The sequence below is a fragment of the Entelurus aequoreus genome, linkage group LG03 (genome assembly GCF_033978785.1).
Source record: "Entelurus aequoreus isolate RoL-2023_Sb linkage group LG03, RoL_Eaeq_v1.1, whole genome shotgun sequence".
Lineage (NCBI taxonomy): Eukaryota > Metazoa > Chordata > Actinopteri > Syngnathiformes > Syngnathidae > Entelurus > Entelurus aequoreus.
In genome coordinates, this window is record NC_084733.1 from 59,375,690 (window position 1) to 59,642,270 (window position 266,581).

General features: G+C 41.9%; 4 protein-coding genes and 1 long non-coding RNA gene across 15 annotated transcripts; 2 read left to right on the forward strand and 3 right to left on the reverse strand.

Annotated features, from left to right (window-relative positions):
• The first annotated feature begins 67,438 nt into the window (after positions 1 to 67,438).
• On the forward strand, positions 67,439 to 137,643 carry zgc:136872 (uncharacterized protein LOC678524 homolog). Of its 4 annotated transcripts, none has more exons than XM_062042312.1 (23): positions 67,439 to 67,578; positions 89,974 to 90,228; positions 93,484 to 93,553; positions 93,699 to 93,817; positions 95,127 to 95,260; positions 95,368 to 95,542; positions 97,007 to 97,081; positions 97,258 to 97,343; positions 100,674 to 100,748; positions 100,937 to 101,097; positions 112,592 to 112,758; positions 115,475 to 115,486; positions 115,583 to 115,791; positions 118,633 to 118,678; positions 118,772 to 118,825; positions 119,152 to 119,209; positions 119,275 to 119,336; positions 122,041 to 122,112; positions 123,072 to 123,150; positions 126,407 to 126,523; positions 128,522 to 128,574; positions 128,905 to 128,969; positions 137,506 to 137,643. In XM_062042312.1, the coding sequence occupies exons 2-22, from the start codon at positions 89,992 to 89,994 to the stop codon at positions 128,929 to 128,931; spliced, it is 2,088 nt and encodes a 695-aa protein (XP_061898296.1). In that variant the 5' UTR covers positions 67,439 to 67,578; positions 89,974 to 89,991; the 3' UTR covers positions 128,932 to 128,969; positions 137,506 to 137,643. The 4 variants fall into 4 exon arrangements, 3 of the variants coding, with proteins under 3 accessions (XP_061898296.1, XP_061898295.1, XP_061898294.1); XM_062042311.1 differs by lacking the exon at positions 137,506 to 137,643 and adding an exon at positions 130,565 to 131,008; XM_062042310.1 differs by lacking the exon at positions 137,506 to 137,643 and having other exon boundaries at positions 128,905 to 129,260.
• Positions 129,837 to 242,037, reverse strand: tpo (thyroid peroxidase). Its single transcript, XM_062040859.1, has 12 exons — positions 242,003 to 242,037; positions 241,717 to 241,877; positions 234,261 to 234,390; positions 219,881 to 220,010; positions 200,934 to 201,134; positions 191,589 to 192,080; positions 185,473 to 185,731; positions 170,235 to 170,405; positions 152,632 to 152,869; positions 152,351 to 152,559; positions 151,000 to 151,173; positions 129,837 to 130,198 (listed from the first exon to the last, which is right to left on the reverse strand). Exons 1-12 carry the CDS (start codon positions 242,035 to 242,037, stop codon positions 130,185 to 130,187), a joined length of 2,214 nt encoding a protein of 737 aa, XP_061896843.1. The 3' UTR covers positions 129,837 to 130,184.
• Positions 205,893 to 209,175, reverse strand: LOC133646682 (uncharacterized). Its single transcript, XR_009825334.1, has 3 exons — positions 208,429 to 209,175; positions 208,284 to 208,349; positions 205,893 to 207,783 (listed from the first exon to the last, which is right to left on the reverse strand). It is a non-coding gene; the product is annotated as an uncharacterized LOC133646682 (long non-coding RNA).
• LOC133646681 (uncharacterized) lies at positions 213,698 to 216,649 on the forward strand. The gene is made up of 5 exons (XM_062042323.1): positions 213,698 to 215,188; positions 215,299 to 215,376; positions 215,466 to 215,540; positions 215,640 to 215,780; positions 215,984 to 216,649. Exons 1-5 carry the CDS (start codon positions 215,077 to 215,079, stop codon positions 216,259 to 216,261), a joined length of 684 nt encoding a protein of 227 aa, XP_061898307.1. The 5' UTR covers positions 213,698 to 215,076; the 3' UTR covers positions 216,262 to 216,649.
• LOC133646680 (uncharacterized) lies at positions 224,949 to 230,161 on the reverse strand. 8 transcript variants are annotated; one of them, XM_062042319.1, is made up of 14 exons: positions 229,878 to 230,161; positions 229,646 to 229,723; positions 229,478 to 229,504; positions 229,146 to 229,223; positions 227,836 to 227,889; positions 227,674 to 227,746; positions 227,233 to 227,423; positions 226,913 to 227,030; positions 226,668 to 226,759; positions 226,475 to 226,552; positions 226,311 to 226,385; positions 226,071 to 226,211; positions 225,797 to 225,867; positions 224,949 to 225,121 (listed from the first exon to the last, which is right to left on the reverse strand). In XM_062042319.1, exons 5-14 carry the CDS (start codon positions 227,879 to 227,881, stop codon positions 225,113 to 225,115), a joined length of 894 nt encoding a protein of 297 aa, XP_061898303.1. In that variant the 5' UTR covers positions 227,882 to 227,889; positions 229,146 to 229,223; positions 229,478 to 229,504; positions 229,646 to 229,723; positions 229,878 to 230,161; the 3' UTR covers positions 224,949 to 225,112. The 8 variants fall into 8 exon arrangements, with proteins under 8 accessions (XP_061898303.1, XP_061898300.1, XP_061898301.1 ...); XM_062042316.1 differs by having other exon boundaries at positions 227,836 to 227,953; positions 229,878 to 230,160; XM_062042317.1 differs by lacking the exon at positions 229,878 to 230,161 and having other exon boundaries at positions 229,478 to 229,680.
• Positions 242,038 to 266,581: the final 24,544 nt, after the last annotated feature.

The window sequence follows — 266,581 nt, forward strand, 5'->3', positions numbered from 1 at the left end:
GTACCGGCTTAGCGTTTTTAAAATTGATTTCTGCCCACACAGATTCCAGTGCGAGTTATGTATTTAATATCCTGGTGAATATACATACAAACGCCCCCACCATGTTTATTCCTGTCCTTTCTGATAACCGAAAAGTTTTCTATTTCTCTCTCTGGGTCAGAAACACTTTGATCAAATTTGGTTTCAAAGAAACACAGGATTTTTACCTTCGTGTTGAGGAACATTTCTCTGATTTGGTCGAGTTTGGTTCCAGAGAGGCTGTTCACATTAAGGTGGATGATGTGTAGTCCACTGGAACCAAAAAGAGCATCAGAGTCGTGTAGTGGTACTGTCCAGAAAAAATGTTGGTTGTTATTGAAGTTGAAGTTGGAGAGCAGTTCAGTTCGTTGTTTGGCTGGAGCTGCTTAGGGGAGCAAGAGGAGCAGGAGGGAGAGAAGGGAGAGAGAGGCATATTGATCTTCATCCCGGTGAAGGGAGAGGTGGCAGAGTTGGAAAGGGGGGGGGCAGGTAAGGGGGGCGGGGGTGGGGGTCGTGTCCTCGACCGTCAGGGACCGGGGAGAGGCCGCGTGGACCCCCGCCACATCGTCTTCACTGCAGACCGGGTTGTCAATGTCGACAGTCACCTCGTTGACCGCCGCCGCGCTGTTCGCCACCGTGCTGTTCGCCACCGTGCTGTTCGCCACCGTGCTGTTCGCCGCCGTGCTGTTCGCCACCGGGTCGCTGCCTTCACCGATGTCTGGGTCGTCCTCCACCGGCGCCGCGCCGCCAACCGTGTCGATGAACGGGGCGAAGTCCTCCGTCGAGCCGCCGATCACTGGAGCACACTGCTGTATGCCGTTTGCGTTGTAGCGTTGTGGCGTAGTAGTGGTCAGCTTCACTCTAGCGTGCAATGACTGTGTTACCTCTGTCTGCTTGAATGCATCGCCGTTTCACAGTGCCGTTAGGGGTGCATGTCTGATGATAGGGCTGTTTAACACCTTTCTTATGTCACGACTCTGGAGACCGATGAGCGTTGTCAGCAGGTTTATTGACCTTCAAAAGGGTGAAACCAAAAAGACAAACAATACAGTCAATATATACATATGCTATGCAAATGTATTCATATATATACTGTAATGCTACCTTACAAGGCATGAGAAGGTAAACAAAGTGAATTTGTACTACGACGCCATCTTAGATGACATCGCAAATTACTGCTAATGAGTATGGCAAAGATCATACATCAAAAATCATAAATTCAGCTCGAAATATTTTAGACAAAAACCAAGTTTCAAAGTTCAACTTATGATACATACCGGCGATGCAACCTTAAACAAAAGATATATGCAGTATTTCTTCTAAAATAACCACCACGTGCTGGCACCATAGATTTCTCTGCTTGGCTTATGCAACTTCCGGTCGATAAAGTTTGATTTGAAAATACACACTTCTCAAAGATGTAGTAACTGCCATGACCACATGATGGCGACAAATACACATGTAATAATGTTAATTAAATGACAATCAATAAGCACAACACACTTCAACAACAAGAGTTTACAACTTTTAGTTGTAAAAGAAACAACTGTGCTGTATCAAATATACGCTTCACAGCATAATACTGTCATCTGTTTAGCGGCATTACACTGTTATTTTAGTGTATCTACTGTAATATCCATGGACACTTAATTACAGTAAAATAATTGTAAGCACTATAGACTGAGCTTTACAGTATAATGCCACTAGAAGTTAATGAGTTGAACTTTTAATTTTTCAAAATCAAAACCCCTGCAATCTGCTGGCATAAAAATGACTGGAGAAATGGCCTTGCAAGTTTATGCTTTTATTAACCAATTATTTTAAAGCACATCAAAAACATTCAATTCAGTGCAATTTTCTTATTTTCAGTGAAGCATTTTAACATTTAGAACAATGTTAAGCAACTATAGCATCAGAACAGTCCATAGAACTAGATAATCAAAATGAAAATGTCCATTTAGATATCCCCCCACCAGGACACACCCACACCCCCAAACACAGTGCCTCTGTTGCACTAGCCGAGAGAGCACATACATTTTAAATTAACATTTTAACATTTTAAACAATGTTAAGCAACTCCTGCAATCTGAACAAACGATGGCATCAGAGAGCGCGGTCTGTACATCCAAATAACAATCAAAACGATCAAAATGAAGATGTCCATTTGGACACACACACACCTCCAAACATAGTGCCTTTGTTTCACCATCAGAGAGGGCACACACATTTTCAACGAACATTTTAACATTTAGAACAAAACATAAGTTAGGATCATGTACAATAGAAACATTTGTAAAACAAAACTGAACTGCAGAATTGACCAAACTCACTGACAGGACATACCCAGTGTTCAGTTGTCGACTTCATTTCAAACTGGAGACAAATAACTGAACACGAGTCCAGTGTTTAGTTGTCAGCTACATAAAGCCCCACTCAAAGTCTGTGAGAAGTTTTATAAGGGTGGCTACGTGAGGATTTACAGTTGCTGCCTTTTTCTGGACCAGCTTCCCGGTCTTCTTGCACACCACCTTTCCCTGGCTAGCCTTTGTTCCCCTCTCAGGGTTAATGCCAATGAATCGCCTAAAAAACAGAGAAAGCATATAAGATATTCTGTTGTAATTGAAGATTACTTGCAGTCGATACAGAACTCCCCTCACATTGTTAATTTATGAATATGCACTGCACAAATATTCATATCAATTTTAGGATATATGTGAGCCTATACCATAACCACAGCTGTGGATGAGTGAATGCTCTAAAACCCATTAAGACAAATTCAGAGAGGAAGGCAATGCTAAAGCCTCCCCAATCCCTCTCTCTATTTATGTATTTCTCTCCATCTATCCTCTGCCATCTTTTGATAGCACATTTATAAATCCTTCATTGGCAGACAAAACAGCAATGTAATGACATTGTGTATCTGGCATACAACATGCAACATGGATACTTCTTCGACACCTCTGCCTAGGAGGTTATATTTTGTTGATTTTAGTGCATTTTCAAAATTTGGAAACAGCTCAAACGGATTTTGATCATATATTCCCACAAGGTGGGTATCCAGATAAAGAACAGATTGTTAGATTTTGGTGGAGACCCGGATCGCTGTCTGGATCCTGTATTTTCTTTTTAAGGATTCTGCCAGAGACCCCACTGTTATAAGCTGTGATGAGGCTAAGAGCCAGAATTAGTCCCCAGCGCACTAGAAAATAATTTCCTACCTAAGGTCATATCTGGACACACCAAAATATCGCTGCCAGTGACCCTATTGTGTTGGTCTGCACTCTCCACTTGCTTTTCTAGTTTGTTATGTAGTGTTTTGGAAACTTACCTACTGTAATACAACGTAATCTGTTGTAATGCATGCCAAAAAACAACAACAAAAGGCACGGTATCAAAAGAGGGAGGTTAGAGACAGATTAATTCTCTTCACCTGGCTTTATGTCCATGTCAAAGCACAACCCGCCTCATTTTGCTAACCATGTTGGGCGACTGGATTGTTCAGACTGGTTGGAACAAGTTGCACAAAGATGAGGTAGCTGTGGTTTGAGATGCTGATATGTTTGACAGACTTAGGTCTGGTGGCCAGAAATAATTACTCTAGATCAAAAAACATTTAATGTGGTAATAATTCATTTACTCTGAATCCAGCATCACACTTTGGATGAACATGCCATCTTCAACTTGCTATCAAAAGAAACATTTGTAATAGGAAGGTCCACAAAGGAACAGAAGAGTCATTGATTTAAGGCACACAATTGGGGAAATGACAAGTCAAATTCCTGAACAGAGGTGAGAATAGAGGCAAAATATCCTAACAGTATTTAACAGTATCAAGAGGATTTACCTTTGAACAAATTCCAATGTCCGAGCACCTTCCTCTTGGTATTCCGAGTTGAACACATCGTAGGTGGCAAGAAGGGCAGACAGCCCTGAGATGAAGTAGGTTGGACGCCTTCGCAGATGAAATCACCTTCCATGCTGATCATCCAACGTTTTATTGTGACTTTGTCACCAGCAACTGGTACAGTAAAGAAATGCAGTTTATGTTCCTAAACAGTATCCAATATGGGTAGCATTTTAAAGGTATTTGGAATGGCCACCTCACACCCAAGAATATATCGCTCTCTCTTTACTCTGTATACATCTAGTCTCCTAAGGTGTACTGCTGCAAATCATTACTTTCCAATGTTCGTAATGACAAAAACAACAATGATACAAATACATCTGCAGGAGAGCATAGTATACATACGTTTAGGACAAACAGACTTATGTTCTGCGCTCCATGAGACACTTATCCAGCAGTATCAGTCATGGACTGGTCGGGAGGGTCATCGCTGCAGTGGCAGACATCTGTAGAAAAAATCAGGCGACAGGCTGGGGTGGCAATTCTTGTTGCCCCCCCGGCTCAAAGCCTGCACGTTGGACTTCAACACAGTAGACGAGATGGTAGCTTCCCTCCGCCTTCTGGTTGGGGGTCGGGTCCTGACTGTTGTTTGTGTTTACGCACCAAACAGCAGCTCAGAGTACCCACTTCTTTGGATTCCCTTGAGGGAGTACTGGAGAGTGTTCCCTCGGGTGATTCCCTTGTTCTGCTGGGGGACTGCAACGCTCATGTTGGCAATGACAGTAAAACCTGGAGAGGCGTTATTGGTAAAAATGGCCACCCGGATTTGAACCCAAGTGGTGCTTTGTTATTGGACTTTTGTACTCGTCACGGATTGTCCATAACAAACACAATGTTCAAACATAAGGGTGTCCATGGCACAAAGACACCCGCAGTTCCATGATTGACTTTGTAGTTGTGTCATCGGATTTGCGGCCTCATGTTTTGGACACTCGGGTGACGAGAGGGGCAGAGCTTTCTACCGATCACCACCTGGTGGTGAGCTGGCTCCGATGGTGGGGGAGGATGCCGGACAGACCTGGCAGGCCCAAATGCATTGTGAGGCTCTGCTGGAAACGCCTAGCAGAGTCTCCTGTCAGAGAGAGTTTCAATTCCCACTGGAAGACGTCGTGCATTGTTCCAGTTCCCAAAAAGAACTGCCCCAGTGAGCTGAACGACTACAGACCAGTGGCGCTCACCTCTCATATAATGAAGACAACGGAGCGGCTCTTTCTCAGCCTCCTCAGACCACAGGTGCAACATGCCCAGGACAGCCTGCAGTTTGCGTACCAGGCAGGCGTTGGTGTGGAGGATGCTATCCTTTACCTGCTGCACCGAGCCCACTCACACCTGGATAAGGGAAATGGCGCTGTGAGGATCCTGTTCCTGGACTTCTCGAGTGCCTTTAATACTATCCAGCCCCGCCTACTCCAGGACAAGCTGGACAGAATGCGAGTGGATCCCTGCCTGGTTGCCTGGATTTCAGACTACCTCACCGATAGGCCACAGTACGTCAGACTGAAGGACATCACATCTGACACTGTGATCAGCAGCACCGGAGCACCGCAGGGAACGGTGCTGGCCCCTCTTCTCTTCACCCTGTACACCGCTGACTTCTGTTACAACTCAGAGCTGTGTCACATCCAGAAGTACGCGGATGACACAGCCATCGTCGGGTGCATCAGGGACGGCAGAGAGGAGGAGTTTCGGAGGCTGGTGAGGGACTTTGTTGTCTGGTGCCACAGGAACCTCTTGCAGCTCAACCCTTCAAAGACCAAGGAGCTGGTCATTGACTTTGGGAGGTCGAGTCCAAGGTCACAACCTATTGTGATCGAGGGAGTCGAGGTACAGACCGTGGACTCATTCAAGTACCTCGGGGTGTGGGTGGACAACAAGCTGGACTGGACTGTTAACACAGACCACTTGTACAGGAAAGGACAGAGCAGGCTGTACTTCCTGAGGAGGCTGCACTCCTTCAACGTCTGTAAAAAACTATTGTGGATGTACTACCAGTCTGTGGTTGCCAGTGTTCTGTACTACATCGTAGTGTGCTGGGGGGGGGGGGGGGGGGGGGGGGGCAGCATATCAAGAAGGACAGCTCCAGACTGGAGAAACTGATCAGGTGGGCCGGTTCTACGATCGGACTAAAACTGGACTCACTGGTGACGGTGGCAGAGAAGAGGACTGTGGAAAAACTAGTGAGCATCCTGGATGATGCCAGTCACCCTCTGCATACCGTTGTCAGTAGCCAGAGGAGCCTGTTCAGTGCTAGACTGCTTCATCCCAAGTGCAGGACTAATAGACTAAAAAACTCCTTTGTCCCACACGCCATTAGACTGTACAACTCCTCTCTGGGGGGGGAGGGGGGTACTAGGATGACAGGGATGCAAAACAATAACAGTGTAATACGTGTTCATAACATGGTCACTAATGCCTAGTTTCTCTTGTTATATTCTTATTTTACTGTTATATTTGTATTCTCATTGATACTTTTTGTTTTTATTCTACTGTAATATTTTTCTATTTTGTTTCCATTTATACCCCCATTATTTACTTTTTTAAATTCGATCTCAATTCTGTACACTGCTGCTGGAATTTTAATTTTCCTGAGGGAACTCTCCTGAAGGAATCAATAAAGTACTATCTATCTATCTATCTATATTTATATTTCATAGTTATATTTAGTATGACAGTTATACTGTCATATTGAGTAAAAAAACCTAACTTGTGTCTTTACAAATCTTACAAAATATTGTTTTCCAGTAAAACTCACAAAGATACATTTCTCCAGGCAATATTAGCCATTTTACATGTGTTGTTTAGAAGTTATGTTTGAATACATTTGTATTGCTTTTTTCGCATTATATCAGGGATCTAATAATATTACTGTCATATTGAGTAAAAAACTACTTTTTGTTTTTGCAAACCTTAAAAAATATTTTTTTTTCCAGTAAAACTAACAAAGATACATTTATCCAGGCAATATTAGTCATTTTGCATGTGTGGTTTAGGAGTTATGTTTAAATAACTGTCATATTGAGTGTGACAGTACATGTGAAAATCCGGGGGAGAAGGTGTAAATCTCGCGCCAGGCCGTACCCATATCCGCAGCAGGTCTCCTAGGTGAACAGCCTCTGGCATGTTAGAACTACTCATAGTGAGCAAAACCACATTTTTGTATTTGCAAACCTTACAAAAACAACGGATTCTAGTAAAACTCACATGGATTCAATATTACAGGCATTTTTAGACATTTTGCATGTTTGGTTTAGGAATTATGATGGAATACATTTTTATTGCTTTTTTCGCATTATCTCAGGATTCTAAGAACATAATTGTCATATTGAGTAAAAAACTACTTTTTGTGTTTGCAAGCCTTAAAAAAGCATATGTTTAGAGTAAAACTCCCAATGATGCATTTTTTCAGGCATTATTAGCCATTTTGCATGGGTGGTTTACTAGTTATGTTTAATAACTGTCATATTGAGTGTGACAGTATACGTGTGTAAAAGCTAATTTTTGTATTTGCAAACCTTATAAAAACACTTGATTCTAGTAAAACTCACATGGATTCAATATTACAGGCATTTTTAGACATTTTGCATTGTTGGTTTAGGAATTATGATGGAATACATTTTTATTGCTTTTTTCGCATTATCTCAGGATTCTAAGAACATTATTGTCATATTGAGTAAAAAACTACTTTTTGTGTTTGCAAGCCTTAAAAAAGCATATGTTTAGAGTAAAGCTCTCGAGGATACATTTATCAGGCATTTTTAGACAGATTGCATGTTTGGTTTTGGAGTTATGTTCAAATAACTTTCATATTTATTATGACAGTTATACTCTCATATTGAATAAAAAAAACTAACTTGTGTCTTTGCAAACCTTACAAGACATCATTTTTCTAGTAAAACTAACAAAGATGCATATCTCCAGGCTTTACTAGCCATTTTGCATGTGTTGATTGGAAGTTATGTTTGAATAAATTTTTATTGCTTTTTTCGCATTATATCAGGGATCTAATAACATAACTGTCATATTGAGTAAAAAACAACTTTTTGTTTTTGCAAACCTTAAAAAATATTTTTTTTCCAGTAAAACTAACAAAGATACATTTATCCAGGCAATATAAGCCACTTTGCATGTGTGGTTTAGGAGTTATGTTTAAATAACTGTCATATTGAGTGTGACAGTATACTGTCACAGTGAGTAAAACCTAATTTTTGTATTTGCAAACCTTACAAAAACACTTGATTCTAGTAAAACTCACATGGATTCAATATTACAGGCATTTTTAGACATTTTGCATGGTTGGTTTAGGAATTAGATGGAATACATTTTTATTGCTTTTTTCGCATTATCTCAGGATACTAAGAACATTATTGTCATATTGAGTAAAAAACTACATTTTTGTGTTTGCAAGCCTTAAAAAAGCATATGTTTCGAGCAAAACTCACAAGAATGCATTATTTGAGGCATTATTGGCCATTTTTCTTGTGTAGTTTAGAAGTTATGTTTAAATAACTGACATATTGAACGTGGCAGTTATACTGTCATATTGAGTAAAAAAAATAACTTGTGTGTTTGCAAACCTTACAAAGGAAAATGTTTCTAGTAAAACTCACAAAGATACATTTCTTAATTCATTATTAGACATTTATCATGTGTGGTTTCATATTGAGTGTGTAAAACCTAATTTTTGTATTTGCAAACCTTACAAAAACAACTGATTCTAGTGAAACTCACATAGATTCAATATTACAGGCATTTTTAGACATGTTGCATGTTTGGTTTAGGAGTTGTGTTTGAATCATTTTTTATTGCTTTTTTTGCATTATCTCACACTGTAAGAAATGTCACCATTTAATTACAGTAACCTACTGGCAGCTAATGGTTCCAGTATGAAACTGTTTTTAAAAACTGCTATGCAAATGTATTCAAACTGCATAGCAGTTATTAAAAACAGTTTTATACTGGAACCATTAGCTGCCAGTAGGTTACTGTAATTAAATGGTGAAATTCTGTTAGGGAGTTTTTGACATGGCGACTTGAATGGTAATGGAGCTGTCCAGCTCTTGTCTGTGTCCTTTTGATACTGGAACCTTTAGCTGCCAGTAGGTTACTGTAATTAAATGGTGAAATTCTATTGTTAGAGAGTTTTTGACATGGCGACTTGAATGGTAATGGAGCTGTCCAGCTCTTGTCTGTGTCCTTTTGTAGTCCTTCTTCCATTATTTTCAAGAAGGTTTTGTCCTGAATGGAGGGTGCGATGTAATTGTCATGTCTGGTTTGTTTGAACACATTACATCCTAAATGATCAGGTTCACAAGCGCTATCCACAAGATGAGTGCTGAAGCTGAATGGAACTTTTATCTCACAATGTCTCTCTATTACATTAAATACATTGGGGCATGGCTCAAACATTGTAGGACGCCCCTTCTCAGTTGTATTTGTGGACAGCGTCTTCACAGCGAGAGTTTTGTGGACATCACCTAAACACACGTTTCCTACTATGACCCACCCGAGGTCCAATTTTTGTGCATAGGGTGCGTTGTTAGGGCCAGTTATCTGTTTACGGACTTTGTGAACTCTAATAACATCCCGTCCGAGAAGCATGAGTATAGGGGCATTAGAGTCCAGGTCAGGGATAAGGTGAGCTACTGACTTTAGGTGACTGTGTTGCATAGCTGCACTGGGTGTGGGAATCTCATCTTTATCGTTTGGGATATTTATACATTCAATGAGGCTAGGCAATGGGATGTGGACTGAACCATCCAAGGCTGCCACTACATATCCTCTAGCTCTCCTTCCCATTGCTTCTTTAGTACCAGCACATGTCCTTAGTGAGTAAGGGGAACTAGGGCCACGGTCATTGAACAATTAAAAAAACTCAGGACATACTAACGACCTGTTACTTTGTTCATCGTGGATGGCATAGAGCCTTACTGCTTGTTCAGGATGGCTTGCTGGGTACACTTTAACAAGACTAATTTTAGAGCAGGATCTGCCTGCTTCGTTCACGCCACAAACCTGTGTGCACTTGGACGTGATCTCTTCCGACTTAGCGGAGTCACTCTCCCCGCCATACTCTGCTGCAGGTTCAGTTTCTTTAAACCAGGGTGCTGGTCCTGGGTGAAGAGCAGTGCAGTGTTTTTCATCAAGACACTCAGAGCACTGTATCTTGACCATACAGTTTTTTGCAATGTGTGTAGATGAAGAACAGCAATTGAAGCAAATGTGGTTCTCTTTTAAGAATGCTTTTCGATCATCGAGTGTTTTCATTCAAAATGATCTGCACTTCGAGAGGGGATGAGGTTTCATGTGAATTGGGCAAATCGTGTCGCTGTCAACAGCTTTGTTTGCCGTTCTTTGTGTATCTAAATTGTGACGGGAGACAACATCAGTTTTGTGCACTGAAATTTATTTTTGTTTATATGCTCTTCAAGGCAGTTTGTCGAGTTTGGGTACGTCAGGGAACGATGTAAAGTTAAAGCTTGGGTCATTTCTTGAGTTAGCTTCTTGTGTTACAAAGTCTACAAAAACATTGAATGGTGGAAGGGGACACGTTGTGTGCATTTGTATTTAGCTCCTACTGTGATCCACCTTTCTTGCAAATTGAAGGGACGTTTCTGCACAATTGGATTTAATCCTCTTGCGGTATCCAAAAACGCAAGACCAGGAAGGTCTCCTTCAGCTTTAGCACTCTGCATTTCCATGAGCAGGTCACTAAACTTCCTTAGTTTTGTGTAGTCTTTGGATGTGATTGGATGTCACCCTCCTTGATGCTGATGTTGGTGAGTCTGGTGTTAAGTTTTTGGCTGCAACCGGGAAGCTGGTTGTTGAGAATTTTCCAGAACTCACGTGGCTTATTTGTGTTTTCCTCTATTTTGTTGTTAATGTAATTCTTTTTAAGGATTTTGTCAGATTGGTTGACTTTTTTCTTAATTTATTGCATTGCTTTTTGAGAGTTGAAAGGAGTGATTTGAGGTTGTTATTATTGGGTTGTTTGTCTACTTCTGTTTTACACTTTTGGTATTCTGGGTATTTTCTGTCTCTGTCTTTTATGGCAGCTAATAGGTCCGGATTCATCCATGGTTCAGAGCGGGCTTTGATCCTGACTGTTTTCACGGGAGCCATGTCATTTAGTATCTTTAGGAATGCTGTTTTGAAGCGATCCCAAGCAACATCGACCAGGTTGCTCGCGATCACAGGGGACCGTCCCACTCATCTAATTTTAAATTAAAATTATCACTGGAGTATTTTTTAAGGGATCTGGATTGGGCTGTTATGTGGCCATTGGCTTTGGGTTTAGCTATTTTGCGGGTGCAGAAGGTTAGATAGTGGTCGCTAAGACCACAGATCATGACCCCACTATTTTTTATTTTAGGCCGGTCTAAAGTGAGAATGAGATCTATGGTTGATTGGGTGGAATCACACACCCTTGTAGGTAGTGCTATTAACTGGGAAAGACCGTGTAGATTACAAAACTTGCTGTAGGATCTGAAGACAGGCACATCTCTGCGTTGAATATCTGTGTTCAGATCCCCAGTTATAATTTTCTCCACGTTGTCTGCCCCAGCCAAGCACTCCTCCAGAGCCCCATAGAAATCACTCTGATTAGGGGGTCTGTAAACAGTCCCTATTAGTACCGGCTTAGCGTTTTTAAATTTGATTTCTGCCCACACAGATTCCAGTGCGAGTTATGTATTTAATATCCTGGTGAATATACATACAAACGCCCCCACCATGTTTATTCCTGTCCTTTCTGATAACCGAAAAGTTTTCTATTTCTCTCTCTGAGTCAGAAACACTTTGATCAAATTTGGTTTCAGAGAAACACAGGATTTTTACCTTCGTGTTGAGGAACATTTCTCTGATTTGGTCGAATTTGGTTCCAGAGAGGCTGTTCACATTAAGGTGGATGATGTGTAGTCCACTGGAACCAAAAAGAGCATCAGAGTCCGCTGTGTAGTGGTACTGTCCAGAAAAAATGTTGGTTGTTATTGAAGTTGAAGTTGGAGAGCAGTTCAGTTCGTTGTTTGGCTGGAGCTGCTTAGGGGAGCAAGAGGAGCAGGAGGGAGAGAAGGGAGAGAGAGGCATATTGATCTTCATCCCGGTGAAGGGGGAGGGGCGGAGTTGGAGAGGGGGGGCCAGGTTGGGGGGCGGGGGTGGGGGTCGCGTCCTCGACCGTCAGGGACCGGGGAGAGGCCGCGTGGACCCCCGCCACACCGTCTTCACTGCAGACCGGGGTGTTGATGTCGACAGTCACCTCGTTGACCGCCGCCGCGCTGTTCGCCACCGTGCTGTTCGCCGCCGTGCTGTTCGCCACCGGGTCGCTGCCTTCACCGATGTCTGGGTCGTCCTCCACCGCCGCCGCCGAGCCGCCGAGCCGCCGAGCCGCCGACCCGCCGACCCGCCGACCCGCCGACCGTGTCGATGAACGGGGCAAAGTCCTCCGTCGAGCCGCCGATCACTGGAGCACAGGTGAGCTTGAGTTGAGATGAGCCGATAGGAGGTCCCTCCCATCATGGAGGTTGGTATGCTGACACCTGAGCTGACCAACTTGCACTGTAATTGTTATGGATGTGAGGAGAGGAGGAAATGACTGAGGGGTTTTGGAAGTTTTTAACATCATTAGGAGGGCCAAAGGGAATTTGTTGAGAGTCACTTTGTTTTGTTGGCTGAAGTAATTGATTGCTAGTGAGCTTTGACTTGCTCTGAGGAGCATTTTCACATTGTGATGGCTGTGTAACAACATATTTTCCGTCTTTTAGAAATTCAGCTTGGCTGAGGACATATTGCTTTGTACGTTCAGATGTGACAAAAGAACGAGGATTGATGCATGCTTCTACCTGTGTGACTACAGCTGCTTCTAATGCCTCTGCTTCAGCAATAGCAGATGCAGCATCTTTTTCATGTTGAAGAAATTCAATAGATGCTTCTATTTTAGCTTTTTCTACTTTTAAGTCCATTTCTTTTGCTGCAAAACTGAGGCGGGCTTTGGCTGCCTCAGCTTTTGCTCTTGCCCAAGCTGCTCCAGAACCTGTGGAGGAGTCCGTCGAAGCCTCGGACCGGGTCTTTAAGGATGACGCCTTGCTGCACATGATGGGGTGGTCTAGATGATGACTGCTGAATCACTGCTGTATGCCGTTTGCGTTGTAGCGTTGTGGCGTAGTAGTGGTCAGCTTCACTCTAGCGTGCAATGACTGCGTTACCTCTGTCTGCTTGAATGCATCGCCGTTTCACAGTGCCGTTAGGGGTGCATGTCTGATGCAAGGGCTGTTTAACACCTTTCTTACGTCACAACTCTGGAGACCGATGAGCGTTGTCAGCAGGTTTATTGACATTCAAAAGGGTGAAACCAAAAAGACAAACAATACAGTCAATATATCAATTTTTTTTATATGCTATGCAAACTTGTGATTTAGGGCTATATAAATAAACATTGATTGATTGATTGATTGAAATGTATTCATATATATGCTGTAATTCTACCTTACAAGGCATGAGAAGGTAAACAAAGTGAATTTGTACTACGACACCATCTTAGATGACATCGCAAATTACTGCTAATGATCATACATCAAAAATCATAAATTCAGCTCAAAATATTTTAGACAAAAAACAAGTTTCAAAGTTCAACTTATGATACATACCGGCGATGCAACAACAAACAAAACAAAAGATATATGCAGTATTTCTTCGAAAATAACCACCACGTGCTGGCACCGTAGATTTCTCTGCTTGGCTTATGCAACTTCCGGTCAATAAAGTTTGATTCAAAATACACACTTCTCAAAGTTGTAGTAACTGCCATGACCACATGATGGCGACAAATACACATGTAATAATGTTAATTAAATGACAAGCAATAAGCACAACACACTTCAACAACAAGAGTTTACAACTTTTAGTTGTAAAAGAACAACTGTGCTGTATCAAATATACGCTTCACAGCATAATACTGTCATCTTTTTAGCGGCATTACACTGTTATTTTAGTGTATCTACTGTAATATCCATGGACACTTAATTACAGTTAAATAATTGTAAGCACTATAGACTGAGCTTTACAGTATAATGCCACTAGAAGTTAACGAGTTGAACTTTTAATTTTTCAAAATCAAAACCCCTGCAATCTGCTGGCATAAAAATGGCCTTGCAAGTTTATGCTTTTATTGACCAATTATTTTAAAGCACATCAAATACATTCAATTTAGTGCATTCTTCTTATTTTCAGTGAAGCATTTTAACATTTAGAATAATGTTAAACAACCATAGCATCAGAACAGTCCATAGAACTAGATAATCAAAATGAAAATGTCCATTTAGATATCCCCGCACCAGGACACACCCACACCCCCAAACATTGTGCCTCTGTTGCACCATCCGAGAGAGCACACACGTTTTAAATTAACAATTTAACATTTAAAACAATGTTAAGCAACTCCTGCAATCTGAACAAACAATGGCATCAGAGAGCACGGTCTGTACATCCAAATAACAATCAAAACGATCAAAATGAAGATGTCCATTTGGATATGATGTTAACATCCCCCCCCACACACACCTCCATACATAGTGCCTTTGTTTCACCATCAGAGAGGGCACACACATTTTCAACGAACATTTTAACATTTAGAACAAAACATAAGTTAAGATCATGTGCAATAGAAACATTTGTAAAACAAAACTGAACTGCAGAATTGACTAAACTAACTGACAGGACATACCCAGTGTTCAGTTGTCGACTTCATTTCAAACTGGAGACAAATAACTGAACACAAGTCCAGTGTTTAGTTGTCAGTTACATAAACCCCCACTCAAAGTCTGTGAGAATTTTTATAAGGGTGGCTATGTGAGGATTTACAGCTGCTGCCTTTTTCTGGACCAGCTTCCCGGTCTTCTTGCACACCACCTTTCCCTGGCTAGCCTTTGTTCCCCTCTCCGGGTTAATGCCAATGAATCGCCTAAAAAACAGAGAAAGCATATAAGATATTCTGTTGTAATGGAAGATTACTTGCAGTCGATACAGAACTCCCCTCACATTGTTAATTTATGAATATGCACTGCACAAATATTCATATCAATTTTAGGATATATGTGAGCCTATACCATAACCACAGCTGTGGATGAGTGAATGCTCTAAAACCCATTAAGACAAATTCAGAGAGGAAGGCAATGCTAAAGCCTCCCCAATCCCTCTCTCTATTTATGTATTTCTCTCCGTCTATCATCTGCCATCTTTTGATAGCACATTTATAAATCCTTCATTGGCACACAAAACAGCAATGTAATGACATTGTGTATCTGGCATACAACATGCAACATGGATACTTCTTAGACACATTTACATATTTACCTCTGCCTAGGAGGTTATGTTTTTGTTGATTTTAGTGCATTTGCAAAATTTGGAAACAGCTCAAACGGATTTTGATCATATATTCCCACAAGGTGGGTATCCAGATAAAGAACAGATTGTTAGATTTTGGTGGAGACGGATCACTGTCTGGATCCTGTATTTTCTTTTTAAGGATTCTGCCAGAGACCCCACTATTATAAGCTGTGATGAGGCTAAGAGCCAGAATTAGTCCCCAGCGCACTAGAAAATAATTTCCTACCTAAGGTCATATCTGGACACACCAAAATACCGCTGCCAGTGACCCTATAGTGGTGGTCTGCACACTCCACATGCTTTTCTAGTTTGTTATGTAGTGTTTTGGAAACTTACCTACTGTAATACAACTTAATCTGTTGTAATGCATGCCAAAAAACAACAACAAAAGGCACGGTATCAAAAGAGGGAGGGCAGAGACAGATTCATTCTCTTCACCTGGCTTTATGTCCATGTCAAAGCACAACCCGCCTCATTTTGCTAACCATGTTGGGCGACTGGATTGTTCAGACTGGTTGGAACAAGTTGCACAAAGATGAGGTAGCTGTGGTTTGAGATGCTGATATGTTTGACAGACTTAGGTCTGGTGGCCAGAAATAATTACTCTAGATCGAAAAACATTTAATGTGGTAATAATTCATTTACTCTGAATCCAGCATCACACTTTGGATGAACATGCCATCTTCAACTTGCTATCAAAAGAAACATTTGTAATAAGAAGGTCCACAAAGGAACAGAAGAGTCAATGATTTAAGGCACACAATTGGGGAAATGACAAGTCAAATTCCTGAACAGAGGTGAGAAAAGAGGCAAAATATCCTAACAGTATTTAACAGTATCAAGAGGATTTACCTTTGAACAAATTCCAATGTCCGAGCACCTTCCTCTTGGTATTCCGAGTTGAACACATAGTAGGTGGCAAGAAGGGCAGAAAGCCCTGAGATGAAGTAGGTTGGACGCCTTCGCAGATGACATCACCTTCCATGCTGATCATCCAACGTTTTATTGTGACTTTGTCACCAGCAACTGGTACAGTAAAGAAATGCAGTTTATGTTCCTAAACAGTATCCAATATGGGTAGCATTTTAAAGGTATTTGGAATGGCCACCTCACACCCAAGAATATATCGCTCTCTCTTTACTCTGTTTACATCTAGTCTCCTAAGGTTTACTGCTGCAAATCATTACTTTCCAATGTTCGGAATGACAAAAACAACAATGATACAAATACATCCGCAGGAGAGCATAGTATACATACGTTTAGGACAAACAGACTTATGTTCTGCGCTCCATGAGACACTTTCCCAGCAGTATCAGTCGTGGACTGGTCTGCAGTAGCAGACATCTGTAGAAAAAATCAGGCGACAGGCTGGGGTGGCAATTCTTGTTGCCCCCCGGCTCAAAGCCTGCACGTTGGACTTTAACATAGTAAACGAGATGGTAGCTTCCCTCCGCCTTCGGGTTGGGGGTCGGGTCCTGACTGTTGTTTGTGTTTACGCACCAAACAGCAGCTCAGAGTACCCACTTCTTTGGATTCCCTTGAGGGAGTACTGGAGAGTGTTCCCTCGGGTGATTCCCTTGTTCTGCTGGGGGACTTCAACGCTCATGTTGGCAATGACAGTAAAACCTGGAGAGGCGTTATTGGGAAAAATGGCCACCCAAGTGGTGCTTTGTTATTGGACTTTTGTACTCGTCACGGATTGTCCATAACAAACACAATGTTCAAACATAAGGGTGTCCATATGTGCACTTGGCACCAGGACACCCTTGGCCGCAGTTCCATGATTGACTTTGTAGTTGTGTCATCGGATTTGCGGCCTCATGTTTTGGACACTCGGGTGACGAGAGGGGCAGAGCTTTCTACCGATCACCACCTGGTGGTGAGCTGGCTCCGATGGTGGGGGAGGATACCGGACAGACCTGGCAGGCCCAAATGCATTGTGAGGGTCTGCTGGGAACGCCTAGCAGAGTCTCCTGTCAGAGAGAGTTTCAATTCCCACCTCCGGAAGAACTTTGAACATGTCACGAGGGAGGTGCTGGACCATTTTCCGTGCCTCTCTTGTCGAGGTGGCTGACTGGAGCTGTGGCCTCAAGGTGTTTGGTGCATGTCGTGGCGGTAATCCTAGAACCTGCTGGTGGACACCAGCAGTAAGGGAAGCCGTCAAACTGAAGAAAGAGCCTATCTGGGCTCTACTGCGGCTGTTGTGGATCGGTGGAGGAAATACTTCGAAGACCTCCTCAATCCCACCAACATGTCTTCCTATGATTAAGCAGTGACTGGGGAATCTGTGGTGGGTTCTCCTATTTCTGGGGCTGAAGTTGCTGAGGTAGTTAAAAAGCTCCTCGGTGGCAAGGGGGTGGATGAGATCCTTAAGGCTCTGGATGCTGTAGGGCTGTCTTGGTTGACAAGACTCTGCAACATTGCGTGGACATTGGGGGCGGTACCTATGGATTGGCAGACCTGGGTGGTGGTTCCTCTCTTTAAGAAGGGGAACCGGAGGGTGTGTTCCAACTATCCTGGATCCCGGTTAGGTCTATTCATGTGTACTGGAGAGGAGGCTATGCCGGATAGTCGAACAGTGTGGTTTTCGTCCTGGTCGTGGAACTCTAGACCAGCTCTATATTCTCGGCAGGGTCCTTGAGTGTGCATGGGAGTTTGCCTAACCAGTCTACATGTGCTTTGTGGACTTGGAGAAGGCATTTGACCGTATCCCGGGAAGTCCTGTGGGGAGTGCTCAGAGAGTATGGGGTATTGGATTGTCTGATTGTGGCGGGTCGCTCCCTGTATGATCAGTGTCAGAGCTGGTCCGCATTGCCGGCAGTAAGTCGGACCCCTTTCCAGTGAGTGTTGGACTCCGCCAACGCTGCCCTTTGTCACCGATTCTGTTCATAACTTTTATGGACAGAATTTCTAGGCGCAGTCATGGTGTTGAGGGTATCCGGTTTAGTGGCTGCAGGATTAGGTCTCTGCTTTTTGCAGATAATGTGGTCCTGATGGCTTCAACTGGCCAGGATCTTCAGCTCTCATTGGATCGGTTCGCAGCCGAGTGTAAAGCGACTGAGATGAGAATCAGCACCTCCAAGTCAGAGTCCATATTTCTCGCCCGGGAAAGCGTGGAGTGCCATCTACAGGTTGGGGAGGAGATCTTGCCCAAAGTGGAGGAGTTCAAGTACCTAGGAGTCTTGTTCACGAGTGAGGGAAGAGTGGATCGTGAGATCCACAGGCGGATCGGTGCGGCTTTGGGTTATGACCAAAAAGACATGATCACGGATACAAGCGGCTGAAATTAGTTTCCTCCGCCGGGTGTCGGGTCTCTCCCTTAGAGATAGGACTAGAAGTTCTGTCATCCAGGAGGAACTCAGAGTAAAGCCGCTGCTCTTCCACATTGAGAGGAGCCAGATGAGGTGTTTCGGACATCTGCTCAGGATGTCACCCGAACGCCTCCCTACCGAGGTGTTTAGGGCAAGTCCGACCGGCAGGAGGCCAGGGGGAAGACCCATGGAAAAAATGGCCACCTGGATCCGAACCCAAGTGGTGCTCTGTTATTGGACTTTTGTGCTCGTCACAGATTTTCCATAACAAACACAATGTTCAAACATAAGGGTGTCCATATGTGCACTTGGCACCAGGACACCCTCGGCCGCAGTTCCATGATTGACTTTGTAGTTGTGTCATCGGATTTGCGGCCTCATTTGGAAACTCGGGTGAAGAGAGGGGCAGAGCTTTCTACCGATCACCTGGCTGGCTCCGATGGTGAGGGGGGATGCCGGACAGACCTGGCAGGCCCAAACGCATTGTGAGGGTCTGCTGGGAACGCCTAGCAGAGTCTCCTGTCAGAGAGAGTTTCAATTCCCAACTCCGGAAGAACTTTGAACATGTTACGGAGGTGCTGGACATTTAGTCTGAGTGGACCATGTTCCGTGCCTCTCTTGTCAAGCCGGCTGATTGGAGCTGTGGCCACAGGGTGTTTGGTGCCTGTCGTGGCGGTAATCCAAAACCCGCTGGTGGACACCAGCAGTGAGGGATGCCGTCAAGCTGAAGAAAGAGCCTATCAGGTCCTTTTGGCTCATGGGACTCCAGAGGCAGCGGACAGGTACTGACAGGCCAAACGACCTCTACTGCGGCTGTTGTGGATCGGTGGAGGGAATACTTCAAAGACCTCTTCAATCCCACCAACATGTCTTCCTATGAGGAAGCAGTGCCTGGGGAATCTGTGGTGGGCTCTCCTATTTCTGGGGCTGAGGTTGCCAAGGTAGTTAAAAAGCTCCTCGGTGGCAAGGCCCCGGGGGTGGATGAGATCCGTCCGGAGTTCCTTAAGGCTCTGGATGCTGTGAGGCTGTCTTGGTTGACAAGACTCTGCAACACCGCCATCAGTGTGTGAATGGGTGAATGTGGAAATAGTGTCAAAGCGCTTTGAGTACCTTGAAGGTAGAAAAGCGCTATACAAGTATAACCCATTTATCATTTTATCATTTAACATCGCGTGGCCATCTGGGCCGCTACCTCTGGATTGGCAGACCGGGTTGGTGGTTTCCCTCTTTAAGAAGGGGAACCGGAGGGTGTGTTCCAACTAACGTGGATAACACTCCTCAGCCTATTCATGTGTACTGGAGAGGAGGCCACGCCGGATAGTCGAACCTCGGATCCAGGACGAACAGTGTGGTTTTCGTCCTGGTCGTGGAATGGTAGACCAGCTTTATACTCTCGGCAGGGTCCTTGAGTGTGCATGGGAGTTTGCCCAACCAGTCTACATGTGCTTTGAGGACTTGGAGAAGTGGGGAGTGCTCAGAGAGCATGGGGTATCGGACTGTCTGATTGTGGCGGGTCGCTCCCTGTATGATCAGTGTCAGAGCTTGGTCTGCATTGTTGGTCAGTAAGTCGGACCCCTTTCCAGAGAGGGTTGGACTCAGCCAAGGCTGCCTTTGTCACAGATTTTGTTCATAACTTTTATGGACATAATTTCTAGGCGCAGTCATGCCGTTGAGTGGATCCGGTTTGGTGGCTGCAGGATTAGGTCTCTGCTTTTTGCAGATGATGTGGTCCTGATGACTTCAACTGGCCAGGATCTTCAGCCGAGTGTGAAACGACTGGGATGAGAATCAGCACCTCCAAGTCCGAGTCCATGGTTTTCGCCCGGGAAAGGGTGGAGTGCCATCTCCAGGTTGGGGAGGAGAACTTATCCCAAGTGGAGGAGTTCAAGTACCTAGGAGTCTTATTCACATGTGAGGGAAGAGTGGATCGTGAGATCCACAGGCGGATCGGTGCGGCGTCTTCAGTAATGAGGACGCTATATCGATCCGTTGTGGTGAAGAAGGAGCTGAGCCAGAAGGAAAAGCTCTCAATTTACCAGTCGATCTACGTTCCCATCCTCACCTATGGTCATGAGCTTTGGGTTATGAACGAAAGGACACGATCACGTGTACAAGCGGCCGAAATGAGTTTCCTCCGTCGGGTGGCGGGTCTCTCCCTTAGAGATAGGATGAGAAGCTCTGTCATCCGGGAGGAACTCAGAGTAAAGCCGCTGCTCTTCCACATTGAGAGGAGCCAGATGAGGTGGTTCGGACATCTGCTCAGGATGTCACCCAAACGCCTCCCTAGGGAGGTGTTTAGGGCACGTCCGACCGGCAGGAGGCCACGGGGAAGACCCAGGACACATTGGGAAGACTATGTCTCCTTGCTGGCCTGGGAACGCCTCGGGATCCCCCGAGAAGAGCTGGACAAAGAGGCTGGGGAGAGGGAAGTCTGGGATTCTCTGCTTAGGCTGCTGCCCCCGCAATCTGACCTCGGATAAGCGGAATAAAATGGATGGATTTAGTATGACATTAGTATTGAGTAAAAAAACTAACCTTACAAAATAAATGTTTTCTAGTAAAACTCACAAAGATACATATCTCCAGGCATTATTAGCCATTTTGCATGTGTGGTTTATGAGTTTTGTTTAAATAACTTTCAGATTGAGTGTAACAGTATACTGTCATAGTGAAAAAAAACATATTTTGTATTTGCAAACCTTACAAAAACAACTGATTCTAGTTAAACTCACATGGATACAATATTACAGGCATTTTGAGACACAATGCATGTTTGGTTTTGGAATTATGTTTATATAACTTTCATATTTAGTATGACAGTTATACGGTCATATTGAGTAAAAAAAACTAACTTGTGTCTTTACAAACCTTACAAAAAAAAATGTATCCAGTAAAACTCACAAAGATACACTTCTTCACGCATTATTACACATTTTTCATGTGTGGTTTAGGAGTTATGTTTCAATAACTGTCATATTGAGTGTGGCAGTTATACTGTCACATTGAGTAAAAAAACTAACTTGTGCCTTTGCAAACCTTACAAAAGAAATTGTTTCTAGTAAAACTCACAAAGATACATTTCTTCACGCATTATTAGCCATTTTTCATGTGTGGTTTAGGAGTCATTTTTAAATAACTGTCATATTGAGTGTGGCAGTTATACTGTCATTATGTGTAAAACCTATTTTTTGTATTTGCAAACCTTTCAAAAACAACTGATTCTAGTCAAATTCACATAGATTCAATATCACAGGCATATTTAGACATTTTGCATGTTTGGTTTAGGAGTTGTGTTTGAATACATTTTTATTGCTTTTTCGCATTATCTCAGGATTCTAAGAACATTACTGTCATATTGAGTAAAAAACTACTTTTTGTTTTTGCAAACCTTACACAATATTTGTTTTCCAGTATAACTCACAAAGATACATTTCTCCAGGCATTATTAGCCATTTTGCATGTGTGGTTTAGGAGTTATGTTTAAATAACTGTCAGATTGAGTGTGACAGTATTTTGTCGTAGTGAGTAAAACCCATATTTTGTATTTGCAAACCTTACAAAAACAACTAATTCTAGTAAAACCCACATGGATACAATATTACAGGCATTTTTAGACATAATGCATGTTTGGTTTTGGAGTAATGTTTATATAACTTTCATATTTAGTATGACAGTTATACTGTCATGAGTAAAAAAAACTAACTTGTGTCTTTACAAAACTTACAAAATATTTGTTTTCCAGTAAAACTCACAAAGATACATTTCTCCAGGCATTATTAGCCATTTTGCATGTGTGGTTTAGGAGATATGTTTAAATAACTGTCATATTGAATGTGGATGTGTGAATGTTATACTGTCATTATGAGTAAAACCTAATTTTTGTATTTGTAAACCTTACCAAAATACCTGATTCTGGTAAAACTCAAATGGAATCAATATTACAGGCATTTTTAAACAGATTGCTTGTTTGGTTATCGTTTTTTGTTGGATTTTCTTTTGCTGTTTTCGCATTATCTCAAAATTCTAAGAACATTACTGTCTTATTGAGTAAAAAACTACTTTTTGTTTTTGCAAACCTTACAAAAAAATTGTTTCCCAGTAATACTCACAAAGATACATTTCTCCAGGCAATATTAGACATTTTGCATGTGTGGTTTAGGAGTTATATTCAAATAACTGTCATATTTAATGTGTGACGTATACTGTCATAGTGAGTAAAACCTAATGTTTGTATTTGCAAACCTTGCAACAACAACTGATTCTAGTAAAGCTCACAAGAATTCAATATTACAGGCATTTTTAGACATGTTGCATGTTTGGTTTAGGAATCATGATGGAATACATTTGTATTGCTTTTTTCGCATTATCTCAAGATTCTAAGAACATTACTGTCATATTGAGTAACTACTTTTTGTTTTTGCAAACATTACAAAATATTTTTTTTTTCAGTAAAACTCACAAAGTTAAATTTCTCCAGGCACTATTAGCCATTTTGTATGTGTGGTTTCGGAGTCATGTTTAAATAACTGTCATATTGAGTGTGACAGCATACTGTCATAGTGAGTAAAACTAAATCTTTGTATTAGCAAACCTTACAAAAACAAAACTCACATGGATTCAATATTACATGCATTTTTAGACATTTTGCATGTTTGGTTTAGGAATTATGATGGAATACATTTGTATTGCTTTCTTCGCATTATTTCAGGATCTTTAGAACATTACTGTCATATTGAGTAAAAAACAAGTTTTTGTGTTTGCAAGCCTAAAAAAAGCATATGTTTCGTGCAAAACTCACAAGAATGCATTATTTTAGGCATTATTAGCCATGTTTCATGTGTATTTTAGGAATAAATGTTTAAATAATTGTCATATTGAGAGTGGCAGTTATACTGTCCTTATGTGTAAAACCAAATTTTTGTATTGGACAACCTTACAAAAACCACTGATTGTAGTAAAACTCACATAGATTCACTATTATAGGCATTTTTAGACATTTAACATGTTTGTTTAGGAGTTGTGTTTGAATACATTTGTATTGCTCTTTTCGCATTATCTCAGGATTCTAAGAACTTTACTGTCATATTGAGTAAAAAACTACTTTTTGTTTTTGCAAACCTTAGAAAATATTTGTTTTCCAGTAAAACTCAAAAAGATAAATTTCTCCAAGCAATATTAGACATTTTGCATGTGTGGTTTAGGAGTTATGTTTAAATAAATTGTATTGCTTTTTTCACATTATCTCAGGATTCTAAGAACATTATGACATATTGAGCAAAAAACTACTTTTTGTGTTTGCAAGATTTAAAAAAGCATATGTTTCGAGTAAAACTCCAAAGAATGCATTATTTCAGGCATTAGCCATTTTGCATGTGTGGTTTAGGAGTTAAGTTTAAATAACTGTCATATTGAGTGTGACGTATACTGCCATAGTGAGTAAAACCCAATTGTTGTGTTTGCAAACCTTACAAAAACAACTGATTCTAGTAAAACTCACATAGATACAATATTACAGGCATTTTTATACATAATGCATGTTTGGTTTTGGAGTTATGTTTACATAACTTTAATATTTAGTATGACAGTTATACTGCCATATTGAGTACAAAAACAAACTTGTGTCTTTGCACACCTTACAATTTTTTTTGTTCCAGTAAAACTGACAAAGATACATGTCTACAGGCATTATTAGCCATTTTGCATGTGTGGTTTAGGAGTTATGTTTAAATACCTGTCATGATTGTGGCAGTTATACTGTCATTATGTGTAAAACCTAATTTTTGTATTTGCAAACCTTACAACAACTGATTCCAGTAATTCTCACATTGATTCAATATTATACAGGCATGATTAGACATTTTGCATGTTTGGTTTAGGAATAATGTTGGAATACATTTTTATGGGTTTTTGCATTATCTCAGGATTTTAAGAACATTACTGTCATATTGAGTAAAAACTACTTTTTGTGTTTGCAAGCCTTAAAAAAGCATATGTTTCGATTAAAACTCACAACGATGCATTATTTCAGGCATTATTAGCCATTTTTCATGTGTGGTTTAGGAGTTATGTTTAAACAACTGTCATATTGAGTGTGACAGTATACTGTCATAGTGAGTAAAACCTAATTTTTGTATTTGCAAACCTTACAAAAACAACCGATACTACTAAAACTCACATATATACAATATTACATGTTTAGACATATTGCATGTTTGGTTTTGGAGATATGTTTATATAACCTCCTTTCTGAACCGCCACCTTATCGTGGTAGAATAGTTTGCGTGTCCCACTGATTCCAGGAGCTATGTTGTCCGGGGGCTTCTATGCCCCCTGGTAGGGTCTCCCAAGACAAACAGGTCCTAAGTGAGGGATCAGACAAAGAGCAGCTCAAAGACCTTCATGAAAAGTACAAATCAAGGACCTAGATTTTCCTCCCCCGGACGCGGGTCACCGTGGCTCCCCTCTGGAGCCAAGCCCAGAGGTGGGGCACAATGGCGAGGACTGTCCCCATGAGGCCCGGCTGGGCTAAGCTTGAAGAGGCAACGTGGGTCACCACTCATGGGCTTGGTCATAGAGGTCGGGTGCAGTCTGAGCTGGGCGGAAGCCGAAGGCAGGGCACTTGGCGGTCCGATGATCGGCTACATAAGCTAGCTCTTGGGACATGGAACGTTACCTCGCTGGGAGGGAAGGAGCCTGAGCTGGTGCGCAAGGTGGAGAAGTTCCAGCAAGGGCTCTGGAACCTGTTCTCTCGAGAGGGGCTGGACTCTCTTCCACTCTGGCGTTGCAAGCAATGAGAGGCTGGGGTGGCAATTCTTGTTGCCCCCCGACTCAAAGCCTGCACGTTGGACTTTAACCCAGTAGACGAGATGGTAGCTTCCCTCCGCCTTCGGGTTGGGGGACGGGTCCTGACTGTTGTTTGTGTTTACGCACCAAACAGCAGCTCAGAATACCCAATCTTTTTGGATTCCCTTGAAGGAGTACTGGAGAATGCTCCCTCGGGTGATTCCCTTGTTCGGCTGGGGGACTTCAATGCTCATGTTGGCAACGACAGTGAAACCTTGAGAGGCGTGATTGGGAAAAATGGACACCCGGATCTGAACTCAAGTGGTGCTTTGGCATTGGACTTTTGTGCTCGTCACGGATTGTCCATAACAACCACAATGTTCAAACATAAGGGTGTCCATATGTGCACTTGGCACCAGGACACCCTCGGCCGCAGTTCCATGATTGACTTTGTAAATGGGTCATCGGATTTGCGGCCTAATGTTTTGGACACTCGGGTGAAGAGAGGGGCACAGCTTTCTACCGATCACCACCTGGTTGTGAGCTGGCTCCGATGGTGGGGGAGGATGCCAGATAGACCTGGCAGACCCAAACGCATTGTGAGGGTCTGCTGGGAACGCCTAGCAGAGTCAACTGTCAGAGAGTTTCAATTCCCACCTCTGGAAGAATTTTGAACATGTCACGAGGGAGGTGCTGGACATTGAGCCTCAGTGGACCATGTTCCGTGCCTCTCTTGTCAAACCGGCGGATTGGAGCTGTTTGGTGTTTGGTGCCTGTCGTGGCGGTAATCCTAGAACCCGCTGGTTAACACCAGCAGTGAGGGATGCCGTCAAGCTGAAGAAAGAGCGTATTGGGTCCTTTTGGCTCATGAGACTCCAGAGGCAGCGGACAAGTACCGACAGGCCAAGCGAAGTGCCGCTTCAGCGGTCGCGGAGGCAAAAACTCGGACATGGGAGGAGTCTGGAGAAGCCATGGAAAACGACTTCCGGACGGCGTCGAAGCGATTCTGGACCACCATCCGCCGCCTCGGGGGGGGGGGGGGGGGGGGGGGTATGGTGAAGATGGTGAAGATGGTGTGCTGCTGACCTCTAATGCGGCTGTTGTGGATCGGTGGAGGGAATACTTCGAAGACCTCCTCAATCCCACCAACACGTCTTCCTATGAGGAAGCAGTGCCTGGGGAATCTGTGGTGGGTTTTTCTATTTCTGGGGCTGAGTTTGCCAAGGTAGTTAAAAAGCTCCTCGGTTCCAAGGCCCTGGGGGTGGATGTTCCTTAAAGCTCTGGATGCTCTGGGGCTGTCTTGGTTGACAAGACTCTGCAACATTGCGTGGTCATCGGGGGTGATACCTCTGGATTGGCAGACCGGGGTGGTGGTTCCTCTCTTTATGAAAGGGAACCGGAGGGTGTGTTCCAACTATCGTAGATCACACTCCTCAGCCTTCCCGGTAAGGTCTATTCATGTGTACTGGAGAGGAGGCTACACCGGATGGTCGAACCTCGGATCCAGCACGAACAGTGTGGTTTTTGTCCTGGTCGTGGAACGGTTGACCAGCTCTATACTCTGGCAGGGTCCTTGAGTGTGCATGGGAGTTTGCCCAACCAGTCTACATGTGCTTTGTGGACTTGGAGAAGGCATTTGACCGTGTCCTGTGGGGAGTGCTCAGAGAGTATGGGGTATCGGACTGTCTAATTGTGGCGGGTCGCTCCCTGTATGATCAGTGTCAGAGCTTGGTCCGCATTGCCGGCAGTAAGTCGGACCCCTTTCCAGTGAGGGTTGGACTCCGCCAAGGCTGCCCTTTGTCACCGATTCTGTTCATAACTTTTATGGACATAATTTCTAGGCACAGTCACGGCGTTGAGGGGATATGGTTTGGTGGCTGCAGGACTAGGTATCTGCTTTTTGCAGATGATGTGGTCCTGATGGCTTCAACTGGCCACAAACTTCAGCTCTCATTGGATCGGTTCGCAGCCGAGTGTGAAGCGACTGGGATGATAATCAGCACCTCCAAGTCAGAGTCCATTATTCTCGCCCGGGAAAGGGTGGAGTGCCATCTCCAGGTTGGGGAGGAGATCTTGCCCCAAGTGGAGGAGTTCAAGTACCTAGGAGTCTTGTTCACGAGTGAGGGAAGAGTGGATCATGAGATCCACAGGCGGATCGTTGCGGCGTCTTCAGTAATGAGGATGCTATATCGATCCGTTGTGGTGAAGAAGGAGCTGAGCCAGAAGGTAAAGCTCTCAATTTACCGGTCGATCTACCTTCCCATCCTCACCTAAGGTCATGAAATTTGAGCAAGCGGCCGAAATGAGTTTCCTCCGCCGGGTGGCGGGTCTCTCCCTTAGAGATAGGGTGAGAAGCTGTGTCATCTGGGAGGAACTCAGAGTAAAGCCGCTGCTCCTCCAAATTGAGAGGAGACAGATGAGGTGGTTCGGGCATCTGCTCAGGATGCAACCCGAACGCCTCCCTAGGGAGGTGTTTAGAGCAAGTCCGACCGGCAGGAGGCCACAGGGAAGACCCAGGACACATTGGGAAGACTATGTCTCCCGGCTGGCCAGGGAACGCCTCGGGATCCCCCTAGAAGAGCTGGGCGAAGTGGCTGGGGAGAGGGAATTCTGGGCATTCTCTGCTTAGGCTGCTGCCCCCGCAACCCGACCTCGGATAAGCGGAAGAAAATGGATGGATTTAGTATGACAGTTATACTGTCATATTGAGTAAAAAAACTCAACTGTGTCTTTGCAAACCTTACAAAATATATTTTTTGTAACTCACAAAGATACATATCTCCAGGCATTATTAGCCATTTTGGATGTGTGGTTTAGGAGTTATGTTTAAATAACTGTCAGATTGAGTGTGACAGTATACTGTCATTGTGAGAAAAAAACATATTTTACAAAAACCACTGGTTCTAGTTAAACTCACATGGATACAATATTACGGGAATTTTTAGACATAATGCATGTTTGGTTTTGGAGTTATGTTTATATAACTTTCATATTTAGTATGACAGTTATACTGTCATATTGAGTAAAAAAAACTAATTGTGTCTTTACAAACCTTAAAAAATATTTATTTCCAGTAAAACTCACAAAGATACATTTCTCCAGGCATTATTAGCCATTTTGCATGTGTTGTTTAGGAGTTATGTTTAAATAACTGTCATATTGAATGTGGCAGTTATATTGTCATTATGAGTAAAACCTACATTTTGTATTTGTAAACCTTACCAAAATACCTGATTCTGGTAAAACGCACATAGATTCAATATTACAGGCATTTTTAGACGCATTGCAAGTTTGGTTTTGGAGTTATGTTTATATAACTTTTAAATTTAGTATGACAGTTATACCGTCATATTGAGTAAAAAAAACCTTTGCAAACCTTACAAAAGATCATTATTCTAGTAAAACTAACAAAGATACATTTCTCCGGGCATTATTAACCTTTTCGCATGTGTTGTTTAGTAGTTATGTTTAAATAACTGTCATATTGAGTGTGACAGTATACTGTCATAGTGAGTAAAACCTAATTTTCGTATTTGCAAACCTTACAAAAACTACTGATTCTAATGAAACTCACACAGATACAATATTACAGGCATTTTTAGACATAATGCATCTTTAGTTTTGGAGTTAAGTTTATATAAATTTCATATATAGTATGACAACTATACAGTTATATTGAGTAAAAAAACTAACTTGTGTCTTTGCAAACCTTACAAAATCTTGTTTTCCAGTAAAACTCACAAAGATACATTTCTCCAGGCATTATTAGCCATTTTGCATGTGTGGTTTAGGAGTTATGTTTAAATAACTGTCAGATTGAGTGTGACAGTATACTGTCATAGTGAGAAAAACCCATATTTTACAAAAACTACTGATTCTAGTTAAACTCACATGGATACAATTTTACAGGTGTTTTTAAACATAATGCATGTTTGGTTTTGGAGTTATGTTTATATAACTTTCATGGTAGGTTGGAGTTCAAATCCCAGCCGAGTCATACCAAAGACTATAAAAATGGGACCCATAACCTCCCTGCTTGGCACTCAGCAACAAAGGTTTGGAGTTGGGGGTTAAATCACCAAAATGATTCCCGGGCGCGGCGCCGCTGCTGCCCACTGCTCCCCAAGGGGATGGGACAAATGCAGAGGACAAATTTCACCACATCTAGTGTGTGTGTGACAATCATTGGTACTTTAATCTTTAATTAATCTTAATATTTAGTATGACAGTTATACTGTCTTATTGAGTAAAAAAAAACTAACTTATGTCTTTGCAAACCTTACAAAATATTGTTTTCCAGTAAAACTCACAAAGATACATTTCTCCAGGCAATATTAGCCATTTTGCATGTGTGGTTTAGGAGTTATGTTTAAATAACTGTCATATTGAGTGTGGCAGTTTTACTGTCATATTGAGTAAAAAAAACTAACTTGTGTCTTTGCAAACCTTACAAAAGAAAATGGTTCCAGTAAAACTCACAAAGATACATTTCTTCATGCATTATTAGACATTTTTCATGTGTGGTTTAGGAGTTATGTTTAAATAACTGTCATACTGGGGAGGAGATCTTGCCCCAGGTGGAGGAGTTCATGTACGTGAGTCTTGTTCACGAGTAAAGGAAGAGTGGATCGTGAGATCCACAGGCGGATTGGTGCGGCGTCTTCAGTAATGAGGACGCTATATCGATCCGTTGTGGTGAAGAAGGAGCTGAGCCAGAAGGAAAAGCTCTCAATTTACCGGTCGATCTACGTTCCCATCCTCACCTATCGTCATGAGCTTTGGGTTATGACCGAAAGGACTAGATCACGGGTACAAGCGGCCGACATGAGTTTCCTCTGCCGGGCGGCGGGTCTCTCCCTTAGAGATAGGGTGAGAAGCTCTGCCATCCGGGAGGAACTCAGAGTAAAGCCGCTGCTCCTCCACATTGAGAGGAGACAGATGAGGTGGTTCGGGCATCTGCTCAGGATGCAACCCGAACGCCTCCCTAGGGAGGTGTTTAGGGCAAGTCCGACCGGCAGGAGGCCACGGGGAAGACCCAGGACACATTGAGAAGACTATGTCTCCGGCTGGCCTGGGAACGCCTCGGGATCTGGACGAAGTGGCTGGGGGAGAGGGAATTCTCGGCAATCTCTTCTTAGGCTGCTGCCCCCGCAACCCGACCTCGGATAAGCGGAAGAAAATGGATGGATGGATGGATTTAGTATGGGTTGGGTTGATGTCACTGGCCTTCATATCACGCTTACATACATCTTTAAAACGAAGGACAGGTCTTCACACAGCCCTTGTTCCAGAGGCCAGTTCTCCGTACAGAAGGTCTTTTGGAATGTGAGGTCATCCATTCGACTTACATAGCCAAGCCATCTCATACGTCGTTGTGTAAGAAGAGCGAAGATTGTCTTCATTCCTGTTTTCTCGAGGATATCCTTATTCGGGATGCGATCCTGCCATTCGATTCCCAGAATCCGCTTTAGGCACCGAAGATGGAAGGAGTTCAAACGGCGCTCTTGGCGTGCATACGAGGTCCATGACTCACTGCCATAAAGTAGAGTGCTGAGAACACAGGCTTGATAGATCTTAATTTTTGTGTTGATGGTTAGCAGTGTGTTCTCCCAAACACGCTTGGAGAGTCTAGCCATCGTTGTAGATGCTTTGCCGATGCGGATGTTGAGCTCGGCATCGAGAGAGAGATTGCTGGATATGGTTGAGCCAAGATAGGTGAAGTTCTCAACAACTTGCAGTATGTGGTTTCCAATGGAGATCCTTGGAATGTTGCGCATATCTTGTCCCATAATGTTGGTCTTCTTGAGGCTTATAGTTAAGCCAATGTCTTTGCATGCATCAGAAAAGCTGTTGATCAGCCTCTGTAGTGCTTCCTCTGATGGTGAGGCCAGAGCTGTATCATCTGCGAAGAGCATCTCACTGATGAGGACTTTACGCACTCTAGTCTTTGCCCGGAGACTTGCGAGGTTGAACAGTTTCCCGTCGCTCCTTGTGTGCAGGTAAACACCATCGTCAGATTATTTGAATGCTTCTGACAATAGCAACGAGAAGAAGATTCCGAACAGCGTAGGAGCAAGCACGCATCCTTGCTTCACTCCATTCTCAATTGGGAATGGGGCTGATGCGGAGCCGTCATACTGGATAGTTCCTTGCATATCTTCATGGAATGATGTTATCAGCTTCAGCAGCTTTGGTGGGCAGCCTATCTTGTGCAAAAGCTTGAAGAGAGCCTTCCTGCTAACTAAATCGAAGGCCTTTGTAAGGTCAATGAAGGCGATATAGAATGGTTGTCTCTGCTCACGGCATTTCTCTTGTAATTGTCTGATAGAAAATATCATGTCAATGGTCGATCTCTCCGACCTGAATCCACATTGCGATTCTGGATAAACACGGGCCGCAAGCAATTGCAGTCTGTTGAGTAACACTCTAGCAAAGGTCTTCCCGACAGTGCTTAGGAGGGATATTCCACTGTAATTGTTGCAGTCGCTGCGATCACCTTTATTTTAGTACAGTGTGATGATGTTTGAGTCACGCATATCCTGAGGAATTGTTCCTTCATCCCAGCATTGACATAGAAGCTCATGAAGATGGTCTAGAAGAACAGTGTCCTTACTGTTCTTGATGATCTCAGTGGGAATGCCATTGTTCCCTGGAGCTTTGCCACAGGTAAGGGAGTTGACTGCCTTCTTGAGCTCCGCTAAGGTTGGGAGCTTGTCGAGATCATCCATGACAGGTAGGTTCTCGATGTTCTCAATTGTAGTGTCATTGACTGCAATATCGACCCATCTTTCCATCTGGAGCCCACGGTCTGTGATGACTTCTCCAGTGGAGGATTTCAGTGGCACTACCTTCTTGGTAGTGGGTCCGAAAGCTTTCTTCATACCTGTATACATGCCACGAGAATTACCATTATCTGCAGCCAGTTGGAGACTCTCGCAGAGGCCGAGCCAGTAGCTGTTAGCACATTGCCTTGCAATGCGTTTGACGTTATTTCTTGTCTTCCTGAGAGCCTCAAGTGTCTTTGCAGATGGATCGTTCTTATAACTCATTAGGGCTGTTCTCTTGGCTTCAAAGATGGGCTCCATCCCTGCAAGCCCAGCGACAAACCAGTCTGGGTTCTTCTTTTCTCTCTTACCATAGATGGCCATGGCTGTGCTGTGAACAGCATCACGGATGTAGTTCCATCGTTCTTCAGCATTACGAGCAGGGCAGTCCTGGAGTGCATTTTCGATGGACTCGGCGAAGCATTCACGTAGGTCGGGGGCATGCATTTTGGCAGTATCTAGGCGTGGGCGACCTTTCTGCTTTGTACGGTGAATCCGTCTGGGCTGAAGACGCACCCTGCTGCCAATCAGTGAATGGTCCGTGTCACAGTCAGCGCTGTGATAGCTGCGGGTGATTTGAGCGCAGTTCATTGACGATTTTCTTGTGATGATTAGATCTAGTTTATGCCAGCTTTTTTATCTGGGATGTCCCCAGGAAACCCTGTGATGTGGCTTTGTCGAGAAGAATGTGTTGGTAATACAAAGGTGGTGGTAAGAACAAAGTTCTAGTAGCGTCTGTCCATTCTCGTTTAGTTTTCCTATGCCAAAGTGTCCAATGCATTTGGGCCAGGAGTCATGGTCTGATCCCACTCGAGCATTGAAGTCCCTAGTAAGAACAGGTGCTCAGTGGCAGGAATGTCAGTGATGATAGAGTCCAGATGATTGTAGAACTGATCCTTTGTCTCTGCAGAGTTGCAAAGAGTAGGAGCATAAATGCTTAGGATGTTTACTGGACCTGAAGCACTTGACTGGCGAAGAGAAAGTATGCGTTCTGTGCCTCCATTTGGTGGTTCAGTGGAGGAGAGTAAGGAGTTCCTGACTGCAAGTCCGACGCCATGCAGACGTTGTTCCTGTGGCTCTCTTCCCTGCCAAAATATGGTGTAGTCTTCTTCTCTGATATAGCCATCTGAGGGGAGTCTCGTCTCCTGCAGGGCAGCAATATCGATGTTGAGCCTCTTTAGCTCGCGGTTGATGATGGCCGTCTTCCGATTGTCGTCAACCGTGGATAGATCTTCCGAGAAGCCAGGACTCATGGTCCTGACGTTCCAGCTTGCTAAACGCAAGACTGGCAGTTTTTTCTGTTTTCGTTGTTTGCCTGGTGCAGTATTTACAGTCCGCTTGTCAAGTCAGTCCTTTAAGCTCCAAGCACCCGATGAAGCAGGCAGCCTGTGGTGGGTCAGTACCTTATTAACCAGGGGCTGCCCATCTTAAGGTGGGCGGTAACTGACCAGTAGGACACGATGGTCCCTCCCACCGACGGAGATAACCCGTAGCGCCGATATCCTACGCCAATCGAAAATGGCTTATAACTCGTAACTGCTATCTCCCGTGTTGTTTCTGCTACTTTTGACAGTGGCACTGAAGTAGCCTCTCCAGTTTTTTGGCGCAAGCTTGGGCTAGAGGTATGGAGATCCTGGGTAGCCCATTCACCAGAATCCCCCTCTGGGCCTTACTAATATAGTCCAAAAGAAAGCATACCAATACGTTTGGCATCAGTTTGGCTGCAGGAGCTGCCGGAAAAGTGTCGTATCGATCACCAGACCGCCTGCGGGGCTCCCCTCCGTTATCCGTAACCCTAGACAGGGACCCATACCGGGTACTGTCAGCCGTAGCCAGCTGACCCTGCCTAACTCATGTCAGGCAGGGTCGTCACGCCCTGAAGTAGTTGCCAAGTCCACTTGGCCACTACCCACTACCCAAAGGTAGTTGAGGTTTTACTCAATATAGCAGTATAACTGTCACAATCAAAATGACAGTTATTTAAACACAACTATTAAAATCAAACATGCAAAATAGCTCATATTGTCTGAAATAATGTATCTTTGTGAGTTTTACTTGAAACATATGCTTTTTTTAAGGCTTGCAATTACAAAAAATAGTTTTTAACTCAATATGACAGTAAAGTTTTTAGAATCCTGAGATAATGCAAAAAAAAGCAATAAAAATGTAATCAAACATAACTCCAAAACCAAACATGCAAAATATCTATTAATGCCTGGGATAATGCATCTTTGTGAGTTGTAATAGAAAAAATATCTTTTGTGAGGTTTGCAAAGACACAAATTAGTTTTTTCACTCAATATGACAGTATAACTGTCACGCTAAATATGAAAGTTATATAAACATAACTCCAAAACAAAACATGCAATATGTCTATAAATGCCTGTTATAATGTATCTATGTGAATTTTACTAGAATCAAGTGTTTTTGTAAGGTTTGCAAATACAAAAATTAGGTTTTACTCAATATAACAGTATAACTGTCACATTCTATAGGACAGTTATTTAAACATAACTATTAAAACCAAACATGTAGAATAGAATATAATGCCTGAAATAATGTATCTGTGTGAGTTTTACTTGAAACATATGCTTTTTTTAAGGCTTGCAAACGCAAAAAACGTGTTTTTTACTCAATTTGACAGTAATTTTCTTAGAATGCTGAGAAATTGAAAAAAAGCAATACAAATGTATTCAAACATAAATTCAAAACCAAACATGCAAAATGTCTAATAATGCTTGGAATAAAGTATCTTTCTGAGTTTTACTAGAAACATTAACTTTTGTGAGGTTCGCATGGCCACAAATGTGTTGTTTTTTACTCAATATGACAGTATAACTGTAATATTAATATGAAAGCTATATAAACATAACTCCAAAACCAAACATGCAATATGTCTTAAATTTTTTTTTACTAGAATCAAGTGTTTTTGTAAGGTTTTCAAATACAAAAATTAGGTTTTACTCAATATGACAGTATAACTGTCACCCTCAATATGACAGGTATTTAAACATAACTATTAAAACCAAACTTTCAAAATAGCTAATAATGCCTGAAATAATGTATCTTTGTGAGTTTTACTCGAAACATATGCTCTTTTTTAAGGCTTGTATACACAAACATTAGTTTTTTACTCAATATCAAGGTTATGTTCTTAGAATCCTGAGATAATGGAAAAAAAGCAATACAAACTTATTCAAACCAAACTCCAAAACCAAACATGCAAAATGTCTAATAATGCCTGGAAAAATTTATTTTTGTGAGTTTTACTAAAAAAAATATATTTTGTGAGGTTTGCAAAGACACAATTTTGATTTTTTTTACTCAATATTAAAGTTAAAGTACCAATGCTAGTGGTTAGAGTGTCCGCACTGAGATCGGTAGGTTGTGAGTTCAAACCCCAAATATGAAAGTTATATAAACATAACTCCAAAATTAAACATGCAATATATATAAAAATGCCTGTAATAATGCATCTATTTTAGTTTGACTAGAATCAGGTATTTTTGTAAGGTTTGCAAATACAAAAATTAGGTTTTATTCAAAATGACAGTTTTTTAAACATAACTATTAAAACCAAACATGCAACATGTATAAAAATGCCTGTAATAATGTATCTGTGAGTTTTACTAGAATCGGGTGTTTTTGTAAGGTTTGCAAAGAAAAACATGACAATACAGCACGTCACTGGTTATACTCAATATAACCAGTGACGTGCAGTCAGGGGAGGCAGGTGCCATAATGGAAAGAAAAAAAATGTAAAAATTAAAATTAAAAAATAAAAAAATTATATGTTTTCAATGATTATACTATAAAGTTCTTTTCCATTTCCCAGTTTTAGATTATTTTTATTCAAAATCGCTGAATTTTCACATTTGCCGTTCAAATACTGAGAAGAGTCTTGCGGTGAGTCACCAGCCAGTCGAGCCTCACCATGGATTGCGCAATGACTCGGCTAACTGCTGGCCTGCTGCGCAGTGAGACGTATTGCTATATGAATTATATTATACATTTCCATAGTTTAGTTAGCTGAGGTATATAATGTACAGTGTATTTTGTCAACAACTGTATGTGTGTAACGTATTTCTTGTGCTGAGCAATCATAAAACTGCTGCGAAGACGCACTGTGTGAGGCTCACAGTAATCCCGCCTCCTGGTCAACGTTCCCTGTAAGGTGCACGCCTGCGCAATTACGTCTTCTGCGCACAGCAAATATATGCCGCGCACCAAATGAAATCCCATCTGAATTCTAAACAAAATAAACACATTTATTCTGTGTAATTTTGCAATGCAACTCTGAGTGACAGTGACAACAAGCGGCCCTAACGGTGTTCGTCATCACCGTTCAATTGAACACCGTTCAATTATTGTAACATCCATCGAAATGCTTTGAGGACAAGAATTATATCGATCACTTTATTGAGAAAAACTGTTTATATTCGGCCATAACCACACCAAAAATATGAGTAAAAAACTTCTATTACGAAAAAATAGTAATTTTCTGCCATACAAACCAGGTTAAAACCAACTTGTCATCTGTCACCAACACGCATACCACTAAGCCACTGGTGCGTTTATGGCCACACAAAAAGTCGGACAACTCAAACACCACACAAAGTTACACAATGACTCCTCAGTCATACATGTGCTTATTCTACTGTCATTTATTATTAATGTTAATTTATTTATATTAATCATGGAAAGTTACAGGAATGCACACTTCATCCTATGCTTACATTTCATTGTGAAACATGAGGATGTTTAAGGGGAACTAAATACGTGTGCTTATTCTACTGTCATTTATTATTAATGTTAATTTATTTATATTAATCATGGAAAGTTACAGGAATGCACACTTCATCCTATGCTTACATTTCATTGTGAAACATGAGGATGTTTAAGGGGAACTAAATGTGATCTCTGAAAGGGGTACAAATGATTTCCAAAGTAGGACCCCCACCCAGACATATTGTACAATACTAATCCATAGTTTATTAAAAAGCAAGATTTCTTTTACTTTCATTACAAGTGGGCCAAATCACTAATATTACAAAATAATCTCATGAAAATGACTCCTCTCATTTGAGTGTTATTATAAAAGATTGGTTTGAGACAGGTGTGCTGCTGGTATTGCCACGTGTGATGTTGCTCACATGTGCTCCACTGAATGCTCAGGGAGTTTTTGTGTTTGCTCAGACAAATGAACAATTAGAGGGAACATTGCTCCTGGTGGTAGAGGGCGGTAGTGATCCCAGAGATCATTCTTGTGACTACTCGGCTGCAGAAGAAGTGACAACAAGCAGCAACAGTTAGCAGCGATCGTTTATTTGTTCCTCTTGCCTGAACTTTTAACATGGAGGATTACATATCTAAAATAAAACAGTTTTCTAAACTGGACAATCAATCAAAGCAGGAGGTAATACTTAAAGGAAGATCTCCATCGAGACAGACAGACTTTTAAAAATGAAGAAAGATAAGGAAGACTTCTATAAACAAGTTATCGATGCTTTTGTTCAAAAGGAGCTGCCCATGGACTTCATTTATAAGTAAAGGTAAGACCATAATAACGTTTTTTTTAATTAAATGTGCTTTTTTTGTGTGCTACAGTTTGTATGTGTTAAGTTAAAGTACCAATGATTAGGTGTGGTGAAATGTGTCCTCTGCATTTGACCCATCCCCTTGCTCACCCCCTGGGAGGTGAGGGGAGCAGTGGGCAGCAGCGGTGCCGCGCCCCGGGAATCATTTTTGGTGATTTAACCCCCAATTCCAACCCTTGATGCTGAGTGCCAAGCAGGGAAGAATGCTGGTATGAGCTTTTAAACATAACCCATTAACTGCAGCCAATCAAATGGTGAATAAGATACTCTTTAGGGTTCATATGTTTGTAAATCTGACTGCGATGAAGTCAGTGCCTCACGAGCCCTGAACTTCACCGAACGTCACTGAATATAACAGTATAACTGTCACAATCAATATGACAGTTATTTTAACATAACTACTAAAACCAAACATGCAAAATGTCTAATAATGCCTGGGATAATGTATCTTTTGGAGTTTTACTAGAAAAATTATCTTTTGTGAGGTTTGCAAAGACACAAATTAGTTTTTTTACTCAATATTACTGTCACACTTAATATGAAAGTTAAATAAACATAACTCCAAAACAAAACATGATATATTTATAAAAAATCCCGTTTTAATGTATTTATGTGAGTTTTACTAGAATCATGTGTTTTTGTAACGTTTGCAAATACAAAAAATAGGTTTTACTCAATATGACAATATAACTGTCACACTCAATAGGACAGTTATTTAAACATAACTATTAAAACGAAACATGCAAAATAGCTAAAAAAAAAAAAAACTGAATTAATGTATTTTTGTGAGTTTTACTTGAATCATATGCATTTTTTAAGGCTTGCAAACACAAAAATGTGTTTTTTACTCAATTGGACAGTATAAATGTCACACTCAATATGACAGTTTTTAAAACATAACTATTAAAACCAAACATGCAAAATAGTTAATAATGCCTGAAATAATGTATCTTTTGTGAGTTTTACTCGAAACATATGCTTTTTTAAGGCTTGCAAACACAAACATTATTTTTTTACTCAATATCACAGTAATGTTCTTAGATTCCTAATATGAAGCGAAAAAAGCAATACAAATGTATTTAAACATAACTCCAAAACCAAACATGCAAAAAGTATAATAATTCCTGAAAAAATGTATCTTTCTGAGATTTACTAGAAAACCATTCTTTTTTAAGGTTTGCAAAGACTCAATATGACAGTCTAACCGTCATACTAAATATGAAAGTTATTTAAACATAACTCCAAAACCAAACATGGAATACGTCTAAAAGTGCCTGTAATAATGTATATATGTGAGTTTTACTAGAATCGGGTGTTTTTGAAAGGTTTGCAAAGACAAAAATTTGGTTTTACTCAATATAACAGTATAGCTGTCACATTCAATATGACAGTTATTTATACATAACTATGAAAACCAGACATGCAGAATAGAATATAAGACCTGAAATAATGTATTTTTGTGAGTTTTACTCGAAACATATGCTTTTTTTAGGCTGCAAACACAAAAGTTAGTTTTTTACTCAATATGACAGTAAAGTTCTTAGAATGCTGTGATATTGCGAAAAAAGCAATAAGAATGTATTCAAACATAACTCCAAAACCAAAACATGCAAAATATCTAATAATGCTTGGAATAATGTATCTTTGTGAGTTTTACTAGAAAATGTTTATTTTTTGAGGTTTGCAAAGACACAAAGTTGTTTTACTCAATATGACAGTATAACCGTCATACTAAATATGAAAGTTATATAAACATAACTCCAAAACCAAACATAGAATATGTCTAAAAATGCCTTTAATAATGTATATATGTGAGCTTGGGCTAGAATCAGGTGTTTTGTTAAGGTTTGCAAATATAAAAATTAGGTTTTAGTCAATATGACAGTATAACTGTCACACTCAATAGGACCGTTATTTAAACAAAACTAATAAAATAAAACATGCAAAATAGCTAATAATGCCTCAAATATAGTATCTTTTTGAGTTTTACTCAAAACATATGCTTTTTTTTTAAGGCTTGCAAACACAAAAAATTGTTTTTTTACTCAATATGACAGTAAAGTTCTTAGAATCCTGAAATAATGCGAAAAAAGCAATACAAATGTATTCACACATAACTCCAAAACCAAACATGCAAAATGTCTAATAATAACTGGAATAATGTATCTTTGTGAGTTTTACTAGAAAAAAAATATTTTGTGAGGTTTGCAAAGACACAAATTAGGTTTTTTTTACTCAATATGACAGTATAACTCTTATACTAAATATGAAAGTTGTATAAACATAACTCCAAAATCAAACATGCAATATGTATAAAAATGCCTGTAATATTGTGTTTATGTGAGTTTTACTAGAATCAAGTGTTTTTGTAATGTTTGCAAATACAAAAATTAGGTTTTACTCAATATGACAGTACAACTGTCACACTCAAGAGGACAGTTATATAAACATAACTATTAAAATCAAACATGTAAAATAGCTAACAATGCCTGAAATAATGTATCTTTGTGAGATGTACTAGAATCAAGTGTTTTTGTAAGGTTTGCAAAGACAAACATTTGGTTCTACTCAGTATAACTGTCACAAACAATATGACAGTTATTTAAACATAACTATTAATACCAAACATGAAAAATAGATAATAATGCCTGAAATAATTTGTGAGTTTTACTCGAAACATATGCTTTTTTTAAGACTTGCAAACACAAAAATTATTTTTTTTCTCAATATGACAGTAATGTTCTTAGAATCCTGAGATAACGCGAAAAAATCAATACAAATTTTTTCAAACATAACTCCTAAATGAAACATGCAAAATGTCTAATAATGCCTAGAATAATTTATCTTTGTGAGTTTTACTATAAAAATGATCTTTCGTAAGGTTTGCAAAGACACAAAATCGTTTTTTTTTACTCAATATGACAGTATAACTGTCATACTAAATATAAAAGTTATATATACAACTACAAAACCAAATATGCAATATGTCTAAAAATGCCTGTAATAATGTATATATGTGGGTTTTACTAGAATCAGATGTTTTTGTAAGGTTTGCAAATACAAACATTTGTTTTACTCAATATGACAGTATAACTGTCACACTCAATATGACAGTTATTTAAACATAATTATTAAAACCAAACATGCAAAATAGCTAGTAATGCCTGAAATAATGTATATTTGTGAGTTTTACTCGAAACATATGCTTTAACGGCTTACAAACACAAAAATGTGTTTCTTTACTCAATATGACAATAATGTTCTTAGAATCCTGAGATAATGCGAAAAAAGCAATACCAATTTTCTTCAAATATAACTCCAAAACCAAACATGTAAAATGTCTAATAATGCCTGGAATAATGTATATAATAATTGGGGATGGCGTGGCGAAGTTGGTAGAGTGGCCGTGCCAGCAATCGGAGGGTTGCTGGTTACTGGGGTTCAATCCCCACCTTCTACCATCCTAGTCACGTCCATTGTGTCCTTGGGCAAGACACTTCACCCTTGCTCCTGATGGCTGCTGGTTAGCGCCTTGCATGGCAGCTCCCGCCATCAGTGTGTGAATGTGTGTGTGAATGGGTGAATGTGGAAATAGTGTCAAAGCGCTTTGAGTACCTTGAAGGTAGAAAAGCGCTATACAAGTATAACCCATTTATTTATTTATTTAATGTATATTTTTCTCGTTTTACTAGGAAATTATCTTTTGTGAGGTATGCAAAGACACAAATTAGGTTTTTTTACTCAATATGACAGCATAACTGTCATACTAAATATGAAAGTTATATAAACATAACTCCAAAACAAAACATGCAATATGTCTATAAATGCCTGTTATAATGTATTTATGTGAGTTTTACTAGAATCAGGTGTTTTTGTAAGGTTTGAAAATACAAAAAATAGGTTTTACTCAATATGACAGTAAGTTATACTGTCAATATGACAGTAAGTTATACTGTCATATTGAGTAAAACCTAGGACAGTTATTTAAACATAACTATTAAAATCACACATGCAAAATAGTTAAAAAACCTGAAATAATATATCTTTGTGAGTTTTCCTCGAAAGCTATGCTTTTTTTAAGGTTTGCAAACACAAAAATGTGTTTTTTACTCAATATGACAGTAATGTTCTTAGAATCTTGAGATATTGCGAAAAAAAGCAATAAAAATGTATTCAAGCATAACTCCAAAACCAATCATGCAAAATGTCTAATAATGTCTAAAATTATGTATCTTTGAGTTTTACTTTTTAAAAAAATATAATTTGTAAGGTTTGCAAAGACACAAATTATTTGTTTTACTCAATAAGTCAAACTGTCACACTTAATATGAAAGTTATATAAACATAACTCCAAAACAAAACATGCAATATGTCTAAAAATGCCTGTCTATGTGAGTTTTACTAGAATCAGGTGTTTTTGTAAGGTTTGCAAATACAAAATTTAGGTTTTACTCAATGTTACAGTATAACTGTCACACTCAATACGACAGTTATTTAAACATAACTATTAAAACGAAACATGCAAAATAGCTAATAATGCATGAAATAATGTGTCTTCGTGAGTTTTACTCAAAACATAAACTTTTTTTAAGGCTTGCAAACACAAAAATTATTATTTTTTTCAATATGACAGTAATGTTCTTGGAATCCTGAGATAATGCAAAAATAGCAATACAAATGTATTCAAACGTAACTCCTAAACCAAACATGCAAAATGTCTAATATGCCTATAGAATAATTTATCTTTGTGAGTTTTACTAGGAAAAATATATTTTGTAAGGTTTGCAAAGACACAAATTAGTTTTTTTTACTCAATATGACAGTATAACTAACTGTCATACTAAATATGAAAGTTATATGAACATAACTCCAAAACCAAACATGCAATATGTCTGAAAATGCCTGAAATAATGTATCTTTGTGAGTTTTACTCGAAACATATGCTTTTTTTAAGGCATGCAAATACAAAAATGTGGTTTAACTCAATGTGAAAACTCTCACACTCAATAGGACAGTTATTTAAACATAATTATTAAAACCAAACATGCAAAATAGCTAATAATGCCTGAAATAATGTATCTTTGTGAGTTTTACTCGAAACATATGCTTTTTTTTAAGACTTGCAGACACAAAAATAAATATTTTAAACAATATGACAGTCATCTTCTTAGAATCCTGATATAATGTGACAAAAACAATAACAATTTATTCAAACATAACTCCAAAACCAAACATGCAAAATATCTAATAATGCCTGGAATAATGTGTCTTTTTGAGTTTCTGTCACTCTGCGGTGAGGGAAGTCCTGTTTTGGGGTTGTCCGGCAAACTTCTTGTTTTATTGAAAGTCTAATCCTCCTCTTGTTTCAGGCCACTTGCCCTTTCTCCTGTGTCACTGGTCTGATGTATTTCCTGATTGCGCCCACCTGTGTCACCCTCCCTCATGTGTGTATATAGCCCTCGTCTTCCCCTGTCTTGTTGCCAGAGTATATCATCTCATCCTGTACCGCCAGCCGTCTTCCACAGCCTTATCCAAGTTGTTAAGCATTACCTCGCTTTATTCCTTAATTTCTTTGTACCCTCTGAAGAAGAGTGATTTTGATTTGCTAAAGTTTTTTTGGTCAGTTTGTTTTGCTAGTTTCATAGTGCTCCACCTTCTTTTTTCCCTCCTCTTGGAGCGCTTTAATTTGTAGTTTCCTTAGCCCTTTTTAGTGTAGTTTGTTTATAGCTTTCTGTCTCCTCTTTATGAGCGATTTTCTTTTGGTGTAGTTAATCGTAGATTGCTGGTTTTTTTAATTATTAGATCCGTGTAGATTTTGCTATCACCTTTTTTCCCCTTCCTCGGAGGGGAAAACAGTTTGTTTTTGGTCCTGTGCGATGTTTCCTTTTTACTCTAGTGTGTGTAGTATGGAGTTTATAGCCATTTGTTTATTTTCAGATGGCGATAGCAGCGAAAATGGGTCACCTCTCCTCCCAGCTGCAAGGACTACTCGGGCAGTTTGCTTGACCGGTTCCGGCGTCCCAGCCCCCCACGCCTACCGCCGCTCCCACTGTCTTCACCTCCTCCCGGAGCCGGATGCAAGCCGGCCCCTCCGGCGCCATACGCTGGAGCTCCCGGTTTGTCCATCCATCCATCTTCAACCGCTTATCCGGAATCGGGTCGCAGGGACAACAGCTCCAGCAGAGACCCCCAGACTTCCCTCTCCAGAGCAACATTAACGACTTCCTCCTGGGCAATCCCGAAGCGTTCCCAGGCCAGAGAGGAGATGCAATCCCCCCATCTGGTCCTTGGCCTACCGCGGGGTCTCCTCCCGGTTTGTGCAAAACGTTTGCCCCATGCCCCATGCATTTCCCACTGACCGCTCCGATAGCTTTCATGATTTCACATCTTATGGTTAGAGCCAAGGCGTGGGCTTCTGCCGAATGGGGGCGGAACTCGTCACTCTGCCACTCTTTCACAGACTTTCAAGCTGCTCTAACAAAAATGTTTGACCCAGTGTCCTCCAGCAGAGAAAAGGCACAAGAGCTAAGCAGTTAAAAGCAGGGCAGCGGCTCTGTGTGCGACTACACCGTCCGCTTCCGCACGCTGGCAGCAGAAAGTGGGTGGGACGACACGGCTCTCTATGATGTTTTTTTGAAGGGGCTCGGAGCTTCCAAACAGGACCTCCTCGTTCCCCTGGAACTCGTCATCAGGACAGACAACCGACTAGCCCAGCTCAAACGACAGCGAGGTGGAGGATCGGATGCTGCAGGAACAACCACCCGTCCTTTCGCACCTAGCTGGTCGATGACTCAGCGCTCACCCCTGGAGCTACTTCCTCACCTCCGCACTAATTGGGAGGAGGAGCCCATGCAGCTGGGGAGAGCCCGACTGACCCCAGAGGAACGACGCAAGCGGCTGATGGAGGGGAGATGTTTTTACTGTGGAGAGGGCAGCCATCTTGTCGTTTCCTGTCCGACCAAGGGATCCCAGGCGGTGAGTCACGTTCCGGCTGTTCCTCAGATGCCACGCACTCTTACCAAGATCACGATAACCGATCTAGAGTCGCTAATAGACTCTGGGCAGACGAGAGTCTGATGGACTGGGGTTTAGCCAGGAGACTAGGACTCCAGTCAGAACCGCGAGCTAAACCCATTAGGGCCCGGTCTCTGAATGGTAAGGAGCTTTTTACCATCACACATCAGTGAACCAGTCCAAATGAACATGGACGGCCATCAAGAACAGATTTGTCCATACCTGATTATTTCTCCCTCTCAATCTCTGATCTTGGGGCATCCATGGCTGTACCAGCATAACCCTCGTGTTGACTGGAAAACAGGGAAGATCAGTGAATGGGGAAGGGAATATACCCAGAACTGTATTTTTTCTACTGTCCAGAAAAAAAGTGTCAAGGAAATTAATCTTTTTTCTGCCAATTTTGCCACAGACTCAGAATTTCCAAACCGGTGGCTGACAGCCACCGGTTTGAGCTGGGAAACATGAAACACTGCATGTATTCTCATAGAAGAGGGCATCTTCAGTCGAACGGCTGTCGATAATCACGTCGAAAGGAAAAGGGTCAATAAAATGTGGAGAAAGTTTACGAGCCTCAGTCTTTAGTGGGATGGTCTGAGATGATAACCAGACCAACTGTCCTGATTGATAGGCTGGAGCAGGAACTCTGTTGCGTTCGGCCGTACGTAGGAGAGCAGCTCGCGTGTCCTTCCATATCTTTTGACACAGACGCAGATGATGTTGGACAGATGGTGCGGCCTGCTCAGGGAATAGTGGCGGTTGATAGCCAAGAGAGGCTTCAAAGGGGGTTAAACCAGTAGTAGAACTCAATTGTGAATTATGGGCATACTCGACCCAAGAAAGATGGGCTGAGTCGGATTGTCTGCTGCCACACATCTTAGTGCAGCTTTCAGCTACTGATTCATCCGCTCCGTCTGGCCATTAGTTTGGGGGTGAAAACCAGAGAAAAGACTGACTGTCGCTCCAATTGATTTACAGAACAGCCGCCATACCTGAGAGGTGAACTAAGGTCCACGGTCTGAAACAATGTCCATAGGCAGTACATGTAGACGAAAGACATGGTCAACAAGGAGATTTGCAGTTTCCAATGCTGTCGGCAGTTTGGGTAAAGCCACAAAATGACAGGCTTTGGAGAAACGGTTAATAATGGTAAGTAATACTGCATTACCTTGGGACAGTGGCAGTCCTGTGACAAAGTCCTTAGAAATATGAGACCATGGTCGAGAAGGTAGGGGAGCGGCTGGAGAAGTCCACACGAAGACGTGCTTCGGGTGCAGACAGAGCAGGTAAGGACATACTGACAGAGCAGGTAAGGACATACTATGCTGTGTCAGCATTCATTGAAGGCCTCCAAAATCGTCGTTTGAGCAGGTTGAGTGCGAGTTACTCCATAGTGGCAAGAAAATCGAGCAGTATGGACCCATTGCAACACTTGAGGACGGACAGAATTGGGTCCATTACCTGGATCAGGTTCTGTGCCTTGAGCCTCCTTAACCTTTGCTTCAATCTCCCAAGTAACGGCTGCAACAAAGCAGGTAGAAGGGAGAATGGTCACTGGGTCAGAGGGGGTGTCGGAACAGGAGAACTGGCGAGAGAGGGCATTTGGCTTGACATTCCTGGAACCTGGACGATAAGTTAGGATGAAATTGAATCTGCTGAAAAATAATGTCTTTTGGCAGTTTGAATGTAAGAGAGATTCTTATGATCAGTCCAGACAATAAATTGCTGTCCAGCTCTTTCGAGCCAGTGCCTCCATTCTTTTAGAGCCAATTTGATGGCCAAAAGCTCCCGATTCCATACGTCGTAATTCCTCTCAGTCTGCGATAAACGGCGAGAATAGAAAGCACTGGGGTAGAGCTTGTTATCAGAGCTTGACCGTTGAGATAACACCGTCCAAACTCCAGAGTCCGAGGCATCCACCTCCACAATGAACGGACGAGTTTGGTCAGGTTGCATTAAAACTGGTGCGGTACTGAACAAGTCCTTTAGCTTTCTGAATACCGACCCTGCTTCCTCAGTGCAAGAAAAGGGTGTAGATGAAGAGGTTAATATGCGAAGGGGCATTAGAACTGAAGTTGCGTATGACGGGCCTGTAAAAATTAGCGAAACTGTTACGGCTCAGACCCCTGCCGTCTGTGCGCACCTTGGCACACGTCCACGGTCGCGCAAATCCAGGGACGCGCCGCGCGCGTCTCCGCCCTGCAGCAGCCGCCAGCTGCAAACAATCACCGGCTATCTGCACACCTGAGACTGATGAAGGCGAGCCGGATAAAGGCAGGGTGGACCCAAGGATCGGCGCGGGAACATAGTTTTCTCATGGTGTTCCGTAAGCGTCAAGCTTTATGCTCTCGTCTTGTTTTCCTCCCCGTGGCTTACTTGTCCCTTGTTTTCTCCCGTGTCCCCGTAGAATTCTCTCCGTCGCCTTGGAAGTGAGCTGTGAGCCTCACTTCTCTGGACCCCTCTGGATTCTGACTGCCTCCCTCGATCCTCGACCCCCCACTTTGGACTACGACCTCTTGACGCCCCTCTCAGCCCCATGGACCCCCGCTTGTATCCCGGATTACCTGTCTACCCCCCTGGACTTCCTCGTATCTCGTTCAACACTTTGGTAACACACACTCCAGTTAAATAATACACACATAGTCACACACATACACTCTTGGATTTTGTCACACCCCATTCTAGTTTATTAGTATTGTTAATTATTATTATTTTGTAAATATATATATATATATATATATATATATATATATATATATATATATATATATATATATATATATATATATATATATATATATATATATATATATATATATATATATGTTAACTATATATATAATACATAATTGTACATACTGCCATCTAGTGTCTGTCGCCGTCACCTTCCCCTGCAAACTTTAACAGTATATTCCGGCCAAATTATATATAAGGACCTGACGGCACAGTTTTCCTTAGCCCCGCCCCCTGTGACTTTTTTTTTTTTTCTTCCTTTTTTTCTTTACCCCTCTCAGGATGTCTTTTTCTTTTACCCTGGACAAATTTTCTAGCCCTCCTCAACACTCCTTCAAGGGACTGTTTAACTCCAAAATGGGGTTGGTGGAATTTACCCGCCGCCTGGCCACCCACCTCCCACCCTTAGTGACTGTTACCCAGTCAGCTGGAAGCGTCTGGCATCCGCGTTCGGAGGGGGGGATAGTACTCGTGGTTGTGCTGATGTGGTGGCGCAGCTGCACCCAGCCAGGCTACCCCCTGCCAGACAAATACCGACTATCTTTCATTTTAGCACTGGTGGCTGTGCTGATGTGGTAGCACAGCTGCACCCAGACAGGCTACCCCCTGCCAGAGAAATACCACCGGTTTTCCGCTTTTCCCAGCCGCAGCCACCAGTCCCCGAGCTAGCCGCCGAGCTAGCACCTGTCCCCGAGCTAGCACCAGTCCCCGAGCTAGCCTCCAAGCTACCACCAGTCCCCGAGCTAGCCTCCGAGCTAGCACCACCTTCCAGGCTGACCCTGCGTCTCCGCCAGCTTCCAGGCTGGCCCCCTCGTCTCCGCCAGCTCCCAGGCTGGCCCCCTTGTCTCCACCAGCTCCTAGGCTGGCCCCCGCGTCTCCACCAACTCCCAGGCTGGTCTCCGCATCTCCACCAGCTCCCAGGCTGGCCCTGACCTCTGCCCCTCGGCCTGCCCCGCCGACCCCAGCACCTTGGCCGGCAGTGCTGACCTCTGCACCTCGGCCGGCAGCGCCGACCTCTGCCCCTTGGCCAAGAGCGCCGACCTCTGCCCCTCCGCCGGCAGCGCTGACCTCTGCCCCCCGGCCGGCAGCGCCGGCTTCAGAACCTCGGCCAGCTCCTCAGCTGCCCTCCTCGTCTCCGGCTCTGATGACGTCTGCCGCTTCCACGCCGCCGATGATGTCTGCCGCTTCCACGCCGTCGATGACATCTGCCGCTTCCACGCCGCCGATGACATCTGCCGCTTCCACGCCGCCGATGACATCTGCCGCTTCCACGCCTTCGACGTCATCCTCTTTGCCTCCGAAGTCACCTCCTCTTTTCCGGCGAGACGCACCATGGCGCCACTCGCGTCCGCCTTCCCGACAGCCAAGATGGTTGCTGTTCCTGGGTCGCCCGCCTCGCCGGCCTCAGCGGCGTTCTACTCGCCGCCGCCACCAGACTCGTCCCCGGTGAACCACCGGGGACACCTGGGCCGGCGACCCAGTTCGCCCCTCCGCCCTCCCTTGACTGTTGTTCCTGTTGTTTGGGGGGTTCTACTTCCAGGACATCTAGAATCTGTCCATGGGGGGGTTACTGTTACGGCTCAGACCCCTGCCGTCTGTGCGCACCTTGGGACACGCCCACGGCCGCGCAACTCCAGGGACGCGCCGCGCGCGTCTCCGCCCTGCAGCAGCCGCCAGCTGCAAACACTCACCGGCTATCTGCACACCTGAGACTGATGAAGGCGAGCCGGATAAAGGCAGGGTGGACCCAAGGATCGGCGCGGGAACTTAGTTTTCTCATGGTGTTCCGTAAGCGTCAAGCTTTATGCTCTCGTCTTGTTTTCCTCTCCGTGGCTTACTTGTCCCTTGTTTTCTCCCGTGTCCCCGCAGAATTCTCTCCATCGCCTTGGAAGTGAGCTGTGCGCCTCACTTCTCTGGACCCCTCTGGATTTTGAATGCCTCCCTCGATCCTCGACCCCCTCACTTTGGACTACGACCTCTTGACGCCTCTCTCAGCCCCACGGACCCCCGCTTGCATCCCGGATCACCTGTCTGCCCCCCTGGACTTCCTCGTATCTCGTTCAACACTTTGGTAACACACACTCCAGTTAAATACTATACACATACACGCTTGGATTTTGTCACACCCCATTCTGTCACACCCCATTCTAGTTTATTAGTATTGTTAATTATTATATATATATATATATATGTATATATATATATATATGTATATATATATATATATATATATATATATATATATATATATATATATATATATATATATATATATATATATATATATATATATATATATATATGTTAACTATATACTGTATATAATAAATAATTGTACATACTGCCATCTAGTGTCTGTCGCCGTCACCTCCCCTCCTACAACCATAACAGAAACCCAGGAATTGTTGGAGCTTTCGACGACTTGTTGGCTGTGGCCATTCTAAAACTGCCTTTTTTGTGGGGGGGGGGGGGGGGGGGGGTGTTCGGGTCTCACTTGTCCAGTTTCAATAATAAACCCCAAAAAAGACACAGAGTCATGACGCCCGTGAACGGACATTTAATTCCCAAAAAGGATAAAGACTATTTTTGGAACCTTTTATATTCACTTGGAAGTATAAACTTTTTTTGAGCCACCAAGTGAAGGATTTTCGTTGATTAAAAGAGGAAAATTTCAGCTAACAATTCAGCCGAAGGAGTGGAAATGACGACGATGAAGCAAGAGACTTCTCGTGTGCGCGCCGCCAGAATAGGCAAAATGTCACGCATAACAAGGCGAATGAACATTGTGCGCAATTTGATGGCAGATGCAGGGGCTTTAAAAGAAGTGAAAATAAATATGAGCAAGTTTAATGAGTTTCTAATGGAGTTTAAATCTCTGCACAGATCATATTCTGAAGGTTTGGAGCCAGACGAGCGAAGGGCTGATGACCAAACATGGTATCAGCCTAAAATTGCTCTTATAGATGCCTTTGAAGCTGAGGTGTCCCAATGGATATCAGATCTTGAAAACCCCTCAACCCACACCTGTGCTCCGCCACCCGAGGACATTGCTATATTAAAAGACAGTGATTTAATAACTGGTCATTTTAAGGACAATTTAAAAGAGGAGGGCAGCCTATATAGACATGAACTAACTGGTCACCCAGGCATAGTGTCAAGCAGGGAGGCATCAGTCAAGTCCTTCAGTTCAGGACAGTCATCCAATAATTCCTCTTCATCATTTTGGATTAGAGCGGAGGCGGAGAAGGCTGCTTTGACAGCCAGGCAGCAAGGTTGCAGGAAAAGCATAATATCTTGGAGCAGGAGTTAATGTGCAAGGAAAAAGAGTTAATGTGCAGGAAAAAAAGAGAGGCTTTGGAGTTAAAAACAGAAATAGAGGCGGCTAATGCTAAAATTAACTACATGAGGGAAGTAGAAGGTTTAGTGGTGCATGGTGCAGATCAGAAAGCAGCGGTTACAGGGGTAGCATTTGATCCATCAAGATGTGGTTCACCTGTGGGAGGCCCAATGGTTAGGCCCAAGGAAGGAGTTCAGATGCAGTTCCCCACTACTCTGTTCGATGCATCTATACCCCAAGTTCCACCTGCCAGCTTCCAAACTCAACAGGCCCCAATTCAGCATGCCAGCCTCCAACTCCAACCCCAACCTCAGCAGGCCCCAACTCAACTGCAGCAGGTCCCAGTTTTACCTCTGCAGGCCCCAGGTCAGCCTGCCGGTCTCTATCCCCAGCAGGCCCCCATTCACCAAGCTGTGCCTGTCAGTTTCCAGTTCCAACCTCAACAGGCCCCAATTCAGCCTGCCAAACTCCAACCCCAACCTCAGCAGCCCCAACTCAACTGCAGCAGGTCTCAGTTTTACCTCTGCAGGCCCCAGGTCAGCCTGCCGGTCTCTATCCCCAGCAGGCCCCCGTTCACCAAGCTGTGCCTGCCAGTTTCCAGTTCCAACCTCAACAAGCCATCCCCTGCTCAACACAAAACAATCAGCTGATTAAAATTCTGGAAGCCCAAAATGAACTGACTAAGATTCTTGTGAAACAGCTGCTTCTGTCCACTCTCCCACAAGGAAGTGTTCCCCTCTTTGATGGACAAATCTTGGAGTACAAGTCAGTCATCTATTCCTTTGAACACATGGTCGAAAGTAAAACGGACAATGACAGGGACAAGTTGCAGTTTCTCATCCAGTACACAAAGGGCCATGCTCAAAAGCTAGTCAAAAGTTGTGAATATATGTCACCAGACAGAGGCTACCAGAAAGCCAAAATGTTATTAAAAGACAACTTTGGTCATGACTTTAAAATTGCCTGTGCTTACCTAGATAAGGTCCAAACCTGGCCTCAAATTAGGGCAAATGATTCCAAATCCTTGCAGGAGTACGCCATGTTCCTCAGGAGCTGCTGTAATGCCATGGAGGAGACGGAGTACATGGACGAACTGGACACAGTGGCCAATATGAGAAACATTGCATTTAAGTTGCCCTTCAAGCTGAAGGAGAAATGGTGCAACAAAGCCTATGAGCAGCAGGAAGAGCACAACCGCAGGGTGAGGGTTTTAGACCTGGTTAGCTTAATAGAAAAGCAAGCTCGTGTGGCAGCTAGACCCCCTGTAAAGCCACAACACTCAAAGTTAGCTGGTAGTAGTTTTGCCACGAGTATTGCTATTAGTCCAATGGAATCCAAGTCAGAGTCTGACTCAGAGCCCATTTGTCCACTTTGTAAAAACAAACACCCACTAGAGTTGTGTAGACGGTTCATTAAGAAGAAGCATAGAGACAAGCTTAGTTTCCTAAAGAGCCAGGGCATGTGCTTTGCCTATCTTTATAGGGCACATGAGTTCTGTTTGTCCAAGTCGTCAGACATGTAGACTGTGTAAAAAATCTCACCCAAGTGTCTTACATTATGACAGGAAAGACAAGGTATCGAAAGAGGTAAAAAAGACCTCTAGAAATGTAAGCAGTGCAGGAGCAGAGCTATGTGGCCATATAGGGGCCGGGGACCAAGAGAGTGTTCTGTCCATTGTCCCAGTCAAAGTTAAGGCAGGGAAGGGCAGCCGGTCCTCTCAGTTTATGCTCTCCTTGACCCTTCTGTTCTGAACAGCTTATGTCCCAGTTGAACATAAAGGGAGTAAAGACCCACATCCTACTAAGGACCATGAATCAGGAAAAGTATGTCCCAACTCACATGGTAGCTGGGCTGGAAGTGTCTGCACTGTTGTCTTCACACAGAAAGAAATGCCAGTCACCACAAGCAGCATCCCCAAACAGGAAGACATAGCACCATGGCCATATTTAGGTAACGTTGTACTCCAGAGCATCAGTTCAAAGGTGGAGCTGTTGATATGCACAAATGCTCCAAAACTGTTAGAGCCATGGGAGGCTATATTTGGTGGGGATCCATATGCAGTGAGAACGCTATTGGGATGGTTGGTTAACGGGCCATTTAGAGGTCGGAATAGTGAGGCAGTGAGTGCTACTGTGAACAGAATTTCAGTTGCAAATCTGGAGGAGCTTCTGATTTCCCAATATAACCTGGAGTTCAGTGAGGTAGTGTCAGAAGAAAAGACTGATATATCAGTAGAAGACAAACAGTTTGTAGAGATAGCCAATGAGGCAGTCCTACAGGACGGACACTACAGCCTGAAATTACCCTTCAGAAAGCTCACGGTCAACCTGCCCAACAACCGCCCAAGTGCCTCCAAAGCCTGAAAAGAAAAATGGAAAGGAACCAGCAATTCAAACAGGAGTACGTTGCATCTCTCAATGACATTCTGGAAAGCAACTATACTGAGGAGGTGCCAGAGGAGGTGGCATCTTCGATCTGATTTTGGACAGTAGAGAGGCACTGATACGCTGAAATAAGGCGAGTTGGAAGAGCCGTTAGCCTCAAGCCAAAGGCGCCTTGCCGCAGTACAAAGCGGTTGCCTAGCAACCAAAAGCTACGGCGAGTTTACAGCTGTTTTAAAGTGATCCCGACGTCGCAGAGTGATATAAGTTGACAGGCTGACACCTCAAATTGATCTCTGAACGGCGCAAGATACGAAATTGTTGGAAAAAACAAGTTAAAGTGCCGCAAGTCGCCAAAGAAGCAACTGCCGTTAAGATACAAGAGGCTCTGACGTCAGCGACTGCCGCGATGCGAAAAGGTAAAGGAAAGATTGAAATCCCGAAACCTTCGGGGTCAGCTGACACAGAACACAACTGGGAACAAGATTTGAGGTTGGACATAGGACATGATGGGAATCAAGAAGCGATACTACAAAAACTTAACGAAATGAAAAAAGAAATGAAAGAAATGAAAGAAATGAAAGAAGAAATGAAAGAAATGAAAGAATATCTGAGAAAAGTAACAGCAGAACACAAACAAGATGTGAAAAGTCTGCAGCAAAATATAGAAAATCTGCAATCTCAGAACAACAGAAGAAATAATGAAGCCACTGAAATGAGCAAACAAATGAAGATCCTTCAAGAAGACAACAACATGTTGAGGAATATCATAGATGAAATGGAACAGGATAAACGAATGAATGATATCATTGTGACAGGGCACCGAATTAAACCAAGATCCTATGCGAAAGCTGTGAATAATGAAGGTGAACCTGATGAAATGGATATGGTCTCAGCAGAACAGCAAGTGGTCAACTTTCTGCAATCAAAGGAAATTGAAATTGACATTAATACCATCGAAACATGCATCCCACTGAACGGAAGAAACAACAACGCCACTCCAGTCGTGCTTGTGAAACTCGTAAACAGAAAATCTAAAATGGCACTGCTGAGACAGGGAAAGAAGCTGAAGGGAACAAATGTGTACATGAATGAGCATCTCACAAAACGTAATGCTGGAATCACCAAGAAAGCACGCGACTTGAGAAAGGAGGGAAAAATCCAGGGAACTTGGAGCGCCAACTGTAAAATCTACATCAAGCTGAATGGAGGTCCAGAAGCAAGAGTAATTGTTGTCCATGACATCAAGGACCTGGACAATTTTTAAAGTTGAAACAGCTTCCACAACAACGATGATAATGGACTCTGACAGAAAACAAACACCCAGCATCGACACTACTATGTTCCAAGGGACGACTAAACAAGAGGACCTACATTCAGGACTGCATCCACCTACACTTATAGAGATTATTGAAACAACATCAAAGATTGTTGAACAAGAAAATATGGAACTAAAAAATTTCTGCAACAAAGATCACAAAAACCAGGATTTGGAAAATGATATAGATCCAGATAGAAATTTTTTCTCCCACATCAGTAATAATTGTTTTTATTATACAGATGGTCAATATAATAGCAACATTGAATGTGATAACAAATTGTCAATTATTCATTTTAATAGCACCAGCTTGTATGCAAATTTCAACAACATTAAGAACTTTTTGGAACACATCAACGAACCCTTCAAAGTGATTGCTGTCACAGAAACATGGATTGATGATAAAAATGGAATACATTTTGATCTGGAAGGATATGAACTAAACTACATCAACAGAACCAACAAAAATGGAGGAGGAGTAGCTGTGTATGTGATGAAGAACCTGAACTACAAAGTGGTAAAAAAACATGTCATTTGCTATAGATAATATCTTAGAATGTATAACCATTGAAATATGTCAGAAAAAAAGCAAAAACATATTCATCAGTTGTATATATAGATCACCTAGGTCAAGTATAGAAACATTTGAAGAATGGATCAAGGCTACTTACATGGACAATGGTCAAAGAATAATGTTCTTATGTGGTGACTTTAATATTGACTTATTGAACCCCAACAAGCAAAAGTCTATTGATGACTTCATTGATACATTGTACAGAATCAGTCTATATCCTAAAATCACAAAGCCAAGCAGAATCACAGGACACTGTGCCACGCTTATTGATAATATTTTCACCAATGATTTTGATAATAACACTACAAGTGGTCTACTTATAACCGACGTTAGTGATCATCTGCCAGTTTTTACAATATATGATGGAAACTACAAGAAGAACATGGAAGACAAAAGGACATTTCGAAGACTATGCACAGAGAAGAGGATGACTGCCTTCAAAATTGAGCTCCAAAAGCAAGATTGGGACAATGTGTACAATGAAAAAGAGGTTGATGAAGCATATGAACATTTCTTAAACAAGTTCATAATACTTTATGACAAACATTGTCCATGGATACAACTCAGTAACAAGCAGAGAAAGAATAATCAACCATGGATGACAAAAGGATTAAAAAATGTTTGTAAGAAGAAGAATACACTATATAGAAAATGTATAGCACAAAGAACTATAGAGGCAGAAATTAAGTACAAAAAGTATAAAAACAAGTTAACAGACATACTACGATCATGTAGAAAATAATATTACAGTGAATTATTGGACAGGAACAAAAATAATATGAGAGCAACATGGGGCACCCTCAATAGCATTATTAAAAATTGAACTAAGAGGGACTACCCTCAATACTTCTTAGATGGAAATAAAAAAAAATGACAACATAAAGGAAATAGTTGAAAGCTTCAATAATTATTTTGTAAATATTGGACCAAAATTGGAAGAAAGGATTCCAGACCCAGTTCCAATTGAGGACTATAATGATACCATAGAGCGAAATCCCAACTCCATGTTCCTCAGTAATGTGACACAGGAGGAAATAGTTAAAATCGCGAAAAAATTTAAATCTAAGACTTCAACTGATTGTAACGGAATTGATATGGAAACGATAAAAAAGGTTATGAAGAGATCTCAGGACCATTAATGTATATTAGTTACCTATCATTTCAAACAGGTACATTTCCAAACAAAATGAAAATAGCTAAAGTTCCACCAATTTATAAGACTGGAGACAAACATCAATTTACAAATTATAGACCTGTTTCTTTACTTCCACAATTTTCTAAAATCATTGAAAAACTGTTCAATAACAGATTAGAGCGTTTCATAAATAAAAATAGAATACTCGAAGAGAACCAATATGGATACAGAGCTAATGTTTCAACTTCAATGGCTTTAATTGAAATTACAGAAGAAATTACCAATGCAATAGATAGTAAAAAAAAATGTGCAGCAGCAGTGTTCATGGATCTAACTAAAGCATTTGACACTATTAATCACAATATTTTAATCAAAAAACTAGAACGATATGGCATCAGAGGGTTAGTCTTAAACTGGATAAGAAGTTATCTAACGAAAGGGAAACAATACGTGAAGCTAGGCGAACACACGTCTACAACGCTAAATATATCCTGTGGTGTACCTCAGGGATCAATACTAGGACCTAAATTATTCAATCTCTATATAAATGACATTTGTAAAGTTACAAAAGATTTAAAGTTAGTACTATTTGCGGATGATACAACAGCGTTTTGTTCAGGAGAGAACACACAGAAGTTAATACAAATAATAACAGAAGAAATTAACAAATTAAAAAGATGGTTTGATAAAAACAGACTATCGTTGAATCTCAGTAAAACAAAAATAATGCTATTTGGTAACAGTAGAAGAGAAAGTCAAACACAAATACAAATAGATGGAAAAGAAATTGAAAGAGTAAATGAAGCCAAATTTCTAGGTATAATGATTGATGATAAATTGAACTGGAAATCTCACGTAAAAAATATACAACATAAAGTAGCAATAAACACGTCAATAATGAATAAAGCAAAACATGTTCTAGACAAAAAATCACTTCATATTCTCTACTGCTCACTAGTGTTACCATATCTGAGTTACTGTGTAGAAATATGGGGAAATAATTACAAAAGTACACTTCATTCATTAACGGTGTTACAAAAAAGATCAGTTAGAATAATACATAATGTTGGATATAGAGAACATACAAATCCTTTTTTTATTGAATCAAAAATACTGAAATTCCACGACATAGTGAATTTGCAAACAGCTAAAATTATACACAAAGCAAACTATAACCTGCTACCCAAGAATATACAACAATTCTTCTCAAAAAAAGAGGAGAAATATAATCTTAGAGAAACATGTAATTTAAAACATTTGTACGCACGTACAACACTTAAGACCTTCAGTATATCAGTATGTGGAATTCAATTATGGAATGGATTAAGCAAAGCAATCAAACAATGTACTAATATGATCCACTTCAAGAAACTCTTCAAACTTAAAGTGTTTACAAAGTACAAAGAAGAAGAACCATGATAAACATTCTGAATATATTTAATTAATCTATTCTTTCACTCTCAAAATAATCTTACTTATCTCCTCATATGAAATTTAACTTACTTCTCCAATTATTATTTATCTATTTATTTTTATTGTGATTACTAATGGAGTACATTGTGAATACATTGAGAACAGGAAGTGAACAAAAAAGTGTAGCAACTGTTATGTAAAAGAAAAGGGGTAGGATTAAATAAGCTCTGCTTCTTCCTACTCCTTTTCGAACATGTTGAAAAGAGAAACTGGAAATTGTGATGTATCATGTTGTATGCTTGCATGTTCGAAATAAACTCAAACTCAAACTCAAACTCAAACTCAAACTCAAACCTGCAGCCGGGAGATGTGGTCCTGGTGGTCGACCCCACAGCCCCACGGGGCTCGTGGCCATTGGGCAGAGTACTGGAGACTTGGCCAGATGGAGGAGGCCTGGTCCGGTCAGTCAAGTTCCAAACAAAGACTTCAGTCATTGAAAGGCCTTTCACCAAGCTGTGCCGCGTCCTGGAGGCTGAGGGCTGACTGGTCAGTCATGGAGACCAGACCACAAGACACGCACAATGGACGTAATGTATATACTTTATTTTCTCTCAAGGCTTTGCCTTTTGTTTGTTTATTATGGAATAGGCTCCTTTTTTTGCATTAAATTAATGAATGTGATTGAGTCTGTAAAGATCAACCAGGGGCCGGTGTGTAGGAGCCAAATAGAGAGCCATACTTGAATCTATGTTTATTTTATTATGTTTGAGTGATTGATGTGTGTATGTCAGTGTGCACCCTTTGCAGGTGGTGAAAAGTTCCCACGCAGGCCTATAAGGGTGCGCTGGGCGCGTGATTGGCAGTCGGGCACCAGCATACCGTCTTTGACCTCACCTGTCTGTAGACCTCACCTGTCTGTAGACCTCAGCTTTATATAGGATAACATGTATTTTGTTTCCCGGGTACTCTGTTCCTTAATTTTGGTAAATAAAACAATCTTCAATTGCGCTGCTGGATCAGTTTGAATTAGTGGATGGATAGCGGGAAAAGGAAGAATACGTGACAAGGAAGGCTGTGTATATGGTGTGAGTCAGACAAGATGCCCGCGCCACAAGTGGAACAAACATTTGAAACAAATGTCCATACGACATTGTGTTGGTCGATTCCCCAGTCCAAAAGTCCCCCATCCCCAACCCCATCCCCCAGTCAGACAAGATGCCCGCGCCACAGTGGAACAAACATTTGAAACAAAGGGGTTATAGGAACAATCACTTTCAGTGTTTTAGCCACTTCAGGGATTGGACTGTTTAGCTAACTCGAAGTCTAAAAAGTTATCCTCAGCACCAGAATCGATCAACGCAGACAGAGGTAGTGAAAATTGACCCAAACTAAGGGTAGCCGGAAGTAACAATCTGGGACTAGACACTATTTCAGAACGACTCACCAATACTCACAGGACTATTGGTGAGTCTGGTCTCTTTGGCCTGACTGGACAAGTGGAAATTAAATGACCCAATCCCCCACAATATAGGCGTTGCTGCCGTTCTTCAGGAGACAGGTGTGCTCTGCCTCAGTTTCCGCAGGATTGGTAGGACGGGGAATTTATGCGGCTTCAGTTGCTGGTCTGTGAACAGTTTGAGGGAATTTAGATCGACCAGTCTTCTCACGGTGGCGCTCACATAAACGGTTATGGAACAAACATTTGGAACAAACATTTGAAACAAAGGGGTTATAGGAACAATCACTTTCAGTGTTTTAGCCACTTCAGGGATTGGACTGTTTAGCTAACTCGAAGTCTAAAAAGTTATCCTCAGCACCAGAATCGATCAACGCAGACAGAGGTAGTGAAAATTGACCCAAACTAAGGGTAGCCGGAAGTAACAATCTGGGACTAGACACTATTTCAGAACGACTCACCAATACTCACAGGACTATTGGTGAGTCTGGTCTCTTTGGCCTGACTGGACAAGTGGAAATTAAATGACCCAATCCCCCACAATATAGGCGTTGCTGCCGTTCTTCAGGAGACAGGTGTGCTCTGCCTCAGTTTCCGCAGGATTGGTAGGACGGGGAATTTATGCGGCTTCAGTTGCTGGTCTGTGAACAGTTTGAGGGAATTTAGATCGACCAGTCTTCTCACGGTGGCGCTCACATAAACGGTTATCTAAACGAATCACCAATGAAATGAGAACTGAAACTTGCTTGTTCGTCTCTGCAAGCCAATTCATCCTTTAGCTGTTCGTTAAGACCATTAATAAAAATCTCCATGACTTGCCATTCCATCCTGAATCAGCTGTTAATGTTTGAAACTCCACAGAATAATCTGCAGCACTACCATTTCCCTGCTGTAGAGTTAGGAGATGCATTGCTGCACTGCCAGCATAATTTGGGTGGTCGAAAACTTGCCGGAAACGCTCAACAAATTAATTAAATCTCCTGAGTGCCCGTGGATTCTTTGAATCTTCTGCCTCTGCCAATGTTAACGCTCTGCCACGCCGTAACCCAACCATAAACAAAATATTTGACTTATCTGTAGAAAAGGTTGTTGGTCAGAGTTGAAAAACGTTGGAACACTGCAGAAGAAAGCCTCGACAGCTGCTCAGATACCCATGAAAAGGCACTGGGTTTGGCACGGGAACTTCATGAGTTGTGGCAGAGGCGTGAGGTGAGGCAAGGGGCAAAGGTGACTGGGCAGAGGCTGTGGATGAAAGTTGGTTAGTTAAAACAGACATTTGATTTATTAGCTGACTCATATGGGAAATTAGTTCCTGATTTCCTCAGACAAAATGGCGTAGTGTCTGTTCATGGAGGCCAAGTAGGATGCCTTGATGCGAAACAGCTTTTCTGATTGACGCAGGTGTGTTATCATCAAGGGGAGGATCCGCTGGATTCATAATGGCCAGTTCGTTCTGTTGTGATCTAAAAAAGGAATCCCAGTGCAGATCCGTAAAAGTCTCTCTTTAATAACAAAAAATCACTAGACAAAATAAATCAGTTGTAATGTGGTGGAAAATTTCTGTCCTAAGGTTACCTCTCACCTGTCAGGTCAGGTCACCCTGACAATGTACAAGTTCTCTTGGGTGATGTTTGGACATTGTACAGTTACATAAGTTGTTGTTATGCTGGAATCTGACCATCAGGGAGCGTATAAATAACAAGGGAGGACCAAGCCTGTCGTGCGCTCTTTCTTAATTCCTTCACGAGGGTGCACCATCTAAAATCTGTAATCATAGCAATTCAATCCAACCGTGTACCATCTGATTATGTTGGAATAAATGTCTTGTAACAAATTATCTTTTGTTCTCGTTTAAGATTCAAACATTTTCTACTACATAAAATTGGCGTCACGATCAGCTGGGGTTAGAACGCTGAAGTCAACATCCGGATTCTGGGTCTCTCAAGGCAGACATAGAGTTACACCACGCATCTAAAGGTAAGCAATGTTGCTTAATGTGTAAATGCTGTCTGTCTGGAGATGGTCGGGTCTGGTGAGACTAATTGCTAAAGATATTTTGATAAAAATGGGTTTAGTAAAAGTCCTCACAAACAAACAACCAAACAAACAAACAAACAAACCACCAATAGCATACGCTGACAACACGAATACCATGTTTTTCCACATGCACTCTCTTCACCTGTCTTTCTCTCTCTCTCTCTCTCTCTCTCTCTCTCTCTCTCTCTCTTACAACTTGATTAAAACACACATATATGAATTTATTTTTATTTTATTTTATTTTTTTATTTTTTATTTAATTTTTTTAATTTTTTTACTATATAACTATTATTTCAAAGCTACAATGTGTTCTTAACCTATGATGTATGTGTGTGTGTTTGTGTGTGTGGTTTGTGTGTGGCCTGACTCATAAAATCCCAGCCTGACTCTTCCACAGAACTGTTTGGATCAGCAGAGCATCAAGCTAGAAAGCAATTAAATGAATAATGAATCAAACTGTGCTTCAATGTAACACAACCCAAATGTAATTGATATTTAAATGTTTATTTATTTATTTATCTTTTATTTTACTGAAATTATCAACTCAAACTGCGAGGGGGGAGACAAAAACAGCCTCTACGCGGCCTCCCCTACGAGTAGCTTACAGGTTCAAAAACCTACAAAAGCAAAGCTAAATGTCTTTAGCCCGTCTGCAGATCACAAAAGTGTTATTTCAAATCAACGTCACAGAACAAATCAAATGGTGAAAAAGGTCTGATTGACCTGGATCGATGACACGTTGACCTGGCTCGCCTCAACAGTGCTGAAAGAAAAACAGATTCCCCTCTTATTTCAAAATGTCACCTAATGATTAACTTTGAATGGATACAGAGTTATGGACAAAAAAATTATTTTGGTTTGCTTTTTATAATACGTATATATTAATTTACCAACAATATTCCTGAATCACTCCACAGAAAACACTTTTCTTTATTTAGCAAGACACACACATAAAATATAGAACCCAACAGTCCGGACAATATAAATAATTATACACGCGTGTTTTTTGTGGATTCGGCCGTCTCATATCTCATATCTCATATCTCATATCTCATATCTCATATCTCATATCTCATATCTCGAACGCAGCCATTCTGCTCATAAAATGGTGATGATCTCGCCTAGCGGAGCAAACTCTACGTTACCACCCTGACCAACACGACACCCAGCCTAAAGCTCCGTAGAATCACTGGTCATCAGCCGACAAATCTACGGCCATCATGTATGGTCAGCTCCAAAACAGTTTTACCAAAACTTCAACTGTATGGAGCCCGGTCTCCATCTGTCTATCTACAGCTCTTTGATCAAATCTTCCTGACAGCGCAATCGATCTCCTTTACCGGAGTCACTGAAAGGTCACTAAAATGGAGCCTTTATTACTGTAGTTCCACTAAGACAGATGTGCCGCACATTCACAAACTCATCAACCATTTTTTATAGTCAAATGTACCACCAGCTAGTTAAAAATGCCCTTACTTTAGCTGTATCCAAATTGTGCTAACCTGGTGTAATTGCAGAAGAAGAAAAAAGAGGTTAAGAAATGTATTTGCCTCGAATAGTTTGTGCTACACACTCCTGAACCACCACAATTCTATTAACAGTTCCCCTTATTGTTAAAACAAAACTCACAAGTTTTCTTTATTCACAGATAATTAATGTTAGTGTTCAAACAAACACAGACAATATAATCACATATAAATAGCAATCCAAGCCAGCCATACACCCCATCCCAGGTTGTTTTTGGAGAACCTGAATAAACCCATTTTTGATCAGAAAATAGGTTCAGCATTTAGTCTTGCCAGTCCCAACCATCTCCAGACAGATAGCGTTTACACATTAAGCAAAATTGCTTACCTTTAGATGTGCACACAGTGCAACCTCTGTCTGCCTAGAGAGAGACCGGGAGCGGATGTCGACTTCAGCGTTCTAACCCATCCTGTTCGTGACGGCAATTTTATGTAGTAGAAAATGTCTGAATCTTAAACAGGAACAAAAGAGCATTTGTTACAAAAGATTTATTCCAACATAATCAGTTGGTACAAGGTTGGATTGAATTGCTATGATTACAGACAGTGTCTCCGGAGACGTTAGATGGTGCACCCTCGTGAAGGAATTAAGAAAGAGCGCACGACAGGCATGGTCCTCCCTTGTTATTTATACGCTCCCTGATGGTCAGATTCCAGCATAACAACAACGTATGTAACTGTACAATGTCCAAACATCACCCAAGAGAACTTGTACATTGTCAGGGCGACCTGACCTGACATGTTCAAGGTTCAAGGTTCAAGGGTTTTATTCGTCAATGCAGAGTACACCACAGTGAAATGCTTTTTTCCATGCTCTTTAGATATTGCGTACAGTGGGACCCAGACACTAGTTGCTGAATCTAATACACTAAATACAAAAAATACAACAATTTGAATAGCTCTGATGTACATTAATTACAAGACAATAAGTTGCACAATAAGTCCCAGTAGTTATGGTAGAAGTATCAGTACAAGTAAAAGTACAGTAGTCACATACAGTACCAGTGCAATATCAAATAGTATAACAGTATATGCAGTATACACAGTATATACAGTATAGGAAGTAATAAATATTAAGGTGTCTACAGTTCTTTTGACAGTTGAGTAGTGACAGTAGTATGAACAGAGGTAATCGAACAGTATGACGTCTTTATACTCTTGTTTTTACATTATTTACAGTCATTGAATGAAGAGTATTGTAGTCCGGTAATTACAGTGGTAAGTAAAGTGATTCTTGTGCGCGCGGTTTTGTGCAATTGTGATAAGTGTTTATCAGCGGTGCAGTTGAGCAGTCTGATGGCTTGGGGATAGAAGCTCCTCTTGAGTCTCTCTGTGTTGGCCATGAGACTCCGGTAGCGCTTGCCTGACTGCAGCAGTGAGAAGAGGAATTTACTTGGGTGGCTAGAGTGCAGTGCTATTCCCAAACCAGGAAGTGACGTTTCCAGTCATGACACTCTCTGTTGTGCATGAGTAGAAGTTTCTGAGGATCTTGTGGTTTAGTTTGAACTTCCTGAGTCTCCTGAGGAAGTGGAGACGCTGTCGTGCCTTTTTCACCACGTTGTCTATGTGTGTGGTCCAGGACAGGTCTTCTGATATTGTCACTCCGAGGTATTTTAAGTTGGTCACTCTCTCGACCGGCGTCCCGTCTATGCTGAGTGGACTGTAATTCCTTGCCCCCCGTCTCCTAAAATCCACTATGATCTCCTTGGTCTTGCTGACGTTCAGGGCGAGGTGGTTCTCCTGACACCATAGTGCCAGGTTCTTCACTTCACTCAGGTAGGCCGTCTCATCGTTACCGGAGATCAGGCCCACCACAGCTGTGTCGTCAGCAAATTTCACAATGGAGTTGGTGGTGTTTTTAGCCACAGTCATGTGTGTAGAGTAAATAGAGGAGGGGGCTCAGAACGCAGCCCTGGGGGGCACCGGTGTTGAGGATGATGGTTGATGAGGTGCAGTTCCCTGCTTGTGGTCTGCCTGTCAGGAAATCCAGGACCCAATGACAGAGGGTTGAGTTCAAGCCCAGGTCCTTGAGCTCGATGACGAGTATGGAAGAGACTATGGTGTTGAATGCTGAACTGTAGTCTATGAACAGCATTCTCACATTGTCATGTCATGTCCCTCCTAATGCATTCAGGTGAGAGGTAACCTTAGGACAGAAATTTGCCACCACTGTAACAAAAGTTCAGCTCCAGGAAAAACGGGTCAAAATATGTCCTCCATCTGAGGAAATACAAAAAACAGGATTACAAAAGGTCCAGGGGAAAAAACAAGAGCACGAATGCTCAGACTAAACTCTACCGCAGACAACGGACGAACTGGCACTGGCTGAGTGGAGATCCAGGGTTTAAATCTGGTGGTTGATTGGAGACAGGTGGGCTCAGACGGCTGGCAGCTCACCAAACTAATGACAGGATAGGAGACTTACCAAACAAGAAGGGAGGGGAGTAGGAAGACAAGAGGAAAAAGAGCAGGAGAACCGCCCTCATGACACCTACGACTGTGCCATTGATCTACTGCCCGGGGCCACTATTCCCAAGTGGCGTCTGTAGTCCGTCTCTGTTTCAGAAAGAGCTGCCATGAACGATTATATCTTGGCATCACTGGAAGCTGGCTTGATTCGTCCGTCATCTCCAGCAGGAGCGGGGTTCTTCTTTGTGAAGAAGAAAGAAGGGTCGTTAAGACCCTGCATCGATTACAGCCGACTGAATGATATTACCATCAAGAACCGTTACCCTCTTCCCCTCATGTCTTCTGTCTTCGACCATCTTTAACAGGCTAAAATATTCGCCAAGCTGGACCTACGCAACGCTTACCATCTGGTCCGAATAAGAGAGGGAGACGAGTGGAAGACCAAATTCAACACACCCAGCGGCCACTATGAATACAGGGTCATGCCCTTTTGACTCACCAATGCCCCGGTCGTGTTCCAAGCCATGATCAATGAAGTACTAAGAGACTTCCTGGACCATTTCGTTTACGTTTACCTTGACGATATATTGATTTATTCACCTGACAGTGACACTCACCAAGACCACCTGAATCAGGTTTTAAAGAGACTCTTAGACAATGACCTATATGTTAAAGCTGAAAAGAGTGTTTTTCATGCCAACACTGTCTCCTTCCTGGGCTTCATTGTAGCCCCTGGAAGAGTGCAGATGGATCCGGCTGAAGTTAGCGCTGTGGCCGATTGGCCTACACCTGACAGCCGCAAGAAGGTTCAGCAATTCTTGGGATTTGCTAACTTTTACAGGTGGTTTGTCAGAAGCTTCAGCGCAATAGCTGCTCCTCTCCACGCTCTTACCTCCACCCAGGTGCGGTTCCACTGCTCTCCAGAGGCAGAGAAGGCCTTCCAGCACCGCTTCACCTCAGCTCCCATCCTCACCATTCCGGCCCACTGCGCCAGATTGTCGTGGAGGTGGATGGTCGACAGATTCTCCAAAATGGTCAGATTCATCGCTATGCCTAAACTACCGTCCGCCAAGGAGACGGCAGAGATTATGATGACTAATGTGTTCCGAGTTCATGGATTCCCGAAGGACATTGTTTCAGACCGGGGGCCCCAGTTTGGGGGTCGTTCTGCCGACTCATTGGAGCCAAGGCCAGCCTAATATCAGGATATCATCCGAAAGCCAACGGCCAGACCGAATGACTAAACCAGCAGCTGGAAACCGACTTCTGGTGCGTGGTCTGCCAGAACCCCTTCACTTGGAGCAAGCACCTGGTCTGGGTAGAGTATGCGCACAATTTGCTGGCTACATCAGCCACCGGCCTCTCCCTTTCATTGTGCCTTAGGGTCAGCCCCCTCTCTTTCCGGAGATGGAGTTGGAAGTGTCTGTCCCCTCCGCCGAAATGTGTGCTTTTGTAAGGTTTGCGAACACAAAAAGTATATTTTTACTCAATGTGACAGTAATGTTAAAATCCTGAGAAAATATGTTTAAAGTAATAAAAAATTGTTTCAAGCATTACTCATAAACATTCAATATGTCTAATAATGCCTGCATTATTGTATCTTTGTGATTTTTACTAGAAACATATGCTTTTGTAAGGTTTACAAACATAACAATTTGTTTTTTACTCAATATGACAGTAATGTTCTTACAATCCTGAGAAAATGTGTTTGAAGCAATAAAAAATGTATTCAAGCATAACTCCATGCAAACATGCAATACGTCTAATAATGCCTGTATTAATGTATATTTGTGAGTTTTACTAGAAACGTGTGCTTTTGTAAGGTTTACAAACACAAAAAGTAGTTGTTTACTCAACAGTAATGTTAGAATCCTGAGAAAATGTTTGAAGCAATAAAAATCTGTTTCAAGCATAACTCCTAAACCAAACAGGCAATATGTCTAATAATGCCTGTATTATTGTATATTTTTGAGTTTTATTAGAAATATGTGCTTTTGTAAGGTTTGCAAACACAAAAATGTGTTTTTTACTCAATATGAAAGTAATGTCATATAAATGCAAATGCATCTAACCGAGAAACCACCTGTATTTTTGTCATGAAGTCATGTTTGAGCAATCAAGTGTTCTATAATTTTTATATTTATATATCCTGATCAAGCCACTCTAGTGAGAAACTTCAAAGAAGTCAGAGCAGTTAGACTACATGCCATTAAAAAAAACAGTTTTAGCCTGACAAACCTCAAACAAGTCAGAGCATGTTGTTTCAAGAGGCATAGACTGCATACTATTCATTGTGACTATGGTGTTTTTATGCACTGCTTTCACCTGAGGTACAGTTTGAAGTGCCATTATATAGGAACTTGAGCCTCTCCTTCTCACACATGCTGATCTACTTGGACTCAACACAACACACCCACACCTTCTCTTCCCTGGTGAGTTAGATTTTTATACAGTATATTGGAATAATTTGACTATTTTAGGCTTTGATTTAAAAAAATGCACAACACTCCAGTAGCGTGTCCAGACTTTTTTTCAGGGGTGGCACCCAGGAACTGCTGTAGCTGCTAGTTGTACGGTATACCAGTACTAAAGTACCACGTTACTAATGAATTAATTACGATAACCTAATGTTTCTGAAACATACCGGTAATATATAAAAACATTTTTTACGGACATTAGTATGTGCGGTCGTCACGCTGTGACATTGCTGGAGAAGAGGCACGCACACAAACATAGTACTTACAAACTTAGTATTTACAAGCAGACACGGTGTGGACGCATTTTGGCTCAAAAACAAACACCGAAGCGCCGGTCTACAAAAGGTGATTCAAAACATAGCTAGCTAGCGGCTAACATCCATCCGCAGTCTGCAGTGTTTTAACTACTTCTTAAATCACTAATCAAAACATGGTGACAAATAAAGTAAGTTTCTTACAAGCAGGACGAGGAATAGCTTAACGTGCTTCACTTAACCGTGCGCTCCTCAATGTAAACACATGCCATACATCCACTGTAATGATACCAAGTACAAAAGCGTATCTAGTCGATACTACAGTGATTACTTCAATAGTTTTTATTATCACAAAATGTTTTGTCATTTTTGATATCATTTATAAAGTCTGAAAATATGTCCCTGGACACAGGCGACCAATGTAGGATCCTGAAACTACTCGGTAGATCATGGGTGTCAAACTCTGGCCACCGCATTCACTGCTAATTATAATACTTGCTAACTCTCCCGAGAGTCTTCCAAACTTCAGCCAGCCAGACAGCCAGCCAACCAGTCAGCCAGTCAGCCAGTCAGCAAGACAGTGCGGCTTCTGCATGCACACACAAATGAATGCCATGCATACTTCATCAACAGCGATACAGGTTAAACTGAGGGTAGCCGAATAAAAAAACTTTAACACTGTTAGAAATATACGCCACACTGTGAATCCACACCAAACAAGAATGACAAACACATTTCGGGAGAACATCCGCCCCGTGACACAACAGAACAAATACCAAGAACCCTTTGCAGCACTAACTCTTCCGGGACGGTGTGTGTGTGTGTGTGTGTGTGTGTGTGTGTGTGTGTGTGTGTGTGTGTGTGTGTGTGTGTGTGTGTGTGTGTGTGTGTGTGTGTGTGTGTGTGTGCGTGGGGGGGGGCTATTTTCATTATTGTTATTTTATTTTCAAATTTATTATTAGCCTGTGGAAAAAGTTTATTTTGATATTTACCTCAGAAGGCTGCACATAGAAAAGAGGCAATCAATTTTTATTTACATTTTATTTGATATGCCATTGATATTTTTTCATTATTATTATTATTATTTGAAACTTGATTTTGCATGTCACTATAAGCCTTGCTTGTTCAATATTCAATGCAAAACTTGTTTGGGTCCCTATTAAAAGGTTAATTTGTTCAACCTTGGCCCGCGGCTTTATTCAGTTTTAAATTTTGGCCCACTCTGTATTTGAGTTTGACACCCCTGTGGTAGATCAATACCAAAATGTATAGTATCATCTAAAACTTATGTAATAATTAAAATCCAAACAACAAAGGAATGAGTGCCTATTACATGTTAACATAAGTAAACATAGAAAATGTTAAAGCAGAATGTAAGCAGATATTAAGAGTGAATAAACAAGTAGACTAATAATCAATTTTCTACCGCCTGTCCCTCATAATTTTGACACAATAAATTCTATTATTGTGTCAAAATTATGAGGGATAGGCACAATACGTTATTGCATACGTCAGCACCCAAAATAGTAGCCTTTGTTTGCTTACTTACTACTAAAAAAGTAGTTGTCTAGAATGTTTAAAATTAAAACATTTTATATATCTTTTTTTTTGCGGCCCCCTTTATTTATCAAAAAGTATCGAAATACATTGTGGTACCGGTACCACAATATTCTTATTGGGACAACCCGAATAGCTACTATAGTAGTTACCACCACCATGTATGGAGTGAATCTTCTTGTAAGACAATTGCTTACAATTAACAATATTGCAACGTATTGAGCTATTACAGTACGTCAGACAACTTGCAACAGTTGGCACAAAATACAAATCGTGTGTGTCAAATTCCCTCTTTAATAAAGTAAAATTGTAACATTCATAAACCTTTTTTTTTTTATTTAAACAGATTAGGTCCTCATTCAAATCCCCTCTTTTACATTGCTGGCAATAAAGTAATTTAAATATTACACAATGTGCTTTTGAAAGTATTTGGCAAAAACAAATACATTAACTGGACTTAGTAAAAATCGACTCAATACTTAGGATACCTAAATGGCTAAGCCTCGTGTCAACCATAGTTGTGCATAAATAAGTTTTTATGAGTGTTAGAGCTGAAAAGCTAAGTTCACATGCAACACTGCTTACAGGAAGGGCTACTGCTATTTTATCAAGTCTAAAAAGTTCATGGAACACTTCCTGATAAGGTTGTAAAAACAGACTCAGAGCAATTATGCTCTGACAGAAAATCATACACACATCAAATTCAAAAGCTAAATATCACAGTTTACATTAAAGTAACAGCTTAACCCTTGTGTGGTGTTCTTATTGTTGTTACTCAGCCAGTGTTTGTGGGTCTGATGGACCCGTTGCATTTTGTGGCTTTTAATGCCTCACAATCAAACACTTTTATGTTAAAATACTGAACAGATGTTTACCTTATCCCAAAAACATCTGTAATGAAGTGCTTCGAGAGGCTGGTAAAGGAATACATTGTCTCCAGACTTCTGCCAGTTTCTACATCCCACAGGGATTCTTCTTTTGTGTTTCTGCACCTGCGGTTCCCACACAAGGTTGCAACATCGTTTGTCAACACTGTCTGCTCTCATTTTCTCGCACATTTGACCCTCTGATGTTCTGTGTACTTACACTATGTCGTCCTCCTGTCTAGGGCTGCTGTGTGTGTGTGTGTGTGTGTGTGTGTGTGTGTGTGTGTGTGTGTGTGTGTGTGTGTGTGTGTGCGTGCGTGCGTGCGTGCGTGCGTGCGTGCGTGCGTGCGTGCGTGCGTGCGTGCGTGCGTGCGTGCGTGCGTGCGTGCGTGTGTGCGTGTGTGTGTGTGTGTGTGTGTGTGTGTGTGTGTGTGCTGGTGCTGGCTGGTCTCCATGGTCCTGTTGGCGTGTGGTCACGGTGTTTCGGTCGTTTTGATTTGATCGAGTGGTGCAGGTTTTCTGGGGTATTGCAGCTGTTGTTTCTGCTGCCGTTTGTTTGTGGTGTGGGCGCGCATGGCTGCCGGGTCTGATGCGGCGGGTTGGCCGATGTTGTGGCTTGTGGCAGCGCATTCACTAGTGGTTGTCGGGGCCGGCGAACTTGCCGGCTTCGTTCTCGTGCCTTTGCTTGTCGGGGGTTTTCCCTAGGGAGAAGAGGGGTGTGCAGCCGGACCTGTGGGCGAGGGAGGGGGGTGAAGTGATCGGCTGGTTCTCGGTGGACAGTCGGTTCCGGCCTGTGTATGGATTTGTTTGTCTTTATATGTGTGTGTGTGTGTGTGTGTGTGTGTGTGTGTGTGTGTGTGTGTGTGTGTGTGTGTGTGTGTGTGTGTGTGTGTGTGTGTGTGTGTGTGTGTGTGTGTGTGGGTGTGTGGGTGTGTTAAATTATTATTGTTATATTTGGGGGGCTCTCGGGGCCTGCTTGTCCCCTGGATCGAGTCTATCGTAGCAGCTCGGTGTGCTGCAAAGTATTCTGCACAATGTATTTTGGACAACCCATGTACTGTCGATTGGTGAACCTTCAAAGTCAATCAATCAAATATTATTTATACAGCCCTTAATAACAAGTGTCTCAAAGGGCTGCACAAGCCACAACGACATCAAGGCAATAAAACTCTAGGGGGTGGCCACCCCCTAGACACACCACTGTATCAGTCTAAGTGTTTTTGTAATTGTTGCATATATATTGTTGCACATTTTATTATAAAAAGTGCAAAGGAGTAAATTGTTAAACTGTGAGTACAGACCACTTTCAAAGTAATCAAAAACTAATACTTGCGTATATCAATAATGCTCTCCAACTGAAACCACCATACTGTAACACTCTGTTATAGTTGTGTTTAACTTTGGCCCAGGATGCATACAGGTTTTGTGAAGACGGGTGTAATGAAAGTATTCTATTATCTGTCTCATAAAAGTACCGGTTGCAAAGTACAAAACACAAGACTGGCTAGGGAGGATATATGCTACAAGCATGCATGTAGTAATCCATTGCAAATTGCTGGTTATCCTCATATGACTTCACTTCCAGGTGCTGTCGCTTCGGGCTAATGTGTTCGTAGGGGAAATAAAGCCTATTTGTAGCAGGAGGTCAAGGAAAATCACAGCAAAAATGCAGCATACATGCACTGTTCTCGCGAGTGCGAATCGTCCCAATAGGGATTTTGTAACGAGTTAATATAGCATTCTGAAGATATTCCATCATTAGGGGAAAAAAAGTTAAAGCTGAGAAAGGTGGCTGCTGTTTTCAGCCTGTCACACTCATCGAATTTAGCTGAGTCGACAACACGATACCATTTGTCATTGTCTGGATAAACTTGAAAATGTATTTATTATGACCAGTTTTCTTAAGGAAACTTCCACATGCAATGGATTTGTTTCTGTTGTTGTGGCATGTAAATAGATGTATTTACAAAATGTATTTACTAAATCAATAAATATTTCATATCCCATACCAACAACATTGATCTTTTTTTTTTAATTAGTACAACAGCGAAGCAACTTCAGAACCAAATTAAACAATGTAGAATTGTATTTGTTTACTTTTATTTACCCAGGAAAAAGGTTACGATTGGGAATTTCTTATTCCAGGGAGTTCTGCCATGTTCAGATTTATACAGTCACGTGCTGCAATAAGGCAGAGCCTCACTTAATAAGAAATATTAAGAAAACAAATATAATAAAAACTTCAATTAAATAATTTGTCCATTAAGCAGTGTAATAAATGTATTTTCTATATATATATTTATATGTCTATATTTTTTTATTTTTTTTATTTATGTGAGTAAAAATAACTGAATTTGCATACAAGCCTAACATGACGCTTCTGGGTCTATGACCACTCAGCTTTTCTGCCATGAGTGAAATGCTGCAAAGGCTGATTGTGAAGCTGGAATTATATATATATATATATATATATATATATATATATATATATATATATATATATATATATATATATATATATATATACATACATATATATATATACACTACCGTTCAAAAGTTTGGGGTCACATTGAAATGTCCTTATTTTTTAAGGAAAAGCACTGTACTTTTCAATGAAGATAACTTTAAACTAGTCTTAACTTTAAAGAAATACACTTTATACATTGCTAATGTGGTAAATGACTATTCTAGCTGCAAATGTCTGGTTTTTGGTGCAATATCTACATAGGTGTATAGAGGCCCATTTCCAGCAACTATCACTCCAGTGTTCTAATGGTACAATGTGTTTGCTCATTGGCTCAAAAAGCTAATTGATGATTAGAAAACCCTTGTGCAATCATGTTCACACATCTGAAAACAGTTTAGCTCGTTACAGAAGCTACAAAACTGACCTTCCTTTGAGCAGATTGAGTTTCTGGAGCATCACATTTGTGGGGTCAATTAAACGCTCAAAGAGATCTTTCATCTGAAACTCGACAGTCTATTCTTGCTCTTAGAAATGAAGGCTATTCCACAAAGTTGTTTGGGTGACCCCAAACTTTTGAACGGTAGTGTATATACTGTATATATATATATGTTTCTGGATGACCGCCTACCATCTGAGCCATACTGCCCAAAATTTACTTGCAACAGGAGAGCAACTGCAAAAGCTCATCTTCTATCGATGTTCAATGTTTTTATTGGCCTTTTATGCATGGACTTATACAGTCCAGGCACATTGACAATCTTGTGCAGAGTTCTCTTTGAGTCAGCTAATAGCAAAAAGCGCAGTATGCATAATATACAAGGATGCATGCAGTAAATCCATTGCAAATGGATTGTATAATATATATATATATATATATATATATATATATATATATATATATATATATATATATATATATATATATATATATATATATATATATAGGTTTTTTTTAATCAGATTAATTACACTCTTGAGCTGTGATTGATTAATATTAATCACAGGTTATTACTTGCTTGCATATTTAAAATTTGCTGAAGAAAATACCTCAATATTTGGACACAAATGCAATTTTGCTGTCAGAATGTAATCCAAGCCCGTTTTTAAGCGTTTTACTTAAAGGTGCTATATTCAATAATGTGGCCAGAAATGGTACTGCAATCCCAGTCAAAATTATGTAGTCCCCTCCCACTCTCCATTTCTGAGGTTGTCAGATACGCAGCCGATTCCGAATCCTACTCCAAGGTACTTAAAACGGCAATCTATGAGTCCTACGCTGTAGGTTTCTCTTGTTTATGCTTTTTGCAAGATGGTTTACTAAGTAATTATTCCTCATTTTACTAATGTCGATGACCAAAATGTATTTGTAAAGTTACGCAGCAATATTTTTGTTGGGAGTCACGACAGATTGTTGGCTTTACCCTGCTAAAATGTCAAATTTTACTGCACGGACCACCATCGAAATATTCCATCCATCCATCTTCTTCCGCTTATCTGAGGTCGGGTGGCGGGGGCAGCAGCCTAAGCAGGGATGCCCAGACTTCCCTCTCCCCAGCCACTTCGTCCAGCTCTTGCCGGGGGATCCTGAGCGTTCCCAGGCCAGCCGGGAGACATAGTCTTCCCAACATGTCCTGGGTCTTCCCCGTGGCCTCCCACCGGTCGGACTTGCCCTAAACATCTCCCTAGGGAAGCGTTCGGGTGGCATCCTGACCAGATGCCCGAACCAATCATCTGGCTCCTCTCGATGTGGAGGAGCAGCGGCTTTACTTTGAGTTCCCCCCGGATGGCAGAACTTCTCACCCTATCTCTAAGGGAGATAGGGTGCTACAAGCGGAGGAAACTCATTTCGGCCGCTTGTACCCGTGATCTTGTCCTTTCGGTCATAACTCAAAGCTCATGACCATAGGTGAGGATGGGAACGTAGATCGACCGGTAAATTGAGAGCTTTGCCTTCCGGCTCAGCTCCTTCTTCACCACAACGGATCGATACAGCATCCGCATTACTGAAGACGCCGCACCGATCCGCCTGTCGATCTCACGATCCACTCTTCCCTCACTCGTGAACAAGATTCCGAGGTACTTGAACTCCTCCACTTGGGGAACCATGGACTCGGATTTGGAGGTGCTGATTCTCATCCCAGTCGCTTCACACTCAGCTGCGAACCGATCCAGTGAGAGCTGAAGATCTTGGCCAGATAAAGCCATCAGGACCACATCATCAATTTCTAGGCGCCTTGACTGCGCCTAGAAATTCTGTCCATAAAGTTATGAACAGAATCGGTGACAAAGGGCAGCCTTGGCGGAGTCCAACCCTCACTGGAAACGTGTCCGACTTACTGCCGGCAATGCGGACCAAGCTCTGACACTGATCATACAGGGAGCGGCCCGCCACAATCAGACAGTCCGATACCCCATACTCTCTGAGCACTCCCCACAGGACTTACCGAGGGACACGGTCGAATGCCTTCTCCAAGTCCACAAAGCACATGTATACTGGTTGGGCAAACTCCCATGCACCCTCAAGGACCCTGCCTCTCAGTGCATTTTGCAATTCTATGAGCCAACCCACGTTACGCATAAATCATATGCCTACCACCATGTCAAAACACAAAGTAGAAAATCATTACATGTTAAAGTTAAAGTTAAAGGACCAATGATTGTCTCATACACACTAGGTGTGGTGAAATTTGTCCTCTGGATTTGACCCATCCCCTTGTTCACTCCCTGGGAGGTGAAGGGAGCAGAGGGCAGCAGCGGTGGCCGCGCCCAGGAATCATTTTGGTGATTTAACCCCCAATTCCAACCCTTGATGCTTTGTGCCAAGCAGGGAGGTAATGGGTCCCATTTTTATAGTCTTTGGTATGACTCGGCCGGGGTTTGAACTCACGACCTACCGATCTCAGGGCGGACACTCTAACCACTAGGCCACTGAGTCGTATATTGCATTATATTGTGCCAAGCAAATACCACCACATATGTGTGTGATGCACATACAGTACCAGAAACCGCAATTTGCAGTGCTAATGTTGGAACGCATTTCCTCAGCACATTGAGAAGGAATTAGGCACTGACACTACCCATATCCACATAGGTTTTATTTGTTGAAAAGATATATTTCCCTGTAAGTTGGAATACACATCGACATAGTAAGCATTATACTAGCTAAGTAAGCATTACACTACTGTGATGGTGCTTCGCTCCTAAGCATTCGTTGCACGAACATTGTAGTTTTGTTAGACAAGATCATAGACTGTATTGGACAATATAGTGTACATATGAAATGTCTATTTCCATTTATTACAAGTAATAAGAAAGTGTAAATGCCTGACTAACCTATCAAGGAGGAAATTAGCAAGTTTGGCATCAGATGAAAAAATATTCTCAGCCTTCAATCATCTCCATCTTTGAAAATGATCTTTGATCATCATGGCGCCGATCATGGCTGCCCCGGTGCTCTCGTGCGCTCTGTTTTGTTTGTTTTTGTGCGTAAATTGTGTGTCCGTGTCCTCTTACACCCGCGAAGAGCTAACTGAACATCAGATCCATCACCCCTACGGACTTATTACCGGTCATCTTAGCGTCAGCTGCGGATTTGGTCCATTCTTTGATCAAAAGAGGGAAACCGCACCGAAGAGGAAAGCGAGCGGGCGCCCTTGTCCATCTCCGTAGACGAGGATTACGCACGCCTCTACCTGCCATCCTTCTCTCCAACGTCCGCTCACTTGCCAAAAAGATGGACGAGCTAGCGTTGCTGATGAGAAGAAACAAGGACTTTTCCTCATCTTGTGTTTTGTGCTTCACGAAGACATGGCTGAGCGCGAGTGAGCGCGGTTCAACTGGAGGGCTTCCATCTTCTCCGCGTGGACCGAGACGCGGGGCTCTTCGGCAAAACAAGAGGCGGAGCGTCTGCTTCTTCATCAACAACAACTGGTGTACAGACGTGACGGTGATATCCCAACACTCCTTTCCTGCTCTGGAAAATATTTTCATTCACTGCCCTTTTACTCACCGCGTGAGATTGTTTCATTCATACTGGTGGCTGCCTACATACCGCCCAGCGCGGACGTGCATGACGCTCAGCGCACGCTTGCAGGCCTCTTGTTATCGTACTTTGTGACTTTAACAAGGGAAATTTGAGCCAGGAATTACCCAAGTATAGGCAGTTTATTAAATGCCCGACCAGAGAGGAGAACACTTTGGATCACTTTGGAGCGCCAGAGAAGAAAGACGTATCAAATAGATAACTTACTCCTGATAAAAAAAAGAAAGAGTCTGCGTCACAGCGCCCAGAGGTTCTCCGCCATGTAGCTGAGGCTGTAGAAGTTGCAGGCCACGCAGCACATGTTGCAGAGCGACGACAGCAGCCGGTAGAGCCACAGGCAATAGGCAAGGCATACCATGCAGTCCCGCGCGCTGCTCTCGGACTATCAGATCACGTGATGGTGCACTTAATCCCTTCATACAGACAGACTGAAACTGGCTAAACCTGTTATGAAGACTGTGGGGAGGCGGGGCCGGAGGACCGACGGCGAGGCGTGCTGCACCGAAGCCCGCTCCAAGATCGCGGCGAGGAGGCGGGGACGGCGAGCAAGCAGTCCCAAGAAAGCACGGATCACAGGACTTAAAGGCCTACTGAAACCCACTACTACCGACCACGCAGTCTGATAGTTTATATATCAATGATGAAATCTTAACATTGCAACACATGCCAATACGGCCGGGTTAATTTATAAAGTGCAATTTTAAATTTCCCGCTAAACTTCCGATTGAAAACGTCTATATGTGATGACGTATGCGCGTGACGTCACTAGTACAACGGAAGTATCGGTACCCCATTGAAGCCAATATAAAATAGCTCTGTTTTCATCTCATAATTCCACAGTATTCTGGACATCTGTGTTGGTGAATCTTTTGCAATTTGTTTAATGAACAATGAAGACTGCAAAGAAGAAAGTTGTAGGTGGGATCGGTGTATTAGCGGCTGGCTGTAGCAACACAACCAGGAGGACTTTGACTTGGATAGCAGACGCACTAGCCGACGCTAGCCACCAACCGCACGGATGATCCGGTGAAGTCCTTCGTCGTTTTTAGCATAGCTCTGTGAGGTCCGGTCGCTAAGTTAGCTTCAATGGCGTCGTTAGCAACAGCATTGTTAACCTTCACCAGGCTGGAAAGCATTAACCGTGTAGTTACAGGTCCATGGTTTAATAGTATTGTTGATTTTCTATCTATCCTTCCAGTCAGGGGTGTTGAATTATTATTTATTTTGTTTCTATATGCAGTTAAGCACGATGCTATCACGTTAGCTTCGTAGCTAAAGTGTTTCGCCGATGTATTGTCGTGGAGATAAAAGTCACTGTGAATGTCCATTTCGCGTTCTTGACTCTCATTTTCAAGAGGATATAGTATCCGAGGTGGTTTAAAATACAAATCTGTGATCCACAATAGAAAAAGGAGAGAGTGTGGAATCCAATGAGCCAGCTTGTACCTAAGTTACGGTCAGAGCGAAAAAAGATATGTTCTGCACTGCACGCTAGTCTTTCACTGTTACGTTCCTCATCCACAAATCTTTCATCCTCGCTCAAATTAATGGGGTAATCGTCGCTTTCTCGGTCCGAATCTCTCTTAGCTCCATTGAAAACAATGGTAGAATATGAGGAGTCCTTCCTCTGGTGACGTCACGCTACTTCCGGTACAGGCAAGGCTTTTTTTATCAGCGACCAAAAGTTGCGACCTTTATCGTCGTTGTTCTCTACTAAATCTTTTCATCAAAAATATGGCAATATCACGAAATGATCAAGTATGACACATAGAATGGATCTGCTATCCCCGTTTAAATAAAAAAAAAAAATATTTCAGTAGGCCTTTAATGACTACAGGCCGGTTGCGTTGACGTCTGTGGTCATGAAGTCCTTTGAGTGCTTGATCCTGCCCCACCTCAAGGACATCACCGCCCCCCTCCTGGACCCACTGCAGTTCGCCTACAGAGCCAACAGGTCTGTGGATGATGCAGTGAACCTGGCCCTCCACTTCATCCTGGAGCATCTGGACTCCCCAGATGCTAGGATCCTGTTTGTGGACTTCAGCTCTGCCTTCAACACCATCCTCCCTGGACTGCTACGAGACAAGCTCTACCAGCTCAGCGTTCCCGACTCCCTCTGCAGTTGGATCAATGACTTCCTGACTGACTGAAGACAGCCCGTGCGGCTGGGGAAGATTGTCTCGGACAGTCGAACCACGAACACTGGTACTCCTCAGGGCTGTGTACTTTCCCCCTGGCTCTTCTCCTTGTATACAAACTGCTGCACCTCCAGTCACCAGTCCGTAAAGCTGCTCAAGTTGGCGGATGACACTACCCTCATCGGGCTCATCTCGGATGGCGATGAGTCCGCCTACAGGGGAGAGGTGGACCGTCTGAACGCCCAGAAAACAGTGGAGATGATCATGGACTTCAGGAAAGTCACAGCCCCACCATCCCCCCTCACCCTGATTGACTCTCCCACCCCTGTCTCCATTGTGGACTCCTTCCGTTTCTTGGGCACAACCATCATCCAGGACCTCAAGTGGGAGCCGACCATTAGCTCCCTCATCAAGAAGGCCCAGCAGAGGATGTACTTCCTGCGGCAGCTGAGGAAACTTAAGGTACCGACCGAGATGCTGGTGCAGTTTTACTCAGCCATCATCGAGTCCATCCTCACCTCCTCCGTCACCGTGTGGTTCCCGGGTGCCACAGTCCAGGATAAGCATTGACTGCAGCGCATTGTACGTGCTGCTGAGAAGGTGATGGGCTGCCAGCTCCCATCCCTCCAGGACCTGTTCTCCTCCAGGACCAGGAGGCGTGTGGGTCGGATCACAGCTGACTCTTCTCACCCTGGACACAAACTATTCTCCTCTCTCCCCTCAGGCAGGAGACTACGGTCCATCCAGACCCACACCTCCCACCACCTGAACAGTTTTTCCCCTCGGCCATCAGGCACATGAACAATAACAAGATCTGATAGCTCAGTTACAGCTCTTTTTATTACCAAATCTGTGTTATATGTGTTTTATGTTGCACGATTGCACCAAGAAAAATTCCTAGTTTGTGAACCCGTTCTCAAACAATGGCAATAAAAACTATTCTGATTCTCATTCTGATTCTGATTCTGATTCTGATTCTGAGTCGATACAAATCCTTGTTTTTTTCCTGGCTTTGTCATGAATAAGTTGCGAATCGTAACGACGCCTTTTAGAATTACTAAGGTCTGACATGTTTAGTAACTTTACCAGTGGCAGTAGCTCAATGAAGAGGACTTGCTGAAAACCGCGGGGCCCCCGGCCGGGGAAAACATTTAGGGTAAAAGCAGGGAGTAGAAATGACTCTCCAGGAAAAAAATGTTTCGGGTAAAAGCAGGGAGTAGAAATGACTCTCCAGAAAAAAATGTTTTGGGTAAAAGCGGGGAGTAGAAATGACTCTCCAGAAAAAAATGTTTTGGGTAAAAGCGGGGAGTAGAAATTACTCTCCAGAAAAAAATGTTTTGGGTAAAAGCGGGGAGTAGAAATGACTCTCCAGGGGGAAAAAAAATTGACTACGGAAGTCACCAAAAAAAAGGCGTGAATTTGCCTAAGTGTCTAGGTGCGTGGCCCTTTAAGAAGGCCGACCTGCCTTGGTTCTCCACTTGGGTCAGGAATTCAAAATTAGTCCCTCTCCTAGCTGGAAGTCACCAAAAAAAAGGCGTGAATTTGCCTAAGTGTCTAGGTGCCTGTCCCTTTAAGAAGGCCGACCTGCCTTGGTTCTCCACCTGGGTCAGGAATTCAAAACTAGTCTCTCTCCTAGCTGGAAGTCACCAAAAAAAAGGCGTGAATTTGACTAAGTGTCTAGGTGCCTGTCCCTTTAAGAAGGCCGACCTGCCTTGGTTCTCCACCTGGGTCAGGAATTCAAAATTAGTCCCTCTCCCAGCTGGAAGTCACCAAAAAACGGGCCAAGTGATGTCATTAGGGGCCCTATTTTCAGACGTATTTCGGTGACGCCGAGGAGTCCTTCAGGTGTTCCCGGGGAATGGGAGGCCTTTTGGGGCCCTATTTTCAGACAAAAAACAGCAACCCTTACACTACAAAGGACAGCGGGGAATTGGAGCCCTCCTGTGGACTTCTGCTGCAATTGCACCCATAAAGAAATGTATTATTTGCCCAAGTGTCTAGGTGCCTGTCCATTTAGGAAGGCCGACCTGCCTTGGTTTTCAACCTGGGTCAGGAATTCAAATTTAGTCCCTCTCCTAGCTGGAAGTAACCAAAAAAAAGGCGTGAATTTGCCTAAGTGTCTAGGTGCCTGTCCCGACTTGCCTTGGTTCTCCACCTGGGTCAGGAATTCAAAATCAGTCCCTCTCCTAGCTGGAAGTCACCAAAAAAAGGCGTGAATTTGCCTAAGTGTCTAGGTGCGTGGCCCTTTAAGAAGCCCGACCTGCCTTGGTTCTCCACCTGGGTCAGGAATTCAAAATTAGTCCCTCTCCCGGCTGGAAGTCACCAAAAAAAAGGCGTGAATTTGCCAAAGTGTCTAGGTGCCTGTCCCTTTAAGAAGGCCGACCTGCCTTGGTTCTCCACCTGGGTCAGGAATTCAAATTTAGTCCCTCGCCTAGCTGGAAGTCACACTCAAATTTAGTCCCTCTCCTAGCTGGAAGTCACACGCAAAGGGCTGTAAATTAGCCTAAGTGTAAAGTTAGGGTGAAAGCAGGGAGTAGAAATGACTCTAGTAATTTAAGAATGGTGGGATTTTTTCCGGGTGTCATCATTTTAGGGTACCAGCACTCTGTGGAGAAAATGCGGCGTCCTGCTTGGGAACAAGCATAGTTTAGGTGCTTGTCCCTTTAAGAAGGCCGACCTGCTTTGGTTCTCCACCTGGGTCAGGAATTAAAAACTAGTCCCTCTCCTAGGTGGAAGTCACCAAAAAAAAGGCGTGAATTTGCCTAAGTGTCTAGGTGCGTGGCCCTTTAAAAAGGCCGACCTGCCTTGGTTCTCCACCTGGGTCAGGAATTCAAAATTAGTCCCTCTCCCAGCTGGAAGTCCCCCAAAAAAAGGCGTGAATTTGCCTAAGTGTCTAGGTGCCTGTCCCTTTAAGAAGGCCGACCTGCCTTGGTTCTCCACCTGGGTCAGGAATTCAAAATTAGTCCCTCTCCTAGCTGGAAGTCACCAAAAAAAAGGCGTGAATTTTCCTAAGTGTCTAGGTGCCTGTCCCTTTAAGAAGGCCAACCTGCCTTGGTTCTCCACCTGGGTCAGGAATTCAAAATTAGTCTCTCTCCTAGCTGGAAGTCACCAAAAAAAGGCGTGAATTTGACTAAGTGTCTAGGTGCCTGTCCCTTTAAGAAGCCCGGCCTGCCTTGGTTCTCCACCTGGGTCAGGAATTCAAATTTAGTCCCTCTCCTTGCTGGAAGTCACCAAAAAAAAGGCGTGAATTTGCCAAAGTGTCATCATTTTAGGGTACCAGCACTCTGTGGAGAAAATGCGGCGTCGTGCTTGGGAACAAACATTTAATTCCCGCAAACGAAACCCAAAAAACGGGCCAAGTGATGTCATTAGGGGCCCTATGTTCAGACGTATTTCGGTGACGCCGAGGAGTCCTTCAGGTGTTCCCGGGGAATGGGAGGCCTTTTGGGGCCCTATTTTCAGACAGAAAACAGCAACCCTTACACTACAAAGGACAGCGGGGAATTGGAGCCCTCCTGTGGACTTCCGCTGCAATTTCACCCATAAAGAAATGCATTATTTCCAAGTGTGCATTACAGAGAGAAACCCTACTTATGAAGGAAAATAAACCCCAGGCTGTTGCACATGTGTCTTATGACAGCAATAGACCGACTTTTTAAACAGAATCGCGTATTTTGGGCTAACCGAGGAGTCCAGCAGGTGTTCCCTGGGAATGGGAGGCCTTTTGGGGCATGCGAACAGGAAATGTCCTAAACGCGCCCCAAATGTTTAAAAAAAAATAAATAAAAAATAAATCACACCCCGATTCAAGTCCCACAAGACCCGCCGCCGCGTGCCACCCGAGTCCAGGGGTGCCCGACATGTCCTAAACTCCCCCAGCAAAGTCACACTGTGAGTGGGGGAGAAAAGTTGGAAAAGTAGGCAAAAGTCCACAAAATGTTAAAAAATCACACCCAGGTTCTAGTCCCACAAGTCCCGCAGCTGGCCACCCGGGTCCAAGGGTGCCCGACATGTTCTAAATGCCCCCAGCAAAGTCACACTGTGAGTGGGGGAGAAAAGTTGGAAAAGTGGGCAAAAGTCCCCAAAATGTTCAAAAATCACACGCAGGTTCGAGTCCCACAAGTCCCGCAGCCGCCCCCCCGAGTCCAGGGGTGCCCGACATGTCCTAAACGCCCCCAGCAATTTAACTGGCAACCTGGATGTGACACACTCACGGACTTCCTAATTGTTCAAAAGGTGGAGGGCGTGGCATCGAATATTTTGGGGCTGTAAATCTAATTTTAAAACGAGCATATCCCGGTATTCGAAAATAACATGATTTATTAATGCCTTTTGACATATCAGGGCCATTTAATGATGACTTGACATGAAATATTACATATGGCACCTTAACTGCAAGTCATTAATTAGCTAAAAACTTGGTAACAGCAAATATAGTAAGAATTAAGTGCACCTTTTCAAAGTATTTATAAGAATATATCAAACAAGGTACAGATAGTAAACATACCAATAAACAACTTTACATGGTGCAGTATTTACATCTGCAATTACTCTTCCATCCATCCATCCATCCATCCATCTTCTTCCGCTTATCCGAGGTCAGGTCACGGGGGCAGCAGCCTAACCAGACTTCCCTCTCCCCAGCCACTTCGTTCAGCTCTTCCCGGAGGATCCCGAGGCGTTACCAGGCCAGCCGGGAGACATAGTCTTCCCAACGTGTCCTGAGTCTTCCCCGTGGCCTCCTACCGGTCTAACGTGCCCGAAACACCTCCCTTGGGTTGCATCCTGACCAGATGCCCGAACCACCTCATCTGGCTCCTCTCGATGTGGAGGAGCAGCGGCTTTACTCTGAGTTCCTCCCGTATGACAGAGCTTCTCACCCTATCTCTAAGGGAGAGCCCCGCCACCCTGCGGAGGAAACTCCTTTCGGCCGCTTGTACCCGTGATCTTGTCCTTTCGGTCATAACCCAAAGCTCATGACCATAGGTGAGGATGGGAACGTAGATCGACCGGTAAATTGAGAGCTTTGCCTTCTGGCTCAGCTCCTTCTTCACCACAACGGATTGGTACAGCGTCCAGCTGTAATTACTGAAGACGGCGCACCGATCCGCCTGTGGATCTCATGATCCACTCTTCCCTCACTCGTGAACAAGACTCTGAGGTACTTGAACTCCTCCACTTGGGGCAAGATCTTCTCCCCAACCCGGAGATGGCACTCCACCTTTTTCAGGGCAAGAACCATGGACTCGGACTTGGAGGTGCTGATTTACTCTTCCATTAAATGAAAGAAAGACACATCATAAAATTATATTTGCATTAAAAATAAGCTCAGTCAAACATGTAGGTATAAAGTGTAAGGGACCTGAATGAATGCTAATTAATTTACCTTGGGAATGTTGGTGAATAATTAGATGTGTCTGTTGTGAGTCTTAGGTCACGTGACGTGGGTCACCAGACCTGCTAATGTTAGCCGAGTTAGCTTATGTGTGTTGAACTGCAGAGGGAGCCCTCAGCCGTGTATGAAACGCACTCAGCTTTCTCATTAACATGACATGGTGTCACAGTTAAGGACTACACGCCTACAGTCACCAAAGAATGGCAAAGTTTGGGCCCCAATAACCGTTTCATTTGCCCTATGGAGGCAGTGTTTATCCCGCTTTCAAACCTTACAAGACCTCTTGTATCCAGTTTGAAAGCCGCAGCCGAAGAAAAGAAACAGGCTGCAATAATGAGACATTCTCTCAAAGGTATAATGTCTGCCCCTTCACCCAATGGCAATGGATGGCACATTGAGGATGGGGAGTTAAAAGTTACATGGATGACTACAAATCCTGCCCCTGATAGTGTGTTAAAGGTAGTCCACTGCAGCAAATGTGTATGTCTGCAAGACTGTCCTGTACTGATTTGTGTCGGTGCCAAAATTGTGCCAATATTTCCATGGAAACAGAGGATAAAATCACATGGGAAGATGGCTCTGATGATAGTGATAGCTAAGAGATGAACAATGTCTCCTTCGTTCAGAATACGCAAAGTCACACTTAGTCAGTTAGTTTTCTAATAAAAATTTGAGTTTTTGCCACATTTGAGAAAAATCCCTCAGAGTATTTTATTGTTTCTTCTTTTTTAGTTACTAAAGTTAAATACTTTAAAAATATAATTGAGGTTACAGTGCACTTGACCTTAAAAAAAAAATGTAATAATCATAGTTTGAGTTTGTGCCAAATTTGAGGAAAATCTATCAAAGAATTCTTGAGATATGGCTTTAACTGTCATGATCCATGGTCCGGATCATGTTTTTGTGTTTTCTGTTAATTTTGGACTCCTTTTGTTATTTGTTGTGCTCCTGTGAGTTTGTTTTGGTTGTCATGGTCACTCTTTGTGTGCACCTGTCTCTGATTAGTGCTCGCCCGCTCACCTGCTTCCCGAGCGCTAATCAGAGGCATTATTTAAGTTGCCTTTGCCAGTCACTCGTCCTGCTCTCATTGTGTTTGCTCCATGCACTTGTCACGTGAGTTTTTGAGTTCTAGTGTTCCTTGTCTTTTGCCTATGCTAAGTAATAGTTCCTTAACTTCCCGTGCGCTCTGCACGCATCCCTGTTGTTTTTGTTTATTGGATGATTTATGATAAATAAGTCACTTCCTACCTTACGCCTTCGTCCGGAGCCGTTCCTTTGCATTGGGAGAACAACCGCGCAGCAAGCTGCGACCCCCCGTTCGTGACAGAATGAGAGCAGCAACCGTTCTCCCGCAAATGGACCAGAGGGAGATGGATGAAGGTACGCGCATGGTGTTGCGAGCGATGGAAGTGGAGACGCTTCACTATTCGACGGAGGAGAGGTCGAACCTTATGTGGGGACCTGGAGGCTCCCTTATCCCCATCGACTCCCTCTGGTCCGAAGACATCGCCGCTACACAGCAGTACCGGACGCGCAGGCAAAGGCGGAAGCCGTCCAGAAGGGCTTCGCCTCGCCGTCAGAACGCGTCACTCCCGCAAGCTCCTCCCCCGGACCGAAGCAAGTTGCAGGCAGCCCAGTATCCTTTCCCCGATGACGTCACTCCGTCCACGGCTGATGACGTCATGGCCCAGAATTTTTTTTTTCTGAATTCTGTCTCCTTGCGTCAACAACCTCCTAAAGACTTTAATTCTAAAATTATACCTTGTCAGGACATTCTTTTGAAATTTAGATGTCAGCCACAGTCTCCTTCTGAGTGCCAAGCTCCGCCCCCTAGGACTCTAGCCCCGCCCACGTCAGTGACTTTTTCCTCTCATCTTCCCAAAAGACCTCAGGTGGGGGGTGGGAAAAGACATTTTGGACAATTTAGAGGGGAGGATTTTGCCCCCCTCCTGACTTCCCGCCACCCACCCGTAGAGACTGTTCCAGACCGCAAGCAGCGCGTCTGGTATCCGCCCCTTGAGGGGGGGGCTGGGGCCGGGAGCTGTGCTGGTGGGGCTGCTCGGCTGCGCCCAGCCAGGCCGCAACCTCCAGCCCGTCCTCCACCACCAGTCCGTCGGCATGCCAAGCCGCAACCCCCAGCGAGACCACCTCTGCCATGCTCATGGCTAACCTCAGCCCGGGTGGGCCTGCAGACGCCACCAGCATCTCCGGTGGGCCTGCAGACGCCACCAGCATCTCCGGTGGGCCTGCAGAAGCCGCCAGCATCTCCGGTGGGCCTGCAGACGCCACCATCTCCAGTTCCTGTACCTGCTCCTCGGCAGACGCCTGCACCTCCTCCTCGGCAGACGCCTGCACCTCCTCCTCGGCAGACGCCTGCACCTGCTCCTCGGCAGACGCCTGCACCTGCTCCTCGGCAGACGCCTGCACCTGCTCCTCGGCAGACGCCTGCACCTGCTCCTCGGCAGACGCCTGCACCTGCTCCTCGGCAGACGCCTGCACCTGCTCCTCGGCAGACGCCTGCACCTGCTCCTCGGCAGACGCCTGCACCTGCTCCTCGGCAGACGCCTGCACCTGCTCCTCGGCAGACGCCTGCACCTGCTCCTCGGCAGACGCCTGCACCTCCTCCTCGGCAGACGCCTGCACCTCCTCCTCGGCAGACGCCTGCACCTCCTCCTCGGCAGACGCCTGCACCTGCTCCTCGCCAGACGCCTGCACCTGCTCCTCGCCAGACGCCTGCACCTGCTCCTCGCCAGACGCCTGCACCTGCTCCTCGCCAGACGCCTGCACCTGCTCCTCGCCAGACGCCTGCACCTGCTCCTCGCCAGACGCCTGCACCTGCTCCTCGCCAGACGCCTGCACCTGCTCCTCGCCAGACGCCTGCACCTCGGCAGACGCCTGCGCCTGCACCTGCACCACGCCAGACGCCGGTGGTACCTGCAAGCACGCCAAACTCGCCGGTGGTACCTGCAAGCACGCCAAACTCGCCGGTGGTACCTGCAAGCACGCCAAACTCGCCGGTGGTACCTGCAACCACACCAGACTCGCCGGTGGTGCCTGCTGCCACGCCTGCCATGACGGCGCCGGTGCCTGCTGCCACGCCTGCCATGACGGCGCCGACACGCCCACCTCCTCGTCGACCACGGATGTGGCCGCTCCCTGGTCGTCCGCCTCGCCAAGTGCGCCCACCTCCCCGTCGGCCACGAATGTGGCCATTCCCTGGTCGCCCACCTCGCGTGCTGCAGCGGCGTTCCACTCGCCGCCGCCACTTGACTTTGCCTCGGTGGATTCGGGGACACTTGGCCTGGCGACCCACCTCCAAGTCCTCCCTCCGCCCGCCCGTGACTTTTGACCCTGTTTTTTTTTTTGTTTTTGTTTTCATATGGACATCTGGTATCTGTCCTTGAGGAGGGGGTACTGTCATGATCCATGGTCCGGATCATGTTTTTGTGTTTTCTGTTAATTTTGGACTCCTTTTGTTATTTGTTGTGCTCCTGTGAGTTTGTTTTGGTTGTCATGGTCACTCTTTGTGTGCACCTGTCTCTGATTAGTGCTCGCCCGCTCACCTGCTTCCCGAGCGCTAATCAGAGGCATTATTTAAGTTGCCTTTGCCAGTCACTCGTCCTGCTCTCATTGTGTTTGCTCCATGCACTTGTCACGTGAGTTTTTGAGTTCTAGTGTTCCTTGTCTTTTGCCTATGCTAAGTAATAGTTCCTTAACTTCCCGTGCGCTCTGCACGCATCCCTGTTGTTTTTGTTTATTGGATGATTTATGATAAATAAGTCACTTCCTACCTTACGCCTTCGTCCGGAGCCGTTCCTTTGCATTGGGAGAACAACCGCGCAGCAAGCTGCGACCCCCCGTTCGTGACATTAACAATGTGCAAAGTTATGACAAAATAATAAAAAAAATGCATACAAAAATATTCAAGACCTGCTGTGACATCAACACATTGTTTTGTTCATGTAAATATTGTTTTATACCATATTGTGTACAGATTCTAAACTGTAATGCAGATTTTGTGGTATTTCCATTTTTTAGCATTATTCGATATTTTTATTGATGTCAGCCATTTTGGGCCAAATTGTTGCTGGTGGAGAAAGAGCAAGGTTTAGAAGTGATCTCGTTGGACTCACTTTGACGCACAGTCGCAGCCTGTACATTAGTGTGTAACCCAGTAGACAAGAGGGTAGCTTTCCTCCGCCTTCGGGTGGGGGAACGGGTCCTGACTTGTTTGTGCGTACGCATTAAAACAGCAGTTCAGAGTACCCGCCCTTTTTGGATTCACCAGAGTTTACTCTGGTGGGACTGCTCCCATAGGTGATTCACTTGTTCTGCTGCTCAGCTGGTAACAACAGTGAAACCTGGAGAGGCATGATTGTGAGAAACGTCCATCCAGATGTGAACCAGAGTGGTGTTTTGTTATTGGACTGTTGTGCTTGTCACAGATTATCCATAACAACACCATGTTCAAGCATAAGGGTGCACTTGGTATCAGACACTACCACTGGCCGCCCGTGTTCCACATCCGGCCCGCCAAAGCTTTTCATTTGGCCCGCCGAAAATCATCCAAATAGGCTTGATGAAACCATTAAAACGAGTTTGATCAAGTTTGCAGTAGGAGGCAACAACGAAGCATACTGTATGTGTCATAGTCAAGCAGCAGGAAGGTGAGTAGAAGACTACTCAATCAAACCCATAAAAACAATCTAAATAAATTGCAAAAATCTGGACAACAAAGTATGAATGTTCTATCCCAAGCAAGTGCTCGAGTCATTGTTTTCTGGCGAACCTTTTAAGTGACGGACAGAAACAATTTTAAAAATCCCAGTGTGTAAGCTTCATCACAAAACTTGGTCAAACATGTGTAAGTAGTTATAATTTGTGCATAAAATATTTAGTTTTTTGTATTTAAATTGCTGACTTTTTATTGTCTTTTGTATTTGTGGTTGTGTTGTTTCTTTTCTGAGAGTAAAGATCAAACCTTGTTTAATACATGTAGTGCTAAATTTCGTTAGGACACCTTGGACAAGTCCCCACCTCATCGCAGGGCCAACACAGATAGACAGACAACAAACACACTCACATTCACACACTCGGGCCAATTTAGTGTTGCCAATCAACCTATCCCCAGGTGCATGTTTTTGGAGGTGGGAGGAAGGGAACCCACACAGTCACGGGGAGAACATGCAAATCCCACACAGAAAGATCCCGTGCCCAGGATAGTGATAAGTAATATACAATGTTTGGTGTGTGAATGTTGTGTAATTTGTACTTTATTGTATGAATTTATTAACACTAAACCTTCTATTTTATTTATGTAAAATACACAATGAACATTAGACTTTTGTTACGTTTATTTTATGTTTGTATTTTCAGTCTTACACCTAAATGAAGGAAGAAGTGTAAAGAAATAAAACCAGGGAATGAAAATTATTCAAAATAAGGAATATCAATCTTCAACAAAAACTGGAGCTTCTTTTTCTTCATACTGTTCTAGCTGCACACACTGGGATTGTGTAGTGAAGGCAGTAACAAAAAGAACCACTTGAATGAGAAACTTACACAAAAAAAGTGTAATGATTGAAATGGTAAGATAAGCCTAATATTATTTACTTCTGTTTCCAACAGAGCTAGATCACGACAGAGATGCCTCCTCCAGGTGTGTGCATGAGCATCATTAATGGACGCCACAACAAAGATGGTTATGGGACCATCAGCAACCCTGAGAAGTTTTTAAACCAAGACTACCATATGTTAAAAGAGTACTGTCTGAGCCGAAAAGTACGGTACATTGATGACATGTTCCCTCCTGACATAAGAACAATTGGAAGCAGCTTACTGAGCCCCTCTGACCTGAACAACATTGTGTGGCTCAGACCAGCGGTAAGGGATTTACACAAATGACTCTAAATCTGATTCGCTGTCATTACAGTTAAAAGATTGAAAATTAACTTAATTTTAGATCATGCAATTCACCCAAATATTATTCATAAAAATTATATCAGAAATATAATTATTTTGTTAAAAAGGCTATGATCGCAGTAAAATAGTTAAATTTATATAAAGTAAAATGTTTTGAGAACCTTAAAGATGTTCTCTTTCTAGGATAAGTCCCATTTTTATTTGTATTGGCAGTCACACAACCAAACTGTAAGTTTTGAGGGTCCACCTTTATACAACTGACAATATTTTTTTTTTTTATTATTCAACTGATAATAAAGGGGTTTAACAATTTGCACATACCTTAATTCAAAGGTCACGATTCGGTTCATTTTGGGTATACTAAGAACTCCATTGCAAATTCCAAGACAATAAAAATGTCTTAGCTTTTATTGTGAACAGTTATAAATATTGTTTATTATAAAAACCAAATATGAAATATTATATACAGGGATATCTCGACTTACAAGTTTAATTGGTTTTGTGATACTTTGGGTCAAGCTCCTGCTTGTGACCCAAGTACGCGAAACTAATTAATTCTTCCCTATTTAGAGAGAATATAATATACAGTAACAGAGATAACAACAGTAGTTTTATTAAATAATGTAATAAATGTACAGCATTTAATTTGTAGAGCAAACTTTTACTCTGTCTCTCTCCTGCAAACTGATTTACTATCGAACACTTGTTAGTTTCTCCATATTCATAAGGATAAATGTTTGCCATTAAAAGAAAAAAATATATTACTCTTGATTGGCGTTATTGACTATTATGGATTATTATTATAATTATTGACTATTCTCCTTTTTGTATTTTTCATTATTGTATTGTAGCAATGATACGCTCATATTGTTTTGCTGAGTTGGCTATGTGTACACATCGGTCGGCTGATGTTTCTTTCATTAACTGAAATAAATGTCATCTGTTTTCTTCTTCTCAGCACTGTCCTTCACACTCACTTTCTTCAGACACTTGGTTGGAAATACAAAGTATGTCTTCACAACTGTCCGTCTAATAGCCAGCAATGATTAGCTAATGGTACACTGCAAAAACTGAAATCTAAGTAAGATTAAATATCTCAAATAAGGGTGATATTTGCTTATTTTCTGTCTGATAAGATAATTCTTCTCACTAAGCAGATTTTATGTTAGTGTTTTACTTGTTTTAAGGGTTTTGGTCCTAAATTATCTCAGTAAGATATTACAGCTTGTTGCTGAGATTTGATGATCTATATTGAGTAAAACATGCTTGAAACTAGAATATCAACTGATGCAAAGCTGTGCCATTAACACTCACAAGTATAAAACTACTTTTTTAAAGTAATAATTTTTTACCTCAAGCATGAAAAAAAAAAATCATGATGCCAAGCGCATATCATTATAAGATAATGGCACTAGCATTTATTTAATTTAAGAATATTTTTCAACATATTGAGCAAAAAGGTGTCACACGGCCTGGCGAAGTTGGTAGAGTGGCTGTGCCAGCAATCGGAGGGTTGCTGGTTACTGGACTTCAATCCCCACCTTCTACCATCCTAGTCACGTCCGTTGTGTCCTTGGGCAAGACACTTCACTCTTGCTCCTGATGGGTGCTGGTAGCGCCTTGCATGGCAGCTCCCTCCATCAGTGTGTGAATGTGTGTGTGAATGGGTGAATGTGGAAATACTGTCAAAGCGCTTTGAGTACCTTGAAGGTAGAAAAGCGCTATACAAGTATAACTCATTTATCATTTATTTATTTATCTTTTTTTTTCTACCAAGAAAAAGTGCACTTGTTATTAGTGAGAATATACTTATTTTAAGGTATTTTTGGGTTCATTGAGGTTAGCTAATTTTACTTGTTTCGGAAAGTCTTGACAAGCCAAATTTTCTTGTTCTATTGGCAGATAATTGTGCTTAGTTAAAATAAAATACCCCTAATTTTTGTATTTTTTTCTTGTTTTTGAACACTAAGTTTTTGCAGTGTAGCGAATGAGACACTTTACAGGATTCTGTCAATAAGGGGACTGAGGGGTGTTTTGTTTTCCCGGAATGCAAAGGAAAGTTTGCGCGGGCAAGGCGTGAAGGTAGGTACATGATTTGATAATGACTATAAAAAGGAATAAACAAAAGGCGCGCACAAGGCGGAAGTACAAAAACGTGGCTAATGAAACAAAACTTGCACAAAGGCAGAAACTATGAACAATAAACAAAAACTTACTTTGCATGGAACCATAGTTTGCATGGAACCATAGTTCCATGCAAAGTAAGTTTTTGTTTATTGTTCATAGTTTCTGCCTTTGTGCAAGCATGAAGTCAAACAGAGTTAGCAGGGGTGTCAGAAGTAGCATGGCATGAAGTGAGCAGAGGTATGATAGGATAGGTAATGTCACCAGGACGATCAACAGAAACAGACAGGCTTAAATAGCAGTGACGTGATTAGTGACAGGTGTGCGAGTGCAAAGCGTGAGACAGGTGCATGACATGAGGTCAGGTGAAAACTAATGGGTAGTCATGGAAACAAAAACAATGGAGTGTAAACAGAAACTAAAGAGTCCAATAACTAAACAAAACAAAACATGACTAAAACAAAACATGATCACACAGACATGACAGATTCACTGTGACATTCACTGCGCCAACTGCCTATAACCCTGATTTTTGCTTGCAACCTAAAGCAGCTCATATCCCAACAATTTTTGAGCTGGGGCACTCAAAAGCCAAGTTACCACTTTCTTATAAAAGCTTCAACGTTTTCCTTTTAGGAATTATGATTGTTTTATTATATGTATGTTACTTTGTTGTTCATGTATTTCACCGGGAAGCCAAGTATTCCCAAGCAAAGACTTTAACAATAAAATAAAATCACCCAGCTCTGGCTTTGCCTTGGCATTATTGCTAGCCCTTACTTCTACTAACCAAAGGCTGGGCTGAACTGTTTGTTTACTGAATGCCCACGTGATGCGATACTGTCCCATGTGGGAAATAAGTATGCCTTTTTAACAAATCAAATTTTCCGAAACAAAACAATAAGATTACTAATACATTTACCGTTACTCCCCAACTTTTTTAATTGGTTGAATCAGTTATTTAAAATATTGCGGTTAATTACACATTCTCTACACACGTTCATAGTCGCAGCTCTTAACATCTAAATCAATTAGCTTGCGCTAGCTTACCAAGTTTCCAACACAATTAGTCCACAACCTTCTGTGTTTCAGAAACTCGTTTCCAAGCCATCTTTTGTTGTTGATGGGCCCTCAAGGTTTGACTTTGGTCAAGGCAAACTTGGTAAGAAAATGACTCCTACATTGCTCATACAGTAAGCTGTTTTTTCAGCTCGCTTGTGATTTTAACTGCGTCAAAAAATCAATTGCCTGCCAAGGAAAAATACCTAGTTTTACCTTGGCAGTCATTAAAATGTGTTCTCTTTTAGGAAACTGCTGGTTTCTTTCATCAATGGGTGCACTGACATTCCAGAAGGTCATCTTTGAGCATGTTGTTCCTGTTGATCAAAACTTTGGTCAGGACTACTGTGGACTGTTCCACTTTAAGGTAAAGCTACATCATCATTTCAGTTATATGACTTAATTTCCAATTAATGTTTTTACAAAGGCTCTGTGAACAGAGCCTTTGTAGAACTAGGATGAATCCTATCCATCCATTTTCTAGCGCTTGTCCCTTTTAATTGAATGTAAAAAAAAATGTTGGAAACAGAGAAATTACACACTATCATGTACAAACTTAAAAAACCACAATGAACTAACGGGGAGTAAATAATTATTTAATCTCCTCATGTTGTAAGTTTAACCCCCTATATGAACAGTCCTTAAAAACATTATAATATTACATACATACATATATATATATACATATATATATATATACATATATATATATATATATATATATATATATATATATATATATATATATATATATATATATATATATATATATATATATATATATATATATATATATATATATATATATATGAGCCTGGCGTCTTCCATTTCCAGAACAACACCATATGAACTGGAAGTTACTCAGTGGATTAAACTTCACCATGTTGTTAATTTCCGTTTTGACAAGAGAAACTGCTGCTTCCGGTCCATTTACATGACACAAATAAAGAGGCGACTTTTATTGTAATGTCTCCTGAGATGTAAGAACCCTGGTGACCAACTACATAAAACGCCTGACCTTGCCAGCAAGGTTTATACATCTATTGTTACTACATATTTTGCTTGAGGATTATAATTTCATTTTGAAGCAGTAAAATACAAATTATGTTTTACCTTTACATAATGTTTAAATATTATTTATTCTATATATTTTTCATCACTTTTTTTGTTCACACCTTAACATAAACTCACTAACAATTGTGGAATAAATTTATAAAACTTTCTAAACAAGCAGAGAAAAAAATACTATTTCCCTGAATACATCCAAACCTCTTCAACATGGAAAACATAGTTTTTGTGAGAACCAATTTTTGCTATTGCTCAATAAGGAAAGGAATTACTTTGCCCCATTTCTGGGTGAACTTGTGCGAGAAGAAGGTGCAGTCTACCGAAAAGTGGAAAGCGCCACTCGACATATTAACTGACGCTGTGGTCAAAGTTGGAATTGCCACAAAACCAATTTTAAAATATTAACACTCTTCTGCCGTCTGGCGTCTAAATTGGACAGTGCAAACCCAATTTGTCACGTTTCATGTGTCAGGTAAACCGTGACGAATGGGGCCATATGAATCCTCTTCCTACTGTTAGTGTATCAAATGTTGCTGTGTGTATACAGTATGTCAAAACACTTCCCAGGTTGATTTTGGATGTCATCATTACTTCTTACCTCCTTCCAGTTCTGGAGATTTGGCAGATGGGTCGATGTTGTCATTGATGACAAACTCCCAACAATCAATAACAGACTCATTTTTGTACGCTCCAAAGACCCAACAGAATTCTGGCCCGCTTTGCTGGAAAAAGCTTACGCTAAGTATGGAAATATATTTTTTACTGTTCTTCCATAGATGTATGTTTTCAAAATGATATTTGTCTTGGTTTTGTAAGTCTTTGCAAGTAATGTCAATCCTCTTGTGTCAGAGTGTGTGGATCTTATTCAGACATGAATGCTGGCACTCCTAATGAGGCATTGGTGGACTTTACGGGCGGTGTCCACATTTGTATCCAGCTGTCAGAACCTTCCTCAAACTTTTGGGAGATTATGTTGCGAGCCGGACAATTCAAATCACTGATGGCATGTGGCACTCCTCAGGGGGTAAGCACAATTGAGTATATTTCAATAGTTTGTGTTAATGATTCTAAATAAAGCACTGAAAAGAGGCTGAAAGAGGCACATTTCAAAGCATCTTAGAACTAAAATACCTTTTAGTTATACTGAACAAAAATATAAACGCAACACTTTTGTTTTTGCTTACATTTTTCATGAGTTCAACTTAAAGATGTACAACTTTTACTATAGACACAAAAGACCTATTTCTCTCAAATATTGTTCACAAATCTATGCTAGTGAGCATTTATTCTTTGCCAAGATAATCCATCCCATCTCACAGGTGTGGCATATCAAGATGCTGATTAAACAGTATGATTACATGATTATGACAGGTGTGCCTTAGACTGTCCATGATAAAAGGCCATTCTGAAATGTGCAGTTTTTGCTTTATTGAGCATCTGGGGGGCTCAGAAAAGCAGTGTGACCACCATGTGCCTTATGCAGTGCAACACATCTCCTTCGCATAGAGTTGATCAGGTTGTTGGTTGTAGTCAGTTGCTGTATGTCATCGACTCAACAAACTTACCAGGAGGTTTTAAAAATAATAAAAGTTTTGGAGACATTCTGTGGGCCAGATTGTGGACGTTTTCCCGCAAGCCGTAGTTTAGATCTTGGCAATGAGGGACGGTCTCAGTGTGTGTACCTCAATGGTACCTCTTTGTTACAAGGAGGTTAGACTGCAGCAGTGTACACCAAGGCAGCTGCTTTGGCCCTCTGCTTTTCTCTATTTTAACTAACACCAGTTTTAAAATGTGCAACTAAAACCATCTATGCCAACGATTCTATTACATACCATCTATGCCAAATATAATATAATATAATATAAAATACCTTCCAGTATTTTATATTTGATATACAGTACTGGAAAGTAAACAGCACTGTGTATCCAGTTGGGTTGACATTGGTCTTGTTTAAAACAATTGTAAAACTAAATACATAATTAATGTATTTCTATGGAGCATGAACATGTTCTGTTAACCAAAAATAATCAATTGAATCTGTCTTACCATATTAACACGATTGTGTTAAAGATGGATATGCTGTTCGTGTCATTAAAAGATGTGCTTACTTCATTACAGATTATTCAATCATACAAGTTACACACAAGTTGAATTTGTTTAGTGACAAAGCTTATACCCAAAATACTTGTATCTCAAATTAATGTTCCCTACTGACATAAATTTAATCGCATTGCTGGGCCCCCAAATAACACCAGTATCTTAACATGTAACAGACAAATGTAATTATAGGTATTGAAAACATTACAATAGAATGTACTACAAACAACTACAGTGCATTATTTTCCAAAAGGCTTTTAACATTTTAGTGAAGGTACTGCTAATCTTGTTCCCACAGTGAGCATCCAAATAATTTGCCGGATGCGACTTGGCTTTTCTGTCACCCTGTGTTATGTTCTTACTGACTACATACTTTTTTTTTTACTTGTAGGAGACATCTGCCAACACCGTTTTGCCAAATGGAATTGTCCAAGGCCACGCCTACACCGTCACAGGTGTTAGACAGGTAAACTAGTGTGACCTCTTTGAATATAAACATTAAACTTTTTTAAAGAATATTACATTTTTAGACTGGTCTGTTTAGGCTGAAATTGTTATGTTTAAGGTTAAAATCTTGTCAGAATTTAAGTAGCAAAATATTGTTGCCAACTAACATTTGGTGTTCTTGTGTTAATGGAACAGGTGATGAGTCATGGGCAAGTAGTAAAGCTGGTGCGTTTGTTGAACCCCTGGGGCAAAGGAGAGTGGAAAGGAGACTGGTGTGATAGGTAAGATCAATACCTATCAAGGCAAATAAATCACTTTCTTTCACAATCTCCCTTTGAGATTAAGCTATGACATTGTCAGGAATGTAGCTTTCTGTTACTTTCTTCATAGACCAAGTGCCGAAGTCCTTGGAAAATTAATTTGGAATGCTCTAGCAAATAAATTGTTACATTTTCACAATACAAAGTCATTGAATGATATTGTAAACTATGAACTCTGATAGAGGCTTTCATAATGTATTGTTTAAATGGCTCTTCGAATTAAGGCTGGGCGATATATCGAATATACTCGATATATTGTGGGTTTGTTTCTGTGCGAAGTAGAAAATGACTATTTCGTGAGTATTCGAGTATACGTTCTCACGGAGTTGCTTTTAGCTGCGGGCATTACACTACAGGCTTTTCTCACTCTTTCTTGTCTCTCCGTCTCACAGAGAGATAAAACAAGCGCACCTTGTTACTTATGTCACATACTGTCACGCGTGCAACGTCATACGCCCTCGCGGAGCAGAGAGGTAGCGGCATGGGTAACGTTAGCAGTGGCAGGTGGTGCAAGCAGAGCGGTGGGAGTGGTAATACGAGAGAGAGAAGGTGCGAATCTAGTAACAAATGGAGGAAGAAATAATTCCCAAGAAAAGCAGCACAGGGTCCATCGTCTGGCGGTGGTTTGGCTTCAAGTGGGAAGATGTTAAACAGACAACCATAACATGTAAACTTGTAAAGTATGCGGCAAAAGCGTTGCTACAAAAAGTAGCAGCACCACTAATTTGTAGCATCATTTGAAAAGTCACCCGCTAGAGAATAAGGAGTGCTTGAAACTTTGCATGTCAACATCTCCGGCCGGTGCCGCACCCAACAAAATGCCGAAGCAACCAGCACTGACCCAATTGAGCCTGGCGTCTTCCATTTCCAGATCAACACCGTATGAAAAAAATTGTCATAAACCGAATGAGATAATGTCCGCAGTAACCTACCACATAGCGAAGGACATACACAATTTGATTTCCTATTAAGCAGCTAATTTGTATTTTACAGTTTTTGAAATATCTTGTGTGACATCATGCACAAAAGTGCAAGTTATTTGTTTTAAAATATTGTAGAGGCATTCTGTACAAAAAGTGCACTTTAATTTAGTGTTGTTTTGATATGTCATCTTAGTGACATCATGCACAAAAGTGCACTAATAGCTTGTTTTAAAATGTCTCTGACAATCTTGCACTTTCTGTTTTGAAATTACATGAATGTTGTGCCACTGCTTAATAATTGTTTAATAAATACAGTTTTGGTAAATTGACTTAGTTGTGATTTCCCTCTCTGCATGAAAGTTTAAAATGAACATACATTAATGTAGTATGAACAAGAATGTTTTAATGTAGACACATAGTTAAGTTAAAGTTAAAGTACCAATGATTGTCACACACACTAGGTGTGGCGAAATTATTCTCTGCATTTGACCCATCACCCTTGATCACACCCTGGGAGGTGAGGGGAGCGGTGGGCAGCAGCGGTGGGCAGCAGCGGTGGCCACGCCCAGAAATATTTTTTGGTGATTTAACCCCCAATTCCAACCCTTGATGCTGAGTGCCAAGCAGGGAGGTAATGGGTCCCATTTTTATAGTCTTTGGTATGACTCGGCCAGGGTTTGAACTCACAACCTACCGATCTCAGGGCGGACACTCTAACCACTAGGCCACTAATCATCATACTGGTGTGATTATATGCATCAAGTGTTCATTCAAGGCTAAGGCAAAATATCGAGATATATATTGTGTATCGTGACATGGTCTAAAAATTTTGAGATATTAATAAAAGGCCATATCGCCCAGCCGTACTTCGAATGCAATAAAAAAAACTCCAAGAGACAACATGAAAATATATTTAACAGGGAAACAACGAAAGTCACCCAAAAGCTAAAACAAAGAACTATAAGGAAGCATGTAGCACTTGGCCAAATTGGACAAGGAAAAACCAATGTGTTGTTTTATTTAATATTAGTAAGAATACAAGATTATGCAAAGATGGACGTTTAATGATTTTATAGACAAAATATATAATTATAGTCGCAATAGTGAGTGGGGGTGATGCAAAAAAATGTTCTTCTACCTAGGGGAGCGTGACAGAAAAACATTGAGACGCACTGACTAAGAGTACCTTAATTTACGAGTAATTTGATATATAAACTGTATCTCAGTGTTTTGTATTGCTTTAAGTTGAAAGCATACCTTAAGTTATGAGCATTTTTACCTCGGGTTGAAGTAATATTTGTAACAGGGTGTTGCAATGCAGAGTTGATGTATTGTTACTGTTATTGTTCCTGCTTTGTTTAAGCAAGAGACGACCATAAATTTTGATTTGACAGTCTACTTGCGTGTTTGAGCGCTCCTCAGAGATCGACACTCCAACCATCAAAACTAAGAATGTTAGTGAAAAGGAGAGGGACAGAAGACCTCATCTGAGAAACAAAAATTATTAAAAACGTGTCCAACCTGTTAGCAGCCTACCCGGTGAATCAGCCTCGCCGTGGCATCATTATCATACAAGCAACAAATCTGTACCCATAAAATTATTGACAAGCTGCAAATTCGGTTTGCCGTGTTTCAATTTGTTGACTGAACCAACTGAACGGTGGATAAGTACATTTGGTACACAAACATACAAGACATCACACTTGTTGTCAACCGACATCTTTCATAGATTTGTGAACAATATAAACCGCAATACGACCGTGTTGCAAGATGTCACAAGAAAAATACTTAACTAGTTCTATCCAATACCAAAAATCAGGAGCACTCTCGAAGAGAAAGAGACTAAGTCAGAACCAGAAAATGCCAAGCAGGCACATGCGCTATAACACAAGTCCAGAAAATGAAAAATCAAATAAAGCTTATAGATTAATGTTTCATTGAGTAAATTCCAAACCAAAATTCCAACCCATAAGAAGCACATACATTCTTTCAGGGCTGTGCACAATTCAGGCGGAACTGTAAAATTGCAGGGCACCCATAATTGTGTGTTGCTATTGTTTAGTTACGGTAATTAAAAAAATAAGTGAGAACGGGTGTGGTGTGACCTCATTCTTTTGCCATTGACTCACAGGACTGCTCTGTGTCTAGCTCCACAAAGGAGGGTATTAAAAAGTTGTTTAGGGATCAGGCATTTTTGCACCCTTCCATCTGAGGCAGTGTGCTTGTAAGGTCAGGAGCTGATAGTGATTGATTATAGTATATAAACCAATGATATCATAATAGTTTCAGTTATTGAATAAATAATCCAAAACTTTTGTTGAAGATAAAGACATTGAAAACACATGTTCTTATTATTTTGCATTACTAGGTCACCTGCGTGGGAAACTGTGAGCTCACAAGATCGAGATATGTGCCTTTCTGTTTTTGAAAATGGAGAGTTTTGGTAAGCATATTTTTATTGGTTTCTAAATTTGCACACTGTTTATTTTTTACTTCCAATTCAAAACGTTATTATAAAATGAATATTATTATTTAATTTTAAAGAAAAATAGCATAATGGTGTATCTAAATGTTTACATTCCAAAGACTAGTTTTACCTCATCTTAATAGTCCATTGTATCATTCCAACAGGATGAGCCTGAAAGATTTTTGTAGATTCTTTGATGATCTTGACATCTGCTGTCTATGTCCCGACTTCCTTGATGAAGAATCATCTTGCCATTGGAAGACGTCCTTCTACGAGGGCAGATGGCTTGCGGGGAAAACAGCTGGAGGATGCATGAATTTCCCTGGTACATTAGAGATATAAAATATCTGCCTAGTCACAATTGGGTTAGGTCCGGACACCAAAGCGTTATTGAATCAGTCAAGTACAAAGTGTGTAAAAAAAATGCACATGTAATTATGAACAAAAATCAGAACTAAAAAGACCTGATTGAGGTGCTACAACAAACAAAAATTGACGGTACTAAAGACAATGCAAAACAACTACAAGAAGCTTACTCAAGTATGGGATGCATGGCCGACACAAAAGCACATACCATAACGAAACCAAAGTTTGGCAAGGAAACGATGTGGCAAAAAGTTAGCAACACATACAGGGTAGAGATAGGAAAAAATATGAGAACAAGAAACGAACTAAAATGAAATGAATGCAAACAGGAGCAACGATCAAACAATTGGCCTTTGGGTTTTTATTTTAGGTGAGGTTATATTCACAATTTAAATGCTGCACCAGGAATAGCACTGTACTGGGACACAAGGAGGAGGCTATAGCTCCGTTAGAAAGCTGTTTAGAGAGGGACAGCTTCGTGACAGCCAATCGCCTCCGCATGTCCATCTTTGCTAGACCATTTTTGCGAGACCTGAGTCCATCTTTCTGTGGCCAATCACACAACCAAGTTCATCTTTCCAAACGCCTATCAAATGTCCACCGCCATCTTTTGGCTGCCCAGTCAGAGCGCTAATACAAACATTTTGGGCCCGCCCTTTTAGAACGATCATTTGTAAATTAAGCGGTTTGCACTTGCCGTTGCGGCAATGAGGCTGTACTTTGTAGCCTATAGGCGTAATATCAATTTCATTATTAATAATGAAGTTATAAGTTAGTATGTTGTGATCCGAAACGATATTGCAAATGCATAGTTGTATATTTTCAGTACAATACATATGGATAAAGACACTTGTTGTCGTATTTTGGATGTATTGTCTGGTAATTAGCAGGCGCATAAGCGCTGTCCGTTGTTGTATCTGTCAGCTTTGCACGTGAATTTTTTTTTCCATCGTTGCTTGTGTTAGGCTTAACTATTTATTTAAATATGATCAAATTCAGTTAAAACTACTTGTATATCAAACATGTATCTGTTGTGTATCATAACTGATTTTATGAAAAATTTTTAACTGAAGTCATGAAAAGTTCTTATTTTATTTTTCTTATCACCCCCACGAATCGGTCAAGGCCCTCCTTGGCCTCGAGAGAGAGTAAAAATCCTGGAGCCGTTCTGGTGCAGTATATGCTGATTGTCATTGCTACACAGTCAACACACAACTATATGCTGCTGTTCCGTGACATTGTAGATACAACCATCTGTAAATGCAAACTTACTCTGAACTCTAGACGTTAACATAATGTAGCGTCCAGAAGAAGTGCACACAAAGTCTGACGCTCTTGTTTAAACTTTTATTGAGCAACCTATGCTAACACAGCTCAACTTATCTTGTTCCTCGCACATGCACATCTATCATCGTCCCTCATTTCCGCAACAACGAACACTTCCTCCCTCTTCGCCAATCCCCTTACAGGTGTGGTACGTTCACAACAATGGAAACTCTGAATATCACTCACTCAGGAACACAACATCAACCCAGCAGGTCGTTACACTATCCACCCCTTTCAAAGTCCCTCGTCCCCGAGGGGGACAACAAAATCTCTCAAGTGGGCTGGTCGCTGCCTCAGCCTCCGGGCTATTGTCGGAGGAGCAGTGTTCTCCCTACCTGGCGAAGAAATCACAGGAAGTGTTATATCTTGTGAAGGCCAGGACGAGGTCCCCGGAACGGAAGAACAAGACTCTCTAGTCCATTCTCCCCCAGTAACTTCACTCCTAATCCTGGAGGAGTGCCCGTGCTAGCCGGTCGCGGTGAAGGACAACTTTTCTGCCACGGGGTGGGAGTTGGACCCGGTACACAACTTCCCCGAGTCTTTCCAACACTCTACAAGGGCCCATCCTGTCACTGTCCAGCTTTGGTCATATTCCCTTTTTCCTTTGGGGGTTGTACACCCACACCAACTCTTCAGCGGTGAAATGTCGCCCTTTTTCGTGCACAGCGTAATTCCTCTTTTGTCTACGGCCAGCATTCCGCTGCTGGTTCCTGTCAAATTCATGGGCTGACTCCAGACGGTCTTGTAGTCTCTTAGCGTACTCAGCTCCTGGTGGATCAGCCGGCGCATCCGGAGGTCTACCCATCATCATTTCAGCAGGCGTACGGATCTCTCGGCCCAGTATTAAAAGGGCCGGGGAGCAAGAAATGGAGTCTTGAACAACTGACCTATATGCCATTAGCACGAGGGGAACATGGCAATCCCAGTCCCGCTGATGTTTAGCTGTGACAATTGCCAACTGTTGTCCCAAGTTGCGGTTAAATCTCTCTACAAGCCCATCACTCTGTTGAAGCAAGGGGGTGGTCCGGGTCTTCCGAAAGCCAAGTTTCTTGCACAAAGTTGCAAAAAGCCTTGACTCAAAGTTTCGACCTTGATCGGTGTGGATGATCTCTGGAGCACCAAACCCGCTAAACATCCCTTCCAACAGCCCGTCTGCAATAGTTTCAGCTTCTTAGTCGGGCAGGCTGTATGCTGAAGGCCACTTTGTAAAGTAGTCCATTACTGTGAGGATGTAGCGGTTACCTCTTTCCGTGTCAGGGAAGGGCCCAAGGACATCTATCCCCACCCTCTCCATAGGACAGCCCACAGGGAATTGCTGTAGTTGTGCATGTGATCTCAATCAATCAATCAATCAATGTTTATTTAATAGCCCTATATCACAAAAGTCTCAAAGGACTGCACAAGCCACAACGACATCCTCGGTACAGAGCCCACATAAGGGACGTCGATTTGAATGACTATGAGAAAACTTGGAGAGGACCGCATATGTGGGTAACCCCCCAATGGATGGCGAGTGACATAATATTGTGAAAGTACAGTCCTTAGTGGATCTAACATAATAGTGAGAGTCCAGTCCACAGGAGACCATCCTGCTGGCCCGAGCGGAGACGGGTCAGTAACGCAGAGATGTCCCCAACCGATGCACAGGCAAGCGGTCCACCCCAGGTCCCAACTCTGGACAGCCAGCATTTCATCCATGGTCACCGGAACCGGAATAACCCGGCGAGGGGGCAGAGGAGAAAATAAAAGAAACGGCAGATCAACTGGTCTAAAAAGGGGTCTATTTAAAGGCTAGAATATACAAATGAGTTTTAAGATGGGACTTAAATGCTTCTACTGAGGTAGCGTCTCTAACTGTTACCGGGATGGCATTCCAGCGTACTGGAGCCCGAATAGAAAATGCTCTGTAGCCAGCAGACTTTTTTTTGGCTCTGGGAATCACTAATAAGCCGGAGTTCTTTGAACGCAGGTTTCTTGCCGGGACGTATGGTACAATACAGTCGGCAAGATAGGATGGAGTAGACCGTGTAGATGGGTAAGGAGTCAGTTAAACTAGAACTAGCCAGCGCCAGGCTGGATAATCCCTGCACACATAGCAATTCTCTTATAATAATACACAACTCACATAATGTTTTTTCTGCGATGACTGTGTCAGAAGTAGACATGCATTCTACTGAGGTGGCAAACTATGATGCGTTCAGTTTATCGCAGCACCAAGCAAACAATCTGAAAATTCCCGTCATATCAATTCCTAGATATGGTCGAAATTATTTAAAGTGCACTACGCGTAATAAACGTATCATTATTAATATTGCTACTACGGATAATTTCAACAAAAACTCCTCAAAACAGCCCACTACCTACAATATGGGCTTTTTAAACATAAGATCATTATCTTCCAAAACGTCATTAGTTAATGAGGTCCTTAGAGACAACAATCTTGACGTCGTTGGTCTCGCCGAGACCTGGCTCAAACCAGACAAATTTTTTGCGCTGGGTGAGGCATCTCCTCCTGGCTATGCGGGAGCGCATATTGCCCGTCCCATTAAAAGGGGTGGGGGTGTTGCACTAATATACAACAAAAACTTTAACCTTACCCCTAACCTAAATAATAAATATAACTCGTTTGAGATGCTTACTATGAGGTTTGTCACACCGCTGCCTCTTCACCTGGCTGTTATCTACCGCCCCCCTGGGCCCTATTCGGACTTTATCAGTGAATTCTCAGAGTCCGTTGCTGATCTAGTGATGCACGCCGACAATATAATCATAATGGGAGACTTTAACATCCAAGACAAGATGGCGGCGCCCTGATGGCAGCGGCTTGCAGACGCTCTTGGAAGTGTAGAGCGATTTGGCAAAAATACCCGTCAATTCTGTCAATTTCATGGCTGGCTCACAGCGTGGACACTCCGTGGTCACATACGAGCGACAGACGATTCTGGATGTGGATAGATCGGGCCATTTTGGGCTGAAAGATGCGTGTACGGTGGACCTCCTCGCTAGCTTGGGAATACTTCGCCTGCAACATCCAGCAGCCTTTGAAGCAGCGGAGTCCAGTACCAGAGGGGACCGTCAATGGAAGAGACGTAAGCGGTGTGATCGGAAGCAGAAGCGGGGGCAGAGCGGGGCTAGCAACAAAGCGAAAGGCTAATCCTCAAAGAAGCGCTAATCCGGGTGAGGAGTCAGTTAAACTAGAACTAGCCAGCGCCAGGCTGGATAATTCCTGCACACATAGCAATTCTCTTAGAATAATACACAACTCACATAATGTTTTTTCTGCGATGACTGTGTCAGAGGTAGAAATGCATTCTACTGAGGTGGCAAACTATGACGCGTTCAGTTTATCGCAGCACCAAGCAAACAATCTGAAAATTCCCGTCATATCAATTCCTAGATATGGTCGAAATTATTTAAAGTGCACTACGCATAATAAACGTAACATTATTAATATTGCTACTACGGATAATTTCAACAAAAACTCCTCAAAACAGCCCACTACCTATAATATGGGCTTTTTAAACATACGATCGTTATCTTCCAAAACGTTATTAGTTAATGATGTCATTAGAGACAATAATCTTGACGTCGTTGGTCTCGCCGAGACCTGGCTCAAACCAGACAAATTTTTTGCGCTGGGTAAGGCGTCTCCTCCTGGCTATGCGGGAACGCATATTGCCCGTCCCATTAAAAGGGGTGGGGGAGTTGCACTAATATACAACAAAAACTTTAACCTTACCCCTATCCTAAATAATAAATATAACTCGTTTGAGATGCTTACTATGAGGTTTGTCACACCGCTGCCTCTCAACCTGGCTGTTATCTACCGCTCCCCCAGGGCCCTATTCGGACTTCATCAGTGAATTCTCAGAGTTCGTTGCTGATCTAGTGACGCACGCCGACAATATAATCATAATGGGGGACTTTAATATCCATATGAATACCCCATCGGACCCTCCGTGCGTGGCGCTCCAGACTTTAATTAATAGCTGTGGTCTTACACAAATAATAAATGAACCCACGCATCGCAACGGTAATACGATAGATCTAGTGCTTGCCAGGGGTGTCACCACCTCCAAAGTTACGATACTCCCGTACACTAAAGTTATTACCTTATAAAATTCGAAGTTCTGACTCATTGTCAACTAACTAATAATAATAATAATAACTACTATAGCAGCCGCAACATTAATGCTGCCACAACAATGACTCTTGCTGGCCTACTGCCTTCGGTAATGGCACCATTCCCAAATTATGTGGGCTCTATTGATAACCTCACTAACAACTTTAATGACACCCTGCGCGACACCATTGATAGTATAGCACCGCTAAAGCTAAAAAGGGCCCCTAAAAGGCGTACCCCATGGTTTACAGAAGAAACTAGAGCCCATAAATTATCATGTAGAAAGCTGGAACGCAAATGGCGTGTGACTAAACTTGAGGTTTTCCATCAAGCATGGAGTGATAGTTTTATAACTTATAAACGCACGGTGGCAGAGGGGTTAGTGCGTCTGCCTCACAATACGAAGGTCCTGAGTAGTCGTGAGTTCAATCCCGGCCTCGGGATCTTTCAGTGTGGAGTTTGCATGTCCTCCCCGTGACTGTGTGGATTCCCTCCGGGTACTCCGGCTTCCTCCCACCTCCAAAGACATGCACCTGGGGCTAGGTTGATTGGCAACACTAAATTGGCCCTAGTGTGTGAGTGTGAATGTTGTCTGTCTATCTGTGTTGGCCCTGCGATGAGGTGGCGACCCGTCCGCCCGATTGTAGCCCCCCGCGACCCGAAGGGAATAAGCGGTAGAAAATGGATGGATGGATGGATGGATAAACGCATGCTTACCTTAGCTAAAGCTAAATATTACTCAAATCTCATCCACCTCAACAAAAATGATCCTAAATTTTTGTTTAGTACAGTAGCATCGCTAACCCAACAAGGGACTCCTCCCAGTAGCTCCACCCACTCGGCAGATGACTTTATGAATTTCTTTAATAAGAAAATTGAACTCATTAGGAAGGAGATTAAAGACAATGCATCCCTATACTATACTAAGGAGTTCATCACTGAGGATTTTTCCACCTGTGACTTGTCCTTGCAGGACAAGCAGGGCCGAGTCATCCGCAAACAGGAACAATTCACAGTCGCATGCTGATGACATGTCATTTACGTATATTAGGAACAGTAAAGGTCCTAATATACTGCCTTGGGGGACTCCACAGCTTACTGAGAAGGGGGGGGGGGGGGGGGACACACACACGGTGCCGTTCACCTCTACCACCTGTTTCCTCCCCTCCAAGTAAGATTGCATCCAGCTTGATGAGGTTTTTTGAAATCCGATTGCTCTGAGCTTGTCCAACAGTATAGCGTGGTTTACGGTGTCAAAGGCCTTTTGAAGGTCCAGCATGACCATGCCACAGTATTTGCCCGCGTCCACCTCATGTTTGATGTGGTCAGTCAGATAGAGAAGGCATGTGTCAGTGGAGTGGTTAGTTCTGAAGCCGGATTGGAATTTGTACATGACTTTATTAGTAGCAAGGTATGTATCGACCTGTTCATAAACAATTTTTTCCATAACTTTCGAAATGTAACTGAGAATAGAAACAGGTCGGTAGTTACCAGTTTCTAATGTGCTACCTTTTTTAAAACGAGGAGTAACTCTTGCTATCTTGAAATCTTTTGGTACTTGGCCTTGTTTTATTGAGAGATGTATTATGTGTGTAATGATTGGGGCAAGGGTGGTGGCGGAGTCCCTGAGGAATCTGGAGGGGATGTTGGTTGTGGCCTTGTTTGGGGGGAGCGCGCTCAATTTTTTAAGCACCTCGTCAGCTGAGACCATTTCTAATTTGAAAACGTTGTTGAATACTCCTAGCTTTCTGTAGTAGGCTTTAATGTGTTCAACACCAAAACGACCAGAGAGGTGGGACAGCTTGTTCACTAGAGTTGTGGCTATGCTGGTGGAAAAGGTGCTTGCTACCTCCATTTTGTCTGTAATGAGGGAGTCACCCTCCTTGATATTGATGTTGGTGAGCCTGGTTTTGAGTTTCTGACTACATCCAGGAAGCTGGTTGTTGAGAATTTTCCAGAGCTCACGTGGCTTGTTTGCGTTTTCCTCTATTTTGTCGTGAATGTATTTTTTTTTTAAGGATTTAGTTCTTAATTTATTGCATTGCTTTTTGAGTGTTGTAAGGTGTGATTTGAGGTTATTATTGGGTTGATTATCTACTTCGGTTTTACACTTTTGGTATTCGGAGTATTTTTTGTCTCTGTCTTTTATGGCAGCTAATAGGTCCGGATTCATCCATGGTTCAGAGCGGGCTTTCATCCTGACTGTTCTCACGGGAGCCATATCATTTAGTATCGCTAAGAACGCTGTTTTGAAGCAATCCCAAGCATCTTCGACCAGGTTGCTCGTGAGCACAGGGGACCAGTCCCACTCGCCTAATTTAAGGTTGAAATCATCACTGGAGTATGTTTTAAGGGATCTGGATTGAGCTGTTATGTGGCCTTTGGCTTCGGGTTTAGCTATTTTGCGGGTGCAGAAGGTTAGATAGTGGTCGCCAAGACCACAGATCATGACCCCACTATTTTTTATTTTAGGCCGGTCTGATGTGAGAATGAGATCTATGGTTGATTGGGTGGAATCACACACCCTTGTGGGTAGTGTTATTAGCAGGGAGAGACCGTGCAGCTTGCTGTAAGATTTGAAGACAGGTTGCTGCGTTGAATATCTGTGTTCAGATCTCCAGTTATAATTTTCTCCACATTGTCTACCCCAGCTAAGCACTCCTCCAGAGCACCATACAAATCACTCTGATTAGGAGGTCTGTATACAGTCCCTACGTATTATTTTCAGGTCTCCCTATGTCTAGCATTAAAAGATTACAGTTGGTACAAAATGCGGCTGCTAGACTTTTGACAAGAACAAGAAAGTTTGATCATATTACGCCTATACTGGCTCACCTGCACTGGCTTCCTGTGCACTTAAGATGCGACTTTAAGGTTTTACTACTTACGTATAAAATACTACACGGTCTAGCTCCATCCTATCTTGCCGATTGTATTGTACCATATGTCCCGGCAAGAAATCTGTGTTCAAAGATCTCCTGCTTATTAGTGATTCCCAGAGCCCAAAAAAAGTCTGCGGGCTAAAGAGCGTTTTCTATTCGGGCTCCAGTACTCTGGAAGGCCCTCCCGGTAACAGTTAGAGATGCTATCTCAGTAGAAGCATTTAAGTCCCATCTTAAAACTCATTTGTATACTCTAGCCTTTAAATAGACCCCCTTTTTTAGACCAGTTGATCTGCCGTTTCTTTTCTTTTCTTTTCTCCTCTGCTCCCCTCTCCCTTGTGGAGGGGGAATTGCACAAGTCCGGTGGCCATGGATGAAGTGCTGGCTGTCCAGAGTCGGGACCCGGGGTGGACCGCTAGCCTGCGCATCGGTTGGGGACATCTCTGCGCTGCTGACCCGTCTCCGCTCGGGACGGTTTCCTGCTGGCTCCACTATGGACTGGACTTTCGCTGATGTGTTGGATCCACTGTGGACTGGACTTTCACAATATTATGTCAGACCCACTCGACATCCATTGCTTTCGGTCTCCCCTAGAGGGGGGGGGTCCTCTCCAAGGTTTCTCATAGTCATTCCCATCGACGTCTCACTGGGGTGAGTTTTTCCTTGCCCGTATGTGGGCTCTGTACCAAGGATGTCGTTGTGGCTTGTGCAGCCCTTTGAGACACTTGTGATTAAGGGCTATATAAATAAACATTGATTGATTGATTGATGATTGATATCAGTACGGGCTTAGCTTTTTTAAATTTGATTTCCGCCCACACAGATTCAAGGGCATTGTGGTTGAGATCAGTGCGAGTTATGTATTTTATACCCTGGTGAATATACATACAAACACCCCCACCATGTTTATTCCTGTCCTTTCTGATAACCGAGAAGTTTTCTATCTTAGGTAGGGGGGGCGGTGGTGGGTGTTGTTTTCGCGGGCTTTGGTGAGGCTGAGAACAGTGACCAGGGATGGACAAAGAAACCACTGAATCCTGTGTAGGCCGCGGGGGGTCCAGGTGCCGCGGTTTTGACCATCAGGGATTGGGGAGAGGCTGCGAGGACCTCCGCACTGGCGTAGGTGGAGAGCTAATGTTTTTAGCATAGCTCCGACAAGGTCCCGTAGCTAAGCTAGCTTCCATGGCATCGTTAGCAACAACATTGCTAGGTTTCGCCAGGTGGGACAACATTAACCGGGTGGTTACTGGTCCAAGGTTTAGTTCAGTGTCTCCTGAGAGTAGAAGTAATAGTAAAATTGTTGATTATCGATCTATCCTTCCAGTCAGGGGCTTGTTTCTTCTGTTCCGATCCGCAGTCAGGCACAAGAGAATCACGTTACCTCCAAAGCCTAGGTGCTTCGCCGATGAATTACAGAGGAGATAGAAATCCCAGTGATCGCCCTTTTCGCGTTCACGACTCTCATTCACAAGAGGGTATAGTATCTGTGGTGATTTAAAATACAAATCCGTGATCCAGGGGACAGGACTCTGTCCCAGGTGGAGGAGTTTAAGTATCTCGGGGTCTTGTTCACGAGTGAGGGAAAGATGGAGAAGGAAATCAGCCGGAGAATCGGAGCAGCTGGGGCAGTATTGCAGTCTCTCTGCCGCACTGTTGTGACGAAACGGGAGCTGAGCCAGAAGGCAAAGCTCCCGGTCTACCGAGCTATCTACATTCCTACTCTCACCTATGGTCATGAAGTGTGGGTAATGACCGAAAGAATAAGATCGCGGATACAAGCGGCCGAAATGAGTTTCCTCAGAAGGGTGGCTGGCATCTCCCTTAGAGATAGGGTGAGAAGTGCAGTCACCCGAGAGAGACTCGGAGTAGAGCCGCTGCTCCTTCGCTTGGAAAAGAGCCAGCTTAGGTGGTTCGGGCATCTCGTGCGGATGCCTCACGAGCGTCTCCATAGGGAGGTCCTCGTTGCACGTCCCACTGGGAGGAGGCCCCGCGGCAGGCCAAGGACCAGATGGGGGGATTACATCTCCTCTCTGGCCTGGGAACGCTTCGGGATTCCCCTTCGGGATTCCCCAGGAGGAAGTCGCAAATGTTGCTCTGGAGAGGGAAGTCTGGGGGTCTTTGCTGGAGCTGCTGTCCCCGCGGCCCGATTCCGGATAAGCGGTTGAAGATGGATGGATGGATGGATCCGTGATCCACAATAGAAAAAGGAGGATGTGTGGAATCATACGAGCCTTTGTTTGGATTCCACAGTGGGAGCGAAAGAAAATGCGAATGCTCATCTGGGAGACCGGAACTCATGTGCTGTCGACGCTGTATCTCTCCTTCCTCCCTATCTCTCTTTCTTTGTGTCGAGCTCCTCTCGGCTGGGATTCACACAGACATCTTCAGTCGCTTGCCCACTCAATGTCCTTCCTCTCCCGTTCAATCTTGACAAAGTCGCCAGGAAACATTTTGGCACGTACCTCCCGATGACGTAGCAGGCTGAGCAAACAAGCAGCGGTAGTATGCACAAAGTTTTACTTCTGACACCAATTGTAGCGTCCAGAAGAAGAGCACACAACGTCTGACGCTCTTTTTAAACTTTTATTGAGCAACCTATACTAACACAGCTCAACTTATCTTGTTCCTTCCACATGCACGTCTATCCTCGTCCCTCATTTCCGCAACAACAAACACTTCCTCCCTCTTCGCCAATCACTTTATGGGCGTGGTACGTTCACGACAATAGGAACTCTGAATATCACTCACTCAGGAACACAACATCAACCCAGCAGGTCGTTACAATATCGTAGAAGCCTTTCATGTCAATTTTCCAACTGTCTATCTTCCAACCTGGATCAAATTGACTAAAATATTTGGGGTCGAATATCCATTAACAAGACTTAGAAAATGTCTTCTGTGTTGGTATGTCTTGGTTAGACTATTGCAACACACTGTAAAATGGCATCAGCCAAAAAAAAATAAAAACTTATTTAGCCTCCTCTCCAAATTGCTGCTGCTAGACTGACTCTACAAAAAGAAGCAATTCTATCTCACCATAGATTCAGATGTTTCGGTGACAAAAATTCACCAGCCTATTAGCAAAATATTAAACTAAAAAAATGTTTTTCTTTACTGTACAGATAGCTTCTGGACTAATCCCCAGTATCGAGTGACGATTGACCAACTAGACACTGCATGTGGTGCCAAACAAAGAGACGAAAACATGCTGGTGTCACTCATGCAAAAGCCGGACAAAAGAAACAGAGCACTAGTCAAGAATCTCCACATCGGATTCTCAGTCTTTGAGGTGAATATTCAACTTCTGATTGTTGGCAGAAGTTTACTAAAATAGTCAATCTGAGCCATAAATTATAGTAAATTAAAATACGATATGATTGTTCAATCCCCACCTTCTACCATCCTAGTCACGTCCGTTGTGTCCTTGGGCAAGACACTTCACCCTTGCTCCTGATGGGTACTGGTTAGCGCCTTGCATGGCAGCTCCCGCCATCAGTGTGTGAATGTGTGTGTGAATGGGTGAATGTGGAAATACTGTCAAAGCGCTTTGAGTACCTTGAAGGTAGAAAAGCGCTATACAAGTATAACCCATTTATCATTATTTATAAGAATTACTTAGCTTACTCAAAAAGTTGCGTTATCGCAATGCTTCTCAAATAGCTGGGTGGTCCCCCCTGACACCTCACCGCAAGGTAGGGTACTTCCAGTATTAACATTTTTTTTCATTCTTGAACAATACACAAGCCGGGTCGTGAAAAAAAAGTATGTTTTTAATGGGGGGCATCTCAAAAAATAATTGAGAAGCACTGCCTTATCGGTTCAGATTTAAGTGACAAATATTGTTTTGATTTGTAATATGTAACGTCTTTTAAGGGAGTTAGCGGGGGATTAAAAGGAGGTTTTTGGTGGGATGATGTCAAAAGGGGGGCACCAACTGTTTAACATTGTGTCTACTTAAAAATGTGTTTGTTTGCAAACAAATATTCCAAACAAGCAGGTACACACCCCGTTTCCATATGAGTTGGGAAATTGTGTTAGATGTAAATATAAACGGAATACAATGATTTGCAAATCATTTTCAACCCATATTCAGTTGAATATGCTACAAAAACATATTTGATGTTCAAACTGATAAACTTTTTTTTTTGTTGCAAATAATCATTAAGTTTAGAATTTGATGCCAGCAACATGTGACAAAGAAGTTGGGAAAGGTGGCAATAAATACTGATAAAGTTGAGGAATGCTCATCAAACACTTATTTGGAACATCCCACAGGTGAACAGGCAAATTGGGAACAGGTGGGTGCCATGATTGGGTATAAAAGTAGATTCCATGAAATGCTCAGTCATTCACAAAAAAGGATGGGGCGAGGGTCACCACTTTGTCAACAAATGCGTGAGCAAATTGTTGAACAGTTTAAGAAAAACCTTTCTCAACCAGCTATTGCAAGGAATTTAGGGATTTCACCATCTACGGTCCGTAATATCATCAAAGGGTTCAGAGAATCTGGAGAAATCACTGCAGGTAAGCAGCTAAGCCCGTGACCTCCGATCCCTCAGGCTGTACTGCATCAACAAGCGACATCAGTGTGTAAAGGACATCACCACATGGGCTCAGGAACACTTCAGAAACCCACTGTCAGTAACTACAGTTGGTCGCTACATCTGTAAGTGCAAGTTAAAACTCTCCTATGCAAGGCGAAAACTGTTTATCAACACACCCAGATACGCCGTCGGCTTTGCTGGGCCTGAGCTCATCTAAGATGGACTGATACAAAGTGGAAAAGTGTTCTGTGGTCTGACGAGTCCACATTTCAAATTGTTTTTGGAAACTGTGGACCTTGTGTCCTCCGGACCAAAGAGGAAAAGAACCATCCGGATTGTTATAGGCGCAAAGTTGAAAAGCCAGCATCTGTGATGCTCAAGACATGGGTAACTTACACATCTGTGAAGGCGCCATTAATGCTGAAAGGTACATACAGGTTTTGGAGCAACATATGTTGCCATCCAAGCAACGTTACCACGTCTTGCTGCTTATTTCAGCAAGACAATGCCAAGCCACGTGTTACATCAACGTGGCTTCATAGTAAAAGAGTGCAGGTACTAGACTGGCCTGCCTCTAGTCCAGACTTGTCTCTCATTGAAAATGTGTGGCGCATTATGAAGCCTAAAATACCACAATGGAGACCTCCGGACTGTTGAACAACTTAAGCTGTACATCAAGCAAGAATGGGAAATAATTCCACCTGAGAAGCTTAAAAAATGTGTCTCCTCAGTTCCCAAACGTTTACTGAGTGTTGTTAAAAGGAAAGGCCATGTAACACAGTGGTGAACATGCCCTTTCCCAACTACTTTGGCACGTGTTGCAGCCATGAAATTCTAAGTTAATTGATATTTGCAAAAAAAAAATAAAGTTTGTGAGTTTGAACATCAAATATCTTGTCTTTGTAGTGCATTCAATTGAATATGGGTTGAAAAGGATTTGCAAATCATCTTATTCCGTTTATATTTACATCTAACACAATTTCCCAACTCATGTGGGAATGTTAAATAATGTTACAATTTTACTTAATAAAGAGCAAATTTGACATACTGTATTTTTATTTTGCGCCAACTGTTGCACATTGTCAATATACAAAAGTAGTTTAATGTCAGCAATTGTCTTACAAGAAGATCCAATCCATACTTGGCTGTGGTGATAGTGGTAAACTACTACCATAGTAGCAATAGACCCTGCAGAACTTGGTGTCACGCCTGAAAAAAAGTCCTGACACGCCACTGGCCAAAACCCCTTTAAGACGTCATCCGCCATTGATCCCTCTCAACAGTTGGTGCATTCAGGCCACGCCCCCGTTTTGAAATGATCCCCCCCTTTTTCTTAAATCCCAGTTAGACTTCCCAACAGTTGTTACATGATACTACTATTGTGATTTTATTTAAATGAATTAAAATGACTCAACAAGAAATTGTTTCTCTCCCTAACATCAACCAATTTTCATCAACTAGGTGCCAGAAGAAGTGAGTATATTTTCATCCTTACCAGGACCAATTCATACTCATTGTATTAAAATGGCTACCTCACAGTAATATCCTGTGCATCAAATCTAATTACAGATGAAACCACAAACAGGGAAATTCCCTGCATCTTTTTTCAGCAGAAACAAACCTGTCCTACAGACTAAAAAATATGTAAACTCCCGTGAAGTGATGGAGCTCACCACGATGAAACCTGGCGAATACCTTATTGTACCATCCACCTTTAAGGCTAACGAGACTGCCTCCTTCATCCTGACAATCCTCTCCAAGTCAGAGACCCACATTCAGTAAGATGTTAACTTGAATTATGTTGCTTAAGGTTTCAGTTAACATTTACAAGTCCAGAAAACTTAAAATATTTTTCACTATTTAGAACGCACAGAAAAAGGAAACACGTTTGTGGAAGACTTGCTCTTCCGGGTTCTCGTTCATCTTTCTGAACAATGATTTATTTTGCAATAAATGTTGTTTGTGTTCGTTTTCAGTCATATCTGTCTGTCTCCCCCTCACTCTCGTTTGTGCTCGGGTTTTCTCTCCACCATCAACAACCTTTCTCCTTCCCGACAGGTGCCTTTAACAAAGCGGCAGGTGATCAGACAAACACCCACAGCTGTGTCATCTACGCACCTGCCGCTAATCTCGAAGCCGGTCCCGACACACCCACTTCTCCGCAGGCCCCCAGGCCACGCCCCCCACATACCTCCACCGCCAGACTCAGGCCGGGACGCCGTCTGGCCGCACCTACTCCCCCGCCCCCGTGAAGGAGCGGGAAAGGAAGTCGGCCACGGCCATCTGTGCACCCGGTCTGTGGATCAATCTAAAATTGTAGGGTTGTAAAGCTAGATACCAACGGGTGATCCGCGCGTTGGCATCTTTAATACGGTGGAGCCACTGGAGGGGTTTGTGGTCCGAGCAGAGGCTGAATGAGTGCCCCAGGAGGTAGTATCGGAGGTCCCCGACCGCCCACCTGATGGCGAGGCACTCCCTCTCTACTGTGCTATACCTGGCCTCCCTTTCGGATAGTTTCCGGTTGATGTACAGGTCGGTCGACGCCCTCCACCTGCTGGGACAAAACCGCTCCCAGTGTCAGCCTGCAGACAAAATCAGGCATGTGCAGGACCGGCTCCTCGCAAAGGGCCTTCTTCACCCTCTCAAACGCCTGCTGACACTGCTCCGTCCACTGGACCATATTTGTCTACTTGCGGTCGCACCTGCCCTCCTCCTAAGTGGTACCCCAAATACTGTACTTCCCTCCGGCCAACTGCAAACTTCGCTGGGTTGGCGGTGAGCCCTGCCTGTCTCAGGGACTCGAGCACTGCCCCCACCCGCCGCATGTGTTGTTCCCAGTTGCTACTCTGGATGATGACGTCATCCAGGTAGGCAGCCACGTATGCAGCGTGGGGTTGCAGCACCCGGTCCATGAGGCGCTGGAATGTGGCGGGCGCACCGAACAAGCCAAACGGAAGTGTCACAAATTGGTACAAACCTTCCGGATTGGAAAAGGCCGTTTTTTCCTTAGACTCTGGTGACAAAGGAATCTGCCAGTAGCCCTTGGTTAAATCCAGTGTCGTGAAAAAACGGGCAGTGCCCAGCCAATCCAGGAGCTCGTCGACCCGAGGCATTGGGTATGCGTCAAAACGTGAAATTTCGTTCACCTTGCGGTAATCCACAGAACCGCACAGACCCATCCTTCTTCCCAACCAGAATAATGGGGCTGCACCATGCACTGTGGGATTCTTCTATTACCCCCAATTCCAGCATGGATTTAAATTCCTCCCGAACTACTTTGCGTTTGTGTTCGGGGAGCCTATAAGGCCTAGACCGCACCGTAACACCCGGGCTGGTCTCAATATGATGCTGGGTGAGGTTTGTGTGCCCGGGCCGAGTGGAGAACACGTCAGAAAAGCGCCGCTGCAGCTTAGCAACATCCGCTCTCTGCGCTAACGTGAGCTGATCGTCACAGAGGAGGGGAAAGGGCAGACCAGAGCGCGGGACCTCTGGCCCGAACTCCTCCTCCTCCTCAACCACCGTCACCATGGAAACAGGCTACGCCTCCTTCCATGCTTTCAGGACGTTTATATGATAAACGGAGCCACCCAAATTTATCATATAAACTTGCCGTGTGACCTCATTTCAAGCTGGATGTTGGGAGTAATACAAGCACTTTTTCTCCCGGTGAAAATTTCCTTAGCTGAGTCCCCCTGTTATACGTGCGCTGCTGATGTTCCTGGGCACGGAGCAAATTCTCGCATGACAAGTGCCCCACCGTGTAAAGTTTTGCTCGCATGGCCATGATGTATTGAATTTCGTTTTTGCTGGAGCTAGGCCCCTCCTCCCAGCTTCCTGCCGTATAATAACTCTAAAGGCGCAAAGCCTGTGGAGGCCTGAGGTACCTCCCGCATTGCAAACAGTAGGGGATCCAGCCATTTATCCCAATTTGGTTTGTCCTTGATTTATTTTGCAATAAATGTTGTTTGTGTTCGTTTTCAGTCATATCTGTCTGTCTCGCTCTCGTTCGTGCTCGGGTTTTCTCTCCACCATCAACAACCTTTCTCCTTCCCGACCGCTGCCTTTAACAGAGCGGCAGGTGATCAGACAAACACCCACAGCTGTGTCATCTACGCATCTGCCGCTAATCTCGAAGCCGGTCCCAACACGCCCCGCTTCTCCGCAAGCCCGCAGGCCACGCCCCCCACAATGTTTTCTTGTTTCACATAAGGATTGTGCATGATGGCAATTTTTTTTCAAAACAAATGCAAAGGGGAACTGCAGTTTTTTTTTAGAATTTTGCCCATCGTTCACGATCCTTATGAGAGACAAGAAGACAAGAGTTTTTGTTTTTGGTTGTTTTTTTTGCATTCTAACGTGTAAAAAATCATCTCGTTCCTGGTGGCTAGTGTGGTATATTTCTATTTCTAGTCGTGTCACTCTCCCAGGACAGAATGACTGTGTGATACATACAGTACACACTCATAATGATTGTGAGCGATAGGCACAATTCCAAAAAAATGCAGTTCCCCTAGAGTATGTTGTACTTGAAACTAGTGAGTTGAACTTCAAATCTGTAAGTGCCAACATTTTTGAAAGGTAACTCCTATAAGTTTTTAATGTACTTTCTCTTCCCACAGTGAGAATTCTGGTAGCCCTGACCATGAACATATGGATGTCGACGAGGTTGGGATACAAGCATGTTAGAACTTAAGACTGAGAGCAGGGTACAGTATACACTATGAAAGTTTGATTTTTATTTTATTATAATTGTTTTAGCACGAAGAGGACAATGGGGATATGAAAATTGTGTTCCAAAAAGTCTTTGACCAGGTAATATATGCATCTCATTTTTGCTTCAACTTTTGGCCTTAAAATTTACACATTTTAAATTCTAAAGGGGCGTTTACACATTATTACGATTATTGTGTTTCTCAAATTGCCTCCATGTCTCAACGATGACATAAAATGCTCTCTGAATGAGAACTTTCAGTTGCCACTTCTTGGCACACCATTTGTTTGATGTTAATATGAATTTCATTCTAAATTAAGCAGGTTTACAAATGTTTTAATTCTGTTTGCGTTCCTTAAACATCTGACATACCAAAGTATGTACCGTATCAAAGGACAGTAAACCTCAAAATCCTATTTCTTTACAGTATGACGGAGTGAATGCTGTGTTGCTTCAGGAACTTCTTAATGATAAAATCTTGGAAGGTATAAGCTGTATATGTCATCAAAGGAATTATTGTTGGTTGGTTCTGATGTGTGTGTTTATTTAGGAGACCTGAAATTTGGCGGGTTCAACACTGACGCGTGTCGCAGCATGGTTGCTGTAATGAGTGTATCCTTTGCTTAGGTGATACTGAAAAAGTTTTTTCAATTGTTTTTTTTTTAACCATAATACACATTCAATCTCCACTTCATTAGGTACACTAGCACAAATGAATAACATCCAATACAATACCACTGTCCAGTTCACAGTTTATCCCCTCTATTTGGGGGAGTTACGTTCCAAGAAGCTGGGAATAACTGAGAAGCCGATAAAAATGCATTTTTTTGACTAACTAAATGCTGTATCAAAGTGCAACACTACGCCGGCCCGCTCCTCCCTGCCAGCTTGACGTTGACATTGTCCTCTAATTTTTAAGATTAAAGATTAAAGTACCAATGATTGTCACACACACACTAGATGTGGTGAAATTTGTCCTCTGCATTTGATCCATCCCCTTGGGGAGCAGTGGGCAGCAGCGGCGCCGCGCCCGGGAATCATTTTGGTGATTTAACCCCCAACTCCAACCCTTGATGCTGAGTGCCAAGCAGGGAGGTAATGGGTCCCATTTTTATAGTCTTTGGTATGACTCGGCTGGGATTTGAACTCCAACCTACTGATCTCAGGGCGGACACTCTAACCACTATTTTGAATGAACATTTACAATATAAGTTACAGTTAGAGTTATTAGATTAGGTTCAACTCCAAAACCTTCTCTTCTAAATTGCCAATTTTGGCTCGCAATGAAGGATGCTAACAAAATAAATGAATAGAAACACAATCCAGGTTGAAGCCCGTAATATGCCTCACTAATAAAAAAAACAATTTAAATTGTAAATTGTATAATTAAGTCTCATCTAATGAAAAATTATTGATAGAACAGAATTCTGAGTCGTGTCTAGCCTTAATAGCCATGGTAACCATGTTTGTTTTCCTTTAAAGAGGCTAATGGTATTTCACGGCTCCACAGGCTGCTGGTTCTTCCCAACTACTGTGTGAGAGATGTTTCTCCAGTCTAAAATACATATGTCTACTAATTGTTTGCCGTTACTAAAACATGTGCAGACTTGATAGCATACAAAAAGCTGATCTACTGAGCTTGTGCATTGAGGATTACATCTTTTATATGAGAAATAGAGCGAACACAATACATCAAGTCGGTATGTCTTCAAATAGCCTAAATGTTGATTATCAGAACGTGGGAGGAAAAGATGCAAATGTATTGGAATCATTTAGCGGTTTTTTTTCGGCCGCTGTTTTGCGTATATATTTAGTACTTCTGGAATGTACGTGCAAATTGGTAGTTTTACATAAATGGCTGCAAGAAAGGAGGTGATTGCATTGCAATAACAGTCGCTAGAGAGAGAATACTCCATCAGTGTGTGTCTCAACATATTTAGACTGTCAGAAATAAAAACATTAAACTTAGCAATGCGATTTTATAGCTGTTTGATTAAATATGAGTCTTTAATTGATTCATTTTGGTGTCTGTTAATGTTCTTAAATAAAGTTTGTATACATATATATATATATATATATATATAATTTTGTATTTATTTATTTATTTATTTAAAAAAAAAAAATCCCTCGATACTCAAAGCATTCACATTAACATTCGGTGGTTGTAAGCTACACTTGTAACCACAGCTACCCTGGGGTAGACTGACGGAAGCGTGGCTGCTAATTTGCTTCTACGGCCCCTCCGACCATTTAACTTTCACCATTCACCAGTGTGAGCAGCACTGGGGGCAAGGGTGAAGTGTCTTGCCCAAGGACACACAAACGAACTTAGAAACCTCACACTTCTGGCATATATATATATATATATATATATATATATATATATATATATATATATATATATATATATATATATATATATATATATATATATATATATATATATATATATATATATATATATGTGTGTGTGTGTGTGTGTGTGTGTGTGTGTGTGTGTGTGTGTGTGTGTGTGTGCGTGCGTGCGTGTGTGTGTGTGTACTGTATATGTATATATATATACTGTATGTGTGTGTTTGTGTGTGTGTATATATTAACACACACACACACACACACACACACACATATATATATATATATATATATATATATATATATATATATATATATATATATATATACTGTATATATATATATATATATATATATATATATATATATATATATATATATATATATATATATATTACAATCAGATCACATATAAAAAAATATGATTGCAACATGCATGTAGATCACGCGCAACACGCCCACTAATAGTACACAATTGTATAGTTTGCAGAATTTAGCGCGTGTTATTTGGGATCTTAGTAGATCGGACCCATAATCAGGACTGCTTGTCTGGCTATAACCACAAATAGTACATTTTAGATTTTTTGAAAAAGTGCAATAATTTGGTGAAAAGTTGGCCCAATAGAATTTGTAATTATTAAATAATGTATAGTGAAGTAAGTTAAAAGCAGTGCAACAGATTACAATAAAAACAAATTAATATTGCACTCCTATGTAACCTGCTACTACTGGACTGGAATATAGTTGCCCAGCATGATACATGACATGACATGTTTTGGCAGAGCCATGCATTGCATCTAGTGCCACTCAAGATTTGTTTTTAAAAGGCCGCTTGGGTTCCAGTATTGGATGCCGTAGGAAATGTAACTTTATATTGAGATATAATCAATGAAAAAACTAAACATCAATAATGTATTAAAATGAAATATGTATAATTTTTACACCTTAATGTTGATCTGAAAAGACACCCACTACTGGCAAAAAACTGAATGCTGGACAACTGTTTGATCTGTGGAGGAAGGTTGTCATGTCTAAGGTAATTACATGCTTCCAAGCCTCACGCTTTGAGTGCGAGTCATTTAACCCATTCTCAAACCACACTTGACACTTCTCATCCCTTTATTTCTCTATTTACTATTCTATATTAATTTTTTTCATAATAATAAACTTTTTTCCTCACAACATATCGTAGTTTGAGTAACTGAATGATTGACCAAAATAACCAATCACAGACCAATCCATAAATTATTGTGTTTAAATAGGCTGACCATATTCTGAAATCCCAAAAGGAGGACACATATATGCGTGCCAAGGCGGGCAGCACGCCAAGGTGAAAATTTGCCAATGATACTCAAACTAAATAATATATCTATTTAAATAAAGCATTGTTTCTACTCTGTTGATGTCAAGACTTGGACTATGGGTTATTTGTTTTACATCCTACACAATTTCCCAACTCATATGGAAACAGGGTTTGTATATTTCCCAAGCTTTAAGCCTTTCTTTCTCATTAGACAAATAACACGCTTTGAGTCACTAGAAAAAAAGCACCATACGAATATAATTCATTATTATTAATACATCTGTGTCATACAGAGCAACATAATTTGTGCCATGCTTTACATGGCACAAATTATGTTGCCGTCGATATAAACACTCAGCTTGACTAGCCCTGGTGATGCTTTAATAAACAAATGCCCAAAGGTGGCAGCGGGTTAAATTTGCCCGCCGAGTCATTTCGTTTGGCCCGCCAATGGGCGACTTTTCCAAATTCAATGCATTCATACTGACCTTTTTCAAGCTCACACAATCATTGACCTGGCATCTATCAAATGGGGCTAAACTCCTCACTTATGGTGCTTCTTTGCGCTGTATTTGGCCCACGGCACATTTTCACTTAAGCCCTAAAATAGCTAAACACAAGTTGCCTTCAACTTTGGAGTGTCCATTGTGATTGATGAATTCTGATTTGAGCATAATATATATTCTCTCAAGGATGTTTTCTTTCGCACTGATGTGTCAAGAAATGGAGCACTGTCATTGAATGAGCTGAAGAATGCCATTTTTGCATTAGGTAAAGAGATCCTATTCATTTGCTATTGCTATTTGCTATGTTTATTTATATATATATATATATATATATATATATATATATATATATATAAAAATATATATATATATATATATATATATATATATTAGTACTGTCGAACAACTATTTTTTTAACGGATTAATCACACTTTCGAATTTTGATGAATCATTATCAATCGCAGTAAATTACTCGCTAGCATAATTTAAATTAACTTTAATAAAGACCCCATATTTTGAGACACATGCAATTTTATACACAATTTATTTTTAAACTGCTTTGTTTGAGTTCGCACAACTTATGTGTTCAAAACTTGTAACAATATAGTATGTAGTGGCTATTTTGAACAATTCTACACTGATATTGCAGATAGCAATATGCTGATGTACACCAATAAATAATTTGCTAAATACATATTACCGTGATTTTATCTAAAGTCGTGTTTGAGTATAATTTGCGGAATCAATTTGCTTTTGTAATGATTCATGTGATTATTCTTGGTGATTAATCACATGTGTTCATTTGTTAACTTTGACAGCACTAATATATACAGAACAAAAATATAAACACAACACTTTTGTTTTTGCTCCCATTTTTCATAAATTGAATTCAAAAATGTAAAACTTTTACTATGTACACAAAATACCTATTTCTCTCAAGTATTGTTCACCAATCTGTCTAAATCTGTGTTAGTGAGCACTTCTTCTTTGCCAAGATAATCCATTCCACCTCACGGGTGTGGCATATCAAGCTGCTGATTAAACAGTATAATTATTTCAAAAGTGTGCCTTAGGCCATGTCTACACTAAGTCGTTTAACCCCTTAAATGAATAATTATTTAGCCTAAGACCCGTTTTAGCCACACTAAGGTACCCCTCCTCGGACAAATTTTTACACAAATTTCCGGCACTTAGCTTTGTATGGACTCATTGATTGTTTACAAACTGAGTTCGGAGAGGAAGTGACGCCAAAAAGACCCACACAGGAAATGACGCCAGAAAGACCGCGCCACACAGGAAGAGACATCAGAAAGAACGCGCCACAGCCAGCTTCATAACAAAGATGGAGGCGGATCATCCAGACATGCCCGTGTTTCTCCTTCTTGTACATGTACAGACGCTTTTGGAAATCATAAATCAATACCTTAAGAGAAGGCAACGGGCGATTGCAGCTATTTCGTATAGAACACATCTCAGACGGCAAGATAACTTTCGAATGTTAGCTGTGATTCTACTTAGCGAAAAACTTCATCCCTTCCTCCCGTAGTAGTGTGTGACTACAAATATTGCTTTATGGATGTGACAGTGAAATGGCCAGGCAGCCAAAGTGATCTTCGCTAACTCCGCCATTAGCGCGCAGCTGAAAGATGGAACCATCCCTTCGTGTCCCAAACAACTGCTTGAAGATGAAAATCCAGTCCCTGTTTTTCTTTTGGGTGACCCAGCGCCATATCTCACGAAAGAGTACCCCAATGGCGGAGTCAACCCGCAACAACAATACTTTGGGTATTCTCTGTCTAGATTAATTGTTAAATCTTTATCGCATTGTCTACTTTCTCATGTCGATTAAAGATTGGATTCATGTATGATGTCAGGTGTGATTCACTACAATAGGTCCCCACAGCACACTGGATTCTAGTTAATTGAAATACCACAACACTGGATATTGTTCAAAGGAGATACATTTTAATTTAAAAACTTGCACACAGAACACAGCAAACTATTTACAATATAGCTCTTTTAATTAGAAACTTCACAGTGAAGTAAAGTCATCTACTGGAGAGCTTGGAGCAGATGGACGCTCTGGTGGATTTTTTTTTTTTTCCTGCGCATGCGTACTAGGCCGCATTGCGCCGATGGACGGAGGGGGGCGGGGGTCTTAATCGGTGGCATTGTTGTGTGTGGACACGGATAAGGTTAGGTGAGATTTAATGCTTGATCTTAGGTTGCCCACAATAAAAGGCCACTCAGAAAAGTGTAAGTTTTGCTTTATTGGGAGTCTGGGGGGAGGGATCATTTGCCTCACGCAGTGCAACACATCTCCTTCGCATAGATCAGGTTGTTGGTTGTAGTCTGTGAAATGTTGGTCCACTCCTCTTTAATGGCTGTGTGAAGTTGCTGGATATTGGCAGGAACTGGAACATGCTGTCGTATACGATCCACAGCATCCCAAAGATGCTCAATGGGTGACATGTCCGGTGAGTATGCTGGCCATGCAAGAACTAGGATGTTTTCAGCTTCCAGCAATTGTGGACAGATCCTTGCAACATGGGGCCCTGCATTGTCATGCTGTAACATGAGGTGATGGTCTCGGGTGATTGGCAAAACAATGGGCCTCAGTATCTCGTCAAAGTATCTCTGTGCATTCAAATTGTCCATCAATAAAATGCCATTGTCCATAACATACGCCTGCCCCTTACCATAACCCCACCCCCACCATGGGCCACTCGATTCACAGCGTTGACATCAGCAAACTGCTCTCCCACAAGACGCCACAGACGCTGTCTGCCATTTGCCCTGAACACTGAAAACCGGGATTCATTTATAAAGAGAACACCTCTCCAACGTGCCAGATGCCATCGAATGTGAGAATTTGCCCACTCAAGTCGATTACGACAACAAACTGCAGTCAGGTCGAGACCCCATTGAGGACGACGAGCATGCATATGAGCTTCCCTGAAACGATTTCTCACAGTTTGTGCAAAAATTCTTTGGTTATGCAAACCAATTGTTGCAGCAGCCGTCTGGGTGGCTGGTCTTAGACGATCATGGAGGTGCACCTGCTGGTTGTGAGGCCGATTGGATTCCAACTGCACGCTCCCTCAAAAATTGCGATGACTGTGGAATTGTGCTGTGTGATAAAACTGCACATTTCAGAGTGGCTTTTTATTGTGGGTAGACTAAGGCACACTTAATAATCATGCTGTTTAATCAGCAACTTGATATGCAACACCTGTGAGGTGGGATGTATTACCTTGGCAAAGAAGAAATGCTCACTAACAAAGATTTAGACAGGTTTGTGAACAATTTTTGAGAGGATTAGGTATTTTGTGTATATAGTCAAAGTTTTAGGACTTTGAATTCAACTCATGAAAAATGGGAGCAAAAACAAAAGTGTTGCGTTCATACTATTGTTCAGTTTATGTATACATTTTGTATCTAATTTTTGTTAATGCAGCCTGGACATACAGTACAATGCTGTACTTACTTTTCTGCTGTTATTCTGCATGTGTTTTTTCAGGTACAAAGGTCACAGATGACATGTTAAATATGTTGATCCTGCGCTATGGCACTCCCTCTGGACATGTAACACTGGAGAACTTCATCAGCTTGGCTGTTCGTCTTAGCTGCATGAAAAGTGGGTCAATTTGGATAAATACTCATTGAGTATATCAAACGAGAATTATATTAGATATTTTGCCCAACAGTCAAATCATTATATTGTTTGTAACATATTTATTACAAAAGCAATTGATGAGTCGTGTAATCATATTTGGTTATTGATTAACTTTTGTAATAATTCGGTCAAATTGTAAAGCGACTCTATCAAACACCCTTTTCATGGGTATTATGTACAAAGTTGTAAAGTGAAAACAATGTTGTTTATATTCCAACATTTGGTCCTCAAAATATCCATCCATCTTCTTCCGCTTATCCGAGGTCGGGTCGCGGGGGCAGCAGCTTAAGCAGGGAAGCCCAGACTTCCCTCTCCCCAGCCACTTCGTCCAGCTCCTCCCGGGGGATCCCGAGGCGTTCCCAGGCCAGCCGGGAGACATAGTCTTCCCAACGTGTCCTGGGTCTTCCCCGTGGCCTCCTACCGGTCGGACGTGCCCTAAACACCTCCCTAGGAAGGCGTTCGGGTGGCATCCTGACCAGATGCCCGAACCACCTCATCTGGCTCCTCTCGATGTGGAGGAGCAGCGGCTTTACTTTGAGCTCCCCCCGGATGGTAGAGCTTCTCACCCTATCTCTAAGGGAGAGCCCCGCCACCCGGCGGAGGAAACTCATTTCGGCCGCTTGTACCCGTGATCTTGTCCTTTCGGTCATAACCCAAAGCTCATGACCATAGGTGAGGATGGGAACGTAGATCGACCGGTAAATTGAGAGCTTTGCCTTCCGGCTCAGCTCCTTCTTCACCACAACGGATCGATACAGCGTCCGCATTACTGAAGACGCCGCACCGATCCGCCTGTCGATCTCACGATCCACTCTTCCCTCACTCGTGAACAAGACTCCGAGGTACTTGAACTCCTCCACTTGGGGCAGGGTCTCTTCCGCAACCCGGAGATGGCACTCCACCCTTTTCCGGGCGAGAACCATGGATTCGGACTTGGAGGTGCTGATTCTCATCCCAGTCGCTTCACACTCAGCTGCGAACCGATCCAGCGAGAGCTGAAGATCCTGGCCAGATGAAGCCATCAGGACCACATCATCTGCAAAAAGCAGAGACCTAATCCTGCAGCCACCAAACCAGATCCCCTCAACGCCTTGACTGCGCCTAGAAATTCTGTCTATAAAAGTTATGAACAGAATCGGTGACAAAGGGCAGCCTTGGCGGAGTCCAACCCTCACTGGAAACGTGTCCGACTTACTGCCGGCAATGCGGACCAAACTCTGGCACTGATCATACAGGGCGCTCCCTGTATGATCAGTGCCAGAGTTTGGTCCGCCACAATCAGACAGTCCGATACCCCATACTCTCTGAGCACTCCCCACAGGACTTCCCGAGGGACACGGTCGAATGCCTTCTCCAAGTCCACAAAACACATGTAGACTGGTTGGGCAAACTCCCATGCACCCTCAAGGACCCTGCCGAGAGTATAGAGCTGGTCCACAGTTCCACGACCAGGACGAAAACCACACTGTCCCTCCTGAATCCGAGGTTCGACTATCCGGCGTAGCCTCCTCTCCAGCACACCTGAATAGACCTTACCGGGAAGGCTGAGGAGTGTGATCCCACGATAGTTAGAACACACCCTCCGGTTCCCCTTCTTAAAGAGAGGAACCAAAACAACCTCAAAATAATTTATTTGAAAATGAAATATCTTTGAAATATAAAATATGATTATTAATTGTTCCCTAATGGACAGGCTTGAGAGAAATACATCATTAGAGGTTTATTCCACATTGTATACCATAATATTGTATATTATTTTTCCAGTTGTAACGCAATCTAACTCATGACAATGTCAATTTAGTGTGTTATCAAACAGTATTTGTGCAGAATTAAGTTACGTAGCAGGATCACTCATGTACAGTAGTAGTAATTATGCTGGCCAAAGTGTGTTTTGAGTTCTGTCACAGTCATTCTGCCCCAATCTCACACATACTTTCTCGTTCTCAATCTGTTTATCAGAGATCTTCAACAGCTTTTCTGATGGGATGAGTGTGACACTACGTGAACCCGAGGTATGAAAAATCTTGTCAGCCATGTACCATCTTGTTCCGTATTTAATGCATGGGTGTCCAATGCGGCCTGCAGCTGTTTTTTGTTGGTCTTTTGCATATTCTAAATATCAAATAAACTCTTTTTAATGAAGTTTATTGTTTAATTTCCCTTGTTTGGTATACCGAAAAGCAAAGATGATGTGTTGCTTAGCATATATTAACCTACATAGGTTTTGGTTTATCATCTTAAATGCATAAAATGTATTAAAGTTGGTTCCCTGCATCTACAATTTGTATAAAAAAGTGTGGACCCTGTGTTTAACAGTTTGATCATCTTTTTGTACTCGACAGTGGATGTACATTTCGATGTGCAACTAAAACGAAGTCACATGATGCCGGAAGAAAACCAAGACAAAGTGAGATTTATGTTTGCATCAAAGAGAAAAAATAAACTGGGATTGTTTTGTTTAGAGTACTTCATATCACAAGATCAACGTCTTCCAAACTAATTAATGAATAATATTTTTTGTTGACCATAGAGTTGTATGTTTTCTTTGACTTTTTTTTATAGTATTGTAAATGTACTCATTTGATCAAATCGATGATTTCTGTGTTCCTGTTTTTCTCCTGCCTAATAATCGCCATATCAATATTTGAAGTATAATACAAAATTGTAAAATGATTCAACTTGATTGTGAATACATGATTTAAGAACTAATAGCTGTGACTTTCTTCATAAAATGCTATAATTGATTTGGAGCATAGGTAGATTTTCTCTCCACCAAATAGCCCAAATAATATTTACATAATTACTATTTAGTAACGCTATTCAGATCGGATATTATACACTACCGTTCAAAAGTTTGGGGTCACATTGAAATGTCCTTATTTTTTAAGGAAAAGCACTGTACTTTTCAATGAAGATAACTTTAATCTAGTCTTAACTTTAAAGAAATACACTCTATACATAGCTAATGTGGTAAATTACTATTCTAGCTGCAAATGTCTGGTTTTTGGTGCAATATCTACATAGGTGTATAGAGGCCCATTTCCAGCAACTGTCACTCCAGTGTTATAATGGTACAATGTGTTTGCTCATTGGCTCAGAAGGCTAACTGATGATTAGAAAACCCTTGTGCAATCATGTTCACACATCTGAAAACAGTTTAGCTCGTTACAGAAGCTACAAAACGGACCTTCCTTTGAGCAGATTGAGTTTCTGGAGCATCACATTTGTGGGGTCAATTAAACGCTCAAAATGGCCAGAAAAAGAGAACTTTCATCTGAAACTCGACAGTCTATTCTTGTTCTTAGAAATGAAGGCTATTCCACAAAATTGTTTGGGTGACCCCAAACTTTTGAACGGTTGTGTATTTTTAAAACATTTTAATTGTAATGGAATACATATAAATACAGTTCTGTTTTTCATTTTATTCTTCAAAAATGCAATACAACACTCACTCTCACTCTACTGTAGACCCAATCAGGTGTCTTCTCTGCCTGGAAATGTAATCCTTCAGGAAAACAGCTTTCAAATAAAATTACTCAAACCCAATAATGCAGAATACATTCAGTTGGTTTAAATTAAAGAAGAGTGCAACATGTTCAACATCTTCTTCATTGGCTCCGCTTTACTGAGGATTACCTATAGGCAGAAATCACATTGTTATTAACCAAGTCATTCAAGAATGTACATACTGTAGCTTCCAATGTATTTTTGTGTTGTCAAATAACAGACATGGACTAACTACAGCCCGCCGAACTTCCAAATCATTGCATTAATTTCTCAATATTCTGGCTAAAAAAGTAATCTCTAAAATCACTGAACCAGTCAGATTAGAGATATGACTGTGATCTCTTTTGAAACACTAACAAGCTGATTTGTTATTCGCAACAGTCAAAAGTGTGTTTAAGTAATAGGAACAGTGTTTTGAAGATACAGAAAACTTTTTTAGACTTTTGTAAACATTTGCCTTTAAAATAATTTAATTGTATGGTTAAAAAAAAACAGGAGGTGCGGCGCCCAGGGAACAAGGGACCACTGGCCCCACGCAGCCAGGCGGGCCAGTGACAGGAACCCCAGAAATGGGGTTACCGTTCCGCCCAGCAGGGCCATCAACAGGCTATAGACAGACGCGCCCGGCAAAGGACAAGGCACGGGAGAAACAAGGGACAGCCATCCCCCAAGCCGGCGAGAGACCATACCCCACGCGGGCAAAAAGGCGGGACGCCCCACCCCGATGGGCCCAGGGACTCCCCACAGCCAGACGGGAAGACCGCCCCCGCCCCACCAGCCCCACGAGAGCACGGCGGGCCCGCACCAGGCCACCCCACCCAAGTCGGACCACACGGGGCCACGGGAAACACCCACCCCACCTGCAGAGACCTCAACGATGGAGATGGAACATCCAGCAACTGCCCTGGTGAATCCTCCCCATGAGGGAAGAAAAAAAAATAAAACATGTAAAAATAAATTAAAAACATTTAAAAAACATTTTTTAAAGATCACAGACATGCTGACACACAAGGTCACTACCCCAGCAGGTGGCGGACTTACAGCACTGCGAAATACTTTGCAGTGCACCGAGCTGCCACGATAGATGCGTAGACTAGATCCAGCAGGCCCCATCCAAGACGGGCATCTTGGGGTGGACGGTGGGACCCAGGGGTCCCAGACATGCAGCCTGGCGGCAGTAGCCTGAAGCGCCGCCCCCGCCGGACAAACAGGCCCCGACTGTCCCGCCAAAAATATATATATATATATAAATATATTTATAAATACATACACACACATATATATATATATATATATATATATATATATATATATATATATATATATATATATATATATATATATATATATATATATATATATATATATATATATGCATGTATACACATACACACACATGCATACATATACATACACACATGCTCAAGATGGTGGCGCCCTGCACGGCTGCGGCTTCAGAGGCTCATGGTAGTAATGGAACATTTTGGCAAATATTCCGGTAAATTCTGTAAATTTCATGGCTGGCTTCCAGCTTGGACACTCCGTGGGAACATACCACCGCCGGACAATTTTGGATGTGGAGAGATCGGGCCGTTTTGGACCGAAAGATGCGCATACGTTGGACCTCCTCGCTAGCATCAGAATTATACGCCGGCTACATCCAGCGGCCTGTGAAGCAGCGGAGCCTAATACCAGCGGGGACCGTCGAGAGAGGAGACGTAAGCGGTGTGATCAGAAGCAGAAGCGGGGATGCCGAGCGGGGCTAACAACAAAGCTAAAGACTAATCCTCACAGAACGCCGCTTCCTTCCATCTTGCTTTCAAATGTCCGCTCCCTGGAGAACAAACTGGACTACCTTAAGCTGGATTTATATGCAAGACGCGAGATGAGAGACTGCTGCGCCATATTTCTCACAGAAACATGGCTGAAACCATCCGTTCCGGACAAGGCAGTTAGCATCGAGGGGCTAACTATGTCTTGGTCGGACAGGAGCAGAACTCTCACTGGTAAATCCCAAAGGCAGTGGTGTTTGCATATATATCAACAACTAGTTCAATAATGGGAAGATAGTCTCATGTCACTGCTCTCCCGATGTAGAACTATTAACCAGAGGTGTGGACTCGAGTCATATGACTTGGACTCGAGTCAGACTCGAGTCATGAATTTGATGACTTTAGACTCGACTTGACAAAATGTAAAGAGACTTGCAACTCGACTTGGACTTTAACATCAATGACTTGTGACTTCACTTGGACTTGAGCCTTTTGACTTGACATGACTTGCTACTTTCCCCAAAACCTAAAGTTTAAAAAGTTATTTGGGAGCGCTCCGTAGCTTTCATTTTGTACGTGTCTGTCTATCAGCGTGTGTGCTGCGTGTCAGCGTGTGTGCTCGCAGTACAACAGCCAATCAAATTAGATCTACATTGTTTTCATCCCACAGCATTCAGCCAATCAAATTGCAGGACAACCAATGAACAAGAGTTGTCAAACAACGCGCCAGTGAGAAAGATTTATACCAAAGTTGGTTTCGTTCGGGTATAAAAACTACGACTTGGTCAACAAAAAACGAATTGCCTTATGCAAATCACGCAGTTGGAATATTACAGACGGAGACGCAACAACTTCCAACTTCGTTCGACATTTGAAGTTGCACAAAGAAGGGTAAGTTTTGAATGTAAGATAACGTTTATTGGCTAAGTAACGTTACTTTTATTTGCTGTGTAGTTAAATCAGTGAGGCTGTAAACTCACTGCTAAAGTTAAGGGTACGCAGCATGGAGCGCTACTGCCTACTGGCGCAGACGAGACGCGGGGCCGCCATCTTGGAGTGGTGATCCGCTCCACTCAGTGCAATTCATTTGGCAGGAGCAATGAACTGTTAATTCATCTTACCTCACTGAATACCACTGATTTTCACACGCTTTTTTGTCATACGTGTAGCTATGATAAAGGACACATGTTTTATTATTATTCATAGTTTGCTTAACAGTAATAGAATATTCTTATATGCTATAAGTGACCAGATCAAAACTGGGAATATAATCCCAGAGAAGGGGGAAAAAACTATTTTTAAGTTGAAGAGACTATATGATGAGGTTATATATACATGCTACATAAACAATGTATGAATACATTAGATATCTATATATCTTATAGACTGTGTTTATTCTGTCTTGACACTTTGTATTGATATTTTTTATTACATTCTTCCCTTAAATGATCATGTTTACAGTGATTGTTTTATATGTATTTTTGATGTATGTCGCTTTGGATAAATGTGTCTGCCAAATACTTAAACATAAACATATATAAACACCTGAAAGTCTTTATATCAGCTAAAACCACCAATCTGTTTCACTGGATTCAGAATAAAACCAAATTCTGTCTTACCCAACAATGTTAGTATTTTAATATTGTTACTTGAAGACTTATTCCAGCCTACAATTATACTGTTAAGAAAGTATTGTCTTATATTTTGCCTAAAATGAGAATGCATCATAATCAGTGGCGGCTGGTGAATTTTGTTTTAGGTGGGGCTGAAAGTTTGCAAACCAAACCCCTGTAGGGGGGTCATCCTCCCCCAGAAGATTTATTTGTGATTTTCACATACAAATATTGAAGATCTTTGCTCCTTCTCAACTCTGTGCTAATATTATTTTCATCAAATACAACCAATTAATGTTAAATCTTACTTGTGAAAAGTAATCCCCCGATTCCTATTTTCAACAGTCCGCTCATTTGAGCAGGAAAACGCTGAACACCATCTTTGTTTTCTACCTGTCAACTGTCAGTTTAGCATCTTTGTTTTCTACCTGTCAACTGTCAGTTTAGGCTCCTCATCACCACTTCAAGATGCAATTTGCTCGCGTCACAGCAACCAATATTGCGTCTACTTATAAGATGTCTATGGTTATAACATCGTTTCAAACACAGCAATATGTTGCGTCCACTGCAGTTTGCTACCTTATTCATACTTTTTGTCAAGTGATTTTTTTAAGCAGGGTTGCATGAGGTACCTATACATAACGTTACGTTAGTCAATGTATCACACACAGTAACATAACGTTAGTCAATGTATCACACACAGTAACGTAACGTTAGACGTCGGTCAGCAGCACCGCATATTTTAGCCACCTACAAAAAGACAAACATAGTCAAATAAAGGTCAGTTAAAATTTATACTATATTAAGAATATGTGTACATATTGCATAGGGCCCTGACATGTAAAAAGTACAACTCTGTTCATTGTTATGTTCATGTATTTGTTATGTTTTTCATGTGTACGCACACATCAACACACATACAGTTTGAGATGAGATAAGGTAAGAACAGGATAGAAAGTGCTGTGGAACTAGTTACAATGCAATATGCCATGGAAATACAATGTTAACACTTTTGTACAAATAAGTACAGTTGCACTTGTTTTTGCAAATGTGTTTATTCTGTAAAGGAATTAGTTAAATGTTTAAAATTGTTTAAACTATTAAAATGACTGGTTAATAGTGCTATTATGAATTGCAATGTCAGTACTATTTTTTTTCCTGCTATTTCAAAAGCACTTGTTTTAATAAATAAATACAGCGTTTTAAAAGCATACACAATCTGTGTAAAAATATGTCTGTGGTTAAAAGGACTTGAAAGGACTCGAAACTCAAAATGCAGGACTTGTGACTTGACTTGAGACTTTCCAGTCTTGACTTTGGACTTGACTCGGGACTTGCCTGTCTTGACTCGGGACTTGACTCGAGACTTGAGGGCAAAGACTTGAGACTTACTTGTGACTTGCAAAGCAATGACTTGGTCCCACCTCTGCTATTAACTATAAAATGCAGGCCATTTTATTTACCCCGAGAATTCAGTACTATGATCCCCATTGCACTCACCCCCAGCAGTGTACATTCCTCCCAGTGCTAACACCAAAGAAGCTTTGAATGCTTTGTACTGCTCCATCAATGAACAGCAATCTACACATCCAGAGGGAGTTTTCATCGTGGCAGGGGATTTTAATCAAGCTAACATGAAAACTGTGTTCCCTCATTTCCATCAATATGTGAATTTTGCAACCAGGGGTGGAAGAAAGCTGAACTTGGTGTTCAGCAATATTAAACATGCGTATAAAGCTGCACCACGCCCCCACCTCGGCTCCTCAGACCATCTATCTGTGATGCTAATTCCTGCATACAAGCCCCTGCTGATCAGGAAGCAAGCTACAGTGAAGCAGGTGAGGACCTGGCCAGAGGGAGCAATGGAAGCATTACAAGACTGCTTCAAAACCACAGACTGGGATATGTTCAAGACAGCCGCCACCAAAAACCATCACACATGTGTGGAGGAGTATGCAGAGTCTGTGTCTGCATACATTCAGAAGTGCATGGAGGATGTCAGTGTGATCAAGAACATCCCCACACGGGCCAAAGAGAAACCCTAGATGAACAGTGAGGTACGTGCAATGCTAAAGGCTCGGAACAAGGCTTTTAAGTCTGGCGACATGGTAGCATTAAAAATAGCCAGAGCTAACCTGAACCGTGCCATTAAGGTTGCAAAGCGTGCTCACAGTCAGAAAGTGCAGGACTTCTTCGACAACCCCACAAACACTAGACGAATGTGGCAGGGCATACAGGTCATCACGGACTATAAAGCTGCCCCACCGAGAGCTCAACCTGGACATAGCGGATGTCCAGAAAACCCTGAAGAGAGTGAACCCCCGAAAGGCACCGGGACCTGATGACATTCCGGGCAAGGTGCTTAAGGGATGTGCAGACCAGCTGGCTAGGGTTCTCACAAACATCTTCAACATCCCAGGTTGTGGTACCAGTATGTTTTAAGTCGGCCACAATCATTCCAGTGCCTAAAAAACCCACAATCTCCTCCCTCAATGATTACCGCCCCATTGCACTCACCCCCATCATAATGAAGTGCTTCGAGAGGCTGGTCTCCACATTCGACCCATACCAGTTTGCTTATCGCCCTAACCGCTCCACAGAGGACGCCATCTCCTCTGCACTCCACCTGAGCATCTGGAAGGAAAGGACACACACGTGTGTGTCCTTTCCTTCCAGATGTTCTAAGTGCGGATGTTGTTTCTGGACTTCAGCTCAGCATTCAACACCATCATCCCGCAGCACTTGGTGAGCAAACTGGCCCCCCTTGGATTCAGTACCCCCCTATGCAACTGGCTGCTGACTTCCTCACAGACAGACCACAGTCTGTGAGAGTGGGCAACAACACCTCCAGTGTCCCCCCAGGGCTGCGTCCTGAGTCCGCTGCTGTTCACGTTGATGACCCATGACTGCTGCGCCAGGTTCACTACTAACCACATTGTGAAGTATGCGGATGACACGACAGTAGTGGGCGTCATCCGTGACAACAAAGACATGGACTACAGGGAAGAGGTGAAACATCTGGTTGACTGGTGCAGAACCGACAACCTGGTCCTGAATGTCGACAAGACCAAGGAGATCATCATTGACTTCAGGAAGCACCAGTCAAGCCACGCTCCACTCTTCATCAACGGCACAGCGGTGGAGATGGTAAGCAGCACCAAGTTCCTGGGGGTGCAGATAACTGACAATATAACCTGGTCCCTACACATTGTAAAAAGAGCTCAGCAGTGCATGCATTTTTTGCGTCGGATGAAAAGAGCACAGCTCCCTCCCCCCATTCTCAGTACATTCTACAGAGGCACTATAGAGAGCCTGCTGACCAACAGCATCTTTGTCTGGACTGGAGCCTGCAATGCCTCAGACTGGAAGTCTCTCCAGAGAGTGGTGAGGACGGCGGAAAAGATCATCAGGACTCCTCTTCCTCCTATCCAGGAGATCGCAAAAAGCCGCTGCCTGACCAGGGCTCAGAAAATCTGCAAGGACTCCTCCCACCCCCACCAAGGACTGTTTTCACTGCTGGACTCTAGAAAGAGGTTCCGCAGAACCTCCAGGTTCTGTAACAGCTTCTTCCCTCTGGCCGCAAGACTCTTGAATGCATCATAATTATCCCCTCAACTCCCCCCAAAATGGATTAACACGCTGGAATAAAAAAGACAATATAACATACATCCATAAACATGGATGCATATGAAAAAGTGCAATATATTTATCTGTACAGTAACCTATTTATTTATTTATATATGCACCTTATTGCTTTTTTATCCTGCACTACCATGAGCTAATGAAACTAAATTTTGTTCTTACCTGTACAGTAAAGTTCCAATTTAAATGACAATAAAAAGGAAGTCTAAGTCTATACATATATATATACCTACATCTATCAATACATACACATATACATACCTACTTCCATCCATACATACATACACACACACACACACATATATATATAAACTAACAAATCCATACAGAGGCCTGCGGGGCAGTGATACAAGTTTCGGCACCCACTGTCCAGCGAGAACTAGCCGATCACCTCACCTCCTCCCCACAGGTCCGGCAGCACACACCCCAGCCCCAAACGACGGCACGACACTGGCCGCGAAGGACGGTGCGGCAGAGCGTAAGGGCAGGCCCGGACCGACACCCGACAAGCCAACCAACATGACAACAAACGAGACAACAAACCATGTGTATGTGCTGCCACAAGTCACAACATCAACATAAAAAATAAATAAATTGTGTCCCGTGAAAAACCGTCCGACCGGAACTCTCTAATAACTAAAGTTCCGTGGGTGAATTATATATACCCACTACACCGGTAGTTTTTAGCGCTTTTATAGCAAGTCTACTGATAGATATAAGTTATAAATGATAATGGGTTATACTTGTATAGCGCTTTTCTACCTTCAAGGTACTCAAAGCGCTTTGACAGTATTTCCACATTTACCCATTCACACACACATTCACACACTGATGGCGGGAGCTGCCATGCAAGGCGCTAACCAGCAGCCATCAGAGGCAAAGGGTGAAGTGTCTTGCCCAAGGACACAACAAACGTGACTAGGAAGGTAGAAGGTGGGAATTGAACCCCAGTAACCAGCAGCACTCCGATTGCTGGCACAGCCACTCTACCAACTTCGCCACGCTTTATTCTAATTTGTATTAGAAATGGCAACAGTGTAGGATGAATGCCCCACAACAAGAAGATAAAAAAGAAGAAAAAGCTTTTCGACTACAGTGTCGACACAGACTATACAATGGTGGATGTGCACACATTTTCAGGACTTATGCAGATCCCAAATACACATCAGCAGGTACCAGAAGGTAAGAAAAGTTGGTTTTGCATAATATTGCGAAACAAAACACCAGATAGTGTCTGCTCATGGGTGCCATTTTGCGGTCCTTATACACTCATCATAATAAGCAAAGTACGTCTGACTACGGTAGCCGTAATGCTCCGACAATCCATCAAGCGGTGCGGCTTCATACTAAAACATTTTGACAGATTTTGGAGCGCTGTGTGTAATGTTTTATATTCTCAATGGAACATTTAAAGTTTTGGTGTTGTTTACTGCCGTCATTTTGCAGTCTACACATATCTCTTATGTGTAACTGCCATCTCCTGGTCACACTTGTCATTACACCATGTACCAACTATAATAGCTTCAAGGCCGGTAGGCACAACCAGAATTATTCCGTACATTAGGCAGACAGAGTTATCAGGCGCACTGTCGATTTTTGAGAAAATGAAAGGATTTTACCTCTTACAGTCCAAAAAATACGGTAAATGAAATTAGCAAAAATCCCGCGGCACCCTCAAGTTGAAAGAATAAAAGTGAAATGGTCCACTACTGTACACCATTAAAATACAGTAGTATTGCAGTATACTGTATATGTACATGCATATAATAATGATAATGGATTAGACTTACAAAGCGCTTTTCAAAACACTCAAAGCGCGTTACTGTGAGAACTGAAAACCCATCACATGCTGGTGGTGGTGATCATATGTGTTATTATTGATATAGAAATAGACTTATGTTATATTTCATATTGCTACCATGGTACATTTTTGTCTACTTTATACCTGCATTATCCTTTCTATCCTTACCCTTTCCATCCTTTGTTTCACACAGTAGCTCAGTTACAATTTCCCTTATGGATCAATAAAGTTTGTCTAAGTCTATTTATTATTATTTTACCACAACACAATTGTATGTACTGGTACTTTTCTTCAGTTATTTATGACTCCCTTCTTATGCGGTGTATTTGGTTAGTACTTTGTTTTCTAATTAGCCTGATGTAAGCCTAATGTGTGTGTTAAATGATAATCTTTATGAATAACACATTTTTATATCATTAAATGAGGTTTTAATTTTTAAATAGGTTATATAATTATTGAAAATTATTCAAATCAAGAGTAAGACTACTTATTCAGTGTCAATGAGTTAATTGAGTTGGGCCGCGAGGTCAAAATGGTTAAAAAACCACAAGGAACTGTCATAGGACCGCTTTAACACAAAACACATTTTATAGAGAATAATTACGGTTTTAAATGCAGAAAACAATGCAAAATAATGTAATTTCCTCTCTACAACCAGTACTTTTTCCTACACATTGAACCACGCTCTTTATATAATTATGCGCTAATTCATGTATTTTTCTGGATTCAGAAGCTGCCAATAAATTTAGCATGGTCACATCAGACCAAAAATGAAATGATTTTATGTGCGTCTTACGGTCTGAAAAATACGGTAAATGAAATGAGCAAAAATCCCGCGGCACCCTCAAATTGAAAGAATAAAAGTGAAATGGTCCACTACTTGTACACCTTTGAAATAAAGTAGTTTTGCAGTATCCTGTATGTACATGTATATAATAATGATAATGGATTACATTTATATAGCACGTTTCAAAACACTCAAAGCGTGTTACTGTGAGAACTGAGAACCCATCACATACTGGTGGTGGTGGTGATCATATGTGTGTGTTTATTATTGATATAGTGATGTAGCGGTTTAGGAATTAAAGTACTTTTTGATTTTTAACTAACCTTCTTTATTGCATGTTTTTTTAACTGTAACTGTGTTTCCTTTTTGATATTTATATATATATATATATATATATATATATATTATATATATATATATATATATATATATATATATATATATATATATATATATATATATATAAACAAGTGCAACTGTACTTATTGTATATATATATATATATATATATATATATATATATATATATATATATATATATATATATATATATATATATATATATATATATATATATATATATATATATATATATATACAATATGCTTCTTAACCAAACCGGCAATAAAATAAAAGTGCAAATGAAAATACAGCTTCACCACTTAGCGCAAGAATGTGACCTAAGAAATTTCTCAATGACTTTAGCTCTGAACTTCTTTGTTTGAGATTGTTATTATTGCCACAAGTGGTGGAAAAGTGTTTTGCAACTGAATATCGCTGTGGCCCATACAGCTGAGAAACAGATGGCTGCCCTCTAGTTGGTGCTTATGGCCCAACAATGGTTCCTATGGTTAAGAAACACTAGTCCAGATAATATGTATTGGATATGTTTTTGTGTAAATTTTGCTCCACAGTCATATTTATAAGCTGTTTTTTGAGTCAGTCTGCAAGATGTTCCAGTGTTTCCAGATTGTAAATGAAACCATTATATCCAAAACTATTACATTTTATCTTTTGAAAATGTACACTGTTTAAATATATATATTGCAGTCGTCACCCATTTTTTTTCCAGACATGGTCATAAATAACTTCATATACACGATACAGATTCACCCTGTCACAACATCTGCGATCAACACACTCGCAGTTCGAGTCTTAAAAAAAAAGCTGCTTTCATGTTAGAGCATGTTAAAAAGCTTAGATCAAAATACTACTTTTGTGAATAGGGGAGTGGCTAAGATGCACACGCAGTAGTTTACCTCTGCAGTAACTCCGGTGAAAACTGCAAGATTTAATTCAAATTCTGCTTCTTTTTTTTTTTTACTAAAACTGACAACGTTTGGCCAACTACTGTATATGCATGCCTATCACTCTGGGTGAGTTATACTCTGTCAAAACATAGATAACAACGATTATGCCCAGGACACAAAGAGGGAAGCAATCAGAGTCACCTGTGGCCGTAAACGAGCTCGAGGCTTGCGCTGAGATGGCGTCATCAACTTTGGAGAAGTTGCTAGATAAGATACTCGAGTCTATGAACAAACGTTTTGACATGCTTGAGGAAAAGCTTTAGGCTCTGGACATGGAGCAGCAAGGTTCCGACCACGAGTGCCGCATTGAAGCGCTCAAACAAAAACTGACTGAAACGCAGAAGAGCAGTGAGAAATTGGCAGCTAAAATAGACGAATTGGAAGGGCGCTCAAGACGTAATAACATAAAAATAGTCGGGATACCAGAGCAAGAAGAAAAGGGAAGACCTACAGATTTCGTTGCGGACCTGATACCAAAGTTGTTTGGAGCGAGTAACTTCTCCAAGCCAGTGGTGGACCGCGCGCACCGTGTCCCGCTCGCTCGCTATGGTGACGGCAAGCGCCCCAGGAGCATCATCGCAAGAATACACTTCTACCAGGACAAGTAGCTACATCTTCGACTGAGCCGCGGCCAGGAGCTGATCTACAACGGCCTGCGCGTGTTCCTGTTGCCAGACTACACTGCCGAGGTGACAGCGCAAAGACGGGCCTTTCGAGAGGTAATGAACATGCTGCGGGAGAAGGAAATCAAGTTTATGCTACGTTTTCCAACTCGCCTGCATGTGGAGTACAACGGCCAGGTAAAGGTGTTTATCTCTCCTACAGACACTAAGACCTTCATTATAAAACATCTTAGTGGCTAATCATCAGTAACGGCTCTACCACACAAGGCTTATAATAAGCATAAAGCAGAAATACACTTTTTCACTGAGGTTTATTTCACCGGAGGACGCAGGAAAAAAAAAGAAAAACACTTCGCTGCTGAGCTATTGCTGGGAACAGTGAACGCAACTACGAGTGTGCGCCCTACGCCTGAAGACGGGGGTGGGGGACTTTTGGACTGGGGAATCGACCAACACGACGTCTTATGGACAACATCGCAATGGAGATTTCACTCCAAAACATTGAACTACACACGATGGGGACAGAGGGAGGGGGTGAACAATGGGGTGTGAGTGTTGTGTATGTGTGAATCTGAGCATGAATGTGGAGGAGAGAGGTGCACAATCATATTTCAACTTACCAATTACCAGTGTTGGGACCAGTGTTGGGTTGGTTACTGAAAACCAGTAACTAGTTACAGTTACTAGTTACTTCATTTCAAAAGTAACTCAGTTACTAACTCAGTTACTTACACCAAAAAGTTATGCGTTACTGTGAAAAGTAACTATTTAGTTACTTCTTTTTTTCTTCTTTTTTTTTTTAAAGCTCCCATTAATGCCCTTTTAGCCTTCATGTCAGTACTGTTATTGCACTGGAGAATAATACAATCTGTTGATCAACTTGACATGCATTTGCATCACTGAACTCTGCTAAGCAATGTGGTCTACATACAACACACAAAGACAAAGATATGTTTCAAAGGGCCAATTTGCAGAGGTGGGACCAAGTCATTGCTTTGCAAGTCACAAGTAAGTCTCAAGTCTTTGCCCTCAAGTCTCGAGTCAAGTCCCGAGTCAAGACAGGCAAGTCCCGAGTCAAGTCCAAAGTCAAGACTGGAAAGTCTCAAGTCAAGTCCCAAGTCCTGCATTTTGAATTTCGAGTCATTTCTAGTCCTTTTAACCACAGACTAATATATTTACACAGATTGTGTATGCTTTTAAAACGCTGTATTTATTTATTAAAACAAGTGCATTTGAAATTGCAGGAAAAAAAATAGTGCTGACATTGCACTTCATAATAGCACTATTATCCAGTCATTTTAAACATTTAACTCATTCCTTTACAGAATAAACACATTTGAAAAAACAAGTGCAACTGTACTTATTTGCACAAAAGTGTTAACATTGTATTTCCATGGCATATTGCATTGTAACTAGTTCCACAGCAGTTTCTATCCTGTTCTTACCTGATCTCATTGATCTCATCTCATACTGAATGTGTGTTGATGTGTGCGTACATATGAAAAACATAACAAAAACATGAACAAAACAATGAACAGAGTTGTACTTTTAGATGTCAGGGCCCTATGCAATATGTACACATATTCTTAATATAGTATACATTTTAACTGACCTTTATTTGACTATGTTTGTGTTTTTGTAGGTGGCTAAAATACGCGGTGCTGCTGATCGCGTTTAACGTTACGTTACTGTGTGTGATACATTGATTAACGTAATGTTATGTATAGGTACCTCATGCAGCCCTGCTTAAAAAAAATCACTTGACAAAAAGTATGAATAAGGTTAGCGAACTGCAGTGGACGCAACAGATTGCCGTGTTTGTAATGACGTTATAACCATAGACATCTTATAAGTAGACACAGCATTGGTTGCTGTGACACGAGTAATTTGGCCGCCATCTTGAAGTGGTGATGAGGAGCCGGCGATCAGCCTAAACTGACAGTTGACAGGTAGAAAACAAAGATGGTGTTCAGCATTTTCTTGCTCAAATGAGCGGACTGTTGAAAATAGGAATCGGGGGATTACTTTTCACAAGTAAAATTTAACATTAATGTACTATTGGTTGTATTTTATGAAAATAATATTACCACAGAGTTGAGAAGGAGCAAAGATCTTCAATATTTGTATGTGAAAATCACAAAGAAATCTTCTGGGGGAGGATGACCCCCCTACGGAGGTTTGGTTTACAAACTTTCAGCCCCACCTAAAACAAAATTCACCAGCCGCCACTGATTATGATGCATTCTCATTTTAGGCAAAATATAAGACAATACTTTCTTAACAGTATAATTGTAACCAGGAATAAGTCTTCAAGTAACAATATTCAAATACTAACATTGTTGGGTAAGACAGAATTTGGTTTTATTCTGAATCTAGTGAAACAGATTGGTGATTTTAGCTGATATAAAGACTTACAGGTGTTTATATATGTTTATGTTGAAGTATTTGGCAGATGCTTTTATCCAAAGCGACATACATAAAAAATACATATAAAACAATGACTGTAAACATGATCATTTAAGGGAAGAATGTAATACAAAATATCAATACAAAGTGTCAAGACAGAATAAACTCTCTGCTGCTGCAGCAACAGAGATACAGTCTATAAGATGTATAGATATCTAATGTTTTCATACATTGTTTATGTATGATATACGCATGTATATATAACCTAATCATATTGTTTCTTCAATTTAAAAATAGCTGACCGTTTTTTTCCCCTTTCTCTGGGATTATATTACCAGTTTTGATCTCGGACGTCTGGTCACTTATAGCGTATAAGAATATTATATTACTGTTAAGCAAACTATGAATAATAAAACACGCCAAAACATGTTTCCTTTATCATAGCTACACGTATGACAAAAAAGCGCGTGAAAATCAGTGGTATTCAGTGAGGTAAGATGAATTAAATGCGCTGACAGTTCATTGCTCCTGCCAAATGAATTGCACTAGTGGAGCGATCACCACTCCAAGATGGCGGCCCCGCGTCTCGTCTGCGCCTGTAGGCAGTAGCGCTCCATGCTGCGTACCCTTATAAGATGTCTATGGTTATAACGTTAGCAATGAGTTTACAGCCTCACTGATTTAACTACACAGCAAATAAAAGTCACGTTACTTAGCCAATAAACGTTAGCTTACATTCAAAACTTACCCTTCTTTGTGTATCTTCAAATGTTGAACGAAGTTGGAAGTTGTTACGTCTCCGTCTGTAATATTCGAACTGCATGATTTGGGCTATTCGTTTTTTGTTGACCGAGTCGTAGTTTTAATACCCAAACAAAATTAACTTTGGCATAATTGTTTCTCACTGCCACATTGTTTGACAATCTTCTTCATTGGTTGTCCTGCAATTTGATTGGATGAGAGCTGTGGGATGAAAACAGCGTAGATCTAATTTGATTGGCTGTTGTAATGAGAGCACACCAGCTGACAGGAACAACACGCTGATAGACACAGACAAAGAAAAGGAAAAATACGGAGCGGCACGCTCCCAAATAACTTTTTAATCTTTGGGTTTTGGGGAAAGTAGCAAGTCATGTCAAGTCAAAAGGCTCAAGTCCAAGTGAAGTCACAAGTCATTGATGTTAAAGTCTAACTCTAGTTGCAAGTCTCTTTACATTTTGTCAAGTTGAGTCCAAAGTCATCAAATTCATGACTCGAGTCTGACTCGAGTCCAAGTCATGTGACTCGAGTCCACACCTCTGCCAATTTGTTTCTGGCCTGAACAAATTGACAAAACTATTTTAAATAGCTGCAACATAGCATACATAAGTAACAAACAGCATAATAACAGCATAGCTGAAAAGCAAGAAAGGCACACACTACATACACAAAGCCTTACCAGGCATTTTTTCCTCAAGGAATTCTGACACAAAATCATGTCTGAAGCCCAGAACACTCTACACATTTCCCCAGTTTTAGTTTAGAGATAAGGAAAGATTGGCCTGGCCCACTAGGATCCCTCTTTATGTTTGTGAACTTTATAGTCTATACATTTAGAGTGATGTGATAATCAAACACTCTAGAAGTCTAGAATGAAAGAGTATATAAGAGAATTGACAGCAACGTTCCATCTAAGGTGCGCGCCTGTGCAATAGCGCACTGCTCAAGCATCCTCTGCGCACGGCAAATCTATGCCACGCATAAAATCAAATAAAAAAATAAGCGCATAACAATTTTCGACACACGGACACGACAGAGAAAACACTTTTCGTCATCCTTGTTCGAATATTGTAACGTCTGTCGAGACGCTTTGAGGACATGAATTCCATCCATCACTTTACTGAGCAAAACTCTTTATTGTCGGCCATAAACACATCACCAAAACATTAGTAAAAAAAATGATATCTAGCAAAAGTAGTCATTTTCTGCAGTACAAACCAGACCAAAAGCAACTTTGTTATATCAACAGCAGCCGCTCGCTCTTTCTCACTTGCGCCAACACATGCACATAAGGCACTTAGCCAGTGAGGCGTTTACAGCCACACAAAAAGTGGGACAACTCCAACACCACACATAAAGTGTCATTCCAGGTTGTTACACTATGATTTACCAATCAAATGTGTGCTTATTCTAGTGTCATTTATTGGGAATCTTAATTTATAAATATTAATAATTAAATGCTGTTAGTATAGTAAATAAATACTAATAAAAATATATTGTTTACAAACAGGAAGTTGCAGGAATGTACACATGATCCCCTGCTTACATCTCATTGTGCAACATGAGAATGTTTTAATTGGGAACTAAATGCAATATCTGAAAGGGGTACAAACTATTTCCAAAGCAGGACCTCCACCCAGACAAACAATACAAGTACACAGTTCATGAAAAACAATATTTGTTGTTATTGTCATTGTAAGTGGGCCTAAACACTTATATTAGAAATGGAAATGACTGCTGTCATTTGATTATAATAATAAGAGAATGTTGTCTGTCTATCTGTGTTGGCCCTGCAATGGGTGGGGACTTGTCCAGGGTGTACCCCGCCTTCCGCCTGAATGCAGCTGAGATAGGCTCCAGCAACCCCGAAAGGGACAAGCGGTAAAAAATGGATGGATGGATGGAGATTGAAGTTGTTATTTAGTCAGGTTTGGGACAGGTGTGCTGCTGGTGTAGCCACAGTGTGCACGTCTGATGTTGCTCACATGGGCTCCACTGAATGCTCAGAGAGTTTTTGCGTTTGCTCACACATGAACAATTAGAGGGAACATTGATTGACAGAGTGTGTACCTTCAGTGCTGAATGATGAGCAGAGGCAGAGTTAATCCTTAAGTGGTGGTGGTGGAGGTGAAGTAGCATTGGAGTCGCTGTCTCTCTTTACTAGCTTCGTCGAAGCATGTTGCTTATGTAGCTTGTTTCAGCAGATTTGAATTGCTGTTTTGGGCAGTAGATGGGATCTTTGATCCAAAGCACAATTTACATTTAACTAAAATGTTACTTTCTTTGTGCTCGACAAAAGAAAAGTAGTGAAAATATCTCCATGTTAACAAACTCGACTGCAGCTCCGCCATGATCAGACACGCCCCCCCTCCTCTCTCTCTTCCCTCCCCACACTCACACTCACACACACAAAGAGCGCATGTCTCTTTTCCTCGGCTTGTGACACAAGAAGAATCAGAACGATGACACTGAAGCGTTCCGATAAAACACACTTTATACTACATAAAAAGTAACGTAAAATAACGCAGTAACGCATCATGTAGTAACGGTAACTGAGTTACTGAATATAAAAAATAACGCGTTAGATTACTAGTTACCGCCGAAACTAACGGTGTTACAGTAACGCGTTAGTCCCAACACTGGTTGGGACTAATGCGTTACTTTGTAAACAAAAATGGAGATTTATTCCACAATTATTAATATATGAAGATTTTAAAGAGTATATGAACAAGATTATCCAAGATTTTATTGAGATGAATAAGGAAGCCCTTAAAGCTACTGTGAGAGGATATTTAATTTCATTTGAAAGCTCAAAACAAAGAGAAGCAAGAAAAAGGCAGACAGAATTAAAAAAAAGAAATTAAAGAAATGGAAGAAATTCATATATATTTTCTTTTGCAGTCTGACTACAATAAGATGCTGAAACTGAAAAATGAATACAACTCTATTCTTGACGGGGAAGTTTCTAAACTCTTACTGACAAATAAACAAAAACATTTTGAAATATCTGATAAACCACAAAAACTTCTGTCTAGACAGCTCAAAGGAGATCAAGCCAAAGCTGCTATCCACAAAATATGCTCAAAAACAGGTGAAACATGTACAGATTTACAGGATATCAACAATGTCTTTAAGACTTCTATTCAGAATTATATAAATCTAGTTCAGCTATATCGGCTAATGATTTAAATGATTTTTTTACTCCATTAAACCTACCTCAACTGAGTCCAACTCATCTGAACTCTTTAGACAATACTATTTCAACTGAAGAACTGGTAAAAGCACTGAGATATTTCTCCGTGAATAAAAGCCCTGGTCCAGATGGATTTGGTGCAGAGTTTATCAAGCTTTTAGTGAAATACTGTCCCCTACAATACTTAGAATGTTAAATGACTCTTTTTTTAAACAACAAACTCCCAAGCTCCTTGTATGAAGCCCATATATGTATAATACCAAAAAAGGGAAAAAAAATCCACTCCATCCAGCCAATTATAGGCCTATCTCCCTGCTCAATCTAGGCCATAAGATTCTAACTAAGGTACTCGCAACAAGGTTAAGCAACCACATAACAGAAATTATTCATCCGGACCAGGTCGGTTTCATCCCGGACAGACCTTCTTTCGGCAATGTACGGAGATTATTGAACTTGTTGTACTCGGACTGCACAGGAAACAAAAAGGCAGCCGTCCTGACTCTGGATGCTCATAAAGCTTTTGATTAAATTGAGTGGGCTTATCTATTTCATGTTCTCAAATTATTTGGGTTTGGAGAAAATTTTATAAAATGGGTTGAAATAATTTATTTTGCACCAAAATCATATGTCATAACCAATAATGTAATATCGGATAGTTTTGAATTGCATCGCAGTGTGGCGATTGCCGAATGTAAGGGCGAAACGCCCTTACTTTTTAATTTGGCCCTAGAACCACTGGCTATTGGTTTAAGAATGAACTCAATATTAAAGGATTTTCAGTGGGCACATCAGAGAGTCTCATCTCACTTTATGCAGATGATGTACTTGTTACACTTACTGAGCCAGAAATTGCATTACCACTTCTTTTAGAATATGTAGACTCGTTTGGTAGAATGTCTGGTTATAAAATAAACTGGTCCAAAAGCGAGCTTTTGTTCCTAGGAGATAATGTTAAGATCAGTCAAAACCCAGTTAAAGTTGCAGAAAACTATATATCCTATCTCAGCTTAAAAATATCTAAAAAATTATGAATCATTACTAAAATTGAACTTTACTGAAGTCTTTGAGAAACTGAAAGGGCGTATTGAGTATTGGAAGACCCTACCTCTCTCTATGTTAGGTAGAGTGAATGCTATCAAAATGATCACTCTGCCAAAATGTATCTATCTTTTTCAAAACATACCTATTCGAATTCCTGCAGATTTTTTCCAAAAACTTGAATCTTTAGTTCTAGATTTTGTGTGGGGATATAAAAAACGCAGAATATCCAAAAAGCACTTATTCAGATCTACAAAGAAAGGGGGACTGGGTCTTCCAATGTTCAAAAATTATTACTGGGCATCAAATCTGAACGCATTGACCTATTGGAAGATGGGGTTCCCAAATAATTAATCACTTAATTCTGCTCCCTTGTGGCTGAAATTGGAACTGCAGTCATTAGTTAAACCTTACAAGTCATTGCTATTTCTACTTTTTACTAAACCAGTCTCTTCTATTAAATCAACAAGCCATAATGTAGTAGTAAGAAATTATATCAAAATTGTTTCTCAAATTAAAAAACAATTGAATATTTCCAATGTGTCACAATCATGCATTTATTCCATCGATAACAGACAGAACATTTTTTAACTGGTACAGTTAAAGTACTCAAATGGAATTAAATGCATAAAAGACATTTATTTCGAGGACAGTCTTGCGTCATTTGAGCGCTTTTCTAAGTACCCAAAGTCGCTGTACATGTTAAAAACCCATCATTCATTCACACCTGGTGGTAAGCTACTTTCGTAGCCACAGCTGCCCTGGGGTAGACTGACGGAAGCGTGGCTGCCAATTTGCGCCTACGGCCCCTCCGACCACCACCTATCATTCATTCAACATTCATTCACGGCACCGGGGGCAAGGGTGAAGTGTCCTGCCCAAGGACACAACGACATGGTAAGAGGCGGGGAGCGAACCTGCAACCCTCAGGTTTCTGACACGGGCGCTCTACCCACTACGTCATGCCGCCCCTACTATTGCTTTTTTGTGTCACTTTTGATATGGTTTTGTCACGGTTTACTTGCTTTTTTTTTGTGACTTTTTATTGTGTATTTTTTTTGCATCTGATCAAGGCCTGTGACTTTCTTCTTCTTTTTTAAGTGTGAACGGTGGAGAGGTCCTCGGGAGGTGATCTTGTGATCACTTCCTGAGGATCCTTGATGCCGAGGAATATTCATCCATCTTGCTATGGTCTGGATAGCCTGCTGATCCTGAGCCAGAGGGGGATGGATGGATATATATACAATATCTGGGTATTTTTTCCAATAATGTCTATACTGTAAACCTTGAGTTGTTAAAGTTCAAGTGCACCTCTCTCCTCAAGTGTGCATGTGAGTGTGTATGAGAGGATGTGTGCCTGTATGAAGGGTCTGTGTGAGCAAAGTATGACTGTCAAATGAGATTTTAACTGTAAAATTCAATAAAATATATTTGAAAAAGAAAAAATACTACTTTTGTGTTTTCTCATAGCCTGAAGCAGAGAGAGTTACTCCACCACTGCCTGAGAGCTCGACTTAATATCCAAATAAGTACTGACGTCACAACTTAGCCATAATGCAAAATCCAGCGAAGAGCGGCATCCAAAACTCCGTGCAAGCTCACGCCAAAAGGCTTAAACCCTATGATTTGATGTGTTGCCATTTTTTAACACAAGTATCCAAGATTGTAACAAGATGTATAATTCAGAAACGAGGAAAATAATTATAGATCCCTTTTAACATTTGTGTGTGTCTGGGACAACTTAATTGGACTTGCATTATTTAGTATGGGAGTCATTGATTTGATTTCTGTATGATTCAGTCTTTGACGTTTTGGAACGGATTACTAACGAAAATAGCAGTCAAATTAATCAAAAATATGCCCGCTCTTGGCAAACAATGTACATGGTTAAATGCATTTGGTATTTTACGTGGCTGTAAATAACAAGACCTACAGTATATAAATGTTTGACATTCACTGAATATTCCTGACGAGTCGTGAACATACCATCACATTGTGGGGGTTGATTGCTCCACTGATGTCCTTCACAAAAAATTACAGCAGCACCAGTCAATTCAAAGCCATGATGACAGGAGTACAGAGCCAGCAGTTTTCCAGGTATCGAGGACAGCACGTAATCCCCATGCTTGATCTGTCCTGGCCAGCCACAGCTTTTTAAATCTGAAAAGAATAACATAAAATGGTGACACACATACACATATATATATATGTATATATATGTCTTAGATTATCCAAAAAATAGTGCTCGATACCGTGGTAGAGCGTAATATGTATGTGTGGGAAAAAAATCACAAGACTATTTCATCTCTACAGGCCTGTTTCATGAGGGGTTTTCCTCAATCCTCAGGATTGAGGAAAACCCCTCATGAAACAGGCCTGTAGAGATGAAATAGTCTTGTGATTTTTTTCCCACACATACATATATATATATATATATATATATATATATATATATATATATATATATATATATATATATATATATATATATATATATATATATATATATATATATATACCGTATCTTTCGGAGTATAAGTCACACCCGCCGAAAATGCATAATAAAGAAGGAGAAAAATATATATAAGTCGCACTGGAGTATAAGTCGCATTTTTTGGGGAAATTTATTTCATAAAATCCAACACCAAGAATAGACATTTGAAAGGCAATTTAAAATAAATAAAGAAGAGTGAACAACAGGCTGAATTAGTGTACGTTATATGACACATACATAACCAACTGAGAACGTGCCTGGTATGTTAAAGTTAAAGTTAAAGTACCAATGATTGTCATACACACACTAGGTGTGGCGAAATTATTCTCTGCATTTGACCCATCACCCTTGATCACCCCCTGGGAGGTGAGGGGGCAGCAGCGGTGGCCGCGCCCGGGAATCATTTTTGGTGATTTAACCCCCAATTCCAACCCTTGAGGCTGAGTGCCAAGCAGGTAAGAGTCATTCAAATAACTATAACATATAGAACATGCTATACGTTTACCAAACAATCTGTCACTCCTAATCGCTAAATCCGATGAAATCTTATACGTCTAGTCTCTTACGTGAATGAGCTAAATAATGTTATTTGATATTTTACGGTAATGTGTTAATAATTTCACACATAAGTCGCTCCTGAGTATAAGTCACACCCCTGGCCAAACTATGAAAAAAACTGCGACTTATAGTCAGAAAAATACGGTATATATATATATATATATATATATATATATATATATATATATATATATATATATATATATATATATATATATATACACATATACATTTATATATATATATACATATACTGTACATATATAATTAGTTTATCAAGCACACCTTTACTATTTTCCTCTCTCCACCCCTCCAGGTTAATTGCTGGTAAATCATGACATGAGACATAACCTGAAGGGTACTTCTCAAATTTGAAAGCATCGGGAGGGACTTCAATGATGTCACTATTGTCACAGATGATCTTCGACAGCGAAAACTTCAGAAGCTCGTCCCGCTGCTGTTGGTTAAACATACCTTCTGCCTCCCACCAAAATCTTCAGGAACAGAAATTATTATCTAAAAAAAATTATGACTTTTGTTGAGTAACTTTACAGTGTGGATCTCACCTGTCGCCATCACGAAGTGCCTTCATCTGCTTTCCAATCAGGCATGCAAAGACAGGACCAACTCTTGCACCTGGTAGAAAAATCTCAACCAGCCCCCCCAGCCACACGTCTATGTTGTTCGGGTGTTTGTAGATTTGAAGTATCTTTCCAGCAACACTCCCATTTATTACAAAATGTGTAAAGCCTTCAAGTGTCTGAATGCGCTTGAGTCCACAAAACTCTCTCCAATCATTATATCCTGAAAAGCACATTGCGTGAAGTTAATTCATTTATCATAAAATCAAAACCCTCACACTTAGTACACAGTAATGGTTTGATTATTCACTTTGACGTGATCGGTTGCACAATTTTGACCTATTTTCGATTTTCAAAATTATACATACTGGTTTAAATATATACATACAGTCACCTAAATGTTATTATTAGTGATCTCAGAATGTATCTTCGCTCCACAAGTCCAAACACTATAAGAGTAAAAGTGTTGTTAGTGATCATGATTGAATAAAACTTTTTCATCTTTTGAGGTTGTGGAGGTTGCGTCCTCGCAGTCCCACTGTCAGACACGGCACCGGAGCCAAGCATGTAGGTTTAACAAGGTTTTAATGACACAGTTGTCAACAAAAGTTTTCTCTCCTAATGGAACGTGACTTTTCAGCCACGTCTGTATCCTCCTCCTCCTCCTGCTCCCGGCCGCTTACTGTTAAGGACAACAGAAATGTTAAGGACCTGTGAAATCTAATCACCTGCCAGCTGTGTCTCGCCGTCAGCACTGCCACGCCCCCGTCTGATGGCGGTCTGTCCTCAGCACCACGGACAGAGGCAGTGACTTTTTCTCCTGCAGGCAGCGCTGACTACACCGACCCCCACATACCTCTACAGCCAGACTTAGGCCGGGACATCGTCCGGCTGCGCCTAATCCGCCTCCGCATGAGGGCGGGAGACAAAGTCCGCCACGGCCATCTGTGCCCCCGGCCTATGGATCACTCTGAAATGGTAGGGTTGTAAAGCGAGATACCAAAGGGTGATCCGCGCGTTGGCATCTTTCATGCGGTGGAGCCATTGGAGGGGTTTGTGGTCCGAGCGGAGGCTGAACGGGCGTCCCAGCAGGTAGTACCGGAGGGCACCGACCGCCCACCGGATGGCGAGGCACTCCCTCTCCACCGTGCTATATCGGGTTTCCCGTTCTGACAGTTTCCTGCTGATGTACAGGACGGGGTGGTCGTTGCCCCCCTTCTACTGGGATAAAACAGCTCCCAGCCCTCTGCCCGACGCGTCCGCCTGCAAAAGAAATGGGAGGGAAAAATCAGGCATGTGCAGTACCGGCTCCTCGCAAAGTGCTTTCCTCACCTTCTCGAATGCCTGCTGGCACTGCTCCGTCCACTGGACCAGATCTGGAGCACCTTTTCGTGTGAGATCAGTTAGTGGGCTGGTCAGGTCCGCAAACCGTGCAGTTGTCCCCCTGGATGAGGACATCATCCAGATAGGCGGCAGCATATGCCGCGTAGGGCCGCAGTACCCGGTCCATAAGTCTCTGAAATGTGGCGGGGGCACCGAAAAAGCCGAACGGAAGGGTCACAAATTGGTATAAACCTTCCGGAGTGGAGAATGCGTTTTTTTCCTTAGACGCTGGAGACAAGGGAATCTGCCAGTAGCCTTTAGTCAAATCCAGTGTCGTGTAAAAACGAGCAGTGCCCAAACGGTCCAGGAGCTCGTCGACCCGGGGAATTGGGTAGGCGTCAAAATGTGACACATCATTTACCTTGCAGTAGTCCACACAGAACCGCTCAGACCCATCTTTCTTCCCTACCAGAAGTATGGGGCTGCACCATGCACTGTGTGACTCTTCTATCACTCCCAATTCCAGCATGGTTTTTAATTCCTCCCGAACTACTTTGCGTTTGTGTTCGGGTAGCCTATAGGGCCGAGACCTCACCGTCATGCCTGGGCTGGTCTCTATGTGATGCTGGGTGAGTTTCGTGCGGCCTGGCAGGGGGAGAACACGTCAGCAAAATGCTGCTGCAAATTGGCCACATCTGCTTTCTGTGACAGCGTAAGATGATTATCACAGCGGAGAGGGATGTGCCGGGGGGAGAGGGGAACCTTCAGACCTAGCTCCTCGCTCTCTGCTATCCCCGTCACCAGGGAGACAGGCTTCGCTTCCCTCCAACCTTTTAGGAGGTTGTGGTGGTATATTTGGGTTGCCCCGCCCTGGTCAGCCTGCCTGACCTCATAACCCACGTCGCCTCAATCCCCGCTTCCGCCATCCTAGTCACTGCCGTTGTGTCCTTGGGCAAGACACTTTACCCACCTGTTCCCAGTGCCACCCACACTGGTTTAAATGTAACCTAGATATTGGGTTTCACAATGTAAAGCGCTTTGAGTCACTTGAGAAAAAGCACTATATAAATGTAATTCACTTCACACTTCACCTACTCGTCGTGTGACCACAAAGGGTCCTTGCCACTTGGCGAGTAATTTGGAGCTGGACGTTGGGAGTAATACAAGTACTTTCTCTCCCGGTGAAAATTGTCTAAGTTGTGTCCCCTTGTTATACAGGCGTTGCTGACGTTCATGGGCTCGGAGCAAATTCTCACGTGGCAAGTGCCCCAATGTGTGGAGTTTTGCTCTCAAGTCCGTGACGTATTGAATTTTGTTTTTACTGGGGCTTGGACCTTCCTCCCAGCTTCCCCCGCGGGGCTTCCTGCCGAACAACAGTTCAAATGGGGAAAACCCCGTGGAGGCCTGAGGAACCTCCCACACTGCAAATAACAGGGGATCCAACCATTTATGCCAGTCTGGTTTGTCCTCGTGTACAAACTTCCGGATCATGGATTTAAAGGTTCTATTAAGCCGCTCTACCAGCCCATCAGTCTTTGGGTGGTAAACGCTTGTCCGAATGGATTTGATCCCCAATAATCCGTACAGTTCCTTTAACGTGCGTGCCCTGGTCAGTCAGAATCTCTTTCGGGATTCCGACTCGGGAGATAACTTGAAACAGTGCCTGTGCGACACTCTTTGCAGAGATGGAGCGCAGCGGTACTGCTTCGGGATAGCGTGTTGCGTAATCCACCAGGACTAGCGCAAAGCGATATCCCTGGGTGCTCGGGTGAAATGGTCCGACGAAGTCCATGCCAATTCGCTCAAATGGGACCTCCATGAGTAGTAATGGCCGCAAAGGCGCCCTAGGAGTGGCCGCGGGGTTGACTAGTTGACAGTCCCGGCAAGCCGCGCACCAGCGGCATACGTCTGCCTGAATGCCTGGCCAATAGAAACGGACCATTATCCGGTTGAGTGTTTTATCATACCCCATGCGCCGCCGGGAAATTATTTTCCAGGCGGCGCATTTTAACCCGATGGGTGATATTCTCTCCTGTCTGAGTGTCACGACTCACTCTGTATAAACTGTCCCTAATCAATGCAAAGTGAGGGAAATCCTGCGCTATCCCCGGGCGAACCCGCTGCCCATCAATTGATATCACTTGGTCCCAGGTCGTGCCCAGAGTGTCATCTCGAGACTGCTGGAGTGGAAAATCATCCATGGGGCGCCAATGGGGAACCGGGGAAACCTCTTGCAAAGTCCCCGCCGGCTCCTCTTCCCCCTCCCCCCCGGCAGCGTCGGATAATCTCGCGTCGCCGCTGAGAACAGCGCGGCTATCCCCTTTCCCTACCGGTCATGAACGCACCCCTGCGCACTGCTTTATTAATCCGTTAAACCCCGGCCAATTGGTTTTGCGGATCTTCCGCCTCCGCCATCCAGTGCATTCCCACGGCCGCCAATGTTGGCGCTGCCGCCGTGGTTGTCCTCGGTCCGGACCGCTCGCAGCACTTGGTTTTGCTGCGAAATTTGCTCTTGCATGGCTTCCCTCTGCCGCTGGTTCGATGTTGACACCTCGGCTATGAGCTGCCCCAGCGCCGCTATTGGGCTTGGTGTCGACATTGTCCTTCTTGTTTAATTGGGTGCCAAATGTGGAGGTTGCGTCCTCGCAGTCCCACTGTCAGACACGGCACCGGACCCAAGCGGGTAGGTTTAACAATGTTTTAATGACACAGTTGTCAACAAAAGTTTTCTCTCCTAATACAACGTGACTTTTCAGCCACGTCCGTATCTTCCTCCTTCTCCTGCTCCCGGCCGCTTACTGTTAAGGACAACAGATGATTAGATTAACACGTACCACCTGTGAAATCTAATCACCTGCCAGCTGTGTCTCGCCGTCAGCACTGCCACGCCCCTGTCTGATGGCGCTCTGTCCTCAGCACCACGGACAGAGGCGGTGACTTTTTTTCCTGCAGGCAGCGCTGACTACACCTCCCCCCACAGAGGTATATACTGCATACCGGTATATTTGGCCATAACTTGGTTGCGTTATTTAGAATGGAATGATTTTTCAAAAGCATTTTTTTCTTTCTTTTCCATGCGAGGTAGTCAAATCAAAGCTAAATTTATTGCAACGTTATGCTTAGGACATTTAGCACACCCCTTATGGCTGAGGAATTCACATTAGTCGCATACTTTTGGTCTTGACCTCTGTATGTATATTATATGATCATGTATATTTTAATTGTGTGCTTCTAGGAATGACCTTTTTGCAGAACGGACAATATTTACAAAAGAAACAATAATGAAATACAAAACTATGTCTGTCTGTAAATAAATAGATTAGGAATGTGATTTAGTTCAGAAATCGCCACAGTATGTGTTCCCACAGCTCGACCCATGTCTTCTATTGCGACGGACAGCCTTTGGGCTCCTTGAATGCGGTCGTTTTCCGAATTTGGTGATATACCAGGGCAATGCCCAGCCCAATCAGCAGATGCCCAGGGATCACGGTTCCAAATAGGTAGATATCTTCCACGTCCTTGACGGAGAGCACCGAGAGGCACATGATTCTCCACTTCTCCCAGGAGTCTCTCACGTACCCCAGAGCAATCGTTCCGTCAGGGCAGCCAGGCTCCCTAGAACCTCTCTTCCTTGTCGAGAAGATTTTGGCAAGTGAGTCGAGAGTCCAGCTAATCAATTCCAAGTTGGTGTTTAGATTTGGAGGACAGCGCAGAGAAAGAGGCTCCAAAAAGTATAGACATGACAAAGACAAAGAGAGCAAGCAGGGAGAGATCGAGAGGGATGAAAAATGGGACTGCCTCCTCCGAGTGCCTAGGCAGAAAAATTATTATGGTGCCTGTATAAGGACCGCAAAATGGCATCTACTGGCAGACATATTATCTGGCATTTTGTTTCGTAATATTATGTAAAACCAACTTTCCTTACCTTCTGGTACTTGCTGATGTGTATTTGGGATCTGCATAAATCCTGAAAATGTGCGTGTGTCCGCTATTGTACTTTGTGGCAACACTGCAGTCAATAAGCTTCTTTTTCCCTATCTTCTTGTTATGGGACATTCATCCTCCGCTGTTGCCATTTCTAATATAAAGTAGCGTAAAGTTCTAACTTATATTTCGCTATGGAAGCGCTAAAAACTACCCATGTAGTGGGCTTACCTAATTCACCGACGGAACTTTAGTTATTAAAGCTTGCCGGTCGGACGTTTTTTCACGGGACACATTGTTGTTGCACTAGTGAGCCATGAATGAGGAGATGCTGCTGCTCTGTTATTGATTTAAGAAAAGTCTATATGTCATTAAAACAGTTAGCTCCATCTTTTGACACATTTTCGACTCCCGTCCTTGCACGCTTCACCGGTACAACAAAACCACGTAAAAAAGACCGCCCACAAAACGATGCATCCTGAAGCAAAGGTCAGAAAGCGACTTGAAGATGGTCTGTAAAACATAATCTATGCAACATTTTGACCAAGAACCATCGTTACATGTTATGTAGACCACAAGGACGTGTTTTGAGGCCCTTTTTAAGGTTATCCAGGGTAAATCCCACCTAACCTTATCTGTGTCCACACACAACAATGCCACCATTTAAGACCACCGCCCCTCTCCATTGCAACGCAACGTAGTACGCATGCGCAGGAAAAAAAAAAAAAAAAAATCCACTGAACGTCCATCGGCTACAAGCTCTCCAGTAGATGACTTTACTTCACTGTGAAGTTGTTATTTAAAAGAGCTATATTGTAAATAGTTTGTTGTGCATTTTACATTTGTTTGCTGTGTTTTGTGTGCAAGTTTTTAAATTAAAATGTATCTCCTTTGAACAATATCCAGTGTTGTGGTATTTCAATTAACTAGAATCCAGTGTGCTCGGGGGACCTATTGTAGTGAATCACACCTGAGCCATCATGAATCAAATCTTTAATCGACATGAGAAAGTAGACAATGCGATAAAGAACATTTTACAACAATTAATCTAGGGATCTAAATATCTGGTCAGGACACGCCTCACTCTTTTGCCTTCACCTTCATTTTTGCAATCCAGCTTGTGCTTGGAGGCTGAAAATGGCGGTCGTACTCCAGTCACGGCAACCACTGACTGCTCGTTAAGTGGATCCTTCACAGTAGTTATGGAGTACAAAGCAAGCATATACAACGAATGGTAGGTCAGTCTGGTTAATGTCCATGGGGCGGCACAGTGAACCAAAGCGTGTCTTAAGTCGACCAAACGCACACTCGATGACCATGCGGGCCTTGCACAGAGAATACCCAAAGTATTGTTGTTGTGGGTTGACTCCACCGTTGGGGTATTCTTTCGTGAGATATGGCGTCAGGGGATAAGAAAAACAGGGACCGCATCTTCATCTTCCAGCAGTTGTTTGGGACACGAGGGAATGGTGCCATCTTTCAGCTGTGCGCTAATGGTGGAGTTAGCAAAGATGCGGGCATCATGCACGCTGCTTGGCCATTTACCAGTCACATCCATAAAGCAATATTTGTAGTCACACATTGCCTGTATCACATCCACGGGAGGAAGGGACAAAGTTTTTTGGTAAGTAGAATCACAGCTGATCCGTACATTCAAAAGTTCTCTTGCCGTCCGAAATAGCTGCAATCGTGCTTTCCAGTGGTTAGCTCCGCTTGTTATGAAGCTGGCTGTGGCGCGTTCTTTCTGACGTCACTTCCTGTATGGGGTGCGGTCTTTCTGACTTCACTTCCTCCCCGAACTCAGTTTGTAAACGATCAATGAGTCCATACAAAGCTAAGAGCCGGAGATTCAACAAATACACGGCACACTTCCCCTGTGTAAAAATTTGTCAGAGGAGGGGGACCTTAAACGCTGGTTTAGCGTGGCCGAAACGGGGCTTAGGCTAAATATTTAGTTTTTTAAGGGGTTATCCGACTTAGTGTAGACATAGCCTAAATGTAGAAACACTTTTCAACATATTTACTGGCGAGTATGAAGCAGGACTCAAAGCTGCGACCTCAGCTGCTTAATAGATTTTGTTGGATAAATGTGGAAAAAAACGCGTGGAACGAAGGTAAATAACATCAAATATTAACTATTTACTTTATTACGTGTTGTAAAAGTAGTCACTGACCCCATTTGTGTAGTTATTAGCCTCAACCCGCGTGAACATAATGCTAATGCTAAAAAGCTAACGTTAAAGCCGATGTGTTTGTGTTGTTGGCGTGAGATAAACACTGACATTTATTTTTTATATGTTGTTATTTGCAGCTTAAAATGACCCTCAGGAATTGCCTGACCCTCAGGAATTCATTATTTACTGAGAGGATGACTTTCTGACTGTTGGACATTGCGGCTTTTTATGAACAACTCGGCACATTTCATTTTTTAAATCAAATCGTTTTGTATATGATTGCTTTGTATTTCAATTAATTACTTTTTAGTAAAAGAACTGTGACCTAATATTGTCTGCTCATTTACATGGTATCTGTATAGAAATATAGTAAACCACTCTACGTCATTAGCCTGATTTGTGTAAACTACCCTGAACAGTAGAGGGTACAAAGGACTATTGTACAGGGGACGTCACCTCTGAAGTGCACGAATACTGCAATGGCATGGAAGACAGATTAACTTTTTGAAGTCAATGGCTTTGAAAGCAGGAAAGTAAGATGTGTGGCACATCAAGTGGCACTCTCTTGACAAAGAAGACTTGTGGCCAGCCACCATGGAAAAGATTGGGACCCCACTATGGACTTACCCATAGTTAACAATGGATCACAAATGACGTACGAAACAGAACGGATATGTTGGGGTCCCTGCAACAACTCCAGACCTAAACTCCAGGGAAGAAGAGAACGACTTCTCGGCAAGTAGGACAGTTTATGACGAAGCTAACTTAAACCCCAAGGGAAGGTTATGTTTTGATAGTGTAGCTCTAAAAAGCAAAAATAAGCTCTTAAGAATAGGTACTTTTGATGAGAGAACTTTGTTCTAAGCAGGAAAGTTTGATAACCTGATACTAGAAGCAGAAAATATGAATCTGGAAATCATGGCAATTGCTGACACAAGATGGACAGAAAGTGGAAAAATATCAAGAGAAAACCACACAATAGTGTATTCTGGTCGTGTACAGCAGACACATGGAGTTGATGTCATGATGAGAAAAAATAATGAAAAATCAATAATCGGTTATTGTCCATCATCAGATCGGGTAATATTGGTAAAACTTTGAGGAAAACCTTATGATATCTACATAATCCAAGTATACGCACCAACGCAAGATCATAGTGATGAAACCATAGAAACATTTTATGAGGAAGAACAAAAAGTAATAAAATATACCAAATCCAGTAAAATAGTATGTATTATGGGAGATTTCAATGCCAAAATCGGAAAAGGGAAATGTGATTAAATCGCAGGTCATTTTGGGCTGGAAAAAAGAAATGAAAGAGGAGATAGACTAAAGGAATTTTGCCAAAGAAACAAAATGATAAACACCAATACACTATACCAACAACCTCCAAGGAAATTATACACATGGAAAAGCCCTGGTGATGCCATAAGGAACCAAATAGACTATAACCTGATCAACATGCGATACCGAAATAATGTAAAAATGGCAAAAACATATCCTGGTGCAGACATCAATTAAGACCATAATGCTTTTAAAGACAATAATGGAAAAATATTGTGCTCCTTTTTTTTTTGCTAACTTTACGTTTTTTTCTGGATTTAGACAGCCATACACCTAAAGTCATATAACTTGGTATGTGACACATGCTAACTGATAGCATGCTACCTTTTGCTTGTTGGATGCTAAAATTATCACGCTTACTTTTTGAGGTAGTTTTGCAACCGTTTACCCCAGAGTCAACTCCTGTTATTACTTTACCAAAGCATCGTTCAACCCATCCTTCTGTATTGATCCACATGTTTTTTCACTATGCTTTCTACAGAAAACATGGTTACACCAACCGGACCAAACTCACAAGCATTACAAACATAGCAGCTAAAATCATCGGCCTACCCACACCCAACATTTCAGATCTAAACCACAGGTCCATCATTCGACTGGCAAACACAATAGTCCAGGATATGACTCACCCACTACACCAGGGGTTGGCAACCCGCAGCTACGGAGCCGCATGCGGCTCTTTGACCACTCTGATGCGGCTCAGCTGCATACTTGCCGACCCTCACGGTTTTTCCGGGAGACTTCCGAATTTCAGTGCCTCTCCCGGATATCTCCCGGGGCAAATATTCTCCGATTTTCACCCGGACAACAATATTGAGGGCGTGCCGTGATGGCACTGCCTTTTTTAGCGTCCTCTACAGCCTGTCGTCGCGTCCGCTTTTTCACCAAACTATCTGTGTGACCAGTCACATGTTGTATGCGGCCTCTGCTTACACACGTAAGTGACTGCAAGGCATACTTGGTCAACAGCCATACAGGTCACACTTAGGGTGGCCGTATAAACAAGTTTAACACTCTTACTAATATGCGCCACACTGTGAACCCACACCAAACAAGAATGACAAACACATTTCGGGAGAACATCCACACCGTAACACAACATAAACACAACAGCACAAATACCCAGAATCCCATGCATCCCTAACTCTTCCGGGCTACATTATACACCCCCGCTACCACCAAACCCCGCCCACCTCAACCGACGCACGGAGGGGTACGGGGGTTGATGTGTGGGGGGTCAGGGTTGGGGGGGCGGGGTTTGGTGGTAGCGGGGGTGTATAATGTAGCCCGGAAGAGTTAGGGATGCATGGGATTCTGGGTATTTGTTCTGTTGTGTTTATGTTGTGTTACGGTGCGGATGTTCTCCCGAAATGTGTTTGTCATTCTTGTTTGGTGTGGGTTCACAGTGTGGCGCATATTAGTAAGAGTGTTAAAGTCGTTTATACAGCCACCCTCAGTGTGACCTGTATGGCTGTTGACCAAGTATGTCTTGCAGTCACTCATGTGTGTCTGCAGAAGCCCCATTAACATGTACCTGGGCTGGCACGCTGTAGTACAGGTTGTAGAAGGCACTAAAGGCAGTGCCATCACGGCACGCCCTTATTATTGTTGTTTGAGTGAAAATCAGCAGACATTCGAGAGAATAGTTGCCCTTAAATTCGGGAGTCTCCCGGAAAAATCGGGAGGGTTGGCAAGTATGACGCTGTCAAGCGCCATTCATATAAAACTTGCGGGCCGCACTAACATTACATTTTCATATTAAGGTGCGGGCCGCGTGTCTGAGATCCCTGGTTTATACATAGCACAAAGCAAAAAAAAACTTTGTATGCAGTGTTATTTCATTTTAAATTTCAAAAGAGTTTTGTGGCTCCCATTGTTTTCTTTAATTTGTGAAACGGGTCAAAATGGCTCTTTGAGTGGTAAAGGTTGCCGACCCCTGCACTATACCAATACATCATCCCACTACCATCAGGGCGCAGGTACAGAACTAACAAATCCCGGAGGGCCCGCCTCGGGAAAAGCCTTATCCCTGCAGCTATAGCCGCCCTAAATAGCAGGCCCGGCCGACCTGTCTGACAAGCCTGTAAATGTGTTGGTCATGTATGATGTCTTTTTGTTATTTTTGTTTGTGATGTGTAATGTCTATTGTTTAAATGTACGGCAGTGAAAATGAATTTCCCCAACGGGGACCAATAAATCTAAATCAAATCAAATATAACTTGGTACATGACACTTGTAAACTGTTAGCATGCAAACATTAGCATGCTAACATTAAAAAGCTAACTTTTTTTGCTAAATGTACTCTTTTTTCTCTAATTACCCAACCTTAGAGTCATATAACTTGGTATATGACACAACCTAAATATTATCATGCTCATGTTAGCTTGCTAGCATGCTAACATTAGCATACTACCTTTTTGAGCTAGTTTTGCAACCGTTTAACCCAGAGTCATATAACTCGGTATGTGACACTTGTTACCTGTTAGCATGCAAACGATAGCATGCTTGCAAGCTAACTTAAGCATGCTAATTTTTCATCAAATTTTACACGTTTTTTTCTATTTCCGCAGCCATACACCTTTGAGTCATATAACTTGGTATATGAAACAGGCTGACTGGTGGCTTGTAAAAAGACCATTACCATGAAATGGATATCCCAGGAGAGCCCAACTTTGAAGCAATAGATGGAAACAACAATGGACATATATAAAATGGAGAAGGTAACTGCCTTTATTATTATAAATTGGAGAAATTTACTTCATACTGGGAAAACTGGGTCAATTATGTCACGCCCCATGAGCCTGACTTTAATTTTTCAAATTAGTGATTGCACTGCTTAAAATTATTTTTTATTTTTTTAAAAAGATTACTCCCTATATATATATATATATATATATATATATATATATATATATATATATATATATATATATATATATATATATATATATATATATATATATATATATATATATATATATATATGTGTGTGTGTGTGTGTGTGTGTGTATGTATATATATCTGTTTATATTTTTTTAATTTTATTTCTGATTATTATTATTATTAATGTATTATTATTTATTTTTTTGTTTATTTAATTGATGTATTTGTAGATACTACTTTGTTTTTTTTAGCGTTTCTTTTTTTTGGGGGGAGGGGTGGTATGGTTGGGATATAAACAAAAAATATTTTGACATATAGGGCAGACAACAGATATATGATGTATGTGAATATGATGTAATGGTTAGGAATGTCTGATGCTGGATGTCAATAAAAATAAACTGGAAAAAAAAGACAGCAGGGTTGACTGTTATCATGTCAGCCTGCTAACACTCATGAGTGTTAGCATTTTTATGTACACATGCTACTGTTTTAGGCTAGCTCTGTGGCTGGTTCTGTACAGTTACACCTAAAACTCTCGGATTCAGACACTCAGCCCCATCTAAAAAGTATGGCGGCTTCCGGCGACCCCCGGCCAGAGGTCCAGGGCACAGATATCAGGCCCATCAAAATTTCCGCGGGAATTTTCTAGTTTGCATTGCGCTATTTGCATTGCGCTATTTGCATCACGCTACTCTACATATTTTTGTATAAGATGTCTTTTTTTGTTTCTATGACTATGGTTACAACAACATTAACAGCATGGGTGATAACACTCAGTCGTCGCTCGGCATCCCGGTCCCTTCTACCATATACAAATGCCATGATGTTCATGTAATCATGAAAAACATAGAGCGCAAAAACAAAGGAGACTGCTCTCGGGCTATTACCCGCCGACTGCCGTACTGCTGTTACAGGAAAAGTATGCGAAAATGACGCACATTGCGAAAATTATGTTTTTCCGTGCATCGAGACATTCTCCGTGCGTGGGTTAAAACACGACAGTCATACCAAGTGGAATTAAAACATATTCTACAGCCCATAACAATTAAAAAAACAAAAACATTTGTTATTGATTTTTTATCTTATTTTGTCAAAAAACAAAAATAAAGACATTTGCAAATGTTTTTATTTTTTTTTTACAGTTTTTCTTAGGAATACGTGATGTGGCCCTGCCTTACCCAGACCATTCCTCCAGGAGCCCCTAGGTAAGTTGCGTTTGAGACCCCTGATTTACATGAACTTGCCCTAGAATCTTTCTCTGGGAACATTAAAATACATAACAGTAATAGAGTAACTAGGAGCATGACAGTTGGGAATTGTAATTTTTATTTATTTTTTTTTTTTTTTCTTTCCAAGATGGCGGCGCTTCAAGGCAGCGGCTTCTTGCGAGCGCTCCTGGAAGTGTAGACCGATTTGGCAAAAATACCCCTCAATTCAGTCAATTTCATGGCTGGCTCACAGCGTGTTCACTCCGTGATCACTTACGACCGACTTACGATTCTGGATGTGGAGAGATCGGGCCATTTTGGGCTGAAAGATGCGTGTACGGTGGACCTACTCGCTAGCTTAGGAATTCTTCGCGAGCTACATCCAGCAGTGGCCTTTGAAGCAGCGGCGTCCACTACCAGCGGAGACCGTCAACGAAAGAGACGTAAGCGATGCGCTCGGAAGCAGAAGCGGGGGTGTCGGGCGGGGCTAACAACAAAGCTAAATGCGTTGTTGTTAGCGGGGATAACGAAAAAGCTAAATGCTAATCCACAAAGAAGCGCTAATAAGGAGTCTGTTAAGCTAGAACTAGCCAGCGCCAGGCTGGATAATCCCTGCACACATAGCAATTATCTTAGAATAATATACAACTCACATAATGTTTTTTCTGCGTCAGAGGTGGACATGCATTTTACTGAGGTGGCAAACAATCTAAAAATTCCTGTCATATCAATTCCTAGATATGGTCGAAATTATTTAAAGTGCACTACGCATAATAAACGTAACATTATTAATATTGCTACTACGGATACTTTCAACAAAAACTCCTCAAAACAGCCCACTACCTATAATATGGGCTTTTTAAACATAAGGTCATTGTCTTCCAAAACGTTATTAGTTAATAAAGTCATCAGAGACAACAATCTTGATGTCGTTGGTCTAGCCGAGACCTGGCTCAAACCAGACGAATTTTTTGCGCTGGGTGAGGCGTCTCCTCCTGGCTATACGGGAACACATATTGCCCGCCCCATTAAAAGGGGTGGGGGTGTTGCACTAATATACAACAAAAACCTTAGCCTTACCTCGGACCTAAATAATAAATATAACTCGTTTGAGGTGCTTACTGTGAGGTTTGTCACACCGCTGCCTCTGCACCTGGCTGTCATCTACCGCCCCCCAGGGCCCTATTCGGACTTTATCAATGAATTTTCAGAGTTCGTTGCTGATCTAGTGACGCACGCCGACAATATAATCATAATGGGAGACTTTAACATCCATATGAATACCCCATCGGACCCTCCAGGCGTGGCACTCCAGACTATAATTGATAGCTGTGGTCTTACACAAATAATAAATGAACCCACGCATCGCAACGGTAATACGATAGATCTAGTGCTTGTCAGGGGTGTCACCACCTCTAAAGTTACGATACTCCCGTACACTAAAGTAATGTCCGATCATTACCTTATAAAATTCGAAGTTCTGACTCATTGTCAACAAACTAATAATAATAACTACTATAGCAGGCGCAACATTAATACTGCCACAACGACGACTCTTACTGACCTACTGCCTTCGGTAATGGCACTATTCCCAAATTATGTGGGCTCTATTGATAACCTCACTAACAGCTTTAACGACGCCCTGCGCGACACCATTGGTAGTGTAGCACCGCTAAAGCTAAAAAGGGCCCCTAAAAGGCGTACCCCATGGTTTACAGAAGAAACTAAAGCCCAGAAATTATCATGTAGAAAGCTGGAACGCAAATGGCGTGCGACTAAACTTGAGGTTTTCCATCAAGCATGGAGTGATAGTTTAATAACTTATAAACGCATGCTTACCTCAGCTAAAGCTAAATATTACTCAAATCTCATCCACCTCAACAAAAATGATCCTAAATTTTTGTTTAGTACAGTAGCATCGCTAACCCAACAAGGGACTCCTCCCAGTAGCTCCACCCACTCAGCAGATGACTTTATGAATTTCTTTAATAAGAAAATTGAAGTCATTAGAAAAGAGATTAAAGACAATGCATCTCAGCTACAACTGGGTTCTATTAACACAAATACGACTGTATATACGACGGACACTGCCCTCCAAAATAGTTTCTCTCTCTTTGATGAAATAATATTGGAGGAATTGTCAAAATGTGTAAATGGGACAAAACAAACAACATGTTTACTTGACCCAATTCCTGGGAAACTTATCAAGGAGCTTTTTGTTTTATTAGGTCCATCAGTATTAAATATTATAAACTTATCACTTTCCTCTGGTACTGTTCCCCTAGCATTCAAAAAAGCGGTTATTCATCCTCTACTCAAAAGACCTAACCTCGATCCTGACCTCATGGTGAACTACCGGCCGGTGTCCCACCTTCCGTTTATCTCGAAAATTCTCGAAAAAATTGTCGCACAGCAGCTAAATGAACACTTAGCGTCTAACAATCTCTGTGAACCTTTTCAATCCGGTTTCAGGGCAAATCACTCTACGGAGACAGCCCTCGCAAAAATGACTAATGATCTATTGCTAACGATGGATTCTGATGCGTCATCTATGTTGCTGCTTCTTGATCTTAGCGCCGCTTTCGATACTGTTGATCATAATATTTTATTAGAGCATATCAAAACACGTATTGGGATGTCAGACTTAGCCTTGTCTTGGTTTAACTCTTATCTTACTGACAGGATGCAGTGTGTCTCCCATAACAATGTGACCTCGGACTATGTTAAGGTAACGTGCGGAGTTCCCCAGGGTTCGGTTCTTGGCCCTGCACTCTTTAGTATTTACATGCTGCCGCTAGGTGACATCATACGCAAATACGGTGTTAGCTTTCACTGTTATGCTGATGACACCCAACTCTACATGCCCCTAAAGCTGACCAACACGCCGGATTGTAGTCAGCTGGAGGCGTGTCTTAATGAAATTAAACAATGGATGTCCGCTAACTTTTTGCAACTCAACGCTAAGAAAACGGAAATGCTGATTATCGGTCCTGCTCAACACCGACATCTATTTAATAATACCACCTTAACATTTGACAACCAAACAATTAAACAAGGCGACTCGGTAAAGAATCTGGGTATTATCTTCAACCCAACTTTCTCGTTTGAGTCACACATTAAGAGTGTTACTAAAACGGCCTTCTTTCATCTCCGTAATATCGCTAAAATTCGTTCCATTTTGTCCACAAACGATGCTGAGATCATTATTCATGCGTTCGTTACATCTCGTCTCGATTACTGTAACGTTTTATTTTCGGGCCTCCCTATGTCTAGCATTAAAAGATTACAGATGGTACAAAATGCGGCTGCTAGACAAAAACAAGAAAGTTTGATCATATTACGCCTATACTGGCTCACTTGCACTGGCTTCCTGTGCACCTAAGATGCGACTTTAAGGTTTTACTACTTACGTATAAAATACTACACGGTCAAGCTCCTGCCTCTCTTGCCGATTGTATTGTACCATATGTCCCGGCAAGAAATCTGCGTTCAAAGAACTCCGGCTTATTAGTGATTCCCAGAGCCCAAAAAAAGTCTGCGGGCTATAGAGCGTTTTCTATTCGGGCTCCAATATTATGGAATGCCCTCCCGGTAAAAGTTAGAGATGCTACCTCAGTAGAAGCATTTAAGTCTCATCTTAAAACTCATTTGTATACTCTAGCCTTTAAATAGACTCCCTTTTTAGACCAGTTGATCTGCTGTTTCTTTTCTTTTCTTTTCTACTCTGGTAGGTGGACCGCTAGCCTGTTCATCGGATGGGGACATCTCTACGCTGCTGACCCGTCTCCGCTCGGGATGGTTCCTGCTGGCCCCACCATGGACTGGACTTTCGCTGATGTGTTGGACTTTCACAATATTATGTCAGACCCACTCGACATCCATTGCTTTCGGTCTCCCCTAGAGGGGGGGGGGGGTTACCCACATATGCGGTCCTCTCCAAGGTTTCTCATAGTCATTCACATTGACGTCCCACTGGGGTGAGTTTTCCTTGCCCGTATGTGGGCTCTGTACCGAGGATGTCGTTGTGGCTTGTACAGCCCTTTGAGACACTTGTGATTTAGGGCTATATAAATAAACATTGATTGATTGATTGATTGATAAAATATCCCATCGAAGAACTACATTTGGACAATCTGCCTTTTCTATCATGTGCTGTCACATATGGAATACATTACTAAAATAAATCAAATTCATATCTGAATTCGTTCACAACAAAGATCACGAAAGGGAAAACAAAGTGGTGCACATTAACTTGGCCCAAGTATTTTTTTAATGTCTAGTCTTACCTTGTTTTTTCTGTTTTTTCTTTGTTTTATTTTAGTACATCGATTGATTGTAGATGTGTTAAAGTATGTTATTTAAAAAATGGAAATTAGCATTAGCTATGAACTCTCTGCACAGCACATTAGTTATATTACTTGTTTTAAAACTATGTCCAACTGTATTATTCCTATCCTCATAAAAATATAATATTGAATGCCATGGGGTAAGTAAAAACAAGCTGCTGATGATCCAAGTGTTTGAACTCGAGCAGTTTACTCAGCAATAACTTCATGGCATCGCTTGTAACGCAGACTGAGTTGCCAGGAAGTCAAAATGCGTGATGATAATAATGACTTTAAATTGACGTGCAAATAGGTATTTGTTCAACAACAACTTTATTATCGTGGCTGTAGTCTGCAATGATATAAAACTGTACTCGAGCAGAAAATGTTGAAAAAATATATATTACCTGGGAGACCATGGTCTCGTCCTCTCTGCAAGTTCAGTGAAGCCAGGTCCATGGGCTGTGGAATATTTAGAACAACCAGCCTCTCTGTCAACTCCTCTTGCACCAGACTGTTTGCTGTGTTTGCTACTGCTTCTGTTCCAAGTGTGCCTCTCAGGATTGGTTCAATTCCACCTAGGTAGAAAACAAAAATCATTGTTTAGTTCTCTACCCAAAGCTTGTCACACAGATATCTTCAAAAAATGCAAAACAATAAATAGCAAGATGTGTTGTCACAGAAGTATACCTTCAGAAGATGACTTTATGTCACTATAGCTGACTCAAAGAAAACAGCAATGGATCAGAAGATTGTCCAGTAACCGAAGGGTTGATTAATCGAACCCCACTTCCTCCCTCAATTCAATTTGTGTTGTTACCCACAATGAACGGCTTGACACATGTGATTGGACGAATAAATGGAGAGACTGGGGAGAATTGGCAGCCATGTTTTGGACAATCTGCTCCAGCACAGCTATCGCTTACTACCATCAGTGCGTGAATGAAGAATGAATGAATGTGTGTATAATCTAAAGAGTTTGTTGAAAACCACAACATATGTTGTGCATGGTTTGATTCGGTGTGACACTAGGATGCAAAGACAGTAGGTAGAGAAGAGATCAGAAGGTCATTGAATTAATTACCAGGCAGAAGAAAATAATACAGGTCGTGAAAACAGCAATGTGAGACAGGAACGTGTGTCGAGAGGGAGGCGACACTGGTAGAAAACCCTCCTAATTGGCAATCGGGGGTATGTGATCCTTCTAATTGCCAAAAAGGAACAGGTGATGAGAATAGCACTCACATCCCTGCACAACTTGGCTGCAACCAGCAGAGGTGCTGTTAATTGAGTTTGAGTTTGGGTTTGAGTTTATTTCGAACATGCAAGCATACAACATGATACATCACAATTTCCAGTTTCTCTTTTCAACATGTTCGAAAAGGAGTAGGAAGAAGCAGAGCGTATTTAATCCTACCCCTTTTCTTTACATAACAGTTGCTAAAACTTTTTGTTCACTTCCTGTTCACAATTTATTCACAATAAACTCCATAAGTAATCACAATAAAAAATAAATAAATAAATAATAGTAAGAATTTAATAATAATAATTGGTGAAGTAAGTCATATTTCATATGTTGAGATAAGTAAGATTACTTTAAGAATGAATGAATGGATGGATGAAATAAATTGAGAATGTTTGTCATGGTTCTTCTTCTTTGTACTTTGTAAACACTTTAAGTTTGAAGAGTTTCTTGAAGTGGATCATATTAGTACATTGTTTGATTGCTTTGCTTAATCCATTCCATAATTTAATTCCACATACTGATATACTGAAGGTCTTAAGTGTTGTACGTGCAAACAAATGTTTTAAATTACGTTTTTCTCTAAGATTATATTTCTCTTCTTTTTTTGAGAAGAATTGTTGTATATTCTTGGGTAGCAGGTTATAGTTTGCTTTGTGCATAATTTTAGCTGTTTGCAAATTCACTATGTCGTGGAATTTCAGTATTTTTGATTCAATAAATAAAGGGTTTGTATGTTCTCTATATCTAACATTATGTATTATTCTAACTGATCTTTTTTGTAACACCGTTAATGAATGAAGTGTACTTTTGTAATTATTTCCCCATATTTCTACACAGTAGCTCAGATATGGTAACACTAGCGAGCAGTAGAGAATATGAAGGGATTTTTGGTCTAGAACATGTTTTGCTTTATTCATTATTGACGTGTTTCTTGCTACTTTATGTTGTATATTTTTTACGTGAGATTTCAAGTTCAATTTATCATCAATCATTATACCTAGAAATTTGGTTTCATTTACTCTTTCAATTTCTATTCTGTCTATTTGTATTTGTGTTTGACTTTCTCTTCTACTGTTATCAAATAGCATTATTTTAGTTTTACTAAGATTCAACGATAGTCTGTTTTTGTCAAACTATCTTTTTAATTTGTTAATTTCTTCTGTTATTATTTGTATTATCTCCTGTGTGTTCTCTCCTGAACAAAACACTGTTGTATCATCCGCAAATAATACTAACTTTAAATCTTTTGTAACTTTACAAATGTCATTTATATAGAGATTGAATAATTTAGGTCCTAGTATTGATCCCTGAGGTACACCACAGGATATATTTAGCGTTGTAGACGTGTGTTCGCCTAACTTCACGTATTGTTCCCTGTTCGTTAGATAACTTCTTATCCAGTTTAAGACTAACCCTCTGATGCCATATCGGTCTAGTTTTTTTATTAAAATATTTTGATTAATTGTGTCAAATGCTTTAGTTAGATCCATAAAAACCGCTGCCGCACATTTTTTACTATCTATTGCATTGGTAATTTCTTCTGTAATTTCAATTAAAGTGTAGTAGAATTTCTGACCTTTTGACCTATATTTCTTGTCTTTTAAAAATGTCCGCTCATTTTCAATACTCTTGTATTTTTGTGCCATTGAATGGACCAGTTGTGGGACAAAAGTGAATATTAAGTCGTGCCAACCTGTCTATAGAATGTGTTGACTGTCTCAAGGATTCGAGTTGTTATGGAACAGATAGGAAAAGCAAAACAAGACATTGACGCATTTGATAAGGAACGATGATGCACAACAGACATATAAATGAATGGCAGAAGACCGGAACTCGGGGGTGATTTTGGCTTGTGTGTGTCTTGTTGGCTCCGGAGTAACATGTGGTTTGTCTGCACGACCAACTCAATTCAACCTGCACTTCTGATAATGGGTAAATACATTTGTTGTACTAAACTACTTTTGTTGCCTGCTTAAGCTTCGGACAATCCACTACACAAATTGGCGTCACGAACGGGATGGTTTAGAAGCTACAGGTCGACAGCCGCTCTCGCTCTCTCTGTCAGGCAGACAGTGTGCTGCACGCGCGCATCTAATACAAGGTAAGCGTTTTGCTTAAAGTGTAAACATTTTCTGCCTGGAGAGAGCCAGATCGATAAGACTAATTGCTGAATCTATTTTTGATAAAAGATAGGTTTAGTCAGGTTCTCCAAAAACAACCTGGAATGGGGTAAATTATGGTTGGATTGAGTTGTTTTATATGTGATCATTTGTCTGTGTGTTTGTTGAAAACTTGTGATTTCTTGTTTTTAACATCAGGGGATTGTTGATAGAATTTTGGTGGTTTGGAGTGTAGAAGCATAGACTATGTGAGACGAAAAATTTCTCTTAACCTCTTCATCCTCTGTCGTTGCTGGCAGAGGATGCTTCTTTCTGCAAGTGCATCAGAATTAGCCAGAGTTGGATACAGCTAAATTTAAGGCAGGGTTTTCCTAACTGGTGGCACATTTGGCCCATACAAATTTATGAAGTCTATGAATGTGCGACATATCTCTCTATGTGGAAACTGCAGCGTTGGAAAAGCCTCATTTTGGGTGACCGTTTGGTGACTCCGGTAAAGGAGATCAACTGAGCTGTATTTGTCACGACGTTCTGTTTAATTGGCTGCAGTATAGATGGATATTGATCGGGCTGCATATGGTAGAGCTTTGGTGGAGCTTTGGTGAAGCTTTGGTGAAACTGTATGGAACTGACCAAAACATGATGACTGTAGAGCATTGGGTGATTATCAGTGACTCTATGGTGCTTTTATGCTGTTGCCGTGTATTGGTCAGGGAGTAAAACCAGGAGCTGCTCCGCTGGAACGGGTTAATCGCCGTTGTATGAGTAATGATGGGACCTGTGTTTGTTAATGAGACGGCCGATTCCACAAAAGCACGCGTGCATTAGTTGTTTATATTGGTCCGGACCAGGGGGGAGTGGTTTGTGGGATAAAAATGTGTGTGTTTTTTTTTAAATTAATATATATATATCTGCGTATTTTAATAACTTTTGTGTAGCACCTGGTTTCTTGTCTGGTTTAACCCTCCCCTTCCTTTCCCCCCCTCTCGCAACCTCCCCTCACGCTTTTTTCACAGCCCCGCTATCTGTAAAAGTCTGGAAATTGTCTAAAATGTGTGTGCGTGTGAGAAAGTAGACAAAGTTTATGTACAGAAAACATATGAGTGAATGATTTATCCATTTAATTATCTTATTCCGCTCTCGGAGGTTGGATCGCGGGGGCAGCAGCCTAAGCAGGGAAGCCCAGAATACCCTCCTTAAACTTGACTATTTGTCCATCTAAGAGTGAATGATAAATGTTGTTCTTATTATTAAGGTTCTGATATGATACAGCTGTGCTTCTGGATGAGAAAAGTAGTTGTCTATTGCATTTACTTTTAACTGTGCTGGTAAATTCTCTGTGTGTGAGTGACTGTGTGACGCATATAGTCTCAGCTGGGAGACATTTTGAGATAAGAGTGTGTGCGTGTGACGAGGCTGTGTGAGTGACAGCTGGCATTGGTTCGAAGAGGAGTGATACTGATAGCATTGAGCTAGGTTAGCATTGTGTTAGCATAGCATTGAGCTAGGTTAGCATTGAGCTAGGTTAGCATTGAGCTAGGATAGCATTGAGCTAGGTTAGCATTGTGTTAGCAAAAGTTTGCTTACTGAGGCATAGTAAGGCTAAGTTAGCATCTAGCTTGGCATTACTAAGTGTGGTTGAACAGTTATTCTCGGTCTGTAGAGTGTGCTAGTAGTAGGTGCTTGCTAAGTCCAGTAAAATAATAGATATATGAAAAATTACACGTTTAAATATCAATCAATAAATACATATTGTGGGACATTGAAACATTGTTTAACTCATCATTCATTTATATGTCTAGTATATTTTTTTTGGTACAGCCTTGTTGCTTATCTGATCCATCCAGTTTCTGTGTGGAAGTTGAGACAAACACACACGCACGAACATCATAGATTAGGACACACTGTAACTTTGGAATTAATAGTTATACAACAAATAAATGAATAATATTGAATTTAAATTTGAGAAAGATAAATTGATTATACATTGACATTTTAATTTTTTTAGGAATAAACACACAATAAAATAAAAGTTAAATTTATATTCTAATACATCTAAAGGCTTTTGTGAAACATAGAGTCTGAAGAAGTACAGATAAGAGCCACTCAGCGCCATTGTCAAAACAAAACGTAGAGAAGCGTTAAACAAATTCTAATCAGAAGGAAGACAGACCAAAATATGAGAACTTAAGTAAACAGACAGCAAGTAAACCAGAAATAATAATGTAAATAAATAACAAAGAAAGCAAATTTTTATGTGACATTGGTGCATGTAGAATTACAAATAGAGAATAAAACTAAATGGAAATAACTGTCTGCAAGATGAGCACGACGTCATGAATTGTGCTCGGGTTAGTAATAGATAGATAGATAGACAGATAAAACGTTATTGATTCCTTCAGGAGAGTTCCCTTTGGAAGAAGAACTAAAAAGTAAACAGTAACTAATAAGGGTATAAATGGAAACAAAATAGATTCTATTAAAAGAGAAACTAGGCATTAACGACCATGATATAAAAAAGTATTGCACTGTTATTGTTTTGCATTCCCTGTCATCCCAGCCCCCCAAAGAGGAGTTGTACAGTGTAATGATGTATGAGACAAAGGATTTTTATAGGCTAAACCAGTAGTTCTCAAAGGAGGGTATAGTGTTTCCGCCCGGACAAAAAAGGGAGGTACCTGAGATTTTAAATATTTTAAAATAGCGACAATTCAAAATCCTTTATAAATATAATTATAGAAGAATAATTCTTCAACAAAATAAATATTTAGAATTAAGTTCACGAGCCCAGATGGATCTCTATTGCAATATCCAAAGAAGGTTGATGATTGATTATATGTATAGAAATCTTTATTATAATTTAATCACTTGTTTAATTTTTAAAACGTTTTAGTTATTCTTATTTTTTTTGTTTGTCCAAATAAGTCAAGTAAGACCACAACAAATGAGCAATATGGTGCACTGTTATACAATTTAATAAATCAGAAAATAATGACATTATGCTGTATTTTATTTATTTATTTTACTGGGAAAAAAGGTTGAAAACCACTGCCCTAAATCATATCTAAAGCTAAAATTATTTTATAAGACTGATTATTTTGGATTATTGTGTTTGTATTATGAGAGAAGGAGAGAAAGTGAGAGAGAGAGGAAGAGAGAGCAGGTGAAAAAACAGAATGAGGGTGAAGAGGATGGTTTGAGAAAATATGGGAAAAGGATGTTTATAACCTTACGTTATGTGAATGGTTTCTAGGAGAACAGAAAATAGAAACATTGTGTGAAGTGTAAGGAAGAGATGGATACAGGATGTTGTTTGTAAAGGAAAACAAAAGTGAAGAAAAGATGAGAAAGTGACAAATGAAGGTATTCGTAAATGGTATGTTGTTGATTGTGGTTAGCTGCAAGTTTGTTTATTTGTTTGTTTAGTTGCTTGAGTGAAATGGGAAGAAATCAATAGGAATAATTACATGCAAAATGGAATAAAACTGAGTGCGATAGATAATGAATGAATAGATGAAATAAGTTTATTTTGGTCATGTAATCAACCATCAACCAATTTGTGTGAGCAGTATAACAGTAAATTAGACATATTAACAATCATACACATTTACACACAGAAAAGAAAAGAAAAAAGAATGACCGAAAAAAAAGAATAGGCGGAAGCCAAAGCTTATATTGGCCTATGATATACAATTACTGAACATTAAATTACCTAGAACATCAACGTTAAAAGATGAAAGTAATGGTTACTATATTGTATAATGTTAAAAAACTTTACTTTTCAAGGGTCTCTTAAACCATAACAAAAAACTACATGTGTTCAGCTCATCACTGAGGATGGTACATCATTTAACTCCTAAAACTGAAATACATTTGTGTTTTTATTTTATTTTACTTGACCTATTTCAAAAATCAATATCCCCCATAAATGATAGTTTTCTCCTCATAATGTAAACAAGCTAAGAATACAAACTGGAAGGCTGTTGTTCTTTACTTGGAAACATAATTGCCATTGTTTTAAAAATAAATTATCTGAACATTTAACACATTATGACTTAAAAAATGGATTGATATGATCATAATAATAATGCTTTGTGTATTATTGAAATGAGCCTTTTAATTTTAAGTATTGGGTCTATAATTCTTCTATAAACATTTCCCCAAACTTCAAAACAATATTACATATGGAAAAATAAATGAATAATATAACATGTGCAGACATTTCTTATTCAGCATGTGTTTAACTTTATACCGAATAGCAATGGATTTGGATATTTTTCTTTAATATGTTCAATATGTGGCTTCCAACATATTAATGATCAATTACTATTCTCAAGAATGTAGTTCATATACTCTGTCAATTTCCACTTGATTTAACTTTAATTTTTGTTTCTCAATTTGACTTTGCACCCTGGACAGGTCGCCACCTCATCAAAGGGCCAACACAGATAGATAGACAGACAACATTCACACACTAGGGCAAATTTAGTCTTATTAATTACTACATATTGAGATCTATTACTTAAAATAACTACTTAACCACTGTTGTGAAACACCTTTCTAATTTATGGGAGTATTGGGATAGGATTGAGGAAGATGTCTGCTGTGGTGGTGGTTAGTTTGGAAATTAATTTAATAAAAGTAACTTTAAAGTGCAGTCTGACATTTTAGTTTGGAGTAATTTATAGTTTTATTTAGACATTTCAGTACACCATACTTCTGGATGTTGAGCTAGAAGAGGATAATGTCATGACAGAATAAAGTTAGAATTAAAGTTGGGGTGCCAGTGATTGTCACACACACACTGGGTGTGGTGGAATTTGTCCTCTGCATTTGGCCCATCCCCCGTGATTGCCCCTGGGAGGTGGGGGAATCATGTTTGGTGATTTGGCTCCCAAATTTTTTGTAGTCTTTGGTGTGACTCGACCGGGGTTTTGAACTTGCGACCTGCCGATCTCAGGGCGGACACTCTAACCACTAGGCCACTGAGATGAAGTAGGCAAACCAAATCTCAACAGCTTTCAGTTAGCTATAGATTTTGAGAGTATAATGTGAATAACTATAACTTTACAACTGTTTGCTGTGAATAGTGTTGAATAATAATTACAAATAACAGCCTACATTAATAATTAGAATAAGAGCCGATATGTAAAGTTAAAAAAAATAAAATAAAAATAAAAAAGAGGAGAAGTGTGATTAGGGCTGCCGCTTAGAGCATGGCCTTGTATGTTTGTTGTGAATAGGTTAGATAACCAGTCGGAGACAGACAAGGCAAGGACAAGACTCAAAGTGCTTCACAGACAACAAAGGGAAATGAAAGAAAATAAAAGCAAAATTAAAATGCAGACAATAAAAATAAACACAGTGCGGACGTTAAAAGTTAAAAGATTAAAAGATTTAGCTGAAAGATAAGGAGAAACGTGAATAAAAACATTCCTTTGTTTTGGAGAGTATCACGCACAGTGGGAGGTCAGAGTGCAAGCATGACAGCTTGCTCGCGCCTACTGATAGACAAATGATAGTTTAAATTAATTTATACATAATCTTAAGTGAATTAAAAGGGTACTTAAATACGCATGAAGTAGTACGTACAATCTTTGAATTAAGGTTTTTGATTAGCAATTAATGGGATAGTTAAGACTGTAATTTTAAAACGTGATATGCAAATTGAACTAACCGAGAGGATATGAAAACGATGGGTGTACATGTTTTGAGTTCCAAATTCTGGAGGAAAAAACCTCAACAAAACGTAAAACCATTCAGACGGACTTGGGTGGTAGCCACGGTTGTGCTAGGTCAAGCGAGGGTGGAAAGGATGTGCAGCCGGGGGACTGCCAACTTCTCTGAACAAGACAAGCTCCAAAGTTGTAGCCAGAACATGCTCACAAAAAATACAGGTGTGACAGCAGGACGAACAGCAGGATACAAACAGACCCCTGCTGGACATAAGTGTCAACGGACAATGTTCAACACAATCTTTGAAGCATTCCTTTGTGGTCAACCTGCACACACCTTGTAATGACCTGCTTACGAACTGTGCCCTGACAATTCAATACCGCACAGAAGGAACTTCCTGATGTTGCCTGACAGCACGACATCAGCGGACAACTAATAGGGACGCCTCCCAGGAACGAATGGAAGACGGGGGGGACTGCTCCAACTGTCCTAGCACTTGCTGACTGAGGTGCGTCCGTGTGTCCTGCCACCCAAACCGCCAAAGTGTATGATCACCAATTAGACGACTCATAATAGGAGCCTTTTGACTCTTATATATGGTGGGACTCAAGGTATGGCCGCTCATGTGAACTATCCTTAAAACAATTAGAATGGTATAAGATGGACAACTAATGACCCACATTGTTCCCTCTGTCCTGCCTACGAAACCAAAAAATTTAGGTCAAATGATAAAAACAGGGCGTAGCTGTCGCTGATTGAACCGATACGCTAATACCACATTTTCAATTATTTCGGTTGTCTTTAAAAACAAAGCTATTGGTTGCAATTTGGACATTCCTGCTGTAGGCTACAAAGAGCTAGCAGCTACACAACAGCTGAGCTAAAACAAAATTTAAGCATCTCAAATATTTATAGTTGCTTATTACATACACAAAGTCGCAGAGAGACAGAAGTCTGTAGAAAGTAATCAGTAACAAACGTGTCCGCATTATTAAACTTTCTACCACAGGAAACATACTGAACAAATACAGCAGTTACTGTCAGACTCTAATCCGGATTACCTTGTCTATCAGAGACATGGTTAAAACCCACAACACCTTTCGTTCAAATTAATGTCCCGGGGTACAAGATTTCAGAAAAGACAGATCGAGTGACAAAGGGGGGAGGAATTATGATTTATGAAATGGAAAACATTAAAAGTAGATCAATTTGAGTATGTTGAAATTAAAATCACATTTTCCTCAGAAATGTATTTCAAGGTAATTGTAGTATACCGACCGACCACAGCTAAAGACATTTTTCTTGATTCATTTTCAGACATCCTCAAACAGCATAGTATGAAAGAAGTAACGTCATGGAGGACGTTAATCTGGACTGGTTAAATAAAACACGTAGAAAGAAACTGAAGGATATTATAAACGGCTTCTACATGATACAAATGATAAGCAGCTCTACTAGAATTACAATTGGATGACAAAAATTAAAGAGAACATCTGTAAATACACGAATACAAAACCAGAAAGAAGAGTGCTAAAATAAAAATACCATTGGATTAATAAAACAATTTGGATTCTAATAAAGACATGAGGACTCAGCTCTCATAAGAGCAATTAAAACAGGTCTAAATACAGATCGTATGATTTAAAAGTTTGGAGGAACAAAGTTACAATGTTTATGCGGAAGTCTAAGGCTGACTTTCACTTAAAATTAATCAAAGCTGCAAAAGGGAACATTAGAAAGTTATGGAAAACCAGATACAAACTTACGGAAAGAGCGCAAACAAGAAACAACACTATAACATTAAATATCAATGGCGCTACTATCCCAGACAGTCTGGACATAAGTAATAATTTTAATGAACATTTCATCCAGTCTGTACAAACCCTGAATAAAGAGTCCCTCAAAATCAGTGCAAATAATTGTCATTTATTCATATGGACTAATTTTAGAATTAACAAATGAAACAAAGTTGAACAAAATCTTCACTGCATTATCAGACTCACGATCTAGAGATATATATATGGGTTGGACACTATCTTCCTAAAAACATATAAGGATTGTATTATTGCTCGTATAACAACGATTGATAAATAAATTAAACGGAAAACACTTTACCTACCACGTCGAGAAACTGCTGCTATGATTAAATCCATAAAGCAGGAAATAAAGAAGACCAGAACATGTACAGACCAATTAGCCTTCTCCACGTTATAACAAAAGGAATAGAAAATTTGAAATAAAAAAAAAAAGTGGCTTTGGAGCAATCAAGGCTGCTCAGACGGTCACTAAGATGGGCATTATGTTGACACATCAATTTAATGAGTATTATATTTATCCATGAGAGCATTTTTGTTGTAAATTTTGAGGTATGGCTGTTAAAATCTTGGTTGTTGTTATGAATGATGACAGATGTGAACAAGAGCATGTATTGTCTTTGTGTGATGATGTCAATAAGGTGTGGTTGTATTGTATGTTAAGTATGTGTCCATGAAGGGGCATTTTAGGATTTCTCTTAATCTGATTACATGCTACAGTATGATTATTTTTGATTAATTATTGATTATTATGAATGTATATATTTATTATGATTAATTAGTGTCATAATTTTATTGCTTGATTTGTGGATCCCCTTAATTTAGGTAGCCAGGGACTACAGATGGAAAGTAGCTATTTAGATATAATCTAGTACAGAACATATCTGTTTCTGAACTTAATGTTTCTGTGCATTGTCCCATCATAGATAGACTAAATTAAATACAACTATTTAGTGAATTATTGAGGCCACAATAATTCACTAGGTGTTGTAAAATATCAAAGTACTATTGCAAAAGCGAACAGTGACCTCAAACATGACCTGTCCTCCGCCTCTGTTCTTGCTGCACTTGACTATCAGCTGTCTTTTCTTTTTCTTGGATGTTTCTGAAACTACTAATACTACTACTACTATTACTACTATTACTATTACTACGACTAACACTGTCCCTGTGAGAGGGACAGAGGGGGAGGTGAGTTTGGATTGGGTCAAGTTTGAGCGTGTTGAGGTTTTATTTAATCGATATGATCAATCCGGTGCAAGGATAAAGGAACATAATGATTTAGATTGATAATTGCAGTGGTTGGCGAAAGCAACCCCAACCTCAAAGGAGGGTGCCAATTCAGTAATTAAATATTTTGTGAATGATCTAATATCCCGACATGGTTTCCCCAAAAAGATTAGGTCAAACAATGGCACCTATTTTAAGACCAGCAGCTAGGAAGCTGCTGGTCCTGAGAAGTGCTGATCTTGTGACTGAAGAAGATTAACCTGTTTTCTTGGTTGTTCTCGTCAGGACCAGCAGCTAGGAAGCTGCTGGTCCTGAGAAGTGCTGATCTTGTGACTGAAGAAGATTAACCTGTTTTCTTAAAATAGGTGCCATTGTTTGACCTAATCTTTTTGGGGAAACCATGTCGGGATATTAGATCATTCACAAAATATTTAATTACTGAATTGGCACCCTCCTTTGAGGTTGGGGTTGCTTTCGCCAACCACTGCAATTGTCAATCTAAATCATTATGTTCCTTTATCCTTGCACCGGATTGATCATATCGATTAAATAAAACCTCAACACGCTCAAACAAATGGAAAGACCATGAGACCAAAATGGTAAGTTTGCAAAATGTAGAATTTGTGTGCCAGTTCCTCTGTGCAGATTTGAGGATGAAAGCAGCCACTCCAGATTCCCTTGCACTCGCTAAGAGGGGCACGGTCAAAGCCGATCCAGGACCAACACCCGATACCTGACTGGAAGGAACCGAGAGGAGAGACAAAACCTTGCCAGCGATGACGAGAACAACTAACGTTGCCAGCCAATGTGTCCACCGGGACTCCAGCAGCTGTGGAAAGAAGTGTCGGGAGTGCCGAAGCAGCGAGGAGGCCTGAAGCAAGCCGAGGGCCTGGACCAAAGCCCCACGCCCCATACTCTGCCCCAGCCTTCCCCAAAGCCCCCACAGCTCCAACTTTACCTGAGTTTTCCCCAATTTCGGCCAGCACGCACATGCCACTGAACAGTCTGCCCAATGGACTGAACCACACCCCAAAGAGAGACAGACTGTTTGAGTGGATCTCTTTCTTCACAAAGGCAGCCAAAAGCCCAACGAGGTGTCGGCAGGCCACCAGCCTGAGGCACCACCGAGCCATCTATACGAGCACTAATCGAACATGGACTCATACGAAATTCAGTTGTGTGTTCAAAATCAATTGATAATTAACAATATTGGTAACTACATTCATTGCAAATGCCGGGAAAAATATTTTTGCAAATGTCTTACAGTCATAAGTCTATATACATTCATCTATTTATGTTCAATGATGTCCATGACCAAAGTATTTGTTATTCCCTTACTAAATCAAAGGGTAGGCCACTAATTGTGTTCTGTGAGATGGTTTTACTGCAGGCTGGTAACAGCGATCGCTCTGAAGGAGGGTCATAGACGGAATTTTTGCCTCGTATAAAAACATTGAGGTTTTTGCCTCTATCTGCGGTAGAGATTTAAGTTAGTGGTCTATATCAGAAATTGTTTTGGTCCAGGGTCTTAAGACCCTGGAAGGCGGGTATGTAGTAGAATTTCTGACCTTTTGACCTATATTTCTTGTCTTTTAAGAATGTCCGCTCATTTTCAATACTCTTGTATTTTTGTGCCATTGAATGGACCAGTTGTGGGACAAAAGTGAATATTAAGTCGTGCCAACCTGTCTATAGAATGTGTTGACTGTCTCAAGGATTCGAGTTGTTATGGAACAGATAGGAAAAGCAAAACAAGACATTGACGCATTTGATAAGGAACGATGATGCACAACAGACATATAAATGAATGGCAGAAGACCGGAACTCGGGGGTGATTTTGGCTTGTGTGTGTCTTGTTGGCTCCGGAGTAACATGTGGTTTGTCTGCACGACCAACTCAATTCAACCTGCACTTCTGATAATGGGTAAATACATTTGTTGTACTAAACTACTTTTGTTGCCTGCTTAAGCTTCGGACAATCCACTACAAAAGCCATTGAAGTTGAAACATTAGCTCTGTATCCATATTGGTTCTCTTCGAGTATTCTATTTTTATTTATGAAACTTTCTAATCTGTTATTGAACAGTTTTTCAATGATTTTAGAAAATTGTGAAAGCAGAGAAACAGGTCTATAATTTGTAAATTGATGTATGTCTCCAGTCTTATAAATTGGAGTATTGGCAGTAATTTGCTTACTAGTTAGATGACCAACATCAGTCAGGTAAAGACTTCATTCACATCATCCACAATAATTATGAGAGACAATAACGCACATCTTTTTTTCTTAGTATTCTAAAGATTTAAAAAAAACGCTTGCCAGATGTGGTCAATGGGCGTTCCCTATGTTGCCTTCAAAGTCCTCGTACACAACTTCAAATCCTCTATCTGTAAGTATGTAATGTATAAAATGTAGTAATAGACATGTTAATACAATATGTAATATGTACAATATTTATCGTATTTTTGGTCATTTCAAGCATTAACAGAACTTATTTCTTAGGCGCACATAACTCATTGCCAATAGCAATGCACTTCCTACTTCCATCAACAAACGCATGTGTTTTTTAATCATGGCAGTAATAGTAAATGGTAATAGTCGACAAAAATTCTTATTTTTGGACTAATGAGGATTCACGTCTTATCTTTTTGAACCTGAATATACGCAGGATAGAAGTTAAGAAGCTAAGCGAGCACGAAGAGAGGGTGAAACATTGGAGCACACAAAAGTTGAGTGTCAGTGTCAGCATGCCTTGACTATGTAAATGTTGAATTTGGAGCCAAGCTCTGCCAACAGCAATGAAGTGCTTCTGCTGCACTGAGTGGTACACAATGATATTATTGTTGAAAAAGCCTTTTGTATCTAGCGAGGAAAACATTGCTCAAAGAAACTGCATCACAATGAAAGACAAACGGTTTGTGCTAAAAACCTTGCAGTGGTAGACACTTTTTTTCACCTACACAAAATCAATTGGAAACATCCCAAGCCAGTTTGACCAAACGGACAACTGTCCATTGAGTAACTATAATATTGTTAATGAAACATGCAGCACGTTATGCTTGTTAGTAGAACTACATACATTGTCGAGCTAGCTGTGTACAAACACAACATGAAATGTGGGCTAATACTTTGAAGATACTGTAAAATTATTTTTCATGTTTTTCGGTACAGATTGGTGTCCTATAACTTTGTGTTGTGCAATACAAAATCAAAAGCCATTCAGCTACTGGGGCAGAAGCTAGCTTACAGCTAATGCCGTAGCATGTCATCGCAAGGCGATGTGTTACTACGCTAGAAAACAGTTCCTCAGTGTTCACTCCTAAAATAACAATGTCGCTACAGCATTGTAGATGCTGTAGGCATTTTTTGGATGTGTTTTTGGAGTGATTTAGAGACAGCATAGATTCTAAGTGGCTGGCATTGCTAGCCACTTAGAACGAGACGATTATTACAAATTACAACGCAAAAAAAAAAAAAATGTCTTGTCTCTCATAAGGATTGTGAATAATAGGCACAATTCCAAACAAAAATGTAGTTCCCCTTTAACAAAACAGTCCTCACCTTCATTGAGTATTCTCCATGGACTGAAGAAAGTACTGTGCAGCACCAAGTTTGGAAAGTGGTCATGTTCCAGGTACAGCTCATTGAGTCTTCTAATGACAGAGGGGATGGTCCCATGGCCAAATCGGAATGCAGCAGTAGCAAAAACATTTGAGGCAGATGCGTCCACACTTGGGTCATATCCTTTGTAGGGTCCAATGTGGTTCTGAAAAAACTCTGCGCCAATTATTTTTGGAAGGTAATCTCTCATAGTTATGATCTAAGAAAAACAAGCAGAAAACACTGTAATTTCATCACAAAAAACAAATGAAGATGCTTTATTACTGCCCACATATTTGCAGTGTTGGGAAAATTACTTTATGTAAGTAATAAATCACTGCTACTTTCCCCCAAAAAAACAATTTAAAGGCCTACTGAAACCCACTACTACCGACCACGCAGTCTGATAGTTTATATATCAATGATGAAATCTTAACATTGCAACACATGCCAATACGGCCGGGTTAACTTATAAAGTGCAATTTTAAATGTCCCGGGGAACTTCCGGTTCGAAACGCCTCTGAGGATGACGTATGCGCGTGACGTAGCCCGGGGAACAGAGGTATGCCTTCCACATTGAAGCCAATACCAAATAGCTGTTTTCATCTCATTCTGGATGTATTCTGGACATCTGTGTTGGTGAATCTGTTGCAATTATGTTCATTGCATTATGGAGAAAGAAGCTGAGCAAGCAAAGAAGAAAGTTCTCGGTGCAAAGCGGACGTATTTTGCGAAGGAAGTCAGCAGCAACACAACACAGCCGGTGTTTCATTGTTTACATTCCCGAAAGATGCAGTCAAGATCGAAGAACTCGGATAACAGAGACTCTAACCAGGAGGACTTTTGACTTCGATACACAGACGCCTGTAGAGAACTGGGACAACACAGACTCTTACCAGGATTACTTTGATTTGGATGACAAAGACCGTGACGTGCTACCGTGAGTATGCAGCTTTGGCTTCCAAACATTTGATCGCTTGCACGTACGTGCGCGTCACATACGTAACTTTGTTTAAATATATAACCTTTATGAACCTTGGGTTAGGTGAATGGTCTTTTGGGCTGAGTGATTGTGTGTGTTGATCAGGTGTTTGAATTGTATTGGCGTGTTCTATGGAGCTAGGAGCTAGCAGAGGAGCTAGGAGCTAGCATAAACACCTAGGTGTTTTTATGCAGGATTAATTTGTGGCATATTAAATATAAGCCTGGTTGTGTTGTGGCTAATAGAGTATATATGTCTTGTGTTTATTTACTGTTTTAGTCATTCCCAGCTGAATATCAGGTACCGTGAGTAGCAGCTGTGCTTCCAAACGTTTGATCGCTTGCCAGTACGTGCGCGCCACGTACGTTACTTTGTTTAAATATATAAGCTTTATGAACCTTGGGTTAGGTGAACGGTCTTTTGGGCTGAGTGATTGTGTGTGTTGTGCAGGTGTTTGAATTGGATTGGCGGCTTATATGGAGCTAGGAGCTAGGAGCTAGCATAGGAGCTAGGAGCTAACATAACAAACACTTAGGTGTTTTTATGCAGGATTAATTTGTGGCATATTAAATATAAGCCTGGTTGTGTTGTGGCTAATAGAGTATATATATATGTCTTGTGTTTATTTACTGTTGTAGTCATTCGCAGCTGAATATCAGGTCACCCCCAGCTCTCACAGCATCTTCCCTATCTGAATCGCATCCACTCCCCACTAGTCCTTCACTTGCACTTTACTCATCCACAAATCTTTCATCCTCGCTCAAATTAATGGGGAAATTGTCGCTTTCTCGGTCCGAATCTCTCTCGCGTCATGCGGCCATCATTGTAAACAATAGGGAACTTTGCGTATATGTTCAATTGACTACGTCACGCTACTTCCGGTAGGGGCAAGCCTTTTTTTATCAGATACCAAAAGTTGCGATCTTTATCGTCGTTGTTCTATACTAAATCCTTTCAGCAAAAATATGGCAATATCGCGAAATGATCAAGTATGACACATAGAATAGATCTGCTATCCCCGTTTAAATTTAAAAAATTCATTTCAGTAGGCCTTTAATAATAACAGAAACACTCTTTATCAAATGTAATCAGATGAAGGAAAGAAGGAATTCATTGTTGTGGTACTTTTTTTTTTTAGACTTTCAAAGATGATTCACGAGATGTTGCCTTTAAAAAAGGTGCCTGTTGCCACTTGACGTGTGACTTGAGCAAGGAAAAAGGTCATTAGCTCAATGGAGGCCTGCGACTGCATAATTCTGCATAATAATTTAACTTACTTAATTAGCTGCATCACAAACAAATGCAGATATTTTACTAAAATACTCATGCTGATGGCTGAAACTTCCTCTTTGCTCTCCCAATTTCCCAGCGTGGAGCGTTCGTATTAATTAACTGACTTTTTGTCCATTTATGCTCATTACATGCATGAATATATTGTTAAGTATGTAAGCGTGTAATGTTTTTGGTGTGACAATCATTGGTACTTTAATCTTTAATCTTTATTATTTGTGATTTTATCATCTATTACATAATCAGCAAATTATGTGAATTTCAATGACCAATTATGTATTCATGTGAACTTTATTGATTTAGTTATTTACTTATTTGGTTATTTGTGTTCCAAATTGAGTACAGGAATTGAACTTTTTTATGTGATTACTGAGAAAAAGAAAATCTGTAGGATTAAATAAGCTCTGCATTTTGCTTTTCATTTGGACTGGTTTATAGTCAAAGTAGCTGTAATTTAATGCTAATTGGTTGTCTATAAGGACTTCTAAGAAGTTATATGTATAGGTATGATGGACATCGGAGATTTAGGATACTTTATAAACCTCACATTGATTTTGTTTAACACATTTTAGATGAAAGACAGATGTCCTGGCTCAATAAGTCCTCCAGTCTGTGACAGCACAACAGTAGACCACATGGACTTGGACATAAACAGCATAACACCTGATACCACTGGAACAGAGGAACCCTGCTCAAGTCAGAAAACAATTGACACCGTAGTTGTTTGTGCTCCCCTCAAAAAACATGGAAATAGAGTTTACAACAAAATACATTATTGCTTGTATTGCAGTAAGCCTTATGCCAAGATGGCAAGGCATCTAGAAAGTGCACACAAAAACCCATTGGAAGTAGCCACAGCTCTTAGCTTTCCAACGAGTTCCATGGAGAGAAGGAAGCAGCTAGACTATATTTGTAATAAAGGGAACTATGCTCACAATGCTGCTATTATGGAGTCAGGAAAGGGTGAACTAGTGCCATTCAAACGACCACCTAAAGAAGCTAAAGGAAATGATTGTATGCACTGTGCATATTGCCAAGGACTGTTTACCAGAAAGGTACTGTGGAGACACATGCGAAGTTGTTGCCTCAAACCTGCATCAGTCACCCGAAAACCAGGAAAGAACCGTGTCCAGTCCATGTGCACATATACTGGGCCTGTGCCTTCAAGTATATCCAAACAACTGTGGGGAGTAATAAGTGCCATGATTCCTGATCCAATCACAGAAATAATAAAAGATGACCATGTCATCACAGATGTTGGGCAGCACCTGTTAAACAAAAGTGGTATGTCAGCAAAAAATCAACAATGTGTCAGAGAGAAGATGCGGGAATTAGGAAGACTGATTCATAATGCCAGGAGAGTACTACCTTGAAAAAAATGGAGGATTTTGTGAATCCTAAGAACTACTTGGAGATGGTCAAAGCTGTCAATTGTACTTGTGGCTTTGATAGTGACACTAACAAATTCTGGATTCCATCACTGGCAAATAAACTTGGGAATTCCCTGGTTAAAGTCAGCAAACTCTTGAAAGCACAAGGTTTGATCATGAACAATGAAGAGCTGGTAAGGAATGCCACTCAGTTTCAAGAAGTACACCGTGAGAAGTGGAACAAGTTGATCTCTGCAACAGCCATATCTGAAGGAAAGTGGAATGCACCACAACTTATGCCCTTCACTGAGGATGTTCAAAAAAGGCATCAGTTTCTCAGTCAAATGCATGATGAGTGCAGCAGTGCGCTATCTGAAAATTCTTCCACAAAGGCCTATATGTTTGACACAGATCATCCTCTTTAACAGACGAAGAGAAGGAGAGGTAGCAGTCATGACCTTGTTGGCTTTTTTGTCAAGAGACACAACTGATCCTCATGAAGAGCTGGACTGGGCACTCTCTGAAGTGGAAAAAAACAGTGCAGACATATTTCAAGGATTGTCATCAGGGGAAAACGAGGCAGACCTGTTCCTATTCTCTTGACTCCAAAAATGGTGTGTGCATTAGAACTTCTCATTAAGTACAGAGAAACTTGTGGGATTCTCAAAGACAACAGTTACCTGTTTGCAAGACCCACAGTGATGTCGCATGTCCGTGGTTCAGACTGCATACGAAACTATGCAAAAGCATGTCATGCAAAGTGTCCTGTGTCACTTACATCCACAAAACTACGAAAACATGCTGCCACCCTTTCAACTGTGCTAAACATGACAGACACAGACATGGACCAGCTAGCCAACTTTGTTGGCCATGATATTAGAATCCATCGCGAGTTCTATAGACTCCCTGAAAAGACACTGCAGCTGGCAAAAATCACCAAAGTTTTGATGGCACTCGAGCAAGGTCGATTATCAGAGTTCCATGGCAAGAACTTAGAAGAAATCACAATTGGTCCAAATGGTATGTTGTCATCTTTGTTGTTTCCTTTGTCTATAATTTTTTTCCATCCTTTTCTTTAGTTTGAACTCAATTATAAGCTTAACATGGTATGTCTCCCACAGAAAGTGTTGTGGCAACTGAAGAGGAAGATCTTACCAGAGAGGACGAAAACTGTTCATTTCTTGATAATGGTATGTAATGTCAATACTAATTTTTGTGGTTTATTAAATGTATTTGACAGTATTCGCAGTAGTTTTAATGGCAATATATGTCTTAATATTCTGTTATTTAGAATTTTTTCTGAAGTTCCATTTGGTTAGCACTCTAGAAGTGCATGTGGCCTATGGTAAGCATGACACTGAATGTTTATTACATTGAACCAACAGAAGAGGGGGCCTTTCCAACCACTGAGGAGGAAGCAATACCATCCCCCAAGAGACTGAAACGACTTTCAAAAGAAGAGGAGGTATCCTCAGGAGATCTTGCAGTGAGACATTCTTCCAAAGGTAAACTGTATACATAAACTGTTTTTTTAGTCAAGTTTTTTCAGTCTTTGTTTTCTCACAAATAATGCAAATGCATATGTATGCATTGTTCTCTGTGGGTTAGAGACATTATAGGAAACAAATGTATAACTTAATTTCTTAATTTTCTTTTATTTATTTTATTTTCATACACATATTTTGTATGGTCACTTGCAGGTAAAGCTGCCCAGAAAAGAAGACCCTGGACAGAGAAAGAGGTGAAGGCTGTCGAGAAGCACATGAGCGATTCATCCCTTCTGGTATTGTACCAGCAAAGAGTGACTGTTTAAAATGTTTGAGGGCCGAACCGGAAGCTCTCCAAAACCGGGCAAGCATTGAAGTTCTATGTGTACAACCACATTACGGCCTACAAAAGGAGATTGCAGGTAAAATAGTAGATTAAGAGATAATCAGCAAGACTGGTTAAGTAGAACAGTTTATGTTCTTTATGTTCAATGTTGTTAAAGATAAAAAGTAAAAATAAAAGTTTAAATGAGTTTGTATTTTATTTATGTGGTTTAAGGTAAGATAATATCATCTTTTATTGATCCCACAACAGGGAAATTTGGGTTACTTTGTTTACGCGTTTCAAATATTGGTAAGAGAGAAAATAAATTTTCTTGATAAGTGAAACATTTGTCCCCACAAGTGTTGATCAAAAACTTGGTCCCCATTCCAATGATAACATGTTTGTGTGTGTGTGTGTGTGTGTGTGTGTGTGTGTGTGTGTGTGTGTGTGTGTGTGTGTGTGTGTGTGTGTGTGTGTGTGTGTGTGTGTGTGTGTGTGTGTGTGTGTGTGTGTGTGTGTGTGTGTGTGTGTGTGTGTGAGACAATTGCAATCTCAATTTAAAGCAAGAAAATGGAGTCACATTTTTTGCAGAATCACATAGGCCTGTATGCAATAATACATACCTGGTGCAGAGCCCCAATTATCTTGCGCGTTTCTTGATATATCATCTCTGGGTTCCAGTGACTATTGAGACTCTTAAGTGTCGCCGCAATTTGATTGTGTTGCCTCAGCCACAGCGTATGCAAACAAGTCAAAGGTAAGCCCTCGTTGACTCGACTGTCTCCAGCACTGAAACACGCCACTCTTTGTTCACCAACAACATGGAGGCAGTCTGATGACTTAGACTCTTGGAAAGGGAGGAATGGTCTTCCTTTAATGTCCCTAAAGTACTTATTAACTTTCAGTTTCCCCTCACGTCTGGAAAGATCTCTGAGAAAGTTGTTGACTTTTGGACTGGAGCCATACACAGAGGAAGCATCAATGAAGGATGTGATTGCATTCATCTGTTGTTGTTGCAGGGCTTGACACATGTCATTCCCAAAGCTGGTGAAACAAGCTGGCAAAGAGCGTTTGAAAGGCATGCAGCTTTTTGTACCTGAGACCTTACCATCCGTCTGGAAAAAACAAATTAAATTATAGTCATTTTTCCTCAGAAGGGTTTGAAGCACAGTGTTGTATTGTCCAAACTGTCTCCTCTCTCACACACACAATACACAAACTTCTTTAGAATAAGTGTTTAAATAACATTAATTAGGATGGCAATTGTTATCAATATTTTGTATTCAATTAAATTATTGTGAAAAATGTTTAAGCTGTTTTTGTGTTGCACAAGGGTGAGTACAGTGGTACCTCAGGTTTTGTTAGCTGATACAAAATCTCAGACAAACCGTACAAAATTTCCCAATAAGAAATCATGTACTTTAAATCAAATGAAGCTATTTCCGACACCCAAAAATATCAACACAAAACACATTTTATAGAGAATAATTATAGTCCGAGATTTAGAAAACAATGTGAAATACATATACATGACAAACAAAATGGATAAATGAACATTTACATATTAACTTTATTTAAAACTCTCGTTAGCATTGACAGCAATGAACAGCAAGGGTCTGGAATGAGGATCAGCGTCTCCAAATCTGAGGCCATGGTTCTCAGCAGGAAACCAATGGTTTGTACAGTGCAGGTAGAGAACGAGACTCTGTCCCAGGTGGAGGAGTTTAAGTATCTCGGGGTCTTGTTCACGAGTCAGGGAAAGATGGAGAAGGAAAACAGCCGGAGAATCGGTGCAGCTGGGGCAGCATTGCAGTCTCTCTGCTGCACTGTTGTGACGAAACGAGAGCTGAGCCAGAAGGCAAAGCTTTCGGTCTACAGAGCTATTTACAGACCTATAGTCATGAAGTGAGGGTCATGATCGAAAGAATAAGATTGCGGATACAAGCGGCCAAAATAAGTTTCCTCAGAAGGGTGGCTGGCATCTCCCTTAGAGATAGGGTGAGAAGTTAAGTCACCCGAAAAAGACTCAGAGTAGAGCCGCTGCTCCTTCGCTTGGAAAAAAGCCAGCTTAGGTGGTTCGGGCATCTCGTGCGGATGCCTCACGAGAGTCTCCTTAGGGAGGTCCTCGTTGCACGTCCCACTGGGAGGAGACCCCGGGGCAGGTCAAGGACCAGATGGGGGGATTACATCTCCTCTCTGGCCTGGGAACGCTTCAGGATCCCCCAGGAGGAAGTTGCTAATGTTGCTCTGGAGAGGTAAGTCCGGGGGTCTCTGCTGGAGCTATTGTCCCCGCGACCTGATTCCGGATAAGCGGTTGAAAATGGATGGATGGATTAATCGCATTTTGTTCATAGTTAACTCAAAATTAATGGTGATTAATCGCAGATATATATTATTTTGTAATCATTAATATGTGTACCCTAGACATATAATTTTCAAGTTTTAACACGATGTCCATCCATCCATCTTCTTCCGCTTATCCGAGGTCGGGTCGCGGGGGCAGCAGCCTAAGCAGGGATGTCCAGACTTTCCTCTCCCCAGCCACTTCTTCCAGCTCCTCCCGGGGGATCCCAAGGCGTTCCCAGGCCAGCCGGGAGACATAGTCTTCCCAACGTGTCCTGGGTCTTCCCCGTGGCCTCCTACCGGTCGGGGGTGCCCTAAACACCTCCCTAGGGAGGCGTTCGGGTGGCATCCTGACCAGATGCCCGAACCACCTCATCTGGCTCCTCTCGATGTGGAGGAGCAGCGGCTTTACCTTGAGCTTCGCCCGGATGGCAGAGCTTCTCACCCTATCTCTAAGGGAGATAGGGTGAAACTCATTTCGGCCGCTTGTACCCATGATCTTGTCCTTTCGGTCATAACCCAAAGCTCATGACCATAGGTGAGGATGGGAATGTAGATCGACCGGTAAATTGAGAGTTTTGCCTTCCGGCTCAGCTCCTTCTTCACCACAACGGATCGATATAGCGTCCGCATTACTGAAGACGCCGCACCGATCCGCCTGTCGATATCCCGATTCACTCTCCCCTCACTCGTGAACAAGACTCTGAGGTACTTGAACTCCTCCACTTGGGGCAGGGTCTCCTCCCCACCCGGATATGGCACTCCACCCTTTTCCGGGCGAGAACCATGGACTCGGACTTGGAGGTGCTGATTCTTATCCCAGTCGCTTCACACTCGGCTGCGAACCGATCCAGTGAGAGCTGAAGATCCTGGCCAGATGAAGCCATCAGGACCACATCATCTGCGAAAAGCAGAGACCTAATCCCGCAGCCACCAAACCGGAAGGCTGCCTTTTTCTAGGCGCCTTCACTGCGCCTAGAAATTCTGTCCATAAAAGTTATAAACAGAATCGGTGACAAAGGGCAGCCTTGGCGGAGTCCAACCCTCACTGGAAACGTGTCCGACTTACTGCCGGCAACGCGGACCAAGCTCTGACACTGATCGTACAGGGAGCGGACCGCCAAAATCAGACTATCCTATACCCCAAACTCTCTGAGCACTCTCCACAGGACTTCCCGAGAGAGAAGGTCGAATGCCTTCTCCAAGTCCACAAAACACATGTAGACTGGTTGGGCAAACTCCCATGCACCCTCAAGGACACTGCAGAGAGTATAGAGCTGGTCCACAGTTCCACGACCAGGACAAAAACCACACTGTTCCTCCTGAAATCCGAGGTTCGACTATCCGGCGTAGCCTCCTCTCCAGTACACCTGAATAGACCTTACCGGGAAGGCTGAGGAGTGTGATCCCACGATAGTTGGAACACACCCTCCGGTGCCCCTTCTTTAAGAGAGGAACCACCACCCCGGTCTGCCAATCCAGAGGTACCGCCCCCGATGTCCACGTGATGCTTGAGTCTTGTCAACCAAGACAGCCCCACAGCATCCAGAGCCTTAAGGAACTCCAGGCGGATCGCATCCACCCCCGGGCCTTGCCACAGAGGAGCTTTTTAACTAACCTCGGCAACCTCAGCCCCAGAAATAGGAGAGCCCACCACAGATTCCCCAGGCACTGCTTCCTTATAGGAAGACGTGTTGGTGGGATTGAGGAAGTCTTCGAAGTATTCCCTCCACCGATCCAAAACATCCGCAGTCGAAGTCAGCAGAACACCATCCTCACCATACACGGTGTTGACAGTGCACTGCTTCCCCTTCCTGAGGCGGAGGATGGTGGTCCAGAATCGCTTCGAAGCCGTCCGGAAGTCGTTTTCCACGGCTTCCCCGAACTCCTCCTATGTCCGAGTTTTTGCCTCCGCGACCGCTGAAGCCGCACACCGTTTGGCCTGTCGGTGCCTGTCCGCTGCCTCCGGAGTCCTATGAGCCAAAAAACCCCGATAGGACTCTTTCTTCAGCTTGACGGCATCCCTCACTGCCGGTGTCCACCAAAGCGTTCTAGGAATACCGCCATGACAGGCACCAACTACCTTGCGGCCACAGCTCCAATCAGCTGCCTCGACAATAGAGTTGTCCGGCACCTCCCTCGTGACATGTTCAAAGTTCTTCCGGAGGTGGGGAATTTAAACTCTTTCTGACAGGAGACTCTGCTAGACGTTCCCAGCAGCCCTTCACAATGCGTTTGGGCCTGCCAGGTCTGTCCGGCATCCTCCCCCACCAATGCAGCCAACTCACCAACTCACTGATCGGTAGAAAGCTCCGCCCCTCTCTTCACCCAAGTGTCCAAAACATTAGACGGCAAATCCGATGACACAACTTCAAAGTCGATCATGGAACTGCGGCCTAGGGTGTCCTGGTGCCAAGTGCACATATGGACACCCTTATGTTTGAACATGGTGTTTGTTATGGACAATCTGTGACGAGCACAAAAGTCCAATAACAAAACACCACTCGGGTTCAGATCCGAGCGGCCATTTCTCCCAATCATGCCTTTCCAGGTTTCACTGTCGTTGCCAACATGAGCGTTGAAGTCCCCCAGTAGGACAAGGGAATCACCCGAGGGAGCACTTTCCACTACTCCCTCGAGTGTATCCAAAAAGGGTGGGTACTCTGAACTGCTGTTTGGTGCATAAGCACAAACAACAGTCAGGACCCGTCCCCTCACCCAAAGGCGGAGGGGAAGCTACCCTCTCGTCCACTGAGTTGAACTCCAACATGCAGGCGCAACAAGAATTGCTACCCCAGCCCGTTGCCTCTCACCGTGTACAATGCTAGTGTGGAAGAGAGTTCAGCCCCTCTCGAGAGAACTGGTTCCAGAGCCCTTGCTGTGCGTCAAAGTGAAAAAACTATATCCAGCCGGAACTTCTCCACCTCGCGCACTAGCTCAGGCTCCTTTCCCCCCAGCGAGGTGACATTCCACGTCCCAAGACCGTCAAGTGCCCTGCCTTCGCCTGCCGCCCAGTTCACAATGCACCCGACCTCTATGGCCCTCCTATGAGTGGTGAGCCCATTGGAGGGAGGACCCACGTTGCCTCTTCGGCCACCAGGCGCTCGCCATCGTGCCCCAACTCCGGGCCTGGCTCCAGAGGGTGGCCCCAGTGACCCACGTCACGGCGAGGGAAATCGTAGTCTCGGTTTTTGCATTTCCATAGAAGTCTTCGAGCTGCTCTTTGTCTGATCCCTCACCTAGGACCTGTTTATCTTGGGAGACCCTCAGGGGGAATTGTAGGGCAACATAGCTCCCAGGATCATTGGGACACGCAAACTCCTCTACCACGATAAGGTGGCAGCTCAGAAAGGAGTTTAACACTATGTACGGACAATTAATTTGCTTTAAACAAATGTGTTTTAAACATTATGCTTTTTTAAACAGCTCAACACAAAAAAGATAAACATAATTTAATGACAATTTAAAAAATGCTTACTGTGTGTTGGTGTCTTGCCAGATTTTGTATTTTGTAGAAATACAGAATTTCTATTCCTGCTTTAGAAATACTTGTGAGAGGAGGAGATACACTTCCATGTTTAGATAACAGTTTCATGCATAATTAACACAAAATAAGATTGCTAAACATGTCAAGTCTTTTCTCATACCAATCGGCGGCTTCACAATAATAGCGCTACACTTCATATCCGGTGACAAACAAAACAACAACAAATCGTCTGACAATTGATCATGCTATTATATTACTCTGTGTTATTATGTGATATTTCTACCTAACTAAATGTTTTCTGGCAGATTTAAATTAGGTGTATTGTAATGGCAGCTTCTATGTGAAGGAGAAAGACTTTCTCTCTTTGAATAATTTAGTTTTCTTTTTCGCTACCACTAAGACTAGGTTTAATACTGCAGGCATGCCTGCTACTGCCCTCTGCAGCCCACATTGGGTAATTACAGTTCACTACACAATATCACCATCACTATGGCATATTATTTTATAACCTGTTCTGATTGATCGTTCGCAATTGCAGAATGTTTAATAGGCTGAATATTAAATTGTATTGATAAGTATGTAGAGATGGTTGAAACATTGTCATGCAGATATGAATGCCATTAACTTGCACTACTGTGCAGAAGTTTGGGGCAATAATTCCATAAGCACACTACAGGACATAGGGATCACACAAATACACTGTTTTTACATTCAAAACTATTGAAATTTAAAGACTTTGTGAAACTACAAACAGTACAAATAACATATGAAGCAAAAAAACAACAACTATTCACTGCCTGGAAATGTGCAAAAATGTTTAACTGAAAGGGTAGGGGGTTAAAATTTAAGGGGTAATTTAAATCTTAAAATTCAGAATGTACGCACAACACGAATAAGCTTTTGTGTTTCAATATTTGGGGTTAAACTATGAAACAGTTTGAATGCAAAATTAAAAGAATGTCCAAACTTAATTTTGTTTAAAAAAATTATACAAAGACATGATTTTGAATATGTAAAATAACAAGGGTTTCTAACAATCACAACATGTTTACGTTATTATTATTATTCTAATTATTTGGGAAGTTATTTACTTGTTATTGGTTGGTATCAATTAGTATTTGTATTCATGTGACTGTGTATATTGGACGTATGTACTGTATTTTTGTGCCAAAGAAAAGTGAGTAAAGTGGATAAAAGATTATTGATGATATATTGTAATATTATTGTAATATTGTTGGATAATGATAGTGATGATAAGAAAGCTAGTTATTTGATTCATAAAATAAGGGGTGGGCATAAATAAAATTCACTTATTCCCACTCCTTTTTGGATAGGCAAAAAAACAACCATTATGTATTGTTTCTTTTTTTGTTTTGTTTTCATTGTGAGATATTTGTTTCTATTTCTGTACCTTACTGTAATGTTATCAAGAAAATTTCCTTTTTTCATATTTTTTTATTTGGCTTTATTTTTAACATATCCAAAATAAACTACTACGACTAGTAATTTATACAACATGTAAAGTACAGAATATTAGAAACATTTATTTATGTGGAAAAAAATGTCACCAAACATTTTTGACAATCAAAGCATGACCGTAACAATCCACATTGTGTGTTATTAATGTGTGAAACTGGAAGTGTAACTCCTCTCCTCTTAATGCAAGTGCTCATAAAGCAGTATTACAAATTATGTATTCCTACAAAATAGAAAATTTAGAAAGACACCAACGCACTGCAAATATTTGTTTTATTCTCTTCAAAAACGTGTTTATATCCTTTTCCTGTTGAGCTGTTTCAAAAAGCATGTTTAAAAACATTTAATTAAGGCAAATTCATTTCCAGTCATTCTTTAAAAACTTGAAAATGATCTGTCTAGGGTACACTTATTATTGACAAAAAAGTTTATGCGATTATCGCGATTAATTAATTAAAGTCTTGTCTTGGTTTTTTCTGTCTTATGATTTGCATTTTTTATTTTGAAAAGCAACTCCTCTTGTTTCAGATCACGGGTCCTTCCTCTTGTGTCACCAGTCTGACGTCATCCCTGACCCTTGATTGTTTCCACCTGTTTCCCATTACCCTCATGTTCCATACAAGCCCATGCCTCCCCTTGTTCTGTGCATCCATGTTCATGTTCATGTCCATGCCTTGCCTCGTCCCACGTCTACTTCCTTGTATCCAGAAATTCCCATGCTGAAATTTTGAGTTAACTTGTTCTCCTCCCTTTGAGCGACTTTTGTTATCTAGCCTTTTTTCAACCGCAGTGGTGAGTTATGATTTTTTCCTAATGATCTTCCTTCCTCAAAGTTTTTGAGTGATTTTTTGTTTACATTTATTAGAATAAGATTAGAGTAGTAATTTTTATAGTCGTTGTTTTCTTCCTCCTGTTGGAGCGTTTTTTGTTAAAGTTTTTATAGCAGATACGGCGCTAATTATAGTTCGTCTTTATTTTCGTATTTCCTCCTTTTGGAGTGATTTTCGTTTTTTCCCTTTTTGGAACCTTTTTTCGCTGTCTGTTTTTTGTGACTCATAGTAATTGAATATACTCTGCTCTGGAGGTTAAAGAGTTTTCAAAATAAAAGCTTTATTTAGAATCCCATCTCTGCATCTGAGTCCCTTCCTTCGTCCAAGCCTGACAATTTTTAGTTAACTATGAACAATGTGATCAAATATTTTGATTGTTCGACAGCCCTTATGTATATATATATATATATATATATATATATATATATATATATATATATATATATATATATATATATATATATAATCTATAGACAGTATGTAAATCATATTTCAAAAGGCACCAATAATGATTTGAATCTACATTAAAAACCCTTCCTTGTGGTCTCGATATAACCTGTTTTTGAGTCTTTCTTCAACTGTGCTTTTTGGAGGCGTTAATGCAAATGAAACTACGCCCCACCCTCTCCAAAGGTATCATAATCTATCTTTTGAAAATGTACACTGTTTAAATACATACATCTTGAAGCCGTCACTGCTATTTTTTATAGACACGGTCAAAAATAAACTTCATAAACAATATATAGATTCACCCAGTCACACCATTAATTACACGTTCACACTATTCGATTGATGAAGACTCTGCATACAAAAAGCTGATTTTAGCAGCAATAATGTCACTGCATGTCGCACGTCTCTGTTATAATTTGCAGGCCTTGATTAGATAAAAATAATACTTAATCTGATATTTTCTGTATGTTTACTCATAGCCTGCATCAGAGCTTGACTTAATGTTCAAACAAGAACGTCCACCTTGCTGTGACGTCACAATGTACCTAGTCTGCACAACCCCGCAAACCTATTCATGCTTGATTAAAAAGCTGCATGCAAGCTTGAGATTTGATGCTTTCGCATTTGGCACCTGCATTCAAAATTATAACAACTGTCATTAGTCAGAAAAGACTACATTTATCATAGGTCCTTTTTAAAGGAGCACTAAGTAACTTTTCAACCTTCATAAAACATTTTCATAACTTTTGGGATAATACATGGACTTGCAACTAGTTAAATGGCACCTCTGTCATGGCCTAAGGGGGCCTCTATTGCTTTTAGTGGCTCTTAGCAGCTTTGAAGAGGACGGCAGGAACCTGGCCACACAAAAAACTACAAATGTGCTGATTTGCTTTACGGCATACGTCACTCCCCCTTTCCCCATTCATTAAAAAGTTGGAAGTCGATGTGAACACCTACATGCCGCTAGTCATCATGGGAAATGTGGTGTTCTGGCAAAGCACTACCGCTTTGGTCCATGGGCACCACCAAAGTCAAGCAAAACTAAAAGTTCTTAAATAGGGCTTTAAGTTATAAAAAGTGTTCAATACATATGTTAGATTTTTAACAGTTAAAAAAAGGTTTTAGAGCGATGCTTTAATGCTTTGTTGAGGTGTAATATAAAGGGAAAAAACTAAAGTACGTTAAAGCGCAACAATAATCAGTGATTATTTAATACCTCTCTCAAACAGAATTATGCAAGAAGTTGTTTAAGGCTACAAAAGCGTCTTAGTAAGTAGTCTTGTAAATTAGTGAAAAATTAAAATTAATTGAAGATGAAACGTCTAACTGGAACTGTACAGGTTTTTGGATGATAGAGTATTTACATGCTTTCAAATTACCTGGATGGGAAAGCAAGGAGGCACATTCTTACATGTGCTCACGCAGTCAGCTTCAGGTGAAAATTTTAGGTTTCCAGGGCTTTGAGGGGTAAAGGTCATGTCATGGTCGATATACTGGCCCCATTCCACCAGCATATGAGAGTAGGCATCGTCTTTAGACGTAAACGAGCTTTTCATTATGGTCTTGCTGACTTCCCATGCCTGTTGACACAAAATCAATTGTTTTGAAAACCAAACGATGCAGTGAATTTAAAAGTAGGACACACCATTCTGTTTTTAACAAAGCGTAATAAAAATGATATCGTGAATAAGCCAGTTCAAATGAACATTATAAATATTATTGGTTGCAATTTAGCAAGTCCAGTAACTAACTAATGTGTGTACAAACGTATATAGCATGTATATAAAACATATTGTATGCATTCCACCAAAATTCCCTCACGTTTTATTTTATTGCTCTATTGTTATTCATAGTCACTTTTATTTTGTAATTATATCCATCCATCCATCTTCTTCCGCTTATCCGAGGTCGGGTCGCGGGGGAAGCAGCTTAAGCAGGGAAGCCCAGACTTCCCTCTCCCCAGCCACTTCGTCCAGCTCCTCCCGGGGGATCCCGAGGCGTTCCCAGGCCAGCCGGGAGACATAGTCTTCCCAACGTGTCCTGGGTCTTCCCCGTGGCCTCCTACCGGTCGGGGGTGCCCTAAACACCTCCCTAGGGAGGCGTTCGGGTGGCATCCTGACCAGATGCCCGAACCACCTCATCTGGCTCCTCTCGATGTGGAGGAGCAGCGGCTTTACTTTGAGCTCCCCCCGGATGGCAGAGCTTCTCCCCCTATCTCTAAGGGAGAGCCCCGCCACCCGGCGGAGGAAACTCATTTCGGCCGCTTGTACCCTTGATCTTGTCCTTTCGGTCATAACCCAAAGCTCATGACCATAGGTGAGGATGGGAACATAGATCGACCGGTAAATTGAAAGCTTTGCCTTCCGGCTCAGCTCCTCCTTCACCACAACGGATCGATACAGCGTCCGCATTACTGAAGACGCCGCACCGATCCGCCTGTCGATCTCACGATCCACTCTTCCCTCACTCGTGAACAAGACTCCGAGGTACTTGAACTCCTCCACTTGGGGCAGGGTCTCCTCCGCAACCCGGAGATGGCACTCCACCCTTTTCCGGGCGAGAACCATGGATTCGGACTTGGAGGTGCTGATTCTCATCCCAGTCGCTTCACACTCAGCTGCGAACCGATCCAGCGAGAGCTGAAGATCCTGGCCAGATGAAGCCATCAGGACCACATCATCTGCAAAAAGCAGAGACCTAATCCTGCAGCCACCAAACCAGATCGCCTCAACGCCTTGACTGTGCCTAGAAATTCTGTCCATAAAAGTTATGAACAGAATCGGTGACAAAGGGCAGCCTTGGCGGAGTCCAACCCTCACTGGAAACGTGTCCGACTTACTGCCGGCAATGCGGACCAAACTCTGGCACTGATCATACAGGGAGCGGACCGCCACAATCAGACAGTCCAATACCCCATACTCTCTGAGCACTCACCACAGGACTTCCTGAGGGACACGGTCGAATGCCTTCTCCAAGTCCACAAAACACATGTAGACTGGTTGGGCAAACTCCCATGCACCCTCAAGGACCCTGACGAGAGTATAGAGCTGGTCCACAGTTCCACGACCAGGACGAAAACCACACTGTTCCTCCTGAATCCGAGGTTCGACTATCCGGCGTAGCCTCCTCTCCAGCACACCTGAATAGACCTTACCGGGAAGGCTGAGGAGTGTGATCCCACGATAGTTAGAACACACCCTCCGGTTCCCCTTCTTAAAGAGAGGAACCACTACCCCGGTCTGCCAATCCAGAGGTACCGCCCCCGATGTCCACGCGATGCTGCAGAGTCTTGTCAACCAAGACAGCCCCACAGCATCCAGTGCCTTAAGGAACTCTGGGCGGATCTCATCCACCCCCGGGGCCTTGCCACCGAGGAGCTTTTTAACTACCTCAGCAACCTCAGCCCCAGAAATAGGAGAGCCCACCACAGATTCCCCAGGCACTGCTTCCTCATAGGAAGACGTGTTGGTGGGATTGAGGAGGTCTTCGAAGTATTCCCTCCACCGATCCACAACATCCGCAGTCGAGGTCAGCAGAACACCATCCTCACCATACACGGTGTTGATAGTGCACTGCTTCCCCTTCCTGAGGCGGCGGATGGTGGTCCAGAATCGCTTCGAAGCCGTCCGGAAGTCGTTTTCCATGGCTTCCCCGAACTCCTCCCATGTCCGAGTTTTTGTCTCCACGACCGCCGAAGCCGCACATCGCTTGGCCTGTCGGTACCTGTCCGCTGCCTCAGGAGTCCTATGAGCCAAAAGAACCCGATAGGACTCCTTCTTCAGCTTGACGGCATCCCTCACTGCCGGTGTCCACCAACGGGTTCTAGGATTACCGCCACGACAGGCACCAACTACCTTGCGGCCACAGCTCCAATCAGCCGCCTCGACAATAGAGGTGCGGAACATGGTCCATTCGGACTCAATGTCCAGCACCTCCCTCGTGACATGTTCAAAGTTCTTCCGGAGGTGGGAATTGAAACTCTCTCTGACAGGAGACTCTGCCAGACGTTCCCAGCAAACCCTCACAATGCGTTTGGGCCTGCCAGGTCTGTCCGGCATCCTCCCCCACCATCGCAGCCAACTCACCACCAGGTGGTGATCGGTAGAAAGCTCCGCCCCTCTCTTCACCCGAGTGTCCAAAACATGAGGCCGCAAATCCGACGACACAACTACAAAGTCGATCATGGAACTGCGGCCTAGGGGTCCTGGTGCCAAGTGCACATATGGACACCCTTATGTTTGAACATGGTGTTTGTTATGGACAATCTGTGACGGGCACAAAAGTCCAATAACAAAACACTGCTCGGGTTCAGATCCGGGCAGCCATTCTTCCCAATCACGCCTCTCCAGGTTTCACTGTCGCCGCCAACATGAGCGTTGAAGTCCCCCAGTAGAACGAGGGAATCACCCGGGGGAGCACTCTCAAGTACTCCCTCGAGTGAATCCAAAAAGGGTGGGTACTCTGAGCTGCGGTTTGGCGCGTAAGCGCAAACCACAGTCAGGACCCGTTCCCCCACCCGAAGGCGGAGGGAAGCTACCCTCTCGTCCACCGGGTTGAACTCCAACATGCAGGCTCTGAGCCGGGGGACAACAAGAATTGCCACCCCAGCCCGTCGCCTCTCACTGCCGGCAATGCCAGAGTAGAAGAGAGTCCAGCCCCTCTCGAGAGAACTGGTTCCAGGGCCCTTGCTGTGCGTCGAAGTGAGTCCGACTATGTCTAGTCGGAACTTCTCCACCTCGCGCACTAGCTCAGGCTCCTTCCCCCCCAGCGAGGTGACGTTCCACGTCCCAAGAGCTAGCTTCTGTAGCCGAGGATCGGACCGCCAAGTGCCCTGCCTTCGGCTGCCGCCCAGCTCACATCGCACCCGACCTCTATAACCCCTGCTATTTTGTAATTTTTTCAGCAAATAGTTCATTTTGGGAGCATGTGTCATTTTATTTTGAAGTCCTACCTTCTTCCGGTAGTGACTTTGTCGTCCTCACTTGCTGTTGAGACATGCCTTGAGGAAAATTGTAGAAAAAACTAAGAAAATATTTAACCAATGGCTACAGAGAGATTTATCCTTAAAAGGCAGAACCTTGCTTTCCAAAGCAGAAGTAGAAGAAGGCTTTCTTTAGATGTTAACCAAAATATATGTAAGACTATTGACAAAATACTTGTTGACTTTATTTGGAAAAATAAAATTCTATATTAAGAAATCTGTTATAATGAACAATTACAATCAGGGTGGTCTAAACTTTCTGGATTTCATTACACTAAACAACACCTTCAAGATTAATTGGATAAGACACTATTTGAAGGACCCTACTTCATTTCTCATTAGGGTTGCAAAGGGGTGGAAAGTTTCCGGTAGATTTCTGGAAACTTTCCGGATATTTACCACGGGAAGTTAAGCTCGGGAAGTTTGGAAATATTGGCCATTTTTTGATTTTTCTAAGTTGGACACCGTCCATGGGAATTAATAGGAATACATGGGAATTAATGGGGAATTACAATAATTATATATTATTGGGCACTTGTATATATGCTGCTGCATCTCTGTGGCATTTTTGACGTAGCTCTTTGCACAGTATTTGCGAATGTACACAGCCTTTCCGTCTACTTTGGTTGGGGTGAAATGTCTCCACACATCAAATGGTGTACGTGGCATTATTCTGTTTGTATTTATTTATTCTTGTAAAACACTAATGTAATGCCACACACAGATATAAATAGTCAGCTAAACAATTGGAGTAGTCTTTAAAAATATTTTACTGATGGACAAATTAATGTAAATAGGCTAGATGAATAAATGAACACTCAATCAGCATGCTAAATCAAACTACAACCTACATTCTTGTATGACAACAGAATGGCTAGCAGAACAGAAGGCAGAGGAAATTACACGTTTTGATTTAGTATTTGCTCGTTGAACTTTACAGATCACAAAAGAGGTAAATTCGGATCGCTAACATTGTTGGGGCGGCGTGGCGAAGTTGGTAGAGTGGCCGTGCTAGCAATCGGAGGGTTGCTGGTTACTGGGGTTCAATCCCCACCTTCTACCATCAGAGTCACGTCCGTTGTGTCCTTGGGCAAGACACTTCACCCTTGCTCCTGATGGCTGCTGGTTAGCGCCTTGCATGGCAGCTCCCGCCATCAGTGTGTGAATGTGTGTGTGAATGGATGAATGTGGAAATACTGTCAAAGCGCTTTGAGTACCTTGAAGGTAGAAAAGCACTATACAAGTATAACCCATTTATTGTTAGCATAAATTAATGGGATTTAACATAGAGAAAATTTGCATCACGACTAACGGAGAAATATTTTCGGTTCATTATGAGACTGTGGTGGTACATAAACCTAGCTAGCTAGAGATATTGGCCCCAAAATTAGGCTGACCATATTCTGAAATCCCAAAAAGAGGACATATATGCGTGCCAAGGCCGGGACTAGGTGAAAATTTGCCAATGATACTCGAACTTGCTTTATAAATAATATATTTATTTAAATAAAGCATTTTTCTCCTCTGTTGACAGCAGTGTTGGTGCTAGGAATTTTCAAAATGTAGTAAATCAAGTAAAACAATGGGGTACCACAGTAAAATTTTGGGGTCCCACTTTTTTGTAAGCGTTTTGAAAACAAATGATAAATGGATGCATTATTCTGTTGTATCTCACATTCTATATTGTGTTTTGGAAAAAGGTTGTCATAAACGTTACTTCATCCATTAAAAAAATAAATAAAAAAAGAAGTAGAAAATGGATGGATGGATGGAAAACTAATTTTAAAAAGTATGTTTTTGGGGTGGAGGAATCTGATCGGGTGCTAGTTAGCTTGAAGCTAACAGCTAGCCTGTCTCCATCCTGGAACAATGTGGATCCAGCGGGAGATAAAAGTAAAGTTTCCATGGACTCACAAAGACTAAAACAAGACATTTACTGGAAACTTGGCACAGGATGAAGTTAAAAAGGTTGACTTTACACTCACCTTATTGTTTACCATCAAGTCTTTCTTTTGACAGCACCTCGCACTAAAATTGTCCCAGTGCAAACTGAGGAAGTGTTTGTCATTGACAAAACTTTCGGCCAATCAAAATTTACGACCAATAAAATCGCAATACACTGGGACGGAAACGTGACCTGGCAAATATAAACAAAAACACTGGCGGAAAGCAATAATCAAGACAATAAAAAAACAAGTAAGCCGGGCGGTAGGTAAAAAAAAGAAAAAAAGTCCTTTCTGATTTCAATGCTTAAAAAGACACAAAAAGTGCGGTAACGCCAACACTGCTTGACAGTATAACAAAATAAGTCCCACTTATATTCTGTAACTGTGTGGAATGCTAAAACACCTTCTGCTGCGTTTACAATGTCTTCTCCTTTTCCAGGTCGCACAAAGTACTCTGTCAATTTAGCAGACGAGCTCTCGCCCTGCACAGCTGTTTTGTACTTTGTAGTGTCGATATGGGCTTGTAGATCTTTATTTGCCACAGATACATACGTTCCTGCTTTGCACACAGTGCATTCTGCTTCCCATGTGTCACGGCCAGGACCAAAACAAATACTTTTTCCGCAAATCATCCGTGAAGTTGCATTTACGTTTCGGCATTTCTTGTTTTCATGTCTGTCTCTCCACTCACTAGCTCTCTCGCTCTGTATCTGCCCCTCCCTTACGAATGTTTCTGCGTGCGCATGTAACAGGTACTTTAGCTAGTATAGTAGAAGTTCTCAATATTGGGCTAATCAGAAGTCTAGATTACGACTCGGGAGAGAGTAGGACAGACACAATTAAATGCTTTAAATGTTACTGGTGTTATTTAAATATGTACAGTGCAACAAATAGTGGACAGACATTGATAGGAATGGCCATTCAAAACAATAGAAAAAAACAAAAAGGAATCTCAACAAACAATGTTGGTTTAGTTCATTGATTAAGAGTTCAGGTAATTCATACAAGGTAGTATCAAAAGTTCTGATCGCAGTCCATATGCGCATTCACAGTTCATACGGCCACACGGGTTGGGGTTGTGGATATGGCAGTTTGTAGTGAGAGTTCTCAGTTTATGGGCAGGGTGTGTATGAGGTAGTGCAAAGGGCCGCAGAGTAATGAGGTGCGAGGCAAGGGGATCGGCTATAAGCCGCCTACCGGCCCGACCAGAGCAGGTGGAGTTCAGGGGTTGAGAGGTGGAGATCCTTGGGTTCGGGCTCAAGGCCTATCTACAGCTCGCCATCCAAGACTTAGGGACCTGGCCTACGTAAACACAGGACCCGGAGTTCAATCAATGTGCGCACATAAACATCAACATTAAGTCATATATCGTTCGACCTTCAATAAATAAGTTACACTTATTATTATCATTAGCAATAATACTGCTGACATTAACAATATTAAACAATCACATGTATGTACAAAATAACAAACACGACCGTACACAGTGTTGTCACTATGACGGGTGTAACATGAACAATATTAAACAATAGAAAATAACAGTGACGTCACTATGCCGGGTGTAACATTAACAATAACAGTGACGTCACTATGACGGGTGAACAGTGTTCATTCATTGTCTTTACCGTAGCATAAAAAGTGCAGTCACCATATGTAAGTACCCAAAATAAAGACTCGATATAAATATAAATTCAATGGGATCAGAAACATTGGAGGAAACGGGATTAAAAGCCGATGCTAACCGCCCATAGACAATACATGGGTACGGCTAGTAGCTACTATTAGCAAACAAATTCACTTACCAACTCGGCTTAATATCTTAACATCGACACACTCTCTCGTCGCAACTCGGCCCTGATGGTCGGCACCTATAAGTTTACAATTAGTTGTAAAATGTTGGACGGTTGTTTTTACGATATGCAGGCAAACGACAACTTTAAAACATACCGGCTTCAGATGTCCCTAGGCTTAGCCACCGCACCTGGCAGCCATCTTGGGACGGTGGATCATATAGAGCGCGATAGGCTGCGGCGGGTCACGTGATAGGCTGCAGCGGGTCGCGTGAGCGCGTGAGTTAAACTCGCGAGATTAAACGTGGAAAGGGCGCATGTAATATGAGGGGATGCCATGAGAGGAAATATCGCTTATTTCCCACCCGTGTTACACGCACGCCTCCACACTTTGTTTTGTTTAACCCCTTCTTAACTCTGGACGTACATTGAAAATACACGCAACCCTAATTAAAAATGCCGGACATTTGAGGCATTTAAGAAACCCCGCCCGGACACCCCAGACACCCCCGCAAAAGAGGACGTGTCCGGGGGAAAGAGCCTACCCAAAATCATTTAGCAAGTACAGGAACAGCTAGCTAGCTTGAGTGGAAGTCTGCTGGAGTAGTCTACAGACATACAGTAACAATTACACTTCTATTAAACTTAAATACCATAGATCAAATATATTTACCCCAGTAATATCATCAAAACTTACCTGACTGGATGAAGTCCTTGGGCTCAAATACTAGTGTGGCCTCAATAGCCCTGCTGTAGTGCGTAGCATGCTGGGAATTATATGTGCATGTGATGGAAACATGCACTGCACATGTGATGGAGGAATGCACAGTGCAGGGTTGAAATTCTACTGAATTTGCATTAAACCTGTCACAGCGCGGACTCGACCCCGCTTTTCCCGGGAGCTGCCGGGACCTCTGCTGGCAGCGTGCTTGGAGACAGTGCAGCATGCCCACACAGCGACAAGGCTGCAGGCAATTGCGCATCTGCGCACCTGGACCTGATGAGAGGGAGCGGCATAAAAGCTAGTGGACCCAAGAGACCTTCGCCAGAACTTAGCCAATCTCCCTGAGTAAGCATCACGTCTGGCACCCCTCCCTCGTTCCTTGCTCGTCTTCTTTGTGTTCTTCCTCATTCCCGTTTTGATGTCTTTTGTGTCTTCCCTGTTGCCTGTGATCGTGTCTCGCCTCACGACCTCCTCCCGGATATCTGCTTGCCTCCCTCGATCCTCGATGACTGCTTTGACACGGACATCGTTGCCTCTCTCCAGCCCCCGGCTGCTTGCCTCCCCGCTGACTGCCTCTTCGCTTTATCCCTTGGATTCGGCGAAAGATTCATTCAACACGCACCGCAACATCCTCTGGTAAAACTCACGTTGTCAATTCCGCACATCGTCCGCACTCATTCACTTGTGGTAGCACACACACCCCACACATTCATCAAAGGTTTAAATAAACCTGGTAAACCGCAGTTCCGCCTTGGTGTCCCCTCTTTCCCTTTGACACATACACAACAGTACGTTCTGGCCAAAAACATGGCGGAACCAGGCAACACCAGTGAGGCCCAGTCCCGATCCCCCAGGACATCCAGCCTGTCTATCCTTACCCACACAGCAGAAGACTGCTATACGGATCCGCCTTCAAGTCGCCCAACCCGCGTTACTGTCACATTCGTTTTGGCTCCGCCTAGAGGATATAGCTCCGCCTCTGAAAATTGTACGGTCAGACAGCGGATCCTGAGCGGCCCCGTGTCTGATTCGCGGACGCGGCAAACTAAACCGGCGCGCGCTGAGCCGACCAATGTCGACGTGGACGCGCGGCTATAAAGTGTACGCGCATGAGCCAAGCTCTATCATTTCTCGGCTTTGCTGGAACACGAACGTAAGTAGATTTATTGATTTATTGCTACATTCACAGTAAAGATCGGCCTTTGTGTTTCCATCATCATTTATGTATGATTGTAATGACGTTGTTTGATATAAGGACTAAGTAAAACTTTAAATTCTGTAAAAAAAAAAAGCTATTTTATTTAAAAAGGAATAGCAATTTCGGCAGAATATGTTATGACATATTCTGCCGAAATTGCTATGGCCGTTAAGTAAAGTTAAGTTAAGCAAAGTTTCTTTGCTGTGTATTTTTCTTGATGTGACGCTGCAGCTGCAAGTCACGTTGTCTCTCGATCCTTTTGTTTTTTTATAAACTTTTTGGTTGTCGCTCTTAAAGTATTCTATAAGAATGCACACTGTCTGTGACTTGTTGATAAACATGCGGGTTAAATTCCTGGATTATGGTTGTTAAATTGTCCTCAGACTTTTATATGCTAAATGCTGCCGATAGCATTAAGCTAACCATGTGGTTAGCTTAATGCTATGCTCCCGCTAGCTTAATGCTAACGGCAGTTATTACGGTGTTTCCTGTTCTCGTGAGTTTGCGCACGAGCAAAAAACTCCGTGTCTGTGTGGACATCTTGTGTGCCGCTGCATGTGGTATTTTACAGGGGTGTCCAAAGTGTGGCCCGGTGGCCATTTGCGGCCCGCAGGTCATTTTTTAACGGCCCATTTTAAAATACAAATAAAAAAATTAAAAACATAAAAAGTGGTATGAAAGACCAAACAGGTGAAATGTAACAAGAAAATGTTGCAATGTTTACTCTAATAACACAAAGCTGCCATGCAGGCTGTTTCTTTCTTTAAAAAATAATGAATCAAAATCAATGTTATTATGAATTATTGACCTATTCAAGGCTCCAATTACGTCACATTAAATATTGCACTTTGAAATATTTTTTGGGGAAAATGTTGCATATTTTGTGTTTGCCATATAAAAAATTGAGCTGTTTTCTTTTTTTTAAAGAAGGGCCTAAACAAACAAACAAAAAACATAAACAACAATAAAACTTGTAATTGACAGATAGATCTGAAGTTGATCTCGAGATTATTGTGTTAAAAGTAAACAGTAAAAAAAATGTATAATTTATTTTTTAACACTTTAATGAGTAGGACCCTTTTGGTTCCCCAATAATTGTTGTGTGATTTGTTTTTAAGTGTCATCGCGATAAAGTCTGCCTTATCAAAAACATTATCAAAAATGATAATGGTGTGTACGCTATTTACACAGAATTTTCCCGGCAGTCTCCATTCTATGGTAATGAAACAACAAAGATTCAGATTTCCCTCGCCCGGACGCAGGTCACCGGGGCCCCCCTCTGGAGCCAAGTTGGGGCACGATGGCGAGCGCCTGGTGGCCGGGCTTGTCCCCATGGGGCCCGGCCGGGCACAGCCCGAAGAGGCAACGTGGGTCCCCCCTCCAATGGGCTCACCACTCATGGGAGGGGCCATAGAGGTCGGGTGCATTGTGAGCTGGGCGGCAGCCGAAGGCAGGGCACTTGGCGATCTGATCCTCGGCTACATAAGCTAGCTCTTGGGACGTGGAACGTCACCTCGCTGGGGGGGAAGGGGCCTGAGCTTGTGCGCGAGGTAGAGAAGTTCCGACTGGATGTAGTCTGACTCACCTCGACGCACAGCAAGGGCTCTGGAACCAGGTCTCTCGAGAGGGGCTGGACTCTCTTCCACTCTGGCGTTGAAAGCAGTGAGAGGCGACGAGCTGGGGTGGCAATTCTTGTTGCCCCCCGGCTCAAAGCCTGCACGTTGGAGTTCAACCCGGTGGACGAGAGGGTAGCTTCCCTCCGCCTTCGGGTGTGGGGACGGGTCCTGACTGTTGTTTGTGCTTACGCACCAAACAGAAGTTCAGAGTACCCACCCTTTTTGGATACAATTGAGGGAGTACTGGAAAGTGCTCCCCCGGGTGATTCCCTTGTCCTACTAGGGGGACTTCAACGCTCATGTTGGCAACGACAGTGAAACCTGGAGAGGCGTGATTGGGAAGAATGGCCGCCCGGATCTGAACTCGAGTGGTGTTTTGTTATTGGACTTTTGTGCTCATCACAGATTGTCCATAACAAACACCATGTTCAAGCATAAGGGTGTCCATATGTGCACTTGGCACCAGGACACCCTAGGCCGCAGTTCCATGATCGACTTTGTAGTTGTGTCATCGGATTTGCGGAAGAACTTTGAACATGTCACTAGGGAAGTGCTGGACATTGAGTCCGAGTGGACCATGTTCCGCACCTCTATTGTCGAGGCGGCTGATTGGAGCTGTGGCCGCAAGGTGGTTGGTGCCTGTCGTGGCGGTAATCCTAGAACCCGTTGGTGGACACCGGCGGTGAGGGATGCCGTCAAACTGAAGAAGGAGTCCTATCGGGTTCTTTTGGCTCACAGGACTCCGGAGGCAGCGGACACTCCTCAGCCTTCCCGGTAAGGTCTATTCAGGTGTACTGGAGAGGAGGCTACGCCGGATAGTCGAACCTCGGATCCAGGAGGAACAGTGTGGTTTTCGTCCTGGTCGCGGAACTGTGGACCAGCTCTGTACTCTTGGCAGGGTCATTGAGGGTGCATGAGAGTTTGCCCAACCAGTCTACATGTGCTTTTTGGACTTGGAGAAGGCATTCGACCGTGTCCCTCGAGAGGTCCTGTGGGGAGGGCTTAGAGCGTATGGGGTCGGACTGTCTGATTGTGGCTGTCCGCTCCCTGTACGATCAGTGTCAGAGCTTGGTCCACATTGCCGGCAGTAAGTCGGACACGTTTCCAGTGAGGGTTGGACTCCGCCAAGGCTGCCCTTTGTCACCGATTCTGTTCATAACTTTTATGGACAGAATTTCTAGGCGCAGTCAAGGCGTTGAGGGGATCCGGTTTGGTGGCCTGAGGATTAGGTCTCTGCTTTTTGCAGATGATGTGGTCCTGATGGCCTTATCTGGCCAGGATCTACAGCTCTCACTGGATCGGTTCGCAGCCGAGTGTGAAGCGACTGGGATGGGAATCAGCACCTCCAAGTCCGAGTCCATGGTTCTCGCCCGGAAAAGGGTGGAGTGCCATCTCCGGGTTGGGGAGGAGACCATGCCCCAAGTGGAAGAGTTCAAGTACCTAGGAGTCTTGTTCACGAGTGAGGGAAAAGTGGATCGTGAGATTGTGCGGCATCTTCAGTAATGCGGACGCTGTATCGATCCGTTGTGGTGAAGAAGGAGCTGAGCCGGAAGGCAAAGCTCTCAATTTACGGGTCGATCTACGTTCCCATCCTCACCTATGGTCATGAGCTTTGGGTTATGACCGAAAGGACAAGATCACGGGTACAGGCGGCTGAAATGAGTTTCCTCCGCCGGGTGGCGGGGCTCTCCCTTAGAGATAGGGTGAGAAGCTCTGCCATCCGGGGGGAGCTCAAAGTAAAGCCACTGCTCCTCCACATCGAGAGGAGCCAGATGAGGTGGTTCGGGCATCTGGTCAGGATGCCACCCGAACGCCTCCCTCGGGAGGTGTTTAGGGCACGTCCAACCGGTAGGAGACCACGGGGAAGACCCAGGACACGTTGGGAAGATTATGTCTCCCGGCTGGCCTGGGAACGCCTCGGGACCCCCCGGGAGGAGCTGGACGAAGTGGCTGGGGAGAGGAAAGTCTGGGCTTCCCTGTTTAGGCTGCTGCCCCCGCGACCCGACCTTGGATAAGCGGAAGAAGATGGATGGATGGTCTCCATTCTATACCTACCCCTTCATCTCTGATGGAATGAACATATTTTCTGTAAATAATCCATCTGATGAGCTGAAGTTGGTTGAGGTGTCAGCGCTGCGACAGAAATGTGTAGCCTTGCCGTACAGGGATGGTTTCGTGGCCATACCCCTCCTTCACTAAATGAAACAAAAAAACTACAAAAAAAAGTTCAAGTTCAAATCAATTAAAAGAATCAGTTAGGAGTTCAAATTGGTTCAATTAATCAGTTTAAACAATCAGTTCAAGTTACAAACTCTAATACTATAGTTGACTACCGACTTCTGACTATGACTTCCAGTACTCTGGATGAAGAATAGCTGTAAGTATTATACAAAAGTTGGTATTATTCCATGTATACACTACACCCATAATTTCAAACCCTACTTTACGATTGAGCTGAAGTTCTGACTATTATGACCTGTACTTTTACCTTTCTTAAAGTTCTTACCACCTTGGGGCACCATTCAGGTAAAATCTCAGCTCATCTTACTTGCTTATTTGTATACAGTAACACCTGTGCATGCTTTTGTCCACGTTGTTCTTTTGACGATGAATAAATATTAAGGATGCCTTTTCATCTGATTAAATTTATAATGAACAGGGACATTGCGGTTGTCCCAAGTGGATGGTATGATGATGGGATGTTTTTTTGGCCCAGCTATAAAAACACCGACAGAATTAAAAGGGCCACTTTAAATGAGGAGCAGCATGAGCCAAACTGGCCAAGATTTGACGTTTCTGTTGTCCGAACTTGTGGTATGCAAATTCATAAATTTCTTGTTTAAAAATAACGTCATAGTTGCTTCTCTTTCTGCTTGGAATTACCTATTCTGTCTATGTTCTGACCAGGTCTCTTGTAAGAGAGAGACCTGATTTATCATCATCAATAATAATAATATTCTGTTCAGCTCTACAGCTAATTTGAAACTCATGTTCATTTTAACATATTCAATTTTAGACAACTACAAAGACGCATTAAAAATAATGCAACAATATTGAAAGGGCTGCGACACCTCAGACCTGCAATCTGAGGCTGAGAATGAGGAGCTGCCAGAAAAAAGGAGCAGGAAGCCAGTGTAAGGGTGTTCCGTCTTGTTTTTGTCATGTTTCTACAGTAATAGGAAGGTTATTTCCGGTAACATTCAAAAATCGACCAGAGATGCTTGTACTATATGTATATTTGGCAATTTTGGTATTGCAATAATCCTAATGATATGGTTACCCAACAGCCATTGTCTCTGGGACTCGGATGATAGCGAAGAACACCCGGGAAATAGTGACCTCGCATCTCTGGGGTCGGCAAGCCAATTGCACAGGCAGAGTAAGGAATAATCTCTTAACATCAAACGAAACCACCACATTAATATTAAAGATATGGTTAACATTCTTAGTGCCAAAGATATTCCCCTCTCCTTGTATCCCTTCTCCCAGCTCCACCGTCTCGCCGAGTGCCAGCAAGAGTCATGAGTACTTGTCAACTCGACTCCTCAACTGGAGATAACTTTCTAGGTAAAGACTGATCTCCGAAATAATATCTCAGCATCCAGTAACCATGGTTAACAGATCACAACCATTTAATACCAATTTATCTCCCTTAGCACCTCACCATGGGGAAGGACGCATTCATATGCCTTCACCAGCACCTGCATTAAACATGCAGAGAGTTACACAAGGTAGGGACTGATCTCTGAAATATTAGTGAATAGACAGGCCCCTTGGGTATTATCAGTCATGGTTAACTGATGGCTCTCTCACAATGCCCACCTCACTAGGAACGGCAGTCCCTCCTCAACTCCCTCCACCCCCCTCACCAGCAGCCCTCAACATGTGGCAGACAGAGGAGCCTGGATCCAGCCTGGCCTACAGGCCAACATGGCGAGGGGGAAGAATGGCCAACAACATTTCCTGCTCTGGTGAGCAATAACTGACAAATACCGGATGGTCATTCTGTGCCACAAATTTTGGAAAAAATTCAAATTCACAAGCAATCACATATTTTCTTCAAACTTTGTCAATAACTTTTGTCATTAACTAAGGTCAATAGCTAATGTCAGGATTATGAGTAATGAGGATAAACACTGAAACATGTTAATTTTATACTGCTGTTTGTCAACAGCGCCTGAGGTAATCCAGATCCTTAGCCTGCTGGAACATATGAAGCACAACCAAGACCAGCTGATTGCGAAGGTAAACTTCTTAACCAGCAGGTCGCCCATTAACCCAGGGCCAGAAGTTGAAATGCCGGCCAATATCCAGTTTCCACTGGAACAGTTGGAGGCAGTGGAGGCATTTGAGGCATTTTTGATTGACCCATCAAATGGCCCAGCTCGACAAAGAGTGGTGAGGTTTCTTCCTAATATGAATGGTGCCATTAGGTTTATTGATTGTCCATGATTATGCAAATATTCTATTGAATCAGCCCTGACAATCAGGCCTGTCCTGAACCGCCTTTTCCCAGTGGTAAGATTATGTCAGTGAGCCACAATCGGCCTGGTTTGACATCATGTGTAAAGGTAGCAAAGGTCCATGAGCCAAGAGAACAGGTTCTGTTTTTTTACATTTCTGGACGCTTTCAACAGGAACATAAACATTTTAAATGCAACTTAAGCTTACCTGTTTGTTTAAAGAGATGTCTTTGCCTTTTAGATTTCTTCTTTGGCCACCGTTGGAGGCCAGGATGTGGAGCGGGTGACCTGGAACATCCTGGGCAGGATGTTCACAGATGACGTTTCACATCGGATCAATTGGAAGGGCATTAACAACAAAAAGGCCTTTAGCAGGATGGCAACAAAGACCTTGCTTTTCAGTAAGTATATAATTCAAAGTAATATTACATACGTTCAAAGTCAATAGTGGGGGCAGCCTTAAAAATCATACCAACCATCATACCTGTAGCTGCTCCCAAACTTATTCTCTTGGTCAGATTAACGTAACGCTTCAACTGATGTTTGTCGACTTCCTTTATTGAGCCTTGAATAGGTCAATAATTCATAATGACATTGATTTTGATTCATTATTATTTTTTAAAGAAAGAAACAGCCTACATGGCAGCTTTGTGTGATTAGAGTAAACATTGCTACATTTTCTTGTTTGTTTCTTTGCTCTTTAAATACCACTTTTAATGTTGTTTATTTATTTCAATCATATTTTTAAAAAATGTGCCGTGGGGCCGTTAAAAAATGACCTGCAGGCCGCAAATGGCCCCCAGGCCGCACTTTGGACACCCCTGGCCTACACGAATACAAACATAGAATGAGAGTACAAATATAATAAGAAAACAATGTCAACCTCCCAAAGTTGGGTTATGGATATTTATTTATGCTTTATAGAGTGAATTGACCATTTTCTGTTTCTGCCTATTGACAATATTGTTAGTTTAAAAATACAAGGCAATGCATATGTAAGCCTATATTGCTGTAGTAGGGCCTAGTGAATTTTTTAGTTTCCTATTTTATCCTACAGCAAGAACAGAAGGGATTTTAAAAATAAGATAAACGGGTCCAAAACGGCCAGATGAGCCAGGGTTTTTATGAGTCCGTTGCTGGTCCGCCGCGGAGGTTAGGATCATGGATGCGGAGCGGATGCAGCGCGCTGCCACGGCGGATCCGCGACCCGCCTCCGTGGCGGATACGTTCCTGAGAGTAAGTGGACGCCGATACGGGTCCGTTTCGCGGTTCCGTTCCGGAAAGATCCGCCGCGGAGTGTTTTTGCTGTGTGGGTAGTGCCGTTGTCAATGAGCACCAAGAGCGTTTTTCTGCTCTTGAGGACAATTTGGAGAGAGCTTTCTCCAGACTACACTCTAGGCCTAATGCCTAATGCGAGTGACCCCTGCTGCAGCAGCCCAGCAGCTTATTTCCCCAGCTCGAAGACCAGATTGCTGCAGTCTAGAACGGGAGCCCAAGATTGCCAGTCCTAGACCTTTCGAGGGGGATTTTGAGCTGTGCAGGGGATTTCTTGTTCAGTGTGATCTGATTTTTCAACACCAGCCCTCACGCCATTCCTCTGATGGGGCTAAGATTGCTTTCATTTTTGCCCTGCTCACTGGACCTGCCCTCAAGTGGGCTACGGCTGCCATGGACAGGACCATGCGATTGAGCTCGGACTTCCGTGCTGAATTCCGGGCCGTATTTGACCACCCCAAGGATGGGGGGTACGCCGCTGGACGCCTTTACTCCATCCAGCAGGGACTTCGCTCTGTGGCAGCCTACACCCTGGAATTCCGGACCCTGGCGGCTGACAGTGGCTGGGACAACAGGACGTTCCAGAGCGCGTTCCGTCGGGGCCTCTCCGAGGAAATTAAGGATGGCCTACTGAGGGACAGACCCACATCCTGCAGAGACCTCATCAAACTAGCACTCATGTTTGACCAGAGACTGACTGAACGTGCTGCTGATGCTCGTGCTCAGGGAGTCGCGAGGAACAGTCCCAGTTCTCAACTCCTACCCACCTTTGAGGCCCCAGCCATGCCACTTCAGTCTACACCCACCATGTTGACTTCTTCTGAATCCATGCAGTTGGGAAGGACCCAGCTGACCGTTGAGGAGAGAGAGAGAAGGTACCGACAGCGTCTCTGTCTTTACTGTGGTCCGAGACCCCAAAGGGAATAAGCGGTAGAAAATGGATGGATGGATATATATATATATATATATATATATATATATATATATATATATATATATATATATATATATATATATATATATATATATATATATATATATATATATATATATATATATATATGTCTTAATTAGATTATCTGGCAGAACGACTCCAAAACCGACAAAAGCTGTAACTGCCGCAAGAAACCTGATTGCCCTCTCAACGGGGGGTGCTTACAATCATCAGTTGTTTACCAAGCAAAGGTAATACGCAAGGACATTAACACATCCGACACATATGTAGGATTAACTGAGGGAGAATTCAAAACCAGATGGAACAACCACAAGGCTTCTTTCAGATGCAAAAGCCTGCGGAACACTACAGAACTCAGCAAACACATTTGGAATCTCAAAGACAATAATGTTGAATATTCAATAACATGGCAAATTCTTGCATCCAGCACACCTTACAACAGTGGTAACAAAATATGCAACCTATGCTTAAAAGAGAAACTGTTTATCATATACCGTCCAGAGTTGTCATCCCTCAACAAACGCAGCGAAATTGTATCAGCATGCCGTCACAGAAGGAAACACCTCCTAGGCAACACATGAGCCAATCACCACGCCCCCACGCCTGCCTGTACCCACCCGCTCTGTGCCCTATATAAACCATGGTATGTGAATGCTTCCATTAAAATCTCCTGAGGATTGAGGAAAACCCTCATGAAACAGGCCTGTAGAGATGAAGCCGTATCACAGCCGTACAATGAACCAGAAAAGTGAATCTCTGCTACGTTTCCTTTGACCACGACTCATGTTCTAGTTTAGTTGGTTGGCGCACACATGCCAAGGTAACTTGTATCAAAATGGCTTGTAAACAAACAGCTTGCAAATGCCAATCGGTTGTCATTGTTCACATCAAAAAACTGTTAAAAAATCCTAACTAGTTTGCGAATGTCACATCTTTACAACAGGACTGTGAACTTTATCCCACTGATTTTAGTTTCTGACACATCCCTGGCAGGGGATTGATAGTCCATTATTAGTGACGGAGCAGGAAAGGGCTAGGAATATACATTTACTGTAACATTTTACACTAAGCGCTCTCTTATTTATTATTTGACGTTTTACAAGCTGTTTATATGTTGTCAAGCACACGCTTGACAACATGCCCCCGGGCGGAGTTGAAAAGTTACCGTAGGTGGAGAAAAAAAATACGATAATAAATCAACAGCCACTCGGAAAAGCTCCTGGTACTCCCAATGGCCAACTGTAATCCTGATATTGTACAAATACTGGTGGTCATATTCAAATGTATTATTCAAATAAACAACTGTTGTGCATATTGATATAAAAAAGAGCCTTTTTTTCCCCCTAAATTGGAGCATTTTTTTTTTTTTGCAGATTACCGTGGGAAGCTGAAATTCATTATAGAGATATCCTCTGTTCCACCCTTTGGGTTGTTGTACTTGATCTTCGTACTGAGCTGGAAGCCATCGGCGCAAGGCAGTGTTGGCTGCTCCCCAGAGAGGATTGAACCTGGCAAAAGAAACAAAGTTTAATATTGATCGAACTATAGATGCATCTGTAAAGAAACTCCTTAAACACCCATATGGTTGTACAATAAGGAATGCTGAAAAATAATACACTTTATCTCAGAGTGTGAATTTTTTATGACAAAGAATTTGTCACACTCCCTCCTAAAATGGCATCGAACATGGAATGACCATTGCTATCACAACGACTCTGAAACATCAACGTCAAAAATGTTATGTTGATCGTTTAAACGGCTGAGTACAAAATGTGTAGTTTAGTTTTTTACCTTTGTGTTTATATATTGATTGTTACCAATCAGGGATATAAAAATGAACGGATTAATGCAGATCATTCCATCATCATTATTCAACTGATTAAATCTAATAAAACGTATCTGCAGTGCAGAATAACCACGTTTGTCCAGTTTGTTCAAGTAGTAGTGTCATGCAAGCACAAACAGGAAGTTAATCAGGTATTAATAGGCTAATTAGTTTATTTAGAACACTTGTTATTAACAGTTTATGTATAATCCATACATAAGGCAATTCCAATTGCGTTACAGAAAATTACAAGCAGGCAAAAATAACCGTAAAAATAATCATAATTCAAATTAACATAAAATAAAATAATCTCAAAAACAACCACAATTATATTTCAAATCAAAGAGTGTAGATTAAAAAAACTTTCAGTTGTTAAATACAAGTGCTTTAACCTTGATTTCAAATATTGCCAATGATGAGGCCTGTCTCAGCTCTTCTGTAAGAGTCTATTTCAGATTTTAGGGACATAAAACTGAAACGCAGCCTCACAATGTTTCGTCCTGACTCTGGGCACCAGTAGGAGATCACTCCCTGAGGTCCTCAAAGGCCGAGATGGTTCATATGGATCTAACATGTCAGAGAGGTACTTTGGCAAAAAATCATGACATTTTAACATCTATTCTCTGAGCTACAGGAAGCCACTGCAGTAGGGATGTATATCGTTTTATATGATGCCCTTATCGATATTACTTATCAACACCGGTATTCATCGGGACTCTTATCGGTACTATATGTAATTTATGTAAAAAGATTATGTTAAAAAAGAGGTTAACATCATGTAACATCTCACAATAAGGAAGTATTTTATCAACGCCTGCTTTTAAAGTCTTAAACAAGTCAAATATGTTAGCAGTGCAAGGTGCAATGCAGGTATGTTATCATCTTGTAAACACCACACAGATCCATCACTGTTTCCATTCATTACAGTTACACTCAGCTGGAAAAAATATTTATGTAGGTAAAGCACATACCTTTTACATGGTACTGTATATTTTATAATAATATATCATGTAAATCTGTGCAATCATTCAGCATATTAGGTTGGTGTGCAATTAAGCAAGGTGTGTTTTCAAGCCATGCAAATGTGGCGTGATGGAGTGATGTCAGACGGCGACTAGAGACCTGTCAGTGGATACTATCTTGCTTCTGAGCAACATTATGGATTATTATATTACTTAAATTTTTTACTTCTTAAAGTGGATTAATATTAGCCTGTGGATTACTGGATCGCTAGATACTGGACTTTGAGGGTATTTTGAGGAATAACTATTGTTGTGTTTCAAATGTATGTGTGGTGTTGCTTCCTTATTTTGGATTACTCCAAGCTGAATATTAGCAAATGTCAAAAAATATATAAATCTTTCCCTCTACCGGGATTAATATCCCATTTTTTACATTGTTTTAACCCTGCCAGTTCTATACCATCTGTAATAAAAAAAAATAAAAAAAAACTAGTGATAAGTTCACTGTTTTATTAACATTCTAAGTGAATAGCTGACCCGTCTCCGCTCGGGACGGTTTCCTGCTGGCCCCACTATGGACTGGACTTTCGCTGATGTGTTAGATCCACTGTGGACTGGACATTCACAATATTATGTCAGACCCACTCGACATCCATTGCTTTCGGTCTCCCCTAGGGGGGTGGGGGGGTTACCCACATATGCGGTCCTCTCCAAGGTTTCTCATAGTCATTCACATCGACGTCCCACTGGGGTGAGTTTTTCCTTGCCCGTATGTGGGCTCTGTACCGAGGATGTCGTTGTGGCTTGTGCAGCCCTTTGAGACACTTGTGATTTAGGGCTATATAAATAAACATTGATTGATTGATTGAATATCCATCCATCCATCCATCCATCCATCCATCTTCCTCCGCTTATCTGAGGTCAGATCATGGGGGCAGCAGCCTAAGTGAATAAGAAAAAGGAAATTAGATAAGAAAAAGCGCAGTAACAATGTACAAATACATTTGAGTTTACACGTTTACAAGTCAAATAAAGCACATACAAGGATTCATTAGTCATCATTTTAACACTAGTGCTCCTACTATAGTATTTGAAACTGTCAAGTTAACAAGAACTTACCAATGAAGATGTTTATTCAGTGGTCGCGTCCACAAAAGGCTGTAGTAGTAGCAAGTGTTTTTCACACAGCTTCGGAGCAACAAGTAGTCACATTTGCAAAAGAAACATATCACCTGACACATAAAAGTCATTTGGGAAATGTTTAGCTCTGTATTTAGTAGTTAGTTTGGTAGTTTGAGGCGGCCGTGTGTCCCGGAGGCAGGCACAGAGATGGTAAATGGTAAATGAGTTGTACCTGTATAGCGCTTTTCTACCTTTTTAAGGAACTCAAAGCGCTTTGACACTATTTCCACATTCACCCATTCACACACACACATTCACACACTGATGGCGGGAGCTGCCATGCATGGCGCTAACCAGGCCCATCAGGAGCAAGGGTAAAGTGTCTTGCTCAAGGACTAGGATGGTAGAAAGTGGGGATTGAACCAGTAACCCTCAGATTGCTGGCACGGCCACTCTCCCAACTTCGCCACGCCATCCCCAAAAGGGTGCGGGGCTGCCGTGTTTAGAGAGTTGGCTGGTTTGTCAAGTGCACTGTAAACATGATTTCCCCTTTCTCAATGACAGCATCTCAATCCCATTATGCCAATTTCAGTGACTTTCCGCATTTAGATTCTGTTTCTACAGAACATTGATTCCATCCGCGATTCCAATGACACGTAAATCTAGCTGTGTCTTGTTTTACGCTTTGCAGCGGTACTTGAATGAATGTGACAGCGTGCATGTGTCATAGTTACAACGGATTAAAAAAGTACCAATAGCTGTTAATTAACTGTTCAGGCGGGTATCATTCGTCAACTTAATCACAGCTGTTTAAGTGCTGTGTTGAGGCCTGAAGCCTGATTGGAAAGGGGAGTCACTAACCTATTGGTATACAACTTTTTCCAGGACTTTGCCAAAAATGGCAGGTTTAATATGGGCCGATAGTTGGTACTGTGGCATCAAGACTACTCTTCTATAGAAGGGGCTTACAGACAGCAGTTTTTAAGTCCTTTGGAAATATCCCAGTCTGAAGTGAGATTTTGCTCAGCACACACTTAAAGGGGAACTGCATTTTCTATAGAATCTTGCCTATTGTTCACAATCATGAGCGATAAGAACACACCTTTTTTTTTTAGGATTTTAAAGATAATAAAAAACTCTTGTAAGATGTGGCTAATTGGAGTCACTGTTGTAGCCTTCAAAGTCATCTAAAACAACTTCGGAACTATCAATGTTTTATATACACACTGCAAGTACTGTATATATATATATATATATATATATATATATATATATATATATATATATATATATATATATATATATATATATACTGTAAAAACAGGCATGTTCAACATTTACTGTATTGGTTTGTATTACCTGGCCGTCGAGGGAAGACTACAGAAAACGTCGAATGCTTTTGGACTGGCAAACAGACTCTATCGGTTATTGTCCACCATGTATGTCGCGGTCTCAACGTCTAGGTCCAGAGTATATAAAGTCACCAAAAAACGAATGAACAATGAAGGTGAAGGTAAAAGAGTGAGTGTCCTGACCAGAAGATCCCGAGATTGATTGTTGTAAAATGTTCTTTATCACACTGTTTCCTTTACGTGTCCAATAAAGAATTGAGTAATTTATGATGGCTCATAGGTTGCTCAATAAAAGTTTTTAAAAAAAAGTGTCAGCCTTCGTGTGCACTTCTTAAGGATGCTACAATTGATGTCAGAAGTAAAACTTTGCGCATACTACCGCTTCTTGTGTGCTCAGCCACAATGTTTTCTGGTGACTTTGTCAAGATTGAATAGCGGCAGCGGCTGCAAATGTCTGTGTGGATTCCAACTGAAAGGAGCTCGCCACAAAGAAAGAGAGAAGGAGAAAGGAGAGCAACTGCGTCGACAGCTGCAGCGCATACTCCCACACAGCAAAAACACTCCGCAGCGGATCCCCCGCGCAGGTATCGCGCTTTCCGGAACGGAACCGCGAAACGGAACCGCGAAACGGAACCGCGAAACGGACCAGCATCGGCGTCCATTTGCACTCAGGAACGTATCCGCCACGGCGGCAGGTAGCGGATCCGCCGTGGCGGCGCGCTGAATGCGCTCCGCACCCATGATCAAAGCCTTATTTCCGCGGCGGGTGCGCCGTGACGGCGCGCTGCATCCGCTCCGCACCCAAGATCAAAGCCTAACCTCCCGCCGCGGACCAGCAACGGACTCATAAAAAACCTGGCTCATCTGGCCGTTTTGGACCCCTTTATCTTATTTTCAAAATCCCTTCTGTTCTTGCTGTAGGATAAAATAGGAAACTAAAAAATTCACTAAGCCCTACTACAGCAATATAGGCTTACATATGCATTGCCTTGTATTTTTAAACTAACAACATTGTCAATAGGCAGAAACAGAAAATGGTCAATTCACTCTATAAAGTAAATATATATAATATATATTTAAAAAGTAAATATACATATTTAATCTATTAGGCTACAACTTCAAGGAAACGCTGCTCCATGCACAGCTAACATATCAGAAAATGAATAACTGGTGAATGACAAGAAGTCCAATAAAAGGTTTTTTATTTATACATATGCATCTCTATTCCTCCTGAGGAGGTGGAAGCGGGACTCGTCTCCTCGTTGCCCGATCCCCCGCCAAGTTGAACCACCTGATGGCGTGTTTGGTGACCTCAGCGTCCGTGGCTGACCTTGTCAACACATTTTTACTCACAGCACCTGTAATCAAACACGATTACAAGACAGATACGTTTATGTTTATGGTAGGAAGCATCCAATGCCAAGTATGCTTACACAATACAAAATATGTGATAGGTATTAAGGAGATTACATTTGAAAAAAAAACATGACTTAAAGTTACTGGAGGTGGTTAAAATAAGGTGCGTAAACTATGAATTTGTGATCAGGGTATAGGTGTGCAAGACATCCAAAATGTTTAAACAATATCGTTATTTGGTTCCTTGATCAGAGTACTTGTTTGGCTCTGTTGGATGACGGCGGCGGGGGGTTGGGGGTGGGGGGCATAAATAAATATCCATAAGCCAACTTTGGGAGGTTGACATTGTTTTCTTATTATATTTGTACTATCATTCTATGTTTGTATTCGTGTAGGCCAGGGGTGTCCAAAGTGCGGCCCGGGGGCCATTTGCGGCCTGCAGGTCATTTTTTAACGGCCCCAGGGCACATTTTTAAAAAATATGATCGTAATAAATAAAAAACATTAAAAGTGGTATTTAAAGAGCAAACAGGTGAAATGTAACAAGAAAATGTAGCAATGTTTACTCTAATCACACAAAGCTGCCATGTAGGCTGTTTATTTCTTTAAAAAATAACAATGAATCAAAATCAATGTCATTATGAATTATTGACCTATTCAAGGCTTAAGAAGTTTACCTTCGCAATCAGCTGGTCTTGGTTGTGCTTAATAGTTTCCAGCAGGCTAAGGATGTGGATTACCTCAGGCGCTGTTGACAAACAGCAGTATAAAATTAACATGTTTCAGTGTTTATCCTCATTACTCATAATCCTGACATTAGCTATTGACCTTCGTTAATGACAAAAGTTATTGACAAAGTTTGAAGAAAATATGTGATTGCTTGTGAATTTGAATTTTTTCCAAAATTTGTGGCACAGAATGACCATCCGGTATTTGTCAGTTATTGCTCACCAGAGCAGGAAATGTTGTCGGCCATTCTTTCCCCTCGCCATGTTGGCCTGTAGGCCAGGCTGGATCCAGGCCCCTCTGTGTGCCACATGTTGAGGGCTGCTGGTGAGGGGGGTGGAGGGAGTCGAGGAGGGACTGCCGTTCCTAGTGAGGTGGGCATGGTGAGAGAGCCATCAGTTAACCATGACTGGTAATACCCAAGGGGCCTATCTATACACTAATATTTCAGAGATCAGTCCCTACCTTGTGTAACTCTCTGCATGTTTAATGCAGGTGCTGGTGAAGGCATATGAATGCGTCCTTCCCCATGGTGAGGTGCTAAGGGAGATAAATTGGTATTAAATGGTTGAGATCTGTTAACCATGGTTACTGGATGCTGAGATATTATTTTGGAGATCAGTCTTTACCTAGAAAGTTATCTCCAGTTGAGGAGTCGAGTTGACAAGTACTCATGACTCTTGCTGGCACTCGGCGAGACGGTGGAGCTGGGAGAAGGGATAGAAGGAGAGGGGAATATCTTTAGCACTAAGAATGTTAAGCATATCTTTAATATTAATGTGGTGGTTTTGTTGTTTTCGATGTTAAGAGATTATTCCTTACTCTGCCTGTGCAATATGCTTGCCAACCCCAGAGATGTGAGGTCACTATTTCCCGGGTCTTCTTCGCTATCATCTGAGTCCCCGAGACGATGGCTGTTGGGTAACCATATCATTAGGATTATTGCAATACCAAAATTGCCAAATATACATATAGTACAAGCATCTCTGGTCTATTTTTGAATGCTACCGGAAATAACCTTCCTATTACTGTAGAAACATGACAAAAACAAGACGGAACACACTTACACTGGCTTCCTGTTCCTTTTTTCTGGCAGCTCCTCGTTCTCTGCCTCAGATTGCAGGTCTGAGGTGTTGCAGCCCTTTCCATATTGTTGCATTATTTTTAATGCGTCTTTGTAGTTGTCTAAAATTGAATATGTTAAAATGAACATGAGTTTCAAATTAGCTGTAGAGCTGAACAGAATATTATTATTATTGATGATGATAAATCAGGTCTCTCTCTTACAAGAGACCTGGTCAGAACATAGACACAATAGGTTATTCCAAGCATAAAGAGAAGCAACTATGACGTTATTTTTAAACAAGAAGATTATGAATTTGCATACCAGAAGTTCGGACAACAAAAACGTCAAATCTTGGCCAGTTTGGCTCATGCTGCACCTCATTTAAAGCGGCCCTTTCAATTCTGTCGGTGTTTTTATAGCTGGGCCAGAAAACCATCCTATCATCATACCATCCACTTGGGACAACCGCAATGTCCCTGTTCATTATACATTTAATCAGATGAAAAGGCATCCTTAATGTAGAAAGAAAGAAAAGGGGTATTTATTCATCGTCAAAGGAACAACGTGGACAAAAGCATGCACAAGTGTTAGTGTATACAAATAAGCAAGTAAGATGAGCTGAGATTTTACCTGAATGGTGCCCCAAGGTGGTAAGAACAATAAGAAAGGTAAAAGTACAGGTCATAATAGTCAGAACTTCAGCTCAATCGTAAAGTAGGGTTTGAAATTATGGGTGTAGTGTATACAGAGATCAGTCCCTACCTTGTGTAACTCTGCATGTTTAATGCATGTGCTGGTGAAGGCATATGAATACATCCTTCCCCATGGTGAAGTGCTAAGGGAGATAAATTGGTATTAAATGGTTGTGATTTGTTAACCATGGTTACTGGATGCTGAGATATTATTTTGGAGATCAGTCTTTACCTAGAAAGTTATCTCCAGTTGAGGAGTCGAGTTGACGAGTACTCATGACTCTTGCTGGCACTCGGCGAGACGGTGGAGCCGGGAGGAGGGATACAAGGAGAGGGGAATATCTTTAGCACTAAAAATGTTAACCATATCTTTAATATTAATGTGGTGGTTTCGTCTACAACGCTAAATATATCCTGTGGTGTACCTCAGGGATCAATATAGGACCTAAATTATTCAATGTCTAGATAAATGACATTTGTAAAGTTACAAAAGATTTAAAGTTAGTATTATTTGCGGATGATACAACAGCGTTTTGTTCAGGAGAGAACACACAGAAGATAATACAAATAATAACAGAAGAAATTAACAAATTAAAAAGATGGTTTGACAAAAACAGACTATCTTTGAATCTCAGTAAAACTAAAATAATGCTATTTGGTAACAGTAGAAAAGAAAGTCAAACACAAATACAAATAGACGGAATAGAAATTGAAAGAGTAAATGAAACCAAATTTCTAGGTATAATGATTGATGATAAATTGAACTGGAAATCTCAAGTAAAAAATATACAACATAAAGTAGCAATAAACACGTCAATAATGAATAAAGCAAAACATGTTCTAGACAAAAAATCACTTCATATTCTCTACTGTTCACTTGTGTTACATATCTGAGTTATTGTGTAGAAATATGGGGAAATAATTACAAAAGTACACTTCATTCATTAACGGTGTTACAAAAAAGATCAGTTAGAATAATATATAATTTTGGATATAGAAAACACACAAATCCTTTATTTATTAAATCAAAGATACTCAAATTCCACGACATAGTGAATTTGCAAACAGCTAAAATTATAAACAAAGCAAACTATAGCCTGCTACCCAAGAATATACAACAATTCTTCTCAAAAAAAGAGGAGAAAAATAATCTTAGAGAGAAATGTAATTTAAAACATTTGTACGCACGTACAACACTTAAGACCTTCAGTATATCAGTATGTTGAATTAAATGATGGAATGGATTAAGCAAAGCAATCAAACAATGTACTAATTAGATCAATTATTTATTCTTACATGTGGAAATAATAATAATAATAGTAAATAAAATAATAATAATAAAAAAAGGTAAATAAAGCATAAAATAGTCTCTAATAAATTAATTAAATAAAAAACAGCATATAAAATATATACATCAGCAAATAACAAAAATATAGATCAAGAAAAAGGATCCTTAATATGTGCAGCAATTTTTCCCACTCACATCACCTCATTTTATATTTTTTTCTACAATTAACTATGCCAAAAAACACATAGACATACCTTTTTTTTTGTAATGGAAACAAAAACAACATGGCGTCACACACAGCTAGTCCACAGTAAACAGGATCTCGAGCTCCACTAAAGAACAAAGAAATAAATAATACACACTCCTATTAATGGCAAAGAACGGCTGTTTCCACTCCGTTAACGTTACGTTGTTGACTAACGCAGTAACGTTAGCGACCTGGGCCTAAACAACACTGACAATAAAGTAATACGCTTTAGTTACAAGCAGTTGGAAATATGTGGAATATCGTAGCATGTAACCTACACACATTCACAGCGTCTAACAAAAGATGGCCTAAGTTAACTGTATTGAACTTTTTACTCACCGGCTTCACGCGGGAAACTTTCACATTCTGGAGTCGGGGTCCCCCGGAACACAAAACACAGATAAAAGACAATTTTATAATAGCACGGCGCAAAAAATGACCGTCGTTGTGTGGGTTTTTTGACGAAAAACACTCTTTTCCACTTTTCTTCGCTCGGGCCTCACCTACCGCGTGCAGCCATTTTGGATTTTCTGGATACGTGACGTCAGACGCACGTCCCCATGCAAAGCATTCTGGGAGGCGGCGCTGGAAATAAAATAGCCTTTTTTTACAGAATATAAAGTTTTACTCTTGTCCTAATATCAAACTACGTCATTACAATCATACATGAATGATGATGGAAACACAAAAGCTGATCTTTACTGCGAATGTAGCAATAAATCAATAAATCTATACTTACGTTCGTGTTCCAGCAAAGAGTCCAGAGATCTTGGCTCATGCGCGTACACGCTAGTAGGCGCGTCCACGTCTGCGGGTGCAGACATTGGTCGGCTCAGCGCGCGTAGGCGGAGCCTATAACTCTAGGCGGCGCGCGCCGGTTTGGTTTGTCGCGTCCGCGTATGCGAATCAGACACGAGTCCGCTCAGGATCAGCTGTCTGACCGTACAATTTTCAGAGGCGGAGCTGTATCCTCTAGGCGGAGCCAAAACGAATGTGACAGTAACGCGGGTTGGGCGACTTGAAGGCGGATCCGTATAGCAGTCTTCTGCTGTGTGGGCTGCTTGCCATGAGGGAAAACCTGCTTTTCGTGATGGAGCGGTTGTTGCTGGACACACGACGGACTCTTGGGAGACTTTTCTGTCGAGGACGTGAAGATATCTACCTATTCGGAATTATGACAACAGGACATCTGCTGATTGGAGTAAGCGTTGCTCTGGTTTGTCGACAAATTGGAAGTTGCTGGCAGTCTTCAAAGTACCCCAAAGCTGCCACAAATTATTGGAGGATGCGGGAAGAACTGTGGACACTCTTGTGATTTTGGATCACATTGGACTGTCTGCCCCGCAGGTTTGAGGACCAGTCATAGACAATTTAGAGTGAAAAGCAAATTTTATTTTCACTCGTATACAAAACATTCTAACTTGGATTGTTTCCCTGGGTTCGAGACTCTCCCGAAGGACAGTGCAGCGAAGACACAACAAACTCCCTTCTTGTCTCTCATGGACACACACTTGTTGTTGTTGACTTTGGACTAGCGACTGCACGGCATCAAGGCCGCAGAACAGAGACACACTTCAGGCTTACACACAAACATGCATACACAAAAGTATACGCCACACACAGTCTAGATTGTATTTTTTTATTCATCCTTCCCCAGCGTTTTACCTTTTTTCCCCATGTTTTATGGGGCGCCTTGTGGCGACCCATCAGCGTTCCTGTTCTGTAACCCTGTACACTGTTTGTTTGTCTAATCTTGAATGGGTTTGTGCTGAAAACAAAGTTCTGTTGTACTTGTGCAATGACAATAAAGACCTATCCTATGAATGAAGCTTGCAATGTGCCTCACTGGCGATGCCTTGTCAAGTCTGCTGCTACTTAGCCCAGCAGAGTGAAGTAATTCTGGGGATCAGCGAGAGTCACTAAGGGACATGGCTAACGACATCGAGGGACTGGTCCACCGCACCCATGCTCACATGCCTGCGGCCGTCCAAGGGGAGCTTCCTTTAGGCCCTGCTATCAGCTGACTTGCGTGTTCAGACCATACTTGCCAACCTTGAGACCTCCGAATTCGGGAGATGGGTGTAGGGGGGGCGTGGTTTGGTGGTAGCGGGGGGTGTACATTGTAGCGTCCTGGAAGAGTTAGTGCTGCAAGGTGTTCTGGGTATTTGTTCTGTTGTGTTTATGTTGTGTTACGGTGCGGATGTTCTCCCGAAATGTGTTTGTCATTCTTGTTTGGTGTGGGTTCACAGTGTGGCGCATATTTGTAACAGTGTTAAAGTTGTTTATATGGTCACTCTCAGTGTGATCTGTAAGGCTGTTGACTAAGTACGCGTTGCATTCACTTGTGTGTGTGTGTGTGTGTGTGTGTGTGTGTGTGTGTGTGTGTGTGTGTGTGTGTGTGTGTGTGTGTGTGTGTGTGTGTGTGTGTGTGTGTGTGTGTGTGTGTGTGTATAAAGCATATATTATGTGATTGGGCCGGCACGCTGTTAGTATGGAGGAAAAGTGGACCTGACGACAGGTTGTAGAGGACGTTAAAGGCAGTGCCTTTAAGGCACTCCCCCAAAATTGTTAACCGTTTGGAAATCGGATGAAATTCGGGAAAATGGTTGCCCCGGGAGATTTTCGGGAGGGGCACTGAAATTCGGGAGGGTTGGCAAGTATGGTTCAGACACTCCTGGCCCATCCCACATGCCTCCAGTCAGCCCTTGAGCAGGCTACAGAGAGAGAGATGCTGTGCACCAGTGCTTAGAGGGTCGTGCTTGGTGATACACCTCAGGTAAAAGAACAAAAAGGGCTGGACCTGGTGCCATGGGACCCAGCGTGGCTGAATTTTGCTGACCTAGTTGCAGCCCCACTACGTGACGTTCGACACTCAAGACAGCGTTCTAAGACACGTTGGAGCTGCGGTGAGGCTGGACACTTTTTCCGTGATTACCCACATACCCGTCAATAAGAGAAATGGAGCAGGGGCTGTAAAGATGGGACAATACAAGCCCCTAAAAATATGTCCCAACATCACCCCAAGGAGGACACATTACAGGTTGTTCAGGAGAAGGGGATGCAGGCAGTGGGCGAAACAGATTGCTAGCCAGAACACCTCCTAGTAATTGGATGAACCTGGTTAAGGAACTGTTGGTAAACTCCTGTGACTGTAGAGGAGGTGGGGGCGGGGGGATACGTTGCACAGCATTAGTGGACACAGGGTCCTCTGCAAAAATAATAAAGACAGAGGTGGTGCCAAGAGGGGTTGTCGTTTTACCTACTGCAGTAAAGCTTCAGTCACCGGAGAAAAAACTCCAATGGTCAGGGAAGTTGTGGTGAATCTGGTCAATGTTTGAAACCCTGCGTCCGTCTGATGGCTTGCTACAACAGGCTGGAGAGAACCAGTCACAGGGAAGACCTGTTGGCAAGTGGTGGTACCAAAATCTTTGAGAGAGTCGGTCCTACAAGAGGTGCACAGAGTCCCGGGATCTGGGCACTTTGGCATCTTCAAGATCCTAAGCCACCTCCGCCAAGCCATTTATTGGTCAACACAGAAGAGATGTGATTGACTATTGTGATCATTGTGACAACTGCGTGGCAAAGAAGGGCCCCACAGACAGATCACATGCACAGCTACAGCAATTCCTTGTCCTATGGAGAAGGTGGGGATAGATGTCCACGGGTCCTTCCCTCACACAGAAAGGGGTAACCACTACATCCTCACAGCCGTGGACTACTTTACAAAGTGATCTGAAGCATACAGCCTGCCCGACCAAGAAGCTGAAACTATTTCAGATGCGCTGTTGGAAGGAATGTTCAGCAGGTTCGGTGCCCCAGAGATCATCCACACCGATCAAGGCAGAAACTTTGAGACAAGGCTTTTTGCAACATTGTGTGAGAAACTTGGCTCTCAGAAGACCTGGATCACACCCTGTCACCCACAGAGTGATAGGCTTGTAGAGAGATTTAACTACACCTTAGGACAACAACGGGACTGGGAATGCCATGTTCCCCTCGGACAACAGCGGGACTGAGATTGCCATGTTCCCCTCCTGCTGATGGCATACAGGTCAGGTATTTTAAATTTCCTGCTCCAGGTGAGCTGTTTTAATGCTGGGCCGAGAGATCCGTACGCCCGCATTAAAAGGTATGCGCCAACTGGTCCACCAGGAGCTGAGTACGCCAAGAGATTACAAGACCGGCTGGAGTCAGCCCATGAATTCACTAGGAACTAGCTGCGGAATGCTGGCTGTTAACAAAAGAGGAATTACGACGTGCATGAAAAAGGGCAACATTTCACCGCTAAAGAGTTGGTGTGAGTGTACAACTCTTAAGGGAAAAAGGGAAGCTTGACAGTGACTGGATGGGCCCTTGCAGTGTTGGAAAGACTCGGTGAAGTTGTGTACCGGGTGCAACTCCCACCTCGTGGCAGAAAAGTTGTCCTGCAATGTGACTGGCTAGCACCGTACCGGGGCACGGGCACTCTTGCAGGACTAGGAGTAGAGTTACCCACCAGGGATCGTCCTAACCTTCACAAGACGTAGCCCTTCCTGTAACTTTTCCCCAAACAGCCAGAGAGCTGTCACAAAATCTCTCAAGTGGGCTGGTCGCCGCCCACTTGAGAGATTTTGTTGTCCCCCTCAGGGACGAGGGACTTTGAAAGAGGGGGCTAGTGTAACGACCTGCTGGGGTTACTGTCGTGTTTGTGTGGGTGATGTTCAGAGTTGCCATGGCCGTGAACGTACCAACGCCTGGAGGGTGATTGGCAAATAAGTAGGAAGTGTTGTTGTTGCGGAAATAAGGGAGGAGAATAGACGTGCATAGTAGAGGAACGAGATACGTGTTGAAATTGAGCTGTGTTAGCATTGGTTGCTCAAGACAAGTTAAAAAAAGAGCGTCAGGCATTGTTTACACTTCTTCTGGACGCTACAATTTTGTTAAAGTAACATCAACAACAAGATATTGATTAAATGACACAAACAGGATGTGACAATGAGATCGCTCAGCTTACCCTCAAGTCCTCTACGTAAAGGTTCTGTTGCGGGTATTTGGGGTGGCTCTGATGGGGTGGCTCTACCATATTTTTATGATCTCTACTTGTGCGTTGCTATTTATCCTGCCAACATAGTTAGGCACATACCTGTTGTTGCAGATGCCAGATATGGAGCGGTACTTGCTGATGTGTCTGTGCTGACAAAGACCTGGATATGTTAAAGGTGGACATCCTGACAGCTCTGCAATAAGTTCCACATGCTCCCATGAAAGCAAACCTATAGACCGGTAAAGATGACAACAAACATGGTTCATATGATTAAAAAAAACAGTATCAAAGTTAAACAATAACGAAAATTATCATTTGATCTGGATGATAGTCCATTTTTAACATAGACTTAAACATGGCCTTATCTTAAAGAGGAACTGCACTTTTGGGGGATTTTGCCTATCGTCCACAATCATGAGACATATGACAATGGATGTAAGTTATTATTTTTTTTGCAATCTAAATATTAAGGAAATGCAATCAACAGTCCGCTTACAATGAAGCCTACAGGAGCCGCACAATTCAGCCCACAAAGCCTTTAAAAAAAACATCCAAACACCTCAATTGAGGTTTTATATACCTCATGTACTTATATATGTTATGTCGTAACGGGCACATTTAAAATAAGATTTAATTTTTACAAATCACAACGTTTGCTTTTTTCTTCTTCATCACTGATTATCACTCACTGCAAACTTTATAAGAGACAATAAACACAACAACACATCACTCACTGTGCAACGTCTGCTGTCATTAGGATGCCGACTGCTAGGATGTTCATATATTCCCTTTTAAGTGAAAAATGTCTCATATTCTCACGAAGAAAGTCTGGCCATTTTCCAGTCCTAAATGGCTCTCAAAGTCTACCAACTTGTCTAAATACCTACTCAGACATCTTCTGTCCTGTAGGATGCATGATTTATGATCTAGAATACACTTACAGGGAGCAAGGAAGCGAATACGCAGCAGACCACTCGATCATGTAGGCGCACACGCTAGTGATCACAGCCCCGCTATAAATAGTTTGTCCGCGCCAGCACTTATCATAACAATATCACTAACGGTGTATTGCCCTGTTAACGGGGCAATACAAAGTTACCAGGGGTGGAACCAGACTTGAAAGAGTTAGTAGGAACCCTACAAAATGATATAAATAAGACACAAAGCAAGGTCGACACTCTCGAGTAACAGATGATCAGCGGTGTACAAAAAGATGTTGCAGATATCCAAGAACAGATATTCAAAGACAGAAAAGAAAACCGTGAAGATATGGTGGAATTTAGAAAGTTCAGAGAAGAAATGGATGCATTAAAACAGGAGGTTGAGAAGCTGAACGGGGAGAATGCAACATTGCGCCAACAGTTGAATGCCATGCAACAAAATAACACCCATTGGGACAATAGCAGTGTTGTGGAGACCATTAAAATGGAGATAGTAGCAGTGTGCCAACAGTTGCATGCCATGCAACAAGATAACACAGTTTGAATAACTTCAGGGAAGAGATGGCTGCATTGAGACAACAGCCCAATGCCAGACAACAAGATGTCACCAATCTGGGGAATATCACTGTTTTGGAAAACTTCATAGAGGAAATGGATCAGTTTACACGACAGAATGACATAATTATTGCAGGGCTTTACATCAATCCTCGATCCTATGCAAGAGCAGTTGACAACAGAGGAGAACCAGATAACATGGACGCTGCTTCAACGGAGCAACACGTGGTCAACTTTCTGCAATCAAAGGGAATTGATGTCAATATTAACACCGTTGATGCATGCATTTTACTGAATAGAAGAGGCAACAACACCACGCCAGTAACCATCATTAAGGTCGCCAACAGGAAATCCAAAATGGCACTGCTGACACAGGGAAAAAGCTGAAGGGCACAAATGTGTACATGAACGAGCACCTCACTAAACGCAATGCTAAAATCTCCAAGAAAGCACGCGACTTGAGGAAACAAGGGGAAATTCAGGAAACTTGGAGCGCCAACTGCCAATTCATAAAGCTGAATGGAGGTCTACAAGCAAAAGTCCTGGTTGTCAATTACATCAAGGATCTGGACGAATATCAGAATTCCCAGCAACTACAACAACAACAACAACGATAATGGAGTCTGACAGAAAACAATCATTGACATTGGACTACAAAATGACAACGCCCCAAGTTATTACCGAACAAGATGATCTTCACTCAGGTGCCCATTTATCTACACTTATAGACATTCAGCAAGCAACACAAATGGTAAACAGGAAAGAATGGAACCGAAAACATTCAGCAACATAGATTACAACAGTCTAGAATTAAATAAGGATATAGATCCAGATAAAAAAAAATTCTATCACACTAGGAATAATTGTTTTTATTATACATACGAACAATATAACAAAAACATTAAAATAGACAACAAACTGTCTATTATTCATTTAAACAGCGGAAATGTGTATGCTAACGACAACAGTGTGAAGCATTTATTGGAACAATTCAACAAACCCTTCAAACTTATTGCTGTCTCAGAAACATGGATGGATTCTAAAAAAGGAATGGATTTTGACCTGGAAGGATATGAACTAAATTATACCAACAGAATCAACAAGAACGGAGGGGGAGTAGCTGTGTACGTGATGAAGAACCTAAACTACAAAATGTTAAAAAATATGTCACTAGCTATTGATAATATCTTACAATGTATAACCATTGAAATATGTCATGAAAAAAGCAAAAACGTACTGATCAGTTGTATATATAGATCACCGAAGTCAAACATTCTCCTCTCTGAGCTGCCACCTTAACGTGGTAGAGGAATTTGCGTGTCCCAATGATCCTAGGAGCTATGCCCCCTGGTAGGGTCTCCCAAGGCAAACTGGTCCTAGGTGAGGGATCAGACAAAGAGCAGCTCGAAGACCTCTATGAAGAACACGAACAAAGGACCCAGATTTCCCTCGCCGGACGCGGGTCACCGGGGCCCCCCTCTGGAGCCAGGCCCGGAGGTGGGGCACGATGGCGAGCGCCTGGTGGCCGGGCCTGTCCCCATGGGGCCCGGCCGGGCACAGCCCGAATATGCAACGTGGGTCCCCCCTCCAATGGGCTCACCACCCATAGCAGGGGCCATAGAGGTTGGGTGCAGTGTGAGCTGGGCGGCAGCCGAAGGCAGGGCACTTGGCGGTCCGATCCTCGGCTACATAAGCTAGCTCTTGGGACGTGGAACGTCACCTCGCTGGGGGGGAGGAGCCTTTAGCTAGTGCGTGAGGTGGAGAAGTTCCGGCTAGATATAGTCGGACTCACTTCGACGCACAGCAAGGGCTCTGGAACCAGTTCTCTTGAGAGGGGCTGGACTCTCTTCCACTCTGGCGTTGCCGGCAGTGAGAGGCGACGGGCTGGGGTGGCAATTCTTGTTGCCCCCCGGCTCAAAGCCTGCACGTTGGAGTTCAACCCAGTGGACGAGAGGGTCTGGGGTGGCAATTCTTGTTGCCCCCCGGCTCAAAGCCTGCACTTTGGGCTCATAGGACTCCGGAGGCAGCAGACAGGTACCGACAGGCCAAGCGGTGTGCGGCTTCAGCGGTCGCGGAGGCAAAAACTCGGACATGGGAGGAGTTCGGGGAAGCCATGGAAAACGACTTCCGGCCGGCTTCGAAGTGATTCTGGACCACCATCCGCCGCCTCAGGAAGGGGAAGCAGTGCAATGTCAACACCATGTATGGTGGGGATGGTGTTCTGCTGACCTCGACTGCGGATGTTGTGGATCGGTGAAGGGAATACTTCGAAGACCTCCTCAATCTTACCAGCACATCTTCCTATGAGGAAGCAGGGCCTGGGGAATCTGTGGTGGGCTCTCCTGGGGCTGAGGTTGCCGAGGTAGTTAAAAACTCCTCTGTGGCAAGGTCCCGGGGGTGGATGAGACCCGCCCGGAGTTCCTTAAGGCTCTGGATGTTGTGGGGCTGTCTTGGTTGACAAGACTCTGCAACATCACGTGGACATCGGGGGCGGTACCTCTGGATTGGCAGACCGGGGTGGTGGTTCCTCTCTTTAAGAAGGGGAACCGGAGGGTGTGTTCCAACTATCGTGGGATCACACTCTTCAGCCTTCCCGGTAAGGTCTATTCAGGTGTACTGGAGAGGAGGCTATGCCGGATAGTCGAACCTCGGATTCAGAAGGAACAGTGTGGTGTTCGTCCTGGTCGTGGAACTGTGGACCAGCTCTATACTCTCGGCAGGGTCCTTAGGGTGCATGGGAGTTTGCCCAACCAGTCTACATGTGTTTTGTGGACTTGGAGAAGGCATTCGACCGTGTGGGGAGTGCTCAGAGAGTATGGGGTAACGGACTGTCTTATTGTGGCGGTCCGCTCCCTGTATAATCAGTGTCAGAGCTTGGTCCGCATTGCCGGCAGTAAGTCGGACCCGTTTCCAGTGAGGGTTGGACTCCGCCAAGGCTGCCCTTTGTCACCAATTCTGTTCATAACCTTTATGGACAGAATTTCTAGGCGCAGTCAGGGCATTGAGGGTATCTGGTTTGGTGGCCAGGATTAGGTCTCTGCTATTTGCGGATGATGTGGTCCTGATGGCTTCATCTGGCCAAGATCTTCAGCTCTCACTGGATCGGTTCGCAGCCGAGTGTGAAGCGACTGGGATGGGAATCAGCACCTCCAAGTCCGGAAAAGGGTGGAGTGCCATCTCCGGGTTGGGGAGGAGATCTTGCCCCAAGTGGAGGAGTTCAAGTACCTCGGAGTCTTGTTCACGAGTGAGGGAAGAGTGGATCGTGAGATCGACAGGCGGATCGTCTTCAGTAATGCGGACGCTGTATCGATCCATTGTGGTGAAGAAGGAGCTGAGCCGGAAGACAAAGCTCTCGATTTACCAGTCAATCTACGTTCCCATCCTTACCTATGGTCATGAGATCACGGGTACAAGCAGCCGGGTGGCGGGGCTCTCCCTTAGAGATAGGGTGAGAAGCTATGTCATCCGGCAGGAGCTCAAAGTAAAGCTGCTGCTCCTCCACATCGAGAGGAGCCAGATGAGGTGGTTCGGGCATCTGGTTAGGATGCCACCCGAACGCCTCCCTAGGGAGGTGTTTCGGGCACGTCCGACCGGTAGGAGGCCACGGGGAAGACCCAGGACACGTTGGGAAGACTATCTCTCCCGGCTGGCCTGGGAACACTTCGGGATCCCCCGGGAGGATTTGGACGAAGTGGCTGGGGAGAGGGAAGTCTGGGCTTCCCTGCTTAGGCTGCTGCCCCGCGACCCGACCTCGGATAAGCGGAAGAAGATGGATGGAAGTCAAACATTGATACGTTTAAGAACTGGATTAAAGCTACTTTTACTGAAATCAGTCAAAAATAACCTTCTTATGTGGAGACTTCAACATTGACCTCTTGAACCCTAACAAACAAAAGCCCAAAGATGACTTTATTGACACAATGTACAGCCTGAGTTGAGTTTATATCCTAAAATCACAAAGCCAAGCAAAATCTCAGGACACAGCGCCACACTAATGTTTTGATAACAATACCACAAGTGGCCTGCTAATATCCGACATCAGTGATCATCTGCCAGTTTTCATTATCTATGACGGAAACTACAAACCCCGTTTCCATATGAGTTGGGGAATTGTATTAGATATAAATATAAACGGAATACAATGATTTGCAAATCATTTTCAACCCATATTCAGTTGAATATGCTACAAAGACAACATATTTGATGTTCAAACTGATAAACATTTGTTGTTTTGCAAATAATCATTAACTTTAGAATTTGATGCCAGCAACACATGACAAAGAAGTTGGGAAAGGTGGCAATAAATACTGATAAAGTTGAAGAATGCTCATCAAACACTTATTTGGAACATCCCATAGGTAAACAGGCAAATTGGGAAGGGTGCCATGATTCGGTATAAAAGTAGATTCCATGAAATGCTCAGTCATTCACAAACAAGGATGGGGCGAGGGTCACCATTGTGTTAACAAATGCGTGAGCAAATTGTTGAACAGTTTAAGAAAAACCTTTCTCAACCAGCTATTGCAAGGAATTTAGGGATTTCACCATCTACGGTCCATAATATCATCAAAGGGTTCAGAGAATCTGGAGAAATCACTGCACGTAAGCAGCTAAGCCCGTGACCTTCGATCCCTCAGGCTGTACTGCATCAACAAGCGACATCAGTGTGTAAAGGATATCACCACATGGGCTCAGGAACACTTCAGAAACCCACTGTCAATAACTACAGTTGGTCGCTACATCTGTAAGTGCAAGTTAAAACTCTCCTATGCAAGGCGAAAACCGTTTATCATCAACACCCAGAAACGCCGTCGGCTTCGCTGGCCTGAGCTCATCTAAGATGGACTGATACAAAGTGGAAACGTGTTCTGTGGTCTGACGAGTCCACATTTCAAATTGTTTTTTGAAACTGTGGACGTCGTGTCCTCCGGACCAAAGAGGAAAAGAACCATCCGGATTGTTATAGGCGCAAAGTTGAAAAGCCAGCATCTGTGATGGTATGGGGGTGTATTAGTGCCCAAGACATGGGTAACTTACACATCTGTGAAGGCGCCATTAATGCTGAAAGGTACATACAGGTTTTGGAGCAACATATGTTGCCATCCAAGCAACGTTACCATGGACGCCCCCTGCTTATTTCAGCAAGACAATGCCAAGCCACGTGTTACATCAACGTAGCTTCATAGTAAAAGAGTGCGTGTACTAGACTGGCCTGCCTGTAGTCCAGACCTGTCTCCCATTGAAAATGTGTGGTGCATTATGAAGCCTAAAATACCACAACGGAGACCCCCGGACTGTTGAACAACTTAAGCTGTACATCAAGCAAGAATGGGAAAGAAATCCACCTGAGAAGCTTAAAAAATGTGTCTCCTCAATTCTCGAACGTTTTCTGAGTGTTGTTAAAAGGAAAGGCCATGTAACACAGTGGTGAACATGCCCTTTCCCAACTACTTTGGCACGTGTTGCAGCCATGAAATTCTAAGTTCATTACTATTTTCAAAAAAAAAATAAAGTTTATGAGTTTGAACATCAAATATCTTGTCTCTGTAGTGCATTCAATTGAATATGGGTTGAAAGGGATTTGCAAATCATTGTATTCCGTTTATATTCACATCTAACACAATTTCCCAACTCATATGGAAACGGGGTTTGTACAAGAAGAGGAACATTGATGACAAAAATAATTTTCCAAGAATATGTACAGAACAACATATGACAGCTTTCAAAAATGACCTGGGAAACAGAGTTGGGACAATGTCTACAGTGAAAATTAAGTAGAATACTTATGGTATTTTTTTTAATACCTTTGAGATGCTTTATGACAAACACTGTGCATTGAAGCAACTTAGTAAAAGCATAGTGGAGCAATTAAAATAGTGGAGCTCCAAATGGCTGCGCTGCAAGCGGACTTTTATTTCCGTTTTTTTAATATTCAGAATGCATTAAAAAAAATAAATCAATCCGTCGCCATGTGTTTCATAATTATTGCGAACGATAAGTAAAATTCCCCAAAAAGTGCAGTTCCCCTTTAAAAAACAGACAGCAGTTACATTTCATACCTTCTTCTGTAATATCCCTTTTAAACCTCTGCTTCACTTTTTCCTTAAAGACTTGCACTGTTGATTGAAAAACCTCAGCAGCGTGTCCGATTTCCAAGGTCTCTGTCTCGGTTTGACGACGGAATGTCAAGCCATGGGTGGCCGACAAGGGTGAACTTCGTCTAGTCACACACATTAAAAAAAATGTCAACTGTGCTTCTTTGTGCTTTCCCTGTATGTAGAAACAGTAACAGACACAGCACACACACACATATGACATAATAAACATTTTGCTTGTTGGGCTTACCTTTGTCGTTTCAGAAAGGCACTTTCATCGAGCATTTGAAGACTTTCTTGATACGATGTGATTATCAGTTTTCGAATGGATGTGGCTGTAGGTTACATGACAACAGTATTTGAAATGGTGCATACAATGCCTGCGACATACGTTGATATTGAACTTATAATACACAGTAGGGATGTGCCAATAACGATTTTTTGGTACCGGGACTGGTATCAAAATGTATTCCAATACAATTGATAATAAAGGGGCCCGCAAAAATGTCATTATTGGCTTTATTTTAACAACAAATCTTATGATACATTAAACATACATTTCTTATTGCACTCAAAGATTAATTTGGCATTAAAAAACATAGTGAACCTGGGCCTAGTAGGCAACTTCTCTTTTAGTAGTAAGTAAGCAAACAGGTTACTAAGGCTACTGATGTATGCAGTAACATATTTTGCATTTCCCTTTGTATTTTTTTGTTTGTATTATTTCCCATCTATATTATTATTTACCGCTTGTCCCTCACAATTTAATTGTTAATTTACTGTTAACATCTGCTTAGTTTCTGTTTTAACATGTTCTATCTACACATATGTGTGAATGCTTCTAAGCATTCACACATATGTTTTTCTACACCAAAATTCATCTATTTATTCTTCTTCTTCTTTTTCTTTTTCTTCTCCAGATTTTGTGCGCTCTACCTTCCACATTTTTCATCCGATTCAAACCGTTCTGACGTCAAACTTCTCAGCTTATTCGGGAATCGCAGGCTTTCCATCGACAAATTCCAAAAATTCCGGGACATTTTTCCCATTCAAAATGAATTGCATTTTTCAAACTCACACAATTTCTACATTTTTCAACTGATTCAAACCATTCCATCTTCAACATATTGCACTCATCCTGGACATTCTAACTATAATTTTTCCAAGTTCCCAAAAATTCCAGGAATTCCCGGAATTTTCCTTTTTTCGGAACCCTATTTTCATCCTTTTTTCTGTCGACTACTCCTTCCACACTTTTCAACCCACTTCAATCGTTCCACCGTCAAAACATTCCTCTTAATCAAAGTTGTTTTTTGAACTGGAAAAATTCCCGGTTTTCCCGAAATTCCACGAATTCCGTAATACCATTTCTCAATTAAAAATGTTACTACTTCAACAGGGGCGTTATGGCGTAGTGGGTAGAGCGGCCGTGCAGGTTCGCTCCCCGCCTCTTGACATCCAAATCGCTGCCGTTGTGTCCTTGGGCAGGACACTTCACCCTTGCCCCCGGTGCCGCTCACACCAGTGAATGAATGATGAATGCATGATAGGTGGTGGTCGGAGTGGCCGTAGGCGCAAACTGGCAGCCTCCTTCTGTCAGTCTACCCCAGGGCAGCTGTGGCTACAAATGTAGCTTACCACCACCAGGTGTGAATGAATGATGGGTTCCCACTTCTCTGTGAGCGCTTTGAGTATCTAATAATAGAAAAGTGCAATATAAAATCTAATCCATTATTATTTATTATTATTTAACATTTCTCAACCGTTTTGAAAAATTCCAACACCAACCATTTGAACTCATTTAGAACATACAATTTTTGACCATTTCCAAAAAAAAATCCCAAATGTTCATGAAATTCCCATTGAAATGAATGGAAAAATGTTCACAGTTCCACAACTCCCACATTTTTTATCTGATTCAAACCATTCCATTTTCAAAATATTCAGAATGCTCAGGAATTGTGTGCTCTTTTTCAACAATTGTAAACAAATTCACGGATTTCCGAGAATTGACAGTTTTTAGGGACATTTTCCCCATTCGAAATGAATTGTCCATTTTTCAAAGTTCCACAATTCCCACATTTTCAACCGATTAAAACCTTTCCACCTTCAACACATTCAACTCATCCTGGAAATTCAAAAGACCATTTTTCCAGGTTCAACAAATTTCCAAGAATTACTGTTTTTTTTTCTAACCTTATTTCCAACCTTTTTTAGTGCGATGACTAAGGAGTCATCGCACTAAAAAAAAATTCTACCCAATTCATCTGTTCCAATGTCAAAACATTCCTTAGTCGGGACAATAAAACAAGGAACTTGAAAAATTCCTGTTTTTTCCAAAATTCCGTAGTACCATTTCTCAATTAAAAAACTGTTACTACTTCAACATATCTTGACCAATTTAAACAATTCCAACACCAACCAATTCAGCTCGTTCAGGACATTCATGCTTTTAATCATTTTCAATAAACCAATAGTCATGGATTTTGTTACTTAGCAACATATTAAATGTATGTTAGCCTTCTACCTGTTAGCATGCTAATTTTAACATGTAAATATTAGCGTGTTAGCATTTTATTTTTTTTTTAAAGTACATTTTAAATACAATAATAATGGATTGTGTTACTTGGTCCCATCTTATAAGTATGCTAGCTGTTCCCTTGTTACCATGCTAATGTTAGTATGCTAACATTTTAGCAAATTTCTTACTTTTTAAGCTAATAACTATGGACTCTGTTATTTGGTGCTATCTTAAAAGTGTGCCAGTTGTTTTACTGTCACCATGCTAATGTTAGAATGGTAATGTTTTATGCAAGCATTTTTACCTAGTTTCATATTTTTTAACCAAAAAAAGTATTTTGTTACTTGCCTGCATCTTAGAAGTATGTTAGCTCTTCAACTGTTACTATTTTAATGTTAGCATGTTAATGTTAGCAAGCTAATGTTTTTTTCTAGCATTTTAGATTACTAGGTTTACATTGTAAACCTAGTAATCATGGATTTCGTTACTTGGCGCCATGTTACAAGAATGTTAGCTGCTACCCTGTTAGCATGCTAAGTTTGTATGCAAGCATTTCAGCTAATGTGACACATTTACAACTAAAATATATATATATGATGTTACTTTGTAACCTTTTGAAGTATGTTAACTCTCCTAACTATACCAAGATTCATACAACATTTCAGTACAGCTTCTGCTCTTCACCTCTCAAACCATTTCAACATTCCATTTCAACTTTCAAACCATTTCTACATTTCACTAGTATTTCAGTTGTGCCTCAGGTTTTCAACATTCAAACAATTTTTACATTCATTCCATTTCAGCATTTGAACGATTTCAACATTCAAACCATTTCTACATTCACCCTACAATCCTTTAGCATTTCAGTTCAGTGTCAGTTCTTTAACGTTCAAACCATTTCAATATTCAAACTATTCTTATATTCATACTACATTCTATCAGCATTTCAGGTCAACTTCAGCATTGAAGCATTCACACGCAATTCCTTGTGGAATTGTCTTATCTAGTAATCGCATATTTTTCAGGTTTTTGGATACTTTACATTAGTTTTGGGTGATACTACAATTGCGTATCAATCAAATACCAGGGTCATACATGGGTCATAAATAAAGTTCTCTTGTGTTCAGGGGTGTGTTTCCTTAGTTTCTAAATAATAAAAAAATCAAAAAAAGGTTTCGTCAATTAAATAAAAAAGTACCGATGTTGTTCAATGGCAGTAGAGTACCTTTTTTAATACATTTAAACACAAGCTGTTTTTAAGAAATTTTTTTGCTTACACATATAAGCAAAAGTTTGAATTACAAGCTTCAGATGGCATAGTGAAGGCCACAGTGAGCCCTGTAAGATCTGCCTATATGTTTGTTGTCTCAATCTCTAACATTAGCTAATTTAGTTAATCAAAAATGTGTTTTTCCAACACAGGTCCAAAAAGTGTAAGTGTAAAGCACAGTGCTGAGAAGAAGTGGATGTCATTCTTTGAATTAAAGATAAAAATGAATCGAAAACATGACCAAAATGTATGTGTAGCTGACTTGGTAATGAGATGTTACAATCTGCACCAAACTAAAGCAGAGGAGTCAATAGAGGCTATGGGGACATTCGTTGTTGAAAATATAGGGACGCTGCATATTGAATGTTTATTTAACATATGATTATTATGAGTTACGAGCTCCGGCACGGAACCAATTAAACATGTATGTCAAGGCATGCAATAATATTGTTACCTGATACATTAACTTTAGTCATATTTTGGAAATAAATCAACTTGAGCAAAAACTAAAAACCTCAAAAGTGATTTGTGAGCCGAAAGTTAGCTTCTTTAGGGGATCAGTGCCAAAAGAGCTGAAATTCCCATCACTAATCAGCAAGTAATAGATGAGTCACTTCAGGTCTTACAGACCGATAGGCAAAACACACGCTGTGTGTATGTCTCCGCAGTCTGTGGGGGCCCCATTTTGTGTGACAAAGCACATGTAAAATCTGAATTAATGAATAACAGGGCGCTTTATAAGAACATTAAAGTATTCTTAGCTCAATCGTGTTCTGTCGATGATAATATAATGGTACATTTAAGACATTGTGTCTCGTGGCGCAAAATATTAGTGCACATGTTTTAGGTTAAATATGTGCCATTTTGTTTTCATTATTTGTATTTTTTATTTTTGCAGTAAAAGCTAATTATTGTATAATTTCTTCCCCCATGAGTTAATGATATAGTACAAAACACATTAAAAATAACAGATATTGTTTATTTTAAAAAAACAAAAAACTCTTGTGCCAGTATTGACACACTACAAACTGTATCCACAGTTATATTTTTCCTGACCCAGTTTAGTGATATAAAACATAAAATGAGGTCCAACATCAAATGGGTTGACATTGTTTTATGCAAATATCTGCAATTACAAATACAAAACCCAAAACCAGTGAAGTTAGTTTGTTGTGTAAATCTTAAACACAAACAGAATACAATGATTTGCAAATCCTTTTCAACCTATATTGAATTGAATAGACTGCAAAGACAAGATACTTAACGTTTGAACTGGTAAACTTTGTTATTTCTTGCAAATATTATCTAATTTGGAATTTGATGCCTGCAACATGTTTCAAAAAAGCTGGCACAAGTGGCAAAAAAGACTGAGAAAATTGAGGAATGCTCATCAAACACTTATTTAGAACATCACACAGGTGAACAGGCTAATTGCAAACAGGTGGGTGCCATGTTTGGGTATAAAAGCCGCTTCCATGAAATGCTCAGTCATTCACAAACAAGGATGGGGCGAGGGTCACCACTTTGTGAACAAATGCGTGAGCAAATTGTTCAACAGTTTAAGAACAACATTTCTCAACGAGCTATTGCAGGGAATTTAGGGATTTCACCATCTAAGGTCCGTAATATCATCAAAAGGTTCAGAGAATCTGGAGAAATCACTGCAAGGCTGAAAACCAACATTGAGTGCTGGTGTACTTCAATCCCTCAGGCGGTACTGCATCAAAAACTGACATCAGTGTGTAAAGGATATCACCACATGGGCTCAGGAACACTTCAAAAAACAACAGCAGTTCGTCGCTAGATCTGTACGTGCATGTTAAAACTCTACTACGCAAAGCGAAAGCCATTTATCAACAACACCCAGAAACGCCGCTGGCTTCGCTGGGTTTGAGCTCATTTAAGATGGACTGATGCAATGTGGAAAAGTGTTCTGTGGTCTGACGAGTCCACATTTCAAATTGTTTTTGGAAACTGTGGATGTCATGTCCTCTGGAACAAAGAGGAAAAGAACCATCCGGACTGTTATAGGCGCAAAGTTCAAAAGCCAGCATCTGTGATGTTATGGTTTTGTATTAGTGCCCAAGGCATGGGTAACTTACACATCTGTGAAGGCACCATTAATGCTGGAAGGTACATACAGGTTTTGGAGCAACATACAGTATGTTGCCATCCAAGCATCCATGGACGCCCCTGCTTATTTCAGCAAAACAATGCAAAGCCACATTCTGCACGTGTTACAACAGCTTGACTTCGTAGTAAAAGAGTGTGGGTACTAGACTGGCCTGCCTGTAGTCCAGACCTGTCTCCCAGTGAAAATGTGTGGCGCATTATGAAGCCTAAAATACGACAACGGAGCTTAAGTTGTCGAACAACTTAAGCTGTACATCAAGCAAGAATGGGAAAGCATTCCACCTGAAAAGCGTCAAAAATCGGTCTCCTCAGTTCCCAAATGTTTACAGAGTGTTGTTAAAAGAAAAGGCCATGTAACACAGTGGTAAAAATGCCCCTGTGCCAACTTTTTTGCAACGTGTTGCTGCCATTAAATTCTAAATGAATGATTATTTGCCAAAAAAAAACTATGTTTCTCAGTTCGAACATTAAATATCTTGTCTTTACATTGTATTTAATTGAATATAAGTTTAAAAGGATTTGCAAATCATTGTATTCTGGTTGTATTCACAATTTACACAATGTGCCAACTTCACTGGTTTTGGATTTTGTATGATTTTAAAGTTATGTCACACAATGTACATAGTTGTGCAAAAATACTGCAGTCACACAACTTATTAGATGTGACAATGTTCTTCCATAATTTAATTACATTAAATGCTGATGAAAAAAAAAAACAGGGTTCCAACATTTTTCCAAAATGTTCCCAAACGACATCCAAATGAATGTGCAGTATATTTCTACAAAAAAAAAATCATCCAAGAACCACTCAGCATAATTGACATGTCTTTTTTCAGGTGCATAATCATTTTTGAATGGCCCTGCTCGAACAACTTCTCAAAGCAGTTAATGAAAAAAGCTATATGAATATAAATCAAAAAAGTGTCCAAAGCAATGTTCAGTTTGTGCCTCTCTAGAAAGGGATCAAATAATTAAAAATGAGCACAGAAAAAGTGCAAAAAATACAGCTGATCTCATCTAGAGTCAATATTGAGTCACTTTTTTCAAAGTCTGCTTATTTCAACAAAATAAGATTTTTATTTAAATTACTTACTATTTAGATGACTGGCTTCATCAGTTGACAAACTTGTAGCAATAACGCAGAAGAAAACCAGGCCAAGCATCGCATAACAGGCCATTTTACAGTATGTGCTGAAGTTTCCAGTAAGTACGACACTATGCAGTTTCCTCACGCTGTATAAATATGTGGCTAAAGCACTTGCCTTAAAGTCAACAATCCCACGCTAGAGTGACTCTCATTCAGTCTTGTCCTTGCTTGACTCATTTTTAAAAAACACTGCCTTGTTACCTACTGATACATGAACATCCATCCATCCATTTTGTACCGCTTGTCCCGTTCGGGGTCTCGGGGGGTGCTGGAGCCTATCCCAGCTGCACTCGGACAGAAGGCGGGGTACACCCTGGACAAGTCGCCACCTCATCACAGGGCCAACACAGATAGATCACATTTCCACTCACATTCACACACTAGGGCCAATTTAGTGTTGCCAATCAACCTATCCCCAGGTGCATGTGTTTGGAGGTGGGAGGAAGCCGGAGTACCCGGAGGGAACCCACATGATTTTAATTAAATAACAGACACAGTGTTTACGTGATGTTTTGGGGCGGTTGTCAGGTGACAATGCCGGTGTGACCTGAGGGACTGTAATATTCTTAGGTAATATGATCTCCGAGCGGTCCCTTAAGTATACACGAATATGATTGGCCCAAGGAACGAGGTACTTCCTGTTTAAGCGTTGCCTGAAATGTGATGTGTTATTCCCACGAGTAGTGAATAAAAGTACAGTTAGCAGCACGTCGTGTGTTGGCTGAACTTATTTCCACAATACGGAAAAAGACATGGTGTCAGAATAAAAGGAAAGAAGAACTTTGCAACAAGATGGACGTCGCCGGAGTTCCGTCACCTCGTATGGATTGGGATGCGAGTAACCTGCCTGAAGCATGGCGGAAGTTTAAGCTCCACGTAGAGTTGATGTTTTCTGGTCCTTTTAAAAAAAAAAGGAGAGGACGAAAAGTGCAGCTACCTTCTCATTTGGATTGGCAAAAGAGGACGGGACATATATAACACATGGACACTTACAGACGATGAACGAAAGGTACTGATTACGTACTATGAGCGCTATGAAGCATACGTCATGCCAAAGTCAAACATAATATTTGCTCGTTATAAAATTCACGAAAAAGTCAAAGGAGCTAACGAGCCATTTGAACAGTTTTTGACGGATTTGAGACTGCTTGTGAAGGACTGCAATTATGCAAACAAGGAGGAGATGGTGAGAGGCCGTGTCGTGTTTGGGATCCACTCACCTAAAGTAAGAGAAAAGCTACTGAGTGTCGGTTCCGATTTGACGTTGGATAAAGCCATAGATATAGTCAGGTCTCATGACATGGCACAAGTACAGCTCAAAACTATAGCTAGCGGCAACAGCGGCCTGCACAAGCAGACTGTCCATGCTATCAGTCGCCATTATCCAAGGAAGACAGCTTGGAAAAAGCGCCATGACAAGGCAACAGACCACACCTACAGACCTGATGGGGACAGAGAGCGTCATAAAAGTTGTGGCTACTGCGGAAACAAGCCTCATGGAGCAAAAGACAGCTGTCCAGCCAAAGGTAAACAGTGCAAGATATGCAGCAAATGGAACCATTTCGCAAAAGTATGCCGCTCAAAGCAGAGTACAGGAGTGCACACTGTAAGTGAAATTGACTCACTCAGCAAGACAGACAATGAAGACTTGTTTATTGATGCAGTTACACAAGGCGGCGGTAACAAAAGAGAAACTGAACAGGCATATGCAGATGTGTTTGTTGGACAAAGTAAAACTACTGTCACCTTCAAGCTAGACACCGGAGCGTCAGCTAATGTCATTCCCACTAATGTTTTCCAAAGGCTTGGGATACAGGACACACTACAAGCAACAACACACCCTCTCTATGGCTATGGGGGTGAGAGGCTATCCGTCAGAGGAAAATGCAACATTAAATGCCAGTACAAAAGCATCCATCTGACATTAAAGGTCCACATCGTTGACACACAAGCTCCTCCAGTGTTAGGATTAAAAGCCTGTTTGGATTTTGGACTCATTAAATGTATACTGTCCGTGCACAGCACACCTGAGACATCAGTTATGGATGAGTTTGCTGATGTGTTCACAGGAATAGGACTGTTTCCTGGAGAGTGCACAATTCACATTAAACCCGAAGCATTACCTGTAGTTCACCCACCTAGGCGTGTCCCTCTGGCCCTTCGTGACCGCCTCAAAGAGGAATTACAAAACATGGAAAAACAAGACATTATTGTAAAAGTCACTGAACTAACTGAATGGGTTAATTCCATGGTAGCAGCAGAAAAACCACGCACAGGAAAACTAAGAGTATGTCTGGATCCAAGGGATCTAAATAAAGTCATCAAACGCCCGCACTACCCCTTACCTACCCTTGAGGACACCACATCCAAATTGGCAGGAGCCTGTTTCTTCAGTGTAATGGATGCAAGGTCAGGCTACTGGGCCATCAAGCTCTCAGATGAGTCCTCAAAGCTGACAACCTTCAACACTGTTTTCGGACGATACAGATTCCTCCGCTTACCTTTTGGACTGATTTCGGCTCAAGATGAGTTTCAGCATAAAGTTGACAAGACTTATGAGGGTTTGCAGGGTGTCACAGCAACAGTCGATGATATCCTCATCCATGGCAAGACTAAAGAACATGATACCAACCTCCGTGCAATGTTGCAGCGCTCCAGGGAGCGAGGAGTTAAGCTCAACCCAGATAAGAGTACAATCTGTGCCACTGAAGTCAGCTACTTTGGGCACCGAATCACCAAGGATGGAATCAAGACTGATCCAGCCAAGATTGCAGCTGTGAGGGACATGGAGCCACCAAGAGACAAAGGTGAGCTGGAAACAATCCTTGGCATGATTAACTATTTGTCCAAATTTGCCCCTGGACTGTTTGATGTCAATGCACCCATGCGTCACCGGTTAAAACATTTGAGTGAATCCAGATGGGATGCACAGCAGGAGGAAGCATTCGGAAAGATTAAAGAGCTCCTCACTCAGGAACCAGGTCCAGTGTTAAGGTATTTTGACCCGAGTAAGGAACTCAGACTCCAAGTTGACACATCAAAATATAGATTAGGGGCAGTGCTATTACAAGAAGGAAAGCCCGTAGACTATGCATCTAAGTCACTAACTGATTGTGAAGTCAATTATGCACAAATTGAGAAGGAGTTATTTGCTATTCTGTTTGGGTGCAAGCGTTTCCACTAGTACATAATCAGTATGGTCGCCACATCACCGTGGAAAGTGACCATAAACCACTTGAATCCATTTTGCAAAAACCACTTGCAGCAGCGCCTCCAAGGTTACAAAGAATGATGCTTCAGCTACAGAGGTATAACTTCACCATCACTCACAGACCAGGCAAAGACATTCCTGTCGCAGACACTCTCTCCAGAAAGTCACTGCCTGACCAGGACACCAGCCTCAGTGAAGGTATGGACATGCAGGTGCACACCGTTTATAGCAACCTACCTGTCAGTGACATTAGACATGAAGACATCAAGGTAGAGACTGGAAAGGATGCTCAACTCATCTTGCTGAAAAAGATAATTAAGTCAGGATGGCCCGAGGAGAGGAAACGATGCCCTCTGAACATAGCGGAATATTGTACCGGGACGAGCTCTCACAGATGAATAACATCCTGTTCAAGGGGGAAAAAATCCTCATAACCAACTCACTGCGCACAGAGATGTTATCCCGTATCCATGCAGGTCACATGGGTATGGAAAAGTGCAAACAAAGAGCGTGTGACATCATCTTCAGGCCTGGGATGAACAAGCAGATTGAGGAGTTAGTTGGTAAATGCCACATCTGCAATGAACATAAACCATCAAACACTAAAGAGCCAATGATAAGTCATAAGATCCCAGACAGGCCATGACAAACAGTGGCTACTGACCTGTTCACTTGGAACAATGATGATTATTTAGTCACAGTAGACTATTACAGTAGATACTTTGAGCTAAACAGATTAAACAGCACCACAGCTGCTGCTGTTATACATAAACAAAAATCTTATTTTGCAAGACACGGGATACCAGAGACTGTTATATCAGACAATGGTCCACAGTACAGATGTAGAGAGTTTGATGTTTTTGCCAACACATGGGGGTTCACACACATTACCTCCAGCCCATGCTATCCTCAAAGTAATGGTTTAGCCGAGAAGTCGGTTCACATTGCAAAGTCCATTATGGAAAAGGCCACAGCTGATCAGAAAGACCCTTATCTGAGTCTGCTTGAATATCGCAATACCCCAGTAGACAACTTCAAGTCACCAGTTCAGCTGCTCATGAGTCGTCGCACACGCTCAATCCTGCCTAACACCCATCAGCAGCTGCAACCCAAAACTATCAGCTCAATGATGTTCACATCATGAGAACCAACAAACAACACCAGCAGAAGAAATACTATGACAGATCAGCTAAGCAAATGTCACCTTTGCATGAAGGACAATACATCCGTTTTCAGAAGAAAGGCTACTGGAAACCAGCAGTTGTCATTCGTTCAGCTGATACGGAAAAATCATACCACATACGCGCATCAGGAGGACAAGAATACAGGCAAAACAGACGACATCTCCTAGACACAAGAGAGACACTGACCACTCAGACTGAAGAAAACACAAAACATGGCACACAACATGCACTGCACACTGACACACCTCAAAGATAACAGAAGAAACAGCCCCACAGCCTGTGCGGTATCAGACAAGGTCTGGACGTGAGGTTAAGCCCAGAGTTATTATGGACTTATAAAAAATATGCTCAATGGTGTTCCGATACGTACAAGTCAATGACATTGTGATTGTGTTTCTATTTACAACAGTATGACAATCGAGCAAGTTAAGGATAATTGAAATCTGTTGTTGAATTCCTACATTATGGCAGTCGTACATGTGCTACTTGAATTTCAATATGTTTCAGTAATGGTTATTGCACAGAATGTGTTTTCTTGAATGTTGTGTTCCAAATTTTTCTAAAAGAAGGGGGATGTAATATTCTTAGGTAATACGATCTCCGAGCGGTCCCTGAAGTATACACAAATATGATTGGCCCAAGGAACGAGGTACTTCCTGTTTAAGCGTTGCCTGAAATGTGATGTGTTATTCCCACGAGTAGTGAATAAAAGTACAGTTAGCAGCACGTCGTGTGTTGGCTCAACTTATTTCCACAATACGGAACAAGACAGGGACTAACTTAAAGATAACCAATAACCAACATAATAACTAAGACGTTTGTAAAATACAAGTTGAAATGGCCAAAATGAAAGTACAAATTCAATCTAATAGGGTTTTTAAAAGCTACAATACAAAATAAACTCAATTTTACACCAAATTAAACCCAAAAACACAAGCTCTAAACAAATCAGTAGTAGGCAAAAATGGTGGGAAATTTTCCTTGATTTGACTTCCACAGTCAACATGTGTAATGTGTACATTACGTCCAAGCAGGCTCAACTGTCAATCAGGGACGCAAAGACATAGCAGAAAAGCAATTAGTGATTAGCTCTGTGCGTAGGACGAGCTATGGAAGTTTCCCTGGAGATTGCTGCTCCAGTGCAGTCAGTCGAAACTGTCATGGCCCACTTCCAGTTGAGCAGTGTACTTGAAATTCACACTTGACTTGGTGCTGATGCAGCGTCATGAAGGGGTTTGTTTCAGCTGCCAGCTGCTATCTCAATGGTCACCTTTACGTTTACTTTGCAAAACATTCATGGAAAACCAAATAATCTATAGGATCAAAGTGGCCATCAGCTAAATTTATAAATGTGATATAAAAATCAGTTTAAATGTCTTAGTTATGCTGCAGTGCAGTTTATTTTTGGTATTAGTTTATTTCGAACATGCATACATTTACAATATGGTGCATCAAATATTTTCAGTTTCACATTAAAACCTGTTAGAAAATATTTCAGAAGGGTTTATTTAATCCCATTCCTTTTGTGTTTCATAGCAATTGCTAACACATTTGTTCACTTCCTGTGCTCTGAACACAAACAATTATGGAAAGAATTAGTAAATAGAAAATAATTAAAAAAAAAGTTTTCATTAATAAATTCATGAATAACTTGTTCTAAGTTGTGCTTCATACTAATTCATTTTTATTAGCTTATGTGTTCTGTCTTGATTGTGGTCGTATCGTTTGCTATAGTTTTAACTTTTGCAAGATTTTTTGTTGTTTTTTCCACACGCCATTTAGCACTTCTCGGTAGATCCAAGGATCTCAGCCAGCACTTTGGTAAAATATGTGAGAAACACTATTATTAGATTCAAGAAATATCTCGTATGGAGGTTAATTTGTGACTTTTATACAAAACCTTTTTTTCCCACTAAATTTATGTAATTGAATTGTTTGCCTTCAAATTATATGAACTGATTTTTATTTGACATTAATGCTGACAATTACACTGAAAAAAAAAATTCAGTGTATAAAATTCAGTGTTTCAAAATTCCGTATACAATTCAGTGTAAAAACATCAGTTTATGAAAAATCAGTTTATAAAGATTCATTGTAAAAAAAAAAAAACATTCAGTGTAAAAAATTCAGTGTATAAAAATTCAGTGTAAAAAAATCAGTGCCGAAAAATTCAGTGTCGAAACATTCGCTGCTTCACAAATCTCGCTGGATGATTTCATATTATAGAAATTATTCCGATGGTTAAAATCTGCACTTTTGAGGTGTTGGTCGGCATCCATTGCACTGGTCGCCCAATGGGTTGAGTTTTTTTCTTGCCCTGATGTGATCTGAGGATGTCGTTGTGGCTTGTGCAGCCCTTTGAGACACTTGTGATTAAAGGCCTACTGAAATGACATTTTTTTATTTAAACGGGGATAGCAAATCCATTCTACGTGTCATACTTGATCATTTCGCAATATTGCCATATTTTTGCTGAAAGGATTTAGTATAGAACAGGGGTCGGCAACCTGCGGCTCCTTGACCACTCTGATGCGGCTCAGCTACATACATGCCAACCCCCCCGATTTTCCCAGGAGATTTATGGATCTCAGTGTCTCTCATAGATTACTCCCAGGGAAAAAATAATCCTATTTACACTCTAATTACTAAATAAAGGGCGTGCCCAAATTGCACTGCAGTAATTGTCCTCTATAGCATTTACATACAGCGTGCCAGTCCAGCCACATGTTGCATGTTGTTATTACTTGCACACACAGGAGACAGCAAAGCATACTTACTCATCAGCCACACAGCTTACACTGACGGTAGCTGTATCAAACAACTTTTACATTGTTACGTTACAAATATGCGCCACACTGTGGACCCACACCAAAAAAGAATGAAAAACACATTTCTGGAGAACATCCCACCGTAACACAACATAAACACAACACAACCATTACCCAGAATCCCATGCAGCCCTAACTCTTCCGGTCTACATTATACACCCCAGCTACCACCAAATCCCCCCACACATCAACCCCCCCCCTCTCCGTGCGTTGGTTGAGCGGAAGAGTTGAGTAACCCCTGGCTGCAGCCCGCAGATCGAGGAGGGGCTTATTTTCCCTCAATGTGGGCGGGTCTCAACGTTGAGCCCGCGGGTTCCATCTGGTGGCGGAGATCCGGCAGCACACAAAGCACACAACAAAGCCTGAACTGAATAAGGAAAAGGTTGGAACTTCAAATCAAAAAGTTTTGGCTCTATTTTGCACATCATTCAAATGAGAAATGTGACATTTCACACTTGATTTTATTTTTCGGTTGTTGCTTTCTACACTAGTAAATGATGACAGTGAGCAGAGACCTCATGGAGACTTCCCTAGTCTCCACAAGTTTTCAGCACACACTGCATACTGGGGACAGAAACTCCAAGACAGCCAGGAACAACTGGTAAAGTTAACTATTGTGCCACTGTGGTTATCTATGAATGTCACTCATATAATCATACACGTATTAAGACTTTGTTTTCTTCCACTAGCTGTCTCATGTCTTGGAGAGATGAGAGTAGAACCAGTCTATTCAGGTTTTTAGGGCACCTCCTGGACAGTGGTAGTTCTGTTTTAAACCACTTGTCCTTTGTTTGTTTTAATTAATGGTTCTGTTTTTATTTGATCTAAAATATTCCATTCCATATTCCAACTATTTTGATTCCTTAAACAGATGGAAACAGAACTATTTATCTTTTTTGAGACGGGCAGTTCTGTTTAAGCCTGTTATGAAAACTTTTTGATTTGAAGTTCCAACCTCTTCCTTATTCAGTTCAGGCTTTGTTCCAAGCGTTTATGCGTGCTTTTCAATCAAAAGTTGATTGAAGTTGAGTGAATTTTATTTCGCTTATTATTTGTACAGACACGTTGCTCACAGCCTCTCTTCTGGCCCCTGGAGAGAGCTTGGTGTGAATGATGTCCAGGTGAGACATTACATAATAGCATTTGCTAACTTTTTACTATTTTCTTGCCATACTTTTATTAAAATATATTGTTCACACCTCAGGGCCTAACAAAGCAAGGGTGCTCCAACAACTGTGGCGTGTTTGTTTTGATGGTAAGACCAAATCAGCATGTTATAGCATTGCTGTTGTCTGTCAAAATGTTTGCTTGCTACATTAAAACCACATTAATTTGTATTGAAAAAAATGTATCCTTGGGAATACGCCTGACATTATATTAAGCAGTACCTCTTGGCTTACAGTACACTCTGTACATTGTAATGGGGGCCAATTGTGATTTCAGAGAGGTATGTGTAAATCGTGACACATTATGCTTAGTGTACAAGGTGTTATTTTTTTTACAACATATTAACATCTCTGCGATGAGGTGGCGACTTGTCCAGGGTGTACCCCGCCTTCCGCCCAATTGTAGCTGAGATAGGCTCCAGCGCCCCTCGCGACCCCGAAGGGAATAAGCGGTAGAAAATGGATGGATGGATGGATATTAACATCTTCCTGCATTTCCTTCTTCAAAGGAAAACATGCTGCAAATTAGGAGATGGTGGTGTCTCGCTCTCCTGCAGAACTTCCCCATGCCGTAAGTGCTTTGAATATCACAAATCACAAAAAAAATGTTTTACTCACGGTCAACAGACCAACATGAATGTTTTCATAGTGAATGTATGTTGACATTAAATCACTAAGGTCTGAAGAAGACCGATTGCAGGACAGAAAACGGCGACAAGTGCAAGGAGGCTACAGGTGAGAGGTCATGTGATTAATTAGTCTTGTAGTCAACTATTGCTAGACTAAAGCGTAATTCCTCCACTTATTTCAATTACCTTAGTTTTACATCTTGCATTGTTATTGTGCCTATAAGAACCGCAATCTGTTTCCTTTCTAGACAGTGGAAAATGAACAGAACTGGAAACAGGGAACAGGGTTGCTTGTTATGGGCCAGAAAAATACCTTGATACTTGCCATTGTTAAACATTTATGGGAGCTTAAGGAATGTATTTGGCTAGGCTACAACATTTTTTTTTCTTTACAGATCAAACATTTTTAGCCTGGGGTGAAAAATAAAATTAATGATGCAAAGTCTTCTGTCTTTGGTTTATTTGACTTTGCTAATATAATTGAGTGTGCAAAATAATATGTGTCTATACTCTTATGGAAATGCTATGGTTTAGATATATATTTTTTTTAATTGTTTTTTCATGGTAAAAAAAAATACATTTGACAAGTTAAAAGTAGGAATGTCTAAGTCTATCAAATACATGAACCTTTTTCCATACTATGGTTTATATATATTTTTTTTAAATTGTTTTTTCATGGTAAAAAAAATACATTTGACAAGTTTTTTTTGTGTTTTTTTTTGCAAATATTTGTATTGAATTTTACAGTTAAAATCACATTTAACAGTCATACTTTGGTCACGCAAAACCTTCATACAATCGCACATCCACTCATACCCACTCACATGCACACTTGAGGAGAGAGGTGCACTTAAACTTTAACAATTCAAGGTTTACAGTATAAACAGTATTAGAAAAGATACCCAGATATTGTATATATACATATATATACATCCATCCATCCCGCTCTGGCTCAGGATCAGCTACAGGCTATCCAGACCATAGTGGATGAACATTCCTCGGCATCAAGGATCCTCAGGAAGTGATCCCAAGATCACCTCTCGAGGACCTCTCCACCGTTCACACTTAAAAAAGAAAAGGAAAGTCACAGAAGTTGATCAGATGTAAAACAATACAAAATAAAAAGACACAATAAATAAATAAATAAATAAGCAAGTAAACCGTGGCAAGGCCATATCAGAAGTAACAAAAAAAACACAATAATAGTGTAGGATCAATACAGAAAATAATGAAGATAATAAAAAAGGAATACAACTACAAAAAAGATGGCAGATACATTTGACAAGTTAAAAGTAGGAATGTCTAAGTCTATCAAATACATGAACCTTTTTTCATACTATTGTTTATATATATATATATATATATATATATATATATATATATATATATATATATATATATATATATATATATATTTTATTGTTTTTTCATGGTAAAAAAATACATTTGACAAGTTAAAAGTAGCTTTATTGACGTTTGAGAATGTGTGCTGCCGGATCTCCGCCACCAGATGGAGCCCGCGGGCTCAACGTTGAGACCCGCCCACATTGAGGGAAAATAAGCCCCTCCTCGATCTGCGGGCTGCAGCCAGGGGCACTTGGAGTAGTTAGGGCTGCATGGGATTCTGGGTATTGGTACCGTCAGTGTAAGATGTGTGGCTGCTGAGTTAGTACGCCTTGCTGTCACTTACGTGAGCACGCTGAAATTGCATTCTACGTGTGGTCGAGCAGGTACACTGTTAGGGCAGACTGTAGAGGGCGCCAAATGCAGTGTCATCACGCTCTGATATTCGGGAGTCTCCCGGGAAAAATGAGAGGGTTGGCAAGCATGACGCTATCAAGCGCCATTAATTCAAAACTCGCGGGCTGCACTAACATCAAATTTCCACATTAAAGTGCGTGCCGGTGCGTGTGTTGGAGACCCCTGGTTAACATAGCACAAAGCATTTAAGCTTTGTATGCAGTGTTTTTCATTTTAAATTTGAAAATTTTTTTTGTGGCTCCCATTACTTTCTTTAATTTGTGAAACTTGCCAAAATGGCTCTTTGAGTGGTAAAGGTTGCCGACCCCTGGTATAGAACAACGACGATAAAGTTCGCAACTCTTGGTCTCTGATTAAAAAAAAGCCTTGCCCCTACCGGAAGTAGCGTGACGTAGTCAGTTGTTCGCCTCCTCATATTTTTCTATTGTTTTCAATGCAGCTAGAGCGATTCGGACCGAGAAAGTCATTTGAGCGAGGATGAAAGATTTGTGGATGAGGAACGTTAGAGTGACGGACTAGAATGCAGTGCAAGACATATCTTTTTTCGCTCTGACCGTAACTTAGGTACAAGCTGGCTCATTGGATTCCACACTCTCTCCTTTTTCTATTGTGGATCACGGATTTGTATTTTATACCACCTCGGATACTATATCCTCTTGAAAATGAGAGTCGAGAACGCGAAATGGACATTCACAGTGACTTTTATCTCCACGACAATACATCGGTGAAGCACTATAGCTACGAGCTAACGTGATAGCATCATGCTTAACTGCATATAGAAATAAAATAAATAAACCCCTGACTGGAAGGATAGATAGAAAATCAACAATACTATTAAACCATGGACAGGTAACTACACGGTTAATGTTTTCCAGGCTGGCGAAGGTTAACAATGCTGTTGCTAACGACGCCATTGAAGCTAACTTAGCAACCGGACCGCACAGAGCTATGCTAAAAACATTAGCTCTCCACCTACGCCAGCCAGCCCTCAACTGCTCATCAACACCCGTGCTCACCTGCGTTCCAGCGATCGACGGTGCGACGAAGGACTTCACCCGATCACAGATGCAGTTGGCGGCCCGGAGACGGAGGAAGTTAAGGTGAGTTCGGCGGCTAGCGCGTCTGTGATAGCATCGTGCTTAACTGCATATAGAAACAAAATAAATAAATCCCTGACTGGAAGGATAGACAGAAGATCAACAATACTATTAAACCATGGACATGTAAATACACGGTTAATGCTTTCCAGCCTGGCGAAGGTTAACAATGCTGTTGCTAACGACGCCATTGAAGCTAACTTAGTAACGGGACCTCACAGAGCTATGATAAAAACATTAGTGCTCCACCTACGCCAGCCAGCCCTCATCTGCTCATCAACACCCATGCTCACCTGCGTTCCAGCGATCGACGGAAGGTTTAAGGACTTCACCACGATCATCCGTGCGGTCGGTGGCTAGCGTCGGCTAGCGCGTCTGCTATCCGAGTCAAAGTCTTCCTGGTTGTGTTGCTGTAGTTCGCCGCTAATACACCGATCCCACCTACAACTTTCTTCTTTGCAGTCTTCATTGTTCATTAAACAAATTGCAAAAGATTCACCAACACAGATGTCCAGAATACTGTGGAATTATGAGATCAAAACAGAGCTATTTTGTATTGTATTCAATGGGGTACCGATACTTCTGTTTCACTGGTTACGTCACGCGCATACGTCATTATCCAAAGACGTTTTCAACCGGAAGTTTAGCTGGAAATTTAAAATTGCACTTTATAAGTTAACCCGGCCGTATTGGCATGTGTAGCAATGTTAAGATTTCATCATTGATATATACACTATCAGACTGCGTGGTCGGTAGTAGTGGGTAGGCCTTTAAGGGCTAAATAAATAAACTTTGATTGATTGATTGATTGATTGATTGACATCTTGGAGGGTACCCGATTCTGGACTCCCTTCCACATCATCCTCTCTGCATTTGTTGCGGTAAAAGCTTTTTTTAAATTTATTACTATGTTGTTTACGTTTGACGGCTTTTAGGCTTAGAGGTTAGAAGTGGTTAGCTTGTCTTGCTTTGCAGTCTTAACTCGTCTTTGTCCAGGAGTTAGCTTCTCTCAGACCAGTTCAGAAAACAGATATGGAATTATGATCAAAATCTGTCCAGAGGAGTACAAAAATGGTGCCTAAAAATTAATCAACACATAGCTCTTTTAATTCCTGAAGTGACATCAAAAATCTGTTCCCAATAATATGAAAACCGAAGCAATTTTTCACATAAAAAATGATGTAAATCCAATTAATCTGTTCCATACACCTAAGAAAATCAACACAAAACATTTCATTGATAATTATTATAATTTTACATGCACAAAACAATTTTAAATACTTTTAAATGACAAATGAAATGAATAAATTAACATGTATCATAATTTTTACCTTTATTCAAGATTCTTGTTGGCACTGATGGCAATGAGTGGAGAGACATACTGTAGAAGGGGAGAGCAACTTGGACTTTGTACTTTGTTACAAGTTTATGTAGGTTAATTTGTGTCTTTTTTACGAAATCTTTTTTTTGACACTGAATTTATGTAACCTATTTTTTTTCATTGAATTCTATGAACTGAATTTTTTTACATCAAATAATGCTGATAATTTCATTGAAAAAGATGCAGTGTTTTAAAATTCGGTGTATAAAAATTAATTGGAAAAACATTTGTTTATAAAAATTTGTTGTCGAAAAATGTGGTACTTCAAAAAGCAAGACTCACTTCTGATAAGACTCAAGCAATTAATCCGGTTTTAGTACCAGCCAATGAGGTGTCAAGTTGGAAATCACGTGACACGGGTCTTGCAAAACAGCATAAAAAAGGCAGTTAATTGGGCTACCAGGGCATGATACAACATAATTAACATGTCATTTTTTTACGTTTTTTATGTGTCATTACGAATTTGCTTGCAATTTCGTTGTACAATGTACAATGACAATAAAGATATATTATTTTCTATTCTATTCTATTCATCGCGGCAAATGGATATTTTCAAACTATAAAGATTATTCCAATGGTTAGAATCTTCACATTTGAGTGATGGGGACCGAACAGAGTGGGTGGGGCTTGTTTACGGAGCAGCGAGTGTCAGACAGAGGAAGATTTCTACAGCAAAGTTCTGCAGAACAGTGATATTGTATCGAATATGTGGATGTTTTTTACCCTTGGTGATCAAGTTTCGCAGCGTATGTTACATCTTTGTTGTTCTTGCTTGATTATAACAAATCTCAATCAAGGAGGTGGTCTGCAGTAGAGGAGCAAGCAAGGTTCACATATTCTCAATATTCAGTGTTTTATTGTTCATAGTTAACATTGTAAATCCCACATTCTATATTCTTATGTACATTCTGACTGTCATATCATTCAGTAAAAAAACTAAAGTTAATTCCGTTTTTGAGATGTTGTTTCTAGTGTACACTCATAATGTACATGAAAATACATAATGTGGGATTTTCAATATTAACTACAAACAATAAAACACTGAATATTCAAAATAGAATACTGTTGCGCCTCTTAATCAACATATTTTATAAACAAGCAAGCAACAAATATGCAACAAAGACAAAAGCTTGTCATGAGGCGGTTCTCCTGCTCTTTTTCCTCTTGTTTTCCTACTCCCCTCCCCTCTTGTGTCTGTAAGTCTCCTATCATGTCATTAGTTTCAGGTGAGCTGCCATTCGTCTCAGCCCACCTGTTTCCAATCAACCACCAGATTTAAACCCTGGATCTCCACTCAGCCGGTGCCAGTTCGTCCGTTGCCAGTTCGTCCGTTGTCTGCGGTAGAGTTTAGTCTGAGGATAGGTACTCTGGCTTTTTCCCTGGACCTTTTGTAATCCTGTTTTTTGTATTTCCTCAGGTGGAGGACAGATTTTGACCCGTTTTTCCTGGAGCTGAACTTTTGTTACAACTGACTTATTTTCTCCAGTGATTCTTTGTTATTAAAGAGAGACTTTTACGGATCTGCACTTGGATTTCTTTTTGAGATCACAACAGAACAAACTGGCCATTATGTATCCAGCTGATCCTCCCCTTGATGATGACACACCTGCGTCAATCAGAGAAGCTGTTTCGCATCAAGGCATCCTGCTTGGCCTCCATGAACAGACACTACGCCATCTTGTCCGAGGAAATCAGGAACTAGTATCCCATATGAGTCAGCTAATGAATCAAATGTCTGTTTTAACTAACCAACTTTCATCCATAGCCTCTGCCCAGTCACCTTTGCCCCTTGCCTCACCTCACGCCTCTGCCACAACTCATGAAGTTCCCATGCCAAACCCAGAGCCTTTTCAAGCAACTGTCAAGGCTTTCTTGTGCAGTGTTCCAACGTTTTTGAACTCCGACCAACAACCTTTTCTATAGATAAGTCAAAGATTTTGTTTATGGCTGGGTTACTGCGTGGCAGAGCGTTAACATGGGCAGAGGCAGAAGATTCAAAGAATCCATTGGCACTCAGGAGATTTAATGACTGTTGAGCGTTTCCGGCAAGTTTGGACCATCCAAATTATGCTGGCAGTGCAGCAAAGCGTCTCCTAACTCTACAGCAGGGAAGTCGTAGTGCTGCAGATTATTCTGTGGAGTTTCAAACATTGGCAGCTGATTCAGGATGGAATGACAAGGGGCTCATGGAGATTTTTATTAAGGGTCTTAACGAACAGCTAAAGGATGAATTGACTTGCAGAGACGAAGAAGCAAGTTTCAGTTCACTCATTTCATTGGTCATTCGTTTAGATAACCGTTTACGTGAGTGCCGCCGTGAGAAGTCTGGTCGATCTAAATTCCCTCAAACTGTTCACAGACCAGCAACTGAAGCCACAGAAATTTCCTGTCCTACCCCTCCTGCAGAAACTGAAGAACCCATGCAACTGGGCAGAGCACACCTGTCTAATGAAGAACGGCAGCAACACATGAGGCTAGGTCAGTGCCTATACTGTGGGGGATCGGGTCATTTAATTTCCACTTGTCCAGTCAGGCCAAAGAGACCAGACTCACCAATAGTCCTGCGAGTATTGGTGAGTCGTTCTGAAATAGTGTCTAGTCCCAGGTTGTTACTTCCGGCTCCCCTTAGTTTGGGTCAGTTTTCCCTACCTCTGTCTGCGTTGATCGATTCTGGTGCTAAGGATAACTTTTTAGACTTCAAGTTAGCTAAACAGTCTAACATTTCCATACAGGCACTTAAAGCGCCCATTAAAGCTAATTCTTTAAATGGGCCACTTTTGGCTAATTTTCCTCACTGTACTGTCCCGCTAACACTTTGCCTCTCTGGAAACCGCCATGAAGAGATTCAGTATTAAGATAATCTCTTCTCCTCGCACATCAATCGTGCTGGGGCATTGTAGTGGATTTTCCAGGGCTTAAACACCAACAAAAGTGAATTTAGTACAACAAGTTTATTTACTCATAGTCAAAAGTGCATAAGTTGGATTGTTTTGTCCCTGCAAACAAACGGCCGTCCTCCGGAGGACTCACAAAAAGCAATCTCTCTCGAGTCCCGGTCTCCTGCCATTTTTATCTGTCTCTTCTTGGGTCACTCTTGTGGTCTTCGACATGTTTGTTTTTGCAACATCCTTGAATCCCTTAATCATACTTAGACAATCAAAACATTCTGTAAACAGGTTGGCACGACTTAATATTCACTTTTGTCCCACACCCGGTCCATTCAATGGCACAGAATAGAAGAGAAATTGAATGAGCGTACATTCTTGACAGACATGAAATATAGTTCAAAGGTCAGAAATTCTACTACCCTTTGATTTAGTAAAGGAATACCAGAATACTTTGATCATGAACATCATTGAACATAATTAGATGCATGTATATGACTTATGACTCTAAGACATTTGCAAAATTATTTTTTCCGGCATTTGCAATGAATGTAGTTACCAATATTGTTAATTACCAATTGATTTTGAACACAAAACTGAATTTCGTATGAGTCCATGTTCGATTAGTGCTTGTGTAGATGGCTCGGTGGTGCCTCAGGCTGGTGGCCTGCCGACACCTCGTTGGGCTTTTGGCTGCCTTGGTGAAGAAAGAGATCCACTCAAACAGTCTGTCTCTGTCTCTTCTTGGGGTGTGGTTCAGTCCATTGGTCAGACTGTTTAATGGCATGTGCGCGCTGGCTGCTTTGGGGAAAATTGAGGTAGAGTTGGAGCTGTGGGGGCTTTGGGGAAGGCTGGGGCAGAGTATGGGGCGTTTGGGCTTTGGTCCAGGCCCTCGGCTTGCTTCAAGGTCTCCTCGCTGCTTCGGCACTCCCGACACCTCCTTCCACAGCTGCTGGAGTCCCGACGGACACATATTGGCTGGCAACCTTAGTCGTTCTCGTCATCGCTGGCAAGGTGTTGTCTCTCCTCTCGGTTCCTTCCAGTCAGGTATCGTGTGATGGTCTGGGATCCGACTTTGACCGTGCCCCTCTCGGCGAGTGCAAGGGAATCTGGAGTGGCTGCTTTCATCCTCAAATCTGCACAGAGGAACTGGCACACAAATTCTACATTTTGCAAACATACCATTTTGGTCTCATGGTCTTTCCGCCTTCCTAGGAAGCTGCTGGTCCTGGGAAGGGCTGATCTGTATGCAGTTCATTGGGTGAAAAATTCAAAGGCCGTAAAAACATTTTTATTCAGGGACATTCGAATGATCATTAACGCTAATGGCAACATCCATCCATCCATCCATTTTCTACCGCTTATTCCCTTCGGGGTCACGGGGGGCGCTGGAGCCTATCTCAGCTACAATCGGGCGGAAGGCAGGGTACACCCTGGACAAGTCGCCACCTCATCGCAGGGCCAACACAGATAGACAGACAACATTCACACTCATATTCACACACTAGGGCCAATTTAGTGTTGCCAATCAACCTATCCCCAGGTGCATGTCTTTGGAGGTGGGAGGAAGCCGGAGTAACCGCAGGGAACCCACGCAGTCACGGGGAGAACATGCA

Bases quoted from the DNA above. Each gene is read 5' to 3' on its own strand.
- tpo (XM_062040859.1), bottom strand. From the start codon at position 242,037: ATGCTCGATGAAAGTGCCTTTCTGAAACGACAAAG. The intron at 234,391-241,716 runs GTATGAAATGTA...ACCGGTCTATAG, and splicing joins AAGGGATATTACAGAAGAAG to GTTTGCTTTCATGGGAGCAT. The intron at 201,135-219,880 runs GTAATCTGCAAA...TTGTGTCAACAG, and splicing joins ATGAATTTCAGCTTCCCACG to GCATGGGAAGTCAGCAAGAC.
- LOC133646680 (XM_062042319.1), bottom strand. From the start codon at position 227,881: ATGAGTACTCGTCAACTCGACTCCTCAACTGGAGATAACTTTCTAG. The intron at 226,386-226,474 runs GTAAAGACTGAT...TATCTCCCTTAG, and splicing joins AACTGGAGATAACTTTCTAG to CACCTCACCATGGGGAAGGA. The intron at 226,212-226,310 runs GTAGGGACTGAT...CCACCTCACTAG, and splicing joins CATGCAGAGAGTTACACAAG to GAACGGCAGTCCCTCCTCGA.
- LOC133646681 (XM_062042323.1), top strand. From the start codon at position 215,077: ATGATATGGTTACCCAACAGCCATTGTCTCTGGGACTCGGATGATAGC. The intron at 215,377-215,465 runs GTAAAGACTGAT...TATCTCCCTTAG, and splicing joins AACTGGAGATAACTTTCTAG to CACCTCACCATGGGGAAGGA. The intron at 215,541-215,639 runs GTAGGGACTGAT...CCACCTCACTAG, and splicing joins CATGCAGAGAGTTACACAAG to GAACGGCAGTCCCTCCTCAA.
- zgc:136872 (XM_062042312.1), top strand. From the start codon at position 89,992: ATGCCTCCTCCAGGTGTGTGCATGAGCATCATTAATGGACGCCACAAC. The intron at 90,229-93,483 runs GTAAGGGATTTA...TCTGTGTTTCAG, and splicing joins TTGTGTGGCTCAGACCAGCG to AAACTCGTTTCCAAGCCATC. The intron at 95,543-97,006 runs GTAAGCACAATT...TTTTACTTGTAG, and splicing joins CATGTGGCACTCCTCAGGGG to GAGACATCTGCCAACACCGT.